The 253,270-nt window shown below is 39.2% G+C and overlaps 2 protein-coding genes and 1 non-coding gene across 6 annotated transcripts; 1 reads left to right on the top strand and 2 right to left on the bottom strand.

Moving 5' to 3' along the window:
* Positions 1-25,040: 25,040 nt before the first annotated feature.
* Positions 25,041-236,923, bottom strand: TMEM117 (transmembrane protein 117). 4 transcript variants are annotated; one of them, XM_050716931.1, is made up of 8 exons: positions 236,843-236,923; positions 234,797-235,101; positions 203,780-203,912; positions 142,214-142,313; positions 100,302-100,399; positions 68,739-68,898; positions 36,266-36,395; positions 25,041-26,897 (listed from the first exon to the last, which is right to left on the bottom strand). In XM_050716931.1, the coding sequence occupies exons 2-8, from the start codon at positions 235,071-235,073 to the stop codon at positions 26,257-26,259; spliced, it is 1,539 nt and encodes a 512-aa protein (XP_050572888.1). In that variant the 5' UTR covers positions 235,074-235,101; positions 236,843-236,923; the 3' UTR covers positions 25,041-26,256. The 4 variants fall into 4 exon arrangements, with proteins under 4 accessions (XP_050572888.1, XP_035399996.1, XP_035399997.1 ...); XM_035544103.2 differs by lacking the exon at positions 236,843-236,923 and adding an exon at positions 236,614-236,716; XM_035544104.2 differs by lacking the exon at positions 236,843-236,923 and adding an exon at positions 236,604-236,643.
* LOC126913752 (P2Y purinoceptor 1-like) lies at positions 207,302-212,980 on the top strand. Its single transcript, XM_050716942.1, has 2 exons — positions 207,302-207,371; positions 211,959-212,980. The coding sequence occupies exons 1-2, from the start codon at positions 207,302-207,304 to the stop codon at positions 212,978-212,980; spliced, it is 1,092 nt and encodes a 363-aa protein (XP_050572899.1).
* Positions 236,924-238,797: 1,874 nt separating the features above from the next.
* On the bottom strand, positions 238,798-238,879 carry TRNAS-GCU (transfer RNA serine (anticodon GCU)). Its single transcript has one exon. It is a non-coding gene; the product is annotated as a tRNA-Ser (tRNA).
* Positions 238,880-253,270: the final 14,391 nt, after the last annotated feature.

Here is a 253,270-nt window from a genome sequence, read left to right as displayed (position 1 = left end):
ATGAAGGCAGTGTGAAAATTTGACCTTGCAGATATTGCCAGTGGCAATGTGAGGGGGTAATGTAGTTACTGCTTAAAAGATCATTTTTTAATTAGCCTGTTTTGCCATTTTAAGTTTCCTCTGGGTAATAATTATTTTTGATGGTCCCCGATGCTCCTGTGGAAAACACAGCAGGAGAAGAAGAAATAATTCAGTTTCTTCCCTTGGTAAACTTGAGAGGCTGCTCATCTGGTGCTACCTTCAAAGGAAGAGAGCTGTAACCCACAGAGCCTGCGATCCCACCCAAACCAGCACAACTCAGCAGAACCACAGGTCGATCCTGGACCTGTCCCCAGTGCTCTCGGCAGCTCCTGCCCTCCAGCCCAGCACAGCTTGTCGCAGCAAGTTAACTCCTTCACCACAGAGCTATGGAGTTTGCTTCCTCTGGCTGGAAACAGGGTGGGGAAAGGGCAACACACTGGGTTCTGTAACTACATTGCACCCTGCTTTTTGTTTTATTCAGAAAATTATATATGGCTGCCTCCTCATCTTCTTGTGGGCACAAGGACCTGGCAGATCGCTTTCAGCACTGGCCTGTCTCAACACGGCACTGATGGCTCCCAGGACAGATCATTTTGTTTTGTCATGTTTTCAAGCTTTCTTGCATTGGATTCATCAACTCTTCTGCTAGAGATCACTCATGTTGCTTTAGAGGTTTCACACAGTGTTAGCCATTCCTTTACAAAACTAAAAATATATATTCCCACTGTGCATTTTATGTGTTCATATGGAGCTGTGTGATTAACATCACTGAGTTGGGATATATTTGGAGTCAAATTCTTACTTTAGCCTCAATTTTGACAATTCAGACTCATCTGTATTTCCTATTGCTTTGGGACTTGAACCAGACCAATAAAGTTGTTGTTGAAATCCTCATTATCTCTTTTTTTTTTTCTTTTTTCCTCCTGAATGAGGATTATAGCAAATCAAGGTTCCTTTTTTTTTTTTTTTTTTTTTTAAACAGAAGCAACTTCTAAAATCTGCAGCCCAGAAGGCCAATTTCATCCTCTCAAGTCTAAATCGCTCAATCACCTTACACCAAAATGTGAAATGCTTCATCAATTCCCAGCAAAGCTATAGATATTCAGACTTTTATACAGCCCATTTGAGTGATCTTTTTATTTCTTATATAGCAAGTTTACATCATTCATGCATCTTTCAAATGATTTTTTTAGTATGCTTTATGTATTTGAATTGCTTCCTATGGGTAATATCCACTTGAACATAAAGCTTCTCAGCTGTTGCATTTGGTTTTTTTGAGCTGTTAGAATTTACGATTCATAGATGAAATACGTCCTCATGTGCACCTGGTCAGCAGAAGCTGACCTCTCTTCCTACAGAGAGCTGAATTTGGCTCAGTGCACATAAAGGTGAAGCTGAACTTGTGTTTGATTTAGTATTTGAAATAATTTCTGTGGTTTATTGTGTTCGTGTGTTCCTGCATTTTTACATTAATCCAGTTTACAAGTATAAACTTGGTTTTCTGAGCAATCAATCAATACAAGGTCAACTGCAGCCATTTCCTACAGGGTGTGAATCAAAACTTAGACACAGGGACATTTATTGTAATATAGAGAGGCATAGATTTCACTGTAACCAAAATGCTTTTCATGTACAAAAAGAAATATACAGAATGGCTTCAAGTGAATTAGGTAATAAATTTTGTTTCTCCAGGTGTAGCAAGAGCAAGATCAGAGGCAAACTCAGATGTGAATTTAAAGTATATTTGCCGAGTGCTGGACTGCTCTAATCCAGAAAATACTGAGAAGGCACCAGCCGAATAGAGCAGACATGGATCATCTGTTAGGGAAAAGCTTTAGGATGAAGAAGTGTCCTGGACTGAGAAACTTCTGCTGCTGAGTTTTAAACACATTGCATGACTGATGGAGCATACCTGAACACAGGGCCAGCTGGTGATGGAGGAGCAGTTGAGGGATGCTGTCACCTCCTCTCAGCTGTGGTGCAAGTAAATCCCAGGTAAGTCAGCAGAGATTTTCCCTCATCTTAGGACCCAGGCCCTGAAATATTTCTGCACATGCTAAATGAAATATTGTTATTAACCTCAGTTAAGCCCCCTCCCCCCCTTTATTTTATTTTTTATTTTTGGACCTTTGAGCACTTACACATCACACACATCATATCGGGCATGGTTCAGATGTGTTCTTCCTCCCAGCCATTTCTCCTCAGGGATGATGTTCGAAGAAGCTATAAATATATACAAACTGAAAATGACACTGACTAGAAATAAAGTAATAAAGCTATTTTGTTAGTCCAAGGCACAAAGAAAAAAGTCAAATCTGTTTTGAAGCTATTTTGGTTTCTGCAAAGGAGCACAGTGTTGGTAATGTCAAGAAGGCCCTGGCTGTATCCCTTTAGGTGTTGCAAATGAAAGGATCCATTCGATACAGGGCAGCCTCTCGAAGACTGCACGATTAGGGGCAGTGATGCAAAAAATTACACACAAAAGGAAACAGAATGACTTGCAGATGTGTCACTGAAACATCACGTCTGCAAAAAGTGGGGTCTGCTATATCTTATTGTGCTTGTGGTGCCCCCAATTACACGTGCAATCTAGTAACCTATCTTCAATGGCTTAGCAAGAAGATTACTTTCACAGTGGATCCCCAATAAATGTCTGCTTGCTTATTAACATAGCTGACATTTCTTAACTCGGCTCAGATACGCAGCATGAGCTAATCCACATCCTATTTAGTTCAGAGGCTAAAGTTCAAATGGAACAAATTTTGATCTTATTTGTATGATTGTGTATAATTTCCTTCCCTTCTTTCTGGTCACAATAATAGTTTCAAACCCAGGGGAAAAAAAAATAATCCAACCCTGAAGCAGCAGAAAGCTCATTTATATTTATTCTGGGAAAAAGCTACCTTTTAACTCTGAATATATAGATTTTTTTTTCTGTAATCACTTTCACCTTTATTTCTGCACAGTAGCAGTTCCTCAAATCTGTATTTCTTTCATAATTGGCCTATGTGATAGCTTTATATATGAACCCCATTAAACCAACAAACATTTTTTCAATGTGCTTAGTAAAAATACACATAGAAGATCACCAAATAATGTGTATTGTTAGAACTGGCAGCATCTTTTATTGTGGGATGGTGACATAATAAGTCAAACCAAACATTGTCCGTAAATAATGTTATTTCTCATGCTCTGAATCCACAATGTAGATATCTTAAAACGTTTAGCCTGAAAAAGATGAACACAAGTTGAGATTTTTTTTTCCGAAATATTTGCTTCAGCACTGTAAATTTCCAGAGAGCAGGAATGAATCAGGTGGACGCTTTAATTCAAGGGCTCCTTGGGACAAGTTAGAATTACTTGCCTAAATAAAAGCCATAGTCAGCTGAGCTGCATCACAGTGACACCTTTTAGTGTCCTTCTAGGTGAGCCTGGAGTGCAAATCCCTTCTCTGCTTCCCCTGGGTTTGGGACCGGTGCCTTCTCCTCACTACAGTACCATAGCTGTCATCTCCATCCCACTGCAACAGCAGCGATGGCAATTGCTGTGCACATGCAGAAGTGTCTGGCAGACCTCAGGGCAGCTTTTCCCTTTCTGGCCATCACCTCTGCCCCATCACCAAACATCCTGTCCTCCCAGCTGAGTGCTGTAGCCTTGAGCTATGCTGTCTCTTGGTCTCTCTCTCTTTTTTTTTTTTTTTTCTCCCAGAACGTATGCTTTCCTGGACATCCAGTTGTGTCAAGGCATGGGGTGGGAAGTGCTCTCCTAGTCCTGCTGTTTGGAATTTCATGTGTCCCTTGGTCAGGGCCTCTTTATGAGACAGAAAGCTGAGTGCTACAGATGAAGGGCCCTATGATAAAAGGCTGTCAGCACACACAACCCACAAAGATTTAGAGTTAATCGAGCTGTAGAGTGACAGTTGATCATGAACTTATCCATTTTATTTATGGACTGCTTAATCTTTTTGAAAATATTGTTTTGCAGAAAATGACTAGCATTTAATGAATGATTTTAATAATAATAATAATATTAAACCAACAGGATCCACATGGGATGCAAACAGTGTCATTTTTAACTAAATAGCTTTTATTCACTGTCTTTTGTTAACATCCATAAGAACTCAGAAATGTCAGATTAGTCAGCGGAGAGCTCCCGTTTTATACCCCATCTATAATAGAAGCAAATATAGAATTACAAGGGAAGTATTAATAAAAAATTGACTGTAAGGTCTGTAAGGACCGATACAAAGTGCATTTCCTAGTATGCATCAAGATGTAAAAATATACAAAATTCCATACAATTCATGCTTAATACACTATGTCTGAATTTTCAAAAAGAACGATGTATTTTACACCAGAGCTAAAATTGTCTCCATAAATAATAAAGCATTTGAAAGTATTAGATCAGCGCATATGGGCAGAACCAGTGGCTTGCACTATGGCACAGCAGATTTCTTCCCAGGCTTAGGTGATAGCAGATAGGTAAGGAACCTGACTCTCCCTTTCTGACCACAACTGATAAGAACCTGTGTGGAAGAATTAAAGCCAGAGAACCCCACAGAGGGCATGAATTCACACAGGCAGCCCAAGTGAACAAGAATGGAGCTGTTTCTGCACCACATCTAAATCAAAGGAACTTACTCGCTCCACTTCAACAGTGCTGATCAAACAGTGCAAAGGATGCCTCTGCTTTCTTTGAGGGTCACTAATGGGACAGAAAATGAACCAAAAGTTCAGCCTGGGCATTTTCTTCTTCTCTTTTCCTTTCCCTGCTCCTACTTTTCTGTATTCCTGGGATTTATCTACTGAGGTTCCTGGCACCATATGCACAATGATTTCACTCATTAGGCTTGCATTGCTTTCATATTTTCTGACCACTAAAACCAACCCAAATCTAACAAGACACTGAGGAATATCCAGCATATGTGGAAAAGCCAATAGGGCTGTTAAAAGATGAATATATAGATTATGCATTGCATGAATGAGAGGCAATTTAGAACAACATCATGTGTTCATAAGCAAAATCGTCTCATTTTACGTGTAGTGGCATGCTTTTGAGCATCTTTCTTGTCTCCCAATTATATGCTTCTCAAAGATAGAGCCAGAAGGTCACAACCACTTTACTCTCCTCGCTACATAAATCAGCCAACCAAAACTACCACTTCTTAGTGCATTTCAATTATTTATGACCCCAAACCTAGTTGAACAAATATCATTCTAGGCCAGAATCTAAAAGCTAAAAGAAGAGAAATAGTCAGCATCACAAATCAGTAGAAATGGGCAACACCAGACGGGGGAATACAGGCTCCCTGAATAGTGAGAAATCTTCCTGGCATGCCTTTATTGGGCCGCAAGTCATGGGGGCTGCAAGGCATTAGGCTTTCTTTGCACAGTTTGAAGTGTTCATTTGAAACTGCACAGTCCTGATATGTTTTTTAATATGCTGCTTGGACATACAGCTGAGACACACACAAATATGTGCACACATTCCAGAATAACAGATATAACTTGTGTTACATTACACATGCTAGACAGCTCAGCACCTAGCTCCTGCTCAAGCCTTGATGGGCACCGAAACAAACATCTTGTCAACCATGTCTGACTCGATCTGTGGGCTCAGAAAATGCCTTTGCCCGACTCTCAAAAGCAAGGGCTGGAGTCAGTCCTCCCTGTTAGGGAGCTGCTGAATCTGGCAGACCGCGAGGGGGTGGCCTGCTGCACCTCCATGCCCTCAGACCAGGCCTCCATGTGCCCCAGTCCCAGGAACACCTGCCATGGTGACCCCCGGGCACCTGCCCCACTCTCCGACTGGTCTGGCTCAATGCAGGCCAGCATCACACACTGACAGTGCACCCTCATCCCCCTCATTCAACTCCAACCCTGTCACACAGCCCAGAGAGCCCTGTACCCAGGGACATCACGAGAAATGGAGTTCAGTGGGAAGCGGGGGCAGGCAGTGCTCATCAGGCACTGGCATGACCACACAGATTTTAGGTTTCTTCCAGCTGTGTTGTTCTGTGTACCTGTCCTTCCCCACAGGGGAAAGAGTCAGTTCCCTCACTGTTTCTGTTCACTTTTGGGGGAATATTGACCAATATGGTCTTCAACTTGGGAATCAGTCTGGCAAGCCTTCAGTCTGATTAAATACCCTTAATGCTTGCAGTTGCCCTAGCACAGGTTGAGACAGACCTTTCCTGTGAGAGATGCCTCAACGCACAGTCCTCATCTTGTCTGAGGACAAGACTGATCTATGAGGGTGCCAAAGGGGCTGTTCCCACATCTGAACAGGCTTGCTTTGAAACAAGACCCAGGGAGCTGCTTGTCAGTAACACCACCACATTTTCCTCTGTTCCTAACAAAGCCGTTCACAGCCTGCAGCACTTGCAATAAACAGGGTCTGCAGGGCTGTGGTGCGCAGCTCCACCTGTGCTTGCACCCTTCCCTGAGGCCATTCCACTGGTTTTTGGCCATCTCACCAGTAACACTATCCAAAATCGAAACAGACCTATTTATCCACTGGGTTATTTAAATGCAGCTGGGCTGAGAGGCTTTTGAAGTAGTGTCCATCAGCAGAACAGATGTTTGCAATGTGAATGCTGGTCCATCGTTAAAAGACCTCCTATGGGATATTGCTGCCCTCTGGGGCTCTTTGACTTACTAAGAAAGTTTTGAACTGTTTCCCTCTAGCAGGGATAAAATAATGCAAACTTGCTACTGGTGCCAAATATTGTAGCCAGCAGCGTGACTTTCTCATTCCTATTGATGTTCCTGAATCTTCAGACTTCTTTATTTTGACTCTTGTAGATACGTGACTTTGAGCTGAAAGAACTAAAGATCTTGTATTGTATTCTGTGATCTTCATTTCTCACACGTACTTACCCATACTCTTGACTTTACCTTGTACTTTCTCAATCACAAGTAGAAATTTTCCACCAAGATTTCCTCTTGTGTACAGTTTTCTAGATAAGAGATCATTCTGGGTGCTTAGATTGATAATTTCAAGAATATTGGATGGATTTGGATGCATGCATTTTCTTGAAAAGAGTGGCAACCATGTTTCTAATTTAATGGAGTGATTCTGAAAATTAGCAGACTTAGAGCTTATTTTAAAAACAGGAATTATTTCTCTTTAGTGAACAAATCATCTGTAATATGGAAAGATTCAGCATGTAAGCTAGTTCCTAGCTGTATTTGTTCTCACCAGAAGCAAATCTAGCAGTAAGTGTTCTATATTTCTTTGGTTAATAACAGAATTAAGTTGTATTTGGTAAATAGGAAGATGTGTGATAGCAAAAGTTTTCCAACATCTCACTTAGAGTATAATAAACTGTGTTGCTTGCTAGCTTTGTGGCTCCTCTAAGTTTCTGATCATATGCTATAAGAAAAATCGATATCTCATTTCTCACATCAGCCAGATGGATAGGCCAGGCAAGGGCTTCAGCCAAGGCTTTGTGCCATTCTGACAGGGAAAAAACATGTTTTCCCTATTTCAAGCTCTACTGTTTACAAGCAGCTATTGACAGCTTTGCAGTACTTTCTCCAGGTAAGATCTATCACAGTAGAGCTTTAAACTCTTTCTGGCTCTGCTGTATTCCACTCCTCCACATAACCCAATTTGCCAAGTACAGTTATAAATTCTTAAAGCAGTTCTTACTTTAAGCTGTGCTCACTAAATATTGAGAATAGCCAAGGAATAAAGGAGATGCTCTGAATTTACAGTCAGTCCGACTTATGCTGATCCTCACACATACGCACACACACACACACACAAAAAAGTGTTATGAGAACTTAGCTTACAGAAATCTGGCAACTACACTTTTATACTGTTTGATGAAATTAGTTTTCCTCTATGGCTATATGGCACAGCTCCTTCTATCTGTTGCACAACAAGTTGGTGGAAAATCAACTGGCAATAGAAATGGTATGTTTTTCAGCTCTATGGATGTCATGGAACATGTTAAAATAACACAATTTTTAATGCAAGGACTATAGAGAATACTAATGTCAGTGTAAACAAATATCTTCAGTTACAACAGAGTTGAAAAAAAGTTACGTTTTGCAATTCACTTGCTAATAAAATTAAAAACATTACTAATGAAAGCATCAATTGTGTACTTATATGCACAATATATCATAATCACATCCAAAAAAAGAGTATTAGAAGATAATTAAACCTTGTGATTGCCAAGCAAGTCACTCATTGTATGGGAATGCCAAATAAGAATTATCCATTTAGCTCTGGTTGGCCAGCCCACTCACAGTGTTTATTACACATTATTTTTCCCATAGAGAGATGCTGCTTGGCAAAAAGAAGCTGAATTAATTTGTCTGAATCATGCTCTCTAGTAAAACCTCTGTATTAGCAGGGGCTGAGCATATGAAGAGATGTCTTCATAGCGATGTCACTGCCTATAAGGTGTTTGTGAAGTTGGCTTCAGGAATTCTAGTGCTAACGTTTAGTGCATCCAATGCACTTGGCTATCAGTAGGGCCTAATTCCCCAGTAATAAAAGGAATTTAAAATTCAAATGCAGGTACTCCATTTTCCACATATCACCATTGGGAGAGCTACAGAGGCAGCTCAGCTCACAAAGGGAATTTGTGTGCAAATGCAAGCCCCTTCATATGCAGGTAGAAAGCAGCAGAATACTAACGAGATCTGCATGACACTTTTGTATTAAATCCTCTTAAAGTGCAAAGCAGTTCAAATTCTATGATGAAACACAAAGATCAACCTGGGTCTTCTTTCTTCTTTGTTAAATCCATCTCCTTCATATTTTGAGGTCTCTGGGGACCCAGGGTTACAACAGGCCACCCTGGACTGAGTTCAGTTACTCTGGGGCCTTGTTGATACAACCCTACAGTAACGTGCTTTGTCACAGTATTCCAGGGCTTGGTCCTTCAAAACCAGGAGGGAAGTTCAAACCTAAGGCAATGTCTACGAGAAGCTCAGAGAACCAAAACCAGGAGCAAACAATGACACAATCCTCCTTAAAGCCTGTACAAACCTAAGAAATGTGATGGAACTTTATAAAGCTTCCAAATTGAATGAGAGGAAGCTATGGAAGCCTGGTTTCAGTTTGCAAAATTAAATGTATCAAGGCATGGATACATTTTCCTTTCATTTGTGACTTCTGAAGTGCAGCAGATTCAGACGAAAGGTTCTATTTTGGCTGATATCAATTGAAAGCTCAAAATCAATGGCAACACACATCAACATAGGCAAAGACAGAATATAATGTTCTCCATTGTACCTTTTGAAGTTTGCTTTTGTTAAAAGTGTACTATACTCTTCTTCTGGAAAATGAATTTAAAAATCATTTTGTCAGAGAGGTCACAAGGTGTGAAGAAACAACATTTGCACAACTCACTTTTAGGTGATCTTACCTCAAAACAGAAATTGAAGTTAAGGAAGGAGAACAAACCATGACCTAAAAGCAATGCTTCCACCTTTTCTGACTGATTGCAGGCTCAGATTGCACTTAAAATTCTCAAGGGATGTACAGACTGAGAAGAAATATTGGTTTGGTGTGATGGTAGCATGGAGATCATAGCTGTAAGCTATATTTGTAAAGCATAAATCAGTGCCTGAGCACCAAACCATGGAAGTTTAGCATTCAATTCATATATTATCACTGATTATAATTTTTTACTTGACAATATATCATCACTCATGTAAGTAGCTATAAGCTATTTTTTCTACCCGTAACCATGCAACTTATGCACAAGGTGATGACTGCTGAAAACTGCCAAGTGTAAATAATAAAAAGAATATTTTTGTTATTGGTAGTTCTGTGCCCCATTGAGAAACTGTTCCATCTCACTACAACCCAAGGCACCAAACAGTTCCTCTCCCAGGGAGTTTATTTTTTTTAGCTAGGCAAGACAAGCAGAAGCTCACAGAATGAGATGCAGCAGCCAAGAATTGAGACTGACGGTCTGCAGTCAGCATGTAAATTCAATGCTTTTTTTCTTTCCCTTTAAAAAGAAAAAGAAAAAAAATAACAGCAACAACAACAACAAAGAAAATACTGAGGTTTAGAGCCTGTGAGGGAGAATCCTGACAGTGTTGGAGCAAGTGACTAATTGGTATGTAGGAGGAAAAGCTTAAAGCTCAAAGTGCTGCTGTGGCTTGTTTCCTAATCTGTTGGCTGTCTTCATCAGCTAATTTTCAGCATTTCTGAGTGCGTGCCTGTATCCTCAACCTGCAGCTGAGAACATTGCCCCTGGAATCAGGTTCTGCAGAGCAGGTGACAGTGCTTTCACTCTGGGCTCATAGCTTGTTGTTGGCTCACAGATGTCTGCTGGCATCAGCAGTGGATGTGATCCCCACTGCAGCCCTGGCTGTGACAGTCTTATTCCCTGCTCCTCTGGCTGAAGAACTCTCTCTGATATCCCATGCTAGATCCTTCTTCTTCCTTTCCCACACATCAATGCTGGCCAGAGCATGGTGCACCCATTTGTTCTAAGTATCCAGCAACATCTGAGGACTGTCTCAAGTCAGCCTTACAATTTTGTTGTTGCTGTTGGCGGTCGTGGTTTCTTTGTTGTTGTTGGCAGTTTTTTTTGTTTGTTTGTTTGTTTGTTTTTTGGTTTTGGTTTTGTAAGTTTCAGCTGCCTGGAGTTTCTCTAATGTGATAAGAGCTTGCTGGCCTCAGCCACACCTGGAGGACCTCACTACCTGGTGAAATGGTGTGCTGGCTTCTCACTGCCAATTGCTGTAGTCCTCTGGCCACCACTTACGTTGGCAATATCAGCCACTTCTATTACTCACCACTAGTATTTTGCTGTGGAGGAATTTGCATAGCTTCCTCTTGGTAGCATGCCTGGATAACAGCAGCTGATATGGTAGGGGGGTCATGGGACATGCTCTCACCCATGGTGGGTGGAGGGATGTGTGAGCTGGGGAACCAGCACTTCCAGGGGAGGGTTGCACATAACCATTTATGTGTGTATGTGTGTGTGAGTAGAAGCTTTGGGACTTTGTCATGGAAGATCACTTAGAAATTTCCGGGCATTTACCAATGCTGGCAAAGAATCTTGAATTACAGTTTATCTGCCATATCGCCAATAATGATCCAAAATGTGTAGGTGACTGCCTGCCAGTTAGTGAGATGCTGCTAATAAATGGGTAAGTGCCTCCAATCCCCTTCAGGCTGGTACAGCCCAGGGAGCTGAGCCCTCTGCTGCAAAGAACCCAGTACCTGTTCCCAAGGCCAGGATCTCAAAAACCCCAACATCACAGGGGAATTTGGGTAAAATGACCTCCTGCTCCAACCTCGTGTCCCTGGCAGCACTCAACTCCTTCTCTTCCCTTATGTCACCAGTGAAAGCAATTAGCCTGGTGCTGCCCGAGATTGAGGTGTTTGTGGCTGGCTGTGGCAGAAGTGGCCAACTGGTCCTGAACCTCAGCAGTACTCCTATGGGCCCCGTTGTGAAGGTGGAGTTTGTGGGAAAGGCTACCTGAGCTGGCATGAGAATCCAGAAATGGGCTATGACAAGATCACAGCCTTCACCAACAGGGCTGCCTACATCTCCTAAACAAAGCATTTCCACATAGAGGGTAAGAAGCTGGAATAAGGTGTCACTTAACAGCAACCTAGCATTGGGCTAGAGAAGACGGATTGCTTTTCTCTATCACTATGTCATATGGCAACTGGGGCTGCACAATTAAAAGGAGCATTCTAGTATTGGAAATAGTATTTGAGAGTGTCAGAGTATCAGAAGTCTCCCCCTCCTCAGCTGGTGGCTGTATTTGCAAAGTGAACATTTGTTTCCCAGAGAGCCACCACACCCTGCCTAGTAGCAGGTAGGAAATCTCTAGTCACAAGCACATCACTGAAGCGCTCTTTGCTCATCTAGAATGCTTACTTTCAGTGTTCTTCTTGACTTCTGTGCCAGAAAGTACCTACTAGGTATAAAACTCTGTTATATTTTCAGTTATAGTGAAGGTGTTTTTTAGTTACTGCTGTATTTTTACTGAAAGGGGAAAAAAAAAAAAAAAAAAAGATATACACTGAAAACACCTGCAAAAGTGTGATTATTTCACTGAATTGCAAAATAGCTGAGGCTGAAAGTAGCCTCTGGAGGCCCTCTTGTCCAGCCCTCCTGCTCAAGGAAGGACACCTAGAGCTGGTTGCCTAGGACCTAGACTTTTGAAGATCTCCAGGAGTGGAGACTCCACAACCTCAGTTGGCAACCTGTTCCAGTGTTCCATCACCCACACAATAAATGTTTCCTGGTGTTTAAAAAGAACCTCATGTGTCTCAGTTTGTGCCTACTGCCTCTTGTCCTGGCACTGGGCACCACTGAAAAGAGCCTGGTTCCATCTTTTTTGCACCTTCCCTTCACATATCATAGACCCCAACATGCACACACATAAATGCAGAGCTAATTATTAAACTTGTTTATTTAAAAAAGTAAAATCAGCAGGATGTAATGACCACCAAAACCACTTCTCCTTGCAGACCAATGCACTATTCCAAGGGGCACATAAAGGACATGGAAACCTCCTAGGAGGTGCACTCCCCATTCTCAGCCCCCCTTCCTTTGGGTCTGTTGGGAATCCTGAAGATTTGGTCTGCAGATCTTTGTCTGAAGTTCCCTGCCCTAGAGTAGTTTAGTACTGAAGTTAGACTGTGCCAATACACTGAAACTGTGCATTTGAACTGTGATCTGAAGCAGTCAGGCTTCATTTCCTCTCAGACTTACAGGTCATTTTGCCCTTACACATTCATTTGACTCAGCCTTGACCTACTGCTACGTGCTGACTCTTCCTGTGGGCTACCAGATGTTACAGCCCTGACAGGAAAGAGAAAGGCTAAGTGTTGGAAAAATCATTTTTGCTGTTATAAGAACAAGTACCTGCAAAGAATCTCAGTTTTGGATCTTCTCAGCTGAAGTTCAAATTGGTGTTGCTTAAATATACCCTTGAATCCATATTGTGACACCTGTAAGTGTGTTCCTGTTTTCAAAAGAGCTGAGCACCCACATTCATCAAGACTTGCCAAGGCAATACCGTTTAATAGCAGATTTTTTACTACTGTAGCTCAGCCTTTTTGCTCCTTTTCCCAGCATTGATTGCATCTCTACAGAAGTGCTCTAACAAGTCCAAGAAAGCCATTTTAAAACATGAAAGAAGATACAGACCTGACCCTTCTTACCCTGAGTACTCTGTGCCCCCTGCTGATGTTGGCATATGAGAAATGCATGTTTGAACAGATTGCTGCCTCTGTCAGCTTTTGACACTCAGCTGCTAATATGCTCTTGATAGCATGTTACCACCTGGTATTTGATCTTACCACATACCCAACTCGGGTCGCAGCTGATGTCTGTGTAAGAAGCGTATGTACATGGCTCCAGGTGCCTGCTGACATATTTCTTTTTAACCCTGGTAAACCCTGCCACTGCTCCAGGAACTCAGTATTGTGTCCATGTGAGCTATAGACTGCTTAAGGAGCTGACTCCTGGCAATTGTTGAATATGAGCGGTAGCAGTTCTAGAAGAATTAGATCTAGAAAAGAAAAAGATGTTTCAGTGCTACTGGGGATAACCACCCTCACCAACAACAGAAACCCCTAGTCAGAGCAAACAAAAGCAGGAGCTTAGCGATGCTACAGACATTTTTAAGCTCTTTAAATAGTGCTGTGCATGGTCAGCCTCACCCCAGGAAATTTCTTCTCTCCTTCACAGAAAGGTCACCCCCCCAAGTCATTCCTAGCAGTAGCATGTTCACGCTTTCCCCACAGCCACAACCACCATCCTTCTGGCCAGTGAACACAAGACGGAGCTCTTTTTGAATTAGGCAACACGAAAAATTATCTGGAATTGTCATGCACTTCCCAGTGTGACCTCAGGTTTTGCTGAACACCAAGATGTGTTTCACCTCTGCAGCTGCCAGGAAAGTTTTTACAGTGGAATTAATTGTTACAAGATTTCAGGAGTTTTTTGGAGCCCACAGAGATGGCAGGTGCTCCTGTGCAATGGGCTTCATGTCTACCAGCCATGGGGAGCCAGGGCAGGTGAGTGCATCTTCACTTACAAGATGAATTCAGGGACATTGCTTAAGGCCACCATCCTTTTGAGTCTGAGGGCCTGTGCAGAGAGTTCAGCTCTGCATACAAAGCCAGGCTCTCAGTCCATACCTGCAGCAAGGATTGAGAAATGTGATCTCTTTCAGTCAATCCACACGCTGTGCTGGGGCTGCAGAGCAGACTACTCACAACAGGGCCTGACTGCAGATCATTCCAGGAGGGGAACATGGATTTCTTTCAAGGTTAAATTGCAGATTTGCTCCTACTCCAAAGTCCCTCCTTCTACCAAAAAAGAACATAGCTAAAATAACTTCAAGAGAACATGGTACAAGTGAGATAAGGCCCTGGGAATATCGGGTTTCTACAAACTGTCAGAATAGAGAACATGACTTTCCTATATTTCAGTTATCTAGCAGACTGATGAATTTTTGTTTCCTCCATTTCAGATTGTTTTAGGCATTTTTTTTTCCTTTGGAGTTATAACTCTGATTGATTGAAAATGCTGTTATGCCATCTGGTAGAACCTCCATGCTGTGAGGAAACAATATCCAGGCTCTTCTGCCAGCAAGAAAATCCAGTTGAAGTTATTAAAACTTGAGGCATTGTTGAATTTATCTGCAAAAGGAGGTAGTCAGCAGGACAAAATTCTAGTAGTCTTACATCCCCTGACACTGTTGTTGAAAGAGAAGTTTTGGCACAAGCTGTTAGGAGAAACAAAAGTGTAAGTCCAGACAATAAAATTGCCAGCAGATACTTATATCTTAAAAAAATAAGTCTTGGATAACGAAAATAGTCAAGAGCTACTCTTATCTGACCAAGAGAAGCCAAACTGATACTTGTCTATGTGGGACAGTCTTCTCTACAGTCAGTGGGACGGTACCCACACAAAGCTGAATTTGATTAAGAGGCACAGAAGCAAAGACATTGGAATGAATGGATTATAGTTTTCCTATTTCACAGCTGTGCAGGAAAGGTGCCAAATATTATTTTTATTGTTAATGGGGTCTTTAGAACAGGTGAAACAAAGGGTTCAGATCATATGCACAGTTATTGTAGGCAACAATAAAAGAAAAATGAGTTGTGACACTATTTAACTCCCTAAAATCCTCTCAGTGCTCATTTGCAGTAAAAAGTCCATGGCAGTCTATTTTGATAAGTGGTGATCCTAAACATTTTTCCAGGAGTCACAGGTTGGCTGACCTTGTGTTAGGGTGGGGCAGAGCAGAAGTTCTCAAGGCCCCACCTGGGGGCTCCGTGCAGGAGCTGCTTGTAGGAGCTGCTCTCAGCTGCTGCATGGGAGAGTGAGCAGCTGGGGGGGGGGGCTGCGAGACCCTTGAGGTGTGGGGGCAGCCAGGCAGCAAGGGACATGCAAGACCTGAGGCTGCTGAGGCAGAGCAAGGGCAGCACACACTCAGTTAGGGAGCCACTTCCAAGATTTTGTGAGGCAATGGGGCTGGTCAGGAAGGAAGAACTGGGCTGAGGCTCTTGATGTATGACTGGAGAATCATTTATAGGAAGGCTGTAGCTCTTTGAAGGCCATTGCTTTAGGGCTTCCTCCATGTAGTGAATGGTGAATGAAGCTAACAGGTGTATTAGGAAGGACCGGACCTGGCAAGTATCTGTGAGACGTACTGCTCCTTCTGCATTGGTCTGCTCTGGGACCCATCACCTCCCCTGGGAAGACCAGCACAAACCCACTCCATGATCATTCAGTGTGTGGCCCTGGGCATGGATGCTGACAGAAGGATGCTGGAGAGAGAGAGGAAAGTCACAGGAGCTGGCATTATGACTGCAACTATTTCAACAACTTACCCAGCATTGAGAGGCAAAGATCACCTGCCAGCTCTGCCCCTCCATCAGCTACAGGTGACACCAGGGACCAGTGATCATGCTGCCATGGAGAGGGACCTGGGCAGGCTGGAGGAACAGGCATTTCTGGGGACATGATGTGCGTGTAGCCCATGCTGCCACCACATGCACATGTATGTGTCTGTGTGTGTAAGAAGAAGGTTTGGGGATTGAGAGCGTGCTTAGGCATTTGCTGGTGTTTGTTAGCATTTGTTTCTAGTGTCTAGTACAGTGGTTTATCTGCTGTATTGCTGATATTGAGCCTGAATGTATAGTTCACTGACTACTGGTTAATTAGGTGCTGTTAATTGAATAAATCACTCCAATCCTGATGTATGTTAAGCAATGTAAGATGAGTGGTGCTTCCCTGGGGCAGGCTGGGCTGTGCCTTGCCCCAGTGGGTGCCACTCAGGGAGGGCTGTGCTGCCCATGCACCCCGTGGGTTCCTAGCACATCCCCAGGCTCTCATGGGGGCACACGCAGGGCTCCCGGGCTCCTTTCACCCTTGGCACAACCTCAGTCCTGCAGTGAGGGTTAACATCAGGCTAATGTTTCCCCTCATCTTGTCCCTAAAAATAGTATTTATCAGAATGACAGTGGCAGGGCCCTTCCATGTCTCAGACAAGACCGTACACCAGGATGCTACATGCAGAATCCCATTACTAATATATTGTTGTTTTGCAGGTCTCCCTATTTCATTGTTCAAGCAAAAATTAATGCGCTCACAACATACAACAATGTGTTAGAAGAATGGTTTTTACTGTTTGTCTTTTGAACTTCCAGCATTGCTTCTCAGTGACACTTGATACAGCTGAGGAAAAACTACAACCTGAAGATGCCATCAAATAAACACTGGCAGTCCTTGCATATACTATGAAAAAGAATTTAACTACTTCCTTTTTGCAAAATATCAGTCACAGAGAAACATTAGAATGTCAATGCTTGGAAGGATAAAAGAACAGCTTTGCAACTTCTTTGCATGCTACTTGCTGAGATTTGAAGCACCGTGGAAGTCTACTTCCCTGGCTCACAACATCTGAAGACAGACTGAGATCAGCAAACTCAAGAAGGCAGTGGAGGAAGAAGTGAGGTATTTTCACTCCTCATTACAGTCACCCTACAGGCATTCTGATGGCAGGAGGCAATAGGCATGTGATGCTAGCAAAACTGTCTTCTGGCTTCAAAAACTGAATTTCTGCAGATGAAGTGTATACCTGGGTGAAATACGTTTAGTCCTGTTCCTGAGATGTTTTGTGCAGTTTGTGTGTGTGTGTGTGTGTGTGTGTGTGCGCATGAATCTCATGAGGCAAATGAAACGGTTGACATCAACAACCCAGTGAGGCCAAAGTCTTAATAATGCAGGCATGATATTGCAGACAAGCATACATGTGGGATACTTGATTTCTGGGAACTTAGCAAGTGATCTCACAACTCCTCATTTTAGTTTTCTTTGCTACTTCTTACACATCTTCTGTATTGCAAATTCTTCAAGCAGTTCCCTTCCTGTCTTTATAGTTTCATTTCTCTAAGGCACTTTTGTGCTACTCTGTTATAAATAGCAACAAGAGCAATACAATGAGTGGGTAGTTTCAGTAAAGTACATTTTTTCCAGCACACTGCAGAAGATGGAGTAGAGAGGTCTCTAGGAAAGGTCTCTTCAAATGCCTAGTTCACTTCTGCAAAGAGTTGACAGAGATATTTGTGTAGCAATGTTGCCGCCATAAAAGCACCAGCAGTCACATTTGGGCTATCTGTGTTTATTCTTTCATGTGCCTTTTGCAAGGCACTAAAATACACCCAAATAAACTAAATGCCTTTGAGGTCTAGTCAGACCAGCACCATGCTGGGTCTTTGCTACGACTCTTTAGAACAGCAGGCGTAACAGTTCAGGTGCAGTGACCAAAAATAGCTATATATCTCATGGGAACATCGTACCTTATGGTGACCCTGCAAGAATTTCAAGAACCTGTTAGCACAGACAGCTTACTAAAAACCCATCATCATCCTCTCTTATATGACAAAGGCTTTACTTGGGCTTGAAAACTCAAAAAAACAAAGCACTTTTTTAGGTGCAATACCACACATTTCGACGGAGGTTTCAATAAACAGTGCACACTAAGTCTACCACTAAGTAGGTAGGTTCAGCAAACATTGGTCTTTGTAAGACTTACTGTGAAAATGGACCAGGAGGTTACTGTTGACTTCTACCTCATATGCTCTAGCTGCATTTGTATAAATAGTGAGCTCTTTAGTCTTTTGAATCAATACTATTTTTTCTTTTGCTTTTTGAATGAACCATGCCTGGAGTCTCTCCAGAACTCCATAGGGAAGAGTTTGAGCTCTGCACCCTTTGGGATTATATCTGAGGATTAGCCTTGCTGTGAAACTGGTGGGATTTGTGCAGGTCAGAAGTGATGGAATGGGTGGAAACAGAATTAAAAAATGAGGTACCTGAATGTCTACCTTGTTTGTATTTTAATTTTAACCTTGTGCAGATTTTGGAGAATGCTCCATTTTTGTATAGTTTCATGAAGCAATACCAGAAAATTTTTATCTTTCCAGTAACCATAGAAACACAGAAACAATGGTTACTGGAAATTGTTACACTTTCTCTGTACTTGCAGAAGCAGGTTTGTGTTATTGCTGGATGATGCAAAAATCAAGCCACATCCACATCCTCAGCAGTGTTACCTGGCAAGGCTGCCGTAGCCAACAGGGAATGAACCTCACAAAGGTCTTCAGGCAGCTGGAGCATCTGGAGCCCTGGCTGTTCTGGAATATATTAACTCTAGCTGCTGTTTGCTACTCCTGTTTTCAGCAAATGATTTTATGGGTAATTAAATAGTGAAACTGTGACCATGTTTGAGTACGTTTTACATTGACCAAAAGACTTTGTTGTCCAAAAGACTTAGTGGCCACCAGCATGTTGACTCCTTTCATGTCCTCTTACACCTCCCAAAGAAAGGCCAGCGAGATATGCAGTGTCTCAGAAACAGTCACCATCAACATTTATCTCTAAAGGGAGGAAGAGCACATCAATACCTTTTAAAAACCTCTTTTTGAATAAGAGTCTCTCATTACCAAGCTCCTTTGCCTTTGTCTTTCTATCATTTAAAATCACGCTGTCTCTCGCCTGCTTTAAGTTACTGCTTTAAGACACAAATGTAGATTAAATTGTACCGATTTGTTTGATCTTTGTAGAAAAGCAGAAGTTTTAAGCAGCAAAGGAGAGGATGGAGATACCAAGTTGTCTGTCTCCCTTTCAGATTCCTGTAAGTAACCTGCCACCTTCCCAGACAAGAATTTGAATGGGGCCAGCTTTCTTCTGATTGCCTCTGCCAGACTTCCTGAGAGGGAAGGGCTCCTTAGTCTCACTAGACAGATCTTAATTAAAACAAACCAACCTTCTGACCTGCCTAGGCTTCACCCACCTTACATGTAAGTATTGGTTTCTAATCTGTTTTTCCTTTTAGAGACCATGTCTAAAACTCTTGTGTGTGCAGACATACACAAGGCTAGTAATGGAAAGTCAATATGAATGGAGGTCTGAAAAGAAAGAAGTCTTTTTCTTCAGTTAATCCAAACGATTCTTCAGTTAATACTGATTCTAGTCTGGCTGTATAGATTAATGACCTAGGCAATGCAAAGGTTCAGCTGTCCGATTTGTTTCCTACTGACCACTCCAAACAGGTTTTCCAAAAATGTAATAGCCCTTTCTATTAATGGAGGATATGGGTTCTTGTAGACAAAATATAATAAAAAGTGACTCTTTCATGAGCAATTTTAAACATTCAAGCAGGGTAACTGATTACATGAGCCAAGGGCTGCAAACTGAAGAGATGACTGACTTTTTCAGTATGTAAATACAGTACCAGGCAATAAACAGATACCAGTTATGAATTGTATGAAATAAAATTACAATTAAGTTCAGCATCACAAAGGAAGTGGCTTGAATTTTTTTCAATGCTTGCATGCCATTTTCTACTCTCAGTTATGCCTGTGTAGTCCCTAGGGAGAGCTGGTGTGGACTCACTCCCACAGAGCAGAGGGTACCTGATCGTAAACTTGCTCAAATCTTAACAGTTTTGGCTTTGCACAATGTCACTTGTCATGCTTTATACATAGTTTGCTCATTCTTGCTTGCTGTTACTGGGAATCTCTTCTTTCTACCAGTGGCAACATTTAGGCAGCAATACTGGAGTTTGGAAGAGGCTGCCCAGGGAGGTCATGCAGTCTCCATCCTTGGATAGTTTCAAGACTTGCAAAGATAAAGCCCTGAACAACCCTGCTTGAGCTCAGAGCTGACCCTGCTTTGTGCAAGAACTTGCCTAGAGACACCTACCGGCCTGAATTATCTTGTGAACCTATGAAAGTGAAGGGAAGGTAAGTAGAGAGGAAACGAGGACCCTGAATGGAAACTGCAGGTAATTTTGAGGATACTGAGAATCAAAGAGATTTAAATAGTGGAAAATGCATGGAAAGAATCCTATGGGAAAAAGAAACAATGAAAAAAATAAGTTGACAACTGAAGAAATAAGAATGTTCAGATCCTTTTCAAACTTTCTTTGAAAGGTGGCAAAAAAGAGAGAGCAAAGAAGCAGCTAATAATGACTTTTTGGAAAAAAATATGCATTTTGACTATTATGACTGCTTTCTGCTTGCCTTTCTCATTTCCCTGATAATAGGTAGGAGCCATGGCAGCCAGCCACAGCAATGGTACTCGTCAGTCTGAAAAGAAGAAAGGAGCCCACGCTTCCTTAGAATGCCCATCACTGAAGTTATGTCAGCCAGGGCACACACTGGGGCTTTGTTAATGAGCAGGCTGGAAGCCCTTTTTCCCTGGGAACTGAAGAGCTGTAATGAAGGCAAACCTGAGGAAAACACCTGTTATGCTCATGTCGCCCATCTCCTTCAAATGTAGCTGAGAGCACGGCAACTCACAACAGAAGAGAGGGGGCCCTGGTTGTTTTAAAGTTCCACGGTTATGCATCTTGCTGAATGAATACATCCACTTGTAAAGCTGTAAGTCTGTAAGTATTCCTTGGTAACGATTCATAGAGGGACTGGTTAGATGGACCAAATACCTTTCTGTATGTAGCATACCGTATTGCAGTGAAGCATTTTCCTGCTAGTTTTGTCCCTAGGCTGCAACAGGTACCTGTTGCTTCTTTGGCAGAATTTCCTTGGCTGGGCAGAGCCTGTGTGCAGATGGTACTGTATCAGTAACAGCAATTACAGGCCTTTGGTGGGTTATTTGCAGTTTAGGTCACCAACAATAAAAATTGCTTGGAAATAAAAGCCAAAGAATGGGGCTTCAGTAAAAGAAAAATAAAAAAAAGAAGAGGGTAAGGAATTGAAGGAATTCAATATGTAGGGAAGTGCTCCAGATGTCACAAAGCAGCATGAGACCTGGGTCTGTAACCTGCCTGCAGGAATCAGATAAGCTTCCCTTCTGCAGACCCCAATTGCCAGACATCAAAGGAAAAGCAGAGATTAGAGGTATCCTTGTGACTGTGCTGCAGCTGTAACATACATTTCTGAAAGGATTTGATGCTACTAGAATGCTCTTAGCAAAGCAGCTGGGTTCATACTTTTCCTCTCTCCAGCAAGGAGTTTGCTGTGGAAACTACAAGCTTCATGGAGTTTCTCCTTCGTAAGTTTTGTTCCTGCTTCTTTCAGAAAAATGAAAAGCTGCTGGCATCCCCCATGCAGAGGAATTGATAGAAGGGAAATAAGATGGTGTTAAAACCTAGTCACCCAGAAGAGCTGCTCACCCAGACGTCATCTGGAAGCTGAGAACTGTGAGCATTAGGGAAGAAGGACTTGCTCTTCTGTTCTGGATGGATAGTTATTGTCTCTCCATTTGTCCCCCAGTTTTCCTGTGAAACAGGGATTTTACATATATTGATTTACTTCTGAAATGGTCACATAACGCATTCTTCCTCACCTCAAGGCTGTGCAGCTCACAGACCAGACTTCTGCCTTTTCGTTGTCCTTGGTTGTGTATTTGGTATCCCGATGACTTGCCACATTGTGGTCAGGACAGTTTTGAATACAAACGAGGAATGAGGACGAACAACCCCTTTGTCATCTGAGACTTAGAACGGATGGGCTGCATGGTAGAAGAGCTGGTATGTCTGGTGCATGCAGCAGCATCTTGGTCAATAAAGCAACTAGAACTGTTTGTTAATAAATGCAGTTTGAAGCTCTGCATGTCACTATCCATAGTCTTAAGCACAGGGTCACTCTAACATCTCATAAACATGCGCTGCGTCTATATCCTGCACTAGGCCATTTCAAATGAATCAGCTTTATGGTCTTATTCACAGTTTGGTATGTCTAATTTTTATGGGTCTGGCAATCTGCTCAAAGCTTAAGCTGGTTACTTTTAAACGCAACCAAAAAAGCTGGAACACTGCTTGCAGGACCATAACCACTTCAACTTTATGGTCTAAGATAAAAAGTTCTCTCCCACTGAGCCCCTCCTAGTAGGTCATTAAAATTAAGGGCAGTGTATTAAAAATCTGTTACATCTTTTATTAGTGAGTCATAACCTGTGCACTTGTGGGAAAATGAGCTTGCAAGTCTAGTAGGTATCTGAATTGCTGTCTTTCCAGTCTTTAAGAGGTGTCTGTTCTTTGTTTTCAGGTGGTTGTCATGATGGAAGCTATTCACTGGAGGAAAAGCAATTACTTGGCACATACTGTAATACCGTGTAGTAGCCCAGCGTAAGATGGTACTAGCTGGAAAGGACAGAAATCTTTAAAACAGAATAAATTTACTTTTCGCATAGATTCGACAAAACTGTAATTTGAGGAAGCAGATAGTGCAATTAAATGTTCCTTTTTGGTTTTGTATTTTATAGGCAATACAAGGGGAGGCAGAGGAGATGAAACAACCTGGAGTAAGTAACACCCATGGAGCAATGCAGAATAAAGAGGGCAGGAGTGAATTGTCTGCTTTCAGCAGTTTCACCAAGACAATTGACTAATCCTTAGACTACAAATATACATACATACACACATTTTATAAAATTGGATTTTTAAACATAAATGTTTTCATACACATGAAGATTGTATTTAAGGTATTTCCTACAAATATTCTATTTGCCTCATGTCATTTCCATCTCATCAAAGGTTGAGGATGCCGAAGTAATTTATAGGCACCTGTGTGCTCACAGATCTTATGTGCTTAGCCCAGAGATGTCTCTTCTACATATGCATCACTGTACAGAGTATCTGTGGATCTGTGGGAAGAGAAAAAAAAAAAAGAAAAAAGAAAAAAAAAAGCTATTGTGCCAAATCCAGTCTCTGACAAAGCATACACAGCCCTACACTGATGGTAACTGCTGACTGCTAGATGGCTCCTTATAGAGGGCAGAATGGAGATTCATGCAACGTGTGAAAACTTGACATTTCCTCAAGTTTCTTTCCTTCCATAGGTCGCTCAACTTTTTCAGGTAAAGAAAAAAAGACTAAAACAAATTTTGTTAAACTTTCAGGAAAAGGTCAACCAACTATATCAAAGTCATAGAGGTGGGCAAAAGATAGGAGAAGATTTCAGAGTTTTTGGAGTTAAAGAAACATTTCAAAATATTAATAATGAACAACAGCTGAAGACAATGAATGTAATCATGGGAAGAATACTTCCATTTCAGGTAACCAATTTTAGGCCTCTTACCCACCCAGTCTCCCATGGGCTCTTCTACAGCCCATGGCAGAAGCGCAGAAGACAAGTTGCTTCAGGAGAATATCAAGAATGAATCTGTGTTAGTAGCTCAGCACACGAGTGCAGTTTAGATTGCAACCACGTACTCTCCCCTGTTTCAAATTGTGTGGTCTCCGCACATGAATGAGATTTGGCTGAAACGTACTCCAGCCACTACTGGCAGTCAGTTTACAGGAGCAGACGAGCTAAACTGACGTAAGTCTCAGGGTAAGTCTAGTTACCTATCTCAGGCTTCTCAGACTAGATACTGAAAGCAGAGAGTGGAAACACTCCTCTCCTCTCTCATCTGTGTCTGTGTTTACAAATGAGGCTCCCACACAACGGAGGATTCCTTCCTCCTCTAATTAAATTGACGAGTTGACTGTGGTGAGTGGCTACACTGAGTCTTTACACTTCTTAAGAATTCATGTTGTAAGCAGTCTCTCTGCTTGACCATTAATTTAAATACTCCTGCAAAATCTAGATTATTTGATGTTTTCCTCACTTTCATGCAGGCTTGCAAGGGCCTTAAAAGCATTAACTCGATGTGAGGTCACAGAATTATTTTAGCTGTGGATCAGTTGCTTAATAGCAGTTTTCTCAGAGTCATGTCATCACGCAGGCTGTAAGGCTCAAGTAAGTCTTTCATTTTCTGCCTACATATTAATGGATTTAACCACTCCCATGCACAAAAAGAGAAACAGATTAATGGGAGATTTTCAGTACTTGGGTTTATAGTGCCCAAAACATACAGAGCAGCATGTATCTGCAAAATCAACCAGCTATTTCTGTAACTACTTAACAAATGCTCTGACTTTTAAATCAACTTCTGCTTGAAAGTCAAGCATCAATATAGTCACCTCTTACATAATACAGGTGGGATCTCATAGTGTTTTACCGTTAGTAATTAATGGTTTGTCTTTGGTTATATATTGTCAATTAAACAAATTTATAGGCTGTAATAGGCAAAAGCTAATAGATTTATTCTTAGCCATATTTTTAATGGATAAATATTTAGTCTGATTATAAAGTAAACTTCTGCCTGATGAAATACTAAATGGTCCATAAACAAAATATTTGATTTTGACTTTACTGCGATACTGTCTATCTTTTCTAGTGCCAGAAATATTTGTGATTTTAAATAGGACAATGCATGTGTATTTTTTTTAAGCGAACTTCAAAACTAATAGAATATGTTCCTGCCTCATAATAAACAATTGTCGAATGATGTTTATTAAAATTGACTCTCAACTGACAGTTAATAAATGCATAGTTCTATTATGCATGCTAAATCCAGCATTCCAAAAACTTAAAAGCAGATAGATCAAAACAATGGAGATAAAAAAGTCACAAAGACAAAATACAGCAACACCAGTAAATGACAGGGAAATAATTCAGGCTTAAAAATGACTTATTATTTAGTAACTTGTAACAACAATTTATAGAACTAAATTAGAGGCATATCAGAGTCTTTCTGATGTTTTAGATATGCACTTTCTCTAGTGCATGTTGCTTGATCATACAGCAGAAGAATTCACATTCCAGAGTCCCCTTCAAAAAAGCAAAATAAACACTTTTGCCATGTTTCTGCTTCCAGGTTACTTTTACTCGTGGATAACGAATGAAGAAAGAAAAGGTTACAAGACATTTCAAGTATAAATCCATTTTAATTAATACCCCAAAACATTTCTGCAGCATGTTTAGACTGTCCATGTGTGGCGTGTTTCATATGTATGTTTCGTGTATACCCAGACAACATCTGCACCGAAGCATACGAATACTGGATTTAACGGGCTCTGCGTCCTTTACTGTAAGCACTCCACTGGCTCTTTGATATTACATAGGTTTGGTGGGATGATGGAAAAAGTTGCTTTAAGGGTGTATATTCACCTCCGTTTCTAAAAGGTGAAGGGCAGAATTTTTAATCAAGGAGCAGTTTATCTTTAATTATGAAAAATATAATTAGGCATTATCACATAATTGCTATTACTGATGGAGAAAGTCACATTTTTGTAAGTAGTGACCCATGCTGTATTATCGCTCTTGTGTTTACTGCATAATGAATCTGTATTTGTGTTTGGCAGCTAGCCAGCAAAAATTAAAAGGTAATCAACATGCTTCTCTGCAGTCCGGTCATCAAAGTCATTGGCTCCACAGATGAGTAAATAACAAAGTCAAGTTGTGATGTCCTAACAGAAACCCTTCTTAAGGAATAACTGCATTTATCTCCTCTGTTAAGACATCAAATGATACTTGAAAATAACCTTATACAAAAAGCTTTGCAAAATAGATTAGAAGAACTGTGCTATACATCTGGTGTTGAGTTAAAAAACAGTTTAATGTCTCAAGGCACCACCACGGTAGAATTTTATACCTGCAAGTAATCATCTAATACACTATTGTACAGTTAAGGTAATGTATTAATAAATAGCTTGTGCAATTTTGGGAAGCAATCTATAAAGGAATGTTAGATATACAGTAGGCACGTACTATAATACAAATAAAAAAAAAATCCTAGAAAAAGCATGCTGAGCACCTTTTGGTATAGGTTGAATTTCTTAGTCTAAACACTATGTAAATCTTATCTTACAAAAGGTAAAACTGAACTATTACAGCAACTGCTTATTTATTTTTCCTGGGTATTTGCCTCTATGCTGGAGGATTACTCTTAGGGACAGAGGACTCTGGTACTGGCTGTAAAGGGCTTTCTTGTTCATTCAATTGCGCGTTCAAGTTTTCAGAAGTGAGGAGAGAAGAATTGAAAACTATTTCACTTAAGTCTGATTTTATGGATACAAGATGAGGTTCTTGAAAACTTAATGGTTCTTCTACTAACACCTGCGTATTTTCTCGTGTCATTCCCATATCTGATGGTGACTTTCGTTTCATTCTTGTGTATGATTTGTCTAAATTCTCCATGCCTTGGTCAGTTTTCTGAAATCGCCCAAAGAACCAGATGAAGAAACCAAATAGAGCAAAAGCCAACAAACTTGGAATAAAAGCCAGGCATTTGACATCAAGGCTAGAGCCTATGTATCTGCTGTGTAAGAACATGTCTCCTTCGGCATAGGTCCGGTTGGTCAAAGGGTTAGTGTTATTGGATCTCCACTCCCAAGATAACTTAGTTCTGTTAAGGTCTTTCAAGCTTTCTGAGTCCTTCACTGTGTAGATCTTCTGTCCAGGACCAATATATTGGCCATACTCATGAGGTTTGTAAAATATTTGGTTCTTCCACATATTTAGATCCAAGATTAAAACAAGAAAGATAATTCCATAGTTAAACCATTTGCCTGTTTGGAAAGAGAAACAGAGAAAGAGAAGGAGAGAGAGAAAGAGAGGGAAAGAAAAAGGAAAATGAGAAAAAGAAAAAAAGGAAAGGGGAAAAAAAAACAATTCAGTCATCTGATGTATTCATTTTAGAAGCAGTACAAATGCATTCATATGTAAAAGCTACTGAGAGAAAAATCCTTTTTTTATTAATCAGTAAAGCAAAGTTGTAATAAGATTTCTACCACATTCAGATTTATGCTGAATATCCCTTAGTATTTCACAGTTAGGTCTGGGCACATAATAAATAATTTTGTAATGTAAGCACAGCAGTATATCAATTGAATTCGCATTGCAGTTTGTAGGTGACCTGTTGATTAGACCATTAGGCGATGTGGTATAGATCAATAAACCTAAAAAGCATTAATTTCCGAGCTTCAGAAAGACTCACATGGAAATTCTCCTTGAAAAGGCCATATTTAATAGAATTATTTATATGCCAGTAATGAATGAAGTGAGGCTCTTTGGGAGCTTTGTAAGTATGTACATTTTAAAAGTACATACATATATTGTTTCGTACACTAACCATGGTGCCCAGATACATGCAGGTGGGGCAACTGGATAAACTGTGATTTAGAGGTATTATGCCCTTGAGAAATACCAAGGGCTGATTTTAGTCTTGGGAGACTAGTCCATTTAGCTTTCCTATACTCTGTGTAGTGAGGAACTCCTCCAAGGAGTGACTCATAGTCTAACATGAAGCTCCTGCAATAGTGGAGGAGGAACCTTTTCTCCTTTTATTATTTAAAATTACTCTTTTGCATGTCTCCTCCAGGCATCCAAAATATATAAAAGGTATCATTATGCAACTGCAAAGTTGGCCCTGCTTTGAGCAAGGTATTGGAACAGATGACCTCCAGGTGTTCCTTCTTAGCTAAATTAATCAGTGAATATACACAGACAAAACAAAATTACACTGTTTTCATACTTAAAGAATCCCTTACATTTTAGCTGAACATGTGTTAAAATCTTACCTGTGAGGTAATGACTGGCACCAATCAAGAACCCAGCAAATCTACATGTCATCAAAATTGCATCAGGATGGAGAATTTGTGACCGACACCACAGCATGATGTGAAAGGACATTCACTGAGGAATGTTCCTGCTGATGATGAATGATATTGGTCTATGCTAAAACCATATTTAAGTAGGCCTCAAGGAAAAAAGAAAATGAATGTAACAGAGAATCTACCAAATGACTTATGTCTTTGGTTTGGTAAAGAATAAGTGAATTCCAGTTCCTCAAGATCTGTATTTTCAAATTGTACCATGGACCAAAATGCTCCATTAGGGTAACTCCTTGTATTTTAGCAATTGTGTTTAATGGTCCTCTTCAATCAACCTAGATTATACTTGGACTGGAAATGGATGAGAATGCTCTTTCTATTGTGTTATTGTCACTATTCAGAAATCAAACTGCACTGAAAAGACATTGCAGTGAATCCTGTTCACATAATTCCTGAATAACTCCTTTAGCCTTTTTTTCTGGTTTTCAGCAATATTGTAGTCAACTCGTTAAAGAGGTAGGTTTAGAAAATAATGGTTTTAGAAGATTGTCACTACATTTTATATTACTTATGTCCCTTAGGTGAACACTGAGACTCTGAAAATGATGCTAAAATACAAAATATAGTAAGAAACAACAGAATTTGAACTTAGATGTATATGTAGAACTTAGTAGCATGGTTTAGTGGTGGACTTGTCAGTACTAGGTTCAAGGTTGCACTAGATGATCTTAGAGGTCTTTTCTAACCTGAATGATTCCATGATTCTTTGATTTAGCTTGATGCAGTTTCCTATGGATTTGTGCCCTATATTTTTCTCTCCGTCTGAATTACCTTAGCTTCCCCATCAAGTAAGATGTTTCAGAAAACACAGCCAGAATATATCTTGCATAGTGTGTGTTGGTGGGCTGGCTGGGACACACATTCACCAATTAGTTGGCTGCTGACAAACAGAATACATAATGGATGACTTCTACCTGCTCCTTCCTCAGCTGGGCACTGACTTGGATGATTCTCCCCTACCTAACCACCATTTCTCAGGACATGATGGGAATGTAAGTATTGTTTAGATTCCCACCCTCCGAAAATGTTCTTGAAACTGGCTGTGGGTTGAAAAGTTATTTGATGCTGTTGGATAGAGAGAGAGAGACCAATTCACACAGAGAACATGATCACATAATTCTCATTTCCTTAGGAAAATAGGCTAAACACGAATGGCAATGAAATACAAATATTAGAACTGTTATCTGTTTACCCACAGTTTGAAAGAAAATTTAATTTACTGTATTCAAAACTTCCTTTCTCTGCTATGGTTGTTCACCTGGACATTTTTTGGAACAGTAATTTGTCATCAAATATTGCTCTGTGATTCAACCAGAAAGCAACAATCCCTGCTGCACTGACCCGGAGTTAATTCCTTAAGCCATGTTCTTTTCCCAAGAAATTGCATCATAAGACTGTCTGAAGAAAATTCCACTTCTTTGTTACCAGCTCCATAAAAAAAAAAAAAAACAACAAAAAAACAACAACCTTGCATTTGGTACTCTGTGTTTCTGCAAAGCTATGACAGGTGCCTTTCCAGTAAGACTGCTAGACCCTGGAGGCAGGAGACTCCTGTAAGACCAGTTTTACTCTTTCCCTTCAAATAGTTATGGCAAGAATAAAGTATGTGTAGGAAAACACAGATGACTGAAAGATCAAAATTCAAAGTGTAATGAAATGGGAAAATTATGAAGATGGCCTTTATAAAGACACTGATATAATCTTGATTGCTAGCTTCAGGTATGACTGACAAAGGGAACTTTGCTATTCTAATGCTGAGCTATGATCCACCTCGTCTTTTGGCATAATGGCACCTAGTGGATTTCACAGTAATCATCTGTGTCCAAAGTGCAACATCTAGAACAAGCCACCTGAGCAGTAAGTCTTGAGATGCCAGCCTGCTGATGGTGAAGGAGTTGTGTTCTGCTAGCTAAGAAGCTAGCAGAAAATACTGAAAATACTGAACAGAGGTAGTTAGGTGTCTGATCTCTGGCTTCATGTAGGATCTGTCCTACACTCTGATTTCATAATTGTGAAGCTATGTTAGAACTATTTAAAAAAGGCTCTGGACCCCTTGTATAATAAATTAGAATACTCACCTGATATGAAAGAGATGTACATTTCAATTCCTCCTGTTACATTAAAAGCATGAACTTGAAACTCCCTCACTTAGCTTCCAGATAGGTTTAGGCAGAGAGGAGCACAGCCTGAAGCTCTCCTGATTCTATCAGTTGTGTTGGTGTGGACTATAAATGGTGCTTGGACAAACAGCTTAGATGCAGATGCTCCAGTAAACTAAGATGAGTCATGTTCTGTACATCTAAGTGGCAGCTAGTTGCCTGACAGCTGCTGATTTTCTATTAGATGTGCTATTTTCTATTAGATTATTCTATTATTAGATTCTATTATTAGATTATTCTATTATTTCTGTTAGATATTGTGATATTTTCTATTAGATGTGCTTAAAACTCCTTATATTTCCCATTTCTAGATAATTTTTACATTCTCTGCATCTCTGGTGTGCTCTATGAGCTCTATGATTTTTCCTTTTCTTTTGAAAACTGTTGCGAAAAGAACTAAACACTAAATATGAGCAATATATCAGATAACTTATATGGTTATCATTATAACTATATATGAACACCATGACATCTTCCTACTCCTACTCAGTATTCCCTGTAGCCAAGGGCTGTATTAATCTCTCGCAACACAAAATGACTGGGAGTTAGCACTGTCTTGGTTACTTACAGAAAGTATTTACCTCTTTCTAGAATACAGTGTCCTCTGCTGTTTATCCCTCTTCCAAGGCACATACTTTACTCAGTTGTATTAGCAGCATGATAGCCAAATAAACCCCGTTTACCCAGCAATCCTTCTGGATTGGTGATATATGTATTGAAGCGATCTGACCCAAGAGGTCTGACAGTCTCCACTTACAAACATCTATCTGATGATAATTCCCCCTGATAATTCATGCTGGAGACTTATTATACTAATGAACATATATAATACATATATATATATGTATATATTACATATAATACGTATACATATATAAGGTATGTATATAAAATATTTTGTGTTCTGTTTTTTAAATAACAGACAAAGTCATATATTATATTCATACAGGAAATGAACTTTGTAAGTTAGGAGTCACTCGACGTCTCATCTTGTGCATATATGAGCGCAAGCCTAGAGTTTTGCAAGGAGTCAGGACAAATATATTATAAAGGTATAGGTATTCATTTTCTAAAAAAAACAAACAACAAAACAAAAGGGCAAAAAAACCCCACAATATAATTTAATTTACGGTGCTTCAAATTTCATTACAGACGAAAAATGGGAAGCAAAAATGTAGTCCCACGCTATGAAGCCATTCTATTTGTCTCCTGACCAATTTCTGTAGGATCAGTACCCCTATTGCTCTAGGGAGGCCAAGAATATTTGCATACACCTGGCACCGTTTAGCTTTTCTTGAAGCATGTGGATTTTCCATAGACAATCTGAGATGGAAGGATGCAGCTCCCAAGACTGGAAGGCCAGTCAAGCATTTCAGCAAACTGAGAAGAATTATACCCAGGCTCCTCAATGGTGTTACAATGAAGAAAATCAGGTGGTGATACAGGCTATGTCATTCAGCCATACACTACCTAAAATACACCTGGTTCATAACTGCCATTCACAGTGTTGAAGTCTTTACGTGTTACACATGACATTTGCAGAGTCACCTATTTCTGCCAGCTGAAGATGTTTGGGCAGTGCTCATTTTTAAAGAGGCTGATAAAGTCTGCAAAGGGTAAAGCAACCAGTCCACAACCCCGCATGCAACTGATTTACTGGGCAACTGAAGCAGATCCTGCAGGTCTAAATATTCCCAAACAGTTTCTGATTCTGAAGTATTTTTATATTCGCATGTCCTCTCTGTAACAGAGTAGTCATGTCCTAAAAAAAAACCAGAGACCTCATGCAGAAACCAGTCCTCAGCAACTCTCTGGAGGTCAAGAGAATATGTGAAAATCCCACTTATTAAGGCTAGACTCAAGTGGCCTCATGCTGTGCAACCACAGCCAGAGGCTAGTGTAGGACATGTTGTCTTTAGACTCTCATCTCAATTGCAATTTGTATCTAAAACATTCAGACACCTCTGTAAAACATTCAAGTTTCTTTGAAAAATTCTTCATCTCTTCTGTCACGTTAGTGTTATTAGCTAGATACATCCATGCAGACCACTCACAGCTGAACTAAGCAGCAAATCCTCAGATCTTTTCATGCCTGTGTGCATAGACAGCTTTGTTTTTACCTCTAACCTTTCTATTTTTGTCCACAGGCTCCCTCAGGCATCTCTGTGTAGGTGATGCTTGGCCTGGATGGTTGTGTAGGTGATGCTTGGCACTCTCTTGGTTTAAGTGCACAAGCCAGTCACACCAGGCACTTGCCAGACACATAGGTGACAATTTCTCCATTGGACAGAAGGGCACTCTGGATAGACCAGAACTCAGAAACACATCTATAAATGGCTAGAAAAATCTGCAATCTGTTTTGAAACCTAAACCTTAACATTTCCCATTTGGAACTTATCGGAAACTCGACAGCAGGTGCTCCTGGATCTCCAGTGCTGCTATTAGATGGTACCAGCCAGGCCTCCGAGTGCCTTTTAAAAATGAAAGAATCTGAAGTAACAAAATTTACTTTTAAGTATTACAAATTTCCCTGGGTATTATAGAAACTAAAGTAGACTACATATTTTCGTAAACAGCAGCCCGAGAAGGAAAACACATACATACTCATTGTAGTGAACCATCTGTCAAGGGAAATCCAGATAAGTTAGGCAGATGCAGGAATTCAAGATATTTTTGATGTTTATAGATAAAAGCAGCTATCAAAACATGATAAAAATATTTAATACTGAGTAGATGCTTGCTAGGAGTTCCTAGATGCAAAGAAATTTAAGCAAACTGACGTACTCAGTTACCAGCAAAAATAAGATGGGCTTTTGATAGTAAATTCAAAATTACACTGAAGCATATAAGCTACTGGCTGCAGATGTTAATTCAAGATTGTTGCTAACTTACAACATTCAGAAATCGTAAGTCATGCCTAAGAAAGCATGTTTTTTAGTTCAAAGTAGCAAGATGGGTTAAAAATAATACATTTCGTACTGCTTAACTTATCTGCTTTTTTAGACATGGAGCTATGCAGAAGTAGCATTTTTTTTTCTCTGCAATCATGAGATACTTTTCAAAAAGTATGAAAGTAGACATTCTCACATAGTATCTGAATCCAGGCTATAAGACTTTAAGACCAAAAAAAAAAAAAAAAAGTGACTGTCTTAAGACATGATGAAATCAGGAGAGATGGCAACACAGATCAAGTAACTGTGAAATCCTTCATCTGTACGGAACATTTACGAAGCCATTAAGCACACACCAACAGAAAGGTGATTTAAAGTCCTTTACTCCTCTGCATGTGCCTACAGTCAGAGAAGCTTCTTTGTGGGACTATTGCTCATTAGAGCAACCCAGCGCTGAATAGGGCTGCTTAGGGAAGTCCTGGGGCTGCTCTTATTTATATCAATCAATAGTGACCACGACAGACTGTGAAAGAATAAAATTTATGAAGAATAAAATTTGCAAGGAACAATATAGTAAATGGTATTTCAGCCATGCTTCCTTTCTCCTCACTATTTGGGAGAAAAGGGTTTTCAGTTTCTGGACATCGGGGCATAGATCATAGTTTCACAGCATGGTTGACACCTTATCCCAACAGAAATAAACGATACTTAGGCCTTTGTCTTTTTTTCCTGCTTATTACCAAAAAAAAAAAAAGTCATATAGTCATATGGTTGTTTAATATTCTGGATGTCGTGTACTAAACATGGCTTAAATACAGAAGGTTTTAATGGGGCTTTACCTTCCTGCCTTTATCAATATCTTACCCCCCACATCATCTGCTGCAGTTCCATTTGTGTGCATCACTCTCTACCCTCATTTTAGATTGGATTACATGAATATTGATTTATATATATATGTATGTATATATATATATATGTATATAACCAGTTCCTTCTTTCTTTTATTAGCTCCTTGATTTGAGTAGAAAATTACAAGAATCTACACATCCACACAATAACTAGAGTTTGAAAGTGATCCAAGATGATACCCTAACCTAAGACAAGAACTGACGGCAAGAACAGATGGTTCAAGCAAAACTTACCCAAAGGGAGGTTCTTGTGCCATGTGTTATGGCTGTTTATTAGATCTCCTAAAGGGTGGTGTAGCACTGAGATAAAACAGGCACTCAGTAGTCAGAGTACGTGATGTGCAGTCAAATGGATTGATTTGTCTAGTGAATCTAATAAATGGATCTTGTTAATGCTGAGCAGGGAAAAATATTCCTCAGCCCCTATTCATTAGCTCATCCTCATTAAAAGAATGCCTTCTTGCCAGAAAATCAGGAAGACCTCCAGTCCTCTCTGCACAAGACTCTACAATGCATAAATATTGGTTTCTCTCAGCTGATCTGTTTTCAAACAGCAGCACTGCTAGCAGTTGTATTTCAGATACCTAAATTATGTTCTCTGCTGTTGCTTATTCCTAGTTCTTCTCTGATTATCATCAAAATCCCTGGCTTTTCTGCAATGCAAAATTGTTCTTTGCTCTTCAGTCGCTCTTCTACCATCCATTGTTTTTTTTTTTTCTTTAATTATATCCTGATTTCCTATATCTGATGGCACAGCCCACCCCATCATGCTTCAGTCCTTGTTCGTGCTACTGCGTGCACCCATTCCACTACTGCTTCTTATACAATGGAATAACTGAATGGCATTTGGGAACCTTGTGGGACTGAGCCCCTCCAAATTCATGCTCTAGTCTTGAGAAGAAGAAAAAAAATCTTTTCCACTATCCTTTAATTTCATGCCCAGAGTTCATGTCAGATATTTGACGCTTATACTTTTTTTTTTCTCTCCCTTTTTACCCAAAACTTTTCTCACTTCAGAGAGAAAAATGTGTTCATCGTGTACACATCCCATCTTCTCTCACCCTACACCTTCTGTCAATGACATCATTTACCTGTTTCACTTCATCCTGGTTCCTGAGCTCAAACTGTCTCACTCAGATGTATCCCCAACCCTTCTTTCTTGTTGCTGGTTGTCTTTCTTATCAGGACTCCAACAGGGCACCTACATCCAACTTGGAAAAATTTTCCATCTCTCCATCTGTACTTCCTACTGGCCCATCTGCCCCCTGTCACTCAATAGCAAACAGGTAACTTTTGTGTTCATTTTCTCTTCTGTTTTCCAATCTGATCGCTCAGATTTCCATCTTCTCTGCTGAAAATGACTTCTCTGAGGCTTCATTCAGCCTGAGTCCTGATTCCTCATTCTTTCTTCCTTTGCATGTCTTCTTTCTTTGGCTTTTGATGCCTGTTAAGCTTCGGGCTCACCTGCTAGCTCTTGGTTGTATCTTTGTATGATCTCTGAATGCTCCTTTTGTCCCTGCTCTACAGGAATTTTGTATGGCTGTGTCATTGGATGCTCTCATGTATCTTCCTATACACTGTTGTGTGCTCTGATTGTTTATATTAGCAGTTAAAGACCCCTGCCAATTTGCATTTGCATTTTGTTGCTATCCAGTACTATTCATCTCTCTTGCCAATGGATTCTTCGACATAGCTTGAAGGTAAAATAAAAATATTTATCCCTATTTAACCTTCCCCTCTTTTTCATTCTCTGCTGTTATTCAAATACTGTCTCATAGTATAGAAGGATTGGGTACTTTCATCTATACGTGCCATCCATTCAAATAACCACAATTCTATTTTATTTGAAGTTATTTAACTGTCTGTTTCTGGTTAGATGACTGATGGAAGTATGGTTATGAGTGGCCTTTGCCAGATGAGAATGACCGAAGTTATGAAAAGATATTAGCATAAATCACAGCAAAGGCATCTGAAAGCATAAGAGATTTTAAAATGAAATAAGCTGCTAATTCCCCTGGAGAGTAATTTTAGATAAAAGATCTCTGAAGCTACACTGGATATTACTTAGTGTCACAAGAAGCTGCTGAAATCCATGACAAACAGCAGGTCTCTGATTCATAACATAGAGATTTCCTATTTCTGTGAGAGGTTTATGTATGGATGATAAAGACAGATAAAAACAGATAGAAAAACAGAAATCATGGGGGAGAACAAAGAAAATATGTGATTAAGAACATGTTAGCACACATTTCCTACACAGACACGGTTCAATGTGTGCCTGTATCACAATCTGTAAGGTTACATACCTGTTATATGTATATGATACTCCTCTTTGAAGATCTTTTGGAAATATGGTACTTTGAATTGCATGTGTGCAGATGGCAAGCCTGGCAGATTCACTTCAACATCACCCATAAAATGTGGAAACTCCCAGTCCTGTTAAAAAAAGAAGAGTAATAGCCTAAATATAAGCTTTCACAGTATATTTTGCCCTTTAAAATGCTCAAATTATCAAAAGGGCAAAGTTCTATTTTTAAGCCTCCCATGATTGGATTTTCCCACTTTAAGTTTTACTGAACCATTTGAAACAGAATATCTTGTTTATATTAGTTATCACTGTATGATTTTTACTTCAGCTCCATATAATTATGCGTTTAAAAGTTCACTTCAGAATGACAACAATGAACCCACTCTACCAGCTGATATTACAAAATTGTATATAAATACCTATGTGTTACACTGTGTAAAAATAAATATTGGTTCATGATGTAACTAATTACAGCAACCTTGCAATACAAGTTACAACTTCTGTGGCTAATTTGGCAAAAAATTTACAGGTAAGAAATTGGCAAAGAAGGCCTGACACTTCAAGTCTTTCACAAATTTGTATTCACCTTGTTCAACTTAGAGGGTATTTTCAGCATTTGCTCGTAATACATCTAAATAAACGTTCCCTGCAAGTTAAGACCCTTCAACGTAATCTGCCTGAATCAATCTGAGCACAGTTTTCTCCACTGCTGTATTTCAGCTGACAAAGTAATGCTGGAAATATGGAAGCTCTTACCTATTGTCATGCATATTTTGGTAGAATGGGGTAACTCAGCTGAGAAGGAGCTGCATTTAGAGGAATTTTTCATTTAGTTATCTGCACCCACCACTGGTCATGGCACAACTCATTACAACCAGAACTTGAAGTCCAGCAACATTGCTGGAATTGGTGTAATCACTGCCGGAGTGGTTACCTAGTGTGCTACAGACAGTTAAAAACATACTGGCCCTGTCCCCATGCATATACCTGGATTTGTATCCCACGAACCAGGCACTTGAATTTACTGAAAATAAGAAAAAGGAATCTGAAATGTGAGGAGCTCTGCAAATAACTTAGGCTTCCTTTGCGTATGACTTAACATGCAAGAATTGCTAAGCAGCTCCAGCACTTTCTACACTGGAAGGGAAATGGAAGACTGAGTTTTACCAGCAGGGAATTTAGCTCGGCACAAACACTAACAGCAACTGATTTGTGCTAACACATTCTGATACTGAGTTAAATGGATTAACGGGAATATAAGCAAGGAGAAGCCCTGACCCTCTGCACCTGGTTCTCAGTGTCCACAGAGATACAGAAAGTGCCAATTTAGAGATGCAAAAGATAAGAGAAATAAGGTTGCTCTCCTTTTCCCTTATCACCAACACAACACATGCTCTCCTGGTCATGAGGTATGGTAATAACTGCCCAGCTGCACAATCCCTTACACTGCATCTGCAAACATCCCCTTAGGTTTGGTAGACATTCAAAAAGTGCCCAAAGATAAATATTTTATGACTGTGCACTCTCAGTTCACTGTAGCTAATATACATCTCTGGACTCCTGTCTCAAGATAACTCAGACAGACTCTCACCCAGGAAGAAATGGGAATAAATAGGAAGAAAAACATTACATATTCCTAAAGAAAAAAAACAAAGGGAGTTGTGGTCTCTGCCGACTCACACTAGAAATAAGTAAAGATAGGATCATAAATCTAGCATCCCGCTCTTGCCTTGTCCCAGTGCTCCTATTATTTTAACTGCTTTTTGCTGATTTACAGACAAAATTCCATCAGACAGAATTTTGTATTGGACTGTGTTTTTGCATCCACATTTTATAAAAAAAGTTCAGCATTTTTCTGATCAAATTAATAATGAGTAACTAGAACGCCAACCCTACTAAATGCAGAATTTAGTGTATTATTTGTCTCAGCAAATAATTACTGAGACTGAAAAATATTTCATAAAACAAAGCAAAACAGACAGCCAACCCCAGCAGCGTGTTAATGCTTGCGTTATAAAAGGCAGGTGAGAGCCCATTAGAAAACTCCATATCTGATACTCCCAGGTACAGCTTCCTTTCACATGGTACATTATTTCACATTTTCTATACACATACTACATACTGTATGAAGCCTGCCTGAACTGTATTGTGACATCTGTTACCCTGTAGTTCTATATGTTATTTCCATTGGTAGTGACAGCCCACAGGCATTGTAGTGAGCTTGCAAGGCCTCAGGACCGAGGCTTGCCCTGCCTGAACTGTTCTTGACCTGCCCACAGCTCTGCTTTACCCAGGTCAGCTATAACAGCAATTTTTCTAACTGATGAGGTAGCTATGGCAAATTCGTTTTATTTTTTTGTCCTTTGTATGGTATTGCTGTGGTTTTATAATGTTAATATTTTATTATTATGTTGTATAGAGGAATATGGGTTGGTAGGACAGCAGAAGTGTTGAGAAGTGGAGACAGGCTGAAGTGCAAAGAAATACAGGTGTGGGGTGATAAAGATGTGCACAGGCTGGTACTGGAGATGCCACGGCCATAAACAGCTCACTCTTGGTCTGCTGAAGAAATGCAGACCTGGAGCTGGGCAAAACTGCTTTTAGGGGTAACAAGGAGAACAAAGAAATAGCATCTAACGTATGTGAAAGGCAACTGTGTATAGTAAATTTGGCCGTAATGTGGAGCTTCAGATCAATGACGAAAAAGCAAGGTCTAAAAGTGTGTTAACAAGCATAAAGATTACTTATAAAGAAAACATCAGCATGAACATCATATCCCTCCCAGTGAAGGACTCCAGATGCCAAGGACATGCCATGATGACCCCTCGGCCCCCACCAGACTGAAACCACAGATCTCAGGGCTCGATGGAGCAGCAGAGCGTGAACAAAGCACCAGGAGAAGTGGCAGGAGCTAAGAAGTGTGTGTGTACAACTATTTTAACATTATTACTACTGCTGAAACATTTTCTGCGTAGAAATATTTTCTGTAAGAATTACAAGTCAACTAATAACTATTCTTGGATTATATTGTTAAAATTTAAATGATACTACTTAAAAAATCTTGGCTTTATCTATAGGGTGTGTTTCTTCTTTGGCCATAAATAATGTTTTGAGTGTAACACCTCTAACAGTCTGATCATAATATCTGCTAAGAGTAGACCCAGTGGAAATAGAGAAATAAAATTTAAAAATAAAAATAACTAAAATAAAATGAAAGATGTATTTGAAAACAATATTAAAACAAACAAATGCCAAAATAAAAATAAAACAGGAGAATAAAAGAATGAGTTAAGCCTACTGACTTCCACGAAAGTCACTATAGCCACAGCACTTAGGAAAATGAAGCTTCAATTTATTTAATCAAATAGCCTTCGGAGCTTCATTTGGCCCATAGCATTGATAAGTGTGAATGCATATACTTCACCTGCAAACATATAGCTTTGTTATTATTGTCAAGGAGAAAAGCAGATGGCTATTTACTTTTCAAGCTAATGCCAATATCAGGTTGTCAAATCCAAACCTAGCAGAGTGGCTGCTATTTAGAGTCTAAAAAAATGTTGTCCAACATCTTTTGACTCTATTAAAATTGTTTTTCTTCACTAACAAACAAAAGAAAACTTAACTTCTGTAATACCTGGAAAAACATTTTTCTAAGAATTTCAAGGTGCTTGGTAGGAACTAATCCACATCATTTGTTCATATGTACACTAATAGCTTGAACGTGCAAACCCATAAATCTGTGTGCTTCCCTCTTTGAAACATAGCTCAGCTTTGCATCATCCAGAGCTGGTATTTTTATTTTACAAAAATGATTTTGTTTTAAGAAAATACACATGGTATTTTGTATCCATGGTCTCTGATATCAGTCTGTGCTCACCTCTGGGACACGAATGACATGTGCCATATTCTTTCAGTTCTCAGCTCATAACTATGTGGAGTCACTTGATCAGCTTTAGTCCTCACTAATGAGGTGCCTGTACCCTGCCATTTCTAGGATCTTATTAGAAATTGTGCCCCAAATACCATATTTAGACCACATCTGCACTTGCACCATCTGAAAAATAAATTCATGCTGTCATACTGTTAACACATATTTGCCTCTCATACTGCATGACCTACATGTTTCTTCTTTAAATTCATCAGCATCAAATTACTCATGTTCACCTACTTCTGCATTTTCTAACCTGGGGGTCTGCAGAATACCTCTATGCAGTCTGTGGAGAAGAAACCAACCCAGCACCAGGAGACTTAAATCAGCTGCACAGAGGTCTCCAACCTCACTGGCAAGTTGTGTGGGATGTACAAATCAAATGAGGTTATTACCTCATTTCACTCTGCAGTCATGAAGAAAGGGCAGCCAGGGGATAAATTTTAGATCACTGAGGGGTTCATCCTAGTGTTTCAGTGGGGGCAAAGAGAGCACCTCTGATTTTTATCAGCTACCTCATTAAACCCAAAAGCACAGTAAAAAAAAAAAAAAAGGCGATCACGATATTTTGATTTTCTTCCCTTTGCCAAACAAACGCATACACTCTGCCACAACACCAGGTAGTGAGGTACTGGTTTAAGACCCTACAGTGCAGCTGGAGGCACTGATTTGGTATCTCTTCAAGTAAAGTTATTTTAGTAATGGTAAATGAGCATCAAAGCCACACTTGCTGATATGATCTGGCCCTTCTCTACCATCATCTGGGAAAAAGAAACAGCATTGCCTGGGGAAGCTCCATCTGGCCCTAGCATCCCACGCTTCATATACACACGACCCCACATCCCTCAGCCACCAGCTCCTTTCCACCCAGGGGAAACTGCCACAGAGAAGGCAGAGCTGGGATTAAAAGCTGGTAATGATTAATGGCAACCAAATGTGCCATGCTTTCAGCTCTCCTCCTGCCTCTGTGTAGCTCATAGGATGTTCTGTACACAGTACATATTTGTACTAAAAATAATATAAACACTGTTCAGACACAACCATGAAAGAGGAAAAATGCCCACTGAATATTTCTGCTTTAAGTATTGATGATATGTGCTGTATTTAATACTAGGAACAAACTTGCACTTTAAACCCAACTGAATAAATAAATGAAAAATAGAGGGAAAGAACTCAGCAAATGCATATATGAATGTACATACGTGTGTTTGTTCCAGAAACTGACAATAGCATTTTTTATTTAATTTATAAAAATCCTTTTAACTTATCAGGTAGAAGGCTTTATATTTTCAGGTGTCTTTGCATCTCTTAGATAGTGTTGTTTCAGCTCTCAGAGCACGGCAGACAGGCAGAGGAAATCTAACGAGAATCAATGCCTATATATTGTTGCAAGTGTTTGAAATAAGAAATGAGCAGCCGGAATTCCGAGACAAAGGCCCGAATCCTTTGTGTTTATCTCTAACTTCATTGCAGTACTGCAACTTGCAGTGATCTCTGTGGCCAAGATTTCTGCAACTGTGAGTTGCTAACACACAAACAGAATTTTAATTTTGTATACTCAAATATACATAACAAGGGAAGTCATCAGCCATGACCAGAACTCACTGTTATGACTGTGGAATCAAATCTACAGCTCAGTTTCTGGCCTTCTGCTCTTTGCAAATACCTTATTTTACTAGGAAGAAAGTTTGAAAGACATTATGGTTTTCATACCCTCACTAAACCAGAAATACCCATCTATACCACCAATACCTTAACCCAGCTCACCTGTATATGGATTCAGTGAGGCTACACATCTCCCAGAGTGAAAGATGACAAATTATTCTTCAGAAGACCTTCTACTTCATATTGGTATTACCAGTGCTACTCTAGTCATAGTTGTCAAGGCCAGAAGGTGTTATTTGATCTGATTACCTGTTTATGCTTCACCTGTTTGGGATGTTATTAGCAATAACAATCATAAAAACCCACCAGGAACTGTGGTACAAAGTCCCTAATTGCAGACAGAGCCACAGCTTTTATCACTTAGTCCTGAAGAATTCAAAATATGGAAAATCCACTGTAATGCTTGGATGACTGCTTCGGGATTGAAATATGCAGAAAATGTATTGGAGAAGTACTTTACTCCTGCCCTGAATTTCTCTAATTTCTGCTTCCAACCAGTGCATTCCATTATGCTGCTACAATGCGAATGCTTTCCTGGGTGATCTGCATATCAAAACTAATTCAGTTTTTGCTTTTCTCCTGTTCAGACCACACTGTAAAACAGGGTAGAAATAGGCAAAGACAGCCCGTGGCAGCCAGTCTACACAATATACCAGGAACACCATGGCTGTGTCAGTACCGGCCCATGCACCAGCTACTACTGAGCTGCTGAGCTTCAAGCTGAGACAGGAGACTGAAGACAGCTTCCAGGACCAGGCACCAATACAAAGACTATTTCTGCACTATACTGCAATGTAAGGCATGGATTTAGCTGCAACCTTGCTATTGTTCTCCATCATCTTTATGCTCCTGTCCTCCTCAGTCTTTGCCTAGCTTCCCTAAGCTCCTGGCCTTTCTCTAGAACCACCACTGCAAGCCTTGCTTATTTCTCATTTATTTGAGAAAATGATAAGAGAGCAACAACTCCCTCCTTGCCAATCAAAGCAGCAACAGAGTCTCTCTTTATTTATTTATTTTTTTGCTTGGCCATGAATAACCTTTTCTATTAAAAGATCGTTAGAGTCCTTTAGTCTACTATCCATTTCCACTTGTTTAAAGGAAACAATTTCCACACCGCACAGATCCCAGACAAGCTCTGGGTCTCTGCACTTTGAATTTACACATTAATGCATTTTGAGCCCAGACAGAGCCATGTATGCACATGTTCTCAAAACAGTGACCTTTGTTATTAAAATGTCAGAATTGGTGTTTCGTTTCTGCACAGCAAGCTCAAAGCAATCTCAAAATTTCAGACTGCTTGTGGTGGTTGTACCCAGCTAGGCAGCTGAACTCCACCACAACCACTCTCACTTCCCCTTCTCAAAGGGAAAGGGGGAGAAAATAAGATGGAAAGGGCTCAAGGGTTGAGGTAAGGACTGGGAGGTCACTCAACAATTATTTTCATGGGCAAAAAAGACTCACCATAGGGAGATTAATGTAATTTATCACCTATTACTAACAAGCTAGAGAAGTAATAAACTAAAAGCAAGCTAAAAGCACCTTCCCCCAATTCACCTCCTTCCACCTCCTCCCCCGAATAGTGCACAGGAACAGGGAATGGGGGCTGTGGTCAGTCCCTGATGCTTCATCTCCTCCGCTCCTTCACAGTCACTCTCTGCTCCTGCTCCACGTGGGGTCCCTCCCACAGGATGCCGTCCTTCCCAAACTGAGCCTGCGGGGGCTGCCCACAGGCAGCAGCTCTTCAAGAACTGCTCCCACATGGCTCTGTACCACGGGGTCCATCCCCCAGGAGCAAACTGCTCCAGCACGGGTACCCCACGGGCGGCAGCTCCCCCCAGACCCCCTGCTCCTGCGGGGGCTCCTCTCCACGGGCTGCAGCTCCGGCCCGGGGCCTGCTCCTGCGGGGGCTCTCCATGGGCCGCAGCCTCCTCCAGGCCACATCCACCTGCTCCACCGGGGGCTCCTCCACGGGGGGGCTGCAGCGTGGAGATCTGCTCCATGTGGGACCCATGGGCTGCAGGGGGACAGCCTGCTCCACCAGGGGCCTCTCCACAGGCCGCAGGGGAACTTGTGCTGCGTGCCTGGAGCACCTCCTGCCCTCCTGCTGCACTGACCTGGGGGGCTGCAGGGCTGTTGCTCACTCCTTGCTCTCCCGGGTGCTGTTGTGCAGCAGTTTTTTTTTTCTTTTTTTTTTTTTTTCCCTTTCTTAAAACTGCTCTCACAGAGGTGCAAACATCACTTTTTGACTCAGCGGTGGGTCCCTTTGGAGCTGGCTCTGATCTGACATGGGGCAGCTGCTGGGCTCTGCTCACAGAAGACATCCCTGCAGCCCCCCGCTACCAAAACCTTGCCACATAAACCCAATACACTGCCCAAAATAAGAAACGTGTGCATTTTACTGAAAGACTCATATCCATGCCTATATGCACTGGCAGATGCCTGTTTTGTGAGAGACAGCACTCCCTCTCTCTTTCTCCTGTGACTTTAACTTGGGTATTGTCTTCTATTCATTCCTCACAACCTGGTAATGTCTTGATACTGCAGATCTTTTCTGCATAACATATCACAGATATGACAATTACTATCAAACCCCACAGCTAAAATCCTTATCGAGGCTCTCATCATTTGCTGTTCAGTTACATCAGCATCTTTCCCTCTGGTCTTCACGAGTGCAGTTCTCCACCAACACAGAAATGCTGCTGCAAAGACCATTCTAGTCTGTTGCTTTGACCATGTCACTCTTTTCTTTGATCAAATAAAATATAGGGCACTTCTTTTCATATTCAAATCCTTTCTGATCTTTCACCACCCTAGGTACAGACTCTGTATGGCAGCTGTTCCTTCTATCTGCCTATAAATTCAGGCTATGATTCTTTTAGCTATTTAAAGACATGTTCCCCTGTGCAGTTCTTGATTAGATGCAGAGCTTTCTCCTCTATGACTTTTCTTTGCTAAGAGAAAATGTGAGGATGTCATGCATTAAGTAACCTGGATTATCTGTCATCCTCACCAATGACATCAGTATTGCTTACACCTGCCTGTCTAAGCAGACCTAACTCTTGACTTTTTTTTGACAATCAAGTGCCCTAGCACCAGGGCACTTGTGTTTGGCTGTCTTTGAACATCATCTAGCACAATACTGCTCCAGTCCTTAATGATCATTGCTAGCTCCTTGATAGGACGAATAGTGCTAGCAGTGTGGAGTATTAATGTCTATCAATTATTTCTACTATATTAGGAACAAATCGTGCTTGATAACAAGTCATTGCACAAGGAAGAATGGATACCAGAAGGTCTCACATATTAATACACTCCCTGTATTGACCAGGGATAAGAGTAATCACTGTTTCCTTCTGAAGGCAAAGACTGTTCTTTCTTACAGCTTCCCTTCAAATTTTAGCTATTCATGAGTCAAAGAAGAGCAAGGCGAAGCAATTTTATCCTTGCAGCAGACATCACTACGCACAACCTCTGTGCACACCCAGGATGTCCTAGGAAGATGTCCAGCAATTTTTCCATTAGGCAAATTTGAGGTCTCATATATCTAAGTGACAGTGAGGTTCTCCTTTTTAATTCACTCTCACCTGTTGACTATCTATTCACAAATGCTGAAAATGCTGATTAAAAAAGTTCCTCAAAAGTAAATGTTCTTTTATTTTGTCTCTCAGTTTCTCCATTTTTTTAAAGACTTTACTCTTGTATTATTGTCTCACTCACGTCTGACCTTAGTTAAGCTAAATAGCTTTCAGGTAATTCATTTGGATGAGAAACACCAGTGTGAGCTTTTCCAGTTAATTTTTGAGTTGGATAAGCTGCTAAATAAAGTAGTAATGTTACAGGATTGTGTGCGTGTAAGAAACAAAGAAATCAGTTCCTGCAAAGCACCTGTGTTTTGTTCCCTACATGAAACTTCCCTAAACCACCAGCATGTTAACCATAATAGTTTCTAACTGCCTCAGTGAAACACTTTATGAAAGCCATTTCTGTGGTAAATAGGAGAAATGAACATTCACAGGTATATACTTATACTTACAGATTTCCTGAGTCTATAGCTTGCTGTCAAGGGCAATCACTTATGACAAAGCTGTTAATCTTTCTGGTACCCTAGAAGAATAACTATGGTTTGGAGAATAAAAATAATTTTTAAATATATTGCTGTGTAAACATCTTCATCAGCATGAGTACATATGCACTCATACACATACCCTTGCATTGTGGAATATATACCCACATCTCAGCTGAACACTGATATGAAATCTGGAGCATTTCAGGATTTGCAAAGACTGCTAATGCCATTTGTACCTATTTGAGAACAGCAAGCTCTGTTTAGAGCTCTAAAGTAATTTTGCATTAAGGCTACTGTCTCCAGTTAATTCCAGATGCATTAAAAAGTATATCATCCTTGTTTCTTTCCAAATACCCACATACATGAATTTCCTTCTTGTCTGATATCCAAATCTTAATGGTGTGTTTTAGTGTTGCCTAAACCCAGGAAGATAGATTTGCAGTAACATATCTGAGCAGATATTTTCCTCACTATGAGCTTTGCAACATAATAAAAATGGTGTTATAGAAAACTGGAGCAAGGGGATTACTATATGTTGCTCACTGTAGACGGAAAGTAAATCAGCTGCCTCAATATTAGGGATAGATAACTGAGCAGCTGTTTTGTCCTGGACAAAATTCCTTCAGATCATACATGCTCTGAAGAGTTTTAGCATCATGTGTTCTGATAAAATTTGGGGCTGCTTACAAACACTATAAACATGCCCTTATGGTATTAAGCACGATCTAGGATCAAGTCTGAAGTGGCATGTTTAGACCGATGGTCTCAGTTTGAAAACCATCATCCAACTTGCTTTGTTGCATCTGTAACTGTAAATAACACGTGCTTGTGCAGTGTTCAACTAGCAGTGATTAAGGTAGTGAAACAGCAATGTTTATTTTCCATTGAAGAAAAGAAAAAGCATTATTTGCTGCATTTGGCTGATACTGAGAAAATTAATAGAGCCTAAAACATGGCAAAGTAGGAAGACCAGATGAATACAGAATGCACGGAGAAATGTATTTAAAAGTGGGCTTTACAAAAGAGTCAGTGCAAATTCCCTTTCCTTTAAACAAACAAACAAACAAACAACAATGTCTCTTCCAAAATTTTTTTTTTCTCATAACTTTTGATAATTAAAAATAGCAGATTTAATGTGTAGGGAAAGAAAAAGAAAAGTGCACAGGTATTGAAAGAAGGCTTTACTTTGCAAAACCTGGTTATCTGCACTGAAGTTTTTGTTTCAGGAACAACAGTAATATGGAATAAATTTGGTTTTCTCAGGTTCTTCTTCCCGCTTTTTTTTTTTTTTTACTTAAAGCTAAAATAATTTTCTGTGTCCTGTTATAGCCTGCTAATACAATTAGCAGCAGCGTACTGTACTTGCTAATGTGCTGCCTTCATCTGCTGAAGACAACACTGCATTCCTGAACTTCTCCCCCACACCCTTCCATTTTATCTTCCAAAGCTGTGGTGTGGCCATTAAGCACATCTGTTCTAGAAGTTATTACTTGCTCGGTATCAGCTCGGGTGGCAGTACAAAATGCATACATTATGTTTGCATAGACATTATGTAAACACATCTGGGCAGCAAAAGAGGAAACACATAAAACCTTAGCAGGCATGCATATAAAAATAAAATCAGCATGATTCACATATCAGTGTTTCTGGAACGTCTTCAAACTATCATCAACAATCTAAAATACAAGTGAAAATGGATATATGTTTTATGGATGTTTATTTTGTCCATTCTTATTTGCATTATATGTGCAGCCAGATCTGTCTCTAACTTCTACTGACTGCGTGAGTTAGATTTCCATTCACTATGATGGGAACCAGCAGAGAGCTAGCTCTCATAGTCACCTGAATTTAGCAGTCCTGATCTTCCAGACAAACCACACCTTGGGTGTTTCAGTTGAGTCCCACTCCAGAAGTCTGATGGGTCACTCCGGGCTTGTCAGTACACGCTGCAAAGCAGACGTCCTTTCTCACAATGAAGTTTCTTTTCAGAAAACAGAAGCCCTAACTGTCAATGATAGCTGGTCTAATGACCTCTGAATACCTTTTCTGAGTTTGTAGTCATCTACCTATTTTTTTCCATGCATCATAATAACTTTAATTATCATATGAGACAGTTTGTCTTGTCTCCCTCACCAAATTAGAAAGACAAACAGCAGAATACTCATGGAGCTGCTCTGCTGACATGGACCCTCATTGAATGGGAACATCTGTTTTAGCCACCTGAAAATAAATCTTAGTACAAGACACTATTTCAGCAGGATGTAAATGGAATGGCCCAGCCTTCTGATACAAATGGACTGGAAAATGTAATGGAAAGTATAAATCCATGAAAATAAAGGGAAAGAGCTTTCTTAACTGTGCTGATGTGAAATACAGAATGCCAAATTCTTTAACAGCAGGCCTAGGAAACTATGTCTAACCATAGAACTAAAACTGTCCCCCGTGCATCCTTCTGTTTTCCTCACCCATTGCTCCTGCATGAGCAGTGCAGCCATGCAGATTCCCCTGCCAATAACAGACATTTTTGATGGTATTACTTGGGGAGGAATGGGTGAAGCAAAGAGGTATTGCCCTGTGGACATGTCCTGGCCCCATTGCTCTTAGACCTGAGCAATGGTGACTGCCCATCTATCTTCTTCCTGGTGTTTTGAAGAAATGTCAATGTATCCCATTGGTGAAATTCAACTTGAAGAATCACATAAATAGAAGGGCAATGTAACACAAAAGGGATGTATACTGTTTTCCCAGAACGTTTTGCCAGGAGGCTAATTGCAGAATTAAGCTAAATTTGGATTGGACTCTATCCATGTGTGAGTCTGATGAACTGCGAGCCAGCTCAGAGTGCTCAGCAGTTTACAGTGTTAGAGGGTTTCCTACCCTACGGTGTCCTCTCAGAGACTGAGATGCTAAGCAGTAGCTGGGTCTTACTAATTAACCCCCTAGGTAAGGAGAAAGAGATGTCCAACACCAAGGCGTTCCCAGTCTAACACGAGAGGATGTGAAAGATAAAATAGGACATTCTCAGGCTGGTAGTGATCCCATCTCAGACAACTTCTCATGAATATAGAACTCAGCATTGGATCAAGACCTCAAAGTGACATGCAATGTGTTTATTTATAAATTCTGTTACTCTATTACGTTAGTTTCTTATTTTATCAGAGACATTCTTTAATTTCAAAACAATTTACTGAATCAGACACAAAGCATACTCTTCATCAGTACGCAGAAGAAAAATTAAAGGAAAGTCCATTTGCTAAGAACCACCATAAGATCCTTGTCATAAGATACCCTTATTTCATTTTATTGTACATCATTGACTAAAGAGCCTTTGAGAAAAAAAAAAAAAAAAAGACAACAATAGTCTTCCTACATAAGTACAGGCTACTATCTCTATTATTTTCAATAATAATAAGAGGCTACATAAAACTAGTGTGCTGCTTGGATTATTACACTGTATCTCCCATACAGACCACAGGATTGCATTAGTCATTCACTGCAGTTCAGGGACATGAAATATCCTCTTATTACAGAGAGTGTATGTGACTTAATACTTGCAAAAATTATTTACTTAAGCTCTCCCCTTTCAATCTACCCTCCCCATTCCAAAAAAGAATCCATTCATTTTCTTATCCCTTAGGGAAATGCTTCTACTACTTTGTATGCTATGCATACATAAATTAGATGCCTTAAAGAATGAACAAAATCATAAACCCAAAACTATAGCCTCAAATATGAATAAAAATTAGGGAAGATCTCTTCTCTATAGTCTCCTCGCTGACCCCGATGCAAAAGCTCACTTCTGAGTGTGAGAGAGGAAAAATGCAATTTCAGCTTTTTAGACCAGAGCAATATATCTACCTCTGCCAACTGCATGCAGAAAACATGAACTTCATCCTAAAAGGTTTTCAATGTTTAGAAATCTCCTGGGAGAACTTGTCAAAAACACAGCGAACCAAGTTCTAATTGCACAAACTCACCCTAGTCTTGACAAACACAACAGTTTGGTTTGAATTTCAAAACTATTCCCATCAAAATCCTTGGGAGCAGAGAGAATACTGTTAAAGGTGTCTTTTTGAACCTTGGAGACAAAATCAGAGGTTGGTTGGTTGTGTGCCTTGAATGAATTAAAGTGTTCTCTTAGTGAGATTTCAATCTAAATATAGCAAGTTTGCTGATCATGAGGAAAGGCTGAATTATAATTAAAAAAAAAAAAAAAAGGTGAGACAGGGTGGACAACCCCAAAAGGTTTGGAAACTCAGTGTAGATAAGAAAACATATTTACAGTACTTGGCAGAAGCTTATCCAAACTAACAGGCCCTTCTGAAGGATGCCCTCCTGTAACCCTCCTAGTCAGTCTACTTTTGATCTGCAAGAAATCTCTTTTCCACCTCACTGCCAATGTTAATTTTGGAAGAAAACTTGCCTATTTCCTTTCACAGTATATTTTCTCTGGGGTCAGTTGTAAGTGTCCCATGAGCCCCTCTTTGGAGGGGAAGGTGATCTCTTCCATTATCTGTTGTTTTGGAAATTTTCTTCTATCTTGTACCTACCACATGACCTTAAATCTCTGTAATTTTTGCCATTAACAATCATACTTACGTGCTTTTCCCCTTACCATATTTTCTTCCATAACTTTCTCCTTAACATCTACAAGCAGTAGATTTAATTCAATACTTGGTATTTTTAATTTTGAGAAGTTTCTTGACAAAAGTTTTGAAAACATGTTGTCTGCTCTTAGAGATGCTGTTGCTAGGGCAGAACCAACTGCAGTACGCTACATATATATATATATACATGCGTGGCTTCCAAACTTCCAAGTGTGACTCCAAAACTTTTAATTACTGGCAACAACGAATCATGGGAGCTACAGAACAGCAGATGAGTGATTACCCTCTTGGTATGATTAATAGACCAGATGGGGTTTTAAAGCTAGGTTTTGCGCGTGTGTACATTTGTAGAGGAGAGGTGGATGCGCGTGTTTTTTGGGGAGTGCCAGTTTAACTAATCAAAGCCATATAATACAGGTAGTTACTGAGGCTTTGTGGACAGGCAAATATAAAATTCAAGCATTACTTCCAATTGTTTAAGGAAATGCTAAATCAATTTTCTCATCAGAGTAGCTGTTTTAGAGCAATTCACCAAGTCAAGATAATGAATGAGCTGTTCTTTCACAGCATTCCTCAAGGAGGAATTATCCCAAATGATATGGTTACTTTATATGAACATTTATAAAGGGACAATCATTATGCGAATTATGTATTTTACATAATTTATTTCAACTTATTTTATAGCAGTACTCCTATCTTTTTTTCATTCAGTGATAAAAAAAGGCATCAATTATAATTCTCCTAGCACGTCTACAGAACAAATGTCTGCTACTGAAGTTGCTGTGCTCATTCAAACATATAATTATACATTGGAGGGTCCTGGGCAATCTACATTTGCCAAAATAATGAATAGATTAAAAATGCACACTTAAATGTAGCAGCTTAGGTATGAGAAATGCATTACAAAATATGTTTGGGAGGTGAGGGTATTTGTCTACAGCATTGCTAACTACCATTTGGTGACTGTTGGCCAGGAACTTCTATGTTGTTAGGTATGTAAAACACTTTAAAAGTTTAAAAGTCCAAAAAGCAATATTCTTGCTGTCATGTTTTTAAAAGAAAACTCTGACTATTTTTTTTAATGTTTCCTCAGGCTCAGAATACTTTTACTGAGGTTTATCCAGTTTGCACGTACCAAGCATGGCTACAAAGCATGCAAGTAGGAAAGAAATATGAGAAATATGAGCAAACCTGAGTATGACAAGCATTACTGCAACTTCAAAGAATCTATAATCAGAGGTGGAGAGGTATAATGCAGGAAAGCAATTTAGAACCACATTGCAGGTTATTATTACAGCAATGTGCTATTTAGGAATTGAAGACTACTGGGCTATTGGTCTGCAGCAGCATGCCTGACAGCAGAGGTTGGCCAAACGTTCTGGCCTGGCCTAAAAGCAATTTTACTGGCTTCTACAAGCAAAAATTCAAAAGCTAAGGTATTAAAATAACATATGCTGATGTGCTTTGGCAAAGACCTTGCTAACAGTCCTTGCAGATGCTGAGAGGATCTGAGAGCTCCATCTGATAATCTTTCCACTGCAAACCACAGATATCCACAAAAGACAGAATCCCCTGATGTGGGCCACAAAAACCACTGACCAGAACAGATTTTTTTTAATCATGGCTCAAACAAGAGCTGTGGAAGATTAGAAGCTCCTATGGTAACAAAGTGTGGGGGATCCGAGAGGCTTGAAGACAGAAAGCTCACTGTAACATTTTCCTATCTTTTTGTAATCTTGATCGATATAAAGGTTGAACAAAGTATAAACTACTTCTCAACTTTGAATGATCACGCCTCATCTAAGAAACTCAAAATAACAAATTCCATGAAATGGGTAGGAATTAACTGTTCCTTCCTAAACTGTAAATGAGTTTTCCCCACTCATTTTATCTGCATTTCCCAACCCCCCCTCTGAGTTCTTCTGTAGTTGGCTGCCAAAGTTTTTGCTTTAACTGCAGAGTCAAAATACAAAGATAATAGCACTTGTGCCACTCTGGTATATTTTGTAGCAACCATTTAAGAAACCAGCTGCTCTATTTCTTGTTAGCTAAGTATATACAGTACATACAGTCTTATGCCTAATTCTAAAGAACTAAGTATTTTTTTATGAATTCTTACTAGATATCTGGAAATCTGTTTTTTTTTTCTTCTTTTAGTTAATAAAACTAACCAAAGCCACTTTTTTTTTCTAAAGAAAACAGTTTTTCAAAGCTTCACTACTTAATTGGCAATAATGACAAAATTCTAGGCACCTGAAAATAACACAAAATTGATTTCTGTGATGTAAACTCAATTACCAATCACAATCTGATATCTGAATCTCTATTTTTACCTTTTGAAATAGATTACTAAGGAAAACTGAACTCATGTTCTCATCCTGAGTTTAATGTTATACAAATAGTAATTTCCCTTTAAAATGCATTAATAATTTTATTCATTTTTGACAAAGAATTTGGAGGCCAATGTAGCCTGTATGCCAGTGTGGTTCAGCATGAATATACATACATGGTTATCCATTCCTCAAGGGAGTCTGTTGTGTAACTATTATCTTTTAAGACTCTCACTACTGTTCTGCATTTCCAATGGCAATTTGTGTCTTATAAACTAAGAATACTGGTAACTGATAGAGTAAATAATTACATTTTATAGATAATATTGTCCTGGCAGGTAGCTGTTTTAGCAATACTCACTGAGGTGTTCCTTATGGAACAAAGATCAAAACTGTGTCTATTTGTAATGGGACACACTGTGCAAATGTGGAATGAAAACATATATATATTTTTTTCAGATAATTTCAGTGTTCAAAGTTGCTTATACTTACAAGTCCTATGACTAGGTAAAGAACTGCATTATTGCTATAATAATGAAAATGGGGTTGAGAAATGATGACGTAGAAAAGGCTACCTAACAACTCAGCTGTAACTCTGAGGGTCACCAGGATGAACCAGGCATCTTGCCTTCAAACCAATATAGCCCTGTCAAGTTGGAGCCACAGCCTGAGCACAAAGGCTGAAAACAGTGCTAAGGTGCTGGAGCACAGCTCTGGAAAGCTGGGAAGAGCCTCGCCTATGCTGATCTCTTGAAACTCAGCAGGTGACAAGGGTGGAGAGCGCTCTACACATGCAGGCTGCTTTTCCTACCAGTCCCTCCCATGCACAGGGAGAAAGAGCAAGAAAGTTTCTTGTGGCATACCCCTGACCATTCTCTCCCTTCCCCATCCTTGGGGGCAATTTCTAAGTGCAAAAAGAAGAAACACAACAAAGCGCAGTACAACAAGAGAGCCTTTTGAGTTTATATTTTACTATTGAAATGGCACTAGAGGAATTCATACAATTTATATGATAAGAGCACCCAGTTGCCACTGGGACAGGTGCCATACAGAGCAGACAGAAATCACAACTCTGCTGCTTATGTTCAAGTATGTCTGTGTACAAAATACCAATTTCATTTTCTTACATCTTTTCTAAATATAACTGCTTGGGTTGAACATACTCCATGCCAGGTGTCTGCCTCAGGCTGCTTTTTTTTTTTTCTCTCTGTTTGTGTCTATGTTTCTGTTTTAGGGTTTTGACATTTTCAACTAACATCATTTAAACATTCCTGAGAGCCAGACCAAGAGAAAATAAACTTCTTTGCCTAACTGTAGAAAAGCCTTATACTTTGAAGCAAAGGTGTAGAGTTTAGCAGGGGAGTAATTTTGTGTCAGAGATGTACTTTCTGCTGCCCTGTGAATATGTGCCCCAAACTGGAAGAGTTTGAGGTGCCTCTTCAAAGTCTAAGCTTTCACATTTGTGAGAGTTTAGTGAAAGGTTCAGAAAGAAGTATCTGTACAAACAGCGCATCACTCAGTGTGCCTAAGTGTCTCTCAGCTCCCAGAGCTTACCAAACTACAGAACTGCCACTCTTATAAGAGAGACAGAGCATCCTCTATCTCCCCTTTGCCTCCCACCCCACCACTGCTGCTTGCGGCAGGACATGGAGCTGCTCTCAAAGAGGCACTGAGCCACCCCCACTATATCAGCTGAAAACTGGGAGACAGTTTTCCTGTAATTACCAATCCCAAACACTCTGAATGTAGATGGAGCCAGGTAACTGGAGCTGAGTGCACAAGGGAGGATGGGGATAGGAGGGCTCTGAACACTGGGTCTGAGCCAAGCAGGGCCGTGGTGACCCCAAGCACTCTCTTCTTCCCTCCTCACCAGCTCTCCAAGAGACCAAGCACCAGGCCCGGTACATCTGTGTGACAGGGGGCTATGCTCCCCTGGGACATTCTGTGAAGGGAAATGAGAGCAAAGAGAGAGATTTGATAGGAGAATTGGAATTTGCTGCACAAAGAGAGCAGGAGGAGGGGAAAGGCTTGAATTAGGGCAGAGGGTGGCATGTTAGAAAGGATCGTGAGGAGGGGAGCAGGATGTAGAGACTGTCTGACCTGGGGAGAGACCAGAGGGAGAAAAGGAGAGGTTTTGATTTGGACAACCCTCTCAGGGTGAACAACTAGGATTTATTGAATAGGAAGACTAGAAATGAGAGACTCACAGACTGAAAACTGGAACTGGATAAAGGTAGTGGGAGAAGTCACAGAACAAGGGATGGGGAAGATCCAGGATGGGGATTGACAGGGACACTGGGAGAGAAGGCTTGGAATTGCTAGGAAGGAAAAAGCCATGTTTGGGGAAATGGGCAGAAAGAGTCCGTATTCCTTTGGCTCTGGAGGTTGGTATGGTCACCGTCACTACAGTTACCGTCAACCTTTGCTTTCAACAAACTGATGTGAAGCCCAGAGGCAGTGTCTCCTCTTTCTTTGAAGGAGGCTTATAGGAAGGAAAAAAAAGATATGCTGCCATTAGTGGGTAGTTCACACAGCAAACATCTGTGCAGGGGAGCTAGCCATTCCACTACAAAGATAAGACATGTTGCATTTGTATGGTAGACTTTTCACTTTGAGGATCCTATCTTTTTGTGAAACCTGAAGGAATTATGTACACAGAAAGGCCTGCATTATAGGAACTGTCTGGACATTTCAATGGTAAAGACTCATGAACTAGGAAATGGCAAGCTAAGGTTATCTGTACCGTGTGTGTGTGTGTGTGTGTGTGTGTGTGTGCGCGCGCACAACATGATCCTTACTTAGGTACATGGTCACACCGTTTGCTCCAGGGGACATAACCCTTTTTCATTAAAGAGGATCTAACTGCTGTGATTACAAGGTGGGAACAGATATTGTGGAATAGACCCCAGTAGTTTTGCACTCTGCATCTGCTACAGAAGCTGGGAAAGCAGAGTATAAATGCAAGAAACAACAGTAGATGCGAAACCTTCACCAGTTGTTATGGGAGTCACCACTGCCAGAAAGAACTGATTTTTTCTCTTAGATACTAAGTAAATTTCTAAAACCAAACTAGGCAGTTATTATTATTTTTTTCCCCAGTGTGATAGGCTCAAGAACCCACCCAAAGCTTAGTTTTCTTCAGGTGAGAAGTGCCATGGCTGTTATTGACATCAATCAGAGCTGGACCTGAATATATGGCCACTGGGGAGATGAGGAAGGGTTGACAAAATACCTGTAGGGATAGTAAGAGTCCTGTAGTGCCTAGTAGAGGGCTGCCTGTACTTCTTTAAGATGAGTGTAAAAATAACCTTTTTTTCTTTTCTTCCTTTTTTTTTTTTTTTTTTATGGAGACAAAATATATGACAGAGTCATAGCCATCACTCAGAACAAGCAAAGAAACTGCTTCTACAACCATTTGATTTCTATGAGGGAAATAAGGCTGTCAGGATAATAATAAATAAGATTACACCAAATAAATATGTGGCTCTGTCTACTCCTAATGAAATAATACACTAGACTCTTCTCCCCAATTAGCTAACTGTTCAGCTAAAAGATGGGTAATAATATAAATTTTCATAATAATGTCCTCAGACATCTCAAATTAGGGACCCTTTGACTTTAACGTCTTTGTGTCTTAGTATGAAATGTGGACAATAACGGACAATAATGCTCCTGTTGTGAAGGCTATTGTGAAGATAAATACGCTAATGCCTGAAAAGCCCTTAGGAACTGCAGCGATGAGTGCCACAAAAAAAGCCCATGAGGAAATGAATGATTCCATCTTCATATCAAGGTTTCAATAGTGTGCAGCAAGTAAGGCCTGGGGCCACACACTGAACAAAAAAGATAAAACAAAACACTGAATAGCTTCTTGTTAAGTGAACACTATTCATCCAGTGCAGCCTGTGAGACAGAGGTCCTGTGGAGAAATGGGTGCGAACAGATAATTAAAGATTGTATCAAAGTGTATACGTACAATGGAGGTGAGAAGTTTATGCCAGCGACCTTAATCCTGGCATTCCATAACTTCTGCATGCATGACTCGGCAGCCTCAGTAGTGCTGTCTCATTTTTAACGTCATTTTTTAGGTACAACTGTATTTGTGTCTGCTTAAATTATCATCTGCTTGTTTCTGATGTTAGGCTTGTTTGTGTGATGCTTTCCTTTGTCTCATCCCCTGTATACGGAACACTTTGTCTAGATATGCAAATCTTTGCAGCCTGACCTTGAGGAATAGTAGAAGTTTGTATAATTTAGATTAGTGCAGTAATTGTTTGGCTCAGATGCCAGGAACATCCCCAAGGGTATTTAGCATTCATTCAGAAGATGTAGCTGTTGCTTCGCAACTTAAGGTCAGGACAAAAGTACCAGTGTGCAGCCAAGGGAACACGCTCAGAGGCAGCAGCCACCGGTGACTGATGCAGCACAAAGCTGTCAGCCACCAGAAACGCTGTGGGACAGTCTGGATGGTCAGAGCAGCCTTTTCCAACAGTCCATAGAAAACAGGCTGAAGCAAAGTCATCAAAAAGTACTCTTGTGGGCTTCAGATGGGACCACAAGCAGTCCCTTTTGCTTCCTCTAACGTGGCCTGCCTGACAAAGCAGGTCACTTCTGTTCTGCCACCCATCCCTAAGTGAATGATATGTTGTACATGGTAGCACTGATGTTGGGGATTATTTCTCTGCTTTGGGCATACGGTTCTGAAGTGGAATGAAATTTAATCATAAACCTAATGCCTGCTGTGTATTGTATATAGGTAAACTCAAAGACCACCTGAGAGAAACTAAAATCAAAGAGCCATCCAAGAAGGATTATAAGATTACATTCTTAAATACACACCAAGATACATTAGAAAGAGATGTACACCATTTTCTTATTTTCATCTACAGGCAATAAAATGCATTACCAAGCCACACATTTCCCTCATTTAATTCCTTGTGTATTACCTGATGTGGGAAACCATATGATAGCAGAACTCACTGAGAGCTGAGGGAGAGTGAAATCGAAGATGATTTTGTATGAAAGGAAGAGCTGGAATGTCTCTCCTAAAAGATGAAATAAAATCTCATAGAATCATAGAATATCCCGAGTTGGAAGGGACCCACAAGGATCATTGAGTCCAACTCCCGGCACCACACAGGTCAACCCAAAAATTCAGACCATGTGACTAAGTGCACAGTCCAAACGCTTCTTAAACTCCGACAGGCTTGGTGCCGTGACTACTTCCCTGGGGAGACTGTTCCAGTGCGTGACAGCCCTCTCAGTAAAGAACCTCTTCCTGATGTCTAGATCACTGTCCAAAATGATCTGTACCAGCCAGAACAGCTACAGTGCTGTGTTCTGGGTTACTGTATCACGTAACCATGCTGGCGGGTGTGCAGGTCATAAATGCACTGACAAGCACAGTGCTCTGTAAGCTTCTAAGGTTGTTGAGGAAGGGATGGAAACAGAACTGGCCAGGGCAGGATTCAAGAGTTCAAGGATTCTGGAAGGATTCAAACAGTTCAAAAGATTCAAGAAGGCACCTTCTTGAAGATGCCAGCCAAAATTGCTCCCTCCAGCTGGCAGCACTGAGTGGCACAGACACTACTGGTGAAGCCCATTCCTTGGCTGGGGTGCTCACTTGGTTTTGGTGTCCCAAACCTGGCAGAGCTGCTTTTCACCTGCTATTAGGCAATTTTCATAGAATCACAGAATGTCCTGAGTTGGAAGGGACCCACAAGGACCACTGAGTCCACCTCCTGGCTCCAAACAGGCCCACCTCAAAATCAGACCCTATGTCTGTGAGTGTTGTCCAAACACTTCTCGGACTCCAGCAGGTTCAGTGCCATGACCACTGCCCTGGGGAGCCTGTCCCAGTGTCCGACCATCCTCTGGGTGCATAACCTTTTCCTAACACCCAGCCTGACCCTCCCCTGTCCCAGCTCCATGCCATTCCCTCAGGTCTGTCTTATATTGACACAGAATTATCAGAGAGTGTCCAAAGGAGGGTTACAAAGACGGTGAAGGGCCTAAAGGCCAAGATATATGAGGAACAGCTGAAGAGAGGGTACTGAGAGGCAAACACTGATCTCTTATTTCTGGTGACCAGCAATAGGACACAAGGGAATGGCATGATCCATTAACCTCAGGATAATGAGAACATTTCGAGGGATCGAGCAGGGCTACCACCAGTGTCTTTCCTCAGGACAGGGAACTGTTTGCAAACAGCTGGTTCAGGCTGGATTTGGCTGGGCATGGAGCTGCAGCTGACTGATGAGCTCCTCCAGAACTGATGGGCACTTCAAACTGGCAACCTGCTGCTTTAGGACATGGATTACCTTCCTGAGAGTGACTTTGACCAGGGACAAATGGATTCAGTCCTTAGTGTAAGTGAGTGCCAAGGCTCTGACAACCATGCTGTGTTGGTTAAGGATGGATAGTGCCTACTATCAAGACAAGGTCAGCATTATCTGCTGTTGCAGCAGTTGAACAAGTGTTGGGGAAGAGAAGTGAAAAATATAGCTCTTTCCCAGTTTGTTTAACATCTTTTTTTTTTTTTTTTTAATCTGTGTTTGTACCATTTCAACAATAGTGGCAATGTGTTAAGACACCTACAGCACACAGTGTCGTGCTGGGGAATCTCCTCTCCCTAATGAGCAGTACAGGACAACCAGACAAGCAGTCATATTCCAGAAAATAACAAATTTTTAGTTTCTGGCCTGGAGGAGACTAGAAGCTTTATTGAATTAAGGCCACACTTGTACAATACCTATGACCCACAGGGACATGGCTCCAAACACAATACAGCTGAGTAATTAAATGTTAGTTCAAAGTCAGAAACCACGGCAACTATAACTTCAAATCATTAGAAGGGACTAGGGAGAACTTCCTCTCCTCTATACATGTGAGAGTGAAATTACCTATTGATGAATACAATAAAGTCTGATTCAAACAGATGCAAAAATATCTAATGTACTCATTATCTCAAGACACTCGGTGATTAACTACATATGTCCCTTTTGTTATAGAAAAAAAAAGTAACAGCTGTATTGTGCATTAGAAGAACTCAAAGGCAATAAAAATAAGCATATCCTTTTGTTAATGTTTCATATAACAGCCTTCAGGCTTTCTAAGGAAGTATAAACAAATGGTATTCGATCAGCTCTGCAGAAATAATGCATTTAAGCCAAGATCAGGCATATTCTTGTCGCTGCTCCCCTCTAAGGTTTGATTAAGAGCAAACAAGCTCGTTTTTCCTTCTTCGCTCTACTTGAGCTCAGTGCTGTTGCTAAGTGGACCTGCATGCCCAGCTACCACCTGTCACTGAGTCCTGTGAATTCAGTACACCATGTCGCTAAATGTGAATTATTGATAGGCATAAAACTTGGTTTAAGGTAACTCTCTAGTGATGACTTTCTGAGATTTGTCTTTATTTTTTTTTCTTTGACTCACATGGTTGCATTTACAAATTGCATGCAGTTCTATTACTTAAAGAACAGCTGAACCAGTTCAATCTCATCTCAGATTTTTCACTCTGAGATAAAAACCTGTGTAACACGGCTCAGTACAAAGCAGACTTCTGGTCATTCCTGAGCATTGCTGTGGAGCACTGAAATTTATCTGAATGTCATCATTACTGTTATATCAACATATACCGCTGCAACATAATATTAAGCAATGCAACGCTCATTGGACATACACCCTACAACAACAAACCCTATCACACATTCATTACAGTAGAATCTGAGACAAGAGTCTTCACAACTGAAGATGGGAATACTGCTGCAAAAGAATTGCAAACAATCTCCAGCTTTTCTTGTTCCTAGAATTCATCTTTTTTTTTTTGGTACATTTGGGCTGGATATGGCATTTTCAGGGGGCAGTGCATGAAAATGCTGTCTGCTTTTGGAGAACTGCTTCATTATGTCAGGCAAATACCTGAACTGTGAAAGAAAGGCCTCAGTGTCACATGTATGGCACATACCCATTGTCAGGGTAAAAGGCAGCGACTGTGACAAATGAGAAGCTTTTTGAGCTAATTCATTTTCTGTGTAGTCATCTCAGAGCCAAGAGGCTCCAGCTGGGACTGGTGCCTGATTATGCTAGAAGCTGTACCAAGTCAGACAGCATCTTTCTCTGAGCACCTTAGGGGCTAAGCAGACAATCAGTCAACTAGTGAAAGAAAAGAACTACAGTTGTTCCTTTCCAGCAAATGAGGAACTGAGTCACAGAGCTAAAAAAAGGGCCCAGCCCTCAGCTGCTATAGACTGGCATGATAGGATTCAGGGCAGCACAAATACAAATTACAGCAGTTGAAGTAAACTCTCAAATTGCATCTATAATTTCTGAGACAAATATAATATGTCCAAGTAAGATTTAACCATCCTCAAGCAGCCCAAAGGAGGAAATGTACTTAAAAATATTGTACTTTGCATGTCTTGTTTGACAAAATCCACAGCATAAAATGATGGTGCCGGTTATCAAACTAGACAAGCACAGAATGAAAACACTGCGGCAAAAACCAGACAGCTCATTAAAAAGGCAGGGTGTGTACTGTGCAATAATGGACAAACAGACGCCCACCTTTTCTAAGAGGGGAATGATTTTACTTATCATTTTCTTAGTCCCAGAGTAACTGAAAGATCTGAAGAAATAGATTAGACTTTATAATGAGGTCTGAGAAGGGGTCAAAGGAATGTTTCAGGGATGTTCAAAGGAAATTTACACACCCGCCAGGATCTTGAAAATATTTCAATGGAAACTTCTGGGTTATAATTACACAAAACAGTGCAGCACTTTCCCCATCTCCTCATCACCCTTTTACATAAGCACTGCATACATTCACATCAAAGGTGTTTCCTCTTCAAAATAAAAGTAGTGTATTTAAAATGCAATATATTATTCTTCAGTCTACAAATACAGTACTTTTCCATTAGTTTTGCTTTGTCCACAGAAAATGGTAACATAAAGAAGCGGATGGGAAGAGGTATGGAGGTTTCATGCACAGGTAACTCTGAGACTGCTTTGGTATGTATTCATGTGCCTGCCAAGAAAGGGACAGCTTCACTCGCTGGGACTCCATTTTTAGTTGCTGTTCCTGAGCCGTCAAATAGACCATTTCTGGTCCACGAACTTGTCCCTGTCAGTACAGGATAGCCAGGAAATAACCCACTCCCTTGATACCAGTTACAGAGAGAAGATACAGGAAAGCTAAGAGGAAACAGAAGTCTGATGGGGAGAAAGAGAAGCTCAGGAGAGCTACAGTTCTGTGTCCAAAACAAAAAGAAGCAATACTTGACCACCCCAAAATCCACTGACTCTCAGCGAAATAAAACAAACCACTTTGGGACCAAGAAATTCAATGCAGATATAAATGCAAGACTAGCAACTGTGGAGGCATATTCAAGAACAGCATCATTTCTAGGATAAGCAAGGCCTTTGTCTGAACCAGCAGAAAGAAATATCATGGTGCCAATAACGCCATGAGAAATGTTATCATCTCCATTGAACAGTGTTTAGGAATGTACTCAGAACTGTTACTTGAACTTGTATTAAGTGTAAACAAAATAAATCTGTAGATCAAGAGTTGTTCCCATCTAGTCCTAATTCACTTTTATTTTTCATGGCTATTTTTGAATATTTTATATCATTGCTACTAAGGAACATTTGCACGATCCAAAGAATGATGAGGATGTAGAAAGGACATAAGAAGAGGGGGAAGTCTTTCCTGTGCAGGAGACTTTGCAGGAAGGAAACTCTGTGACTTTCTGCAGAAAGGATGCTCTCACAATTACCCCACATCAACTTGTCCCCTTTTCTTTCAGAGACCCCGCAGGCCATGAGAAGTAAAGCACTGTAGACCCAGCCCTCACCACAGGGGTCTTCAGCAAAGATTGCCCGATTAGCTCAATATAAATTGTTTAAAATACTCACCCATTTTTGTAACGCTGTTTGACAGGCATGTCTGAAATTGGCTAGTGAAAAGCAGCGTACTCTGAGCGGAATGAAACACTCTACGTAATATCAGAAAAAAACAGTTCAAGGTATATGGCTATATGGCTCCTCTCTGTGAAATTCTGCTACCTGGCAATGGCTAGAGATACCAGTAAAGGAACTTGATCTGCTGTCAGTTTTATCAAAGGTAAATTTCCATCTATCCTGGCTCCTTTGAAACGCCTGCCATTGGTCACCTGCCTTTCTGTCTTGATTACTGTCTTGAAAGGACAAGTAGTAAATGAATAGAAAAGATAATGATGTACAAATTGTTTGGTAACTTCACTAACACAGAAGTTTTCTTATGGGTTTTGATTTTTATTTTATTTCTGTGTTTGCAAATGTTACAAACCCCAGCACAGGTATGAAGGAAACTACTCAGATATCCAAGTACTCAATTCAGAAGTTTTCATAATGAATGGGAGACATTTAGAAGACTCTTGCAGAAACCAGCTCCAACCAAACAACACGTAAATTGAGAAAGAAACATATTGAAGGCAGGCTGACAAAAAGGTTAGTCTTTTTTTCTGAGCTGTTCATTCAAAGTTTGTTAACTTCTGTGTGAACAAACTATTGGTCGGTAGTTTTTGCTGTTGCTTGTTAGGAAACAAGGAAATTTATATAGCACTCTTGAATCAAATGTACAGCTGGGAGGATCTATTCTGACAGGAATGACAAATTATTTTGTTCATCTTGCTTTGTCTATGAACACAAAATCATATATTGCTTAGCTGCTTCAAAGAAAACCTACTATACCTGTGTATTATGTTTAAAGTGTAAATCAGTACTCTCCTCTCATTTGCAAAAATGTAAATTAATTCAGTCAAATTTCTGAGTGTAAAGCCAGTTAAAAGTTACAAACAAATTAGGTTTGCAAAGTTAAATAGATTTTCTAAAAACAAAACCAAAATCGAAACAACAACAAAAAACCTCTAAAAGTCAAGTTTTACCCAGTTTGTGTAGACGAGACTATTTCTGCTTTATTTGAGGAAGTTATACCTCTTTGTATGCACTTGATGTTGTTTGTGCTTTCTAATGTATTCACATTGCACTAGATTTTAATCAAAACATCTTGACCACCAGTGTAAAAATAGGATAACTTGAAATAAATGGATCTGTCCCTGCTTTATACATCTGTTAACAAGAACAAAGTCTGTTCCATTTTGCTGCTAAAGTTTCTGTGTTTAACAAACATATACAATACATAATTAACATTACAAAGTAGATAAATTAACGACTTCTTTTTTATGGAAATAAAGAACTAGGAGAAAAACAAAACAAAACAAAACAAAACAACAACCAAAAAAACAAACAGCAACAACAAAAAAAAACACAAAGAAGAGCTTAAGGACTGTTTTTCTTCTGTTAACCTTCTAATTCTCTTATTAATACTCTACCAAAGATAGAAGACCAGATGTTCTGCAGGAAAACAAAACAAAACAAAACACAACAAAACTGACAGGCTACCCATGAAATATGTTGCTTTTCAAGTGCAGTAGCTAGGAGTGGTCTACAGCTACATGTTATAGTAATTTACATACAAAAATATTATGAAAAATGCATTTGGAAATGGGTTGTTATTATTACTTTTTTCCACCTGCTGATATGCTAACACCACATAAGGAGAGATCCAGCACCAATCATAAGAAATGTTGTTAATTACCCAACTCTCTTTGACCTTACTTTCTTTAAAGTTATCCAGAAGGGCAAAAATCTATTCTCCCTATTCACAACTTTATTCCCACTCAGTATTAATGGGATTACGTTGCTAGTTTGGTTTTGGATACAGAAGTAAGAGATTTCTCAAAGAAATAGCCATAAGCAGTGCCTGGCTTATTCTTAGGTAGATTTTAGATCACTTAGACATTGCATTTGACTGTACTGTCAGATAAAAAGTTGCAGTAAATCACAAGAATGGCAAGAATTTACACTACAGGATTTACACTACACTACAATGTGCAGCTCCACAGAGATACTGAAAAACTCTACGATCTTTCAGAAGTCTGAAAAAAACTGTAAACGCTCACAAAAGACACTATGGGGATGAAACAATTCATCACCCCTGGACCCATGAGATTTAATAATCCAGCCAGCGCAGGTTCCTACCCATTAGCAAACTCACTAAGAAAAATGGCACTAGAAAAAACAAAACAAAACCACAACAAAAAAAAACAACCACAAGTTAGTACATAGGCTATTGCATGATCTGCTGTCTACTTGCTCAGATGTGGAATGCAGGATCATAGATTCATTTTTCATACTCACTCTTTTAGTTAACAGCTTTTCCATTACATATGGATGTAAAAAATGTGATTTTTTTCCTTAAAATAGCAAAAGTTCTAATACATGATAATAGCATTATTACATATCCAGCTTTAATATGCATGATCTTGCACTCAGTCTGAAACTGAGACTGAAAATGTAATGATGCCCCTGTACAGCAGTGAATGCTATACATGCCAGAAATATACAGACATTGGTGTCTCAGCATCTCACTGATCAGGGCACACACAATTCAACACGTGAATATGCCTATCCTTCATCACTTTCATACTGTGGAAAATAAAATTAATAAATAAAAACAAACTTGTAGGGCTATTTCTTTCTTACTACAAGCAAACACATCCCTTAAAACTGATGCTCAGCTGCACTGGACTGAATTTGATCTGTTGTTTCTCTGAGAGAAAATATGCAATCTATTTTAAAAAAGCAGTCTGTCTTTTCATTGGATAAAACATCCTGGCAATCAGGACTGGAATGGAGACCACTGCACTGCTTCTCAAACACCCTAGAATGTGTATTATCTCTGATATGCTGTCCTAGACCCTGTGAAACTTTCACACTGCAGCCATCCAGCAGTGGGAGAAGTGGTGATCACCCTACCTGTGAAAGTCAGAACAGTCTGAAGGTCTCCTGGATAAAACACTAGCAAAGGAAAAAAAAAAAAAAAGAAAAGAAAAAGGTTCCCTTTGACCAGCTGTGAAAATAGCTGAGAAGGAGCCTTGCAGATCTGCGGCTCTGGACTGAAGCCATGCCACCCTCATGACACTTCTTCTGCAACTGGCTTAAGGGATGGTTCCTCTGAGCTTGTCACGTTGGGTCTGCACATCCTTGGTGGAGGGAAACTTGCACTTCTAGGGCCTGTGGCATCTCAGGCTACTGTAGATGCTTACAAGCACTTCAGCTATACTTCAATCTCTCCATCGACTACAAAGACACACTGATTAAAATGAGGTGAAGATGTATACACAGCAGACATCTAAAACAGGTAGTCAAGGTCCTTTTTCTTTATTCCAAGGAGGGTGGATATGAAGTGATGTGTCACAGCAAGATCGGCAGAAGAAATGGGAACATGGCCTGAGTCAAAAGCTAGGCACATTGTCCATGAGGTCCTGTTGTAGTCCTGCAGCCTTCTCTATGATTCATTTTCTAAGGTTGCTTTAATATCTTTATGGTCATAACTTTCACATTTACATTTCAGTCACAAGTTTCTGCCTTCTCTGTATCTCATCTGTGCTCGTCTCCCTGACTTGTCCCCTGAATATCCCATTTATCACTCAGACTGAAGGAGCCTTTCCACATTAAAAGGAGAGTGAGGCTGGGAGGCAGCCAGAGTTTGTTGCAGGATGGAAACCAAAGGTAAAAAGTGCACGTACCCTTAAGCATCACTCATGTATAACTGTCTGTACAAGGTTCATCTGTCTGTGTTCTCTTCACTTGTCTGCCTGGCTTATGTCTAATTGAAAAAAAAAAAGGTAGCCCTTAAGGGCAGGGACAACTTGGTCCTTTATTTTTATTTTTGTTTGTTTATGCTGTACAGGGGGCCTAGATAAATATCAAATGCTAATGATACTAAGCAGGCAAAGCTGTCCCCTCTATGGTTATGTGATTATTTTTTCACAGCATTGAGAATGGATTTCCAAATTCCATTGGTTTTCTCTTGCTGCTAAACTGTCACATTTACAGTATTAATGCTACTATTCAAATTGACAGAAAATGTTTGTGCTCAAAAACTAGATGAAAATTTATTTGTGATTTTGGTTAACATAGCCTCAAACAGAAATTGTACCACTTAATGCCAAGAATATATTTTTTTAGTGGGGGTGCAGGGAAAGGAGCTAATTTTACCGGTTTGCTGTTAAAGCTCAGTAAGTCTGAAAAATATCTGGAAACAGACAACACTATAAAACAGAATTTCTGGAAATGTTTAATTCTAAAGCATGCTTCTGTCAAAGGATCATGATCCTGATCATTTTCACTTGTGATTTAATACTCTGCTGTCTCAACCTGACTTTATTGCAGAACTGCAATGATGCTAGAACTACACTGTAAATAAACATGCCAACTTCGTTGTGCGTTCCAAATAAATAACTTTAAATAAATAAATAAGTCCATCCCACAATCATCAGTCAAAAATGTAATTAAAAAGAACCTCTCACTTTGTTGTTGTAAAAATATGAAATAGTACTCAGGACAGGCTGTATCAAATAAAATTCCCTATATTCAGCAACTCCAAGGTTGAAGTAGTGGAACTTCATTTTTCAAAGTCAAAAAGATGACTTAATAATTATTTGGTATCAAGACAAGTCTGTTTCTCTACGTGGCATACAATATCAAATTCAGTACAGCTTGATACATCATGCATTTTCATTCATGCTTTCATTACAGCACTATGAAATACAATTATTTATTATACATTCCCTTGAATCTTTTTGAAAGAGCAAACAAAATGTAAAATACAGAGGGAGAGAAAAGAAAGCAGCAGAAAACTAGAAACTGAAACTGAATTCCATTTCCCACCCTTGCTGCCCCAACCATGAACATCAGCGAGTGCTGAACGATGGTGGACACTGGGAAATAAAACTGAACTGTAGGACTTTCTATAGCTGTAATGTCCTAGCACAGTGGTGATAAATTCTGAGTGCCACCACAGTGTCACCTCCATGATAATCACTCAAGCAATAGATATCTCATTAAAGAGAACTAAGTGTCTCAGAAACGGTCTTTACTGGCAGGGTTAGGTAATAATACACTGGAGAGAAAGGACCCATCAGTTCTCAAATTCTTTGCTAAACTTCAGTTTAACAGTCTAACGTGCCCAGAGTTTAACAGTCTAATGTGCCCAGGACTAATAGCAAAAGTCACTCAGGTCCTTGACATTCCTTTTCCTTGCTTCAGCCCAAATGACCCAATTCTTCACAAGACATCGGGTGAGTTACTCACACAAGGCTCAGACCACAGACAAATGCACGGGGTAGGGCACAGCATCGTATGAAGGAAGTTTCTGGCCACAGAATTGTGACCCAGATTTCTTTTTTAACAGCTAGATTCAAATGAGTAGACATTGTGCAGACTACAGGGAATTATCTCCCTCTCTACCCGCACTGTCAGAAGACACTACAGTACAAGTACCTGTCATCCAAGAAAGTAAAGAAACGTTCTAGTGAAAGTGGAAAGTAGAATCTTAATAGCAAATATTAATATTTATCCATTAAAATGCTATAATGTATGTATACCTAATACTGTAAATACTTGAAATGTGGAAGTATTTCTTGGGCCATATTTCTCTCGCCCTCCTAAAAAAAAGCTTTGAATTTACACAACAACTAACTTCTGTTTCTTTTTCTGATGTCATTTTTTTTTTCAGAAAACATCTTCTAATTTGGGAAGTTCCTATTTGGTAATCTAAGAAAAGAAAATCGACAATGTTTTCACAATAAAAGGCCAACAGTTTTTTTGAAAGTCACTAAGAATGATGCTATAAAATGCCTCCGCTAACAGTGATTGCAAACAAAACATTCATTTGCCTTCCTTTAGTCTTAGCAAGACACCTTTTGCTCTAGTAGAAATAGAGGAGTAGGCAGCCTCAGCAGCTTGAATGGAACATTAGGAGAGCGTACCTGCATGACAATAAGAAGGTCAAACACCAAGATGAAAGAAGCCAAGAATGCTCTTGAGACCTCATCACTTGGCAGAAATCCACGATTCAGCTTGTCCCAGCTGATCCAGTCAGTAGTGATGACAAGCACAACTACAGAGGTCAGGGTAAATAGAACCATCCTGTAAGGGAAAAAAATAGTTCAGAGAGAATAGGATAGTAATGAAGATACATCATTCTATTTTATCTATCTTCTCGCGGTCAGCTAGTGCTTTATCAGTACTTTTGCACCGATGAAAAGAGATTGAAGAAAACTAAGTGTACAAACAAATCATGTAATTCAAAATAGGAAGGTAGTCAGCTGTTCCCTTAGTAAAAAGAAATTTAGTAGCTAGCACTAAACATGTTGCAAAATTAGGGTGGAATATATCACTCCTGTTCTTCGTTCCACATTTCTCATTTATGATGCAAACCAATTAAGTAAAATAAAATACAATTAAGCTATAATAATGTACCAAAGACCGTATAATCTATGCCAAATCCAAATGAACAATTTGAGGGAACATTTCCTGAGGCACTAAGGACATTAGCACCTAGGCAATTTTCTTCTCAGCAACAGGAACTATAGGACACTAATTGTGACAGCTGATTATTATATAAAAACACATCTGCATGAAAGAAATTTTCATTGCACTAAATTAATCTTTAGTATGTTCTGTAGGTTGTAGAAAGATTTCACTTTGTATCTCCTAGGATGTCCTTTGCACAAGTTTTCGACACATCTTACAGCATTTCAGAGAAGTCAGTGAGGAGTGAATTACAAAAGCAATAATGCCTGCATATGAATGATATGAGAATTCCAGAAGACACATTTGACTACTTCATGCAATTCTGTGATAGGGTATTTACATAAAAATCTTTCTGAGCTATCCTCCCAAAATAGTTCTGCACCATTTCCAGCAGCACTTTGGTGGTATCTTTCAGCCAGCAGTGATAACTGATTGAATTCCTGGCTCCATGGAAGCAGGAATATTTAGCCGGTAATTTGAGGGGGAGCAAGGCTTCTCCCAGTAGCCGGAGCTGCCAGCAGACCCATGCTATAATAGAGGCATATCAACATCTGAGTGCATACACAGAGCTAAGTAATTGTGGCAGTATGGAGTTTGTTCTACAGCAATAAAGTCTCATTTTCTTCAGCTACCGAAGGCTGTAAACCAACGTGAAGAATATTTCCTATGACACTTCTAAACAGGACGAATACTCAGCAGAGTAAAAGAAAAATCTGCACACCAGTAGTCACAGACTACCAGTCTGCAGGCATTCAGTCTTGGCTCTGTCTGTGTAGGAAGAAAAACAAAACACAACCACAAAAACAAACAAACAAACAAAAAACTAATAAGCACATAAGCAGTAATGTACACATTTGGACTTGTAAACATCGTTCTTCTGTGGCATGATGGGCTGTCTTTCTTTACCATATGAGACACAAAAGGATCTGATTGTTGCCACCTTTACCTTTGCACATTTGTTTTTATTCTTAATAAATCAATTCAGTTATATTCAACACTGTGGTTGGCACCATAACAGTATCCCTTGAGTGTATTACCAGCACCCAAGCCAGAAACAAAAATGAATGAGGCGTATTAGACTTAATTAGACATAAGCAATATTCAAGCCTGCTTATTCCCAAAATACATGCCTTGCTACCACCTCACTTGTCGGTACCTGAAGCTGACAGACTTTTCTACAGGCTCCGCTTTGACACATGTGGAGATTAATGCTCTCGTGTGAAACAAGAAGGGACTGTTCTCCAGAAAGAGCACAGTCCTCAGAGCTTCCCTGCTGACCAGTGGAGACTGCTCTGGCTGTTGGATGCAATGATTTTCCTTGTCCCCATTCTGCAGAACTCACGTCTCCCAGAGCCCAGGTAGTTTAGAAATGTAATTGAAGGCGGCATAGTTTGCCATGGGAACCATATACCCAGAAGTTATGCTCAACACTATTCTGCTTCAGTCCTCTTGAATTATGCATCTGCATTTTGGAGCCAGAGTTCAAAGCATATAAGGTCAGGCTTTGGCATGTATGCAAGCAAAGGCAGGTGGATTTTTATGCATGCTTCATCAGCATGCATGCAAAGACCAGCGTGTGTGCTCAAGCCCTGATTTCCTTGAGGAAATGCATATGCACTTAAAAAACTGCTTCGTTATTAGTTCTGAAATGTCAAATAGGAGGGAAGGGAGCAGAAAATGGGCTGCTAATAGAATAAGAAAATGTGAGACCAATAAAAATGGACAGAAATAGATATTTGACATGGTTGCATTAAGCAGCATAATTAGCACTCAGCTGTATTTTTGACCTATGTTACTGGAACAGAGCAAAATATTCAATAAATGTTTTTGGAGTTATTATAAACCGAGTTTCTCTGGGTTAGAGTTCACTCCACTTCTAGCACTTCCCCAGTGTCTTGGGGATTCGGAGAAAAAGCTGAGGATTTAGTTTAACTTGACTTGTATCAGTGACACCAACGTGAAGTACTCTGCAATATTTAGGCCAGTGCTGTTTGTCCTTTACTTTGCAATGCACATCGCTGAGAGCTGCATCATCACATCAGTCACGGCACTGCTGGCAGGACATCTCTGCCTCCTGCTTACAAAAGGGCTGTGAGGGGAAAGGTAAGAGAGGACTGTCTCTTCTCCCTACCAGACATTAAGAAATGCAACTTCTTTCTCCACAGAGGAAATGCTCTCACATATTTCACTTCTACGTCCAGTTTGCTGCACTGAATGACTGTGTGCCCTGGGCACCTATTCAGTTGTGAAAACACCTGTTTTACAGCCTAGCCCATACTCTTCAGGATGCAAGGTTACTCTGAAGAATAAAAATAAACAATGTCTGCAAAAAATACTGTCCGAGCCAATTGCATACCGAGAAGTAAAAATTATTAGGTAGATCCAGAAAAGTCAGTACTACGGTTACCACCCCTAGTGATGATCTAAAGTCCCTGGTTCTGGACTGAACTGAGGGAAAACCTGAAGACAGAAGCTTGAGCAGATTTTTGTCACTGGCTGCAGACAGTCCCTCACAGCACACAGGTCAACCTCAAACTCTGTCATGCAGGAATGCCATTTCTGGTTGAGAAGTGCCATGACACTGCATTTTCCTCTACAGTAGAAAATGGGGCATCTTTGACTTTGGACAGTCCAACAGGCATGTCCTGACCTGCACTGAAGGCAGTCCTGCATATTCTCTGCCGTCTCTGGGACATATCAGTCCAGAATTATTTCTGATATGCCCGTAAATTTCATGGCATGCTCATGGAGCATTCACTGGGCTTCCTTGCTATGAGATGATAGACTTCATGTGTTCACCTAGATAAAGGCTTCCCAAACCCTGTGCACATTAGGCTGGCATGCAGTGCACTGCACAGCTGCTGCTAAAGGAACTCTGCTAACAGGATAATCACGGGAAGCAGCATGCTTTGGTTCACTGTGTACATCCATACATACCTACATTGCCCAAAATAAGGCCAGCTGAGGCCAGCATGCTTTCCCTAGAAAATAAAATCGGAGTAGTGTGTATGTGGGTGAGCAGCGCTGTGCAGACAATAACCTAAAGTTAAAACACCAGGGCTACCTTCATCCACTCTCCAAAATATTGAGGATAGTGTACGATTTCCTAAAAATCTCTCCCAGGAGTCTAAGATAAATCCAAAATGTTCAGTTAAAGAAAGCAAAACACTCAACCCCCAGTGTAGTGAGTAATCCAACCACAGTGCAGCGAGGACCTAAATTTTCTTGTGGGATCCGTTGCCAAAGTCTTTCCCCAATAGATGTTTCCATTCCTGCTCTCTGGGCTACTTCATGGGTGGCATCACCCAAGAGTGGCAAAACTAATGACTTTTCCTGTTGCCTCCAGGCAGGCATGGCTTGTTTCCACTTGGGAAACAAGGGGTGGGGACAACCTGTGACACGTAGCTTTGCGGGATACCAGGAGCAGGAGCCATCATGTTGCACACTGGGTCTAACTGTGTTAACAAGTTACCTCCTGAAGGAGTTTTTGTAAACTCAGCCTGGCACTGCAGATACTCAGGACCCTGCAAACTTCCTTACAAAGTCGTTTTGTACTCAGCTCTCTGCAGATATTGTCCTTGCTGTGGTAGACCGGTCCATAACTCTTCTCCCTTTGCCTTGCACCAGCACCATCCTGAGCTTATGAACTGCAAGTTCTTTGTGAATGGGATGAGCTCAGATTTGTTTGTGGGGAAAACAAACAGCCTTTTATTCCTGGGCTCTGCAATGCAGTCATTGGTCTCCAAATGCATAACTGCATTCAGATACATCAGTAATTCTCTAAATCCAAAACTAGAAAGAAATGAAGACCTTCTCCCATCAGCATCAAGCAGTTTGGGAACTCCACTTAAAAGAGAGCGTCAGGAAACATCACAACCTAGACCGTGTGGTTTAGTATGCTGAATGCCTGTCATACTGGGGGCTGCAGTCTGGCTGCCCAGAGAACTCTCCCTGCTGCCCTCTGAAACACCCCTGGAGCCACCCCATTATTTAGCAGTCCTTGAAAGAGCACCACGTGCCAGAGCAGCAGATGGACTCAGAAACACAAAGGTGGGCTCTGGAGGAAGAGCTGTGGGAGACAGCCAGAATGGGGGAGGAAGGGAATACACACGCTTGGCAATCTGCTATAGCCGATGTTCAGTGCTGATGCAAACCTAAGACTTTCTGGCTTTATTTCAGGGGGAGGGAGGGTCACATCACTTAGTTTTATTTTAATTCCAAAATAACAGTGCTGCCACCAGCATTACTGGTAAAAGGCCTCCCTGATGACATCTGTAAACTGCCCATGCAAATGTACATTTTCTGTTCACTCAGTAACACTATGGGCCATGACAAATGCAATTCAGACTGGAAGACTGGCTCGCCTGTGATGCTTCATTAGCTCATTATGCAAAGCATGAAGATGCTGATGATCCCAGAAGTCTTTGCTGAGGGAGGACACAAAATGCCATGGTGATCTTAGGTCTGGCTGCTTGGGGACACTCTTCCATTGTTTTGCATGTCCTGCCTACTACATCAGGAACTCTCTGCTCACAGCACATCCCCTCCAGAGCTATGTCAGAAGTGCCACTGACTCTATGCAGACACAGCTTCAGGAAACAGCAAGCTTTTTGTCTGGGTTATTTATCTGTACTGAGGTGAATACTGAACAAAACAGAATTTGTGCACGGGAAAATGAAGACAAGCTAAGAGATATATACAAGCTCATAAAACATTGAATGTTGGAAACAAGAACTGCTTTCAATCTGAGCCTCCTGATTCTTTATGTCAAAATCAGCAGGACAAAGGGTACCACTGAAAACAAATTCTGGTCTATGATGGGACCTCATTTCTCAAACTGTCACATAGTGAAAGCAAAGCTTTTCAATGCTCAGGTATCAAATACAACTCTTTGCCCAGCCATACATAAGGGAAAGATAATGCTACCTTCCATTTACCAGCACCTTTGAGCTGCTCTTTGTTAGAGCTATTTAGAATTTTCTTCTGTCTTGCATGACCCTCTGCCAAATCTTTTAGGAAGCTGCAGCTTTGATGATCATATAGCAAGAGTTCTGCTAAGATCGACTGAAGAGATGAAAGGAAAACTTTGACTATTTTCCTCATCTTTATTTTGTCTTTTCCAAGAGGCAAAAAGCAGTATCTTGCCCTTTGACCACATCTTTTCCAGAAAAAAAACAAAAGAAGCCTGTGCTGAGTCAAAAGCAGCTCTTAGATTTATATGATATAGTACTGTGAGAGGTTTTCATGACATTTTGTCCCATGATTTCCACTAAGCTGGGTTATTTAGAAGTTGCTAAACATAGTTAATAGGAATTCCAGATATTGCTTAGCACTATGTAAATTTGGAACAGAAAGATACATTAATAACAAAAAATAGATCTTAAATTCTATATTTCTATTATTGTTCATTAAGGAAATGAGAATACACAATTAATAAAAATATATAATATACATGTGAACTTACTCAATAAAGGAAATTAGCCAGTATATATTCTGGGTATATTTAAAACCCTAAATAAAACCACCTAGCAGTTAGTCAGCATTTATCAAAACTTTCAGCTTCAGGTGGTGTGTAGGAAACAGAAAAGCAATTCTAATCAATGTTTTATAAATTGCTATTTACGTTTTCAGTTGTGGTGGTTTATAATGTCAATTTTTCATGAATCTGCCAAAATAGTTTAAAACACCCTCTGAAAACGGATATATGAACGGAAGAACAAATTTTACTGCTCTAGATATTTAAAAGTGCTTTCCAGTCCTCAGGAAAGAAAGATCATCCATCAAGCTAAATACTTTCCATAATTTTTAATCTGAGAATCAGCACTGGCCAAACATACTGTCCCACAGTGTACAATAACTATAAAGAACAATGCTACTGCAGATGTTCATACGCAAATGCCAACACTTTTTATTTCACTTGTTTTAATTAGGAAGGGTTCTGTTATTAAATCTGTCAAAAATAGCAACTCTAAACCCATTTAAAATAAAATATTTAGTCTGCCTGTTACTTGGTGTCAGCACCACTTCTACAAATAAGCGAGTGGAAGGGACAGATGCTCTGCTGGTGAAAAGCGTCTGGGTTCTCTGGAGCAGCATGGATTTGAGACTCCAGCTGGCTACTGCTCTCCTGCCCTGGACACAGCAATGCTTGGAACGGAGAGAGAGCAGGGACTTGAGAGCTCTGCCTGGACCAGCAACTCTTGCAGTGCAGCGATGTAGTGCAATACCACGGAGTGAAACACTTGGTGCTGAGCGACTGATACTCACAGTGCACGTGTCTTGTGGGCTGAACTGAGCACTGGGTCCTCACCAGAGAGCAGTTGCCACTTCAGGGGATAAGCATGTGATAGAGACATGGAATGACAATGCTGCCAGAGTTCAGAACTCCACATACTTCGTGGTATGATTCACAGAATCACAGAATCACAGAATCACAGAACTGTAGGGGTCGGAAGGGACCTCAAGAGATCATCAGGTCCAACCCCCCTGCCAAAGCAGGTTCCCTAAAGCAGGTTGCCCAGATAGGCACAGGCATAAGTAAGAGGGACAAAGTGTATTAAAGTTGATTATCAAAAAGACCTAATTACCAAAAGTTAAATACCAATTACAATAAAACAATGGTTAATTCAAACTTTGAATTGCATTATCTTTTTTAAAAAATCTGTAGTAGTGCCTGGAAGTGCTAACTTCCATCCTACAGCAGGGTGTAATGGATGAGTACAAGCATTTGCCAGTAACTGGCAGTTCTAAATTATCGGTTCTGAAGTTGTCAATGCTGAAGTACTTTTCATTTTGGATAGGAAACAACAAAAGGAAGACTACGTTAGGACTGGCTCATAAATGCTTATTAACAGTGGACACTATATTTTGAGAGCCTTACATTTCCGATAAAGTCTTCTAGTCTATGTTTGCAGTTGTTCTGCCTGGTGAGCTGAAGAAACTGGACAACACAGAGTATATGGGACACTTTGTATATGCCAAATATATATACTGGAATTGTTTACTCCACATTTTTATACATTCATTATACTTAGAAAAATGAAAAAGATTTTGGTGAACACAAGCAGTGCTAGTTCATTTTTTCCAATTATATCTGTTTGTCAAAGAAAGGATATTCCTCTCCTGAACACCTTGCTCTGCTTCTATCCTTAGACTGTGACAGTTGCAAATTTATTACAGTGTATCAATGTGATTCCAGAGCTATTTGGGATGTTTGTACAAAGATTTGTATAAAGTCTGAAATTACATTTATGTTAATGCACAGAGGAAGCATTTTGCTATGTTTCATGTAATAAAGTGAATAAGATTAGGTAATGTAATCACACGGTGAAATATTAGAATTCTAGACAGCATCATTTTTTATTATAGGTAGAAGCATCTTTGAGTTTCCTTTTGCCACACCATTAATTTACTAAAATGAAAGTGTTATCTATTTCAAACACCAGCTCATTTAAATTAAACTCATCAGCCATATTAGGTTTCAAATGCCATTTCCTATCTGTGACACAGAAAAGGAAAAACAGTTTAAGAAGGTTCATGGTCTTGCTTCTGAAAAACATTTTCCATCAACACCTATCATATGCAAGGTAGTATAGGATTCATGGGAGTTTTATCCTGGGAACTCTGTTCCATGCTCAGCTTCCCAAGTTAGAAGTTAATTGTCTAATTCCAGTAGGAAGCATTTTGAAAACAAACAGGCAAACAAACAAACAAACAAAACCACAAAACTGTTCTATATAAGGTAAGAGGAAGCCATTTTCCTGGTTTACTTTCAGATGGATACATCACAATCTATCAACAGATTGGAGTTGGAAAACTGGATCAAGAAGCAACAGAAATTATTTTCGATGTGTCAAATATTCTCAGAGCATCAAACACCTTAGGAAAGAGTTGTCTGGAACTTTTTCTCAGGCAAGGGCAGTTCATCAATACAGAAAATTTTCCTGTGAAAGAGCTGACTTCTGTAACGTGAGGAAAGCTCTGTCAGAAAGGAGCATGACTCCTGCACCCGACTGCACTCAAGGAGCCAGGAGGTAGGGCACCATCCCAGTTCCAAGAGGTGAGGCAAGTTGGCCAGAGGCAAATACCTGTTCTGTGGGATTCAAACCAAGCATTTGAATGTCAGTATTTAAAAGCCAGCTGAATGCTATAATAACCAGGCTTTTGGATTCTACATGGTATTACTTGTTCAGTCTCTCTAGCTGGAGCTTCTTAACTTTGTATAAAAAGCTAAACAGTATAACTGTCTGGACACCAATTGCCCATACTCTAAGTGTCTTAAGGATGAGTTATTACATCTTTCCTTTACGTTATTTTCAGCTCCTGGTATGAGTGAGGTAAAGACTTAATGTTCACCTTGGGGGGAAGACATAGGATCATGTTCCAAAACATGTGGAACTCAGAATTTGGCTGTTTCCAGCATTCCCAGCAAATGTCATAGGTTATGAGTAATAACATTCTTGGTGACCTTTTCTCAGTTATCATGAAATACTCAGTAAAGTTTTCACTTCATTGCAATGTAAAATGGCAAAAAGCTTTTGAAATGAAAAAAAAAAAAACTTTTTTAAAGTTAGAAGACAACTTCTATTTCCAATGAATTAAGATGGTAAGTCAAATGCTATTCTAAAAGCCTAAAATTAGTTTTTTCTGATCTATAGCAGGACCAAGAGGTACACCCCCAAAACTCCATGGCTTTCCAGTGTTCAAACGTTATTCAATATGGGTTTTAAAAACAAACACAAGCATAAGTTTGGATTTAACTCCACATTTTCAAGCCTATCAGTGCTCTGGGGTATTTGGACTTCCAGATAGTTGATTTATGAAAAACTGATTGACTTTCAAATGGTGCTAAAGACCCAATTAACACCATGCAGATAAGAAAAGTGATAGAAATCAATGAATTAGTAGATACATTGTTTAATAAATAAATAAGTTTATTCATTAAATTTATTATTCATCCAATTCTGGGGTCCCCAGTACAAGAAAGATATAGGCCTCTTAAAGAGCTTCTAGAGGAGGGCCACGAAAGTGATGTGAGAGCTGGAAGACTTTCCTGTGAAGAAAGGCTGACAGAGTTGGGGTTGTTCAGCCTGGAGAAGAAAAGGTTCCAGGGAGACCTTATTGTGATCTTTCAATACATAGAGTAGGTTTTTAAGAAAGATGGAGGAAGACTTTTTACCAGCGTCCCTAATGACAGGAAAAGGGGTAACAGTTTTTAAACTGAAAGAGGGTAGCTTCAGATTAGATATAAGGAAGAAATTTTTCATGAGGGTGGTGAGGCACTGGGACAGGTTGACCAGAGAAGCTGTGGATGCCCCATCCCTGAAAGCATTCCAAGTTGGGTGGATGGGCTTTGAGCAACCTGGTCTAGAGAAAGATGTTCCTGCTCATGGCAGGGTGTTTAAAGTAGATAATCTTTAAAGGTCTCTTCCAACCCAAACCATTCTATGATGCTATGATTACTTTGTATTGTAATAACACATTACTGAATTTATGGAATTGTTTTGTTCACAATTTATTAGATAATTAACAAAAATTTAGCCTTTGTCAGAGTTTTACTACATAGAAAACACTCTGAATCTGTCTTCTACATATAATTTGGGATATTATAAACTCATATTACTTTCCTGCACTTAAATTCCTCATTTTTTTCCCCCAACTCACTAGTGAAGTCTGCTGCATTTCATTGAGTGCTACGTGAGCAAATGATTATTCTTTTTTTTAACCGAGGATATTTCTACATATCGTTTAGTTCGGTACAAATAAGACATTTTACAAGCAATTCAGATCCAGGAACTTACCCATTTGTGGGGTTTGTAGAAATCTACACATGAGCTAACATACCTGATCTGTCATAACAATTGGCAGAGATGTTGTGTGGGATTTGGTTGCCTACAATGCATGTTTAGTATGATTTGGGGTGCTGTAGAGTACCTTGCTTGACCTTGCAGTAGAAGGTCTCCTCTGAGACCTGCATCACATCTGCCAGGCCTGTGCACCTTTTAAAATACCCTAAAGCATTTCAAATTCTAGCCTGTGCCTATGTTTGTGTACCCGAATCCCATCTTTATTCAGTCACTGGAGCCCAGAAAATGATTCAGGTGACTAAAAACATTTTTTTACTTTGGTAGACCTGAATGCCCCTCACCTGCACTGGTCAGAGCTCCATAGGCTGTAGTGGGAGTTGGCATGCTGACAGCCATTATCAAGATGGACAAACCTGAATCTCAAAACTGAAGTCAGTTTTCAATGTTTTATTTTCTTTCAAGAAAATAGTGAAAAGTTTGCTTGAACTGACAAACAAATACAATGTTAAGAATTGTCAAAATGCATCTTTGAAGAAAATAATTCTATTCAGAAACTGTCATATGAAAAACGTAAGTAAAAGGTATTTTTGTGGGCTTTTTGGCTTTTTAAAAGCACATTTTAGAAAACTGAAATGACTTTGCAAAACATTTGATGTTGCAGAGTCTTAAAATGATCCCTGCAAGGTTTTTGAAACAAACAAACAAAAATCCTCACAAAAATTCCCACTTTACTTGTGATCTTGAGTTGCAAAACATTAAGGATAAAAATGGAGTAAGATTTTATCTATGCAGAACATAAGGAACACGTTGTCTTTCTCCTGGTGTTATGTTGCTGCTCTTAAGTGAAACTGTTGATAAGAGTTGGTGGGAGAGCTGTATAATATAAACTCATAATCTCACCACTTTTCATGCAACATGTTATATCCACACCCAAAATTCAAACAAACAAACAAACAAAACAGTTCAAATATAGAATAAGCCAATTATAATGGTTTAATAGCTTTCTATGTTCTGGATTAGATTAGCTGTATATTTTACCTATACAGTAGTTTGACAGAATAAGAAATCTCTCATTATTTTAGGTTTCATACACCATGATATCTATGAGGTGTAACTTCTCATTCATGAAGATGTTGTATCTTTTATAATTACATTTGTGCAAAACTTATCAAAGTAAAATATAAATACAATTGTTTTAAACCCCTCTTTAATGTTTTTTTTTCACAAAGCATTTTGAATAAATGTAAGCTCTTTCATCTAATGAGTTGATTACATTATGATTAAACTTATTTCCAAAACAACTAAACAAACAACAACAAAAAAACACACAACAAAAAGCTTTAATCTTGTCTCCAGAGCAACATATATTTAAGTAAAAAAATCTTCCAAAGAGTATACATCTTACTCAGTAGGAAAACAGACTTAGTAGACAGCAAGCTGAGCAAGAGCTGGCCATGTACACCAGCAGCAGAGGTCCTAGAAGCATCCGAGACTGTACTAACAGGAGCATGGTCAGTAGATCAAGGGAAATAACTGTGTCCCTCTACTCAGCACTTGTCAGACCACATCGAGAATACTGCATCCAGTACAAGAAAGGTATCAACAAACAGAAAAAAAAAATAGGAGTCCTGGTGAACACCAAGGTGGACATGAGTCAGCAATATGCCTTTGCTATTAAGAAGGCTAAAGGTATTCTTGGCTGCATTAGGCAAAGTATCACCAGCAGGTCAATAGAGGTGATCCTTCCACTCTACTCAGCATTGGTGAGGCCGTCCTTGGAGTCCTGTAGCCAGTTCCGGGTCTCCCAGCATAAGAGAGACATGGACTTGCTGGAAAGGGTCCAGTGTAGGACCACCAAGGTGATCAAAGGACTGCAGCCTATGAGGAGCATCTGAGAGAGCTGGGGCTGTTCAGCTTGGAGAAGAGAAGGCTCAGGAAGGACCTCTTTAATGTATACAAATACCTGAAGGGAGGGTGCAAAGAAGATGGAGCCAGGCTCTTTTCAGTGGTGCCCAGTGCCAGGACAAGAGGCAATGGGCACAAACTGGAACATAGGAGGTTCCATCTGAACATCAGGAAGCACTTCTTTACCGTTCAGGTGACTGAGCAGTGGCACAAGTTACCCAGAGACACTGTGGAGTCTCCTTCTCTGAAGATCTTCAAAAGCCACCTGCACATGGTCCTGGGCAACCTGCTCTGGGTGGACTTGCTTGAGCAGGGGGTTATACCAGATGGGCTCTAGAGGGCCGTTTAAACCTCAACCATTCTGCGATTCTGTGAAACTGAAGCAGAGGCCTCCAGGCTGGCTGGGGGCTGGAACACTTGCCTTGTGAGGGGAGGCTGAGGGACCTGGACCCTGGAGAAAGGGTGGTTTTGGAGGTACCTAACGGTGATGCCCCAGTACCTATGGGGAGGTTAGCAAGAAGATAAAGCCAAGTTCTTCACAGCAGCGAATGACAGGACAGGAGACAATGGGCACATATCAAAATGAGAGATTCAGACTGGATATAGGAAAAATTGTTTCTGATGAGGACCATCAGGCAGTGGAAGAGGCTGACCAGAGAGGCTGTGCAATCTCTAGCCCTGGAGTTTTTTGAGACCCAAAAAGATAAAGCTCTGAGTCACCTGGTTTCAGTTCAGAGTTAACCTTGCTCTGAAAAGGAGACTAGAGACATCCTGAGATCCTGAATTCCAGCTTGAATTATCCTATGATCCTATGATATTTTTTCTCCAATAAAAGAATCTTAGTAGCCAAGCATTTAAGTTATACATCATTTACATTTATGAAGGAAACATGATCTACCTACCATCCAACAAGTAATCCTATTTGCCTATGGGAAAAGAATGAACAGCAACAGCACTAGCCTTAGACCAAAGAAAGTGTTAGAATTTCTCCTGAAAAAAACCTATGCAACAAGACAGAAGTAATATAATTTTGTGTGCTGGTACTGTTCTTCCAACTTAGACTTTACAAATCGCTCAAAACTTCACTTGACATTTACAGTAACTGTAATAAATAATACTTTTTCCAGATGATTCAAGAATTGATACCAACTCAAAAGTGATTCAAGGAAATAAACATTGATACGCGTGTTTTTCCACAATTTGAGCCAATTCCAGTATAAGGCTGACGTGTCTTCTTAGAAGACAAAGAAAAATCACATCCAGATTACTGTAATTTTGATCTCCTGGAGAGTTAACCTTTCTAAGAACAGAACAGGGTTAGAAAGAAGCATGAGCAAAAAGAAGCTAATGAGGCTCACCAGCACACATGCTGAAGGTCAGTGCTACTCTGATGATTATATGCCCAGTTCTGTACAATATGAATGTTCCCCTTTTCCACATGAGGAACCCATGCAATGCTACAGGCTTGGGCCAGAGTGGCTGGAAAGCTGTGCAGAAGAAAAGGACCTGCAGGTGCTGACTGATGCTCACCTGAACATGAGCCAGCACTGTGCCCAGGTGGCCAAGAAGGCCAACAGCATCCTGGCTTGTATCAGGAATAGTGTAGCCAGCAGGACCAGGGAGGTGATTGTCCCCCTGTATTCTGTTCTGGTGAGGCCGCACCTCAAGTGTTGTGTTCAGTTTGGGTGCAGGAAGGACATGGAGGCCCTGGAACATGTCCAGAGAAGGGCTACGAAGCTGATGAAGGGCCTGGAACACAAGTCCTGTGAGGAGTGGCTGGGGGAACTGGGGTTGTTTAGTCTGGAGAAGAGGAGGCTCAGGGGAGACCTGAAAAGCTGCAATGAGGTCTCCCCTGAGCCTTCTCTTCTCCGGGCTGAACAGCCCCAGCTCTCTCAGCCTTTCTTCATAGAAGAGGTGCTCCAGCCCTCTGATCATCCTCGTGGCCCTCCTCTGGACCTGCTGTAGATCCACATCCTTCTTGTGCTGGGAACCCCAAACCTGGATGCAGCACTCCAGGTGGGGCCTTGAGAACTGCTACTCACTCCACTGTATCCCTGCCACTGAAAAGTGAAGGGGCTCAGGATCCAGCCAGGATCCACCCAGCAGGATCCACCCAGCTTACCTTCCAGAGACCCACACACTACACCAACTTTTGCTTTGCCTCCACGATCTTATCAAGCTCAAAATAGCGTAGGCAGTGCTAAAGAGACCCTGAGTTTAATAGATATTTTGCTGACCTAAAATTTGCTAAATACGCATTCTGCGTTTTACAGAATATTCTGTTAAATACTTTACTCAAAAATGATTGAGTACCCTTGAGTTTTACAGCTGTACAATTCTTTTCTTCCTGCAAAATACTTCAACATATATTTAACAAGCATAAAAGCCTACATACTGCCTCCCCATCACTTGTATGATTGCTCAGTTTCCAGCAAGCACCTAAAGGGAGCAGATGGAGGAAAACTCCTGGAAGGGCTATATTTTACAGTGCCTTTCATTCAAAAAAAGGAGAGATGAGACTTTGAAATAAACCAGCATTTGGAACAGATGGACAGACACGGCTTCTTTGATCAGCAGTAACTGGATAGACTAGGATCAGTCAAATTTTTAGACCTCTGCAGTGCAAATAACTACATCCATTTCACAAAGGCTATAAAATAGAGGGCAACTTTTGGGACAGGATACAGTCTCTCAGAAAGCTTTTTTTAGTCTTTTTGATTAACTTTGTTAGTGTTGACTTTGGTTTTCTCCTAGATCATTTATTCATGGTACAGAGATGATATTAAAAGAATTTGGCCAGTCCTCCACTCCATTTTTTGCCTTTATGTTCTTCCTGGAAACGTTAAAGATAGCTGTCATCTCTAGAGAGAACGCCTTGAAAGATGAACGTGATTTACAGTCATTCCTGGGTCTTTCCAGACATTGCCGTCAATCTATCACGGAGTTTTCTGAGTTGATAACCCCAACAATGCCGAGAGAGAGAGAAAGAAAGAGAGAGAGACATTTTATCTGAGGCAGTGGTTACCTTCACTAAGTTAAAGTGCTGGATTTAGGAAGGAATGAAGTTTACCCTTAAAAACCTTCAAATATTATAAAATATTTTACTATACCAGCTATTATTTGTGTTTGAATACTGTTCACAATCTCTATGAGAGATGACTGCTTATATATGTGTATGTCATTTAACATTTAAAGGTTGCTTCAGAGATGGATTATACAGAAACAGGGTAACCACCAGCTGTGCCATGAACCATAGCTGCAAAATGCCATAGCATCTCCTCCATAGCAAGCATCTCTCCAAGCAAAAAGTCCATGGCTGCATTCAGTGCAGGATTTTCTATGGCCTATAAGTTCCTGAGAAAATGCTGCATCACAGAATAAATCTACCCAATCCTTCCACTGACTAATTCTGTTACCACTTTCTCCATCAATTAAATGGTAGCTTCCCTGAATTTGCATAAATCTAATTTTGGGACAAAACATGTTTAGTTCTGGAATTACATTAGCATCAAATTTGTTTAAGAGACAGGATGCGTGGCTTTGTAATGAATAGCATGAACGAAGGCTCTGTTGATTTACTCATATGGGAAGAAATGAGCCTATAAATGGTTTTGGTGACAAGGTAGAATTCAAAGACAGTGCATGGATTATCTGTTTCTTAACAATAACAACAACAATATGTTTCATTATTCACTTTGAAGCATCACAACTATTTGCTTGCTGGACCTACCATGTGGACAAATGTCCTCAACTCTCTTTTACAAAGATGATAATAGAACAGCTCATGATGTCTAGAAGACTTGAGTGAACTATTGCCTTACCAAAGGTGAAAGCTGTTTGAAAAATCAGCTCCTGCTTAACATACTGTAATGGCAGTGTGAGTCTGCTGTGTTGGCAGATTCTTCCACTGTGGACTGTGCCATCAATTTCATACAAAATAGCTCTGTCCTAGGAGCTCTTTAAAACTGAAATGTTTAAAAACATTTCCAAGAACTTTTTATTTATATTATTGCGGTTTGCATTACAGAGTAATGATTTGTTGTCTGTCCTTTTTGTAACCCAAGGCCTGACTGTTTAGTTTTAGTTCATATATTACTGAAAGATTAATAAAATGTAGCAAATTGAAATTCTTCTTTAATTTTTGTGTTGTTTTGTAATATAGGAACACCTGTTGCCAAAGTGAAGTATTATTAATGCTCACCCAGTTTGCTCATGTTGCAAAGAGAATGACAAAACTGAGTCCTAATGGGCAGTGGATGTCCTACTGAGCACAGGTATGTCACCAAACCGAGAGGTTCCTGAAATAATCCAAAGCCCAGACTTTATATGGCATCACATATACAACATCCATACAATCACACTTTGCAAATGGGATAATAATATTTTCTTTCTCTTTCTAATCATTTAGTGAGAGACACCAAAGTTGGATCCTGCCTCTCTGAGTTCAAAGAGATCTGGTTTTGCTCTTGTGCTAGGAACTACCTCAATTACAAGAAACCTCCTTGAAGATATCCAAATATCAAGAATGATGTTAAAATTAAAATGAGAAAACTGAGGAGGTAAATTGAATAAAGGTGTTACAAAGTAATGGTTCGTGTCTCCTCACATTTTTAACTTGTCTATTTCCAAACTGATAAGAAAAACATAGCAATAAACATGCCAAGAGGGTTTAACAGGAAGGGACAGATAGTTAAAATATGTGAAATTTTCACATGGTCCAGAGAAAGACCTTACAAGGTATTTTTAATAAACTACCACTTGGTCTTGTGTCTAGTTAGGATTCTAAATCTATAGCCAGGCAATTAAATGTAGGTGGCCTGATCTTCTGAAGTACTGCAAGCCTCACAGTATCATGTAGATCAAGTTCAAGGGACATTTTAAATATATTTACATGCTTAAAATATAAATGTAAATTTAGATAGTCAAAGTATGAATATTTTGGCTATTACTCATTTTCCTGGAACGGTAAAGCATTTTTCACATGCATCACTTTCTGAGTACACATATCAAGAGCTCGCTGCCTGTCCTTTTATTAATCTGATCTTGTTATTGTGAGGCATAACCTGCTGTCACTGGACACATTACAGTTCAAAATGCCATGCTACCAGGGGGGCATGCAACTTCTTACACTCAGAAAACCAGATTATTTACCCATATATTAGAAGAAATAACTCAGCCAGGTTTCAGATATAAAAATCACAAGAATATAAATCTTAGGAATATTATTATTACTCAAAATCAGAAAATTAGCATTTAAGGGAAGACAAACAAAAAACAAGCCAACAGCAAAATTCAATAAAAACATGGAAAAAGGAAACTGATGAAGTGGAAACAAAAAACAAAGAACACAACAACAAAGAGAGAAACATATACTAAGCATCAAAGTTTTGCTTATTGAATAAGGGGGAAATATGAATGAACACAGTGAAGAAAGAAATATAGAAGCTGCAAGAGGGAAATACTGTCAAAGTTGAGGAAAGGAAGTGTTTAAGACTAAACTAGCCAAACAGCATACCTGTCAGCGTGTGTTTCAGAAATCCATCTGTATGGATGCCATGGAGCTTATTAAACACTGCAGGGAGAAATCTCCCCTAGAACTAACTGAAAAAAATTGCTGTCAATATCTAAAGGAATATTACAGCTTCATTAAAGACTACTGGGTTTTCACCATTGATTTCAAAAATATGAAGGTCAGGTGCTGATTTTAATATACTTATGGGGATGTTCTTTCTCACTAGGAAAAGTCAATCATCTTGATTGTTAAAGTGGATATGAAAAGACACTCACCACAACTTCTTACAAGCACAGAGGTTTCCGTAACTTTGCATCACCAAGATCATTCATCCTGCGCATGAACTGAATGTCCTAAATTGATTCTGCATCTCTAGAAACTAGTATGATTGGAGGCACTCCCATGACATATCCCTGGCATTTTCAGTAACAGGTGTCATATTAGCACCACATTTTTTGTAAGTATTAGTAATATTATTAGCTGTTTTATAGCTGTTATTAATACGTATAAACAATCACCTATGGATATAATCAGGAGCTTTGAGGCCTTACAACTCCATTGCATTTATTAAAATAATTATAGTGTCACTAGATAGTAAGTTTTGTTTCAGTAACAGCCTTGAAACTAGCTAAGAAACAAAAGCACATTTCTGGCTTTAGTTCAGTGTTTACTTTACACAAATGCCTTTGCTTCACCATGCCGTTATCCATCAGTAGTGTATGCCATTACTGGAACACAAGCTCTCATTCTACTAATGTTATTGCTTAAATAACATATTAAGATGGTGTTGTTTTCATGTGGGAGTTAAACATACATCTTCCACAAGTAATTACATTACCAGTAATCCTTTTAAGAGGCTGTCTTTGCTCAGTTGCTTTGCCAATAGCTCTAAGCTTAGTTATATGACAATCCCATTTATTCATAGCGTCTGAACTGATAACAGATGAACCAAGCAATATGCTGGTGCTCTCCGATCAGTGACAAAACATGGAACTGGGAGCCATCGAAAGAAACAAAATCTCTTTTAAAATTCTGAAATACTTTGGTTTCATGTTTTACTGAAAACGTCATTTGCTCTTTCATACATTTTGCAAAGAACCGTAATTATCGGGAAACTTTACCACTAACTTTTTAAAGAGCTCCCTTATTCACTGACAACACAAAAAAAAAAAAAAAGGCAGCCTCTAGCTATAGTATAAGCATCACTTTCATGAAGGATAAAAGCAGTGATATGAAGATATGCAATACAGGCCATATCACGCAATACTCACTCTACTTTGAAGACCTACTAATGCCAGCACGTTCAGGCTAAGAAGTTTTGTTAAGTACTTGAACACAGTCTGAATTAATTCTGAAGACTGCTTTTCATACTGTGAATGATGTCAAATATATTAATGAATAAAAACTTCTAACCTGAATAATAACACAGCACTGTTCTACTGCAGAGCCTCCTCCTTGCTCCCAAGATGGTGATTAAAAATAGCAACTGCCACTATATCTGTCAGTCTGTGGGTACATAGACAATGCAGGAAGATGCGTGCAGAAGTGTTTTTAGACCATCAAGCAGCAGTACACAGAAAGGCTGTGAATAAATTAAACCAAAAATATAAGCCTCAGGCTGATGTGTTTGAACTTCACTGCAAACATTCTTCATACATATTTAATTGCTCCATTGAGACTGTGACTCTTCTGGAGATGTTCCAGGCATTATTTCTATTCCATTAGTATACTTGCAGGATGTGTACTCCTTAACCCAAAATGATTGATTCCACAAATGTCTTCCCACTTGCTGACCTGAACACTAATTGAGGTTGTGTATAGATTAGAAGAGAGTGTGCGCTTCTTGAAACCAGCCAAAACAGATTGTAGTTACTGAAATATCTTGTGGCACAAGAAGCAAGTGGCACTTCTGGCTGAAGATACCAAAATAGCCCTTCAAGGAAACCTTTCAGGTAGTAACAGGTGGAAATTATACAGTGGGCTGAAAAACTCTACTAACCAAAATTTTAAACCAAAGTTTAATTCTAAGGACAAACCCCCACCTTTCTGAAACATAACATAATCTTTCTTTGAAATACTATTATTACATACCAGATGCTTTCATCTGTGCTTGGGTCGTGTAAATTAATGTGCTTTGGGAAAAAGTATAAATTTTTTACATTGCATAAAAATAAAACTAAAGAAGCTGAGATAATTTTATCAATTCAGCTGCACACAAGGGGAAAGGCTAAATGTTTTAAAGGTCTTGTTCAAACAGACATAATGTTGTGAAGTGTAAATTAGTCTACCATAAACCCAAACTTTTCCTGTTCAAATTATTAAAGACAAGTATGATTAAATTGTGGTAGTTCATATCGTAAGTATACCACCCCGAGGAAACAATCCTGAAGATCTCCCTAAGCACTGCCTGGCTTCCTGGTTAGCCTGAAAATTTTGGGCAGCCTTAAATCCTCTGTATTTAGACATTTAAACTAAAATCCGTTGTATCACTCTCTAAATGAAAAGGCTACATTCATAATATACTTCCTTATATTAGATGGATGTTCATGCAGCTTGGTCAAGCTTGTGTCATACATTGGAGGAAACCCTGGAAAACACTTAAATTCATATTAACCTTTAAAGTTTAGTAGCATGAGTATGTTAGACTTCATGTGACAGAATATTGCAGAGAAGCTTAGACAAGGAACTTGGGCCTGCCTTTGAGAGAAGTCTCATCCTGAACAGCAGAGCACTAAGAATGACATTGACATTGCATGTGCAGTCTTGCTCCAGATTGACCATATGAAATTTACTCAGGGATGATTGTTTCCCACCTGAATTACAGATCTTACAATTCAATATATTATTTAAAAGTCAAATAAGATCTTTCCGGCTTGTTTACTGTCACTGTAAACATGCTTTGCTTTATTTCCTTGTCCAAGACCTATGTCTGCTGCTCTATGCCAATGGGCCTGGAATATTTCAATCAATGAAGTCAGGTCAAAACATGCAAATGACTAGAGGCTGAGCACGTGTCAAGGGCCATTTTTTACTGACACACTACTTTTGTGAACTGCAAATTGCATTTGTAGATGAAGGGTTTAATGCATCTCTGCATTGTTTTTCTTTTTAAAATTTGAATTCCAGACTGTAACCTCCCCAGGGTGAAGAGTTCACTTGTTCTTGGACTGCACAATGCCAGAACAATGGAGAGCCTAAATAAATGCATTTTTAATTGTTGTTTTGAAACAATGGCTATGGGAGGTTGCTTATAGGAAATTAATTTACTGAAAGTTTAAAATTTATTATTTGTTTCAGTTCATAACAGTGACGCCTTAGGGCACTTCGTTATTTAAAGTTCTAACAATTATGTATAAATTCAGATAAAAATTAATCCATCTAAATGGAAAGCTACTAAGCAGGGAGAACGCGAAAGAAAAGAAAAAGAAACTATCCTGCACATTTTACATACATCATGCAATACCCCAATGTATGAAAAAGTAGAGAGGCCCAAGAGCTCGCACAAGAGCTAACACAGTCCTGCATTCTCAAAGAGAACATTTATTCAGCACCTGGACAAAGCTGTATGTAGTGTCTGTAAAATAAGAAATGTTGTTTTTTTCAGCATATCTTTGAATAAACTAAAGCTGTGATAGCAAGTAATGAAATTAACGTGAATTCCTCTGCTCTTTTAATGTAATCTTTTGACAATTTTTTGGCTTTTGTCTTCTACCTTCCCAAGTACAAGATATCCTTTCCTTAGTGAAATTACATTCAAGTTACTCTGTGACAAAACGAGTGGATTCTGGTAGGGTATGTAAAAAACAACCAGAGAAGCAGTAACATAGAGTATAAGAAACAAAGCTTCCAAAAATATGGACCTCTCTCAAGGCTGAATATATTTTTTCAGATGGGTGTCCTTTGGCTTTGCCTTACCCCTTCAGCCATAATGGACAAGAAACATCCCATTGAAATCCAGAAAGATTTACTCTTTGTATGAGGATCAGTGCTATGCTCACCAATGTACTGACGCAATCAGTAATACAAAGCAAAAACCAGTAAATTGCAGTCTAGGTATTTTTTTTTCCAAGGAAAATATAGTTCAATTCAGTATGTAAATAGTCTGAAAAGACAGAAAACGTCTGGTAGTGTGTTAATGCTATTTTTGTTTCCATAACGTTTACTGAAGCCATGAGTAGTCATTGTGACAAATTCATTACGTTCATCACAATAACTTCATGCTGGACAAAGTACCCCTAAGATACAGGTTTGAAATTTAACTAGCATTTAACGGCTACCACGACTTTTAAAGTGTTGTTAAAAAATAAAAAATAAAAAAGTTAAATCATCAAAACATACATTATGAAACAAGGAGCCCTGCAGGCACCTTTTGTTAACAACCCTTTGTTGTGATTTTATTGACAATTTCATCTATTCTTTGTTTTAGCTATTGTTATTTCTACTGTCACACTTACAGACAAACAACATGAAATTATTTGAAATAAAAATATGGCCACAATATTCTCATTCAGGCTTAGAAAAAAAATAAAATTAAAGTTGCATGTCTTAATTTAGACAGCTGTCAGCAAATTCTTTTAAATTTAAAGCTTTACCGATTTTTTTTCTAAAGTAGAAAAGCAAGTAAGAAACAAAATAAATGCTCCTCACATTTTAAATGGAGGTTTTATACAAGGACTAATTAATAGTATGTATATTCACCTTCATGGTTAAGCACAACCTGAAATACTAGTTTTAACTGAGCATACGCTTTTATTGAAATGGCTCCTATGTGCTTTCTAATCCAGATTGCCTGAATATTCAGTATTTATGGGAAATAAGAGGATACGAGAAAGATGATGAGTCAGGAGTTGAGCTAAATATATCAGCAAATTCTAAGGCATGATATGCATTACAGAGAAATGCAATATTAAAAAATTACTCCAGGATTCCGGGAATGGAACTAATTTAATTGCTGTAATCACCACATTTATTCTACAAAACTGAATTGATTTTTGGAATCCAGCCACGACAAAGTCTGTGAACTACAGCTGTGAGCACCAGCAGCTGAAGCACTCGTTTTCTGATCTCCATTGAATTCTGTGGCCTTTCAGGATGTACATCTTGCACAAAAACACTGGAAGAGGCTGAATCTTCTCCATGCAGCATAGATTTTTTTAAAGCTTCTCCAAAAAGGCTTGAGTTTGAGTCAATCAGGTCATGTCTGGGGCTATGAATTTACCAGGCCTTAGCACAGCTAAGCAAGGATGCAAGACAATAAATTTCTACCTTGTGAACTCGATACATATTTTTTTGCTGTATCAATAATTGCCCACAGTGTGCATGCTGATCTAATTGCAGTACTTGGAACTTCTGTGCTGGGGTAGCTTTCACAATTAATCAATCATATACTGTTATAATCTAAATTTCAGAATTGTCTTCTGCATACATGATCACATAATACATATTTTCTGATACTCATCCTACTCTTCAGTGGATCTAGATGGAGACCAGTTGTAAGTGCTATATTGAAGAAGATATTGTTTCTAATAACAAATGAATTTACGTTGCAGAAGATGAAAGAAGGGAAAACAACCAGGAGGAGGACACTGACAGAACAACCCACCACATCAGTGATTCTGCTTTTCTCCTGGAAGATTTTCCTTGGGCCCTGAGAGGAGGCAGATGTGTCTCCAGCTCAGGAAAAATTCTGTGGGAAGTGAAGAGATGATGCTAAAAGAGGACTAGCTGCAACATCCCTTCTAAAATGGCCCTGTGCCTGAACTGAGGATTGCATTTGACTATCTCAAGGAAAAAACTTTTGAAACCTGCTAAGAAAAATTTTCATCTAAGCATTACAGATTTTCATTTTTTTTGGCACAGAGTGTGATTTTGTGAAAGCATTTTCATTTAGAAGAGCCATTATTACTGAAGCACTGTCGACACTGCACTTTAGGAAGTTTTATTAAAGCTACACATTGGATAAAATATTTTTTGTAACTGTTCGTGATATACCTCTTGCTCACTAACAGGGATAGAATAAAATGTACTTTTTAAGAGGTGAAGATGGGTTGCCATATCCATCCAATTATGAGGGCTATACTTAGAGATCTAGCAATCATGTAGGAATAAAAACAGTCTCGTCTTCTAACAGGCTATCAGCTACTGAAGACAGCAAGTACATACCAAATTTAACTCAAAAACTTTTAAACAGGCTGAGCAACTGAAAAGATACACTATAAGATACAAACGTGGTACAACAGTTCAAAAAAATTCAAGCCAAATCAAAGGTGAAACTGAAGTTTACGGTCCCAATCCTAAACCTACGGTAGCTAATGGATGCTCTTTTTCTCTGCTCAATGTAACTACCTTTCAGTCAGATTGGTCCATGAATCTTTTTTACCCTGCCAGTACATGAAATATTTCAACACTAGAGCTTACCAGGATAATGGTGTTTGTACAGTGGGTGTTAAGAGCTCTCTTGCTCACCTCTGTTGCTGTCTAGATTGTGGTTGCATGTGAATGTGCATGTGATTGTGGATGTGAACGTGCACGTCTGTGTCCTGCATCGTGTGAGAAGAAATTGCCATGCTATGCTCACTGTCCATCTCTGCCAATGCTTCTTTTATTCATACAAACACAAGTAAGAAAGGACAGACATTTTGTTTGGTTTGTAGGAGTCTCCATCGGGGGGAAAAAAAAAGTGGATGTGACCACTTTACTTACTTTAACAAGACGAATTTAACAAACCTATCTTCATGCTGAAGTGATCTCACCTGATAGTATTTTTTGAATTGGAGATCTCAGAGCTCCCTAAGCTTGTTTTTGTCTCAAATGCTTTTCCTTCTGTGTAGAAAACTGCTATGAGGGATGACTTATCTCACTGTTCTTCCTATCACAAACAGAGTGGGACAAAATGCAGGACATAGCCCTTCTAAATACAGCCTGGCATAGGCAAGGTACAAATTTCTTCCTTGACAGGTCAGGCAGATGGGAGACTCACGTACACTCCCTCACATATGGATCCAGTCTCTCTGCTCATGCATAAGCAATGCCATGCAGAGCACCTACCTTTCACTCACATTACTAGCCCATGAATAGCACGCCCCACCTGGACACACAGGTGGCCTGTGGACTAAACTGCGTTTCCCAGGATGCTTCTATCTCCTTGATTTTCCTCACAAAAGCCAAGGAAAGGTCATGATGTCAGAGCAGCAAACGTTATCTCAGATGCCAACCACCCCACAGCTGGCTTAGAGCCCCAGGTTTTGTTTTGTCCTTTTCCCTTCTTGCTTCTGAGCCTGGAGCTATTGCTTATACTGGAAATCAGTGGGGAGACAGAAGTGTTTAGAGGAGGTCTGAATAACTCTTTGGGTAGAGCAGATCGATGGGAGAATGGTGAATTACTGACACTTCATTGACCAAAGAGCGGGGGGAGAGCATGAGAGAATGAGGTCCCCAGAAAGGGTCTGACCCATCAGGTTGTCACGCTTGAACCGTTCTGGTGAGGTCTGACCACTCTTACTTTTCCACATGAGACAGCATAAAAGAACTTTGCTATCAAAATGAGAAAATATTCCTCAAGACCTGACCCGAAGAGTTTGAACTGGATCAAAATTATGTTAGAACAAAAAGCTCTGTTTGAATATTTCAGATAATTACACATTTTCAGGTAGTATGGTTAAGTGAAGAAAATTAAGAAGATACATAAACTTGAACAATTACCACTTGTATGAAAGAAAGTTGGTTGATCTGAATTATTAGGATTTATTGTCAATGTATGTTAATTATTTTAAACTTACAGCAGAGTTTACTAATAATACCCAGCACAGAAATTAATGCTATCAAAAATATTTTAGTAATCTCAAATGGCAATCATGTGTTACTTCTTGATTGCCAGGCTACATGTAACAAATCGTGGACAGTTTTATCCTCTCAGAATCCATTTAACAATGTCTGCCCAGATTAGTAGTCAGAACGTTCAATATAAATTCTCTGTGAAAGTGAAGATTTTGTATTGAGACAGAGAGTAAATGCTGAGGAACTTGTTTGTTGACTTGCTTATCCAAACTGAGGCCAAACTGAGTTACTTGCTTTGGTTATAGCATGAGAATAAAAGATTCACTGGGAGCACTAACACTGAAAAATATTATTATGCTTTTTCTATTTACACTGTTTACTGGGAAACCTGCCTTCCCTTCTGTGTAATTCCAGGTTTCAGTCCAGTAGTGAGTATCCTATTACAAGATAAAATATTTAAGTATGAAAGAATTAATGGGTGAGCTTAAAAATTTCCAAAATAAAGAGTGAATAATGTATGTGTGCATATGTATGAATATTTTACTATATATGTATATACACATAATTATTTTGTGGTTTTGTGCAGTTGTACTTGTATGACTGCATCACAAAAGAAACCTTTACACAAACATAATGAAAGATTTGTTTTGTTTAGATTAGTGTGTAATTTTGGTTGGCAAAGCTATGTCTAATTAGTTTTTCTCAGTGCAGCTTATAATGAAAAGAATGGATATTTCAAGAAGCTGTCTTTCGAAACAAATATATGAACTACATTCATATAAGTGAAAAGAATGTAATAGTCCAGTACACATTTATCATCTTGACTGTGAATGCACAGAATACAGAAATATAAGTTATCAAACCAAACACTCAATTAGGTGCATAACAGAAAATCACTGAAAGAAGCTATATTTCATTTCTCTGTGGGAGACACGGCTATCTATCCTATAAGGAAGCTTACCCTACTTGCAGGGCACAAAATATTGTCCAATTAAAAATCCTACATGAACCCATGTTTAACGCCATCTTCTATGAATATAACAGATGTACATGATGTAGTAGCCTGTAGCAATTCTGAGCAACTAATTTGAATAAAAGTTTTTAAAACTATATCACTAACTTGTTGCATCAAAGTATTATGATTACTAACCCATTTCTGAGTATGTTCAGTTTTGCTTTTCGGTAAAGAAAGCTAGACAGAGCTTATGGAAGCACACACTAAGAGAATATTATTCAGTTTCCAAAGTCAAACATAGAGAATCAGAATTTTACAGTTCCCCACATTATTTTTTTTCTTCTCCATGTTGGTATGTTCTCTTTTATTATTTCAGGCAGGAGTCCTATGTCAGGCACGTATTTGCACCAATGAAGACTGATCATTGTGTACACGTACAATGAATGTCTAGCCAGGGACACCACAGAAATGGATTCCAGTCTGCTACTTGCATATTCAAACACTGAGCTGGTGCATATTGTTCTGTCACCCTGTCTGCAATCAGTATTCAGCTGCACAATCCACTGTTATCTCTACACTCCACCATTTTGATAATCTATCTTTGCATATCATTTTTCTCTTCCCTGGTTACACAGACCTCAGCAGCACTTCTACTCTCTTCCAGTAATCTCATTTCTCTTTGTTCATGTTCTTTTTTTCCTGTACAGCTAAAAGTTCACATGCAGAACTCTTTACATCTTGCTCATTATAATCCCCTTGTCCTTTGTCAGGAAAGTTTTGAGGACAATTAATATTGGGACAGTTTGTCAAGATAGAAAGAGTATAAGGGTCTTTCCTCTATTAACCAAACTGTGTGCACAACCCAGGGATGTCCTGGTGATATTATTGTAACTACTATGAGTGATGTTTCACAGGATTTGAAGGTGGGGGGAAGGGGGGGGGGGCAAGGGAAGACATTGCAATGTGATTGTGATTTCAGGCACATAGTAGGCAGAGTTTAGCCATGGGCCTTGTTGACATCAGTGACAGTATTATAACCTGAGCAAATGCCATGGCATTAGCGTGCTCTGCCTTCAACAGCACTACCCACATGTACTGCTTGTAAGAGCTCACTCTGAGGCAGTTGTGTAAGAGTGTAACACTTTCAGCAAACCTCAGTGTACCATCCAGAAAGTTCAGTATTGTACAAGTCGGTTCACTAAGAAGAATATTATGAAGACGTGAAGAGCAGTGAGGCTGATGAGCCTCACCATGGATGGGACCTCTGCACAGTATGCCATCATCTGCATCGGGGGCCTCACTTGATCCCACAATAGCTGAGGTTCCTAGCATCAGAAGGGACATAAGATTAGCTATCACATTTTCTATAATTCCCAGACTTTACACAATAAACCAGTTTAGCAGCCTTGAGTGTTCATGTCTTTCTTGCTGAGATCACAAAAGAATCAGCACCTGCTTCATGCAAAACAGAGGTCCCATAACTCCTTACTAAATTAGTTATAGGTAATTTTTCATAGACTGCCTTAACAATATTTTGTTCCTTCTGCAGTTCACTTTTTAATGTGTTTAGTCATCTTTCTTCTATCTTGAGAAGTGCTTTCCTTAAAAAAAAGAGTCCTTTAGCATAGGTCGGACTTATTCAGTGTTCCAGGGGAATAAAAAAAACTATTCACAAAAGAACCAGTCTTCTCCCATTGTACTTCTGCTTCCTCTAATATCCAAACATTACAAATAACTACTGTTTTAAGCTATTTATGTAACCTATCAGTAGCTACTGTTGCTCGCTTGTAGTTAGTCTTGTCCAAGACCTTTGTTTGGCTTAAATTAACAATCCTTTTTTTCTTGTTGTTTCCTTCAAATGCCAGTCCTCGCATATCATATATAATTTGACAGATGGTGCAGGGATATTTAATACCCCACTGGTATTTTCCTTCCTTAGTCTACAAACATTCCCATCCTATCCTAGTGATTCCACCAGCGTTCCAGATACTTCATTGCATTCTGAAAGCTATCTCGCCAAATCCCTATCCAGGGGATTTGTAACACAGACCATAACAGCATTATACAAATGTGTCTCTGCATGGTGGAATTAGCCATGAGCAGAGCTGGAGAAGACCACAATGGAGATCTTTTTATCAATAAAACAACAACAAAAAAGCTATAAAAAGTAGAACGTACTTAAAACAACTCCTTAGTGAGAGACTAGATAAAGACAAATAGCAAATGGACATTTTTGAGCTAGCTGAGCTGTTTGTGGAAGAATTATATTTTGAAGATATACAAAAGGCAGCCAGAATCCTCAGGAGCAACCAAGCACCAGTTGCTGACAATGCTTCCAAGGAATGATTTAAAACAGGAGAGCATAAGCTAAATTAAAACCTTTACTAATTAGTTGCATTGGAGAGCTGAAAGTGTTTCCAAATGGGAAACACAAAGCCATCACATGATCAGCTGTTACAAACAAGTGGATGGTGTCTCCATCCCCATGATAATCCATCTATCTTTGGTATGTTTATAGACATTTTCTAATTTTACAAAGAAAAACCTGAAAGCAAAAATGAAGTTACCAGAAAAAAAACAAGTCCAGTATGTATCCAATATTTACATTGCTTGTGTGTAGCACATACTATCAAGGATGCTTCATTTGGAACATTTCAGAAATAAGGCTGTTTACATCACCCCATTTCAACAATAACAAATGAAATACCAAGACTTGTCATTATCTTGCATAACTCTATCAATATTTTAACTTCCCTCCTCCATTTTTCCCACTTACTAGAAAAAAAAGGGTCTAATTTTTACTGATATCTAATATGCACTACCTAAATAACGTCTCTACAGAATGTACACTTCTGCACAGGGTGATTTTAGTTCAGTGCTTAAAGCTAAAAACAAGAGCATTTATGCCAACTTTTAGGTTTCTAAACCCCCATTAAGCATACTCTTTAGCATGAAAATCACTCACGAAAAAAAAAAACAGCATTTTTTACTTTATCTCCATTTTAAACTTTTGGTAAAATTTGTTAATGTGAATATTATTTGAAAGAAAATACAGATTTTTAACTGCAAGATTTATGACTGCAAGAAGTCATAACATCTTTTGCAACAATATAAATGTACTTTTAACAGTGCTTTATTATTCTCCCTATCTGGTGTATAAATTTGAAAGGAAAAATCCCTATCGTGACACCTTGCTTTTAACCCCTTTTTCCATTTTCCAGTCTGTGAAATTGTGTTAGCAGTTAGAAAAAGTGTTGTTTTTTTTTTTCTTTTTGTGCTTGACTCTTAATTAATCTCCTTTCTAGTCTTTTAGACAAGGCGATTCTTTAGACAAAGGTAAACAAAGCTTGATGAGATTTTACTGACTTAATGATATGACACTCTTACAATTGCTAGCCCACTTGTAACATATCCAAGCATTTTTTGATTCATCTGCTTTACATTTCTGACCACTCCAGTACACTGAGACAGAATCTTCCTCTTCATGCCTTGCACAGCAAGAAGCTGTTTGAGCCCCTCTGCATAACTCAGTCTTTTCAATCACATTATCTTTTCACCAGGCTTTCAAATGTATATGATGTATACAAATTGTGAAGACTATTTGTAACATTAAGGAACAGGTGTCCCCACCCTAATGAGCATAGCAGAAAAATATTACTTTATTTATACCTTTCATTGCACATCTCTTAGCTGATTCCTAGATGACTTCAGCAAACTCCATGAGGCTTACTATTTTTCTTAATTGCCTTCAGTGAAGAATTTTGTCAAAAGCCTTTTGAAAGTCCAAATAAATTAGATCAAGCATTTCCTCCTCATCCATTATTTTGATGACATGTTCAAAGACTTCTAACAGATCAGAGAAGGTTTTCTTTCAGCAAAGCTACCCTGGTTTCTTTTAGCAGAATTTAATCTAGAGTTCTGTTCATAATTCTATTATTAATGATGTATCCAATCCATTTAACTAATACTGAGCTAAGACTTACAGGTCAGTAGGATAATTCTTGTTTGTTGAAAAAAAGCATCAAAACCAAACCAAAAGCCAGTTTTTAACCTTCAGTTTTTCAATAGGCAATTAAGTGCTAATAAAATTTGCATCAGTTCAGCCCCTTCAGTTCCTTACGAGCCTTGGCTGCAGACAATCAGCCACCTGATTCTGCTCTCTTTTTAGTCTTCACATTTCTCTTAGCGTTTCCTTTAATTGCCCCAATTTAATATAGAGTCTCATCCTTACTACTTAAGAAGTATAGGTACTTCTTTACATTTTCTATAGCAGAATCCACGCAAATAAATCTTTTCACTTCTCTGTAAAAAATTCCCTCTAAATCTTTCCCTTTACTCTTTAAAAAACAGCAGGTATGTCGATATTTTCAGCAGATTTTCTGCTTCTGAAGTAGTTGAAAAAAATCTTTGTAATTTCTTTCATCTTTAGCCACAAGATTCTCTGTCTGCCTCTTAGACTATACATTTTCCGTCTTCCATTTTTTCCTGACATAATATGGGTTCTATTTCATCAGTTCCACTTGGTCTGAATTTACCTGGAAGAGGCTACGGTTAAGGTCAAACAAACGCTTAACACTCACAATTTTTTGTATTGATTTTTATATATTTTTCCTAATAATCTGAAGGTGACTTGCTATTTGCAATCCCATTCAAGTGCAAATTCAAATAATTACTCCTATTAATTTCAAGGTCACAAAAGGACATCTACATATCTACTTACCTTAATTAAAAGGACTCACAATTGGTCATCTAAGTATTTTCAGATGCAGTAAAAATTTTGGAGTAAACTCCAAAATAAATGGTGTCAAGGTTACAACAAAAGAAACAGTATAAATCGATTTTAAAATTATATTTTTACATAAACATTTTTTTAGGAAGTGTTCACTTGTATACAGCTTGTAATGCTTATTTTTTGTTAGATCAAGTGTCATTTTTTCCATTTTTCTTTTCTTACCTTGTATTCCCATTATATCTCTTCCTGCCACAAAGAATTAGAAGATAGACTTTTGGATGATCTATAAAAGCTTAATTTACCAGAATTTGATTTTTATTATATTCATACCAGAATAAAATGATCCTAACGTTTCCTTTCTTCCAGAAAGCTCTGGCAGACTTTCCCCAGTCTGGGTAGGGTTTGTCCTGAAGCATCATGTCAGTGACCTACAGAGAAAACAGAAATAACATATAGTTAAACTGCTGCCAGAAGAGAAAGCACTAAGAAGGACTTAAAGAACACTTTATGTATGACAAATCTGCTTCAGTTCTGATTATTTTAATTATAGACAATAGAAAAATAGTATCTCCAGCATCATTTTTAATCAACATGAAGTATATTGTCCTACATATTCTGCCTCTAGAAGTGCAAATGATTCCTTGAGAAAAAGAAGGAAACCTGTGGAGATCCAAAGAAGAGAGGAAGAACTAACCTAAAAGTTAGGGCAACCTATAGCATGTAAGTTGGTTTCACCTATGGCTACAGAGCTTGCATACTTGTGGCTTTTCAGCCCAACCTGGGATGGGGACCCATTTCCACGAGAGCAGCATTGGCAGCATTTTCACTCTTGAAGCCAGAGTTGTATCAGGGAGCGTAAGCCCATGAATTAAGCGCTATATGCCATTTATAATCTTCTCTTGCTTCCTGGTATCAGTAACAAAGCACACTTGAAAACCCCTTAAAACTTGCATGAAATTTAAAAATATGAAATATTTATTCTCATTTTCATAATTCCTATCTGAATATCCTATCTGAAAAGACCATCTGTTTCTCTGTCCAGAGACTCACATGCATGCACTACTTCTGGTTAGTACACAAAAGAATTAAAAATGACGTTCAGCTAAATGAAGGAGGTGAATACCCCTCAGGCCCTTGCACCTTTGGGAAGCTCATGTTTTCATATTCATTTATTTCAAGATAACTGTACTACAAGTCAGTGAAAGTTACATACAGTAAACTCATCATCTCTGTTGTGCAAAAGATCAGAACAGTGGAAAAGCTATCCATACATAAAGGTTAAGAAAGAATTGATAAAGAACAGATAAAGGAAATAGGGGAGAGAAGCTGCTACTAAATACAAGTGAAACAAATTCTTACTGTCTGTCATTGGTATCAGTACACGGTGGAAAATTACTAATTGTTTTGATTAGTATGAAAATAATGAAATTTCAGTAGGAAACAAGTTCAACTTGAAGTCAAGATTTCTTGTTTTTATTTTCCACTTCATTTATTTTGGTACAGAGTTTTTAAGATCTCATTTTCCATGCGGTGTGTGAGCTACTACTTTCAAAGACATTAACAATGTTAAAAGAACACATAGCCCGTGATTACATCAAAAGCACAATAAATTCAGCTTCTAAATTTTGGCTCATAGTCCTCTAAGGGTTAAAAGTGCTTAGTGTATTAGCCTGAAGGACTGGGGTCTGAAGGATAATGAATATGTTAAATAAGTGGAAATACACATTCTAGGATTTTATGATGCCATTAAACCTAGCCTGAAGAAAGAGCACATTATATCCTGCAATACCACCTTTATTAATTGTTTTCTGTAGGTAATTCTTTTCTCAGATAAACATGCTATGATACTTTTTTACAAGACCCCAATTAGCTAAACAAATATTTCAATGAATATTTAATGTTGAACAAGACCTCTGTAAAGATTTAATTTACTACTTTAGTAACATTTAATCTCTTAGGAAAAATCTACACAGTAATAAATACTTGTGAAGAAGAACAGTTATTCTGAGAGGTTTTACTCAATTTTTAAAATAGTTGCTCCAGACGCTTTCTGGGAAATACTTCTTATTTGCTAGAAGGATGCAATCTGCTGCTCTGTGACCAATTATTAGAGGCATGTTTCATGAGAATGACATTCAAGAAGGAGATATTTTTTGAGGAAAATGGCAAGAGGAGGCAGGAAATGTTCTTTCTGATATCAGACAGTTGGCCCCTCATCTCCCAGCTGTGGCATTTATTTAAAGTCATATCACCAGATCAATGTCAGGTCACTTGCAGCTAAATTGGCTGAAGCAGAGACGGTCATTAAAGGGATGCATTCTATAAAGAGAAATCCAATTACCTTTTGCATTAGAGAAATCAAATTCATTTTCTGGTTTGGTCAAGGATGGCTTACGGGAGAAAAGTACTCAACACTGTCACAGTGCAAATAACTTTTTGGACAGAAACACCAAAAAACATTGCTGCTGTTAGAATGATTTTGGAAAAAGAAACAAAAATATAAACTTTAATTTTATTTGCACAACTTAATAATATGAGATGTGCATGGTTTGGGGGTTTTAGAATTTTTCTCTTTTTGTATTTCACTGTGCAATTACTGACTAGTAAACATTTATCTTACTTTTTACTCTACTGTATTTGAAAACACTGCTGATATTCAGGAATAGAAAATAATTGATCACTTCAGTAATTCCATGTATCCCTGCATCTTACATAATCAAGATAAACCAGAGAAAGCAACTTACAAAGTAATTAATGCATTTTTTTCTTGAAGAGCTAAGAGATGTGATATCATACTTTAAACAATTAATTACACTGACTCAATTCAAAAAGAAATGGCCCCTATCATTATGACTGCATACTCTTTCATTTTATTTAGTGTCTAATGAGAGAAATGGATAGACTGAATGGAAGTGCACAAACAAAGCTTCATAATGCACATTTACTGACTTTTTCAGTTACAAATGCCACTGCAAAATATTTTCATTAAAAAAAATAAGTATGCCTGGCAATATATTACGCGATCTTAAATTTCACTTTGCCAAATTAAAATAATACTTTATTAACTATTCATATGGTTCATTTCACATTAATTATGAAAATAACATAATGTTTTTAAAGGAATGTTACTATCATCAAATTAGTAGCAAAATGTTACAATTCACAGTTTTTGCTATAGAAAATTAAATAGTTACTTTTGATATGATATACTGCAATAATTTGAAAAATTATATCATGTCATATGAAATAAGAAACCGAGATTCAAAGTCATGTTCAGAGCAAGTAACTTACACAGACAACCAGAGCAGAAAGAAAAAATCTAAAACAAAAAACAATCAACCAACCAAAAAAAAGGGAAACAAACAAACAAACAAACAAAAAGCAACAGTAGGATATTGTAGGATATCTAAGGTACCTCACTAAGTGGAACAGCAAGGTAGCTTAAGGATCATATAAATATTCTTTCCATGCCACTGGTCTTTGAGCATATTGCTGGGGATGCTCTGCACATACCTTACATCTCTCCTCCCTAGACAATCATGTTCAAAAATGCTGTGGTGGAAGCCACAGAATCCTTCCCAGCAATGTCTGCAGTGGGAGTTTCAGGAAATTCTAAGTATCTTCTATTAATAAGCTAATTGCAAGTGACACTTTCTTAAAAAAAGAAGAAAATGACCTCATACTATGGCCATGCTTTCAAAACATCTTCCAAATTACTCATTTGTAGGAGCTACGCTGTGATCTTCAGAGCACTAACTGATAATTCCTGGAAAACTAATGTGGCATGGGCTTCTAGCCAAGCTGTTTTCATCTGCCGAATTGCACTTCAGAAACCTAAAAATATAAAAATACATCAAATAGTTTCATAGTAGCACTTCTCTATAAAAGCAACTGTAGAAACTGCATCTTGGAAGAGAAATGGAAGCTGAACAAGCTCTCGAGGATGTGATGTGTTCCATGGCATAACATTCATTAAGTAGATACCAACCTGCAGTGGGGGATTTTCATTGCTTTATTCACACGTTGATAAATTGTCAAAACAGGGTAAGAGCAACCCTCCAGAATTTAACCCAATTTAACAGAATGCGGAAGAAGCCAAGATCCACAAGAAAAGCTTGAAAATACAAACCATATGGTGAACTCTGAATATTTATTTATTTATTTATTTATTTATTTAGATTCAGTAATGAGCAGCACAAGGTATAACAACCAGCAGGACTGCAACATCTTGTGTCAGTAAAGAAGATGTTCATGCGCAACTACTCAGATCAGAGGGCAAAATTCCTTGGTGCTATTGCTGGAAAATGGAGTAGCTTGAGTAACTGCCTTTGGTAAAATTAATAAAAAATGAGTAAAAAAACAGGCAGAATGACCACCCTGCTTGGATGGAACAAATTCTGTGTTCCAAGCAATGTTTCAGAAGAGCAGCTTTTATTTTTGGCGTATTACATATTCTGCTCTTTACTATATATTTCTACCACTATCAAATATATGACACAGGTATCGTAAGTGTTAATTTATTTATATTTTTAGCAGCTTCAGAATTTCAAAATCTCTTGATTTAAATCATAAGCCTCCTCATAACTAGCACTAAATTAATTTAATTTGAAACTCAGCCTTGAAACAGTTCAGGATAAGTGCTTTTCCACTCTCCCCAAACTATTTAAACAACGAATAGATTATTTTCAGTCTTGCAATTAAGAAACATAACTGATAGGAACAAGAAGCATAAAGCATTAGTGGCAGAGGTGTGCCGTGGGGCAGTCACAGCAGAGCACTGGTGGGAACCAGGGATTCACAAGCAATTTCCCAGGGCTGGTGTGTGCACGTTGTTTTGTTTTGTACAGCACAACATTTCTCATCAAAATAGCCTGTTGGTACTTTTTGTAAGTACTCAGCAATGCTTATGTAACAGTAAGAGGGTTTGTTTGTTTTTCCCTTGATGGTGTGGCTAAATCAGGTTAAAGTATTAACATTTGTAGAAGCCAAAGTGGGAAGTCAACGAGAGCAAATGTGTACCACGAAGTGCGTACTACACTCCCATTCCATTTCCTTCACTTTTCAGCTATGTGCTTTTAGGTAAAAACTATATATAAGTGGTCCAGTAACTACACATCAATTCTTTATCACATCATGGTCTTCAAGTAGTATACTACATCACGGTAAGTGTACACAAAACCAGGGATACATTTAGTATTCAGTCATTAAAAGCTTCCATCCATCATTTTTGTCTTCATTCTCTTTGAGATAAAAATTGCAGAGTTGTTCACTTGAAGTACAAAAGTAACCTATACGGAAGATGCTTTTATGCTTCTATCAGCTGGACATTAGGGAAAAAAAACTGTCTTCTGTGGATCATAGCTCAACACTTTCATGGCTTACACAACAATAATGTGAAATGTCTTCATTAATTATGAAATTCTTTTGGCAGATGAGCAGAAGAGTCAAAAACTTTGATACACATACCTCAGAAATAACTGTTAATTAATTTCAGTCCATTCTGCTGCATTTGGAAAACACAGAATGTGGAACTGTGTGAAAACTATGCAACAAATATTTATCCTTAGTTTTCTGATCTATAGGAGAGATGATATTTTTCAAGCTAAATATTAAGTCAGATGCAAATGCATTGCCAGATTTTAAAGTAGTTTTGTCTGCTTGTCTATTTTTAAACATTCCTAATGCAGGTTCATTGCTACCCTGAAAACAACCACACTCATTAGATTATTTCTCCTTCATTTTAATTGTACGAAATTCTTTTTATATTTGCATTTGCAAAGCAAGAGCAATCACAGAGACAAAATATGGCCCCTTCAATCTACTCTTTAATTGTTTTCTCAGTTTAATCAGAGCTAGCACATTGTTCTTGCCTTAGCAACACATTGTTTCAACAATAGGTAAATCCTAAAAACCAACATAAATTTGCCATCACAATTCAGTGCTAACTATGAGTGATAAATACTACTATGTTTCACTTTTGTTGCTTCCACAACAGCCCCCAATATTATTTTCTGCCCATTTTCCATCAGTGTTTTCCGTGTTGCCCTTGCAAGCTATGCTACATCAGAATTATTCTCCCAATCCACAGCATTTGCACACATGCACTGCCTTAAGCCTGCATTTCCACCAAACACAGTTAAAATACTTCTTTTCTATAGACATTGAGAATGTTAATTACTGCTGTCTTTACTGATCCATGTAAATTTATTTCTTCACCCACTGAGGAAGCAGAAAACCTCTCTTTTAGCCAGCAGATCTTTGTTTTTTGAATATTACCACAGCAGCTTCTGGCATAGTAGCAATCTATGCAGGGATAACAGCAGCAAGACAAGAACACCTTTAAAAACAAAACAACAGAACAAAACTATACCAAAAAGAGATCAAGAGGTGAGTCAGGAAGGAATCTGGCCTGCAATAATTTTATGTATATTCAAATTATTCTGGAAATTATACTCTGTATTTCAATATCCACAGAAATAATTCCTGAATAAATGTTACTACAAAAAAAATTAAATAAATCTAAAACACAGAAACAAAATGCAATTTCCTTTAACTGGATTTTTTTTTGATACTTCATAAATATAAATAACTGCTGTTTAGAACCAATTGTACAAATAAAGTAGGGCTTCTGCAAAAAAAATCTAAGCTACACTAGCTCATCTCCTATTTCAAGTCCCTACTGTACACAAAAATCACTGAGTATTTGCAACACAGTATGCTAGTTGCCATGTGGCAATCACTTGCTATTTAAATAGATATTGACACCAAGTTTCAGGAGATATTTTTTCTTGCTTTACTACTTCTTTATTAGTGTTACAAACGCATAAGCAGAGGTCTGGGTAATACCACATATTACAGATAAAGTGTAATACAGAAAACCACACCATGATTTTTATTTATGGATTTCAACTCCGTTCCATCTGAGGCTGACACGGCAGGAAAACTTGCTTTATTTATTTAAGGAGCTTGGTGGCTTTGTTAAAGGCAAGAGGTAGACATCATGACAGATCTGGCATACATATGCCATACACATCTAGACCAATGTAGATTGGTCACTGAAAAGAAAAAGGCATTTCTGGGGTGCAATTCATTTCAAAATAGATTATGTTTTAAAGGTTTACCTATTTCTCTTCACTCTAAAAAAGGTTCTCAAACACAGATATTCACACTACTGATATTGAAAGGCTGGTAATATGAATCACAACCAAGTGTTCTACATTTCATAGTGTTTCTCATTGAAGTTTCAGTAGTTCAATTAATTAAACAGGTGATGGCTCATGGGGGATGAGGTTTTGTCACATGGAAAGGGTCATATTCACATATCCTAAGCCTAAAAAGGGGACTTTTGCCCTCAGTGGGCTGATTCAGGAGAACAGAGGATCCAAGTTCCTTGGACAGGTCTTGGACAGGAATAAGCACAGCTGAAGGATTCTGGAGAACGGATGAGTCCTATCAGAGTCATATCACAGAAGTCATATCACAGAAGGATGACGCACAAAACGGTTACCCCAGAGAAGCTGTGGATGCCCCATCCCTGGAGGTGTTCAAGGCCAGGCTGGATGGGGCTTCGGGCAGCCTGGTCTAGTGGGAGGTGTCCCTGCCCATGGCAGGGGGTTGGAACTGGGTGGTCTTTGAGGTGCCTTCCAACCCAAACCATTCTGTGATTCTATGAAATCAGTAAGCAGTCAACAAGTAAAACACTGACAAAGGGCTCAAAATGTGTTCACACTGCAAGGGCCTTTTTATGAAAAACACAAGTAGTATTTTTTAAGTTAGGATGGGACCCATGATATCTTGGAATACAACAGGAATGCAAGCATAACTCCTTTTACTTCCAAACTACAGCAATGTACAGGTTTGGGGGTCCCAACTGTATAGTCACATCACACAAACACAGGAATCTCTGTTTTGGCATGTGTGAATCTATACATGAAATGATGGCACAATTAAGGTGTGATTCATTCTCTGGGACTAAGTCTTAAGCATAGCAAAATTTTAATGTCTGAATATGCCTGTAAGTCACAGACAAGAAGTTTAATTGACCCATCTCATAAAGGACGCAGAGCTTAGAAAGCTCACTGTCAGCAGCAATGGAAAATTGAAAAAAGTCTGGTTTGACTTATCTTAGGTATGACATAGATGCTGAGCTGTTCTGTCTAGATTGCCAACCATTCAGGATATATCCACAAGGAGTACTCGTGTCTCCAAAGTCAGTTCTCCCAGACTTTACCAACAGAATGCTTACCACAGGACCAGCTGTGGAGCATGCTCCCTGCCTAGCCATGTATTTAAAGAATAAACCACCCAGTTCCCGACATGAATGGGTCTTTTGCAAGACATATTCAAAACTGAAAGGGTTTTACTGCTTGAATTTATTTCAGGTTTACTTTCTTTCAACATCTCCATCCGACAGCTTTCTCGGTAAGACTTGCCTGCCTTCATGTGCTGTAACAGATGAGCCATTAACTACTACTCTTGGGCAGTGGCATCATTTGGATTCTTATCATGAAATCTTCAGAGACAGAAGCTCACTGTTGGACTTGTAAACTGTCAGTGCAACTTTTCCTGTATAGTGTGTGTTTCAATGTGCCAAAAGTTATCATTTACTCTTCTGAGAAACTGTTAAATGCAATCACAGAATCATAGAATCGTAGAACAGTTTGGGTTGGAAGGGACCTTAAAGACCACCCAGTTCCAACCCTTGTTGAATCTCGTGAGGTTTGCACAGGCCAACCTCTCAGGCCTGCCCAGGTCTCTCTGGATGGCATCCCTTCCCTCCAGAGTGTCGACCACACCACACAGCTTGGTGGCATCAGCAAATTTGCTGAGGGTGCACTTAGTCCCACTGTCCTTGTCACTGACAAAGAAATTAAACAGCGCCGGTCCCAATACCAACCCCTGAGAAACACCACTCATTACTGATCCCCACTTGGACATTGAGCCATTGACCACAACTCTTTGAGTGCAAATTGTAGTTTTGGAGTTCTCTCTCTGCAGATAAAAGTGGATATAGACAACAAATATGTCACTTGATGTCTTTTCACCTGCCTTTCCCTTTCCTACCGTAATTTTTAACTATATTTGATGAGCTAAAGAATAAGAATCAAACTAATTCATAGGCAGGACTTGCAGTCAGGACATAGCATTAGGGTGAGTCTATAGTAGGTGAGGGAGTAAAAGAAGAAACATTTATGATAATAGAAAATTACTTATGGACAAGTTGGGGGGCAGTGTTGTTTTCCTCTCTATTTAACTCCTACATAGTGACTACTAAGGAAGTATTTTCTTGTGGAGAGGGCTGAGTGAATGTAAGATATAACAAGTATTTTACAACTTGATTCTTGGGAATTACATTTACATCAGGCAGCGTGTTCTAGATCAACAGTATGTGTTGAGTAAAGATAAGCCACATAAGCACATCTTTCAAACCTCTTCATTGGTACCTACATTGCACAGAATCTGGTAAACATGAATTAATAAGTTCAAAGAAAAACACAAGATCTGATTTCAAGCTCTGATGTTCACCCTCTGTCTTTTACCATTCTCTCACACCCAGGCACAAAAGCCACAGGAGAACGGTCTGCACGAAGGGAGGTCCCCAGTGACATGCAGGAGGCACAAGGCCACCTTACTAAGACATCTGCCTGCTTACTCTTGCCAGAACAGAGAGCCCAATTAAATGAAAATCCATCTCCACGCTGCTGACATCGTGCTGCTTTTCCAGTTGCTTCAGAGCTGTGATGTACTGACAGCTCAGAGTGGTTTCAATCCATTTCATTTCTGTACAGAGACAGGCATAGAGAAGTGGGAGCTTTAGAATAAGTAAATGGGAACACGAGACTTCCTTTACATGGTCTTTCTTGTTCTGCACTCGTTGATCAAACATAACTGGCATTTTTCTGCATTTTCACTCTAAATAGAGAATGAAAAAGATTCTGCACAAAACAGGCTATTCATAGTTTCTAGAAGCAGTAACTCAAAAATTAAAGCTTTTAACAGAAAACAAACTGCAAAAAAATGTGAAGCACTTCTGAAAAATCTTCCCATGGTTCTTTAAAATATTTTCTTTATACTACTATAGGGTATTATGCAAATAAAATAATTTTCTACTCAAATCCTGGTCCTTTGCCAGATCTCTGTGCAACATCATTTTTAATTACCCTTGTATATTGGAGCTACAACTACATTGAGAAAATAATCCATCAACAGTTTAGAGTTCATCTATAAAGCAATGGCATCTCACATCTTCTGGGCAATTCTGTACTTCAGGTGCCAACACGGTCATAGTTTTAGCTGATCCCTTAAAAAAATTACTTTAATCTGACTTCTGGAATAAAGAGTGTACAGGGAGGATGCTCACTGGAAGGTGGTTAGTACTGGTTTCACTTCAACAGGGAAAAATCTCCAGACTGTTGCAAAGTCATTTGCTATTTTGTATAACAAATATTTTGCTTTTAAAAGGTGAACCAACTCTTTTTGTGTCAGAATTTGTTCTTTAGGAGCATTTCAGAAGTCATTTCTGAAAGCTCAAATCAAAAGTAAAATCAAAAAATAATTGTGAAAATGGCACAAAAGAAGAGTACAATATTTTCAGAAATCTGAGAAATACCAATTACTCTTAAACTGTATCAAGATTGTTTAAGGATTATCAGGATTGTTCTGCTAAAAGAGAAACAAAAAATCAGGGGAGGGTGTCAAGACAACGGAGCCAGACACTTTTAGGTGGTGCCCAGCAACAGGATGAGAAGCAACAGGCATGAACTGAAACACAGCTCAGAAATGCCAAACTAAGAAAAATAATGTATTTAAGTTTCTTTTATTTGCATTCAGACTTATGTTTTCAAAGACTTCCCCCCCTTTTATTGTTCAGCATGATGCCACATGATATGGAATACACCTTTGGCCAGTTTGGGTCAGCTGTCCTGTTTCTGTTGCTCCCAGCTCCTGTGCCCCCCCAGCCTCCTCACTGGCAGGGCAGTATGAGAAGTAGAAAAGTCCTTGGCTTACTTAGTGTGAGCACTGCTCTGCAACGACTAAACCATCAGTGTGTTCTCAGCATTATTTTCAACCTAAGTCCAAAACGTGACACCATACCAGGCTACTATGAAGAAAATTACCCCATCTTGGCCAGGATAATATGATACCTTGAAATTAAGTAGAAAATAGTTACACAAAATTCCAAGCTCAGGCTTTCAGATACAATTCCTGCTATTGAAGATTCAAGACAAAATATTACAATTTTTGGCAATAGTGAATCGTGATATCTTTTTGTACAATAAACAGCAAAGGGGGAAAGATGGTGGGCAAACATCAACCGCATATGTTTCAGACACCTATTTTTTGGTGGGGGGGAAGAATACTGAAGACACATCAGAAAATGGTTTATGAAGAATTCTTACATATTAGTTGGGTTGCTAGAGTTTATTTTGGAAAAGGAGGCACAGCAAGATGAGAGCTGGGAGAAATTTCTGTAAATCTAGAAACAAGATTTTACACTTCCTTCTGGACTGGCACTGAAAGATGTTCTATAGCCAGTTTGACAGTAAGTAGAGAACTGATTTTGCAGGCTGGGAAGTCAAGGATGGCTAGAAATGATTGTTAGTAACATTGTTTTCTTGCTTCCCCTTGGCTATAGAAAATAGCAGTCTTTAACCAAAATGTTGTTACCTGAGCATAGGCAGAACTTTGTATTTCTGTTGTTTTAGTTCAATAATGAGTGAAAGAATGCCAGAACCTCTCAGCAAACACAATATTCAAAGAGAGAGGAAGGAAATTTGTTCCACTATTTAAGCACATTTGAGAGCACAACCCTCAACATATGGTTGTTACTCAGCCTTCTATATCATAAAGTAAGTCTGTGTCCATGCTATAGTTTCATTTGAAAATGAATTTCTCTTATATAAACAAAGAATCAAGATTTTTTTTTCTTGACTTCAAAGGCATAGCTATCCATCTGCAAATGTTCATCCCATGGGGAAGCAGGATTGATGTCATTTAGAAGAAAGCAAATAACATTAGATCATGGTTGCACAGTTACTTGCCATTTGTTTGACATGCTTATTCTTTATCCCCTCTCTACACACAAACCCATATGAAGTCAACTAATGGTCACTCATTAAAATGTACTTTTTCCTTATTCATATTCATAAGACACACTGTAGAGCAAACCAACATATTCTTTAAAAAAGAATAAAGGAGAAAAACCTCAAGGATATCAACTTTACATGAAAGAGAAAGTTGCTTTTTTAGTTCAGATGTTACAAATTTAAAAATGCTACTTTATCAACATGGTGTAAAGCAGATTTTTTTTTATCAGATTTCCTTTTGAACAACATTTTTTTTTGGTCAATTATTACTTTTTATGTGGATAGTTCTCAAACCTGAACCATACTGTGTGCACAGCTGATATAGTACAATCTTTGCTCTACAGCTGGTCTTGTTTGTCATCTTAGCTTACTTGATTAAGCATTTTAATCAGTGTTTTGCATAAGATTGTGCACCTTCTGTTGGAAATTGCCTAGCTGGTATTTAATTGAAAACCAGTTGACTTCTCAACATCTTTCTTGGCTTTGTCCGTTTCTCATTCCATAACTTCTGAAAGGTTTATAATAAGTATCTCAAATCCCTTCTTTGCAAAATAATAATGAATGTTCTCCAAACATTTCAAAATTCTGTACTAACAATGTTGGTAAGCAGCTTCCAATGATGCTGGTAAGCTCTTTTACATTTAGCTTAATGCCTTGGAGAATAACAGAACCGCTTTCTCTTTCCATAAGCTTTGACCTTTTGCTTCTAACTAATATCAAATGTTAGTTGTAAGTATTATATTTATTCTTTCTCTTCTCACTGTTTCATTAAGTCACTCCTTTTCTTCAGCCAGATCAGGTGGTCATTTCTTTTGGATGAAACAATTCCACTTTTTCCCTCAGAGTTCTCAGGAAATTGAATGTAGATTATATTTACATGCTTGAATTAGCCGTAAAGTATAATTTAAAATCACCTTTATTTCATTTATCCTACCTATATTTATATATGTTTCCCTTATGATATTACCATAACCCTGGATCACTGTCATTTTGGCTTTTCTGAAGAGACCATTTGGCTGGACTCCAGCTCTTTGCCCTGCTCTGTTAGCACAAGGAGCGAAGCACTATAATCTGGGAAAATTTAAGTCTTCCCTCTGGAGCCCAAACCATAGTGTCTTAGTACATTCTAGATTTTTTTCTTTATTAAAGAAATAAAAATCTCTACACTGACTAAGCAGAAAGAGAAGAACTTATAAAAAATCTATGTCCTATAATTGTAAAATTTGAATTTGAAAATTTGAAAAATTGGAAGAGTTCTTTAGGTTCATTTATATAAACATGGAAACATAAATCTATGTATGCTTGTAAAATAGTAAATTGTAAAATAGTAATATCCATACTATTTTTCTATTAAAAATGCAACTCCTCTGTGAATATCGGCAAAAATATTTTATAACAGATGAAGAATGAAGTATGATTACAATTATAAATTAGCCAAAATTGATATGACCTTAGGTCTAGCATGAAGTAGTTCTCATGAAAAAAACAGAGTATGTATGGGAATTTTTAATTTATAATTTTAATTTATAATTTATAATTTATAATATAATTTATAATTGGACCTCCTGAATTCTATTCAAAGAAAACCAAGGTTTAATAAAGACCTTTATCAGCTTTGAAAAATATGATGATTTTTGATGGGAAAATGAAACAAGAAAATAGCCACTCAGAGATTACTGAAACAAGAAGTTCTAAAAAAAGAGTGACCTCAATGGAGGGAGAAATGACAGGGAGAAATGTGGAAATGATATAATACTATAAAAATGATTGCACGAGGTTGAAATAAGCTCTCTAAAAAGGCATACTTACATATAGTTGCAAAAGAATGGAGAACTGGTTCAGAGCTTAAAAGTATATGTTTACATTTCCTTCAATAGAAATGAAGGTTGACGCTGACAGGTAGATTATCCCTAGATTACAAGAAGCCACTGCTTTAAAAGATATATTCGAATACTACCTAGGACATCTCAGGCCCACCATCAGTTCCTGAAGTGTTCAAAAGACAATCTGAACATCTCTTCACATAATACGTGAGATCAACCCACAAAGCAAGAATCAAGTCAAGACAGACTAAAGACAGAGCTTCTGGGAAAAGAAAGTTCAGGCCTAAGACCCCGGTGTTATCATGTGCTTGAGAAGTAGGCAGAAGATATTGTTTTTTTATGCAAGCACTCATGATTAGAGTAGTCTCTAGACTTTTCACTTTCTGGATAAGTGAAGATATCTTAAAAATATACAGAATCCAGAGCTGTCATGTAAACCTATTCTATGTCTGCTGGAGAAACAATGGAATAACTGCTCAGTAATTCATAAGCTTTACAGTCTCATTTGATAAATATACAAAGAGACTTTATACGAGTCTTTGAGCATCTTTATCCCACACAAAGGAATTCAGCAAAGCAATCTCCAAGCTGGCATCAGTACAAGCCAGCATGTCTTCCTCTTATTGCACCATGGTGTTATCTGCATGTACATAGCTTTGATTCACAGGCAGCTGTAGTGGGTTTACGTGGCAAGGTTTTGGTAGCAGGGGGCCATAGGGGTGGCTTCTGTGAGAAGGATCTAGAAGCTGCCCCATGTTTGGTAAGGGCCCCACCGCTGACCAGAGCCGAGCCAATAAGCGATGTTGTTTTGCGCCTCTGCAAGAGCATTTTTAAGACAGGGAAAAGAAAAAAAAAAAAAAAAAACACGCTGCGCCACACAGCTGGGAGAGTGAGAGGAGTGAGGAACAGCCTTGCAGGCGCCAAGGTCAGTGAAGAAGGAGGGGAAGAGGTGCTCCAGGCACCAGAGCAGAAGTCCCCTGCGGCCTGTGGTGAGGACCATGGTGGAGCAGGCTGTCCCCCTGCAGCCCATGGAGTACCACGGTGGAGCAGGGTTCCACCCTGCAGCCCGTGGAGGAGACCACGGTGGAGCAGGTGGACCTGCACCGACAGAGGCTGCGGCCTGTGGAAGACCCCTGCTGGAGCAGATTCTGGGCCGGACCTGTAGCCCGTGGAGAGGAGACCACGCAGGAGCAGGTGACCTGGCAGCAGCTGCTGCCCGTGGAGGATCCAGGTTGGAGCAGTTTGCTCCTGAGAGACAGACTCCGTGGTACAGACCCATATCTGGAGCAGTTCTGGAAGAGCTGCTGCCTGTGGGCAGCCCACGTCTGATCAGTTCGACAAGGACTGCATCCCGTGGTAGGGACCCCACAGCACAGGGGACGAGAGTGACCAAGAAGGAGCGGCGGTGAAGAAGCGCTATAGACTGACCATAACCCCCATTTCCCCGTTCCCCTGCGCCACTCAGGGGGAGGAGGTGGAAGAGGGTAGATTGGGGGGGAAGGTGCTTTTGGTTTCTTTCCTTTGTTTCTCGCTTCTCTAGCTCGTTAGTAATAGGCATTAAATCTTACTATCTCCCTATGCTGAGTCTGTTTTTCCCGTCACGATAATTACTGTGCGATCTCCTCGTCCTTATCTCAACCCTTGAGCCCTTTTCATCATATTTTCTCCCCATTCCTCTTTGAGGAGGGGGAGTGAGAGAGCGGTTGTGGTGGGGCTCGGCCACCCACCTGAGTAAAACCACCACAGCAGCTAACCTAAAATGTCCTGGCTTCCTGAAAGGCAGGCATATTAATTTTGATGTAGTACCACAAAGCACAGCTTTTGTTCTTAAGACACAGGCCTGACATCTATCCATCACACATCCTAGTGGTTCTTATGATGGTTTTAGCACATATGGGTTTAGATTTAGGCTGTACCCTGACTATCTTCTTCTCATTTACAAATGGAATGTAATAAATTTAAACTGATTGATGATGTGAATTTTCATGAGTTTTTCAGTACAATAATAGGCTACAGAGTTAATTTTTGTTGTAATCCTGTATTCAGCAGATAGCAATTAAATTTCGCTTAACATGAGAAGAACCTTGAGTTTTCTGGCTTTGTTCTGATTAACGATCTATCAAATGTTGACTCACTGGGGTTTCTCCTGTATTAGGACTGTGAATGAGAAGGTGATTAACACTGGTGACCATAGGTCCAGTGAGTCAAAAACCTCCCACATAGTATCTTTACAGTAACCATGAAACTTGTGGGTTCTAGTAATGTAGGATGTAAATTTGAACAACAATTGAATCACATATTGGAAAGATGTCCCTTCACTCCCTGCTTGCCATCTGCCTCCCAACAGCATGCCTTCTTCATACTGGTCTTGTTGGTTACCTTCCCATTCCTATCATGAAATAACATTATCTAATAAATAAAGAAATTATCCCAAGGGCCACATTTTTTTTTAATTTTTCTTTTCACAAGTCCAGGGATTAATTTTGTCCTTCACCACTCCAGAGGGATTTTATCCATTGATTCTTCTGGTTACACAAAGTGGTCCAGAAGACTGTTCTTTGGGAGTCAGCGTGAACGCACAAAATACACCAACTTTCTGGTAATCTGCACTGCCTCCACATTGTCACAGCTCCACTGTAATTAGTACTAAAAAAATAATTAATGCTAGGAAACATAAAGATGTGAGAAAGCACTTCTAGAAAGGAAAATGAAACAGAGGCAGAAGACACTATGCTGCTACAGGAGTGTTACAAAAGCAAAGAATGAACTATTTCAAAGGGAAGAATTAACATCAGGTTTCAGTGCATATCAAAGAGAAACAAGTAAGGCATATTTACATACATGTTTTAAAGTTATAACACCACAAGAGTTATCATTTGAGATATGAGATATTTTGAGAAAATGATATTATGAAGGGTGCTATTTATGAAAGGCATTTATGTGCCAAAATTCTTATATGACATCCTAAATATACGGTAGGTACACATCCATACTATTTTACAGCCAAACACACAAGAAACACAGACAGCATATATATAGTTTCTCTTACCAAATGCTTTAAAAGTGCTCCTATTGCTGTGGGAAAATATTGATATGCTGTTAAAATACATTTTGCCTCTGCTCATTTTCGGGTTTGTAACTGTTGCTTAACTATTTGAGTGTGAGTTTTTTAAATCTAAATTTTGAGTGAGAGATCCTGAACAGAAATGAATGAAATTCCACATCACCTCTTTTGGTCCTCCATCTTCTTTCACATTTTGGATTCTTTATTTTTTTATATCATGGAAGTTTCTGTCTAATTTTTGCAGTATTTTTCCTAGTATGTATTGTACAAATGTGTTTCACTTCAGAGAAAATCCATTACTGATAATTATTTTAAAAATTTTATAGAAGTTTTATAGATAAGTCATTTGCAAAACATTTTTCCTTTCTTGTTAGTAGCATGATAATGACAAAACTCCTGCTTCAAAATAAGTCCTGTGGCTTCTGACTACACTCCATTCTCATTAATTGCACTATAAATTAGAAATCCACCAATAAATATTATGGCAAAATGATTAGGAATAGACTAATCTGTCAATTGGAACATGAATAGCAGCAGATTCCTAGGGCTTATATTGTTTTGTGACCTTTTTCGTTTATGAGTAAAGGCAGGGAATTTAAAATCTGTAGTTAGCTTTGTCAGATCAAAATATTGAAGCCTTTGGCAGTATTTTAAGCCAGATGACTTTGCACTAAAATGGATGGAGGGGATTCATGTGAGCCATTCTGATGACTCTGGCAACCTCCAGCTGAACGATGGTAGAAAAAGTCAGAAGGGGCCACTTCAGAAAGTTCTGCATGGCCATGGCCATGCTCATTTCCACACTTTTGTTTGACTCCAGCATCATCATGGCAATAAGTACATGCTGCTTTGTAGCTGCTGAAGGATTCAAAAAATAACTAGACAAATGGGACCAACCACACAGAAATGTTAAGTAAAGCAAATGAACAAAACCCATTTAACTCTATCTAAGTTCAAACGAACTTGCTCAGACAGCTGTGCCTGTTTGCTATACTGGAGATTTCAGCATATTTTTGTCACAGTAAATGTCAAGTTATGGGCACATTTTGGATAAGCTTTATTTTTTCTGGAGTTGTCTTTGCAGACAGATGATGTGTCTTTTCCGTGTGAAAAACAATCAAATGTGACTTGCATTTTAAATAAGTTTCTAAGGTAACAGTACTTCTTGGCCCAGATCCCTGGGCTGAGACTTGGTCATAAGCAGATAATAAGAGCTTCAAACCATGTTGGTCTTTCTCTTCCTAAAGCTTTTCAGGTTCTGATTCAGAATATAAATAATATATATTTATATATTTTAATATATATAATATATAATATAAAATGTATATATTTAATATAAAAATTTATATTGTTTCCCCTTCTCCTCAAGCCATCTTCATTATACCAATTTTCCATGGATCAGCCAGGCAAAGGGTGTGACCTGCTATAACTGCAGCTCCAGCTATAAATATCTACTTCTCACTGTAGATACTTAATTCCTCTAGAAGCAGTGGAGCTTACACATCCAGATTGGTAAAGCACAGTTATGCCTTGCCAAAGACAGTTCTTCTTTTACTCCATTGGTTGGGATGCTAATGACAAGATGCTACAAATACGGCACATAATGGAAGTATGGCTTGAAACCATCAAGGTACCTACTGGATGGTGAGCTGGTGTGAGAACACTTCCCACAGAAATCCCCTACATGAAAAACTGAATATATTTCTATTGAACTGCCCTTTGCAAAGTTACCCTTGTGATGTTTGACGTGGAAGAAAAAGCTGTTTTACACATGGCAATAGAAATGCGTTCACCAAACCAAAACAAAGTTGTGGGGATTTATGATTCACAAGGGATCCCCAAATATCTTCTGCACACTTCTGAAGGATAACAGCAGCTCTGACTCAGGATTTTTGTCTTGCCAGAATCAGTGGAAAGTCACTGTGAAAAAGGATGAAAAGGCTAACTTCTGCTCTCCATCACACAGCTGGTCACTTAAGGACAAGCACATCAGTGTGAATATATGGCAAGGAGGATCATTGCCTTATACTCACCTAAAAAAGAAAAAAGTTCATCCCAAAGACTTTGCTGTTCTTTTTGAATTTTGGTGCATCGCCAGACAGTCAGACTTTCCTGTCACAGTTTATTACACTCTCACCAGAACTGTTTGATGTAAATTATCCTATACTCCTGGTATCTGTCACTTGTTCATTGTGAACAATATTTTATGCATATAGCACAGTTAGCATCAGTGTGGAAGGTATGGTCAATTTAGGAACAGGTATGTTACAAAATTGCTGGAAAGTACACATGAAATACAGAATTCTTAAAAAGATACCAGTCCTGTATTCACTAAACACTGAACAAAATTAAGAAAATTATTCAATTCTAATTATGGAACACAGTTTAAGAAATTAAATAAACAGTTTTAGAAATTATATCAACAGCAAAATAGTTTCTAAATATTAATTAAAGATTCTATTTAAAAATATTTCATGCATGACTTCCTTACCATCTGTATTTATAAAGCTCCAGAAGAAGAAAAATATAACAACATCTGGTTAAAAATATTTGAAGGTACTAATGGTACACTGCTTCAATCTAAATTCAATAACAGTATTCACCCTCTCTTAGAAACATATTCGTTTACAGCTGAAAAGAATACCAATATATTCTTTGTGTAGACTTGTCATATGTCTACAAGAAGTGTCAAACTGTATTTTTAGCTATGGAATTTACTTAATCCCACAAGACTTTATCTTGCCTTTATGTTGACAAATGAACAAGGCTGAAATATACAGGATCGGAGCTTCTGTCAAGATACACTGCGTTTCAAAAGTCATTGTTCTTGCACAGCTGTTTCCTTTAAGCTATTGGCTTAAAAACAGTTTTATTACACTTCTGGGTTTGCTGTTGAACTCCTCAGTAGCTGTAGTTAATTGTCTCCAAGCTTTACTTTTCTAGACAAGCCAAGAGAATGCAGTAGAAATATAATATCATACCAAATGTGATGAGGTGACTTTGATAACTGCTGTAACACACAGCTGTGTTCTGACTCGATTTTATTACTTCCATGTTCCTGTTTTCCAAAAATATATTGATGGTATATTACCAGATAGAAGGAAAAAATGTTGCCTGCAACACCTTTTAGTTAGTAGTACAGGCAGTAATTAGTATTAAAATGATGTTTTGGTTCATATCTCAGACTTCATTTCTCTTTAATGCATTGATATTGAACAATGAAGAAAAGACTCTACCAGCTGCCTATTCCAGTTCAATTTCTTCTACACTGATAAACAATATATCTCATCAGTTTCTAAATAGTATTAATAAATTCTAGAAGATTAAATATAGACTTTTTAATCTAGGTTTTATAATAGTTTGTCTTCCCAAACACATTCTTGGATTGAATTAAACCTGGGAGGAGCCCTAGAAGCTTCCCTGTCAGACGAACTATTTTACAAGCAAAATACTGTGCATTTGTCTGTTTTAACATCACCATAGACAACCTCTGCTAGACCTCACTTAGCAATACTGTCTTGTGAGAAGAGTAACTGACAGATCTGTAAATTCAGTAAAATTATATGTACAGAAATTATGTTCATCTTATCAACACAAGCTGAATCTTGTACTTCTCGAGTTTCCATTTATATTAAAATAAAAAACTTATAATTGAATATAGAGAAATAGTAAATAAAAATGGCCGGTATGGCTCTGTAGCACCAGAGAACTAAGAGAAGTTGCTTTCACTTTTGGAAGACTTGTTCTGGACAACTCCACTGCCCCACCAGGATAATGGGCTTTCCTTCACCTTTTGGAAAGCACTGATCATGGGTGCAGTCTGCCAGTCTGACCAACCCCTATGGAACCAGGGCAATTCCCTTTACCTCTGTTTGTAGGTTTCCCATTTCAGTCCTCAGCAGAATATGGGACCATTAGGGGACTCTGACTTGTTTAGAGCTACAGGTGAAGGGAAAAGTAGCCAATGCAATTCCTTCTATTAATTATCTCTGGAAAAAAAGTGAGGGAAGGGGGTAGGAAGGTGGGCTCCTACTGCTGTAATAGACATGTATACTCTCATTCAATCATGGCTTTCCTTCAAGGCAAATTACTAAACCAGAATTGCCCTGGTATACCAAAAAAAGATTTTTATTCTAGAGGGGATGACAGCATTGTTTATACTTATTAGAAAAGATGAAGGAACTATTTGAATCAATATTAGATTGCATTTTTTAAGTCAGGACTGGCTAGTGTAGAAAATCAACACATGAAACTGAGCGTTCTTTAATTCTTCTACTGACACTTGAAGATGTCCTTATAAACTGTAAGCTCTGTACAGCACAAAGAGGATTCATGATTTTCAAATCGAATAATTTAATAGCACAAGGAAAATATGATAAAAAAGAATAACATTTCTCAGCCATACTTATGCGTTCCAATTGCTTTGCTTCTGATGGACGAATTGCAGAAGCCAAACAGAATAAATTGATTGAGACTAATATAGGAAGAAAAGAAAGAGGTGCAAACCATCTATCTCTGTTTCGCGTTTGGACCTGTCCTGCAATACACAGCATCCCTGGTATACGGTATGAGGGCATGTGCATGCCTATTCTCTCGGGCATGCTTAGCAGCATTCTCTTCTTTCAGAATGAAAATGACAAACTTCAGCATGTCTTGAATGTTTTCTTACTTACTAATAAAGCACATGGGAGCCTGGATTTCTCTCACATAACTTTATAAGCTTAACTGTTGTTTGACTCCTTTTTCCTGAGGAAATGCAGACACTTTCAGGGGAGATTCAACTCCTTGAAAGACTAAACTGCCCTCTGAACAGAGACTAGTAGCAGTCTCTCTCCTTTGTCTAGAGAGAGACCCAAAGGTTGTGACACTTTGCACATAAGTGCTGCGGTTAAGTGCTTAAGGTAGCAAGGTGGTTTGCTGAGCACGGCAGCAGGAAACAGATTCCCTGCTAATTTCCAAGCTTTCTCTGACCAGTGTTCTTACCCAAAACTTATTTTTTTCTGTTTTTTAACATGTATGATGAAAGAAGGGTTGTTAGGCTGCCTATAAATGTCATTAAGTTGCACAAATAATTAATACTAACTGATTTGCTTATTGCCCCCAACATAAGCCAGTAGAGCAACATCCTCAAAATGCTACAGTAACATTAGTGGAGGTAATACAGGGCTTTGTTCCTTTATGTCAGTGTCTGTGTGTAGCAACACATGCTCAACAGAAACACGATTTTGAATAATCCTTCAAGGTCTTGTTAGCTGCTCTATGTAAAAATATTTCAAGAGTGTAACACAAAACCTGTTTGTACAGAATAGTTAGTCTGTCAGACACGATTGTGAGCATCAAGTCTCTTCTTTTTATATTTAGAAAAGGGATAGGCACATTTTTGTTCAAAGCACCAGTTAGTTCAATGGAAATACTTTTTTTTGTTGTTGCCATTTTCAAGCAAATTAAAGGCCAAAGAAAACACTGTATAAAGCAGGGAAAGGAATCAGACTACAGAAGGATTGCTGCTCCTTAGTTACACAGCTATGAAAAGAACTAGATTGGAATTGGAGTTCTTAACGTGATGTTCTTAATCATTTGGTCATCAACTGCCACCGTATGAGCAAACTGGGGAGCACACAAAGCTCAGTCCCTGTGCAGACTGCGCATCCTAGGGATGTACAGGATGCACAGTGTGTAAGAACTACTCCTCGATCTTGTCAAACCACTACTGCTTCCTCTTCACTCACAATGAAGACAAAGCAGAAATGAGGAAAATCTGCCACCCTGATACACATCATTTTGTTGCATGAAGTACTGAAAAACATACTGAATCTACAAGCACAGATTTGGCAGCAATGATCAACACGTGCATGACCTCCAGGCTTGATTACTGCATTTCATTGTATCCAAGAATGAAAAACATATATTGCAGAAAACTCCCACTGCTCCTAAAAGCAGCTGCCAGTCTGCTTAGCAACGCCAGCCACTATGAACACACCGTCCTGGCATGCTGGTCTCTGCGCAAACTCCCCCGTGATTTCAGAGTCCAGGTGAAGGTCATCGCCACAGTCTTCAAAACTCTCTGTGGGAATGGCCTTAGGTACTGGAGAGACTGCCATCCCCTTTGCAGCAACGACCTTCTCTGACAGCTATGTTCCTCTGGAACAATGAAACTGTCAGCCAAGGGAAGAGGCTCAGCAATGCAGAGGACCTAACTTCACAGAAGTTAAATCTCCGTGAGAGCCCTACCACTCAGAAGACAGGGAAATGACTAAATCTGACCAGCTGCACATCTCAGACCTTTAGCCTATCTCCCCCAATAACTGTTTCATCCTCACTCAACCAAACCACGCAAAACCACAACATAAATGAGAACAAAATAAAAATCCTATATATTTAGTAAGCGTTTTTTTTTTTTTCATATTGGCATAGGAAGAACCATATGAGTGATTCCAGCTTAGCAGGAAGTGTAAATATACATTTAACCTGAAATGTTGCGTGCCTTGAATGGGTGGGATGCCAGCTACCCCAATGTATGATAATTGCTGGATGTAAATACAAAATAGACATAAATAGCCAGATGAGCGACACCCTTTCATAATTTCTCCTGTTGTACTACTACTAGATTAGAAAACAAGTCTGGAAGACTATCTATTTACTCTATCACAAAGTTATCTTAATGTTGAAATTAATGAAAGTCATTGAAAACTGAATTTCAAGACATTCCTCCCATTTTCCTGTATGTTCAATTAGAATTATTGTTAATTACAATTTATGTTCTTTCCCTAGAAAGACAATGGTCCTTACCAAAAACAAAAATACTTCTTTCCCCTTATCCCATGAAGTGCTTTTTCCTTTTACATTGGGAACAGCTCAACAGTGGTAGGAAATTCCAAGTAGTCTGCCTGAAGTGCTGTATTTACATAGTAGAGTGCTTGAGATGGACAGAAATATTTCCTTAAGTATTTTTTGAAAAAGGACAGGAAGATTCAGTCTCAGAAAAAATATATCTGCTTTAAAAAGGGTTGTTAGCATTTGAAATAAAAAGAGCACAGATTGCCATAAATATTTAAGATTAGATGGAACGGACCTGAACTTTCTATACTCTTCTCATGCCAATATGTTGTCAGTCGTTTATCCTTACCTGAGATATGGGTGCTACTGAGGCAAACTACTGCTCAGTCTTCAAAAACCTGTCAGCTGGTGGAAGCAATCTGACTGCTTGTAAACCCTCAGGTAATAAAATGACCTGGTGTGAATATAAACATATATAATTCACTCTAGGGATTACACCTCTGACATCATAAACTACAAGAACTTTGCCTGAATGCTTTATGGGCAGCAGCAGAGACCAGGAGCAAAATCCACATCGCTCTCTGAAGTCATTCAGTATTTTGTATAGAACAGACTGAACTCTTCAACATTTGAAGTTCAAAAACTTTTAAAAACATACTGAATAATTCAAATTTTCCCTCAAGTGACCTCAGTGAAATGATGCTGGGGGCTGGATTCAGTGTTTATAAGTGAACTGAAACTGGAGCAGCACCTAGGAGTGCTACAGCCTCGAAGGAGTGGGAGCTGCCTAAACTTGTACGAGGCTCCTCATTCCCTGGTGTGTAGGCTTGATCCATACACTGCCTTTTACACTGATGCTACTGTATCAGTTAGAGGATGATCATTCTAGTGTGGTCAGTCAAACTTTGATAAGGGTGCCGGTACATCAATATGTTGATTCAGCTTTCTACTCTTTCCTTTTAAAAGTATCTTGGCTCTAACTTCATTAGTACATTTAACCTGTGGCTCCAATAAAAGTCTATTTAAAAAACAAAACAAAACAAAACTTTATCAATACTAATTGCTGATAGCTAAGACAGTTTGTATAGATTTTTATAAGCTAGAGCCACATGGATAGCACACGGAGTGCTTCTGTAAGGGAACCACATTCTTTCTCTGCCTGGTAATGTCATTTGTGAATGCAAGCTAATGCAGTGAAGTGAGTATATTTCTTCTGTGCTACTATTATGTTTTACAGTTTGTTTTTATTTGAATACAACTGATTCACTCGTCTCCTCTTCCAAAATTATTTAATCATTTGTAGCAACTGCATACTTTATTCTGAAATGCATTTTATCTTTAGCAATTAATTTGTTTTTCATGAATCAAAATATCTAATGCCAATCTGAATTTTCTCTAACAAGTCTACCCTACACTGGAGTATTATAATCAGTTTATTTCAGCCAGCTTCTGTGCATCATTATGAACAGCAGGTGTAAAGAAGTAGTCTAATTGCAGAGAAAGGATTATATTCACCAAGTTCTACCTCATGCAACTCTGTTAAGGACAACAGTTACAGCTAGGGTTAATTTAGCCCACTGTGTCTTCTGTAATTTTCTTTAATAGTGTTTTGAAATTATAGCTATTAGTGCATTGCTGTGGTCATGCCCCTGCTGCACTCTTGTCAATCTCCCAATTTCACTTACTTTGAAACAGTCTAGTGGACTGCTTTGATTAAAACCTCAATAAAAGGCATTCAACCATTTATATTTTATTGATGTGTTTGACAGAGGGGTCTCTCCTAGGCTGAATAGGAACACACAGAAAACAGAGAATATGCTTCAGGACGGCACAGCAAGTGTGGTCCTTAGCATCAGTACGAGCTGCGAGCGTGCACGCCGTCCCCTCTGAGCATCAGAACAAACTGCACCATTGCAATGGAGACAACACCATACACATGGGTGCAGGATTTACTCAACTGCCCAAGATACAAGAGGAGAGTGAAGCAATTGAGCTAATGTTTATAATTATTATTACTCCATACTGTTAGCCTTGTACAACTTGCAAAAAATAAAAATAAAAATAAAAATAAATAAATAAAAATAAAGCCAGTAAAAGAAACAGTCAGTGCCTTAAATTTTTACAGCATATAGAACACAAACCACATAAGACAGAAGTACAATAGACAAAGTCATCGTAAGTTAAGTTGGCGGATTTTTAATTCCATGTGGAAGAACTGAAGTTCAACATGTACTGTGAGGCTGTTCAGTGTAACAATACTGGACAAAAGACTTGGAATGAACAAATTACAGAAGCAGAAAGAAATCTGAAGAGTTTAAGATATCAGTAAGTGTGTGGTATACAGAAAGGAGGAAGGGAGACAGGTAGAACTTGAAATAAGAGGTATTTCAGAAACAATAGGAATACCCCAGAATATTGACACACAGACGTAAGAGTAGAGAATGACAATATTTTTTTGTGCAGCAACAGTTTGAAATGAGTGACAGGGGACGAGATGCTAAAAAAGCAAACTAAGAGGAAAAAAAATAATTTCTGAGGTAACAGATTATGATAGCTAAATTCAACAGCTAGATTTTAGAGCCTTTAATATAAAATCCACATTACAGCCAACTTCTCAGTACCCTTCTGGTTATACCTTCTTGTCAAATAACTGGAATTTTAGAACACTTGTTAGTAGTTTAGGTTTTCGTTACACAGGAATACAAAAGCTCCATTCCACTGAGCACTAAACAAGCCTTCAATAACCCAGCAGAGCAGCAGCACTTAACCTTCAACATTAGAGTGGCATGCAGCTTTTGCTGTATCAGATCATCAGCTCCCAAATCTCTACGCCTTTCCAAAGGCAAAATAAGATGCAAAGCTGACCTGACAAGACACCAGAAGTACACCCTCATGGAGAAATAATCAGGCAGTGTTGGCATCTGTTCTGAGGTCATTCCCAAATATCTGGCTTGGAGCATCATGTGGCTGATTCAGGCCTATCATGCTACCTCAATTCATTTAAAAGCTGTTGGTCTACTAAATGGCATAAGATAACCTTGGAAATAGGTTGAATCAATATAAATTGTGGGTTAGCAAAGCACGAATAAGCATTGCAGATGGTATACGCCCAGCCTGTCTTTGGTCATGCCAACGAGAACAAGATGCCAGGAAATCACTGCCGGATGAGAGATTCAGAAGAAATCAATGAAATGAGGCTTTTTGTGGTCACAGGCCAGCTTTGCAATAAATGAACTATATTTTTTTGCCTTATACAGATTAGGGTACTGTAGGATTAATAATATCCATTTGCCTCATATAGATGAAGGCTGTTTTCCATTAGTAGAGAAATACTACAAACAGGATGTCTCTTGGTACTGAATCTGTGCACACACAGGTTTTAATCTAAACATGCCCACAGACCTTGCTGAAATCAGTCTTGCATTTTCAATAGCTTAAATAAATTTTTTTCCTAAGAATTTTGCTAACTTTAAGGTAAAATTTCAGATTCTGGAGGATACAGTCACACTTGTTCCCATTACATTTCATACAGTCCTTGATTTCATGCTCCTGTTGTATGTGAATTCTTTATGTTTGATTTGCATTATGGTTTAATTTATTCATTGCTGCATGAGCTTCAGTTTTTTTGTGAAGTTCTTTTAATGTTTTGCCAGGAAAGCCTTGTCATTCTGGAAGTCTTCCTTTACCTTCCTTACTTCCAAAGGGATGTTTGACAGTAAACATCACTATGCTTTAGCTCTGCTTTTTGTGTGGGACAACTTATCCCCTGCATCCAGATACATAACTTTAATACCACAAATGCAAACATCCAAACCTATCAACCTACAAATTATTATTTATCTGTTACCCTGCACCTTTATTACCAGTGGAGAGAAATAAGTAGTTTTACAATGTGGTTCATTTGCATCGTTTCAGATGTCCACTACACTCCATGCACTAAACATGCCTTTTTCTCTCCACTGGTTATTAACATAGTCCAGAAAATTCAGCTCATATTAAAAAGTGGAATATAAACCACACCCTTTATATGACCAAACCACCATTTGGTCACACAAATCCTATGCTCAACCCCTGGGTCAAGTACTAACCCAAGTATAATGCAGGTATCTCACCTCCCACTTCTCCTGTAGTGAAGACCAGATGGCAAATGGCTAACTTTGCACGGTACTATCAGGTGGTGGAAAGCCATACAGGTATAAAGCCTCTCTCATAATCTGCTGCGGATATTTGTGAGGCCTATGAGCAATAAAAAGAAGTCCAAGAAACCAGTGTGAAAAGTATGGGCCTGCCTATGACAACACATAAGATGTCATAATTTGAGCTGTGCCTCACCCTAGTGCTGGACCTTCGCCAACAATACACTGATGAAATCACACCTACATGATCTGTACTCCCTGATAATCCTTCTGACAGTACTCCATCCATTTTGTAGTAGATCAAGTTGTTAAATTACTTAAGTTGTTTCTCACCTGCTTATAGGTGAGGAGAAACCTTATAATATGCTTTTATGGCTGGCTAGGATAAAAACCCAGAGCAGCTCCTTCTGTTTATGATTCCCCTGGGCACTTACGTGCCGTTTTAGTTTTCTGTAGAATAAGTTATTCAGTGTCTCTGCAGTGACAGATACCATTTAGATACACTGGAATGCTGCCATCAGTGGAAACAGAGAAAATAATTTGACTTAGACTTGAGGAAAACAGTGATGGGACAAATACGGAGCTGAGAGCAGGGTTCTCATCTCATCTCCATCACCAATTCCCCACATGAGCCAGACAAGCAACAAAGCATTTTCAACTGCAAGATACAAGGACTGACAAGCTGCTGCCCAATATAAATCCTTTTGTCATCATTTATACTAATATAAAGGTCAGTGTAACTTTATTGGCAGGTGTGGGTAACACCTGATTAATTTGGCCTGAAAAAGCTTTATCTGTTAGCTTTTTCTTTGCTTCATTTCTCTGTTGTAAAAAAAAAAAGGGGGGGATATTTGCATACCTATCTCCGTGAGTTGCTATAAAGATCAGTCCCTAATGTCTGCAAAATGCAAAGCCTTTTTTATTACTGCCAGTGTAGGAGGCAGTGATTTCTTTTGTGATTTGGAGAAGCGTAGTACTGTATGAAATTACAAAAATAGCTGTTTAATGGAGGCTTTAAAGGTACTTACAAAAGTTTAAGTGAAACTCCACAATCTTTCTAACCATTTAAAAGAGTACTTGAAGATCCGATTTCAAGTAATGTAAAATAACAATAAAAAGAAACGAAGGAAAAAGTAGAATCATCTTACTGAGAGCCTTTTATTAAAGGAAGCTTTATAATGAATTTTAATTCAAATCGATTGAATCTTTTTATTTTAATATATCAGTTTTTAAGAAGCATTTGTGTATTTTAAGTCTGTTGTAGTCAGCAGAACTGCACCAAAGTTAAACTTGGGTTTTGGCAACAAAGAGATTTTAGAAGCCAATCTATCTGATTTTTTTTTATTTATTTTTTTCTGTAGAAACTGTGTTTGAACATGTCAAATTTGTAGTGCTTCCTGAGCACAATCACAAGTATAGATTTCGAAAATCTGACCTTCTGGCTACAGTACCATAATTCTGACTTTGACAGGTCCTAAGATTTCTCCATTTCAGGCTTAGCTTTACTATCACCTTTACATATAGGGTGCAGCCAGTGATTTCACTCACAGGTTAACAATCCTCACTTTGTGTGATGCAGGTTTCTATTATTTCTCAGCAGGTTGAATGAAGAGAAGATATCTCACACTAAAGTACAAATTCATATATTATGCAATACCACACAGGAAAATTAATTCTGTGCTGTGGTTACACAGGCATTTTCTTAATTGCTCTTCTGATGTATTGATCTTCACAATATGTGAGTTGAATTGACCTATGGCAACAACACAAGACATCATTTTCAAGGTACCGTAGCTGTTGTGAGAATAACCTTCCTTTTCTTCTAGGCATGCCCCAGCACAAAATGAACGATACCCTGGTAACATGGGCATTTAAACTTTCTTTCTGACCATACTCTAAACGTATTTTCTCAATAAAACAGCATCAGGCATGAAATCCACACAATAGGAATTTGTCACTGATTTCAGTTATGATGATTACACTCTAGGGAATGTGAAATGTGAAGCGTAAAAAGAGAAGGCAAGTCTACACAGAAGGAAACTGGACACCAGAGGCAACTACAGCTTCTTCCAACTTCATAATAAAGTTTCTCAGTTGAATATCTGTCCCTCAAAATAGTGTTGTTTAAGACTAGAAATCGTCTCTTCTTTCTTTATCAATTTCAGCTGTGCTCTCCTTTGTAAAGAAGCACAGATTTTATACATCATTTTGTTAGGCAAGAGTACTGTGATGTTTTTTCATAATAAAACAGATTTCTTTCCGCTTTTCCCTTTACAGTTACCAAGTTCATCGTACAGACCCTGAAGGAATTCAGAATTAAAAAAATGCTTTGCTGTGTACCACTGCCATCTGCTGCTAATCTCTCCCTGTGGATACCGAAGGCCTTATTTCACCATATATTTAGTCCATTAAAGATCTTCAGCTGAATTTGCACAGTCAGTTCAATATTTTTTTATAATACTTATCAAGCAACCCCTTCCCATTCCTCTATAGAGCTTCTCATTACACATCTTCTCAGATTTATTGAGGTAATGGCTTCAAATACTTTTTTTTTTTTTTTTTTTTTTGCCAGTTAGTGAAAAAGGTTTGTGCTTGCAGACTCAAACGCAACCAGACAACTGTTCCAGAAAGGAAGTGTCCATCTTAGAGACTCCGACAGTTTACGCATTTGCCATATGTACTCCACAATCTTCAGTAAGAACATGTTATTTCTAGAGCCCCACTTCTGCAGTACTTCTGACACCCACTCTTTCACACCCTTTCTAAGGAGTACATCATATGTCAGAATGCAAAATTGTTGTGTAGTTACTTTAATTTATAAGGTATTCTGACTTCAGCTTCTAAATACATGTAATCTGGATATGTCAAGATCTGCCGCATAAATGCCATCAAGAAGCAAGTACAGTTCTGCATGAAAAAGAGCAAAGGAGAGTATAATAAAGAAGAAAAATGAATGTACGACACACTGATTTATAGCTGTATGCCTACCTGAAGCTACAAAACAAATCAATTGAACAATATTTGAGTTGTGGGAAAATGTATCATCTCCCTTACACCTTGTCTTTTGAAAAAGACTTAGCCATATCTTTCACCTCCAACATTTGGAGAACAGAATAGCTCCCATTAATATTTGACATGATCCTTCATTAATTTTTTAAGCATCTCAGAATACTCAAGATTTCAGAACACAGATCATCCCTGTTCTGGAATTAAAAGAAACTTTATGATCAGAAAAAAAATGCACGGATAAGTGAGGTTAAAAGGAAGCAAGTGTTAGGCCTCAGTTTCACATTCACTGCAGTCAGAAGACAATCACTTAACTTCTAAGCACACCACTACACAATGTGTAGGTTGTCAAGTCTTGGCTTGCTACCTCGCTTTCCCCTTCTGCCTGGAATAGTTGAGTTCCTCACCCCCTACAGATGAACACGTAATGTGGAAAAAGCAGTCACAAAACTTAAAATGACCACTGAAACCAGTGAACTGTGCCCATGCAGCCCTGGGCAACGTGTCCTGGACTTTTTGACTAATTTTGCAGAATTCCCATTTGCCTGATGGATATACATGTTGCATAAGTTAGTTTTTAAGGGTTATTTTAAGGGATTTTAGAAAGTATAAGGGAGCACTAATACAATTAAGTCAGGTATAGGCTTTTTGTGCTTTAACAGTGAGATCAATTACAATGCATTTATATACACAGAATTTTATCTTACACTAAGAGTTATCCCAGCAGCCCTCACAAAAGCACTGGTTTCAATATTATAACAACAGAAAATCACACAACAGATGTAATCAGAAAAGAAATATGACTTCACTTTTTAAATCTGATGAAGTTCCATATTTCCAGAGGAATGCAGTGTGTGTCCAGGCATTCAATAAAAAACCTGTAGCTTCTAAACAGTAAACATCTTTTCCACTTTGCTGCACCTCCTGAGCCTCCTACAACCACAACTACCAAAGAACAGTGTGCATATTGATTACAGGTGTATGTTGTCTTTGATCTAGGCTAAATAGAGAACTAATGCTAAAAATGTATCTCTTCCTCTGTTCCAAAACCCAGAAAAACTACGTCCATATCCATGTGGCTGGGTAACTACAATCACCTCTATCTACTATCATTTCTGGCCTTGCATTAAGTCCTCTTTAGAATAAGTGAATTAAGTCTTGTTTTCATATAAACACCTGCAGCTTCTAAAGAGTAAAAGCACATTAATAATCAACAAGAGGACTATTCAAAACATACAGTTCACATGCAAACTCACTTTATTGTAACTAAAGCATTAAAGCACAAAAGAGCAGCTACTTCTGAAAGGTCACGGTGCTGTTCAGTATGTCTTGATTTATTCTCTTTTCACCTACAGGATAGCAATAATAGGTATTGTTTAACATCATTTACATAATCTGCGAGCAGTAGAGGAAACAGTTCTGGGGAAAGTAAGAATAAGGGTGGAAAACGAGTGCACACAAGGCCCACACACCTCAGAGAGCTCCAGTTATCAGCAAATCTCTTTTTACCCTCAGGTGTTTGCTTGGACTGTGACTGAGGCTGGGTGGTAAACTAGGACACACACAAACAGTGAGACCCACCCAACTACCTACCACATCAGTTAGGACACCTGTATATGGCGTTCAGCTTTATGAAGATCAGAAAGAGGTCTTTGTGTGTTTTGGCAATGCTAGAAGCAGAGACACTTTACAGAAGGAATGTAGCCTGATCTGCAATTGGAAAGTGTGCCAGTGATGGAAAGAAACTCCAAAGCAATCTTGTAAGAGGCAGCTTGCTGTCACCATGGTCAGTCTCAGCAAGCAGGGTCTAACTTTTTGCATTTGTCAGCTCTTCATAAACATTGTGGGAATTTCTGCTGTTGTCAATTTAAAAAAGAGACATCCATCTTGACACCTCAGCCCACAGATATGGAGAGAAGGGGGGAATAACAAGTATGTTAACTTTTCTGACTGTGACAGAAATTGGAAACTTGAAAGCACAAAGAATTTAAGATTGTATTGTAGAGATATTACATCCAGGAAGAATACCTAGATATGTTCCACCGCAACGCTGAGCATAGCAGGGTACCAGAAACTCTGTGCTCACTCACTGAAGACTGTTGGGTAGATTGCTACCAGGTGAACCTTGACTGACCATCAGCAGACTTTTGGTCCCAATAGAAAACTGATCAAGATTCAGATCTGAAAAGGGAGTGAAGAACCCGGCATAGGACTGAGCTGAGAATCTGGACTGCTTTTCTGATAATTAAGAGAATCTCTTTAGCCAGCTTGAAACAGCTGTATTCTTGTGGTAAGACCATTCACCAACTGCACTGCTTGGTCTGGAAGCAGAAGATCTGACATTACTTGTTGATTTCTAAGGCAAAGAGAACTACTATGAATTAAGCCTAATTTTGCAAAATCCATTCTTGGGCCACTCCTCTATGTTTTCCAGTTCTGGGTCAAAAGTAAAGTACATCAGAGTGCCTAGAACATCAAATGCAGCATTCTCACAGGATCTTTAGGTTGTATTCGTATATCGACAAAAATGACTGATAGTTTTCAGATTACTGAAAATGCTTAAGTGCTACAGGGAAAAACTGCTCAATTCACATGGTTTAAATCAAATAAAAATCAAAGTGTTTCACTGAGTTATTAATGATACATAATTAATCAGCAATCAGTGAACTATATATTTGGGATCAGTGCCAGCACTATAACTGATAAGTCTCAATGCCTGACACCAAATGTTAAACATTTTTGAGACCCTTCTATGATTAATCCCCAAATCAACAAGTCAGCTCAAATCAACACACATGACATACACATAGTCGGATGCTCCTGCTTTACGTGTGCCCATCATTCCCTAAAATTTGCTGATTTACACACTGGAGAAAGAGCATCCCACAAAATCATATACGCACACTCAAGGTGCAGGTCCCTGCTTGGTGCACGGTGTACACAAGGAGCCCACTTGTTGGAGGCAGGCTGTTCGTGGCATTCAAAAGGGAGGATGCTCTGCCTTTTTGAATTCTGAGGTGGAGCTGATAGTAGTCTTCAGAAGAAGAAAATGCTGAGGCTTTTATTGATAGATATACCAAGCACATGTTTTAAAGCCCAGAAAATGGTTATCTTCATGCAACAAAGACACCTGCTGTGAGGATGAGCTGAAAGAAGTCACTTGCTGGGAAAGTGACAGGGATGAAGTAACACTTCTGGCAATGCCTGGTCAGAATTCAAATGACAAGGTAACAGGGGAATACAAAAAAAAGATCAAGCTTGAAAAGGCAGATAATTATAATCTCGAGCACATGAACAGATGGCTACACCATCAATCAATGAATAAATAATAGTGCAATCTGACTTGATGGGATGATTGGATGAACTCAGATGACACCAGGTACACTCCACCTTATATAACTATATACCAGCCATGAAGAAAAGCAGGATGTAGCACATTTGTGCCCTACAGAATTGAAAATACAAAATTAGCAGTCTTGTATGACTGGGTGTATGAACACCAGTTGTATTGATGACTTTACGTGTAGGTTATCAACGAGATAGAACGAGCTACAGAATGGCTCTACAACTGGCCAGTAAGAAGGGGGGGAAAAGCAAAAACAGAAATGCAAAAGAACAAGAGCAAATGGCATTGTGCCTGCTTCTTTGAATGGAAAGAAGCACGTTGCCACCAATGTCGCTGTTAGTCACACTCCTGTGCAGCCCTGGCAAGTGATTTTAGTAACGTGTCACCCACTTTGGTCCTTCCATTTCATGCTTCATAGTTAAATTTCATTTCCACTACTGAAGTACAATGGAATTGTTAGCTATACAATATTTCAGATGCCACTGCAAATTCAATTACAGTTTTATTTTGTCATTTGATATGTCAGTAGAATAGAAACAATCAAGAAGATTGACACTGATCATAATCTCAATTGTCATGCCCAGTCCTTGACAGAGGCATAAGTTAGAAAAGGTGTCAGTCATTCAAGACTCCTGACTCTCCAAACTATCATGGAACAAGTGCCAAGATGGTGGAGTTTTCTCTCCTTGTAAAAAAAAAATAAAATAAAATAAAATAAAATAAAATAAAATAAAATAATAAAATAAAATACTACGCTTTGCAGAACAGTATTTTCTGGAGAGAAGGATCACTCTTAAAGACTCACTTAATTTAAGAACTAACACTTGTGGCTATGCTTTTATAAGGGAGATATGTACAGAATCTCAGAAACCATTATTTTTAATGATCATGTTACATTTTCTTTCAGCATTTTTTAAAGTGGTGTCCTAGCCTATTTTAAAGGAGGTTTCATTTTTTAGTCACACTAGTATTTTATTTTCTATCTATTGGCACTGCAATAGTTTGGTGTTTCTGTTATTTTCTGCAACATGCTAGTATTTGCACCATCAAGGTTGCTCACTTTGTTTGAGCATGCCCTGTTACTTCATACACATTATGAGATGAAATAAAAACAAAGAGGCAAATCAACCTAATTTCTGCATAGTGGCAATTAATCCCTTGTTCCTCTAGGATGTCAGAATAGGTAGTCATGTCTCAGAGCAAATGAGGACAAGAATAATCTACTGTTTTAATGGACACAAGGGAAGCACTTCAAAATCATTTAATAGCTTGTTCTTCTATTCAACAAATATTTTAGAGGATTGCAAAGGCAACAGTCAAAAGTAAATATCTCCAAATACTGTTAAAATTCATGCTAATAGTTTTGCAAAGAATGATTTAATGGCAATAAGTAAACACCTATCCTTATTACAAAAATGAATACAGAATAAAGCAGAGAGAGCATAATCTACAGGTACTGGATATCTACCAGAAAATAAAATCAAATTACAGGTTTACTAAAGTATAATGTATGGGCTACATTACTTCACCCTGCACTGTATATTACAGTAAAGCATTATGCTGCAAGTTTATAAAGGACACAGTAGCATTTACAAGGTCAAAATGAAGAGTTAAGCAAGTATATATTTGCTGCTGTTAAATACTTCTAAACTAAGGCAGTTATATTGTAGCCACTGCCTGTATAGCAGGACAGCAAAGTTATATACAAGCAAGGAGGCCAAGAGGGGCCCAAGTTAAATGACTTAAACATCCACAGGTTCTTGTGTCCAAAACGGTGATTCAAAAAATAGCCTCCTAACAATGGAAATAACCAAACCTTGGCAAGATCCTCCTTGTCCAGCCCTAAGAGATCCAAAAGGCTGTGTGTTACACAGAAAAGAGAGGTAATTTATCAATGATTGATATTCTCTGAAACGTGTAATCCACACACATATTCAGAATACAGGTTTTACCACAGACTGAGACATTTCTGTCTTCAGAGTAACATTAACAGCCGTGTTCAGGCTCTGCAGCCCCTTCTGTTATATGCCAGAATATTTGTTTGAATATTGTCTTTGTTTCATACAAAGTATTTTCACATTAATTTTTGTTCACCTACAAAACCATGTGTAGGCAATAATATTAAAGAGTTTTGAAAGAAAAGGAAAGATGAAATGAATGAAAATGAGGGAAAATGTGTATATCAATTTTAACTGCTAGGAAATAAGCTCTCTGTCTTTCACCAAGAAGCCACACAAAGGTGGCTCCAAACTGTTCTTCACATTCATAGTTCCTGAGCTGGGACCGTGTCTTTCATACAAACAGCACATTCAGGGCCACTCAACATTGTCTGAGTATTTCTTTAATGGCAGCAGGGAACACTGAGGCTGTGAAAGGAGTGCTAAGTGGCTGGCTCTGTAAATATCAGGAATGGAGATATTTCAGAACAGGATTACTGAATGAGGTCAACAAAGCACGTGGATAAAGGAGATGTGGTTGAAATAGCCTAACCTGAATTTTTTAAACGGCTTTTGAAAAATCCCTTATCCAAGGCTTCTACAGAAACCCAACAGTCAGAGCTTTAGGGAAGGTCTTTATGTTGATAAATAACTGGTTAAAAGACAGGAAACAGGAGGTAAGTAGGTTAGCCAGACAGCTCTTGCGATGGAGGGAGGTCATTAGTGGAGTTCCACAGGGATTTGTGCAAGGGATGCAGTTGTTCATCATATTCCTAAGTAACCTTGTGAAATGGGTGAGCAGTGAGGTGAGAAAGCTTTATAATGATATTAAGTTATTCACAGTAATAAGGATGATGACTTGCTGACTGTGAAGAACTGAGAAAGGTCCTTATGGAAGTAAGTCCCTAGGCAATAAAACGGCAGATTAAATTCTTTGTAGATGAATGCAAAGTGATGCACAAGGGGCAAAAAAATTCTAGCTTCACATATGAAACAAAAGCCCTCAGCTGACCATTATAGCCCAGGAGCAAGATCTTCAGGTTATGATAGATAGTGCCACGAAAATGTCATCTTAGTGTCCCATACTGTTCCATAGCGCCCTCCTCCCCCATCCTTCCCCACACTAATAGGAGCTATTAGGAAAGGAATAGACAATCAGGTAATATCACAATCAGCTACAGGCCTAACTAGCTACACCATCACCAGCCATGTAGGACGTATTAATCTCATAAGATGGGAAAATACAAGAGCCCCCTTCATCACGGAGTGAAGATAAAAAATGTCCAATAAAGAAAAATGAAAAGAATGGAAGAAAATACATTTCTTTCAGCACTAACAGAGCCAGAACATGTAACAGGGTGACATTTGTCCTCTGGAATAACAAACACAGAAAACCTGGTATGTCCAAAAACAGCAGTAAAGTACATCTCCTAGAGCTTTTTCAGTTAGCACTGAAAATCTCAGAGAACAGAAAATCTTACTCACAGAAGAACAGATAAGCTTTTTCAAGGCAAGCAGCATTCCACTACAAGTTACATGTCATGATATATAGCCATGATCCTTCAGGGGAACTTAATGATGTGTCTCTGAGGCCTGAGAAACTTCACACACCCAGGGAAATTGTGTGTTTGGGCTCAGTATCCTGTTCCACTAATAACGAAAGGTAGGTGTGGATTCACCACTCAGTAATAACCTTTTGAAATCCCAATACTATGTCCTCACAAGAAGTCTTGGGTAGGTCTCTTCCTCCATATCTACCCATCCAAATGGATAGGATGTTTGTCTCTGTCAGTCTTGGACAATGGGTCAGCGGAAAAAGTGGTGACCTATCATTCTTCCATCCAGACCACTGGAAGTACTACTAGTTCTTCTGCTACGATGGTCAAAGACAGAAATGGTGCTAGGAGTATTCATGGCCCCAGGTGAGGGAAGAGTCCAACTGAAATTAAGTGAATTCATCAGAAAGAACAGCTAGGAATTCTGACAGTGATTCAGCTTACACTCTGGGACACCGTGACAAGTACTGCACTAAAGCAGTGTTGAGAGAAGTCTTAGTTTCTCCATTAAAAAAAAAAAAAAAAAAGCACGGGGGTACAGATTTAGTAAATACTGTTTTGATAAAAAAATAAACGAAACCATCCCTTGAGTCTATCATTGCTCCTGATGATGTGAGTCAGAGGAGTCTCTGTTGCTCAGTGATCTCTCAAACCTTCTTGAGTATCATCTAGCAGTTAATGAGGAAAAAGAGAATTTCAATTAAATTACTTTGCAGCAGGAAGGTAAATGGGAATAGGATGCCCTGTCAACAGGATCAGCCCCTGATAGACTCATGAAGTTCAGTGTCAGTCTCTGGCTGAAGTTGACTGCTTCAGCTTCTTCAGCTTTTGATAATACTAGCAGTCAAGGTATAAGGACCTTGTCTGCACTCCTTCACACGTATGTAGGGCTTGTAGGCAGGGATATGTCATTAATCTAAGCAGCAATGACAGGTGGTAAGCAAACCTCTCAACGTTGTATGAGCATCATTCATAATGCAATGCTAATACGTGATCTTTGGAGAGCCCAAAGAGCCATCACCCAAAGTGGAGGACAAAGTATTGACAGTCTAAAAGCCAACACAGCCTGGAAAGAAGCAGGGAAGCAGAGTGTTCCACCCCACTAGGGAGTTGCAAGGAACAGAGGAGGCTCTGAGTGTACTCTGCCCTCTCTGTCAATATTCAGTGCCATCCACTCCTTTAGGTAAATTTTGAGCATGCTTTACCACACATGCTCAGGACTGGGTCCTCACAAAACCACAAGTTTTTGTAGCAAGTTGCTCATTTTTACAGAGACGGTCAGGAGGCCACCTAACTCTAATCATCAGAGATTCTGCCCTGGCATGAGTTCTTTCCCCAGCCTGCTCACACTCTCCCAGATGAAAGCCCTAATTTTTAGTTTATAGGCTTGTCTGGGTGAAATCCAACCTTTTTTTTTTTTTTTTTTTTTTTAAAAGCTATCCTACTGTGCCAAATCCTGTGGCTTCTGCCTCAAAAGCACTCCCCAGGAGAACAGTATGCATTCTATTTGAGCAGGAGACTATGTCAAAGCAGGTACTTCCCTGGCTCCAAAGAGGAAAAAAGAGAGGCAGTTAGTGTATTGAATCCATTCCTCTCTTCGCAGACCTATTTAGAACATCTAACACTTCCTACAGACTTCAGCAAAGATGATTATTAGTATTAGAAGTTCTTGTCTAGAGGTGCAAAGGTGAAAGGAGGCTGCGGTGAGGAGGGTGTCGGTCTCTTTTCTCAGGTGACAAGTGACAGGATGTGAGGCAATAGCCTCAAGTTGCACCAGGGGAAGTTCAGACTGGATATCAGGAAGAATTTTTTCACAGAGGGAGTGGTCAAACACTGGAACAGGTGGCCCAAGCAAGTGGTGGAGTCCCCATCCCTGGAGGTATTTAAGAGACTTGTGGATGTGGCACTAAAGGAAAAGATTTAGTGACGGGACTTGGTAGGTCAGGTTGGACTTGATGATCTTGAAGGTCTTTTCCAACTTAAATGATTCTATGATTCTATGATTTTATAATACGTAGGAATCCCAGAGAAGACTCATGTTACTTTGATATTGTTTCCATCCTGGGCTTGACATGCAGAAAGTCAAGCAAATTCAAGCAATATAAAGTATAAACAACATGACTATTTATGTTCATATAGAACAAAATTGCTAAAGTTAGGCTGTGTGAGGAATTTTCACCAATGTACATGCTCTCCACTGTTCCTAATACCTTTACACCTGACACTGTATATTTTTGATGTTCCTAGGCTTAGCGGCCCTTAAAAATCGTCATTTCCATAGACTGATTCACACACTTTGTCTAGAGATTTGCAAAAACTGCCCACAGAATCACAGAATCACAGAATCATCTAGGTTGGAAGAGAGCTCCAAGATCACCTAGTCCAACCTCTGACCTAACACTAACAAGTCCTCCACTAAACCATATCACTAAGCTCTACATCTAAACGTCTTTTAAAGACCTCCAGGGATGGTGAACCCTCCAGTCTCTCCCAGTCTCTCTCTCATTCTTTAGTGACAACTCCGTCCTGCACTGGAATTTGATTTGGCACAATCCAAATTTTCCTCCACTGCTGAAAAGACTTGAGAGGGTTTTGAGTACACAGGAAAGGGAGGATCAGAAGTCTCATGACTCTTGAATCAAGCCATTTCTATGTTTTATAAAGTGCTGCATGTAACAGGGTTTTTTGTTTGTTGGATTGGTGGTGTTTTTGTTGTTGTTTTGTTTTGTTTTGTTTTGTTTTCCTTGAAGGAAATGAAAAAAGAGGGACTTAATAAGTGTAATATTACCTAATGTAGTGTGACTTACATGACTCTGCTGTCAGAACTCTAAGTCATGTATGTCTGATGAACATGACCCCTCTCAATTCAGCTTAGCTTATGCATCAACTTTACTTACATAGTTGTATAATGCTATTGAAGCCCATAAAATAAAGGGTCAAGTTAAAGGCATCCAGAAGTAGCCCTGAATTTTACTACTGATTCAGTAAAAAACCACATTAATGGTCACTATCAGTCAACTCACCAACTCTGCAATGTCCTTATTGTAAGCTTGCATGTACAGATGGTTTGCTCTGCGCTTGATTTTCATGGCCACCATTTCACAGAGCATAATTTTTCTTGGACAAACCACTGACACATACTAAACAATATGCTGAAAAAAATCCTTGATGCTTTTTTTTTTCTTTTCTTTTTTTCTGTCTGTTGTACAGTATGTTCCAAATATGTGGAGGATAGAAGATAAATTGATGTAAACTCAGACTCCTCCTCTAAGACTATTCTTATAGTTTTATAGACTATAGCCTTAGAGTCTCACAATGATTCTTATTTGAAACTATTCCTATAGTGTTTTTTCCTAACACATACCAGAGCCCTAAAATTCATACACCTTGGCTTGTTCCTCTGCTAACATCATAGGTTATTACAGTCACTGGCTACATCCAGTGCTCAGATATTTTTTTCCTTCATGTTTATATGATAAGTGATATACATTCATCATCAGGCAATGTTCCCTGTTTTAATGAACCCCCTTAGAATTATGTTGATCATTTTGAATAAACAAACTGAGTTATCAATGAATCACTAGGGAAGAAAATGATTTAGATTAATTAAAAACAAACCTGAAAGCTTAAAAATCATGAACTCCTTTCCCCAGTTTAAATGAATGTCATACAGACTTCAGTTACTAATGTAACAGTCACAATTGTTATTTCTTACCTACACTAATCATAAAATCTAATGTTACTTAAAAAAAAAAAGAATTCACTTTTTATTACTTTGTGTTTAAGAAATGTTTTTCCCGAACAATAAAAACACATTTGCATATGCTTCATCTTGTTACCAGTTAACTGTCATTTTCTGGTTCTTTTTCGCTAAATAGGTAATTGGACAGCCAACGTTTCAGGAAATAACTTTTTTAACAACTATAATCCAAGTGAAAAGCAGCCTCATAAACACATCTAATCTTTTGTAAAAGTTTATTCCTCTAAAGCTGTAAATTAAAGACAAATTTGATCTGATAGTTTCAATTCAAATAGGCTACCTTCAAATTCTGAGAAGTAACAGGTTTCCTTTTTTTCTCCTACCTCCATTTCTCTTCATCACATCATTCAATTAATTGTAATTCTTTTTAATCTTTTTCATTAGACTTGTTTTTCTTAAATTATTACTCTCAGTTTCACCAGATTGCCAGTCATGATATAACTTCAGAGCAAAGAAGGGCTAGTGACTGTGCTGTCTTTACATAAGTCAACGGCAAAATTCCCCCTCATAACAGAAGGAACAAAGTGATGCCCCAATTCATTTCAACTCAAACTCTTTAGGATTCCCAGCTAATTAAATACCCTGCCATTATGCCACTTTGTCATTTGTCTTTTTTTTTTTTTCTATTTCTGAGTTGAAACACTTGAATACTTCAAGAAATGGAATTTCTCCCTTCTCCTCTCCTCTTTTCCTTGAAACACAAAAATTTAGTCCTTCTTTTTCTTTTAAGACATAATATTGTATTTCTTACCATCCATGCTGTGACAAAATCTCCCATCCAAGTCCCAACTGCAGCTACCTTCATAAAATTTTCATTCCTGATGCCCATGAAGTCTGTTATAATGTATGCACTGTGGAAACAAGAACACAGACTGTAAGCTAAACACGTTGGCTTAATGCAGTTATAAAGAATTTGTTTTAGTGACAAAATTTATGATTAACTGTGAAAGATTTCCCATTTCCTGCATAATCACTTTTTCCGGTAGATCTGAGTCTTGACATACTACTGAACTAGGATGGGTCAATTCCAATGAGAAATGGAAATATGAATCTGATTTTACAGCCCACATCTCTTTTGAAGGTGCTGAAATAACTATAGGCAAAGGCTTTAGGATTATAAACGGCTTGTAGAAATGAAAATAATTTTACACTTTTTACCTCTTTCTCTGTACAAATGGAATTGCAACATTCGCAGTATTGGTGACTTTGTAAAATCTTTATGATGAAAAATGAAAATATTTAACTTCTATTCAAAAGCTAATTGAGTCCCTTGACTTTTAACTCTACCAGGTATGCAAATATATGTTTCTAAACACAAGAGTGCAAGCAATAGAGAATTTCAGTAAGAAGCCATTGTTTCTTGATATATATAATAATGTATTTCCATACATAAATTTTACTTAAATCCTAAAGAACTGCTTTCATTTTGTTTAAATAGTGCAATAGATAGGATTTAAAACCTTACATGGTAATTTGACCTCTACTCTTAAACTCATCATGAAGATAAAAGGACAGTTAAGGAGATAAAATTAATTGTGCTGGATTAAAAATTCTTTAAGAGAAAGCACAGCTTTTAATGTAGTCATATCCTTGGCTAAAAGGCTTTTACAGTATTTAGGAAGACACGACTCCCCTCAGGAGCTAACGCATTGAATAATTATAGCCATTATATTTTAACTTCCCAAGTGATATCTGTGTTTTCAAGATACCTGGAAACACTGCTTATATAATGCTATGCCTATTTAAGGATATGCACAACCAACTCAGTTGCATGTAACAACTTCTTTGAACATTAAATTATTCAAACCTTACCATTATTATATACTCAATGTTGTAATTTCTAGGAGCTAGGGGATGATATCTATGCAACTGGATCAGTGCAAGTTGACCTCTCTGTCTAGAGCAGTCTTATTAAAATCAAAACTTTTGATCAGGATACAGGGTCTTGTTCACACAACTACATGTACAGCACTGAATCACTACTTAGATGTAAGTTAGTAAGTTGTAGAGTATAAATGTTAATGTCAGTGAATGGTTTCATGACAGATGTGTAAAATGGCATACTCTAATGGCTCTTTTGATTATACACATTTGGTGACCTTGTAGCTAATATGTTACTAAAAAAAAATACCATGCATTTTTTTAATCAGTTGAACATCTAATCAGTTGGCTTAGAGTTTCTGCTGGAATGAAAATAATAATAAAATGGAAAAAAAAAAAAAAACACACATTTTTTTCCGAGCTATTTTTAATCACGTTCCATGTAGCTAATAAGATCATTGATACTCTAAATTTGTCATGTTGCTAATAAAGATCTAAGAACACAAAAGCAGCTATACTGGGGCAGTCTAAAGTCTCTCTGTTCCAACCTCCTGTCTCCAAGAGAGGGCAATAACAGATACCTAGGAAGGACTGTAAGAGCAGACAAGCATACGCTTCCCAGATGCATTCTCCCAGTCTCTCTATAACTGGGAAACAATTGGAATTCTTTTTTTTTTTTTTCCCTGCATCTTGGTTGTGTCAAACTTGTAACAACTTGTTAAGCTGAAAAATAGTCAGGTCTGCATTCCTTAAGGAAGTGTCTCATTAATAAAAAAGGCACAATGTGAACATCAGCTGTAAGAAGCGGACCCCAAAAGCAACCTGGGTATCTTTATCATTTTCATCAGTGTGAAGCGCATGCAGAAAAACATAGTTCTCACCTTTTTTTATTCCCATTTCTCATATGCATTATACATTCTCGTATGCATTATACATAATTACAGGTGTACAGAAACTGGCTGAACTCTTGCACAGCACTGATGAAAACCAGGCCACTAAGGTAACTCCTATAGCCCATTGCATATAGTGAGCTGACCACAGCCACCCACGGCAGGATGATGTATACAAGACAGGTTATCCAAAAAGGCTGAAACGCAACTGGTTACTGTATATAGGTATTAACAAGTAGAAGAGATAACAAACTAGAAATAAACTTTTTTTTTTTTTTAATGGAAATTGAAATTCTCCATGTAGTCACTCGTTTTCACTAATGTTAAAAGTATCTCAAGGCTTACAGTAAGGTTGAACAAGGTGGATACAATACTCAAATACATAGAAAGGACTTGAAAGCATCAGATCATCCTAACAATCCTTTCTGAAATTTGAAGTACGAAGATTTGAAACATGAAAGCATCCGAGAAGCCTAGTATAAATTGTGCATCATAATCTATAATGAATGCCACAATTAAATATGCAAATTGACAGAACTTCAGTTAGAGTTAAAATGACATTATTATGAAGAAACTCATAAGAATGTCAGCTGTGTATATTTTAAGTGCATTTACTGATTAAAATAAAATTACAACTTTTTATGGACCATGCAAAATATTTTCAGGACTATCCCTGCCTTGTTAGGAAAAGTAATGAAATACACTTCTATTTTATTAACTATTAGGGAAACATCACTCCCATTTTTAAAAAGGGTAGAAAGGAGGACCCGGGGAACTACAGACTGGCGAGCCTCACCTCTGTGCCTGGGAAGATCATGGAAAAGATCCTCCTGGAAGCAATGTCAAGGCACATGCAAGACAAAGAAGTGATCAGAGACAGCCAGCATGGCTTCACCAAGGGTAAATCATGCCTGACCTAGCTGGTGGCCTTCTACGATGGAGCGACTGCATCAGTTGACAAGGGAAGAACGACTGATGTCATCTACCTGGACTTCTGTAATGCCTTTGACACAGTCCCACATGACATCCTGGTCTCCAAATCAGATATGGATTTGATGGGTGGACCATTCAGTGGATAAGGAATTGGCTTGAAGGCCACACCCAGAGAGTGGTGGTCAATGGCTCTATGTCCAGGTGGAGGCCAATGACGAGATGTGTCCCTCAGGGGTCTGTCCTGAGACTGGTACTGTTTAGTATCTTTATCACTAACGTAAACAGTGGGATCAAGTGCACCCTCAGCAAGTTTGCAAATGACACCAAGCTGCGTGGTGCTGTTGATACAATACAAGGAAGGGATGCCATCCAGAGGGACCTCGGTAGGCTTAAGAAGTGGGCCCGCGTGAACCTAATGAGGTTCAACAAGTCCAAGTGCAAGCTGCTTTACCTGGGTCGGGGCAATCCCAGACACGAGCATAGACTGGTAGAAGAACTCATTGAGAGCAGCCCTGCAGAGAAGGACTTGGGGCTTCTGGTGGACAAGAGGCTCAACAGGAGCCAGCAGCATGTGCCTGTAGCCCAGAAGGCCAACTGCAGCCTGGGCTGCATCAACAGAGGAGTGGCCAGCAGGGCGAGGGAGGTGATTGTGTCCCTGCCCTTGTGAGGCCCCACCTGGAATGCTGCATCCAGGTCTGGGTCCCCCAGCACAAGAAGGATGTGGAGCTGTTAGACCAGGTCCAGGGGAGGGCCACTAAGATGATCAGAGGGCTGGAGCACCTCTGCTGTGAAGAAAGGCTGAGAGAACTGGGGTTGTTCAGCCTTCAGAAAAGAAGCCTCCAGGGTGACCCCGTTGCGACTTTACAGTACTTAAAGGGGACTTATAAAAAAGATGGAGGTGACTTTTTGCTCAATCAGATTAATGACAGGACAGGGGGAAATGGTTTTAAACTACAAGAGGGGAGATTTAGATTAGAGGTTAGGAAGAAATGCTTCACTCAGAGGGTGGTGAGGCACAGGAACAGGTTGCCCAGAGAAGCTGTGGATGCCCCATCCCTGGAGGTGTTCAAGACCAGGCTGGATGAGGTCCTGGGCAACCTGATCTAGTGGTTGGCAACCTTGCTCATGGCCAAGGGGTTGGAATCAGATGATCTTTAAGGATCACCATGGCCCTTCCAACCTGAGCCATTCTATGATTCTATGATTAGCATTACATCCCAGTCTCTGCAGTATTATTTTCATTTAAAAACACAAAGAGGAGATGACTTGTTTTTTAAAATATGGATTTGGGGCTGCTAAAAATGAAAACAAAATAATCCACTTTTAATTCTCACATTTTAATATCATGCAAATGAGAGTAACTGACATTTTTTAAAAAGCCATGCTTGCCTCATGATGTAACATGGGTATTTATTTTACCAGTAAAAATATATATTTTACAAAGTAAAATTAGTTCTATTTTGGAAAAAATCCCCACAGTTTTGTCTCTTTTAGCTAGCGATCAGAGCAGTTTTCTTTAACTGGTTACTCTGTTTCATGGCTAAGACCCAGGTCTGCCAGGAGGGTTATGGCTGTTGGGTTCCAGATAGCTTTCATGGTCCACCTGGGTTTTATATAGTTTGTCAAAAGGATTCTGTTTGTTTTGCCATACTCAAATTCTGTAGCAAGGTACATTCATATTACATGAGCAGCACAACCTAAGAAAACACTGACTGGAAAAACACAGCAGTTAAAGCTCATAACAGAGCAAAAAGCTCTTCAGAAACAGAGAGGATAACTAAATAATTAAAGGCTGAGGAGCCCATGCTTGTGAATTCTATAGATAAAGGACAAGCTTGTAACTGGGATTTGCGACAAACCCACTATTAATCTTTGATAATAAAACTGGAAGCTGCTAAGCAATGGAAACTGCTCTTTCCAGGCCAAAGCCTGTGGAAGGCAGACCGCCTTTTTCACACAACAAGATAAAGCAAAGGAACCAAAAGACAAAAAAAAAAAAAAAAAAAAAAAAAAAAAAGGAAAAAGGGGAGACGAAGTAGAAAGACATAGTTCTAAAACAGTCCCAAAAACATCATCATCAGGTGATGTCTACATCCATGTTGTTGCAAAAGGTAAGTTAATAACAGGCGATCAGAAAACAATGTACAAGCACAACGTATTTCATCACTTTTTGGAGTTCGTACCAGAGTATGCCCAGAACAGACAAAGAGGGAAACAACAGCACTACACCCAGGGAAATTTTTCAAAGAAAGGGAGATTTCAATTTTTATTTAATTTTTTTAAAGATGGATGACACTTCAGCAGCCGCCAAAATGACTAACAGCCTGAAAGTACACAGAGCATTTTTAAGATGGATACAGACGTACAAGCCACAGTGATGCTATCAACATTGTTACAGGCACTGAAAGAAAAGCCATAGATGAAGCTCAAGGCTGAGGTGGTGTCTTCCTGACCATCACATGAATTTAGACACTTAGTTTTAAGTGTAAGCCAGAGATCCAAACTCTCAATGAAGCCTTAATCAAGATAGTAAGTGAAGATTAGAACATGATTCGTCCTTACCCTACTGTAGACATGCTAGGTGAAAGATTTGTATACCTTTTGTTACTGCAGGATGGCTAGCATGTCAAAACACTAAGTTCATATACCAAAAGCCATTGTTAAACCTAGGTGACTACATCGTTGCAGGTGCTGTGACATATCCTGGTCTCCAGCTGATAATCCAGATGGATCTGGAACTCCAGTAAATCCCGTGACACATCTGACAATCCAGACACATCTGAACTGAACCTAGATCTAAATGGACTTCAGTGAGAGTATTGACACTTATGGGAGGTTGTAGTTGCCTCAGTGTAGGTATTTAATGCCTACAGTGCATTGGTACTTCTTAACAATCCTTCAGATGACTTTTTGCATACTCCAGAGTATCTAAGGCACAGGGCTGGCACATAGCACACAGCATGTTTTGTACAGAGTCTACAGGAACAGCACCCATGGAGTGGTAGCTTGAGGCTCTTCCAAAAGGAGAGCAGGCCTAGGTGTCTTATCTTATGAAAAGTGATCAAAAGTCTGTACATGTTCTACAGTCTGATACATGCTGTTCTGAGGCAGTTTTATTAGCTGGCATTCCCCCTAAATAGTCAATTATCTATTGAATTCATCTTCTTTGGTGCACCTGACAAAGTGGAACTTGCTGACAATGGCCAACAAGTGACAGCATGGGGGTTCACACAGTCTGAAAAGATGTGTATTTTGACATATCACTGCAAGCTTCTTGATTTAGCAGAGGCAAAGAGTGTCAGAATAGCTGAAAACACACAAAAGACTGTAGATACAGTTCCTCATCCATATTTTGCACTCTAAAATGACAGAATGGCAAATGAGAAACATGGTAGCACTTTGCTCAGCTGAAAAACTACCCCTCTGCTGCCAGAAACTAGAGTCATCTGGAACAGGAAGATGCTAAGAGACAGGATCTACTGACCTATAAACTGGCACACCATAATGAAAATGGTGTTAACACATAGCTACCTGCCAACAGTACAGACAGCACAATACCTAGTCACATAGTCACCAACCCTTCCCAGTGAATACTTTGGAGGTACAGATGAAATTTTTTCTATGACACCAGAACAGAGAAAAAAGAGGCACTGAACCAGATATTTGGCTTGACAAGGCATCAATGAGGTAACTGCTACTAGAGGCTCAGCAGGCCTACAAGACACAACAAAACAAGGATTCAGTAATGGCTTGACCACAGCAGGGCTCCCCTGAGACAGATCCATGGCACAGTGCAGAACACCTGAGACTAATGGACTGAGGCTGCAACTGAACACTGCTTGTTGGTAACTTACTTATACATGTTTTCAGAAATCAGGCACCAGAACTGTAATTCTGAAAACTTCTGCTCATCAGCCTACAGGCCCAACGGCTGCCTAACACACTCTGGGGAATTAGTCTTTCAAGCTCCCAAGCCATTTAAAGTTCCGCTGCTAGGCATGTACATGAGAGTCTCACTAACCACAGGAATAAGCATTTTGGCTTCTGGCCCACATCCTGTATTGATTGATATCAATAAAGTAGTTACTCCTCCACTTGGTTTGCCTGCAGAGCTCCATCTGTGAAGTGTTTTGCAAGCCTGCCTAGTAGACAAGGCCCATTGAAAAATGCAGCAAACACTGAAAAACTCAGCAACCACATTTCTACCTGTTAATGTAGAGAAGTGTATGTACCTAACTTAAATGGTAGGAAACACATGAGATACAATCACTCGTCCAGGGAATACTGGTTCAATCCCTTTCCAAGTTAGAGAACTGCATCTCACTATCAGAACCCATAAGAAAAGAGGATGAGAAATACATGTTTCAGCCTATTCTGGTGAAGGACAACTGAAGATATATATCTCATACTACAATTGCTGGATTTGAGTGGGGTACCCCTTCACAACTTCCACATATGAAAAAGGAACTTGCTTTCTTCCAGTTTTAGAGCAGTTCATTATTTTTTTCATAGTAGCTGGTATGGTGCTGTGTTTTGGATTTAAGATGCGAATAATGCTGATAACACACTGATGTGTTAGCTGCTGCAGAGCAGTGCTCACACTAAGCCAAGGACTTTTCAGCTTCTCATACCGCCCTGCCAGCGAGGAGGCTGGGGGAGCACAAGAAGCTGTGAGGGGACAGCAGCAGGCCAGATGACCCAAACTGGCCAAAGCGGTATTCTATGAGTAATGCTGAACAATAAAACTGGGGGGAGTTAGCCAGGGGGGCTGCCACTATTTGGCAACTTGCTGGGCATCAGGTGGCAGGTGGTGAGCAATTGCATTGTGCATCATTTGTCGTGTACATTCTATTATTATTATTATTTATTATCATTATCCCTTCCTTTTCTGTTCAATCATCTATCTTTATCTCAACACATTAGTTGTACCTTTTTCTGATTCTTTCCCCCATCACACTGAGACAGGAGGGAGGGAGCAAATGGCTGTGTGGTTCTCAGCTGCCTGCTGGGTTAAACCAAAGCAATCTTTTCTAGCCATCATATGAGCCTCTACAGAGGCTACAGAGACTCAGGACAGGAGTCTGGATTAGATCAAACGCATAGGATAACTAACGTGCTGAAAGTAAGTTACTTTAAGTTGAGTAAGTTACTCAGGTAAATTGGCTTACTAGAGACCTGTTAAAACAGGTTTTAAAACACATTATTGTCCTTAATATAGCTCCTTGGGCTAATGGTAATCTTTGTGAGTGTTGACATACTCCCAGAGAGTTTAAATGTCAGAATTTGATACACCTACATTTCTTTTTTTTGGCCAAACTTTAAATGACACAAAATCAGAGAGCATTAGTGGCTGAATTGGGAACTGAACCCAGATTTCCCATCTCATAGATGAGCAACGTCCCCCATCACTGTGCTAAGTGCTTCAATGCAGAATGCTCTACTACTCCTACAGGCTCCGCTACAAAGCCCTTCCTACAGATGAGACAGTCTGAGAAAAACAGAAAAGATGACTGACAAGAGAGTTTGACAAATTGTTTGATTGTTCAAATGTATTATACCCATGGGATTTTTTTTTTCATATTTTCCAGGCTCTTTGCTGTTCTTGTGCATCGTGTATCACTACAGGTATATTCTGTTTAGTCAGACAAAACAAAAAAAGGCTGCAGAGAGCATTTAGCATGTCAGTAGCAAATAATGGTTACACTACTCAGCCAAGGACAGGTTGCCTGAAACACTTCTACTGCTGCTGTGCTAACAGATGAAGGCTCACATTAACTTACATCCCACAGTCTTACGAACTTCCCTCCACACTCACACATGCACAACCACTGCAGCAGTTTATTTGTAGCCACTTATACTTCCACTTAAACTCTATAACAACCATGTAAGTTCTTTTACTGAATGACATAAATGACATCAATGACATAAAGGGTTGCCTTTTGCCTTTTTTACAGGCCTGTTTAACGCTATGGGAGAGGATAAAGAGATTTACATGCTGCTAAATGAATTGTTTACTGAGAATTGTTTTAGTGGATAATCAAACAAGTTAAAAGAATTGTCTCATTTTTTTTAGTATCTCTTAATAGGCTAGAAAATTTCTGTAAATAATCGACGGGTCTGTAGTATAAGCTGGTACATGACGTCTTATTTGATTCACTCTATTTGCCTCTATATTATGATATCAAAATAGTTTTTTAGTAAAAAGATCCCAAGTGTCCAGATGCCCAGGAACACAAACAGGACAACTGTTCTTGGGCATACCCATTTCGAGGGTTTAAATCAGATCTTGACTCACCACTTTGTACCACACCACAGACATACAAGTTTGCAGTCTTAGCCCTTGCTATATGCATATGGAGAAGGGCAGTTGCCTATTTTCAACAAGCTGGTAAACAGCAAGCTAGATTACACACGTGAACATTGATGAAAAATGTATACCGAGTTTCTAAAATTTAGAAAAATGCAAATCTGTGGATTTTTTCTTTAAATCTAACTTTTTGTTAAATGTTATAGGTTTGCTTCATCTGAAAATGCAGATAATTGTTTGGCAAGCAATATTAAAAAAAAAAAAGTTACTAAAATTTGAAAATAACTTTAACAGAAACTAAGGAATATAACAGGCATTTGGGAAGTTTAAGTTAGGTTAGATGGTTGAGGGAGGTGATTGTCCTGCTCTGCTCTGTGCTGGTGTGGCTTCACCTCAAGTACTATGTGCAGTTCTGGGCACCACAGTATAAAAAGGACATAAAACTATCAGACAGTGTCCAAAGGAAGGCCGCAAAGATGGTGCAGGGTCTAGAGGGGAAGATGTATGAGTGGCTGAGGTCCCTTGGTTTGTTCAGCCCAGAGCAGAGCAGGCTGAGGGGAGGCCTCATGGCGGCCTGCAGCTCCCTCACGAGGGGAGCGGAGGGGCAGGCGCTGAGCTCTGCTCCCTGGGGACAGCGACAGGACCCGAGGGAACGGCATGGAGCTGGGACAGGGGAGGGTCAGGCTGGGTGTTAGGGAAAGGTTCTGCACCCAGAGGGTGGTTGGGCACTGGGACAGGCTGCCCAGGACAGTGGTCACAGCACCGAGCCTGATGGAGTTCAAGAAGTGTTTGGACAACACTCTCAGACAGAGGGTCTGATTTTTGGGTAGTCCTGTGTGGAGTCAGGAGCTGGACCCAGTGATGATCCTTGTGGGTCCCTTCCAACTCAAAATATGATTTTATGATTCTATAATTCTATGAACACTTTATTTTCAGGAATCTGCACTGATACCATGCAGCTGAATGACAAGTACCCAAAGGACTGTCCTTTCTGCATGGAGTAGGGGACTCCTAGTGTTTCACTGAACAATGGAAGACGCTGCAAGAACCTCTTGTGACTTTTGTGACTGGAATGAGACAAGGTGCTTCGCTATAGTTAAGGCTGGATCAATGTTTGCTTTGAAAAGCAACCCTTTGGATGTGGTTTGAATTTGAGAATTGAAAGTCCAGATGAATGCAATCTGCATATGGATGCCCATTTGTAAAGCAATGGAGATATGACATATGACTCACCTTACACTTTGCATCAAACTTATGTTAACTTGAGGTGGAGGAGTGAAACTGCTGCTAAATAGGGTACTTTTTTTTTTTTTTTTCAATACATCAGTACTGTGTGTTAAGTTTTTGTTTTGACATTTTTGTTTCCAGAATTTTGCTGCGGAGACATCAGAGTATCTGGAGCTGCACAGATATAGACTAGAAGGCTACTTCCCTGGCACACAGACTTTAAATGACAATTCTAAATCCAGTCCCACCACCTTTTATATAAGCTATAAGGTTATTTGATTTGGCTTGTGTGCTTGTCGTGCAAGTGCTACTGGTACATGTCTCTTTCTTCAAAGTTATGAGAAAAAAAAACAAGAGGACTTTATCATTATAAAATGCAGGTCATACATAGTGTGGAATCCCTTAAAGGAAAACATTGCTTTTAATGGACTGAGGGAAAAAATCTGAAAATATAAGCATATTTTCAAAATGTAAAGCCTTCCAGTTCTCAAAATTGAAAATTATCTCAGGGTTGGGTTTGAAATTTAAGTTATTTATTTTTAGAAATATTTAGCTAGATTTTTTTAAACCTGTTTCTATAATTATTCCAGCTTTCTTTCTAAACTTTTATATCATAAGCATTTTCAAGATTTTAATATCTTTTGCTGGTTCAGGACAGAAAATTCTTTTAATTTGCCAAAAGTCTTGTGAGACTGAAAAAAGATGTCCAAATCACTTTGGAATGGCATTTGTTTTGCAAGATTTTTCTTTCAAAAAAATGTATTTCTACCTCAAACTACAACACAAAATAAAGTCAGGTATTCCTTTAGAAGATTCACAGCTTAACTACAGATAGGAAAACATTCATCCTACAGTAAAAGTCAAGGGAACTTTAGGCTTAATTATATCTGTAAAGTATCAAAATCAATTTACCAGTTTTCTATTTTCCTTTTAATTATTGATTCACAAGAAACTTCTCATGTTAACTTATGAACCAAATTCAGATCATGTAAGCAAAGTTCTCAGAGAGTGTGTAAAATAGATTGTGTAGGACTTTTAATGACTGTTTTTAATTATCTGGACCAATCTGGGACTTTGCATCATGATCATTAAAATTGTGAATAATAGTTCAAAAGTGTCAAGGTTGTAGAACAGGTGATTCTGTGCCAATATTTTAGAAGTAGTTCTTTGATTTTTTCCTCTGTAACGATAACTAATATTTTAAATGAATGAGTCAGGAACAAGACGGTAAGTGATAACATCTGAAATCGAATGGATGGATAATATGGGCAGAATCCATCTACTTTGCATTGCAAAAGTGCTCTAAAAAAGGAACACTGAGTAAGTAATACCTGAAGCGGAGCTTGTGGGATGTTGGCTCTATTTGTAGAATGGAGAATGGACTATATGAAAGTTTGGGGGTAAGATGAAGATTTCTTAAGTAGCTATTAGAATATTGAAAGATCCACCAAATAAGCAATTAGTAGTGATTAAATAGAGTAGGTAAAATCACAGAAAAAAAAATTAGATTGGAATGAAATTCAAGAGATGATCTTGTCCACCCCCTCATGATAAACAGGGCTAACTGACATTAGATCAGATTGCTCAGGGCTTTATTTGCATAAATTGTTTAAGGATTGATTATTTTCAATAAAATTAATTAAAACATTTAAAACTATATATTTATCTCACAAACAAAGCTTATCCAATTTAAATATCTAAACAAAATTTAAAAGGGTGCTAGAAAGAGAGTGCACTTTACAGCTCACTGCTCTGGTCTTCTAGTTCAGAAGGTCTCTTTTTGTTTTGGGAAAACCTCATCCATGTAGTGCTAAAGCAACCAAGTATTTGGCACAGACTAATTCTATTCAAACAGTCAAGATTTTCCTCTCTTTATCCATTTATTAGAGTTCAATAAAATAAAGTATATGCCAATATACATCACCCCAAACAGTTTGGAGAAGGAAGAGAGCACTTCATTTTTTTTCTTCACATCACTACAGAGTTAAGTATTTATTAAATATCCTCCACAAAATAAGACAAATGTAAGTATTTTAAAGTAATATAAATAATACAAAAGTTAAACATGCACATAGGCATATATTATTAATGCAGCATGAGGGTTTTTTTGTTTGGTTTTTTTTTGGACATTGAGAGACAGAACAAGTCAAAATAATAATAGTAAAGTTAACTGAAAACTTAATCAATCTTCTATAGGATCTATCTGTTGTATATGGGCAAAGCCTAAAAAGTGGAGCAGAGGCCCTTGGAGAATCTTACTAGCAACAGAAGATGCTTGTGTCTGATGCTCAGCTGATTCCTTCATGAATACTAATGGCTCTTGCACCTGTGCCATGGATTCCTCCAGTGGGTGCTGGGATCCCTTGGCATGCAAAGATGTTACATACTGAATTTGACAAGGACCATGGAGTGATAATCAATCAGCCAAAATCAGTGAAAATGAAATGCAATAGGAGAAGCAGAATATCAAAAAATATATATATTTAAGGAAGGAAGAGAAAAGAGGAAACTGGACTGACTTAATTTGATGGGAGGGAGATGACAAGATGAGCATACGTAAACTCATAAATACATTTCAAGTACAAAATATTTGAAAAGGAAGAAAGGTGAGAGCCAAGAATGGAATTGACATTGTCACAATCCTCTGTTGGTTTTAGAAAAGTGTTTAGATTCAGATGTATTTTGCTACTCCTCTTATAAAGATTCAGTTGTCCAGAATCTCAGCATTTCAGAGTAAGTTTCACTATGAGATGAAAAAGAGAGATGCATCCTTCCTTGAAAAGCATTCAGCTAAAACCTTCATTTCAGACAAAGGAATATGTGCTTTCTATAATGTTATTTTAGTGTGTCTAGCTGCTTACAGATGCTTTGCTGCGTGTGTAGATAAAAGGAGGCTGAAACTACAGTTTGTTCAAGGAATTGGAAGAATTATGTTCAAGGAATTGAAGCGATATGACAGTTTGGAACATCATTATGCAATGGTAGAGGTGAATATGCAGGGTCTTATGAAAAACAAAAATGGTATTAGCATGTCAGCCTTACTATGCTTTTGAAAGAACCAAATCAGCAGAAACAATAGTTCAGCCTAAAAGAGAGAGAGAGAGAGAGAGAGAGAGAGAGAGAGAGACTTTATTCACATGGAAGATGGTTATTGCAATTTGATGCAGCCAAAGAAGGAACTCTAAATAATGACCTTCTAAAACATTTTACCTGTAAATGTTTTGTTCCAAAATGTTGTCCAAGTTCTACCGTCTGTATACACATAGACGATACACTCTCTGTCTAAATCAAGATGAATTAGGAAACTCTCAGATGAGAAAAAGTTATTCTTTAAAGTCATTTACAGGTGCAACAGAACAGGAAATATTTTTCTGTTATGTATGATTAGTTTCATATCTATGGAAGATGACTGGTGCATATCAGTCCTGCTGTAGTCCATAATACCAAACTTAAGATATAGAAACTGTTGGAATTGTTCAGAAATAAAAAATATACCATGCTTACAGGTACTTTTGAGGAAAAATGGAGCAAATAGTGTCATGAAAACTCAGAAGCCAGTCTAAGGATTTGGTTGACTTGTCTCATAATATAACAACAGCAGCAGATTGCAGAACAGATGGAAAAGAACTAGACTTCAAGCAATATACAAATTGAGGAGATTGCTTCTTTACTATATTACTTGAAATTGGTATATAAAGAACAACTGGGTCTAGGGCCAGTCAGTTGACAAGAGCTGGCATATAATCGTGGCAGAGAATTTCACATGGAAAATGAAGGGAAAAAGACAGCCTGTTCTTTCACTCGTCTGCCAAAGCGAACACCTTGATTACAACTACTTGACCATCATCTGAACCATACAGAACATACAGAACATACAGCCCCAAAGAGTTCAACACTGGATCTGCTACAGATTTGCTCTGCATTGTGCTTACTACTATATTCTCTTGTCCTTACTCTACTCAGCATTTAAATAAAATTATCACTGAAACAAAGGGGACAAATTGTTTAAGGATGTGATCCTAAAATCAACACAGCTCTATTGCATACTATCCACTTCACAATACAGCTTTCTTTTAACAACTTCAGAATGAATTATCAGAAGATAAGCACGTCGGAACCACACACAGCAAGTGTTTGTTCAAGCACTATCATTTGTAGTACAACTTTAAGACACACACATGGAGAAAAGACAGAAATTGTGGTGTGAACTTCACCCTCATAAAGAATATTCTTCTATTTTTTCCCATGTCATCAAACAATGGAGAGAGCTAGGTATATATATGTGCATATTTGATACCCCTACATTATATCTTTCGCTATATCTTTAGGGGCAATTAGTTACAAACGCTGGAATTCATATAATGTAAATTTAGACTTTTTAAGAAGTCTCAATTTCAGATAGTAATTCTAGAATTCCCTAAAACAGTTAATTTCTTTCCATCATCAATGGAGAGGAAATAAGCACTTTACAGATGCAATAGATGCAATTGATCTGACTTATCTTAGACATCTGTACCAGGTTGGCTGGGATGGAGTTAATTTTCCTCATAGCAGCCCATATGGTGCTGTCTTTTAGATGTGTGACCAAAACAGTGCTGATAACACACTAATGCTGCCTTCCAGAGTTAACTCACAACAACATCTCAGGATGAGATGAATCATCTTCTGGAGGTTTGAGTTCAGTTATTAGAATTATATATTATTACTAAACCAGTCTAATGCCCATAAAATGTCCTTGCAAGTCTACATACTTCCCAAACTGCAACTAAAGCCAGTGAGACTGTTGAAAATATATAGAGAGACTTCTATTCTATTCTGTTCTATTCTATCTATAATTCTAATTGAAAAACATATCTTTTGTTTAGATGTAAGGCTGAAAAATATATATCCAAATAATGTAAAAGGTTACATGATAAAACATTGTCAGTAAGAAAATTTTATAGGAATCAGTAAACTGCAATTAAGATTTCATTAGAAAAATAAGTTAAATCTAAAGTTGAACAGATGGCTATCAGGGCAGATTAAACAGAATTAAATAAACTACAGAGTAGACGTTCTATCTTTGTCTGATGCTTATGATGGAAAACTATTCAAAGCACTACTGTTCAATGATAATCTCATCCAGAAGTAATTTTATAGTGTGCGAAAGTTATCACCCACATGTTACTGGCTGAAGTAAATAGTGTAATTAATACAAATACCTTGAGATCTTTACATTGGATGCATGTAAAGATTCAGGAACTAAATGTTTACATTTATTTTTTAAGTATTTCCTTATTGATTATGTGTTGACTTATTGATTGTGTGGGAGATTTTGTAATTAAACTGATATTCTACATTGATGAATTGAAGAAATAGAAGGCTGCTGGATGGCTCTGCAGAGTAATTAAAAACCCATCTCTCTGCTCAGAAACAACCACCACAAAAATTCTCTTTGCATTCTGAAACTAATTTTTCAGGATGTGAGAATGGTTGGAAGTGCCTGTTCTGAAGAAGATGTGACTGAATGTAATTACTCTGCTAAAAATGTACCTTTTAAGCCCTGTACAAGAATATTTTGTTTGTTTGTTTGTTTAAAAAAGATGATAATAAACATCTCCCTTCTTGCAGTAAGGGGTATACCACTGTGAAAGTAGAAGGCAGTAAAATGCTATGAGAACTAATCAATAGAAACTGCTGGCTAGAGGTGGAGTATGAATATATTATCATATTTCAGGACTGTTAAATCCCATTTGTAATCAAAATTTAAATACATCACTTTTTTTAAAAACTGATTATTTTTTCTAAATTAATATTTCACTAGCTGTATGTCAAATATAAAATGTCCCTTTGTGTTTTCTAAAATGTCTTTTCCAAATGCTCATATACAAACAGAAAAATATATCTAAAGCTGATCATTAAATGAGACATAATACCGCACACCTCCTTTTGGTACATGTACTGGGTCTGGCTGGAATGGAGGTAACTTTGCTCATAGCAGCCATACAGGGCTGCGCTTTGCATTTGTAGCTATAACTGTGTTGATAACACACCAATTTTCTGGCATTTGCTGAGTATTGCTCCCACAGCATCAAGGCCATGTCTCCAAATCCTCCTCAAAAGGCCAGTAGGCTGGAAGTGAGCAAGAGGCAGGGAATAAATTTCCTCCTTTTGCTTTGCTTCCATGCATGGCTTTTGCTTTTTTTTATTACACCGTCTTTATCTCAACCTACGAGCTTGTCCATCTTATTTTCCTCCCCCATCCTGTTGAGAAGGGGGAGTGAGAGAGTGACTAGGTTGGTTTCTGGTGAGCCAACCCGATATATTATTATCATGCTGACTTTCTAGTGTCTAGTTAATGTAGCAAAAAGAGTTCACAACTGATAAAGTATACTCTGATTTCATTTTAATAGTGCTTTAAATATTACTAAAACAATATTTTATATGAATCATAAAGCAAAACTGGTGGGATTTTCAGAGACACCCAGTACCTACATTCATTTTTTGAATGTCACCTTCATATATGTTTGGCTCTCAATGACATATTGTTAAAATAAATATGCCTAGAGATTTCAAAAATATAAGTGATCTCCTTTAGTTATCATCATTTGTTTACCAAATCAATACCAACAGATTTGTAAAACTGAAGTTTCACATTTCGTTCAACTGACTGTAATCTAGATAGAAGTACTGCATTCCTATGTGTAGATCAACCTTGTATCATTCACTATTAGTTGCTATCTGGGACATCTACATTTAGGTCTTCATTTCAAAACCTATGAATCAGAAACCTTCACAATATCATATATTTATAATACGTGTAGCAACCTAATGAGAAATCTCAATATTAACAGGACAATGCAGGCGATCTGCTAAAAAACAAAACAAACAAAAAAAAGCAAACAAACCAACAAAAAACAAACAGAAACATCCACATGTTTGTGAGTTTATCTCCTGTAACGTTTAAAGATTTTTTTTTGTCTTCTTTTGAAGGCTGTTCAGTCAGTAGTCTGCCACATTTGTGAACTGAAATTCCATTTCTTGTTCTGTACTGCAATTGAAAATAAAATCCTCTGCCAGATAAGAGACAAAAGAACGCACTGTGACCCTGTCCCTTTTGATTTACTGGTTGTACAGGCACACTGTGCATTACATTGAGTCATCTCTTTAATTTCCCCAAAGGTTACATTTCAGAGCAGGTAGGAGATCTGCCCCTCGCAGAAATCCAGTTCCTCTTTTTCAAAACCAGTTTTCAAATTTCTTGTTATACTGACTGGAATTCAGCTGTTCTACAGGTGAATCTTTATTCTAAATAAAAAACACAAGCAATAATGCGAAAGACTGAATTTTAACTATTTTCTTATTTTTGTACTTCTCCTGAAAATGTACAATAATTTAGGTTGGAAGGAACCTCTGGAGATGACTTAATCCAAACTCCTGCTCAAGGCAGGGCTAACTTCAATGTGATCAGGTTGCTCAGGGTCAGCTGAGTTTCAAAAGCCTCCAAACATGGGGATTGCACAACTTCTCTTGGTTGTCTGTTTCAGTGCCTAAGCACCTAGAACTTCCCCTCTCTCTTTTTTTTTTTTCTTTGTCCAAAATCTAGTCTGAATTTTCCTTCCTTCAACCAAAAACTGTCGCCTCCCTATCCTGTCACTGTTACCTCTGAGAGGAGTCTGGCCCCATCTTCTCTATACTCTTCCATTCAGGTAACTTTAAAAAACAGTCAAATACTTCATAGCCTTCTCTCCAGAGAAAATAAAATTCCCTCAGCCTCTCCTCACATCCCGTGCTCCTGCCCCTTTCCCCTCACAGTGTCACTGTAGTCAGTCAGCATCTCTCTTGCACAAGGAGCCCAAACCTTCCAGGAGGACGTGCTCCACAGCCTTCCCCCAGACTGCTCAGCCTGGAGCTTCCTGGGCCCTCCCTGCTCCTTTGGCAGATGGACATAATGTTTGCCTTTCACAAGTCATCACGGATCTCCCCACTTGCCCTGACCTTTCCAGGATGACAGAGAGCAACCTCACGATGATATCCATCAGCAGTCTCTGTACCCTTGCATGTAGTCCCATGCACTTGGTACTTAGGACATTGTTACATCACTGGTTATTACTTATTTTATGTTGCTTACATAGACCCTAACTTGATCCTTCTCTGGGGAAGGTTGTACCTCTTAATCCTTGAACTCTGCTACGTACAGAGACCTGGAAGCACATTTCTCTGCTGAACATCAGTGCAAAGAAGATTGAGACTTGGAAAGTTTGCAGGCAATACAAAATGAGGAGGAGGCTGATACTCCTGATGGAATTATGCTGCCCTTCACAGGGACATCAACAGGCTGGAGAAATGTGCCAACAGGAACATAATCACATACAACAACAGGAAATGCAAAATCCTTCACCTGGAAGGAATCACCCCAAGCACAAGCTAGAAAGCAGCTTTGTAACAAAGGACCTGCGGCTCCTGGCAGACACCAGGTTGAACACGAACCGCGTGCCCTTTGCAGAACAGCCTCCTAAACTGGGTTACGAAAAGCATTGTCAGCAGGTTGGTGGAGGTGGTCCTTCCCTCTGCACTTGAGAGACACATCTGGAGCTCTAGATCCAGTGCTGGCCTCCCCAGAACTGAAGAGACATACTGAAGTAAGTCCAGTAAATGGCCACAAAGACAGCTAAGGAACTGGAGCATCTTTTTCTCTTCCCTCAGCAGCTTAAGCTCTTAAATTCATGGTCAAGCCAATGGTGCCATTAACTGACCATGACTCCTTCTGCTTTATTAACGAATAGAGGGTTCAGCAGAGTACTTCAGTCCAACTAGAACCTCTGTTAAAAAGTTGTCTCCAGTGCATTCATAGGTATCTCTGATTTTTGCAGAAGCTTTCAGTATCTATGCCATGTCTTCTTGCTCTACCGTATGATCTAAAAAAAAAATAAAAAATACTAGAAATATACAAAGATTATGAATCAGAAAATGTGATGTGACGTAAAATTCCATGTTGGGGTGGAACAAACATTTTAAATACCCTTTATACATACAAATATGGAACTTAGAATAGTTCTGCCAAAATCTTGAAATGTTGTCATTGGATTTGTTGAAATTCAACATGCAGCTTTATGCTATGCCTGATCCAAATGCTTTGAAGTCATTTAAAAGATTTCGTATAACCTTCACATGGATTAAATCAAGGCCAATGAGTGCTCATGCACATTCACATGATGACTGACTAAAATGGCTGCTTTGAAACTTCTCTTGAGTTTCAGATAACTGAAGAAAGCTGAACACAGAGTTCCTTCCAGCAGGATTAATTCCAGGAATACGGTTCAAGCTAAACCACAAAATGAGTCTGAAACAGACTTCTGTATCGGATGATTTAAAATATATCGGCTTTTTTTTGTCCAGAAATCTCCCATTTTGCTTAAGTTTATTTGTGATGAGTATTATGAGTTGTGCACTCAAATTCTGAAAATTTCAGATGAGCTACAGCCATCTTTACAGCAATCATGTTGTTACATAAAGAAAAACACAGCTCAAAGTAAAAACAAATGTGTTATTTGGCTTCAGACTGAAAAGCCCACAAAGATTTCTTGTTAAACAAGAAATTACTAACAGAATGACTAAGAAAGGGCTATACATTTGGATAGATAAGAAGCTATCTTCACTGCACTCTCCTTGGACTTCAGCTGGACTGCTGAGAGTAATTAGCAACTGACTTTTTGCCATTTCTTTGAAGGGAAACAAGACAGGCATTAATTCATCACATTGTCAGGAAGCATTTCTAAGACTAAGACACCTCTTTGTTACAAGCAGATCACTCAGGAATGAAAGAAACCATGTCACAGATAAGAAATACAATGGTCTTCCTCCACAGGACAGCTGGGCTCTTAATGTGCTGTGGCTATGATATAATTTTCCAGTTCTTTTCCAACGTAATGTTTCACCCTCTGTTCTCTCTACCCAGTTGCAACTTGACAGTCTCTGGTACAGCCTCATATCCATACTGTAACTAGTATGGCAGGCTACAGCATGTACACTGCTGGCTTGTCATGCAAAAGGACCTGTTGGAAGACAGCACTAACCATATGGCTTCTTCCAGATAGACGAATAAGTTAGGATTTGGAAAATAAGTACCTGAACTACGCTGGTATCATGCCTTCAGTCTGCAAGAGAAACAGCCTCACCAGGATAAGTTTTCTTGGGGTTTTACACCCCTTTCCTTGTTGTCTTTTTTTTTTTTTTTCAACTGCAGTCCTAACAGTCGGCTTATTACAAGCTTCTCTATGTCTCTCAGGTGAGATTTGGTTATCAGCACCTCCACTTGTCTCAAAATGTGGCTACCATGAGTTAAACCTGAAAGCCCAAATGAAAATTTATTTATAGAAAACGAGCTTTTTTCCCTGCAAAATAGATGTTCATTAAACTTAAACTATATAGCTATACTGCCTTTTATTTTTCCGGTTACTTTTTAATTGCTGACACTTTTAGGTCTTTTTTATCAGCTTAACATGAGAAGAAAAACTTTTTCCACTGAAATCAGTGATTCAGTAGTTACTATTAACAGGGATGACATAAAATTAGGTGAGTAAGGAGCAAGATTTCATCTTGTCACAACATGGATGATTGTTCTTTGAGACAAAATGGAAGTAAAGAAATCCAAAGTGGTTTAGCCAGACAGGCAAGATAGAAAACAGATACGCATTGGATGAACTCTCTTATCAGACATTTGTTTTCACTAAAAAGACCACGTTTCCCTTAGAAAAAAAATGTGGTAAAAGTGTCTCCTCATTAAACAAAAGCAAACAATTAACTTCAAAATAATGAAGACAGAAAAGATTGGTATGAGACTAAGTAGATCCTATTTCTCTAAATCCTTCACAGTGCTTTAAGTCCTTCAAGAGAAAAAGCAATCAAGGGCAGCATTTTCTTGATGCCACCAACAGTGCCAGTTTGGAACAAATATTAGCTTTCAATATTCTTAGATGACTTCCAGGACAGAGAGCGACCGAAAAGTGGAACAACTCTTATGTTAATAGGAGCACTTGTTCCCAGAGATAGTCTGGGGATAAATTTCCAAACGATGACAAAGGGAATAATGTATGAGGATACGTTTGATAGGCCACATTTGGAATGCTGACGCTTTGCATTCTTACTGCTATAAGATCAAAACTCATTCATTTATTAAGAATTAATATCTTTTTTTTTTTTTCTGAGACATTTTCAAATAATTCAAAGTACTATAATCAGGTTGAATAAAATATAGACAAAGTATAAAGTAAAAGTAGAGACCATATTCAATGTACTTCTGGCCAGAGCTGCAGTAAAGCAAAAGAATCTGCTCTGACAGAGAAGACATCAGCAATAAGAAACGAAAAGTAATGAAAAGGTTTGTCATCCACGTATCTTTGCCCGGGCAATGCAGGCACTACATTTTAGTAGCTTTTAAGAGAAAAAAGGTTTTAGCCACAACAGCGGCCTTCGTTATTAGTAGGTATTTCATCTACAAGCTGATGCCCATGACCACAGGAAGAAATTTATTTTTAAGGCAGGCTGAGTGAGGAGGCAACTGCTGTTTGCTGGAACGAGAGCCATGAAACACTAACGTGGCAAGTGCCAACAAGAGAAGTGATATTGAAAGAGAGCAATTCTTGTATAATTGCAATTTCAGACTTTGTGTGGCCTCTGGTCTCACTCATCGGTCTTTCCTTAATGGAGTGAAACTACCCACAGTAGGTAAGGTTGTAACTGGAGAAAAAGCAACAGCTGTTTACCTTGGGTCTTGCAGTAGGATCTTGTGGCTCTGACTGCTACTTCCCTGCAGATGCTACCTACATAGTTTTGCCCGTATCTCCATGCTGTCCATCTGAAGCAAATTTCTTTCACATTTCAACTTTTCAGTTATTTGTTTACAATGTTTTTGGTAGAATATTTCATTAAGTGAAAAATAACATATGTGATGGTTAGCATAGTAATCACTCGTGAATTCACAGATTTAAAGGTTGTAAAGTGTAAAACATGATAATCCATTCTGATCTGTATAATCCAGGTCATAAAATTCTACAGAGTAATTCTTAATGGAAATAGACTCTTTCCAGATGAGATTAAGCAAGTCCTTTACAAAGTCTCATTTTTAATGCTCTTAGCATACATATGGAGAATGGACACATCAAGGTTTTGCAAGAGTTGCTTAATCGCACTATGACATAGCTGCACTTTATTTCTACTCTTAATTTGTCCAGACTCTGCTTTTAGCTACTGCATCTTCTTACACTTTATGTATACCTTTTATAAAGCTGTAGAAAGTAAAGCACTTTCCTGTTTCTATTTTGTCTACTTTCTTCCTTCTTCAAAGTCAAAAAAGAAAAATAGATTATGTAAGCTGGCCTTGATCCCATCAAAATTGTTTCTAAGGTGTGAAAAGCTTTATGGAAATAAATAAATATAGTCATTGTAAACTTAGTCCTGAGCAAAATCAAATCTTACAAAGGAAACAAGGAGCAAGGCCAGATCAAAGTCACAGGACAATCTGGCAACTTTTTTCCTAACACATTTACCAGTTCAATACATGCATATGCCTAAAAAAAAGTGTTATCACAGATTTTATCCTCTTTTTATTTTATTTTAGAGGCATTTTTAAGAGAAACACAATGTAGATGTGCCTTTCCTTATTGCCACCAGAAACTCCACATATCCTCACTCAGACCAATTCTGATTTACCAGGAAAAAAATCTGCCAACTACAGTCAGGGAGTATTACACATTAAATGGGGGAGTGGGAGGGGGAGGAGGGGGAGAGAACTTGAAAAACAGTAATTGTGGGGAAAAAAGGTGACAGAACTCCTTAAAGGTGCTGGGATAACAGACTAAAACTAAACCAGGTTAGGATATCAGATTGCTAATTTTTCAGATCAAACTGCCATTTCAGCCAAGTGAAGGAATATGGCTCTGCAGGTGGGGACAACAGTTTCCCCCCCAAGTAGGTCACCAATCTGCCACAGTTCCAGCCCCCATCTCAGAGTACTTGAAAAACCAAGATCCTAAAAGCAAACGTGAGGTAGGAAAGCAAAGATGCTTCTGAGAATGCAGGTAGTGTAAGTTGACTTGCCCTGGTTTGGCACAGCCGCTTCTTATTAATGCAGATGAGAATTCAACCTTTGATTGGAGAGGAACTTCCTAGAATCCAGTTCTTTAGGCTGGACAAGAAACTCACACGTGATAGTAAAGAAATGAATTGAAAAGGATATTTAAAGTAACATAAGTCACCAGAGTGCAAACAGCAAATGCAAATACTAGTAGCAGACCACTTATCGCTAGTTTTCAGAGCCTGTTTTTTTACTTTGTATGCAGGTTCTAGAAACAGACATACTTAAGATCTGTTGTTCATTATCTCTTCTCCTAAGGTCTTAACTCTTTCTTAGTTAACTTTTTCAGAGTCAATAGTCATATAAAGAAGACTCTCATGGAAACCTAAAGAAAGTCCTCACTAAAGATGGATTTGTAAAGTTAAGCCAAAAACTGGGCAAGCATACATTTAAATCTTTACAGAATATTGTTCACAACTTCGTTCAAACTTCAGAGTGTGTGAGATACTCTGAGACTAATTTTATTTAAATTCCTTCTGAAAACAAGATTAAATCACTCGTGTTTAATACAATTGGCCCCCTTCACCCCCACTCCCTTTCTGACTTATTTTTAACAATCTTCTTTAATGATGTTGACTATATTGCACTTGCATTCATTTTACAATCCTAAATATTAAATTACATTAATAAACAAAAAAATATGGGTAGAAAATGATGCACTTTTGCACAAAGGCAGTTAAATTCATTCAAAGGCAGTTGATATAATCCAGACAGGATTTTGTCATAATATTCTTCACAGAAAGGCTATTATAAATCAAAATGAACATTTCTCAAAATCTCAAATCAAAGCACACGTTTGGTTTAATCTTGTGCAGAACTTGCAATGTTCCTGTGCTCTCAGGGCTGCAACAGCCAAGTTTGTCAGGGAAGAGTTTTGTATTAAGTCTGCTTTTCACCAAATCAATACTACTGTTAAAATGAAAGATCGAATAACATAGTAACTGCACTGGTTATTACTTAACATCAACAACACTGAAAATGGTGTGCACAATGAGTTATTAAACAACTGTATTACAGTGCCATAAAATAAGCCTGAAATATCAATAGGCTATTCATTAATTTATTCTGACAGGATTTCATTAATGAAATTGCAAGGCATCATGTTACTGATCTACTAGGCTTCCCTAAAATAACCTGCTTGATGAGATTAGGGATTCATGTGTATATGCAGTCAGAAGGCTGATATCTTGGATTCATGCCAGCCTTGAAGTAGGTCCCATTGGGAATCATTTACTTTCAAAGTGGTAATAGTCAATAATTCCAGATGCTCAATTCAACAGCTTCAAATCAGTGTAACCAAACATGTAAGTTCAAGATGCTTTTTTAGAACTATCGGGTTACAGGATTCAATAATACTTAAGATTCATTTCCCTCCCCAGCAAAATGCAAGTTGAAGACTTAAGTGTCACTCTCTCCTACAATCACAGATTGCTTAGCAGAATATCTAAAGCTTGTAGACATGGAGCTCCAAATCTCAGCCGTTTATAACATTTTCAAATTCTCAACTAGCCATATTTTTAGTTGTGTTCTAACCTAAGTTTCAGAAACCTGCATACAGCAGGACACTTAGCTTCATGCACATCAGTGCTACTGATGTCAGACAGTCTGTGCTTAAATTAAACATGTTGCTAAGTCTGCTGAAGCAGGATATCCTGGCAAAATCAAGTTCTTGGGAAACTACATAACAATTCTGGGGAAAGAATGATCTGTTATCGGTTATTACACAGCAGTTGTTTCTAAGCTGGTTTAGATGATACAGTCTGCAGGGTGTTTTCAGCACTCACATAGTAAAACTGAATAAAACCAAAATGGAATATATAGACAATCAGAAATATTTTAAGATAGGATGTAAGATATAAAACTATAGGCATTGTAGGCCTAGTTCTCCACTATTTTGTGTCATGTATGCAGCACTAACCATAAAATTAATAGGAAGTGACTAAAGAGAATAGTATATATTTGCTTTGATAGATGACTAAACAACAATCAGGAAACTGGATAGTAACTCTTTATACACATAACTAACCAGTATAACTGAAATTATCTATTATTAAATAATCTATTATTAGATACAATTAATTATAACAAAGCAGAATATAACATCACATATTCATGCTAGGATTTCCACGTAGACTTGTTTGAAGAAAAGACAAATTTAACTAAAAGTTACAAAAATTGGATCAGATATTCAGCAAATGAAAGCAGCAGAGTTCTTTGCATTCACAGTTTAACACAAATCATGGTTTCACCTCAGCTGGCCCTCCCTCAAGTGGATTCGTTACATTTTCAGGGTCACGTAGCCTCAAATTAACCAGCAAAACCAATTCAAACAAAAAAGGCTAAGTCTGAACATGGGCTTCTAAATTCACAAATGCAATTCTAAAAGCTTTCACCATATCCATCAGATATTAAACTACCTATTTCTGTACCTCAGCAACAAGTAAAATAAAAAATTGCAAAATTCAGAATATCAGTGACAGCTTATCACAAAGTAGACCAGTGAGTAAATGCAAGTGAACAGTATGAACCAGTTCCTGGTTCCTGATTGATTCATTACTAAAATGTAGGTGTCAAATAAATTATTAAATAAATCGTTAGGTATGGCTGTAGTTCCTTTTGAAATTGCCTGTTTCAAAATAAAACTCCACATTATTCATTGATACAGAAATGTACTTTCCATTTTTTAATTGAACTATGGCTACATATTAGCTGTATGAGCCAAAATTAAGAGCAAAAAGAACATTAAGCATTTAACTATAATTCTGAAGCTCTGCGCAAGGTTATGAAGAGCTGTAAATAGGTGTGAGCTGATAGAAATCAATTGGATTGCAGTGATTTACATCCACAGATGAGCTGACCCTACCCTTCACATTTATCTCATTTCATTGAGGTACATTAATGATAGTGATTATCCTGAAAGGAAATAGAATAAGAATCTCGAGATGAGATAGATGATGGTCATTAACAGTGTATATTACCTTGCTGTTAAATTGCATAGAGATTGATTTCACCAAATACTAGCATTAGCATATAACAGAAAGCTCAAACAATACTTAGAAAACTGCTGGAAAATGAAGATTGAATTATCTACAAATTTGTGCCTATTGCTTGTTTGAATTTGCTCCCCTGAAACAGCAACAGCAAATTATTGAAGGGCATGTATAATTTACAGTAATTCCTCACAATTCAGAATTAAGCATATATATTTTTGAACTTATTTGACTCAGACTTAAAAGAGCAGACACATTACTGCATTTTTATTTCCCCTGTTTTTATAGCATTTTACAGTAACTGGCATGGTGTATAAATTTCTGGACACTATTAATACTTAAGTGGAGGGGAAACTATCTGACTGCCTTACTCACACTTCCATTCATGAATCTTTTTCTACATTTTTTTTACTTACTTGCTTAGTCCTGTCAACTCAGTTTTTTGGTTTTCTATTATTTCTCCTTATGCCTACATTCATCTTGTCTGTTCAGATTGTCGATTACTGTACTAGAGTGTGAACTAGGAGACGCTGACACTGCAGATCTGCCCGGCTGAGGAGGAAATAATTCTGTTAAGAATAAATATCCCGGATATAGACTAAGGAAACCACCTGGAGCTGACAAGAGACAAATAAAATTATGCTGCCAGAATCACTTGCCTTGCTCAAGAGAATGCCAGAATCAGAAGGGCTGACATTCCCACTTACATCTCAAGGTTACAAACATAAATAGAAATAATTTACTTTAACTCCTAGTAGACAGACATTTCCTCTCACAAAAGCACTGAACAGAGTTTAGCAATTTAACAGATGGCATTTCAAATGACTCCTAAGGCTACAGGAAAAAAAAAAAAAAAAAAGAAAGAAGTTGGGTCCCTGCAGATTAGCACAAAGGTGCACTTCTGATCAACTTCTACATCAGAATGTGACATATTCTCTTTTTATCTTGGCACAGTTCAGGTTGTTGCTTACATTTCTATCAATTCTAAACTCACTGTGATGACAGAAAATAATTTATTTCTATTTGGGATAATACATTTTTAAAGTTCTAATAAACAACCACTCAGGATTTCTCCATCCAAAGAGAAAGAGCAAAACTAAACCAAAACTTGGATGTAACTGGGCATTTGGGGAACACTTCAGAGATCTTTCCCACGCTTTCACTTGCATAAATGTCTGGCTTTAGAGCTGCTGACAGCAAAAAGCTTAATAAAAACAAAATACAGACAAGCCTTATATAAGCAACTGTGTTAATGAACTGTTTGCATTGCTTGCAGCTGGTTAAGAATATTAAGCCTTTGCTCCTGCTGAGCACAGCAGATAGTTTCTATTTGTTATCTCCCTAGGAACTTGTAACATGTCTCATGGTAAGGATGTCCGTGCTGTAGTTAATGGTTAGTAGGTAAAAAGTATCTGCTTGAGATCACTGATAGATTATATATGTCACCTATATGGCAGATCTGACAGCACTTTAAAAGCCTGACTTTATAATTGGTCTACAGCTTAATGAAGACTAGTCCTCCTGCTGAATCGCTTAAGGGGCTGAACTTGACCCCATTTTCCTGCTTGTGCCTACTTTTAATGAGTATGCTTTGCTGGATCTTCTCACAACAGATGTTATTTGCACCTATGAAAGGCTTTTACTCGGTATTTCAAAGGTCTGACTGTTACAATCATATTTCTCGTGCTTACAAAATGAATAGTTAATGTAAGGGTATGGACCTTCAATATTATTTCACACAATCTGAATTACTAATGGCAGCTACACCAATGTTTGTAACTGTTAAATCAAAAATACTTAGAATACTTAAAAAATACTCAGTATCAACCACAGCATCACACTGTACTTACGAATATATTTGAAATGCTTGCTGTTAGGAGTTAAAGATTTTTCATTCATATATAATTATTCCTTATAATTATTCAACTCCATATAAATGCATGGCAAACTGAATGCATTATAACTTTTAACACACAAAGCATCCATTTTGTAACAAAATTGTTAACGACAATTGCTATATCTCATTACTGTACTATTCCTAGGCCACATTATACAGGCCAAATATGTAAAATACTTTACACATTGTTTCAAGGTTCCCAAGGATATTACTTTTTTGTCTTCTATTTATTATTTTCTGTCTTTTAAGAACAAATAGGTGGCTGAAAAGATCCTAGATTAGTGGAAAATAATTAATTTTATATGCGTTTACACGGACAAAAAAAAAGACTTTCAATCTTCAGATAAATTCAGTGTTTCAACACTCATTTTTCTCTGAAATTGGGACAGAAAGCTGCTACAGCAAAACTTTCTGAAGAAAGATGAATTCTGAAAACTGCAATTCCAAAATGTATTTTTTTGCAGATACACCTGTGCTGCACTGTGGACTGTGCATCTACCAGAGAAGGTACAGTACATCAAGAGAGGAACAGGCTGGCTGTTGAGCATTGGCAGCATTAAGTATGAAGACGTGTTACCCAGACCAGGCTTCCTGCAGTTCCATACATCACCACAATGGTTTAGATACATGCAAAGAGTAGTGAAAAACTGTTTTAAAAGCTGACCTTTTATACCACCTTTCCTTAGAAGCGAATAAAGAAATAAATAACCAAGTGCAGTACACAGTTTCTTGTTAAAAAAAATAAATAAATAAAAAATTTATTTGGAAAAAAAAAAAGTAGAAAAAAAATCTAACTTAAAAGTTTTATCCAGTTGCAATAAAAATTTATAAGGGCCCTTTATTTATTTATTTATTTATTTTCCTCTGCTGGGTCTCCCTGTAGTGCCAGCCTTTGGTCAAACAGCCCACTGGAAGAACCAAAGAACCAGAGCTGCTTCTACCTACAGTTAGCTTGACAGCAGATGTCAAGGAAAATGTGCTGGAGGGCAATCAGAAACATATGCAGGTCAAATCTGAGGACAGAATGGCAGTGTGGGAGCATTTTTAATGAAATACTGCAGGAGTGCTGAAAACCAGTAGTTCAAGAGTTTCAAGCCAGCCATGAAAACACCAACTTCTGTAAACACAGACTTGTCACTTGAATTCTCTGCCTTTCTCTCCACTAGCTGCAGTGGCTGATAGAAGATATAACTACATAATGAATGTAAATCTCCTTGTAGATTAAAGAAATTACATAAGTGCTAAAGACCATTACTGTTATTATAACAAAGGCAGTTTATTTATTGAGGGGTTAGAAGTACTTTAAGACACTGCGAAGCCTCATTATTAAAGTCTTGGTAAGAAGCTATTAGCAGAACTAACCTCACTCTTTTATTTCTACTGCAATGGTGAGATCGAAATGGAAGAAATTAAAGGGTAATTAAATGAGGTGTTTTTAACACGGATTTCCATGTGTATATAGATGGGAGCATGAGGAATTTCTATGGCATGAAACATCATTTTGAAATATTTATATGTGATACTGCCATTTCACCTTTCTCTGCTCTTGGCCTTGCTAATCTATCGCTCCCTTACTTCCCAGAATCTGAACTGGCTTCTCAAGATGCTTTCTGTACTTCAGATTTTCAACTGCTAATGCCAAAAATGAGTGTAAATAAAGCACTAGTAATACTCTCGACAATGTTCAAAATCAAAATAAATGCACCTTCCCTTCTTCTGCTCTCTCTGCTGGATTTATAGGCCCACAAACAGATACTGTCTCCTACCACAACTTCACTGTTCTGTTTCTTTTCTTTCTCAGTGGTCCACAGGCAGGGAGGCACCCTCAAAACAGCAGCATTTTCGATCAGACTCTCCCTTTCAAAGCCTTCATTACCAAGGACAAGGTAGAAAACAGCTGTTCAAGTCACACTGCAAAACTCCTGAGGAGAGGACACGCCATGCAAAATTTATGCTTTGTTATGAAACGCAGTCATCTGACGTGCTCTCAGAGACCAACAACTGCTGTCAGCAGAACTCACCACCAGCCTAAGATAATAGTGTATTTTTACTCCATCACACTCAGAAATGTTTCAGTTTACTTCAGTTTCAAAACAGTAACAGCAGCACAGAGTTAACCCTGCATTTCATTGCACTGTACTGTGGCTGAAGTCATTTATTCATCAAGGAATCTTCCTTGTTGCCTGTAACATGTTTCACATAAGGACAGCAAGACACAATTATTTAAAATGAATGCTCTGTGATGATTCAAGCAAGGGGAGAAAAAGCTTTTAGTGTAGGTATCTCCACCATGCAAACCATTAAAAATGGGCCAGATTTTGAAATTTTGGTCTCACAGCCTCAGTAACATCCTTTCCATTGACAAACACAGGTAGACAAAGGGTTTTTAAAGTGCTTAAAAATGAAGAAACAACCTGAAGTGTAGGTTGGCTTTGTATAATGAGTTAGAATTGGCATTACAGTAAATAAAAAGCAGACAAAATGTTCTTTGAAGCACTGTTTTCAATAGGAACATTCCTTCTGAGCAAGAACAGCGCTGCTGTCCAGCAGATAGAATAATTCTGTTTTAGTTATGGTGAAACAGTGGCTGAATACAAAAAGATTTATTTTCTTTGCTTCACTACTCTCTGGGTGTTATAAAAACCCTCTTTTCAGCGGCAGCAAGCACAAAATTACCTTTCTTCTGCAAAGTATCTGGCACCAGCTATGCTGCTGCACTGGTATTGAAGGAGCAATGAGAAACCCTAATGGAGTCACCTGCATGCAGACATAACAGAGGGCAGGCAAAGGGAGATTTCTGTGACATTTTAGGGAACTCATCTACCTTAACTGTATGAATTTCCCTTTAAGGATTTTTTTTGTACATCTCAGAAAAGAAATTCCATTTCATTTGTATTTTCTCATGCCAATCTTCCTTCACTGTAAACTGAAATTTCACCTAGTGATGAGCCCAGATGAACAATGTCATCAATTCAAGATAGTCTTTGCCCTCCCTTGTGTCTTTTTTTTTTCCACAAAGAAGTCCCCACTGCTCTCTGTTGGCTACCACCACAGATAATGCTTTTTTTTTTTTTTTAAGCCTAAATGGGGCATTTCATATGAAAAAAAAGTAAACAGTGGTACAAGATACACGAGTCCCAAATATAAAAGGAGAAACAACATGAAAATAGAGTATTATCATTCTGTCCCCTAACACTAAACCTAGTTAATAGCCAATGAAATGAGCACAATTTTAACGAAGCAAGTACTTTCAACAGACTGTACGATGTAGGCCTGGAGCACTGCAGCAGCTAAAAGTTTAGGTAACGTGAAAAAGTGATAGTACAAATTCATTGAAGAAAGTACATTTACTGTGCTACTACTGTATAGATACATCAGCTAGCTTAGAAATCTCCTAAGCACTGCCCTGGTGGAAGCTGTGAGGGTGCACTGGTGGAAGCACCACAGCATCCTTCTACGCTCCTGTGCTCCCTTCTCAGATGCCTGACCCCTGGATACCTCTGTAAGTTAGAACCGATGATCTGGCACATCAACGCCTTTCTTACACATCTGTTTTCTGGCAACAACACTGAAAACTGAAAACTAATTTATTCATTCTGTTCCTCCTGGTGTGACATGAATTAGTCCAAGGGGGCTTTGGAAAACCTCATGGAGCAAGTAAGCACTGTTTGTCTGTGGGCAGCTCCAAAGAAAATTTAACGCTCCGTGGTACCACTGTGCGTATTTTAACAGCGGCAAATTTCACCATCTACTCTCCCTTCTAAATAACTTTTTTTTTTTTTCCTCACAAAAATACAGCAGTAAGACAGTCCCTCTCGTGCTGTAATGGCTTTTGGTATACATTACCCATTAGGCAATCGTAACTTGGGGCATCTCTTAAGCAAAAGGTACTTTGATAAAAAATACACACGGTAAGTATACAGGAATTAAAAGTCAGTTATCTCTGTTTAGCCCACACTTCTGCTCTACTGCTTGTCACCCAGACAGTCCCTGTTTTCCTGATGTTTATTTCATTGGTGACCAGAGCTTCAGAGAAATCACATGAAAGGAAATTACAATGAACTGAGTGGCCTGGAAGCGATGTGCTTCCCTCTGTATGCTGAGACAGAACAAAAACGGAGCTTTCATTTCACCTGATCAAATGCTGCTCTCTGTCCTTCTACAAAGCATCTGTTTGTCCAAAGCACAAAGCATTTTCTGGGCTGCTTTACGAAACAGAGTTGCTGGGGATCATGGACATAAGCTGCCTCCCAGTGGTGCAGAATACAGAAAGCAATGTGCAGATGGATTTACCCTGAAGGAAGGCTGCACACTACTGAGGTGCCAGCTTCCCACTCAGCTCCCACCTCACGCTCTCCTGCAGTGGCATGGGTGTCCACATGAGGATCAGACCCAAGCCAGGCTGAGCAAATCCCTCACACACCCCAAAATGTATATAGTGAGGGCACTTGGCCCTCGGCACCAGCTGTTTGGCTTTAGAGATCTACTTTTGCTCTGCCGCACAACTTGGTAATATAGATGTAGGCCGCACGGATTCATCTTGCTTAGCTGAAAGAAAGAGCAGTCTGTGTTTGTCTTATTCTTTTGAGAAGGCTAGCAGTTACTTTTAGCTTAGCATAGAGCCTATTCTTGTCTCTTATATTGTATTTAACTGTGAAGGAGATTACACTCCATGCCTTTTCCGTTTTTTTTTTGTTTTTTTTTTTTTGTTTTTTTTTACAAGGGCAAATTTTGACCCAGAAAATAGACTGGGCAAAGCTGTATTAGACTAGCTGCAGTCTTTCAACAGAAAAAAAAAAAAAAAAAGATATCCAAGCATGCAAAATATATACCAAATCGTAAAGATAAATTGTCATAGTGGGTGTCACTGCAGGAGCTGTATCTTCAGGAGCAACAAGGCTCACCCAGGCTACTTTGAGCCGAGGATGGAAATGAGGATAAGCACAGCAAAACAGGGAATCAGCCTAACAGCCAGTCTTCTGGGTGATGTAAATAGATACGGCGGAAGGAGAAAGAGAAACTCAGTGAAATAAGTACTCCCATAAAGAACAAGACCAACCAGAGTACTTGGCTGTGTCAACTAAAGCTGCACTCTGAAGCCAACATGGGCCACACCAAGCTTACCACATCAATTTATTAGGATGTTCATGTGGAAGTTGTATAGATGGTAACTGATGTGAGTTCTTTTTTTGCTGCAGCACTGACAGCAAGGAGATGAGCATCTAACTGGTGGCCCAGAGGAGGCCCCAGAAAAGAACTCAGACCATGAGAAGAAAGCCCATCATTTCTGCATTTAAGAAATTAGCTAGATTTAATGCACATGAAGTGACTCGTATGAAGTCCTGTACTACTGAAGTACATAAGAAAGAGCTTAAACTCCCTCCCCTCGAGGCAGTGAGCAAATTGTGAGCGACTTGCTAGTGAGTAATTGCAAGTTGATCTATTTGAAGACTTTGTGCCTTGCCAGGCCCTAAGTAAGACATGCAGCTCTGCAGTCCTCCACTCAGCTCCCCTGCCTACCTGCTAGGGGGTGCTGGTGGAAGGGTCTGCTTCTCAGACTTTGCTCCTTTCCCTCTCCGAATCTCTTTTTCCATTTTCCAGGCTGGAAAACTCACCTCTAGCCAGGAATGAGAAAAATGTTTCCTGAAGTGAGCAAGTTATCAAGAAACACCCAGCGGCTAGCCTGTCTCTGCTACTTCTCTGAATCTTCCCTCAAGCATTCACCTCCCTGAAGGGCAGGGCAATTTTTTTTTGCCTAAAACCAAAATTTCTAAAACAAAAATTTCTAAAAACAAAATGCAACTCATAAACAAATGAAGTTAGATTCCAAGGAGGGGCTTACAAAGCAAAAAGCAGGTTTAAAACACAGCTACAAACACATCTTTTTGTAGCAAAAGGATTACTAGTACTACAGAAGAAAATCCATGGCCTGGAGACTTGAACTACACTTGTCTGTCTCCCACAGATGTTTTCACTGTCCTGCTCTCTATGCTCATTGTTCCTGAGGTACTCTCATTCCTATCTAATGAATTAATTGCTTCCAATTAATTGACAGCAGCTTCATACTGTATTACCAAAGGATTACAAATTAAATTTTAATTATGGTTCATTGTGCAGGAGAAATCAAGTATAAACATAATCACACTCCATTATAAAGTAAGTACACTAGACATTTTCCAGAACAGACGCATAGTGTCCAAATTATAGTCAATTCTGACATATTGTAAACAAGCTAAAACTCATTTATTAAACTGAATGTATCACACCTCCCACACATAAATGCATGAGACAAATGTTTAAAGCTTCACATTTTCACAGATGGTAGCGAGAAGAAAACACTGCTATAAGACAAGTATTTTATGCCTGCAGTCTTCAGCAGCCACCGGCGTTCCACTGAAATAAAGGCAAAATCCTCACTATGTTTTTTTTCCTTGGCCACAGTAGCAGTAAAGCCACGTAATCATCACCTGACATCATGCAGAGCTTGATCCCTGGGCTGCCAGGTGCCTACCTCCAAGATGTTCAAATACGTGTTTGGAAAGAAGTTTAGCAGCTCTTCAGGGCAGAAAATAGTCCTTGCAGTAAGGCTATCTGAGCTTGAAAAAACAGACTGGGAGAGGAGCGGTTAGAAAGTGGAAACATACCGCTAGGATCTGAAAAAGAGTATCTCCATCAACGTGGTGTCTAGGAGAGGATGGCTCTGTTTGCTTTAAATGTTCTGTGAAACTTCGTCTGCTCTGGGAGAGCAAACAGAGTATTTTTGGAGGCAGTGGGTGGAAGAAGGATAAAGCACAGACACGTATTTCCAGAGCAACTTCTTTTTCTTCTGACTTAAAAGGTTGACTTCAAAACATCTCATTGTCAACCTAGCCAGTGAATTCAAAATTTGTTACATAAACTAGGCCAGATCCTCAACTGCTAAAATTTTACATAGCTCCACTGATTTGCTAAAACAAATTCTTTGAAGCTGAGATCTAAAACAATAGGCAGTGAATTCTTCCAGATTATAAAATGTATACATGTACGCGTTTGTCCTGGGATTACAAAACCAGCTGTCCCTCACTGATTTGAAACCACCAGAAGTTGACTGCTATTAAAACTGCAGCTGACACACGGCTATACAGCAAATCCCAGGCACAATTATGTAATCTGGACCATTTATTATAGTGTTTTCATTTAAATAACATTTTAATATTCAGTAAAATAGTGCTAATCTGTAAAACAAGAGGGATACCATGTGAGAAAGCATAATGCAAGCATTATAGCAAGGAAAACCCAAGGTCCCAATGCAGTACTAACAGATAACAACATCCCCGTGAATACACACAGAGGAATACCTATCCGCACTGTGAGGACAGAGTTACTCCTAGGTATGGAAGCATTTTTGGATATCACATGTATTTTCTGAATGCTGTTTAGGGTCCTGAAGCTCTGATGAAAAACACCAGAAAGATGGACAAACACGGGAACCACTAGATAATCAGAGGACAGTAAATCCTGCCTTATAATGAAAGACTTAAGAGTCTCTGTCCATCTGATCAAAGTGAAGATTAAGAGGGGACTTGATTACACCGTGCAAGTACCTACATGGGAGACTGTTGATAGTAGAGAGCTCTTTAATCTAGCCAAAAAGCAAGTAACAACATTAAATGGTGGAAAGATTAAGTTAAATAACACAATGTAGAAACAAAGTACATATGTCCAACTATTAAAATAATTAACCTTTGAAACACCCTGACTTTAAAAGTCTATGAATTATACACAGTGTAAACCAGTAGAATTTATGACAGTAAAGAGAGATATTTACCATATGCCCTATTCTAAATCCTACTTTTTTCCTTTTTTTTTCTTTTTTTTTTAAGAAAAGTATTATGCAAAAAGCTTCCTGAGTTTTTGGTATAAGCAAACGAAAATCAGCAACATGCTCATTTCATTTCTGTTGCTGTAATATCTTAGTTAATCCTCTGTGTTTGTATTATATGTGTGTAGCTAAAACTTAATCTACTGTCCTGTATCCTGGTCCCGTGCAGAAAATCCTTGAAACTCAGAAATGTGTTTCTGAATACAGAGGCACACATTGCTAGTGATACTGGAAAACTGCCTTTCAAGAGCATCAGCTTTTCTACATGTTTTATAGAACAAGCAGAACTATTTACATCCTCTCTGTGAACAAGTACTGGTTAGTTAAGTTAGAGGTTGGGCCGCTAACTGGAGTGCATGGTATTGTCAGCAGTCTTCATGGAATATTTACACTGACGTGTATACAGGCATGTCAGAAAGAAATACAAATACACATCACAATCAAATGATTGCTGGCAATTTTTCCAGCTATACTGCTGCTGTAACTTTAAATGTATTCCTTGTAAGCTCTCACATGGGACCTGCGGTGTAGCACAAGATGCTGCTTTATGCACACTGCAGACGCTTCCCTGTCATTTAGCAGTCTGCTGACAAAAACAAAATGATACTTCATATACAGCGACATGCAGCAAAAATGTGTTATCGACATGATTTATAAAAAGGAAGCCATAATATGTGTACACTTGTGGTGATAAACAGTATGTAAATTGCAAATGCGAGGACAGATACTGAACTAATTCAAGGTTTTGAATGTTTAGTATGTTGCGTAACACATGTGAATGTGTATGTGGGGGTGTCAGAGAGACGGAGAGGGGCTGATTTATCCTGTCAAGCTTCCAAATGTTTCCTTCTTTGGATATTTACAACAAGATGTCACTCTTTGGGGTCAGGTTACCAATGGCTTATTTAGCTAATATTTTAGGACTGTGGGGAAAACATTTGATGCACTACATTCAGTCCAGTGCCTGACAGGAGCTGTACGAAGTGAATGAATGAATTGGTGACTGGATGAATGAAATAGGCAGTTTTTCTTTGGTATACATTTGTTAACAAATAGAAGAATTTGGACAGAACTGCCACACACGGTGTACCCCAAGGAATTTACAATATTATCTTTGTTGCACTGCAAAGTGCTTTCAAAATACCTTTCCATTTTCATTTTCTCATGTCCATGTTTCTCATGTTTTTTCACTTGCCATCTCTTTTAAAGGGAAGGGCAAGACTACAATAAAAGGCTAGTAAATAGTCAGACAGAAGTACACTCATAAACTTACTGGTAGGACTCCAGTATGCTTATGCAGCATTCAACAATCTTTCATCTCTCTATTTCTCACATAACACTTTAGTAATACATAATCTTGCTTCCTTTTTTTGTGTAACATTGTTAGATTTTGCATTATATTCTTTCCTATGGGTTTAGCAACATAGTAAGAATAAGAAAATATTCATTCGCCAATGAATATTTAGTTACCAAGTTTGATATGAAGGCTCCGTTCCTACTGCAACTCTTCAATAATGTATATCAGAGTAAACACTATGCTTTTGAGTCCCACATTGGAAAGATTTGCAAACTATGAATTAGACATAGGAGAATTTCTGATGGATAAATAAACCCAGGCCAGTACTTTCAACCAATTTTCCCATTTGTAAGTCTATATACATTAGTCACCTAAGAAGAAACTTCGCTTTTTTTTTTCACTTGTTAATTTTTTCCCCACTTTGTTGCTAAATTTCCTTTCAGCACCAAAGCATCTCCAGATTTTTAAGGTCACCACCCATTACATTATAATCAGTTAATCTATCTGGCAGATAATTTTCATCTTTCATGAGACTTCTTAGAAGAAATGTCAAAAACCATAATTTTTCTGTTCAAAGAATAGTAGAATGGGCATGTTAGGAATGTAACCTGTAACGCTCTTCAGTATGTATTTCATATGGCTTAATACAAATATGACAGTGTTTGAAATATCTCCTTTAGTATAATCTAACATTTAAGAAACATACACAATCAGAACAATAGGAATATAATCATGCTTGTGCTTTGCCAGATCAAACATCAGTCTGTCCCAATAGTCTACCTCTGACAGATGCCCAGGGAAAGGATTAGAACAGGGAAACCCTATAGGTGATACTTCCCCATTACAGACTCCCAGATCCCAGTCACCTGAGGCTCAAGCCAGACATGATATCATCATGTTTGAAGCTCCATTTGTTTTCATCGTACCACTTGATATTATTTGATAATCCCTAAATTTTATAGTATGAAAAACATTGAAAAATTGTTCTTAGTTCACTGTGTGTCCCCCCCATGATTTTTATAGACCTTTTTATAGGCCCTAGTCTACTTAATACCTTCTGATATGGGAGGTGTTCCTTTGATCATCTTTGTTGCCCTTCCTTGCGTATTTTCAAGTTCTATATATTATTTTCTGAAGAGGAAACAGAATCTTGTATGTTACTAAAGACGCAGGAGTGCTTCAGGTATGAACAGTGGCACACTGATTTGTTCCTTGTTCTAAACTCAGTTCTTTTTTCTCTGCTCTTTTCTTAATAATCCCTTACATTCTCTCCTTTGCCTTCTGCTCACCGTTAAACTGACATTTTTATATGGGTACCTATATTAACTCCAGGCCCTGTTTGCTGAGAAGCGATAGCTTGTCATCTGCAACATTGTCACCTAGTAACTTGGCCCTGTGAAATTCTTCTGTAATTCTTCACAGTGAGCTTTCATTTTTGCAACACTGAACAATGTAGTACCATCAAAACTTTGCCATTCCATTCCTTACCCTTCACCAGTACACTTCTGCAAATGCTGAGCAGTACAGAGACCAGCATGGATCCCTTTGACACATCACTAACACATTCCCTTCTTTCTTAAAACTGACTGTATATTTCTACCCTTTGTTTACTGTCTTTTAATAAGCAGTTCATTTCAATTTAAGTTTATTCTAATCCTGACTGAGAATCTTGAAAGCCTTAGATCAGAAACTTGTTGAAAGACTTGGAAATTTGAGTATGTTATACCAATTGGATTTATTAGTCCACATATTCAGCGATGCCGTAAGGATTCTAAAATATTTTTGTAAGGCATGACATCCCCCTGCAGAAGGATTCTTTTAGAGTCTTCTTTAATAGTGCCTATTTGTTTACAGTTCATTGATCCCACCGCTTTGCCCAGCAGGGATACCAGACTTCCGCAGCTGGGCTTTTCCAGCTGTCCCCAAGTGCATTTTAAAGAGTAACTGCAAAAGTAGCCAAAAGTGTGCCTATATTGAAATTGTTAGTTCCATTTTCAAACTGAGCACCACAAAACTTTTTCAACTATAGCAACACATTTATTCTCCAAAGCATGACTGTAAAATGGATAAAAATCCAGGACCTATATGCCTCAGTTCCCCAGAACCCTCATAAGTTTTGAATATTGCATTTTAATACTATTTGCTGTTTTTTCGAAGCATACTCCATCAGTGAATTTGCCAGTCTGTCTAGCATGATGTTAGGGATGAACCTGTATATACTTCTTCTGAAGGTGTATCTTTTATACTGTTTCTACTATGTCATCTAGAAGTGAATGAGATACCTTTTTAAAGCCATTATCTATTTGTTAGTACCTCACCAATAGAGTTTTATTATTGGCAAACCAACTCACGCCTAAACAACACCTTTCTGAATTGGCTGCCTTGTTTCACAGCGGCAAACTATTCTGAGATTCCAGACCAGAAAGTAAGACAACCTCACATCTTCTGAAGATACTTGAAGGAATGTCATTAAATACTGGATGTTAAAACCAATGATTGTAAACATGTTTTAGGACTCTCTGGGATCTGATAGAACACGGAATTTTCAGTGAGTTTACTAATAGCCACTTCTATTTAGTAATGCAGCAAACAGGAAAAAAATACTGTCCAAATTTAGCCATGAAAAAAAATATTAAAAAAAAACAAACAACTTAATTGAACAACAACTGCTCTCAGCAAGGAACAAGGTAATTTTCCATAACCATAAACAGCTTCAAAAGGCCTGAAGTAAACATTGTGATGGACAGAAACTCAAGGGATGAAGAAAGCAGAATTGTAAGTGAAACAAATCATCATTTGAGGAATTTGAGGATTACTTAATAATCCAAAAGGGACTGCCACCTCTACAGTTGCTTACTGGCATGGGCCGTGCCAGGACGCATGATTCAAACATCCTCCTGAGGCTTTGTGCTACTGGCTGCGGTTTTCCTCAGATTTTCCTCCTACACAAATCTCATTGCTATCTCCTGCCCATGCTGCACAGTGTTCCAGCAAGACAGTCAGCTGCTGGGCACCGAGGGCATTTGACTTGCAATGAACTGATGTATTTTCTCTGTCATGCCTACGTGGCACTCACCTATGCAGCCTGCTAGGTTCTTCCTTCTCCCTACTCCCCTCCCTCTTGCTCCTGAAGCTCCAGGAGTAGCTCGTGGCATACCACGTACTCCAGCAGTACACAGAGGTACTCAGCCATTCTCCTTCAAAACATAAGCACCTCTGTTATACAGGCCTGAATATGTTTAAACTGGCATCCCCTCTAGACATAGAAATGTGTATGTCCTAAGAGACAGGTTCTGGTGTGTATTGCCAAGGTCAGTTCTGTACTCAAAAATGACTAAAGGAATAAACAGCAACGGGTGCTAGACACCGTAGGGTCAATTGCCTCCGTAGGGTGAGCAGCGTAGAGATGAAACAGTAGAACATGACCAGGACTAACAACTGTTTTTTTCATTCAAAAATTCTGTGTAAAGCAGTATTTATCAGGGCCATTTTTAATGCTTTTCCAAATACTCACAGGTAGCAAGAGGAAGATCCAAGCTGATATTGGAATGGCTTAATATGCTGCTTCTACCAGCAGCAATGTCAGTCAACCGAGGAGTGGATGTGAATGACAGACTTCACTAGAGGGGGATGGAGGCCAAAAGATTTAGGGAAATGCCAGGTTAATTTGCATCAGTAACAGAAGCAGCATGCAGAACAACAGGAATCATTTTACTTTTGCAAACAGCATTGGTAAGACTAATCCCAAAATGCTGCATCCAGTTCTGGAGTTCAAAGCATGTTGAAAAAAATGAGAACGTGTCAAAAAAAAGGCTGGAGAAAAAATGTACAGTGAGTTCTGAAACTTGCCTGTTTAGCAGAGCAGATTATAAATAGCACTGAGAGGTGACCTGGTCACAGAATAACTGTATCTTTACAAAAAAAAAAAAAAAAACACAAATCACTGGATACAGAAAAATGCTTTAATCTAATACAGAAAGGTATAAAACAACCAGGAGTCAGAAGCTGAAAACTCACACCAGAAAAGCAGCACATCAGTTCTCAGAACAGCAGCTTCCCTGCCCAGTGACATACTTAGATCAAAAAGATTTTACATCTAAAGTTTTTCCTCCATGAGACGGCAGAGTGCAGAGTGTATATATCCTAGTGCATTTACCAACACAGGACAGGAGCCTCTGGGGTAGGATATCTGACCACTGTCCAAGTCATTAATGTTCAAAACCAGATTTAGCGGCCCCCAATATTTAGACAGTCAGAATAGATAAAGCGTAAATAACATCTTCCCAGCCAAATCCTGGGAGACAGAGGACTGAGAAGTAATTTCTTCCCTAAAAGCAGGCTAAGGGAGGGGTTTCACCTGAATCACAGGCTGTAATACAGTGAGAAGGCTGTGACTGCATACTTGTAGTCACTCAAGTGCCAGGTACACAAGAAGCAGGGAACTAGATATGCACTATTCTCTTCTAACATTTCATTAGTAAAAATGTAGCCTGACACTTAATCAATCCATGTCTGTCTTCATTTATGTGGGAAATACTTTTATCAGTGTAAATCCAACTTGTATACATCCTGCCTTTCTAACCATCTATTTGACTCTGATGCACGAACAAACAAAGAACAGGTGCAAGAGAAGATATTTCTCTATGCTTGGTCTTATAATGCCTAAATGTAAAATACATTGTCAACAACTGCAAAGAATTATTATGGGGACCAAAAGTGCTCACTGGGCTTAAAGGATTATCAAACGATCAAAACAAAAGCAGTGTTCATGTTTCATTATATGCACATGAAATCACAGTTTAAGTAGTCAAAAAATAATGCTGCAGAGCAATGCTTCTACCGGTTTACATTAATTTACCTGAATAATGAAGGAAAACCTATCCTCTGTGGGCTTCTGGGATAACCCAAAAATTACATTTATAAACAGTTGTTTTGCAGAATGAACTGCTGGGAGGACTTCTATTTAAAACCTGCACTCTGCTGAATCCCTGATTCCCTATAGCTTTGATCTCTATACCACCAGACAGAAGGGACTCAGACAAGTCTCCTGTTGGAGAGAGGAAGGGAAAAGAGATAAAAACAGTACACTGTATGTTTAGTTGCCTCAAACATACCTCAGAATTGACAACGCATTAATGTAAAGAGTTTATTTTCACATTGAGACTCTGAGTCTCAATGAGAGGACTCAATTGTCCTGTTTCTCTGTAATCTAAGGATTCTGCTAGGTCAATGTGATTCTTCTCATACCTACCCCAATAAACTTCATTTCTATTTGGTGGTTTATTATAGTGTTTTTTCCTTGGTGAAAGTAAAGAACATCTGAACTGACAAAATTGGTTGCCTTTAATTAAAAATACTGAAGGTTAATCTGGTAACAAATCTTATAAATCATGAATTTAATACACTTAGTGCAACTATTCATTAAATCAACACAGTCGGCTCCAATTAACATTTTTAAAAGTATACTTCGCGCAATATTCACAGAAACAGAATAGCTATTGGGAGTGTGACAAAAATTCGATATCTGTATTTACTGTTGGCAAGGCTACTGCAAACTCAGATGTTCTCCAGGATATACTTAGAGCTGCTGCAAAGGTGCAGGCATATTTTCCAATGACACGGGACAATAACAAGGCCAAAAATCAGGAACAATAGGCTGAATCATCAGCAGCCTGAAAAGGAAAATTCCCACCCCCTAAGGACTGGAATCATTTCATCTTTGCCTTGAGCATGCACTCAATCCACCAATAAACCCAAGACTGATAACTGCCTCAGCTGTTACCTACCTTGTCACCTTCCCGAATGAAAGAGAGACAAAAGAGAGAGCAGTTGAGTCATGGTGCAGCTGCAACACGCAGCACGAAGCTAATCCCAGCTGAACTGCACAACTGTGACCACTAACCAGCACACACCAAATTAGGTGGGATAAACACATGATTCCACCTAATGGATGGTGTAATTAGGTAACAGTAGTTAATTGGGGCGTGATTTATGTAGATAAAAGCACTCAGACATGTCAGATGTAAACCCCACATTAAAGAACCACATGTATAGCCGTGTTGTGTCCTGATGAAATATCAAGAACTCTGGAATCATGAAAAATAATGTAACACTTCATCCGATTCTCACCATTTTTATGCAGGAAACAAACACTAGCACTCTGAATCTCTTATTTTAAATTGCACCAGAGCCCTTAATAATGTCAATACACTTTCCTGTATACATTTACAGACAGATTTTGTACAGCCTAACTGTTCTTCCTTTATCTATGTACGTATCACATATCCAGCAAAGATTACCTTGTGATTTAGAGTGAGTATCTGGTGCCTGACTTACTAATTCAAAGCAGTTTACTTACGGGCAGATTCAGTGTACTTTACTGACATGAGTACCAATTCACAATAGGTTGTTCTGCTCGTGCAAATGAGGTCATACGAGCGCTAACGCATTCCTTGAGGAAATCTGTGTAACAAAATCTGACCTTAAATCCAATCTTACACGTTCAGAAGCTGCTATTCTCAGTAAAACAAAATCTGGAATCTTTCTTTGGTAAGATTTCCGTGACATTCGTTTCACAGATGTAATACTGCTAGGTATATGTGAAGGGAGGGATCAGCCTGCAGAAAACATTTTCTGTTTTACTCAGTTTCCTAAACATGCAGAGTAAAGACCAAACAAACTCATGAAGTAATATTTTATGCACTGCACTGAACCTCTGATCATAAAAGCAATTTTTGACATGTGTAGGAATACCTCGTCACCTATTTACATACATGAAGATCCTGGTAAAACATATGGAAAACATCTACCCTTATCAATTATGTATAAGTTAGACAACTGTGATTATTGGTAGAAGACTTCAACATCTGAAATGTACAGATGGCACTGTAAATATGTATATGGTTTATAGTGAATATATTATTTTGTGGGAATTCAGTAATGCCTTCTGTATATTTTTGTCTCTTCACTCAAAAGCTCATCAAAGATGGAAACAGCACATCTTTCAGATGCTTTTTTAGATTATTTAGATATATTCTAGGAATGACAAAAGACATGAGGGGCAGCTTTAAAGCTATTGTTAGTTCTCAATTATAATTTATGTCTGGCAAGTAAATCAGGTCTAGTTAAAAGGCACATTACAAATGTTTAGCTACAGTGCCCTCTAGCTGCTTTAATTTTAATTTCATAATTTTAATATAGTTTTCCATATACAAAAGAAAAAAGAAAAAGAAAAAAAAACACAAAAAAATGCTTGAACTATCAGCTTTATGCCAGCACAAAATGAATTTGCATCTCCACTGAGGAGACTACAGGCATCACTACTGGTGATCTATCTACCTGTTTTTCCTTTATCTTGATGACCCCATGTTGTCCCCCAAAATAACATTTGTCCAATCCAGTGAACCAAATAGAGCAAAATAGAAGAGTTCAGTGGGATGGGACCTTCAAAGATCATTGAGTCCAACTGCCTAAGCACATCGTGGCTAACCAAAAGTTAAAGCACATTATTGAGGGCATTATCCAGATGTCTCTTGAACAGACATGGGGCATCAACCACTTCATTAGGAAGCCAGAGTTCCAGAGTTTGACCACCATCATGGTAAAGAAAATTTTCCTAATATCTTGTCTGAACCTTCCCAAGTGCAGCTTTGTGCTGTTCCTCTGCATCCCGTGATCGGATACCAGGGAGCAGAGACCAGCACCTCTCTCTTTGCTTCCCCTCCTCAGGAAGTTATAGAGCAAAAAGGTCACCTCTGAGCCTCTTCTCTGGACTAGACAACTCAAGTGTCCTCAGCCTCTCTTCACAGCACAGGCCTGTGTGGCAGGGACACCTCCCACCAGACCAGGTTGCCCAAAGCCCCATCCAGCCTGGCCTTGAACATCTCCAGGGATGGGGCATCTGCAGCTGTTCTGGGCAACCTCTTTCAGTGCCTCACCACCCTCTGAGTGAAGAATTTCTTACTTATATCTAATCTAAACCTACCCTCTTTTAGTTTAAAGCCATTAGCCCTTGCCAGTGCCTAACAGGGGCTACAGGAAAACTTTCCTGTAGCCCCCTTTAGGCACTGGCAGGCTGCCGTAGGGTGTCCCCGGACTCTTCTCTTCTCCAGGCTGAACAACCCCAACTCCCTCAGCCTGTCCTCATAGGAGAGGTGCTCCAGCCCTCTGATGATACATTTATGGAAAGGAAAGGTCATACTGAATCAGCAGGAAAACCTAGGGAAAGATTCACAAAGGCCCTAGACCCATTTTGAATTTCCTAACCCAGCTTATTGTGGTTTTTATTGTGCAAAACCTAAGCATAAGTTTGTGGTAAACAAAACAAGACCAAAAAAATAGTATTTATTTGTAGCCATTTTTACTCTCTTATTGTCAAGTGACAAAGCAGCTGGAACCAGATGGGCGCATGCAGTCATACACAACACAATGTTCATCACTGCAAAATTCAAGCAATATCTCTAACACCGCATGCATTCTTCTGATTTACTGCTTATGATTCACTTCATCTATGCAACTGCAACTTAAGGCAGAGCACAACAGGGAAAACCTGGCTCTTAATATCCACCGTGTGGAAATATGCAGGGTCACATAGGAACCTTTCAGCAAAAGGAGACAAAACCAAGATTTTCCTCCTTAACTCCACCAGTATGAGAACTCAACATTTACTCTCCATTTCCTGGAGGAGGCAGGCAATCCTTATTTGGAAAAGAAAACAACACAAGATAACTAAAAAGTGGATGTTTCTGAGTCACAAGCACTGATCACGGATGGATGGTTGTAGTGTTACACTCCAGCTTATTGGTTTACTGGTAGGATTTTTTTTGCTGCATGTACTTTTTTCTATCCTAACTTTTATTCATCTTCTTGCATGTATATACGAATTTCATTTCAACGTGGAATGCTTCTAGTGGATAAGTTTTGCAAGAAAGCAATTCTTTATTATCAGCAACATAACTCTGGAAAAAAGACTAAAAGATTATTTTGTGGATCCATGTTGCTACTTATGACCAGAGGCAGAGAAAAGGTGTATTTTAGCCCTTAAAACTTCCAGATTTTTGTGGCATGTTTCTGAAGTTTACAATGGAAGGTTTGTTTTTTTTTTCTGTCCCTGAGCCAATCTTGCAAGCCTTGGTACAAGCCCAAGGAGCACAGTACCCACAGGTCACTAACAGCTGGTGTCACAGAACCAAAACTGCGAGTTTCTGTCACTGCTGACACACTGCTCAGGAGTGAAGCTGCTGCGTGAGGAGGCATCAGGGAGTCCGCGAGGTCTTGCCCTCCACTGTTCTAAGATAAGAACAAAAACCCTGTGCAAATTCTCCCATTGTGCTTTACACAGTGCAGGGTGTGATCTTCCTGATATTTCAGATGGGCTAAAGGAATATCCCCTCTCTTAGCTTTACGGGTACTTTAAGGCTAGGAAAAGGTTCTTTTGATAATATTATCATTTATTAATCAATGGAGAACTAATTGTAGGTGTCAAGCACTGCTGTTAACTAGTATAAACTTATGTTCTCAGTTACCATTATGTGCTAGATACAATGGAAATATTACAATGGGTCATATGAAAGAAGCAGACCCTATTGTGTGTCTTTACCCTTCTTTTCAGAGCCTGTGTCACTGAGAACCATTTTATCACAAATCTTTTTACAGGTTGCTTCCATTTAGATAGGCTCTAACCGTGTGATTTTCAACATTTCATTATAACTTTTACAACCAGCAGTGTTCTCCATCACAGTCATGCTCATTCTTTTACAGTAAAAACGTCTCTAAAAATAAATTTCTAACCTACACTTTGCTAGGGGAGAACAGGTAAGAGGCAAAATATTTCTGATCTATCTGCAAGGCACTCAAGAATTTTCTGTAAGAAATCATTGCATGGAAAAACTTTTGCATTAGAAAATGTATGCTTACTTACATTAACCTTTCTGCATGCATATATAAATACCATTTAATCAGAGAATTCTGGAATTTGGTGTTCAGCTGTTTTTGAATTCATTCATTCCTAGATAGGTGAATTGCATTTTAAAAATTATTTACTTTAAAAAGGGCGGGGGGTGTGGGTGTGGAAATCTTGAAATAAGAGACTCTCAGTAATGCATTAAGACAAAAGCATACATCTTTACATTATAAAAGAGTCATTTCATTTTTTTCAGAAATATATATATATCATTAATATTCCTGTCTCTACCTATGTATGAACACCCATTCCTAAACACACACAAACACAAACAAAACATTCTTAAATACACTGTCCATTCTTCCTCTCACAGAAAATCCCTACAGAATGGACAAGATAAAAATCTCAGTGAATGTAACTGCATTTTTTCTGAATAATGCTGAAAATGTCATGTTAATTATAATGCTTTAACACTGAATGTAACTGAACAATGTTAACACAGAGAAAGCTGTGGGAACATGCATTATAAAAAGTTCTTTTCATTAATTTAGCAATTTTTTCTGCCATCTGGTATAGCCATAAGTAGTTGTTTGCACATTATTCAAAATGGTCTTTGAATTCTTGAAGAATTTTGGACTGATTATTAACTTTATAGCATGTGGTCAATGTTTTATCCAAAATAATAGCTGTCTCAATTTGCAGAAACCAATGTTTGGCTACCCAGCTGTAAGAATATGTTAATCACTAAAGTTTAATTTAAAGTTTTAATTGCACAGCACTGTTCTGATCTAAAACCAATTTTGTGAATTACAGAAGAATTTACATTCTTATCAGCAGGCAGATGGAAACATGAGTAAAGCTCATAAGCAAACACAGGACCACCACCAGAAGACTATGTAACAAAACTTCCAGGAACTTATTCAAGTGTGAAGATGCTTTGGGTGCTGAAACTACACAATATACATTTTGAGCACAACTAACAAAAAATAAAAAAAGGTAGTGAGTCCTGTCTCTAAACTTTGCAAACTAGTGTTGCACAGAAAATAAAAACATTCACTTCAAAATCTGTAGATGAGTGCACTGGGAAGAAGGCTTAAAATGTCTGTGAAGAAGGCTGAAGAAATTCTAAGACGCTATTTGTTGCTTACCAGTAAAAGCAAGGAGAGTTTTGCAGTTATTACCAAGCAAAAATCCTGGATCATCTTATGGGTATTCTGACTAAAGAACTCAAGATTTGGCACGAAGACTCATAGAGTGAGCCAAAAGCTGAACTGGAAAAAAAAATACGTGAAGAAAAAAACCCAAAACTCTTTAATCTCCTCAGTGTTTTATTGCAGACTAGATTTTCTTTATCAGTTTTTGAAAATTTCTCCTCCCTCCCCAAATTTACTGTCTTTTTTCCTGTTGAAGAACTAGATATGAGGGCTGCTCCATATTCTGAGTATTGCTTAGTATGCTGTTGAGACCAACAACAAAAATACCACTAGTTTCAATTTAAGATTAACTCAAATAAGTTAAAATCATGCAAGTAACAAGAGTGAGATGGACTATTGCTCTGCCATCTTCATTTGTTTCCTTTATTGTCCGGTAAATAGAATAGTACCTATCTCTCCATGACATCCAAGGAGACCAAAAGGCTTGTGTCAAAAAAAAAAAAAAAAAAGTAGATTTTCAGCCATTCTTCTTTTACTGGAATATATCTCATTTTTCTAAAAATTTTCACAGCTTCTGGCTGACAGCCAAAATGTGAAAACTTTCTAGCTTGGGTGACAATCAGAAATTTTTGAACAAAAATATAAAATGTCTAGGTTAGACAAAAGTACTCAATTCCTGTTAAAATAAAGGAAACATTTAGAAGTTCGTGTATACGAGCACATCTCTTAATCTGCTGATTTGTAGAAGTATGTATGTATTAATGAACACGTGTTACCTGTGAGTTGGGTGCCCTGTTTTAAAACTCTTAACTTTAAGATAACTGCAGCAATCCTGCAGATTTACCAGATTTACCAAAGCACAGTTGTATTTACATCACAGTTACAGATTCTCTTTGAACAGGCCCAGAACATATAGAATTGCTGAAAAATGCAGGTAAATAGCTTTTTTAAAGGACACATTATTTCTGTTATGGTTGTAGTTCTAGGTTGATGGATGGTTATAACAGCAGATAAAAGTCATAGGGAGATGTGTACTACCACTAGCTAAACTCAGATGTTTCTGTAAAAAATTCTGTGCTCTGACTTTTCAGGATGACAACAAAATGCGTTTTACAAATGCATGTACTTTTGGGGGTACTGCAATCGCGAATGCTTGAATAAACTCAAATAATATTTTCTCTGAGAATAAATCTGGTCTTTCATTTTCTTCCATTCTCTCTCGCATCACTGAAAGATGAAGACAACAGATGGATTGCCCTCTCTAGCAAAAGCAGTTTAACCATAGCACTAGGGCTATAACCCGGCAAAGACTACCTTAAGTGCTCAGTTTCTTTCACACAAGCAGTCGCATTCCAATGTGAGACATTAAATGCATACAGGCCATGGGAAGGCTGCTAGCAGGGACTATTGTCCCAGGCCTTACCCTGTAGGAACTGGAAGCAGGACATGGGCCAAATGTGTGAGTCACATCAGCTGCTGCTACTGCTGCTGCCAGGGGAAAGCGAGAGCCTATAAATTTTCTTCCTGCATTTTCCATTTCTTTCTCTTCTCTGTCCTGGCTTTCATGTTCAGCAGTCTGAAGCACAACTGTGCCCTCCACTCCAGCAGCCTCACAAGGCTGGGGAACAGGCTGCCGACCCACCTGGTGCTACCACCTACTTAGTCTCTGGCAGAGGTGACAAGGACCAGTTTGCTCTCCATTCCCCTGTTCTGTCAGGACAATAAAAAAGAGAATACAGCAGCAGTACCTAGAGCATGCAAATGGCTCACTGGGGTGGCAGCCGTGCCACGTGTTTTTCCATTCCAGGTACTTCTTGCCTTAGGAGGTTCAACCAAAGTGAAGAGGGATGAAAAGTGCTAAGCAGCATTTTCCTTCTTAAAAACATGCTTTTAGTGAAAGTGCTCATTAATAACTTAATGTTTATTAAAACTGTATTTGTGTTTATCTTGTATGAGTTAAAGCAAATGGGAAAAAGAGAGAGACATTAATGGACCAGCTCCTCAGTTAGCAGGAACTGGCAGAAGTTCCACACAGCAGAAGATACGGCCCAGTTCTAGTTTTTCTTTCCAGGCAAAGGAAAAACCTCCTAATAGTACAGATTACAGCTTTACACACTTCCTAGTTTATGGTGAAGAGAGATCACCTGAGGATTTGATTTCCTATATAAGACGACACAAGAAGACACCCAGATCATCTTGAAAGGCCTACATCCTAACAGGCCTCAGAAGGTGTCTTAGGCCCTTCAGCCTCCTACATTACGATTACCCACAGACATATGGCTCCACATCATGAGCTGCTATGTAACCCACTAACATTAAACAAGGTTATTTTTTTCCTTTGGAACCCAACAATTTGGGTTAGAGCCAAACATTTCAGTCTTCAGGAGACTCAGTGCTTGTGTGTCGCAGGCAAAGAAAATGACACATGGGCAAAAGCAACACTATGGTTCCTCAACAGGCAAGAGGTCTGACAGAGCAGAATATTTCCCCAAATCCTAACAGACAATGCCACAGTCACAATGTGTGATTAAGGAAAAGCACTACCTGTGTCTACATGTCAATTCAATTCAGAGTGGTATGAAATAAAAAAGCAATGTTATAGCCCTTACCTGTACCTTCAAAAACAAAAACAAAAACAAACAAACAAACAAAAGTCACTGAGTGCCCACAGAATGGGCACAGGAAAAATCTGTCATTGTATTTGTGTTGTGAACAAGAACACTTCAAAAATGGTCAAATTTACTATATCCTCAAAAAATGAACAAGCTTACATGAAGTTTGGTTCATATACTCTTCACATTAATACAAACACATTAACTGATGTTTTGAATATTTTAAGTTGTGGATTTTTTTTTTACTTTAAACATAATAATTTTTAAAAAATGAATAAAATAAAAAATAAAATATGCAACAGTGGTATAAAATAAGTTAAAAATATGTAAAAAATAAAATACGTAACAGTAAACTTCTGCATAAGGTATAACTACACAGTGACACGGTCAACTTATTTAAGCTGTCCTACCCAGCACAGGAAAGGGTGTTTATTGCGAAGGAGGAAAGGAGAATCAGCCTACACAGCCCTAAGACATTCCCAAAGTCACATCAGTGTCACCATAGCAACACCGCAGGACAGCTCTGTCACTGCCACAGGCTCCTTGCTCCTCTGTCCAACTCAGGGCTCGACTGCGACTCCTCGGGTGCTGGACGTGCCGCTGTCTCTCACATGCTTTTCCCATGGCAGCCGCCAGCATCCTTTGTAGTTGCTGTTCTTAGCTAACAGGCCTGACTGTTTTCAGCACTTACAGTTCTTCCCTCTGGCATCTCTGATCAGGGACAACCTTCAACTGGTTTAGCTTGGATTTTTTTTTTCCTCCCACTTTGATTTTCTCTACAAACTCCTTCTAATTTCAGTCATTCCACCAAAATGTTTAGCACAGCTCTCAAATTGATCAGCCTGCCTTATGGGTACTTTATGATAGCACAGCTCCAACTGTGGCCTTTTTTTTTTGGCAGGCTTTGATCCTGCTGACCACAAGCAGGACCTCAAGAAGTCTTTATGGATTAGGGAGCTTTTTCGGAGCTTGTTTACATCCATCCACCCTGGGTTCTATGATTATTCTCCTGTGGTTGTTCTGTGATCTGCAAGACCTACTTTGTCCTCTGTCTGCACAGACAGCATGGTTTGGAGAATGAATTTTTTAGTCTTTTAATGGTTTGGGATTTCAGAATCATCATCTTTTAATTACAGCCAAACTAAACTTTTTCTTTTGCTCTGGTGTTTCCTGGCTCAGGAAGACAAGAAGCTTGCTGAAGCCTACTTTACACAAGATAGATGCAATATGGCAGATTTAGCAGATGAAACCAAGAGGTATTTTTTCACCAGATGATATGACTGAGAGTATATGTAGCTTTATAGGTGCTATATTTATAGGTGCTTTTTATATTTTTATATAAAACACCTTAACTGCTTTGAAAATTAAGCTTAAATTTTTTAAACTTTGATTTTCAAGTACTGATGTTGGCTCAAGAGATGAGGTTCTTCAATCACAGTTACTTAGAAAACATGGTTTCTTTTGCTGATGAGATCTCCCTAGACACCTGTGGCTTAGGAGCCCAGCTAGGACAACAACCTGCAATAAAAAGCCTCACCCAAAGACCACTTCAAGACTGCTTTCTTGTGCTTTCTTGGAGCAGTATTTTACATCTGTAGCTCTTACAACTCTACTAAACTTTCTGATCTCTCTGTATATTTGCACAGTGTACATTTGTCACAGCCTATGTTAGACCCTAAATCTTCTAAAGGAATCCCCATTTTCTGCATACTCTTTAGGAAAGGCTCATAATGCCCACAAAGGATTAGTCTCTGGGAATGGCATAGAAGACTTACAGATCTGAAATCCTTCCTTCTGGCAGTTCACAAGAGCTTGAAATTTCTGAATTTCCAATCCTTGCCAACTGAGCAGGGACAGATATTAAGACCTTTTTTCTAGCCGAGTGCTTTAACAAGAGAGCATAACAAGAACAACAAAAACCAATTTATACTTTGCCTTATAGGATGACTATGGTATAACTATCTGACTAAAACAGATATATACAAAGGATATAGCAACATAAAGGTCGTGAAACACGGTTGAGTAGATACATCTGTGAAGGCAGTCTGGAAGGCTAATAGATCCATTGTGGACCTTGCAGTTCTACAGAACAGTAACAGTAAAACACAGTCCTGTTTGTTCCTAACGCTTGCCAAAAAATTAGGCTAATGATGACTAGCCTTACAATTGCTGAAAAGCAAGTACGCAAACTAAAAGACTGAATCCTAAATAAGATCTGGCGTAAAGACTTCAGTAAATACACATTTCCAGGGACACCATTATTTCTATGTAGTTGCAACAAGAGAGAAAAAAAAAAAAAAAGTGGAACTGTGTATCTATTCCAGACAAAGGTAAAGTATTTAATAGAAAGCTCTTGGGGGGGGGGGGGGGGGGGATTGGTTTGTTTGTTTATTCGTTTTAATGTATATAGCTGCTTAATTGTTTCAGGTTGTTAAATGAAACACAAACCCTCTTTATACGCACTCGTCAACTGTAGAATGTTTGGAATGGGGTCACAATTCACTTAATCACCTAAGCAGAGTCCTCTTCAAAATGAGCCTTTGTTAAGATTCATTAAAGGAATACTTTTAATTCCTAAGTAATTTCTGCTATTAATATATACTTGCAATTTCACACTTTTTCTGTGAAAGAAATAATCTATAAGATGCAAGTACACCAAAAAGATGTACTTTCTCCTAGTGCTTTATAAGAATAACTGAAACACAGTAACAACACATATAATAAATTCACTCCAAACCACCTCCTGCCACATTCAGCACTCTAAGAAGACAACCTTGACAACCTGTATTATAGCCATAGTAATGTCACAATTAGCAACAGAAGAGAAAATGGCATGTGTCTACGATTTTAATGACACTTTACAAGGTTGAATAGTGATGCATCTCAGCATCTGCTGGTCAATTGAAAACTGATTCATCTAAGACAGCTGACATTTGTGAGAGAAGCAGTTGCAACTCTGACTTTTGGATGTTACATGAAAAATACATCACTGTGTTATAATTTTAAACCTTGGGGCATTATTGACTGACACAGGCTCACATAGAATAGAGCAGATTTCCTTTAGGCAATATTTTATCCATTTAAAGCAATACAACTGGAAAAAAATCAACACATTCTGGTACCAATTTAAATTATTTTAGTATGTTAAGCATACAAAAGTCATATATAAAAGACAAAAATAGGGGACAGTTCCTACATAGTTCAAGACCCAGAATTCCTTCAAAGAAGAATACTATAATTTAGGGACTATGAATTTGTTTGTGGCACACAAAAGTATTGGAAAAAAGTTTGACAGAAAGAATCCCCTTATACTTCCACTGGATTCAACTTTTCCAACATTAAACTATGCCCTTTGCTGCCACCGCGTGGGCCTTTTCGGGATACACTCGGAAACTGAAAATGAAGTTTTACAGAAGAACACTAGCAATATTCTTTTTTTTCCTTCCCTCCACTAACAAGTCATCCTTCCCATTTGATTAAAAAAATAGTTTCAGATACAGACCTAAATAAATAATCTCTGTTTTTCATCTGTTAGATGTTTTGCTGCTTAAAATCACTGCAAAAGACTACAAGTCTGGTTAACATATAAATGAATGCACAAGACCCTCATGTTTCTAAAAAGCATTCAATGGTACTTTGATAAAAGAGATATCACACCTTCCCACCTGCACTTCAAACAGATTAATCCTACTTGTTCAGACACTACTAAGCTAATCATCTTTCCATAAGCTCACTGCACAGGGTTAGGACCTAGATGGGACTTCAAGCAGTGGCCAAAGTTATTTGGTAGCTGTTATAATAGTACTAATTAGAGTACCTACGGCCTGAAACACATGTATGTGGCTAATTCTTATGATTAAAATAGATAGGGCTCTGATATAAGATGGCTTCAGTCTGCTGGGCAGGTTACATGGGCATTGAAAATTAAATACAAGATCTTGAATAGATAAGTGTTGAGAAGTACCACAACTCCAGGCCCTGGATTCAGAGGTCTGCCACACAACATAGGCACTTTTTGTGACACCTTGAATCCACACCTGACACACTGCACAGTACATTTATACTAAGCACATTTATATTAACCTTCACTCTACAGATAAAAGCCTCCCTTCCTGTGAAACCAAGCTGGAAGTGCATACCAGCATGCCTTGTAGCACGCCATATGCCTCTGGTACTGGGAACTTACGGTACTGAAACATGGAACAGACCACAGCGATGTGATCAGTCCTCCTGAAGTGGCTGTGGGCAGGAAGAGGATTCTGTAAACATCTAAAGGGTTGGCCACTGTACAATACCTGGGATAATAACAGGTCAAGGAGAGAACTACTGCCTTTCCACTGCTTTTAGCTTTTTGACTGAGTCCAAAGTCAAGGTGCAGAAATCAGACCTCTGGCAAGGTAGCACAGAGGCTCCCTGTAACAGGCAACTGGGGAAGGTCTTCAGAAGGGAGGACACCCTGGAGCTTGCCAGCTGACTGGATCTGCACGCTGTGAGCTGGGAATCACTGGGAAAGCCCTAAGAAATCCATAGCCCAACACAGCTCCAGTTTCCCCAAGTAACAGGCAGAGTTGGACTCTGATGAGTTGGTGGGGTTTTGTGTTTTTTGTTTTTTTTTCCTTTTTTTAAATTATGTGATACAGTAAAACATTTTTTAAAGTACTTGTTATTCTCACATTGTCCTTGTTACCATTTATTATGTGAGTGCATGTATTTAAAAAGTTTTTTAAAAGTCTTCAAGCTAGGTCATGCTGACCTGAACTTTCTGGAATGTCACTCCGTGAAACATTTTTATTGTTTAATCCTCTAAGGGTCTTACTTTAGCACAATGGGCTCTTCGCTTCTGCACATAATAGGTTTGGTTTTGCTGCAAATGTTCAGCAGCATTCCTGCTTTTCCAATTTTACTATTTCTAACAGAAATGTTGGCTGGGTGTTATTAATAACATCCAGCACAAGATATTATAAGCACTTAAAGGACCCAAATCACGTCCCAGAAGGCCATGAAGGTACTTAGGAGATCAATCTCCTGCTGAGGGCTGTATGAACAGGATCACCCTGTTCAGGGTGGTGTGGGGGGACCCCAGATGTGCCTGCTGGCACGCTTTGTTCCCAGAGGGACTGTGCAGTGACCACTCCTGACAGACAGACATCCAGCTTCCATGCATCTGCAAGTTCAGTGCCCCAAAGAGGCCTCCACCCTGGGTGCATTCATTGCCCCAGGTGAGTGGCTGGGTGCTGGGGCCTGCTGAAGGTTGGATGAACTCTGTCACGACGACTCACTCAGTCACAACAAAGTGACACTAAACCATTCCTGGTGGGCCAGGAGGCACAGGTTATGTAGAGGAAACGCCCAACTCCTGCCCCACATGGGGACTGGGGGCAGAAGAGCCATGTGGGACCCCAAGGGGCTGGTTGTTAGTAATGGCTCCTCCACCACCACTTCCTCACAGCATGGCCACCAGTGTGCCTCCACTCCTACTCCCACGGCAATAGTCTACAAGCTCTGTGCCAGGCACCCAATGGGTTCAATAAATCATTTGGACAATTCTAAGAAATCGAGCATGGATGGTGCTCACACAACAGCCACCTCCACAACAGAGGAGGTCTCCCCATGGCAGACCAAGGTGTTCGGCCAGCAGCCCATACAGATCAGGTGCTGTGACTGCCCTCTTTGTAACAGGCATTGGGTCTCAGAACTTCTTTTTTCCTCTGATGCTGCAGCCATGGTGATGCCACATTAAAGTTGTACAGCCACTCTTCATTGGCACTTCACCTGATCACGGTGTGCTACCACCACGTCACACTCTTCAGCCTTGCTCAGCAGCATTGACAGTGCTCCAGTTCAGCTTCCAAGCAAACTGGAACTCGCCCCTGCCCTCCATTGTCAGAGCAGTGGGTAAAGAAAACATTACAATGAAGTGACAGGAGCTGTTAGACACTTTTTAGGATGGGAGAACTGCAAAGCACAAGCTGGGTTCCATAAAAGAGCAGTCCCTATCTCCTTATTCTCTATAACTACGAAAAAAAAAATAAATCACCCTTCTGTTCGGTATATGCAGGCCTGTGTCAATGGAAATAACATTCAGAGTATGAACTGAGGTTTCTAAACAGGCTCCCACAGATGTTGTAAGATGGATAAAGTAAGAAGGGATTTTTTTCAGCCATGTGAGGGCAAAGACAAGTGCTGAGCAAGCAAACAGACAGCAACAGGCCACTTTAGACATCCGATAGTCTGTTTGCTAGGCCTTCTGGACTTGCTGTGCAGAGGACTGTTGTGCAGAAGCAGGATGGACTACAGCGTTCTGACCTTGCACTTCTGTTCATCTGCACAAAACCATTGCAAGACTTACAATGTGAAGAGCAGATCCTCAGGCGAACATGCGTCACGTCATGGCACACCCGCATCCCTCTCTCAGTGCACTATATTGCTGGCTAATGTAGACATACACCCATTGAGACGATGTAACCGGCAATGCCCTTCTCACTACTTCAAAGCCTTAAAATCCCAATTTACAGAGGAAATGAAATGGCCTCATTCTCACTGCACAGTGCAGCCTCTGGCATCATGTAAGATAATATTTCTTCTGATCCTCTGCAATTGGTTTTACTGTGCCTCTAGTATTAAAAGTATTCCAGAATAAATCTTCTCTCCTTATCTGAGCATAAAGTACTCCTTAAGGTTACTTTGGTTTACACAGAACAACTTTTTCTGCCTTAGTCTCAGAGCAGCTTTGACAAGGCCTGCTACTCTATTCTGTGGGAATTGTGTTGGTATGTTCCCCAGATCTCTAAATCATTGGAATAATGGCTGAACCTTCCTACCTCCAGATTTTTTTTCACATTTAGCCTCTTTTCTACATCTTTCTTGCACAGAAGGACCAGTTAGACCAAATACCAAATACATTGTTCCTGTGCCTCAACCCTGCTGGGCCTTCAAGATGGTTACACAAACTTGCCAGTAATTTTGCCTTGCTGTTGGCATTTCACGCCTCTTGACTATTTAGGAATTGTTTGGTAAGTAATTAAAAACACACTTAACAAAAAAAATCTCTTAACTACAATTACCTATCCTTAAATAGCACCTAAGACACACAGACCTTGTAAAATGAGGCCTGACTGCAAATCCTTTTATCTTAACCCTTCCTTCAGCCCTGGGTTAAATTATCATGCATAAAGAAGGCATCCTTTCCTGCTTTCTCTCTCCAGTCTGGTCTTCCACAGCATCACACTAGGCTTACCACAATCCTGACAGAGAAATTCTCCGTTAAAGACCTTGTTTTTCTTGGTCCCTGTGCCCAGCTAGGCTTCTGCTTACTATTTTCAGGGATGAGATGCAATAAGAAATAATAGCTGCAGATCATTGTCGGACAGATTTTCAAATATGTTTCCTCAACCAGATGTTGAGCTCTGGCTAAGAGAGCAATAACCTAAAGTACAGTGGGTCAATACAACAAATGGTGAAGTCCCTAAAAAGAAATGTTGCTGAATAGAAGAAGAGGCTTAAATTAAAAATGATACATTATAATCCCTCACAAAAATTTCAGTTCAAATAGTTACACTTTCACCCAGCAAACAGCTGTATAATATATATTCAAATACCAGCAACTTGTTATGTTTCTACTTTTCCCAGCAACTTACGGTCTGTACCATTATCCTTTAAGGGATACATTCAGACTTTTCAACTTTGCCACATTAAGACACATGTGAAGTGTCTTCAAAAATACTCATCAAAAAAAAAATCTTGGCAATCGCAAAATGTACCTTCTTAGAGATGGAAACATGATAGGACTTTAAAGCACTCCTGGCATGGGCTTATCAGGCCCTCAACAGGATATTGCTTCTGCTGAAGTCACCCAGGCTGGCATGCACATGCAAGACATATGATTCTCCTATTGGTGAGCCACACAGGAATTTTCATTGATGACATCAAATATCTGACATACGGGAACTTTTCAGAACCACTCGTGGCAGCACACAGGGCAAGGTGAACCAGAGACAGAGCAAGGAGCAAACATATGCAAAAATAAAAATTAAAATTTAAAAAAAAAAAACTTTTTTCCACTCAGTCTTAGTAGACAGTATCTGTAAGTCTTCCACAAGCTTTGTATTGGAAAGATATGTATTCTGAGTGCCTGCGTTTCATAAGATCCCACAGAAATGAGGTCTACTTATCTCTACAAAGACTGTAACCATCATACAGGTGGGCTCTAACCTTTCGCGTGGAAGCCAGTTCTTCTGATGCCAGTCATTTCAGTAAGGCACTGTGGCAAAATACGTAGACAGAGGTGTTGTTTTGTACATAAGTACAAAACATGAAACAAATGGCTTTCACAAGGATTATATTTACTCGGGAGAAAGTAATCCACTCCTTAAAACATTTTATTATGACAATGTGAAGTAGTTGGTTTTAATGATGTTTGACTTTTGTTGTAGAAATCCTCTTTTCACAGGCATTACATATTGTTCTATCTTGACTTTGAAAGGACTGATCCAACAGCTCTGTTTGTTACACTGATGTTTTAGGTTGTGCAGTTTGAAACTGAAACTTTTTGTTCCTCGTCTGCTTGCTGCCTTTTTTGCTGGAATGCACACACAAAACAGCCTTACCAAGCCTCCACACACTTCGGAAAGTCAGCGTGATTCCTGGAGCACGGCACGGTCAGTTTCCCAAAACGATTGCAACAAACCTAGAGCTAGCATCCGTTCCAGGCAAGGAGGGACCTCACTAGTAAGTGAGAGGATAGGCTGACTAACACCAGCTATTTTAGAAATAGGCTGTGCCTATCTATTTCCATGAACGTGGACATTGATTGCCCCGCAATCTCCTCAGTGCTGCTAATGGAAGTGTGCAACAGATAGGGGCAACAGGAATGTTGACAAGGACAAATGAGCTCTGGTTGCCAGTCATGAGCCAAGCTTTCAAAGCAGTTAATGTTTGTCTAATAGCCAGTTATAGCTCCTGAAGCTTTAGAGATACCAAATATAAACCTTAACATAATACCAATAAATCATATGACTATGTAAATAAGGAAGCCAGAAAGCTGCAATGCTCCCACTCTCCCCACTGCAGGGAGGATTATTCTGCCTATTATTAGGCACCTGTTCATATTTACCACATCATTACCATGATCATTACCCGATCATTTATTCTAAAATATTGGGTGATTCTGCTGTTTTACCCACCTTGCCTGAATCAATTTAGTCTTCATGATACATGATTAGCTCAGCTGGTCTGCACGTGGTTTCATTCTGTGACATCCAATCTATTCTCTACTCAGGGTTTGTTTTATGTCACATTGTTAAGATGACTTTATACGCTGTGTATTTTTGTTGACAGCCAAAGATTTGTAATGTGCCACACCAAGGTCCATTTAATAACACTTCATCAGGTTCTGATGATATGCCTTTGATATTTTGCTAAGAACAAGTCATTCGATTATTTGACATTGTTCTTCAACTGAAATATACATCGAGTTTCTTATTTCTTGCTAAGAACTCTTCAGATGCTACCTTGCCTTTCATAAACAACACAACTATGTATTTTTGTCCAATGATCTCATTTTGCCTGTATTAGACAAGTAATAATGTAGGTTTTCTCACAAAAAAATCAGCATGTGAAAATGGTTTTGTGCACAATAAGAGAAAGTAAGTTTTCTTAAACCATAAATTTCAGATTAAAAGCTTAATTTAAAATAAATCCTGACATAAGAAGATAGCTGTTCATCTCTCAACCAACAGTAACTTTGCCCTGTTGGAGCATTTTATGGTAAGAAAACTAAATAAATACAGATTTTTAAGATCTTTTTAACAAACTGGATCAGCAAGTATTATTTTGCATAACCAAAATAGCACTATACTGCACATTTAATATTTGTGTTTTGAGCGTCTGCTTCCTCAGGTTTGGATGTTTCAATTTCTTTTAACTTTACCTCTGAATTTCCTTAGTATGGACAATAGTAATGTTTATACTTTTAAACTACTCAGTCTTAACTTCAAATCAAATTTGCTGAGCTATAACTTCAAATCAAAACAATTTGATATAATGTTTGTTAGTACCCTGAAGTAATAGTTGCTATCATTTGGCTAGGATCCCTCTTTTTGTAGCCAAGAGGATTAAAGTTTCGGTTCATTAACCAACTAAATTATTATTCTACCTAAATTCAGAAAACATAAATAATAAATAAAAAAGATGGTGAATACTACTATATTTACATTTTGGTAATCTCTTGTTCACTCTAAAGTAGCATAATACAAAAAGTTTCCAATGGAATATATCCTAGAGCAAAAGAGACAGAATAAAACTCTGTAACCTACCTCATATTCCCTTCCATAATGAGGAACAGATTATAAATGTGAGAAAAAATGAAGAGGAAGAGGATGGTACTGAAGAACATTGTCATCCAAGACCCGTGGTCCTCTCGAAACATTTTCAGACGGAGCAACTGACCTGTGGTATGAATATTACAAGAAACCATATTTTAGTCAGTCAGTAAACATAAATGTTTACATGATAACAAAAACAAAATAAAGTCCTAAACTGTGTCTTGTTACGTCCAATTATTTCACTTTGTGTGGGGAGGACAGATTTGGTGTCAAGGAACCAATCTAGTCTTTTGCAGTTCAGCATGGACAGAGATTGTTCTTACAAAATTACAAGGTTGCTTCCCACAAACCGGTGACAAACTGATTGAGGTTTTGATTCTACAATCAAAATCATTAAACTGAACCTCTGAAGGAGTTCACATCATGTCCTGTGCTACCTGACCAAAATGTGGCTGTGGTTTCACATACACCACACAGGATTCTGCGTGTTGATTAAGCAGCCTTTATTGTTTCCCTGCTCCAGCTATTAACATCTGTACCCACTGTGCTCTAATGCTGGCACAGCAAGCTGAGCAGCTATGCACAAGTGAACAAGAGTGGGGAAATAGCCCATCTAGAAAAAAAAAAAATTACCATTTTTCTTCCTATTAATTAGGTCCACCAACCTGCTGACCTTGAGACTCAGTGAACAGTAGTGCTGCACATCTGTGTAAAAGTGGGAGGTAGTGATGGACCTGAAGGACAACTGAATAAGCCATCCCATTTTCTAGAAACTGATACATCCTAAAATTCTAAACCAAATACCACAGCAGGGAAAATCTCACAGAATTAGACCTCAAGGCAAGATCCACATTTAGTGGCATTTGCACAATGTCCAGAGAAACAAGTCTATAAATTCAGAAGTACCTCAGGCTGTACAAATCCATTATTTGCTGCCAGACTCTTGAGCAGTAAAAACAGAGTCATTAGCTCTTTATGGTTGCCTGTCTCTTTCCAGTGATTATAGACAGAGTCAGATCAACTATCATATGAGGTGATCGAGATCTCCTCTTATGTGTTGGTCTAGCTTGTGAAAAACATGAACATAGAACAGAAGTGGAGGATTTCAGGACATTTGGGCTAATGAGAAAAAGAGATGTGCTTTTCTGAGCAGGTGACTGCAGGACCAAAGATGATTCTTGCTTAAGCCCAAAGTACACATGTATCGATGGTAAATAAATAATCAGCCTTCCTCACAACAAAACTGAGATAATACTGTGCAATCTCATTGCTCCCCACTTTTGTGAGGTTATACAGAGCTGGCACATGTTCTTGTCTGCTACCCATTTAATGGCAGCATCTGAAACCCTGAACAAGTCTGAGCTTCTTGAAGTACATCAGGGGGCATAGACTCCAGTTCTACTGAAGTGTTCAGCTGGGGTCACCTCACCAGTGATACACACCAGGCAAGTGCCATCAGATTTAGAGTCAGATTCGAATTCTACCAGAGACATCTTGTTATGTTACATACAAATCATTTACCCTCTGCACTCAGCTCCTTGATCCACAAAATGGAAGATAATAATATTCTTTTTCTTACGGTGTTGACTTTTGCTACATTATACCACAAGACCCCAAAATGATTAAGCCCATAGGTGGTAACATAAAATAAATAAATAAAACGACAACAACAACAACTAAACAACCAACCAAACAAAAAAGTGTCACAAATCAGAATAGAGCTTATAGCCATACTTACAATGTAATTATTATTCATTTCCTAGCCAGAAATGTACACCAAATGCTATCACTGCATCACAGAAAATTAAATGTTCCCTAGAGTATCTGAGCTGATTGTTTCTTACGGTAATGTTCTTGTCATTTCACAAATGTAATGTTACACATTTGTCAGAGCAAGACTGATTTTCTTGTCCTACCACAGAAGTCTTAATGCAGTACAACACTCTCCTCATTCTTTGTAGTTTACACTTGGTTTCAATGGTTCCTATTGAGCAAGGGCTATTTATTTTCGGTAATTAATGATTTAAACAGAAGTCAGTGAGTAGTGGTGGAAAGTTCTAGAACTATTTTTTCAGTGCTTGACTCCCAGCAAGATCAACACCTAGCATCCCAGCAGGGATTTCAAAAGGACTTTGTACCAACAGGTAATATTTAACATGTTTAGCAGCAATATAGTTGCCATCATTTTTACTGATAAGGCAATATAAGAAAGACTGATCAACTACCAAGCAGTTTTTTAAACTAAAATTTGCCAAGTGCTGAGTAATAATGCCTCACTGCAATATTGCAAAATAAGACCCTAGAGTCCTCATTTTTTCACCACTCACACACAGAGAAAAATCTCAGTTCCTTTAGCGCATTTTTTTCTGTATCCTATTTGCAAATATTACACACTGAATATGAAATCTAAAGGAAAAAAGAGAGAATGCAACATCAATTTACCAATAACAGTATTTAAGAGAAGCTGAGAAAGATTACAGACCATTACAACTCAATTCCAATGTTAAAAAGAGTTACTGACTCATACATCATCTTTCTCTTCATCAGCTTAAGAAAGCCTTTCTCCTGTGAAGTATTTGAAGTAAAAGTATGTCCCCTGACATATGTTATGTGCTTCCCTGATTTCATTAAGACAGCAAAGTCGAAGCCTGTCTAAAATCTGGTACTGTTTTAAATAGTTAGATGTAGGTGCTTTAATCATGTGATGTGATATACCTCTCTCTTCATTCTGCAGAGGATGCATTTTTCAAAGCACACTAGTATGTCTTGTCACTTGGAAAAAAAGCTCTCCTTACTCTCATCGTAGGTAATAGGAGAAACTTTTGTCACGTTTTCTTCAGGAACGTATTTTTCCTGGGCTAGTTTTCCTTTTCTTTCTTGTCCTCTTACTTTGTTTCTCTCTGTCCTTCACTGTCCTAAACACATCAGTTTCTCACCTCCTTGTCCTGTCACCCATTAGCCTTTTCACTTCTCCAAACAGTTTCATTCTGCCCAGTTTCCAGATCTTTACATCTACCCTTATTGCTCCTTTCCTCTTCTAAACCTCTCTCAGTCTCATCCAGCCCATTCATTTCCTAAAACAAAGATACATATCCAAGCTCTGCAGGGGGGCAAGAGTAGCACAGGTCCACTGCCCAGTTCAGCAGAAGGGCAGCAGTGACAGGGATTCTGGAAGTGAAGGAGGGGCCAGAAAAGGAAAGTGCAAACACACACATACATGCCCCAAGCCTCTCCACTCTTCTCTTTCATGGTATCAATGATGAAAGCCCCAGACCAAGCCAGACTGTGGATTTGTAGTAAGTCCCTTTCCCTGAAAAGCAAGTGGAGGCTGCTATGGTAATAGCAATTCGTCTCGACGGATTGAGAGGAGGGGCATAATGATGAAATGATCTCTCTCTTACAGTTTGACATTTGCTCTATGAAGAGCTGCCATTGCATATGGAATACTACTGAAACCGTGGATTAAAACCAGTACTTGCAAAACAGAGTGGTGATTTTAGAAGATCCCGATTAATGGAGAGAAAAACCAGAGCCTGGAATCTAGACTTCTGTAAAATAGATAATTACAGCAGTCCTAAAACAGGTAAGAGAAAGATTTATTACATATTCATCCCACCTGTATTCTCTACAGAAATATATATTTATTTATTTTACGTAGCTACTGCACACTGATTAGTACATACACATATAAATTTCATATTATTTAAAGTATTTTTTTTTATAAATATTGCCTCTGGTAGGAAAATTCTTAAACATTATCTAACACTCTACTGTAGTTAATGTTTGCCATATGGGATTTCATTAACCCTCAAGTAAGTACATGAGCATAACTTTTAATGAAAGAAATAGTAGCTTAATCACAATACAGACTGAGTCATTAGGAAGAAAAGAATTGGCTATCAGTACAATGTACTTATCTCACTGCATACAAATACAGCTTTATATTACTTACTGTCCCCAGTGTATTCTTTTTATATATAATGAGCTAAAAGGGTACACTTTGAGAACATACGTAACAGAAGTAGATTGGTATGTGAATAGGCAGAAGTGTGGAAAACCTATACATGGTAACCATATAAAATTCTTAGAATAATCCAAACAAAACAGCAGCTGTAAAATCAGGATATATACTATATGTCTTTACTATAAAGATTAGCAAGTAAAAAGGAGCAAGGGACAAAGAGAAAGTGGATAAGGAACAAAACTACATAAAATAAACTGTTAATTCAGCTTAATCTTTACTTCAGGACAAATTAATCTCTTATTACAACCTTGTTACAAATGTCAAAAAATAAAAACAAACAGGTATGATGTGGAAGAATGGTTCCTAGGATATATTTACTCATATCGAAGTAAATACTTTAAAAATAAACAAACTCATTAAACATAATGGAACTTTGGAAGTACAAGTTAAATGCCATATAAATGATTAATCATGATAAACTGTGAGCTACAATTAGCTGTATACATAGATTAGATTCTCTTCAATGATACAATGCTTCTTAGGTCCAAAAGGAGTTTCATCAAAAATTTATTTTTTTAATCAACTTCAAGACTTTGGAGGCCGTATCACAGGTACAAGGATAACAGAGTCAAGTAGAGACTTCATGATTTAGGACATTGCAACAAACCAGGAAAGATATCAGCTCATCAGTCACGGCCAGCATAGTGAGCCACAGTAAGTCAACTTATATTCAGATCAGGTCTTACATCTTCTATATAATCAAAAGCATTAAGAAATATGACTTCTTCTAGAAAGAGAAACTCTCTGGACTTTGTTACAACTTTCAGATGCTGCTAGAGGAAAATGACAAAGGAGCTTGTAGATAGTTATCGTTAGAGAGTCACAGATCTAAGCCATATCTCTTTCAGGTCCAGGAAATGAGACAACCTAATAGACAGATAGAAAAACTGAGTCTATAGTCTATAGTCTATTCTAAAATTAAAACTTTTCTAGCAACCTTATATCCATAGCCCATAAGACGGCTGGATTCGTTATACTGCTTCTTAAAGGAGCAACATACAATTCCTACGCATGACTTTAGCACACTTCCTTGTCTTAATTATGGGTGCTGGAGCTCATAAACTTCAACTCTTTCTTGGTCATATGACTGATATTTTAATGTCAAGGCCTTCATCAAATAAAGACATTCCTTTAATTTTGGATGACCCATCATGTGATTGATCTTTCTGTCCATTTAGTGTTCCTGGCTATCTCCATCAACAGCTGAAACTGTTTAGCTGGAAAATTAACCACAAAAGTGTGTATTTTTAGCTTTGAAAGCCCAAATTCTGGCAAATCTGTTCTTAGTCAGCCACTAACAACATACACATCTCCTCACCTGTCACAGGATAATGTCATGGTGCTGTTGCTCATTCTGCCACTGCTAAGATGCGTGTATGCATGTTGGCTGGCTTTGCTTAAGAATACATGGACTTAACAGTGAACAAAGTAATGTTCAGGAAAATAAAGTTTTCTTAAACTACAGATGCAAAATATTGGACTTGAACTGTGAAGATGTTGTAGTCACATCTGGTAGCTTGAGTTAGTTTGTTAATCCTAAGGAAGTAGACAGAAAGCTTGCCATTGTCTGATAAAATAAAAAGTCACTGCTGAAATCATTACAGCATATATGCTGATCTACTGGACATCAGTGTAGCTCCAGTAGTCTCAAGACATGGTCTTGAGTATGCTGACTGTGTCTACTCAGGTACAGTGAAACTGGGTCTTGACTGTAGAGAAGTCTTCAAATTCTGATGGAAGACTACGAGTTCTTGTTATAGCACTAAGTTGGGAGTCAAACCCTTTTCTGTTCTTCTCCTGCTCATTACATCTCTTCAGAAAAGGTTCTATTTCTTTCTGAACCTGTTTGATTGTATCCAACCTGTTTGCTAGGCTGTAAGTCATTCACACTGATTGCATAGTGTTTCAAAAATCTAGTCTTGGTTATGGCTTCTAAGCTCTACTATAATACAATGAATAAGTAAGAGACAGTGAGAACCTTTTAGAAAATCCAAATATAAACCCCAAGGTTCATGGGGTTCATGGAAAAAGCCTACAGAGATTCACAGGAAATTCAAAGAATATGGAGAAACAACATAGGAAAATGCAAATATATTTTCTAATGTGACTCTGAGCTCCAAATGAATCTTAGCTGTGCAGCTCCAGCACCTCCAGATACATAGCTCCATATATAGCTCATCCCAGAGTGCAGTCTAGTAAACCGAAGGTAACAAAGGGAACAGGGGATTTATTAGTTCCAGTCTGTAATTGCTTTAGTGCAGTCACAGGGCTACACATCCAGGCTTCATCCAGCCAGCTTAGAGCAAAGTGGAGCAGGTGGCACAGCTGTCTGCCTCCCTCCATTCAGACCTACCTACAGTCCTCTTCCAGGAACGTGATGGGATCAGGAATCCCTGGCATTACAACTACCTCATGCAGCTATGGCCTTGTTGTTTGTAGGCAGTTCAGAGCTTATTTATACTGACAACACAAATGGAATTGAGTGCTTACTGCCTTCATCCATAGCTATCCAAATGGAAGGCAGAGAGGTGGGAAATACAACAAATTCAAAGCACACATGGTGTCTAGCCAGGATGATTTTAGGAAAAAATAACTTTCCTATACATATTAAAATTCCTTTTAACTGAACACATTGTAAAGCAAATGTTACTTAAGTCCGTTGTACCTATTAGGGTGACTACATATTAAAGAATTTACAAGGTCATCTCATAAATTTTAGTTGAAGAAAAAAATGTATACAAAGTTTGATATTCACAAACACTACGGAAAAACACATAGGTAAAGAGTACAGTTATCCCAGGTTAAAGTACAGTGTTTCAAGACTTAACAAAATACATTTAACAAAATACATTTAGAGAGCAAACATTTCCCACCTGTAAAATACACTGGGAGTTGAACATATGGCTTTCTATCTTTCTGGAAAGTCATTTGACTGCTTTCATTGCTGAGCTTCCAGAGAAACAACTTTTCTTCTTAATTTTATTCAGTACAGCCTGAACTAACTTTTTGCAAGTTCACTGGGTAAATTTGCAAAGCTCAATAATGCAGTCTCTATTTAGCAGGTCATCACAGCAGCTCTTACGTGTTATATTCTGACCTATGTCTGTGTACACACCTTTGGAAAAGTCATATTGTGTTAAGGAATACCTGTCTTCCTATCAAACATTGTTGTGGATTCTGAGCTATAAATGGCTGTTTTTACGGCCATCAAATAAGTTCCAACTTGGACAAACCTTACAGATTAACATCTCCTTCATCGTTTGGAGCAAGGTTCTAGAAACATGACAAACCGAAATTGGTGACAGCTCACTCTAGCAAAACATTCCAGCCTTTGTTTGTTTTTGCGTTGTTTTATTAAGAGTCCAAAATCTTTGAGATTAAAGGTAAGTCTTCACAAGTGTAAATACCTTGCTTAAAAAAAAACACACTGCAGTTTTATATTCCTGATTATCCATAATAGGAGTTGATACAAACTGGGCAATAAAGACTGAGACAAAATGAATTCTTTCTAAGCCTGCCAAAACACCCATGTTTGTGGTCTGGGACATTCGTTTGAGAAGAACCCCAGAAAAAACACCAACAAAGCAGCTTGTTCATTGCTTTGGATGGAAAGATTGGTGTCGCCTTCAGCGCAACCAGAATTTCATCCTGATTTGGTTTGTTTCTGTCTTATGGCCCTCAGCCACAGCCCACTGCACAGCTGCCCGCATCACAAATGCCTCTAGGCCCCGTATTGGTACCTAAGGCAGTCAAAGCAAGGATGGAGCGAGCCTGGGCAGTTACTGCCCTTCTGTCCTCCTGTCCTCCCCCCTGCTGTCTCCAAAGCTAGACACGGATACATCAGTGGGCTGTTACTACAGGTGCATGCTTTTTTTCTCTCATCTATCATGCACTACACTAAATATTAGATGGGAAAGAATATGAGGGTTTTTATAAAAGCCTGGGATGTGTTGCTGTAAAGTAAGATTGTTGCCTACGTGGAATTTGCATTTTTTCAGCTAGAGAGCTTGTACATTATACCTTATTCTGAATCCTTCTGCCAGTTCAAAAATACTGAAATTAACTTTTAAATTAAGTTTTTAATTGTAAATTCAACATATTTAATTACATTTTTATTTAAAGTCTGTTGGTCTCTTTCCTCTTCAGGCATACTCTATGGACAGACGATGAACAGCACATGCATTATTTTCATTTGCAACACCAATTCTAAGCTGGAGTGGTACTGTTACTTGCTGATTCTGGTTTGCTTTTTCATTTTGTTAGTGGGATTTCTAGGCAACATACTTGCCCTACGACATTATGTGTACTGCAGGAAGACATGGACTACTAACAGCATATTTCTGTTTAATTTGGCACTGTGTGACTTCACTTGGATTCTCATGGCACCTTTTTCAGTATACTATAGTCTCCAGAGGTTAGAAGACTATTCCAGTCAAACGTTTTATCACATCATAAGAATGTTTTTTAGTATTAATATCTACGGAAGTGTCTGCTTCCTGACATTCATCAGTTTTGACAGATACATAGGTGCTGTCCATCCTATCAGTTCATTAACGTGGTGGGACAAAGGAAAGGCCACGTCTTGTACTATTGCTGTATGGATCTTCATAGTCACTGCATCGGTGCCAGAGATCTGTTTCACAATTGAAATCGGAAGACAACATGACAGCACAAATTCTCAGGATAGCACTGGAGGAACTTTACAATTTGCCGTGCCATTTGTACTCTCCAAGATTGTCTTGAGATTCCTAATTCCAGTCACAGTCATCTTTACATGCTATGTGTTGACCCTCAAAGCATTGCTACAACTCAGTAAACGCCAGCAAAGAAGGAACAGAATTATTAGGCCTTTTTTACTGATCTCAGCTGCTATGATTTTATTTGCTGTTTGTTTCACACCTTATCATGTCATGATGATGGTGATACTAATTTACAGAATTACTTGTCAGGCGCCCTGTGGGAGCACAAATACATTGCTTGCTGTTTATCAGATCACAGAGATCATCTGCAGCATCAGTAGTTGCCTTGACCCAATCATTTTTACAGTAGCAAATAAGACATTCTACCAAAGAATGAAAGACATAAACTGTCATCCCAAACGCCAGTGCTGCTGTTGTCTGACACAAAAGGTAAGGGACATCATTCTGTCCCCAAGAACGGTGACTTAAATGTCAATCTACAAAGACACACATCTCTTCCTACCCGTTTGGCTTTGTACCATTAGACCGGTTTAAAATTTCATCTCCTGTATAGCACAGCAATCTCCTGAGTAAGCAAGAATAGACAGCAAGGCAGGGTAAAACTTAACATGTAAACCAACTGCAAAAGAAACCCTAGCAACTCCTGGCTTTCCAGAACTGGCATTTTAAATATCATTGTTATAAATATATCTTAATTTATTGTGGCATAGCACTTCTTCCCTGTACGTACATGTGATATGGAATGAACAATGAATAAAAGCTCTAAGCAGCTACTTTAGTTCTTGGCCAGAAAAATGCCAAGCACACTGTGTTGAGGAGTCTTCTTATAGCTTCTATTAATTATTTTTTCATATGTTCATAAGTGCTGTTGTGGTTGGACTGTGCAATTAATAAGAATCATGATGCTAACGGCTGAACTTCTTGAGCGTTTGTAGAGAGGCTTTCTGTAAGTACCTAATTTTAATTCTGTAAGTACTTATAGAGTAGAGTGCACTAGAGTTCCTCTGGCACTGCCAGTGGAACCTCATTAACCTGGATAAATTCAACAGATTTCCAAAAACAAACAAAAAAAATAATAAGGTAACATCCCTAAGGATAGTCAGAGCCATAGTGAGTCTGATCTGAAGCAAACAAACACCAAGTTGTTTGCCAGTGAACTCTGAACTCATCAACAGGGAGAAGCGTGCAAAGGAAAAGTTCTGAAGTACAAAGGGGGCTGAGCTGCAAGAAGAGTAAGAGACACTGCTCTCTTATAAAGAGTGCTTTTTTTCTTGTTCATTTAGGCTCTTAGCATCAGTTTCAGGGCAGCCTGAGGTAATCAGTCGAGAGTGGACTTTGCTAATTAAAACAGTAAAATTTATAGTCATTGAAGAACGTCCATCCGTCTTCAGTAGTCATTAAATATGTGTTCTCCCAACATACACAGGCAAGGTCATGCTTCATATTCAACCACCTGCTTTCTTGCCAAGAAATACCTTAACTATAAAAGTCTATATATTACTAAGCCTACTAACTTTATTTTCAGAAATTAGTGACAAAGTACTTTTTAATATACCTTCTCTAGTATACTATTTTTTTTATTCCCAAAGTTTGAATATGATTTTGTTCTCACATCGCTATGTAAAAATAATTCTATTCTCCATTGGTGTTAAATTTCACTTGTTGAATGTTTCAGTTGCATTGAGTAAATATATATGTACATAAAATACTTAGAACATTGTTTTTTCTGATTTTTTTCAACTGTGACGTGAAATGAAGAACCAGGTCCTGATAATCTGAAACACTTCAGATAGGTTTGGATGTATATAAATGAGGATCTCATAGCAAAATTGCTTGTCTATATTCTGTTCAGTGGAGTTACACACTCACCTCATCATAAATTCTGCTTTTATTCCTTTGATGACTTCTTAATCCTTAATTTTCTCATATTTTAAAGGAGAAATACTTTGTTTTATGCATGAGTTGTCTTTTGTAAACATGACGGGGTTATTAGCAGTGCACTAACTTCCTTAAGAGAGTTTGTTAATCTCTGAACGGGCACACATCGGCAGTTATCTGCTCTAGTATATGCTCACATCGCAAACTGATACAGAAACAATGTCAATGCCATTTAGTGGCAGCGGTGCTCTCAGCATGGGAAGGGACAGAACAGGAGAGATAAGTGTGAAGAGCTCTGCAATAAATGAGTTTATTGCTCCCACTGGATTGCACCACCAAGTTTGTAAACAGTGAGCTATTTCCAAAACCAAACACCTGCTATTCTTATCTTCTAAACTATCCTTAAAGCTACAGATACACTGTCTCCTTCTCACTTAGGTATTGCTTTTCAACGAGTTAATTTGTCTGTAAAATTCAATGTGAAATCAAAATAAGTTTTTCTGGACACAAAGTTAAACAGAAAAGCTCAATGCAGTTCTCATTGCTTACTATCTACTATATAGATAGTAATGTTACTATTACATTATTAAGCTACTACCATTAGAAAGGTCTTCTGTTGTTAATGAGGAAATAAGCATTCAACTCAGAAGAAATTGTGAAAAACGTTATCGAAGTCATTTCTTGACTTTGGATAAAATCTATATATATATATTTCTTCTTAGAATTGCAGCTTTCATAACACCTTTGAATGCAACCTGTGGTCACAAGTCCCCAAAGTTGGCAAGAATAAAATTAAAAATTTTAATTAAAGACTGGATTGAAAACCTGCAGCAAGCTCAACAATTAAAAAGCATCACAGATAACCCTTCCACAACTCACGTGCAATGCGTTTTGTGAGCAGCATTAACATGGATTGCTCAGATTCTCAAGCAAAGTCATGGTTTTCACTGCCTGTGTTTCAGTGTGTAAAAAAGAAAAACTTGTCTTAGGAAATGCTTTAAAGTCAATGTGACAGTCTGACTCAAAAAGTTTTCTATAAGACAAGGAGAATTTCATTCTGGTCAGGTAATCAGAACATAAAATACATTTAACTGAAGGAGAATGACCTTTATAGTCTCTATGTGACAGAACTATGCAGAATACACATAAAAAGATGCAAAATGAGGCAAAATGAGCTGCTTTCTGCTGTCTGTCAGCATCGCCCTACCAAAGGGCTGCATGGTCCAGGGCACACCTGATGGAGGGATGCCAGAAATTGCCATCATGGTCCTGGGAGAGTATTAAGGAGCACTGTAAGTGCTGTGCCCAGTGACCAGGAAAGGACATGGGAAGCAAAGAGGCAGGGAGCTCTTTTCCCAGGCACGAATCCTGATCTCAGCCAACTCAAAAGATAAAAATTGCCATAAAATAGCATATATCAAGATGATACAGATTTCTGCTGCATATGCTTTGGTCCTCCCTGATTTCTGAGGATCTGAGAAAGAGATACAGGCAGCATGGATGGTAGTCCTGCTCTATATGCTTCGCTGGGTGGAAGCAGGAGAAAACTGGAGACTCCTCTGGTTTATTGTATAAGGCAGGTGTCCCATGTCCTCAGTCCACAGTTCTGGGTCCATCTGTGGAACAAGGGACAGACTGTTTGGACACTGAAACGCTAATAAAAACATTTTCTGCTTTTCTCCTTTTTGTATTCCACAGACAGAGAAATATGAAAAAAACTGTATTACAAAAGTAAATCCTTCTCTCCAGGTCTGTTTCTGTAGCTGGATGGAATTCTCCACAAACTTATAAAAGCTCACTATTTTTTTTGTCAATAAAGCCATCAATGACACACAAGGTGCTCACAGACACAAGAACGTGGGGAAGGAAAAACAAACAAACCACCTTACACCCCTGAAAAGATTATTCCCAGACAACCCCAAATAATGAAGCACAGAAGAGGAAAAAAATGAAGACATCCTACAAAAAAAAAATATATATATATATATATCTGTGTCACAGTGCCTCTGTTGCCTGTTCTCCCATCTCAAGCTTCTTCTACAACATGCCTTGTACTGGGTTGAGTCTATAGGCACAATTTAGTCCTTAAAGGTCATCTTTAGACACAAAATTCTTACGAAAAATCATTCACTCTTCTCCCTCTGCTGTTCAGATTGCAGTTCCTTATGATAATCAGCTGTGAATACTCCCTGGTAGCTGACAAGGCTTCTAGACATTGTTTGCCTGCTCATAAGAGATGCTATAATCAATTAAACACACTTTTTAAAAGTGTTTTTGTTCAACCAGGCTGAACTAATGTTAATGTTCTCCTGACTGAAATCAAAGGTTTTCTACAAAGTAAGAATTAAAAGGCACAAAACATCTGTTCATATTTACTTGGTCATATTTTTGTTTGGAAATAAAAGCTCCTAAAATGTTTTATTATAATATTCCACAGATAGTTTGACATACACATATAAAATCAAATAAGATTATTCCATTTTCCTACAATAAGTGAACAATAAACTGAACAGCTAAGAGCCAAAGTCAACATCTTCTATGATGACAAATATGTTGCAATACTGGTTCCTCACAGACCACTGTTTGGATTAAATCTGACGCCATGGTATCTAATTAAATGCCCGGCTGTTCTAATGAGTTTGAACACACCAGTTAACGTGGTAATAATTTATTAGCCTACAAAACTGACTGCCAGGTATGGGTAGCTTTCACGTACTATTTCTAGATTCCGAGATACTACAGTGAGGGGCATCTTTATAAGGTACTAGATGAATACAAAATGGCCCACGGCCCAAAAGGTTTGAGTACTTACACATGTGATCAACTGAGGTCAGAGAAACAACTTTCTTATATATTACTGTAAAACTCACCTTTGTTTTGCAAGCAAAAAATGTCAAAACAAAGAGCTCTAAGTTGAAGATGTAAATAGAGCTACAGATGTCCCAAAGGTGCTTTGTAAGGTAAGCCATCTTTATGCATCCACCATTCTGCATTTGCCCATTCAATACTTGTATCTCACACACAAACCACCTGAAATTTTCATATTAAGATACGAGCCTACCTTTTTAAAATAACAGTGTTAAAACGCTCCTAAGGTTTTGGGTTTCACTTCAGTATACATAGATAAATGTACTCTGATACCAAAGTTTTTCTTTTCCACGCCTCAGAAGCATTGCACTTGGAAAGAGGCCATGACAAACTGTACAACAAGGCAGATAAGATACTTCACCTTTGTACACTGCTTTCACAAGTGGAAGTCAATGCTCTTTAGACAGAAGAAAAAAAATATCACCACACTGATTCTACTGCTGGAGGAACCAAGGCAGAGGCAAGTAATGCAACCAAGTCCATCCAACCACCTCAGAGGGAAACGAGGTGGTTCCCCTGTCTTAGGGAAATGTCCCAGTCTCCCAAGTCTCCCAATGCTGACCACAAACCACACACCGGGCTCGTGCTTGCCCCTTGCCTGGGGCTGGGCCTGTGCCCTGCACCTCTGCATGGGTCACGCCACCTCCTCCCCAGCCACCCCTGCTCCAGACACAGGTGGTCAAAGCCCAGCTGTGCCTGCAGCTGGAGAAGAGGGCACATGCCAATGGCCTGCAGAGAATTACTGCCCGGGTAAGCTCTCTCCCTTCCTTTTCACATGGTTCAGTGCGGACAGGGCTTCCTCCAGCTGGGAAAGGTCAGCCTTAGTTGGGGAGGGCTGCAGTTCTCAGCTTTCGCACTCTAAAGTAAAACTCAGCCTAATGCCACAAAACATACACATTCAAGGTCTGAGCTACTGACCTGGCTAGCAGAGCGACGCCTTCACACAGTACTCCATGTGCTACGGGAATCCAGGACCTCCGGTTTCCTGCCAGTCCAGCCAACACCACTGAGAAGACCAGCATTATTAGCCAAGACATCTCCATCAGGTTTCTGGTGAACTGATTTTGGGGGTCACATGGACCTGATGCGAACTAGAAACCGCACATGAAGCAAATGCTGGTGAAATGCATTTTCAGGAGGTGGGGCCTAGATGAGTGGACAGTAATGTGGACTGGTAACTGGCTGGATGGCAGAGCTCAGAGGGCTCTGCTCAGTGGTGCAGTCTGGTTGGAGGCCTGTACCTAGCGGTGCCCTGCAGGGCTCTGTACTGGGTCCAGTGTTGTTCAACTTTTTCATCACGACCTGGATGATGAAACAGAGCGCATCATCAGCAAGTTTGCTGATGACACAAAGCTGGGAGGAGTGGCTGATACCCCAGAGGGCTGTGCTGCCATTCAAAGGGACCTCCACAGGCTGGAGGGTTGGGCGGAGAGGAACCTCATGAAGTTCAACAAGGGTAAGTGCAGGGTCCTGCACCTAGGGAGGAACAACCCCAAGTACCAGTACAGACTTGGGGATGACCTGCTGCAGAGCAGCTCTGCAGAGAGGGACCTGGGAGCCCTGGTGGACATGAGGCTGACTATGAGCCAGCAATGTGCCCTTGTGGCCAAGAAGGCCAACGGTACCCTGGGCTGCATTTGGAAGAGTGTTGCCAGCAGGTGAAGGCTCTCCCCCTCTCCTCAGCCCTGGTGAGGCCACACCTGGAGCATTGTGTCCAGTTCTGGGCTTCCCAGTACAAGAGGGACATGGAGCAACTGGAGCGAGTCCAGAGGAGGGCTACAAAGGTAATTAGAGGACTGGAGCAGCTGTCGTATGAGGAGAGGCTGAGAGAGCCAGGCTTGTTTAGCCTGGAAAAAGAGAAAACTGACGGGAGACCTCATCAACGTATATAAACATCTGAGGGGAGGGTGTCAAGAGGATGGAGCCGGTCTCTTTTCAGATGTGCCCAGCTAAAGGACAAGAGGCAACGGGCACAAACTGAAGCACAGGAGGTTACGGCTGAATATGAGGGGGTGCTTCTTTACTGTGAGGGTGACAGAGCACTGGGACAGGCTGCCCAGAGAGCTTGTGGAGTCTCCTTTTCTGGAGGTATTCAAAACCTGCCTGGATGCCACCCTGCGCAATGTGCTCTGGGTGATCCTACCTGGCAGGGGGTTGGACTAGATGAGTGTGCAGGCAGGCTTAATTCTGCATTTTTCTGCATCTGTCAATTTCCATTACACAGATTTTAAATGTAATTTTAATTAGAGACTTTACTCTTCCTGATGTCATTACATCAGCCTTAAACAATTGTGCTGATGCAGTTAAAAGAAAAACTAAAAAATAGATATTGATTTCCTATCATGTTTTAGAACAATTTTCAGTAGGAAAGCAGCTGAAAATCCTGCCTTGGCAATACAAAATGCTAACATGTTTATTTGTGAGGTGCAGATTTTTTAATTTTACTTGACTGTATCCCAGGTTATAAAATGATCATGAAAAAAAAATCTCTATTTAGATGTCCTTACTGCATAACAAAAAGTTGGTTAGAGGGCATATAAGGATGAATTATATTTTTTCACTCTTCATCCTTTATGATTTTTTAGCATTTTTAAGCACCTGCTTTTTTAACTGCCAGAACTATAAAAGTAATTCCACGATCCTCCTCCTTTTTCTTATTCCAGAGTTCCAATACATTTCATCATCTTATTTGTAGTACCTAGTAGAAACTACAGTTTTCTTCTCTGAATTTACTAGAACTCAAATTTCACAACAAGTAAAAGAAGCATTACAGTATTTATATCCCATATAATGCTGATGCTGAACTCTGAAGGGCAGGACTGTAATCTCTGTTTCTCAATACCACTTTAGAGACACTCTGCAATGACTTGTCAAAATAATTAGTTCAATTTTTTTTAAACTCTTTCTTCTTTTCTCCTGACACTGCACTGAAAGTGATTCACAAGCTTATTTTTAACAAAAACAACAAAAAATAGATTTGCTTGCAACCTATCTACCATGCAGTCCTTTCAAAAAGAAACATTTGTAAAGCATTTTTGAGTCAGAAAACAAAGCAGATTTTGTCCTCACCCATCAAGGAGCAGCCACAGCTTTACAAATGGTCTTTGTGGTAAATTGTCCAAAATTCAGTATTGCGTCAAAGCAAATTACAAACCTGACTGTGGTGTTACATGTAATTTAATATGTGTATATGTAAATAGCTTAATATGTTTACATAATAGCAAGTATGCACAATTAATATTTAGCCTGATTTGGATAAGGAACATCCCTTTCTTTCAAACAGACGAAGCTGAGGTTGACAGAAGGCAACCACCCCGCAACTAACTCTGAACTGGAACTCAACAGAGATTTGACCACAAGCTTTGCCACTAATTCTCTACAGGACTAAGGCAAGCCGTGCTGTCTCTGGGACTCACTGGCAGGAATGTAAGGTCCAGAACGAACATGCATGCTGAGCTGTCAAGGACTGACAGAGAGCAAGAGAGAAAAGAGATTTACATTTCCTTGAGTCAAAAAGTTCAAACACAGGAGATAGCACATGTTCTAATAAAAAGAAGTTGTGTCTCGAAGGTTGAGAAACAATGCTCATTTTAATTAAAAAGAAAACAACAACAACAAAAGAAGCTAGACTCTCTCCTGGCCAACAACAAGGAGAGAACAAAGTACATTATTTTTTGGCTAGACCCCCACAGCAGACTCAGGAAAGCTGAGCAGCTACAAGAGCTTCCTGCACAAAGTTCTCTCCCTCTGAGGCCTAAAGTATGCAGAGAAAAAGAATAAAGAAGAAACCCTGATCAGAGACAGTTTACTGATATAATCTCTGTATGAACAGATTAAGTATGTGCTTTGTTTTGTTTCTCATCTTCAATAAATATTTGTAATTACACCGTCTGTTTTGGACACTGGGAATAAATCTCAAAGTTCACAAGCAGGCACCCCAGAGGTTACAGAGTGTGTTTGCATTTCAGATGCACAAGGCAAGCAGAGAATTGATGTTGTAGGACTGAGAGGACGTATATTTCAGTGACAATCAAGAAGGCTGTCTAGCTTACCATGAATGACTGGGGAATTCGCTTAGACTTGAGCATTTGCAGATTCAGAGAAAACTATTATTTCATAAGCTATACATTTCTCAACTAGCATCTGTATACGTGTTCAGAGAGACACTTGTCTGAACACCAAAAGGGACATCACCAGTTAGTCAAGTCCTACCTCAATATTAGCGTGTGCTGCAAGCACAAAAACAGTGAAATGGGGTATGTTTTCACTGGTTAAAGCATTTGCAACACCTATTTCAACTGTGGGATGAACTTTCCAAATATTGAAAAAATTGTTCAGGAAAAAAGGTCAGGTTCTTTACTTTAACAACACAGGACTATGTTTATATAAGTAAAAAGAGTAACTGTAATTATATCTTCTTTTAACAACCTGCAAATTGGACTTCCTGTATTTGACAAAGGAACCCAATGTATATCAGAGAATAAGTGCTCCATGCAGATAGCTTTCATTAATGCACATAACAAAACTTCTGCAATTACATCATTGGAAGCATTGCTCATTAATCCTAGATTGCCGTTCTAGATATAGCACATCATTTGTGTGTATTATGTGGGAACACTCTGTGATACTGTCCAAAAAGGAATATTAACAGCATAGAAACGGAAAGAGTAGAAATCTGCAATATCAGCGAAGCCACCAGATACATTTCGACTAGCAGCATCTTTGGAAAAATTGAATTTTAAATAATTTGATACTATGTTATTTGCAAAACTAAGCAACCATGGCAAATACTATATTGACAAATTTATTGAGTAAATATATCTTTCTGGGAAATAAATTGAGTGGAGAAACTGTTACCAATCAGTGAAATTTTGAACAAAATAACAGCTTTGTAGCAAATTTCATCTGGAGCTCAATCAGAGCTAATGAACCCAAATTTTCATTACCAAAAGAAAGCCAAAGGGTGGGAAGGTTCCACAGCAGAACACATGAAAATACAGTTTTATGGTACGTGCATAGAAAGCTGGTGAGCCAGCTGGTTTCTTTTGGCCAGAGAGGAGTGGTTATTGAAAAATGTGATGTTTTTTTCCAAATACGTTTTCCCTATTCAGGTTTGTTTTAAAATCAATTTCCAATTTAATCATTTATATATTGTACAGAAACATTCATTGTTATTATTCTTCTACCATATTTAAGTTTCCTAATTTCAAGAAACTGTTTAACTGCCTGTCATATTCACCCAATACCACTAGAAGGTGCTCCTCTGTTGAAAGATAATTACTTCTGTCTGAATTGCTTCTCAAAGCCAATTTTCCTCTGATAACTGCGGTTCTGGCCAGGTGTTTACACAGGCTGTAATTGCAACAACTGCCCCTGTTCTACAACAGCAGGACCTGGTGTGTCATAGCCATTAACGCAGCATGGGAATAGCAGATCTGCTGTCGCTCATTTGCTTCACCGGCGAGTATCCCGGCTGAGCAGGACTCCAGGGAGTTTTGCTGGAAGATGAGTTGGGGAAACTGTGGTGGATCTGGCACCTCGCGAAGAGCCACAGTTTCTCTGAGGTTAGGAAAAACTCATTCCTGGAGTACCTTAGAACAGAACGCATTCATTCCTGGAGAGACGCTTGGCCGAAGGCAGGAGGGTCCAACGTTTTAAAAAAGGGCAACCACACAAACAGAAGCGTGTGATCTACACCACTTCCACATCAACAGTTTCAAGACACCAAAGCGTACCCGGAAATAAGTCATATTTCATAGACAGCACTATGTGAGCCTCAACTGAGTTAAGATTTAGTTTGCTAGGGATCTGATAACCAGAAAGGCATTCTGACAACCCCGAGTGCATACAGACTGCCTCTGCAAGCTCTTCACAAATACAATAAAGAACTGAAATAACTGCAGTTCTTCTAATAAAAAGCTTCAGCCTGCACGCTGTTTGAAGAGTTAAATTTTCTGTCATGTGTTGTTGGGTAAGATTTTGGTGAGAAAAGAGAAAGAAAAGGGAAATAAGGAAGGGCCGACTGGCTAAGGCAAGAATCTGGCTCTTTTAGGTGTGAAATTTGGAGAAGGTCTTCAAGTGACCATTATGGAATTCAAATATTTTGGTGTACTTTGAGAGCCTGTATTTCATCAGCTTTTTTACCTTAGGCAATATCCACTAGAAAGCCCATTTTCACTGAAAGATGGCAAAGGAAAAAAGTGTGCATAGAATTCAAGGGGTGAATCTTTAAGCCATTAAAACCTAAGGTCTACCCTGGGGAGAAGGTTCCTGCTGGTGAGGATACATGTACTTGGGCTTTCATAAGCTTCAGTATCACAAGGGAAGCAAACACAGCGCTCCTCAACTGGAGCTCTTCAGCTGGAGCACTTTGCAGAGGCTGTTGCAAGAGGCAAACTAAGCTTAGAAGCTACTCAAATAGAGTTTGGTTCACCAGACAGGTCTGAGTGATCAAAACTGAAATAATTAAAGGAGAAAGATGCTGGTAAGCTGTTCGGGAAGAAAGCCTGTTCCATCCACCTCTATATGTTAATAGGGCAAACATTCCCAGGGAACACAACCCTACTCCCTGGGAAATGTGATACTACTACAGAAAATCACTCCACCCCTAAAGGTGCATGTGTCTTATTTTCACATGGAAAATAATTTATACAGTTCTAGATCTGAGAGTTTAAATGTAAAAGAAATAATAAAACATGTAAATGACACAGCTTTCAGATCCAGCATGCTTTATGTGCAGCATGATACTGCACAGCATCTTTATCTTCAAATAGCAAAAAAAGAGCTCTCCATCTTGAGATGCCAGTGTCTTAATAAGAACTAGATCTTAGTAAGAAATAGGCAGAAAATGGTATATGGCACTTGTTTTCTTGAGGTTACAGAGCACTTTCTCAGTCCTGCTGCTAAACGTTTCCAGCTCTTTCAGAGGAAGATCCTTTCCCTTATAGAGTAAGGAATGTAAACCTCTTCGATAGAATCAAATATCTTCACTCATTTTGAAGTAGTATTTATTTTAGGAATATCTTTTTAGACTACATTCAATACATCTCGTACGGTAGTGAGGAAAAACAACCACAAATTTTGTCTTGAGGCATTTACAATGGTCACAAAATATTCACTGGGACTCCTTAAGAGGTCTATTTATAAAGGGATTAAATAGAATATGAATTATTCAGCCAAAATAAATAGTGCCTTTCATACCGCCAGAAACACCTATTTGACACTGATGTACTGCGGAATACACACGTTCTTCTTGGAAGAAACAGTCTTTGAAGGACTTCGCCTTTCCATTATAAATCACAGCAAGTAAATAACTAGAAGACACTTAACTTGCTTCCCTCAACGAGCCAAAATCATGCAAGATGGCTTTATGGCATATCTCTTGAAGGACAAGGTTTGTAACTGTAAAAATGAAAACGAGAGATTAAATATAACTCAAGGTAGGTAGCATGAGAATTTCTGGACTGAGTTTTGTTCTACTAAAGGAATTCAAGGCATCAATCTGACTTCCAGTGCACTACCCACAACACAGAGTGAATGAAGAACCTGTGCTCCACAGCAAATGGAACAACTTTTCCAGGGGGAAAGTCTCCTCTGGAGAAGCTGAGCTATGGGGAGGCACTTGTACAGCATTACTGGAAGCAGGAGAACTAGGAATGTTTGAATTATCCCCACAGAACACAGTATCAAATGAGACTCTGGCACCAAAGGTATATAGCATTTGACACAAAAAGGATCTCAGAGCTCCAGTGTTCATGGGTGTTGGCAGCATGCTGAGGGTAAGACTCTTTCAGGTAAGTTGTGGGCCCACCCTGTGCAGACAGCAGTGTTGCAGTGTGGTCCCATTGACTCTGAAGAGACAACTGATGCCTGCATTTGTTTTGGTATGTGTCACTAGCACGGCAATCAGAACCAGTCTCAAGAAGTCTTTGCTTTCTCCATCAGCAGGCTAAGAAATTGAAATCTGTTCCCAGGAGAGAAATACTTCTGTTTTACTCTTTGAATTTAGATAGGTCATAAAGAAGTGACCCCTAATCTAAATAAATCTGCTCCACCTTCAGCTGCCACAGAGAGGAGGTGCTTGGGGTGTAAGCACGGCTCAAACCACTTTGAAGTAATCTACCTTGGTATGTATCGGAAAGATCCGTCATCCGTCAAAGTGGGAGGCATGGAGAAAATTATTGAAAAACCTTTACATTTTCATTCGTTATATGAGAGTGATACGAAACTGAATGCTGTGCTAAGCTCTGAATTCCTTGGGGCAGGAACTCCACAGAAATTCCATGCAAAATATTCTTTTTTGGTTTCTTCTTCACTTTCTACACGTCATGAAACTCCAGCATATTACACCATCAAGTGCCAATTGAGATCCATATTTTCTGTCACATCTACGACCATAGATTAGCAAGACAGCTAGGAGGTTTGTGCTTTATTGTTAATTAAAGCCAGGATTAATCAAATTTTAGGCCTTGCTCTCTTTCCCCCCCATAAACTATAATTTAATATTGCTGCTGTGACTCTCTAGGAACTCGATCCCACCTAATCCCCTAATGTCCCCTCTGCCATAACATATCACTTTCACTATTTGTTTAGCATGCTTGACTTTGACTGAATCTTGCACAGGTTTTGTTTCTTCTTTGCGTTAGTATTAAAGAAAAGTGTGTTTCTCAGTACCATGGCATCAGTGTGCCAGAAACAGAAAACATTATTTAGCATGGGCATAAGCTAGCCTCAAGCAGTTGTCCTCTTTGAAAGATCACGTCCCAGGGTTGCAGATTAAAGACGAATTCAAGGTAATTTAAGACAAGACGACCTCGGCGGAAGAATCTGTCTCCTTCCAACTGGCAGTTTGTTTTTAAAAACTTCAGTTTTTCTGGCCTTCGGGCAAATGGCCAAAACCAACAAGTTTCACAATATTCCACCACAAGTAGGAGGAAGAAGAACTTGATAAATCTGGGGGTTTATGTGAAAATTTGTGAAGGACTTGCTTCTTAGCAGCAGGTAGGCAGGAATAAAGACTACTGCTGACTATAGCTTTATTATTTGTCTTCAGAATTACTGTCAAAGGCGCCTAAAAATAGACACATTTTTGTTTGAACCTTGAAGAAACTCTTGGAGGCTGGGAAACTCTTCTGGGAGTTATCAGGACCGTCTTTCCTCAGTATCCATGGCGGGCCACTGTCAGACACTGAGCCAGAAGCGTGTCTGGCTTAACCCATAAAGTTTGTAATGTTCTGAAGTCTTATAAATCATAACAAGAAGCAACTGATAATCACATCCAAATCATCTACTTTGCCATAACTTATGCTATGGCCAATTTGAATATGCAGAAGATATATATATATATTTAATAATTCCAGATAATTAATTAATAGACACATAAAACAAAGGAAAAAGCAGATTTTACTATACTGGAAGTGGAACAGGGAGGCAAGGAAATGTGCAAAAACTGAAATGACGTTTGTAGCTTGTAATTTTCAATTCATGTCTTAATAAATGACTTTTCTGCCTTTTGTTTGGATATATAATCTCAGAAATCTTCAATTCCTGCTTTGCTGAGCTTTAGAGAAGACACCACTTTCTACCTTTTAAACATTTTGGGATATTTATTTGGATATTTTGGGCCCAGAGAAGCTGTGGATGTCCCATCCCTGGAGGTGCTCAAGGCAGGCTGGATGGGGCTTTGAGCAACTTCGTCTGGTGGGAGGTCTCCCTGCACATGGCAGGGGGTTGGAGCTGGGTGGGCTTTAAGGCCCCTTCCAACTCAAACCATTCCATGACTCTACGATTTATACGAAGCAGAAAAACATTCACTGTTCTTCTATTTACTGCTGTCATCTTTAAAGTATGTAACTATACCTAACTTTACTGTTATGTATGGTAATAACTATCATAAGTATTGTTAAATCACCATCATTTTCACATGAAAATTTCAAAAGAGTCTTGCTCTCAAATACTTACATAGTCATCTGCTCCTGTGTTGTGCTGCAGAGATTGGGCTGCCCCATAACCATGCAAAGTCGGAGTCAGTTCTAATGAGGCCTTCCTAATGGCACCAAGGAACCACAACGTGCTGATGCTTGGGCAGTAATAAATGAAGGCTATTTGTGGATTAAATGTCAAAGCATTTCTAAAAGGTATGTGTGTGATATATGGTGGAAGTCACCCTGATTAGGACTAAAATGCAGCTCTCTCTGGAGTGAAACATGCTAGATATGTAAGAACATCTCACCTTACTTAGAAAAAAAAGGACACCATAATGCTTTATCTGAACCAAGCCTTGCTGCTGCTTCTACCCCAGGTGCCCAGTCTGCCCCACGGAGACTCTTTTTGCCACTTTGGAGGCTCTGTGCAGAGTTCAAATCCTTAAAGCAGAAAGGTGTCTGCTGTTCCTGCCATCCCCCTGGCACGGGCTACCAGTGCAGAAAGGGGCACTGCCCCTTCTGAAGAAAAGAGAGAAAGCAAGCAGAAAACTGTTTTCCAGCATCTGAAATGCCTCATCAGAGGAATTACTGCCTCACCTGTCTCTGGAATCACATTTAGAAATACCGGGTTACTTCCCTACCTGTCTCACATAACACACATGCTGATCCCTCCTCCTCAAAAGAGAAATGTACGAAGATGTATTAAAAAGATGCATAAATCACATTTATGGTTTGCTTAATAGTTCTCAAATCCTGAAAACGTATTCAGAGGTTTTTTTAAACCCTGGAATGTTGTTTTTGTTATTATTCTGGAAATTTTCAAAAAACTTTGTATGTCAGTCACACTAGCTGATTTGGAGTCCCAGCAGGATCACAGAAAGAGAAATGCTGTCTGGTACGTGAAGGACCTTCATGCTACTCTGACAGCCTAAGGGGACCTTCAAAAAGGCACAGCATGACCACTGAGTTCATGTTCTCCTTGGGGCTCCCCATCGGGCACACAGCAAGGTGATGTTCCACACGAACACCCCCTCCATCTCTTTGCTGTAAGGAATAAGGAAAGCAGAATTATGCCCCTGCACTAGGCTGCACCTGCACTATGCCCATCATGCTGCTTCTGCCAGGAATAAGCTCACTTCTATTTCTAGAAATCAGGGAATTGAGACATATTATTCCTGCAAGTGGCAGGCATCATTCCAAACTCACTCCCTGTCTTGAATGGAAAGAAAAATCTGAAAGTCACATCAAAGAGATCAAAACACAGAGTTGACACATCAATATTAAGTAGCAATGAGAATATTTTTAGTTTTCAGGCACTGGATGCTAAATATTCTCTAGAGCCTTCCCATTACGGATAATCTGACATGTAGCTCTTCCCGCAGTCTCATGCTGCTGCCTGGGGAAAAGAACATGTGCCTCCAGGAGAATCAAAGCCTTCACTGCAAAAATAATCTTTTTTGCAGCTACCGTTGCTATATCTCCAATTAAACTCTGTAGTTTGCAACCCATAGATAATATGGTGTCAGACAGATTCCATAACTAATGCTAAGAGCAGACAATGGCATCCTCATTGAACCTTAGGAGAGGAAGCAGTAAGATGTTACAGCTCTTCTAAAAATACAAGAGTAAAAGAAGAAATTAGGAGGTCACTTGCATGCCTTTTATTTATATTTCAAAGGTCACTTGTGGTCTCCCTGGTGAGTGATGTAAAATTTATTTTAAACTGACATCTTAATTACTGGCAGTGTTGCAGAGCTGGAATCTGATGAGCCCGCACTCGTTCAGTGGCTGGCTCTGAGTTTCTTGCTTTTTATGCTGGGCGTTTTTGCTGTTGTTGTTGAGGATTCTGGCTCTCAAAAATGCTTGCTCACAGTCATTTGTGTGCTATTATTAGCTATCTGTTAGATTGGCCCTTTGGCACACATTTTGTAGGACCAAAATAATCTGATTGTATTGCTTCAACATTTACTGGATACAAAAGAGGTGAATTGACTTCGAAGCCATCAAGTAGACTTTGAATGTCTTCAACAGCATAAACTTCATCATTGTTATTAAAATTCATATTGAACAGGCTCCTGAAGACAGTTTGTTTTTGTTTTTTTTTTAAACCAGGTATTACATCAGTAGCATTCTATTAGGCTGAAGTCATCAATGGAAAAGAAAAAGCAGGAACAAAGCTGCTGGGTATTAAGTGACAGCTCTTATTGTAATTGAAGATAAGAGCTGACAAAAGAGAAGAATATGCTCTATCCATCAGGTTAGAATTTGAGGCAAGTATTGCCATACACCCATTATTTGCTCCTACAGACGGTGGCACAACTGTTCATGTAACTGCTATCCAACCAGAACGGGAAACAACCTAGCTGAAGAACAACCATGCAAAAATCCTAGCACATCTCTTTTTTTCATGTGGTTCATTAGCCATGCGCAAGCCCCGCTACGCGACATGCCACAGCAACGCTAGCAGCAATACCACAGCCCAGATTTTACCCTAACATGACCTCTGGTATTTCAGGATACTTAATAATCATATATGTGCTATTGTGCAAATTTATCTGATGTCAGTTAGCTGCCTAACAGATTCACGTTTCTCATGTGCAGGATATTATCATCCTGACTAAATCCCATTCCACCTAATTTCCTCTTGCCATCTGCATACATTCATTGCTTCAGTTGTTACATACTTTTACCTCTCAGTGTAAAAGCAGACATGAAGAGTCTGTTTATAATAGGTTTGCAATATCTTTTAGAGCCTTTCAGATAAAACGTTCGACAAAAAGAGTAATGTTTTCAGACAACAGGTCCTCAGTGGGTGTTTTGTTTGAAACTGTCATGAAATTGCTCCCAGCATGGCACTACCATCCATTAAAAAATTTGCAGCGTTAGTGTGTGCCTACAGCCCAATGCAATTCTTGTAATGACTGCTTTATTTATTCACTCCTCTGTCTACAAAGCTCAGATTATTACTTAATTCTAGACAAACTGCATACTGTGAACATTTGTAAGGGAGCAACCCACTGAATTCAACATTTATTCAACTGCTCTGATTTGCTCGCAGTAGTACGATGGTCCACCTGTTTTATGAAATACAGCTTTCATTCTGTTTATCTTGTTTTGCATAATTTGTTACAGCACATTAAGTATTTACTTTCCATCCACAGCATTTAGAAATGAACTTACAAGCATGAATTTGGACATACTCGTTAGCAACTGAATAAAATCCAGCCTCCGTAATAGCAGACTTTTAATCAGTTTTGATCTTTATTATCACTTAGAATGAGAGAAATGAGCAGGTATATACTTGCACATTGTGTAGTAAGTATGCTTTGAAAAACTGATGCATTTAATATGCAGCATAAGCTAAGGTTTATTACACATCAAAGCAAAGATGTTGGACTGAAAAAAATAAGACTTTTTCCCAAGTATACTGCCCATTTATCTACAATGCTAAAAATCGATGTGAATCAAAAATAATTTTAAATTTATGTGATAGAATACATTTATATACTTTGATGCAAAATGCACAGCCTGAACTTAGGGTAAAAAATCCCCACTGAACGCATAATTTGGGCCCGAGGCTTGAGTACAGAGCTGCAATTGTACATATGCTGAGAAGGTGCCGATTAAAACATACACTTTCTACACACTAAAGATTGTGTTATTTTCCAGACAGTGCCCCAGAGCGATACAAAAAAATATTTGCAAGAGCTTATTCATGATTTTCTTTTAAGTCAGTATGTAAGATTTGAATGCATTTTCTGAATGCACACTGTCATCTAATGGGGTCAATTTATAAGCTCTTTCTGTTTTTAATAAAGCAGAAAATAAACCAAGAAATCTCAAAGCGAGAGCAAAGGAGATACCACTTTTCCCCTCCTCGAGTAACTCTCTCATACAGAATCAAAATTCACTGGGGTATAAATCTTTATTTCCCCAAACTTCCGATCTTCATCTATTGCCTTTCATTTTCCAGTGCAAAATACAAAGCACGTCAGAACACAAAAGCTAACCAAATGCAAGGTATGCTTGGTGATGAATCAAAAGAATGTAGTGGATAACAGCCAAAAGGCAATTCTAAAATTCCATTTGTTCTGACCATATGCCATAAAAATATAAAGAATCTACCCGATGAAGACTGTTTTCCTCAGAAATCTTTATCACCGGAGATGTTTATCAAATGAAGTAAGTTATTTCTTGAGTGAATAGCAAGAAATGAAGGGCTTTTTTTCTCATCTTGTTGTAAGTCACGAGCAGTGTCTTGAAGAAGGTGCCTGAAGAGGTTACCGATCAAAGGCTGCAATGAGTATTATCAACTGGAAACATTTCACCATGCCCTCTAGTCAAGGTTTGTACTTCTCAACAATATCGTTTACCTACTCTCTTATCTCTCTGTAGTCTCAAAGAGATGAAGCCTAAATTATGTTTCTAGCACCCCTCTCCTTCTACTTTTAGGAACATAACCTGCCTGAACTTAATTCTATTAGTTTTATAGTTCACAACAGTCATCGCTATCGGATGGGGTCTGTCATAGATGGTAAACTACATTACGATGCAGTTGTAGAGGCACTGTTTTTCTAGTTCACATGCACACTCAGCAGCAAGAAATACAGAAGACAAGGGACAAAAGAGCAGGAAGGGCATAGGGAAAGAAAATCCTTTTCACTCCTCTTCATCTAAAGTGAGATGTGCAGACTAATCCTTCTCAATTTCAATTTGCAGCATATGCTGTGAGCCAAGATCTGACACAGGGAGATTGACTGGTCCTATTTGGTTTCCTGACAGCAGGAAATTATGCACAGGCCACAAGAAACAACCAGTCACAATTCCTCTACAAACAGAATATAACAGAGAAATATAAGCAAATACAGAAGGACTGAAAAACTAAAATGGTTCCAAACAATTATACATGAAAAAAAGGATTAGATTGGGGAAAAAAAAAAAAAAAGAAACAAAAAAGGAAGAAAAAAAAACACATCCGTAAGCTTTTTAAAATGAGATATTTTGAAATATCTATCTATATCTCTTTTGAAATAGGAAAATTAAAAACAATAATGGTCTGAATTCATAAAGTGCTTGATGCTAGAAGATCTAGAGGGCATACTCAATGAGGATCTCAATAAAATACATATTTCTTGGCAGTAAAGCTTTTGAAGTATTGACAAATAATCAGCAGGAAAGATTTCAGTAAGGGCTGTACAAATCTTCCGGAGACCCAGAGGTACGCTCAGGCTGCAAGCCTCCTCTGAAGCCCTCATCATCATGGCATCAATGCTATCGCCCTCCACCCTGCCTACTCTACAGCTGGCGTGGCCACACCGGCCAGCAGGACAGGCAGACCGCCAGTCACCCGGACTGCCACCCGCTCTCAGCACATCACAGGCAACAGCACATTTCCACCGACACGCTGCGTGGGTGCAGTCCCACAGCAATGGAGCCAACAACACGAGGTAGGGCTGCCATGGCCCCCGGCGAGCTTGGCTGCACCGACCTTGGCCACCGCATCAGCGCTGGCACCTAAGGGATCGCATTGGTCCAAGGAGCACGACAGCAGAAGCAACTGGTTTTCCATGGGATCAGCTGCCTGAGCTGAATCACATCACATTTGGGAGGCATCAAAACCACGCGGCTGGGTGGGACTGTGGTAGATTCACGTTGGCTTGAGCTGCCAAGAAACTGAGCTTGCAGCAACTAGCCTCAGATCAGATTGTTATCTAAATCCATATTGCTCCATCAGACCAGAACTGGAAATATCCCTAAGCCAGGACTGGAGCAGAGATAGGACAAATCTTGCCTGTTTGTTTTCTCCCTTCATTGTGGTGCCACAAATATCTGTATGATCAGGTATGATCCTCACTGAAATAACAGGTGGATACTGCAAACACGCTTAACTTCCCTAACTAAGCAGCTGCACAAGAGCATGAACAAGCAGCAGACATTGAAGGTAAGGCAGACCTTCTTTTGGCAGTAATGCTGATTCAAGCCGCTTTAAAATTCAGATTCAGCTATGTCCTCTCTATGATATACACTTCCAAATCCAGTAGGAATTATCATAATAACCTACCTAGCCAGAATAGAACATAATCCCAAAAAGAAAATTCACTTGTCCTGATGACTTGATGATGCTCCACCCTATCACTTGTTCCACTAATTATCTAGCTTTTTCAGGGGAAAAAAAAGGGGGAAAAAAAAAAAAAAGTGCACCTTTGGCAATTTGCCACTTCCAAGCATTGGACCTTGCAGTGTATTTGCTGGACTGAAGGTTCTGTCCTTCAAGCCAAATTTGAGCGAGTCACCCTCTAACCTTTCCTTTATCCTCTAAATCCTCTCATTATAGGGCTTATTTCCCAATTTTGTCACTGGTTTAATTACTTTTCCCTAACTTTCCCTAACTAATCTGGAAATTAACAAAATCTTTGCTCAATTGTGCAAGTCGGAACTGAAAACATAATTGCAACAGTGCTCGTTCCAGAACCCAGGAACGAAGGAACTAAAACATCCTCTCTGTGGGGGCATTTTCCATTTACCACTACATTATGTTAAAATGTCCACTCAATAGGCATCAAAATGCTCAACTATTTTTCAGAATTAGGGTTTTAAGAGAAGTCTCTTAGAGTGGCTTTTCTTATTTGTTCCTTGACATAACAGCTTTCCTTTCAATTTATTGAAATAATACTGGCTCGCTTTTTATCTTAAATGAGGCAGACCAAGGAAAAGACCAATCACTCATGTGCTGTGAGGTGTTCCAGCAACAATCCATCCACCCTGCAGTCCTACCAGCACAAGAAGGTAGCACTGGTCCATCGGGTCCAGCAGTGTCTCTCCGATATACCTAGAATCAGATGTTTCAAAACCTTGCAGGTGGCAAGGAAGAAGTAATCTTTTCTATGACTTTTACTTCTCTCTAAAACCTGACACAGCCTTGAGCCCTCAGATGTAACATTTTCTACATTTACTACATGACTCAGTTAAGACAATGATAGATATCTCTCTTCATATCTCTGTAAGTCTACACCTAAGTTCTCAGTCTCAGATTTCAGTCCAGGGTCATTCCATTCCTTCGACTCAGCACTTGCTGTCACATTTTTTCCATTTCCTACCTTTCCCTTTCATTGACTTGTTCTTGAACTGAGACAGGCATATCTTGCTTCTACAGAGCTCCTGTTTTAGTGTGGGACTTGTTTATCGCATGTCTACTAATACAAGCAACAGTCCTGCCTCCCACTTATGTGACTTTAGACAAGACATTTAGTGTCACTGCCTAGTGGAACAAAACTTCTGCAGATTGCTGAGAAAATTACCTAAGATTTAATATTTGCTTTGAAAACAAAGTACTTTTTTAATATTGAAAATCACTGACCTCTTGATTATTTTGAACACATCAGCTTTCACTGCTTTTAGCCTTTTTTGACTGAATTTATTGTGAATTATGCTCACATAAGCAGACATGGCACTAATTTCCACAATGATGCAAGCTTTGATGTGCTGAGATCTATACAGCTCTAAAAATTTGAGATGATTAATAACAAAGCTTACAAAATAGTATGTAAGTAGGAAGTTTAAAGGCAAAGTCCTAAAGCTGTTATGAGAAAGTCCACAGGTGCATCTTGTAACTTACCAAACAGACGCTGATGGAAGAGGAATTTCCCAGCAATCAGTCCTGTGAGAATGGCAAGCAACCACAGGAGCACCTTCAGACATCTCCAGCCTCCTCCTTCGGGGTACTTATTTGTTACAAAGGAGAAGCAGTTACCGACAACAATAACATTGGCTTCTGTCTGGCTGTGAGACACTGGATCCTCAGCGAATATTAAGAAGTTAAAGAAGATCACTAAGTAAGCCACAACTAAGCGAGACCACGGGTGCTGGAAGTAGTAGCGGAAGTCTTTATCCATCCTCAGATAGTTCAGAGCTGTTCTTTGCCTGTATGTAAAGATACAAATGTGCATTGTTACATATACCCAGAATTCTGGAAGCTTAGGAGATACCTGCACATTACAACAAACATCGCTGTAACCTTGTGATCGGTCATTTCTAGTACTTGGGATTGACTTGCAATGAAAGTTTCCATCAGAAGATACTGTTAGATTCAGGTGAAGAAAATCCGAAATTTCTACCCATTCCAATGTAAAAAATACAAATAAAAAAATGACAAACAAACACATGTATATTAAGGCACAATATTTTTAGTCTCAGGATTTCTATATCATCTCTTTAAAGGCACAGCTCTGCTATAGAGAATGAAAATACAGCATGAAAGAATACGACAGGCTACAGGAAACTCCAAGTACCCTTCCACCCGCACTCCAAGAAATACAACACAGATTTCAAAATGTTGATGCTGTACCTAGATTGTGTCTTTCTCTTTATAGGAGGAGGATGGAACAAGCCCATGAGTGCAATGAAGTCTTCTGCTGCCTCATCTCCAGGACACTTAGAAGCATGTCCCTCAACCACATCGGAAACTCATGTTTATATGAAGGAACAACATGATGGAAAAGTTCCTAGAATTAATCCTTACAGCTCAGGCAGGTCTGCAGAGATCTTTTCATTGACTTCAGGTATTTTCAAAACCAGAAAATAAGAGTGCCTTGAGCACAGTTTTGTACGAATATGAAAACCGTATATTGAAACTTGTCTACTTACATGGAACAGCTGTAGATAAATGCACCAGCGTATGGTTAATATTTCTATTGTTTGTCATTTGATTTTTCTTTTATTCACAACAAATCAGTTGTTTCATCCTGCTGAACCATGTTATTTTCATAAAGATATAAGGCCTTTGTGTTGTGGAACACCACAATTATTCAAGGGACTCAGAGTGTAGGAAGGAAAAGAAAAAAAAAAAAAGAGTATCTATAATATTGCTTGTTTATCACAGCGCGATCCTTGAAGGATACAGTGTACTTAACTCAACAGTACAGATTTTTGCAAATGTCATCTGCCCTGTGGAAAAAAAAAAAATCAAACCCAAATGCCAGCAAAAGACCTAAATAAAACAATAAATTACCCATCCCTTCTTGGACTATGGACTGAGTATTACTCTGCAAACTTACAAACCGCTTGAATTACAATGTCTCTCTTTAGGTAGTCTCTTCAAAATGACTGAACTCTATAATCAGAGTTATTTTTTTTAAACCATGAGGAATCCTGTATCCATTAAAAGCAAAGGAATGAGAGCTCTCAGCAGGTTCAGACAGGGCATTCAGTAAAGGTACAAAATTAATAATGTCACGTTACGCGTGAATTACCTTCGGAAAAGCCATAAACCCCACCAGAGAGTTGAAAAGCCTGCACGGGGAAGCGCCAGCCCTGTGAAAACTTTCTGACCGAAGCGAGGGGCACCGGCCCACACCTTAGTAAAACACCACTGAGGGGAGGAGAGCCCACCTTGGGGAACCCACGGACGGCCCCAAACAATTTACCTTTACAAACCTGCGAAGGGCTGGGGATAAATAGCGGTGTGAGGCGTGACACCACCCGCGGGGTGCCCTGACACCTCCGGCGGCCCCACGGCTGCTTCGGGAGCGCTTCGGGGCTCAGGGAACCGCTTCGGGGGCTCCGGTTCAGGGGCTCCGGCTGCGGTTCTCGGTCCCGGGGCTGCCGCAAGGTGCTCTCCCCGCTCCCCCGGCCCCCCCGGGCAGGCCGTGCCGCCCTCACTCACCGCCACGGCGATCCGGCGCTGCGGCTCGGCGCGGCTGGGTGCCCGAGGGAGGCTCGGGAGGCTCGGAGGGAGGCTCGGGAGGGAGGGAGGGAGGGAGGGAGGAACGGCTGCGGCTCTGCCCCTCCTCTGCCGGGCGGCGGGGCCGGCCGTGCCGCAGCCTCGGTGGGCAGCGCCGCTGCGGCAGGGGGGGGTCGGCGGCCCCGCCGCGGGGATGCGGCCTCGGGGAGCCCCGCCGGGGCCCAGCCGCCACCGCCGCGGCCCCGCCGCAAAACGCCGGCCCGGGGGTGGGAAGGGCCGGAGGAGGGGAGAGGCGGCGGCGGGGCGGTGCTCGGGGCTCGCCGGGGGCTCCCCGCTCAGGGTCTCCCCGCTCGGGCGCGGAGCGGAGAGGCTGGGGGAGACCACACGGGGGACAGATGTGTGCCACGGAGCGGCGCGGAGGAGCTGCTGGCCTGGGGCTTCGGGCCGGTGGCAGAGCAAAGGCTTTCTGTGAGGGAATCGGTCCCCGGCTGGCATTGCTGACATCCCGGGGAAACGGCTGCGGGATGCCCTTAGCATTGCACAGGATGCTCTTGGTGTTGCGCTACGGCAGGGCTTCGTGTGGTACCTACCCGGTCTGCTGGGGAGAGGTAAACCCTGCTTGGAGCTGAACATTGCCCTAAGATTGGGAAAAGTCATGTAAATCCTTGGCAGCAGGTCGCTGAAGCATGGCGTTGAACTTAACACATGTATATACATGTGGTTGCTTCAGGCCAAGGTACAGAGGAATGTGGATGATGCCCACTGAGGAACGTGGATGGGCCTCTTAGGTGGGTCGTGTTGGGAAAGGCCAGCACAGCCAGAACAAGCACCTGCTGAAGTCTTGTGAGCCCCTTCCGTACTTACAGCAGTATCGTTTCATATTTTTCTCAATAAACATAACCGTGTTGAAGGTATCTGACACAATTACATCATCTTGAACATCTGGAGGTGTTCAAGACCAGGTTGGATGGGTCCCTGGCCAACCTGATCTAGTGGGTGGCATGGCACCCCTGCCCATGGCAGGGGGTTGGAACTGGGTGATCTTCAAGGCCCCTTCCAACCCAAACCACCCTATGATTCTGTGATCTCCCTCAGTGGAATATCCTGTGACACCCTCAGTTTTAGGTAGAAAGATAGAACTTACAATATATTTAGCACCACCCCCACCACCAACATGCTATCTCTACAGTAAACAGAAATTTAAAATATTCCAAAGCAAAAAAAGAAAAAAAAATCATCATGTGCAACTAGAGAGTACCGAAATACAGCACACAGCACTGCCTCTTCATGCAGCAGCTCTGTGTGCGCTGCCACGCTTAGAGAAACCAGCCTCCTTCTGTTCCACAAATGGGAATCCACAGAGAAGGAGGCAGCACCCACCACAAAAGAGATCACACTCTTCATGCACCTACACACTAAAAAAAAAAAAAAAAAAAAAGAAAAAGAAAAACACACAAGAAACGCTGCTCAGCTCAGATGGTAACACTAAACATGCTACAACTACAGAGCATTCATCCACGTTTTTGCAGATAGTAAATCACTGACTTTTACAATGGCTTCAAAAACTTGCTCAATCACATGAAAACCATGTCCTTTCCTACTAAAGTAACCAAAAATATAAGTACACCATATACCTCCCCCAAACTTCTTGTTGCAATTGCTTCCCTAGGGAATGCTAATTTCTATTTTTTAAGTGTAATATTTCACCTATATATATATATTTTAAAAAAAGAGCTGGACCACTTCTATTTCATTTTTCTTAATCAAGCCATCAAAATCAATTTGATGGAACATATTTCTTAATCATAGAATGGCTCAGGTTGGAAGGGACCTTAAGGATCACCTAACTCCAACCCCCTGCCGTAGGCAGGGATGCCACTCACTAGATTGGGCTGGCCAAGGCCCCATCCAGCCTGGCCTTGAACAAAGTCATTTCTCGACGAGGATGGGATTCGAACCCACGCGTGCAGAGCACAATGGATTAGCAGTCCATCGCCTTAACCACTCGGCCACCTCGTCACAGAAATAGCAACAATTAACATGATCTAAGAAGACAAGACTAATCAGGCCCAGTGACTAACAGCCAGGAAATGTCAACAGCTGAAGAATGTAAACCAACTCTCTCGATGGAAGTGTTGATAACCGGGAGGCCAGCAGTAAAAGCAGGTAGCTGAACCTAAAAAGCAGGTTGAATCAGGACAATGAGACATCCTGAAATGCTGGTTTCTGTATTTGTGAATGACACTATGTTACGAGCTCTCCTACTATAAAACAGCCCTTGTTCAAAGGCTATATATTTACACCGTTTCCAGCAGAGAGCTGCGAGCATTGAACCAACTATACAAATATCTTACTGCAGTCTCAATTTCTGTAAAGTCATTTTTACCCTCCAATATGAGGATTCAGCCTTCTGCACATAAGCCTGCAACTGCAAAGTTCTGTCCCCAGACTGCTGCCTCAGACAGCCCCGTCTGGCACAGGAACAGGCACCGAGCTGCTCTACGTTCCAAAATAATGTCACTGTAATAACAGACAGCTTTCTTTGCTTTTTTTACAGAAAAACAAAAGTGATAGCTTCGTCAGTGAAAAGGCTGCAGGTCCAAACTAAAAAGATTGGTGTAATCGTTCTGATAAAGAAGAAAAAAAAAAAAGAGAGAAATTTGTTATAACACAGCCTAGTTTCTCCTTGTGTATCCAGGATTAGAGGGTAGCTCTACAGATGGAAAAAGTGCTACTGTTTCATCTGAGAAAGCTCTCTAGTATCCCATGTCATCTATACAGAAGATGTACTTAGTTACCAGACCAGCAAAATCGGGGTCACTGACCACCCACAAAATTTCATAGGATCACAGCAGAGCTGAGGTTGGAAGGCACCTCCGGAGATCCATTAGTCCAGCCCTCTGTTCAGAGCAGGGTCAAACTAAGTTTTTGTGGGTTGTGTCCCATGGAGTTTTGGGCATTAACCAGGCTGGAGCCTCCACCACCTCTCTGGACAAACTGCCCCAATGTTTGACCACCCTCATGGGAAAAAGTTTTTTTCATATGTTAAATGAAACATCCTGTGTTTCTGTTTAAGTCCACTGCCTTTGCATAGCACTGAGAGGAGTCTGGCTTCATCTTTTTACTCCTCCTATCAGGTTTTTAGACCCTTCACTAAGGTGTCCTGTCCCCCCAGTTTAGCCTCCCATCCTCAAGGTTAATCAGCCCAAGCTCTCTCAGCCTGTCTTCCCACTCCTTTCATCTGTGGCTGCACAAATGCCTCCTCCCTCGCTTGCTGCTTTGAAAAAGTACTTCATTCCCTCAAATCTCAAAACCCCATTAGTCAGGGACTGTGCTCCGAATGTATTTTTCTTCCATCCTGCTGTTGTGGGTTGGCCCCTGCCAGCAGCTCAGCACCCACACAGCTGCTGGCTCGCTCACCCCACCTCCTCCCTCAAGGGATTGGGGAGAGAATAGGAAGAGCAAAAGCAAGAAAATTCATGGATCAACATAAAGACTACTTGGAAAGTGAAGGAAAAAAAAATGGAGATGCAAAGGCAATCACTCACCACGTCCCACAAGTAGCCTGATGCCCAGGCAGCCCCTCAGCAACAGCCACCTTAGAAGAGAACCCCTGTCCTCCCACCACAGGCTTTATTGCTTAGCATGATGTTATAGGGTATGGGGCTTCCCTTTAGTCTGTTTGGGTCAGCTGTCCTGGCTGTGTCCCCTCCCATCATCTTGCCCACCCCCAGCCTCCTCACTAGGGTGGGAGTGGGGGCAGAGTGGGAAAGAGACAGCCTTGACACCCTGTGAGCACTGCTCAGCAGTAGCCAAAACACTGGTGTGTTATCAACACTGTTTTAGCCACAAACCCAAAACACTCCCCTGGGATGAAGAGTTAACTCCATCCCGGCCAGACCCAGTGCACCTGCAGAAAAACATGCTTGGAATAAAAGATTTCACCCTTTGAAATTTCACAGATGTGGTTATGGCAACCAGTCTCAGCTATACCACTGTGCATTATCTGCATCCCCAGCTTCTTCTAACTGGAGCGGAGGGGAGGGGAGGAGATGAGATTAAAATATAAATTAAAATATAACACAACAGTTAATTTACAACTAAAAAGTTAAATAATTTAAGAACTCAGAATAAAAGACAAAAAATATACATCCCATTGAAAGTAAGAATGTTAAGTTAGAGGTGGTGACACTTCAAATACTATTAGTGCTTTACTACTAGATATAAAAAGAAAAAAAAAGACCAGGAAAAGAAAAAGAATTGCCTAAAAGAATGTAGAAAAGTAGAATTATTCAATAAATATTTCTATTGCACATTTGGTAAGCATAAGCTGTGCTTTCACATTATATAACATTGAAATACTTTCTATTAAATCAATAATATAACAGGATATAAAAGAGCAGCAATTTAAATTAAACTTTTTTTTTTTTTAATGGCAGAGTTATTAGAGTCAAGCAGTTATTAGAAAACTAAATGAAAGTAGTGATAGGCAGCAATGTTAATCGTTAAAATTGATTCCTAACAACTTCTGAAATGCTAAGGAGTTTTCAGAGAAATAGAAGAAAGCTAATGTTGTAACAATATTTAAAGGATAAATAGGATGACCTACTTAATTACAGGCTCATCAGGCTGACAGCCAAGCATGGGCAAAATTATGAGAAAGGCAAGTTCAGGACTCAATTAGAGAAAGGAGTGAAAGGGAGAAGAACCGGAATAACCAAACGCTTGACAGTGGTGCCGGCTGTTCCCTCGCCCCCACTGTGTGAGTCAGAGTATTCACCAGATTTAGCAAGTTTGGCCTAACTAGTACCTCTTTTTCTGCAATAACAGCCACCAAGAAAAAGAGCTGGCAGAACACACACTTTGAAAAACTGTTGTGATGTCACTTCAGGAGACATCCCATTTGTTTGGTTAGGTCAGTAGTACCTACACACGCACCAAGACCTCAATGTATTTATGTGATTGTGTGGCAGGGCACAGGAGCTCTGCACCGACTTGCTCGGGAGATCAGCTCACCTACTGGCAGTCTGCGAGACAACAAACCTACCATGGAGTCCACTCGGCAGAGAGCTCATGCCAAAATGCCTGTGGCGACGTAGACGGAGAGATGTGGCTGTTCAGGCCTCTGGCTGCAGGGAGCACCTGAGCCTGATGCTGCCGGGGGAGGGCAGAGGGGAGACCGCCTGTTCTCAGGGGGAAGGTCTGCTCGCCATGGTGGCAGAGCTCAAGGAGGAGGTGCAGAGACGAATGAACATCCAGGCATGTGAGCAGGAGATTGGTGGTGTAACTCCCTGGCATGCCAGAGAGAAGGGCACTGGGGGATGCCCCCCAGAGGGTGGTGGAGCCCCTGCCCTGTTGCTGTCAGGCAGTGGAAGGGGACCAAAAAGATGAGGAGGGCTGGAAGTGAGTCCCAGTTCGGCATCGTGGGCAACTGCCCTTCCTACCTACCTCGCTCCCCCAGGTGCCCCTCTGTAAGTCTGAGGCCCTGGGTCTTGAAGGAGAGGTAGGCGAGGGTGTGGTGGAAGACCCGCCTATGAGGTCACACTGGAAGAGGCAGTCGACACCACGCCTCAAGACTGCCTCCGATAAGAAAGAAAGAAGGGTAAATGTAGTAGGAGATTCCCTTCTGAGAGGAACAGAGGGCCCAATATGCAGAGCAGACCGTCATCAATTACAGAGACGTGGTGGGACAGCTCACATGACTGGAATTTGGTCATGGATGGGTATGTCCTCAGAAAAGACAAGCCAGCAAGGCGAGGTGGTGGAGTTGTTCTTTATGTGAGAGAGCAATACAATGTGTTGAGTACCGTCCAGGGGTGGATGAAGAGCGAGTTGAGAGTCTGTGGGTGAGAATTAAGGGGCAGGTTGGCATGGATGATACTGTTGTGAGTGTCTATTACAGGCCACCAGAGCAGGATGAGGAATTTGACGAGGCCTTCTACAGGCAGCTGATAGCAGCCTCACAGTTACAGGCCCTGGTTATCGTGGGGGATTTCAACTTCCCTGACATTTGCTGGAAGGCCTGCTCAGCCAGCCATCGGCAGTCCAGGAGGTTCCTCCTGTGCATTGATGATAACTTCCTGGAGCAAATGGTGGATGAGTCAACTAGGAGAGGAGCGCTGCTGGATCTTGTCCTCAGTAACAAGGAGGGGCTGCTTGAAGCGGTGAAGGTTGAGGGCAGCCTTGGCTGCAGTGACCATGAGACGGTGGAGTTCAGGATCTCATGTGGCAGGAACAGAATACCAAGCAGAATCGCAACCCTGGACTTCAGTAGGGCCAGCTTTGGCCTTTTCAAGCAATTGCTAGGGGAAATCCCATGGGACAGGGTACTTGAAGGAAAAGGGACCCAAGACAGTTGGTTAGCATTCAAGGAGTGCTTCTTCCAAGCTCAAGATCAGAGCATCCCAACAGGTAGGAAGTCAAGAAAGGGGGCCAGGAGACCTGCATGGTTAAACAGGGAACTGCCAGGCAAACTCGAGTGGAAGAGGAGAGTCTACAGATCATGGAAGGAGGGCCACTTGGGAAGAATATAAGATTGTTGTCAGAGGATGTAGGGAGGTAACTAGGAAAGCTAAGGCCTCCTTAGAATTAAACCATGCGAGATGGGTCAAGGACAACAGAAAGGGCTTCTTCAAATACATTGCAGATAAAACTAACACTAGAGGAAATGTAGGCCCACTGATGAATGAGGTGGGTGCCCTGGTGACAGTAGATAAAGAGAAGGCAGAGTTACTGAATGCCTTCTTTGTCTCTGTCTATACTGCCAGAAGCTGTCCTGAGGAGCCCTGTACTCCTGAGGCCCCAGAGGAAGTCAGGATAAAGGAGGAGTTTGCCTCGGTTGATGGGGGCCGGGTTAAGGACCAATTAAGCAATCTGGACATCCATAAATCCATGGGTCCTGATGGGATATACCTAGGGGTACTGAGGGAGCTGGCGGAAATCATTGATAGGCCACTCTCCATCATCTTTGGGAAGTCATGGGGAAAAGGAGAGGTGCCTGAGGACTGGAGGAAAGCAAATGCCGCTCCAGTTTTCAAAAAGGGCAAGAACGAGGACCCGAGTAACTAGAGAGTGCAGCGCAGAGCCACAAAGGTGATTAAGGGAGTGGAGCATCTCCCTTACGAGGAAAGGCTGAGGGAGCTGGGTCTCTTTAGCTTGGAGAAGAGGAGACTGAGGGGTGACCTCATTAATGTTTATAAATATGTAAAGGGTGAGTGTCAGGAGGATGGAGCCAGGCTCTTCTCAGTGACATCCAATTGTAAGACAAGGGGCAGTGGATGCAAGCTGGAACATAGGAGGTTCCACTTAAATATGAGAAGAAACTTCTTCATGGTGAGGGTGACAGAACACTGGAACAAGCTGCCCAGAGAAGCTGTGGTCTCCTTTTCTGGAGACATTCAAAACACTCCTGGATGTGTTCCTGTGTGATGTGATCTAGGTGTTCCTGCTCCGGCAGGGGGATTGGACTAGATGATCTTTTGAGTTCCCTCCCAATCCCTAACATTCCGTGATTCTGTGAAACCCATTGGCATTTCATTGAAATGGCTTCCAGGTCATACTAGAGGGACGTATTTTTTGTTCCATTTAACATTTTCATCAATGAAACAAGAAAGAGATTGCAAATCATCTAAGATGAGGGAAACTAATAATAATGGCAAAGGGACACACCCCTTTGATGCTGAGTCTCTGGACTCTGATTTGTTGGGTACAAACTAAAACATTTCAAAATAAATGTAAATGTGAATAGGAACAAGTTATACCTGTTGCTTTTATAGAGCGGGGAAAAAAATAAAAATAAAAATAATAAAAAAAGAGCTTAGATACAGATTATAACAAATATAAATGATGTTCTGTCTAAAAATGGTAGGGGAATCTTGGGATCTGGGTAATTAATGTGTAATTTTTGATCCTTATCAAGAAAGTTTTACTTTGCCAAAAGGAAGTTAAGGGATGATTTCATCTCTGTTGGTAGGTTAAGTCACAAAACCAAAATTTGAGCAGAATTTGATACATACAGTTGCATATACAGAATAAGAGAAAACAGGAATTAAGAAAAAATGCAATCTGAGTTCAGACTTCCATGGTACTGCTTAACCACAATGTCCAAGTTTATCACAGTGGTAAAAGAAGGTGCCAGAAAGGTAGGATTCAGGCAGGAAGACAAAAGTTCAGAAAAATAGGAAATTGGTAACAGGGTTGGGAAAAGAAAATATGTTCTAAAGTTGCTGAACTCTAATATGAAAAATATAGCATCACTTGTTTTGTACGACCTTTGCATTATTTTTATATGTTAAGGCCTCATCTGACAGGAAAATAATGTAAGACTTGTTGGTTTATTCAATACTAAAGAAAAAATGATTAAAAATAATGAGGGGCAATTACTTAACCTCAAGAAAAAATACAGAGTAAATAAAAACTCCCATGTTTTCAACTACTGCATCTCATGTTATGCTTTCAACATGCAATTAGCAACTGCACTTTGAATATAAACAGTATGACAATTCATTGTGTCTGTAAAAAAACGTTTGAGGCTTTCCTGTCCCTTCATATAAATTCCCTGTGTCTTGGTCCCATTTCTATTAAAACAAAAATAGGTGTAACATGACCTTTAAAAAAATTTGCTTCGTGTCAAAAGTATTGCTTCTAAATTCGAGCACAGTGTGATAACTCAAATAATTAAACATCGTAATTTTCAAATCTATGCATACCACAAATTGGAGTAAATTATCTAGTAAGATAAGGAGTCTGTGCTGATCCGGCACTGTCATGTACACCTGACTGGAGTGAGAAAATAGAAACACAGCAGGGCAGAGAGCACTAACAAAGCGCTGGCTGTTGGGTCTGGGTGTTCCAACAGAGGTTACAGCAACCTGACGCTGCACCAATATAGCTCAGGAGCAAATCTGTCCCCGATGAAGCAGACAGATACAGGTGTCTTGTGCAAGTACGTCTTGTTCATGACTTGTCCAAGCAGTGCATCAAACCTCAGCAATACAACTGAATTACACATGCTAATGACTTCAGTGACTGTCCAAATGATAGCAAGTAGTGAATCCTAACTATAATTTCACTGAAAATAATCAAATATGCCAACATTAAACATGAGAGAGCTAACTATAGTGTGAAGATAAGAAAAGAATCATATATACATTGCTATGCCTAGGGAGGGGTTTCATAGCTATCAGATATTTAGCTCTGGACAAGCAATGAGAAGACCAAGCTTTGTGACCTTTCCTTAAAACTCCTTCTTATCATATACAGGAATATGCAGTATCTATTATGCAAATAGACCTCTTTTCAAGGGCCAAAGAATATCCTGTGACAAATGGCTGCTATTTTGGGCTTGTACTAATGCACTATGAAAAAAAAAAACAGTTATGCCAAAAAAAAAATTTACAATGATAAATGTAATAATTTATTTAACAGCTGAGAATCCATTGAAAATGGACAGGCACTTTGAGTAAGTGCCCAAGAGAACAAGCAATAATGTACAGTGCAGTCAAACTGTCCTTCATTTGTTTAGTGAATTTCTTTTCATTTATAAGAGCAGCAGTGTGTTCACTGTAGAATCTTTTGGAGCTAAAATGAACTTCTGGAGACTGTCAGCTTATGCTGAACCATAGCACACACCTGTTTTGTGTGTGTATGTGGGGGTTTTATTCTGCTTCTGCATTAACAGAGCAGGCTTAAATGCTAGACATGAACGATGCTACTACTCCAGGTTTCACTGCAGGTATTTTTCCTACCCCTTTTCTGCATTTCTGTCTATTGAAACAATAAGCACTACAGAGTAAGGATCAATGGTACAGTTGTATTGTCACATCTCACAATGCTTTCTAAAACCAAGTAGCAATAAAATCCCTGATTGGCTTCATGGAGCCCTTTTGAGATAAAACCTCCACACAAAGCACATTTTCTTACTATTTTCTTAGTAGTAACTTAGAGAGAGAAACTCACTTGTGAGTGACCTCTGAGAAAGGCCTGTCTGACTGAATTCCTCTCCCACAGGTGGGACCCCTCCCAGGGTACCCCCATTCTTCCACCTCAGTTTTGACATATCTCAGAGGGCCTTAGCCATCCTCATGATGCCTACATCAAAAAGCAGATTTATCTAATAACAGTTTGAACTGTTTCGTTATTTCTTTGGAAATTCATGTAAGACCTTAAAATAGCAATGAGACGTGTAATAGGAGCCAGTAAAGTGAATGAGAAATTAAATCTAATATGTCTACAGCCATTTAAGCCATGGAGAATCAGACAGCAATACAGTATCTCAGAAAGGATAGGTAAAATGTCAGAGAAAATATACAACAAAAGACTGAAATTTTCAAATATCAATACCCCCAGGTTACAATGTAAACAGTTATAGCAAGACTTTGGGACTCTTCCTAATTAAGAGAGGAAGTGACTTAAGGACTTTGTGTCTTCAGCACAGAGCGCAAACAATGCCTTGGCCAGAGCTGCTTTTACTTCATCTAGCATTAGTTTGTACTAACTGTACCTCATCATGAGAGGAACCGGCATCTCTGTAGCAATGGAAAACAAGATAAGTGATTGCACATGATCAGCGTAGTGCTGGTGTTTCAGCTGACTGTATTTCACAACATCTCAGCGCACTCACCTCAGGCAAACACTAGAAAAAAGTGGAAATAGGTATGAAAAGAATGTTGCCCAGCATCTCTCTTTGGAGTTTACCAGGAAAATGAATGGATCCATGCTAATACAGCACCAGCATATCATCCTAGATCATATGCTTCCAAGAGACCTGCCACTAAAACTGCTCTCTACTGGTAAAGTCCTGACTGTAGCAAAGTCAGTGAGAGAATTCTTGTTGATTTCAGTAGGGTCATGATATCATCCATGTAATAGTTGGAAAAATAAAAGTAAAATCACTAATTTTTGTGTTATGCATTTTCACCTGATCACTGTATCTGCCTTGTTTGTTTTTACCAGTCCTGGCAGATAATGCCTATTCTAAATCTAGATAGCATTGTGTTTGATGGCTCTTTGCCAGCACTCACTAGCTTTCTGAAACTAGCTTCCTTCTACAGTCACCAAGTGCTGGGCTATCAGTATGAGCAGCCAACTGGAACCAAAACGGTCCCAGGAACATTTTCTTTCTCATCGAGAAATAGTTACCAAATCCAATGGAGTGGAAGGCAGAACAGCCCTAATGAACATGAAAACATGAAAGAAGGAGAGGCTACTGAAAGGCATTGCATGTACCCAGCCTTTTCAACAATAAATGTATATTGGAACAATTTTTCTAGTTTGAGACGTGGAGGAAGGTCTTACGTGAACACAATCAGCGGTTGATGTTTGCCTTGGAGTTGTGTTGTTGTTGTTGTCTTCCGTTATAAAAAGATGTTTATTTCCATAAAGATGTTTGTTTTTAATATACATACTATTTAAGTGAGAAATGGAGCTTCTTCTTGGTGGCAAGAAGACTTCATTCCTATTGAATGAAGACAAAATGGCTTCAGTTATTGCTTTGTTACCTTCAGTCTGGGCTAGAGCAATGTAATGTGCCTTGCTATAAATAATTAGTACATCTCTAGCCACTCTCCCTACTGGTGCAGATCATGCCCTGCCTCTGTTTTCTGTACAGTTTTCCCCCAGAATCCACTCAGATTTAAGAATCTTAATGTTTATGGCCAAGCTTATAATGGTCTGGGAAGAAGGCACCCAGGCAGAAGCTGTCCCCTGATACATTTAAGACGGAGATTGTTATTTATAAAACTATTCCAAAGGCCTAATGGAGCTGCCCAGCTCTTTACAAAGTTTTTATTGTTTTCTTTGACCTAGGAATCACTTTGAGCCTCATCTAAGATGATTGTTAAAAATCTCTTTCTTGTGCACTCTATGCACAAGACAAATTTCTTTGACCTTGTCATCAATAATCGATAAAGCAAACATAGGTTTTAAATAATTAAAATAGTATTTCCCTTTGGAGAGAAAAGGAAAAAGAAAAACAAGAACCACAGAGATACCAGTTGTACTGTTTAATGCATTTCTGGAATGCATTCAAACACACCATGTAGGCAGAAGACCAGGTGGCAAGAAAGGTGACTGGATCACAAATCATTTTGCACAATGATTTCGCAGTGGTATTTACATGTTAGTTAGTCACTACTATTAGGGTAAATATATTAAAAGATGAACCGTGTGAAGAATTTCATGATTTCAAAATCACTGAGAGCATGAAACAATTTGACCGTCATATTGCCCCTTATGCTGTAAAGGTACACAGAGAATGTAGATGCCATGTCTAGTGTCTACCTACAGATTTACCAGATGAGAATATGAGCTAGAAGTGGACAAAGATACCAGCAAACCATATTCAGAATCAACTCTTTAATAATTTAACTCTGCACTTAACAGAACAGAACGATGGAAGAAATATGGGAATTCCCACCAATTGTGCTTTGTTTAGTTTATTTCACCAGACGTTTGCTTCTTATTGTCAAAGCATATCAAAATACAACAAGAGTCAGTTGTCTGCAACTTTTAAGATAGCATCTGCAACTTTTAGGATAGCATCAGTGGTTGGGAACCCCCTACTACCTCAAACTTGGCTATCAGCTATATCATAATTTAGTTTTAAAATAGTTGTCTGCCTAGCGTGTACCTATGAGCATAAACAAATGAAGAGATATATTCACAGTGCTATGAAGACTTACTGAAGTACATAAAATGAGAGATGTCCTTCATACTGTAATAAAGACATGCTTGCTATAATGTCAAAAGAGTGTGGAGTTCCTATAGCAAGATTTTTTAATAACAGACTACATATAAGGTCTAGTGATTATAAAGGAATACCTTTTTATTTGACTTGCACATAGTGTGCTGGTTGATTAAAGCCATATATTCTGAGATTTACAAAAAGGCAACAATGTCATGCTCAGAAATCACAGTCTATTTTGGTATGAACACCTTTCACACCTATATCCTTGAAATTATAAACAAATCTGGCTGAAGGAGTGGTGTGATTTATTTGTTTAGCTACCTATGGGTGTATGGGAATGGAGATTACAGGAAGCAAACAGAATAGAAGAAATTAAGTTTTCACATATCTCTGAAGGAAATAGTTTATATTCATTCTTATTCTATATGGATGAAAGTTTATCTTGCTGATGGAATAGTTCTCTAATACTATAATTATTCTTTTGAAAATGTGGTTATTTTTGAAGAGCATGTTGATTGGGGAAAAAAACAATCTAAGCTTAAGCTTTGAAGGGTGTCAGGATAGCGACCTGCAGGCATTGGAGCTCTACTGCAAGAAAATTGAGTTTTACTATTGTTCAGTAAAAAGGTTATCATTCTTCACCTGGTGGAAATGTTTAGTGTTTGAAATATCATCTCTAGATAGGTATGGACTGCAGTAATAAAAACTGTATGTAAAAAAATATGTGAATTTGCATTGTCAGGTGGACAATCATAGTCAAACTTGGAACGAGCCTTCCTGGCAACATCACAACAGGAGAAAATGTTTGCACACCATTATGAACACAATTAACTGAGGACTCCACAGAGATTATACCCACAGCATTAAATCAGCTAGCAGAAGTGAATAGTACATTGTTAAACCAATGTAGAGATAAATGTATAAGGAAAGAAAATAAAGACAGTGGAAATAAAAACAAGACCCAGAAGTCATACAGAAACTGCTGTATCAAAGTCTACTAAAAATATTTCCTTCAAAACAAAACAAAACAAAACATCATTTATTATTTAAGTTCAAAGAATGCTATTAAAATTTGGGAAACTCTGCAATATATAGTCTCTATCAAAACAAGCACAGCCGTAATTAGATACAAAAACTAATGTACATTGGAAAAAAATAATTTAAGTACAGGGAAGAAAATATAACTATAACTTAATGCTTATGCATATACTAATAAATAAACCTCTCTATTCTTCCCAACAGTCGTATGACTTGGATAGCAATTTAATCATCAAAAACATTTTAGGAAGGCTCCAAAGTAAACTAAAATTCGTGTGTTTAAGCATATTCAACAGATATAAAATCTTTACTTGTTTTTGCTTGTTTCTGTGCAACATGGTTTTGTTTGTTTGTTTTGTCAAACATCAAACACTGAGATTTTTAGAAACTACCTAAAACTTTCAGTTTGCCTTTTCCCCAAAAATCTCACATGAAATGCCAATGTGTACAAGGCTCGTTTCATATGAAGCAGATGGTAAGATCCCTCGTTTGTACTTTAGAGCCCTCTGACAGATTGGTGGGAGTTGATGTGATGTCACCTCAGACAGTCAAGGTGATCTTGATGTGGTGACAGACACTACAGTCTCGTACCATTCCAGTATCTCTAAGTGTGGGTTGCCACTGAAAGCACAGTCACAGGGTGACTCCACAGTTTTGGCTGTGCATCCTCATTGCCACTCTGTGCCAATACCGGTGCTCCTGGGGACACATGACCAGCTGGATTGTGTTCTTCATGATCCTTTTCTTTGGTACATTTGGAGACAAATCAGTTCTTTATAAACACTTATGTTGTTAGACAGGAAGGACCAGTGGCAGACTTGTGTTAAATGATTTAAATTGTGGTAGTACCACATCTTTGGTACCACTCTGAACTCTAGTACTCTAGTTGCTCTTGGAAAAGCTCTTCCCCAAGAGTTGCTTTACCATTTTACAACCTCTCTGCTCCTGGAGGTGTATAATAGAGGAATTAGAGCTGGCCTCACTGTTCTCTGGGAGGTACCTCCTATCATTTCTTGATTTTCACATGAAGTCTTTTCCCTTATTTTCTGCTTAGAAAATAAGCTGCAGCTTCTCTGTTTCCCCAGCTGCTGTAGTCCTCAGTTAACCCCAGCTCACTAGCTGGTGACACATCTCCATAGTGGCTTCTTATTTGCTGCACTAGCACTACACAGTGCTGCTCATGTACTACAGTTACAGTGCTATTTCACATTTCCCAAATAGGACACTGAATCCCTCACACGGTGTCTTTACACCGGGGATATGACAAAGTGCAGGCACCCACATCTATCAACACAAAGAAATCAGCTGACTTCAGAAATTCCTTTAGAGGCTGGGAAGGTGAGCCAGGCAAATATTACCACATGCTTGCCTTACTCTTCCTTTTTTTTCCTGTGCCACTGTGGGGATAGGCCATTGGGCTAGGTAGTTGATGTGTCCTGTTACAGTATTTCTTACGTTGTGTGGTTAGTGACCATAAACACCCTGCCAACTCCCTAGAACCTGAAAGAATCATGAACATTGGGACATTTTATTAAGTGCCCACAGCCCTGTTACTTCTACAATGCCTGTATGTTTCACCTGGGGAGTCTAATCCAGACCAGAGCAAAAAATGTGAATGATGGTACACAACACATGCAAATGTTTAGAGAAGAGTTAGGATGCATCTTTTGTCGTCAGAGAGTGGTGCTTTTCAACCTGTGGACAGAAGTGCCTGTGAAAGACAACTAGCAAAAGCAAACATACCTTCAGAGCAGGCTTAAACTCATTACTCTGGACTCTCCTTTGCTGGGGGCATTGGGAAACGTTCAATGCCTGTGAAAGACAACTAGCAAAAGCAAACATACCTTCAGAGCAGGCTTAAACTCATTACTCTGGACTCTCCTTTGCTGGGGGCATTGGGAAACGTTCAACAAGCTGAAAAAGTGTAAAAGCCTTTGCCTGTGCGGATCATCCACTCACTGAGAAGCAGGTGCACCATTTCTCTGCGTGGATTCACACCTTGGCATTGCAGGCGAGCATCTCAGCGACCAGACCCATGCTGAAATAGGGGAAATCTTCATTATTTCTTCTGAAGCTGTGTCACCAATTGGCAAATATGAGAAGCGGCTGAGGGAAGTGGGGTTGTTTAGTCTGGAGGAGGCTCAGGGGAGACCTTATTGCTCTCTACAACTACCTGAAAGGAAGGTGTGGGGAGCTGGGGGTCAGCCTCAGGTAAGCAGTGATAGGACTAGAGGGAATGGCCTCATGTTGCACTGGGGAGGTTTAGGTCAGAAATAAGGAGACGTTTCTTCTCAGAAAGAGTGGTTTGGCATTGGAATGGGTTGCCCAGGGAGGTGGTGGCGTCACTGTCCCTGGGGGTGTTCAAGGAAAGGTTGCATGTGGTGCTTAGGGACATGGTTCAGTGGGTGACATTGGTGGTAAAGGGATGGTTGGACCAGATGATCTTGGAAGTCTTTTCCAACCTTAATGATTTTATGAAATAATGCAAAATTAATGGAGATAGACTCCCTAGTCAGGAGCAAGGGCTCGAGTTAAAAGAGATGTGGCTCTGGGCTGTGTTCCCTGATATATTTAGCCTTTTACTGGTGACAGTTTAATGCAAAATACACGACAAATACAACACACGTAAGCACCGTATGCACCCTTCCCTCCTGTCCCGGGCAAGAGAGGGCGGTTTCGGTGTCAGG

This window comes from Cygnus atratus, chromosome 1 (genome assembly GCF_013377495.2).
Source record: "Cygnus atratus isolate AKBS03 ecotype Queensland, Australia chromosome 1, CAtr_DNAZoo_HiC_assembly, whole genome shotgun sequence".
Lineage (NCBI taxonomy): Eukaryota > Metazoa > Chordata > Aves > Anseriformes > Anatidae > Cygnus > Cygnus atratus.
Note: the sequence above shows the minus strand (reverse complement) of the source record. Positions and strands in the feature narration are given on the sequence as shown.

What these genes read in the sequence shown, in the direction of transcription:
- LOC126913752 (XM_050716942.1), top strand. Translation starts at nt 207,302, where the DNA reads ATGGAGAGAAAAACCAGAGCCTGGAATCTAGACTTCTGTAAAATAGAT. An exon ending in TTACAGCAGTCCTAAAACAG is followed by an intron (nt 207,372 to 211,958) that starts GTAAGAGAAAGA and finishes TTTCCTCTTCAG; the next exon opens with GCATACTCTATGGACAGACG.
- TMEM117 (XM_035544102.2), bottom strand. Translation starts at nt 235,572, where the DNA reads ATGGGCTTGTTCCATCCTCCTCCTATAAAGAGAAAGACACAATCTAG. An exon ending in ATTTTGTCACAGCATGGATG is followed by an intron (nt 100,400 to 142,213) that starts GTAAGAAATACA and finishes TTTTCTCTGTAG; the next exon opens with GTCACTGACATGATGCTTCA. An exon ending in GTTAGGATCATTTTATTCTG is followed by an intron (nt 68,899 to 100,301) that starts GTATGAATATAA and finishes TTTCCCTTACAG; the next exon opens with GATGGTTCTATTTACCCTGA.